This window comes from Cryptomeria japonica, chromosome 10 (genome assembly GCF_030272615.1).
Source record: "Cryptomeria japonica chromosome 10, Sugi_1.0, whole genome shotgun sequence".
Lineage (NCBI taxonomy): Eukaryota > Viridiplantae > Streptophyta > Pinopsida > Cupressales > Cupressaceae > Cryptomeria > Cryptomeria japonica.
The window spans coordinates 50,362,990-50,651,347 of NC_081414.1; the positions used below are offsets into that span (position 1 = coordinate 50,362,990).

General features: G+C 38.4%; 3 protein-coding genes across 9 annotated transcripts; 2 read left to right on the plus strand and 1 right to left on the minus strand.

Moving 5' to 3' along the window:
* Nucleotides 1–52,117: 52,117 nt before the first annotated feature.
* LOC131029570 (uncharacterized) lies at nt 52,118–73,549 on the plus strand. 2 transcript variants are annotated; one of them, XM_057960092.2, is made up of 18 exons: nt 52,118–53,485; nt 53,626–53,918; nt 59,105–59,710; nt 59,792–59,866; nt 60,037–60,103; nt 60,219–60,281; nt 60,420–60,483; nt 60,614–60,707; nt 60,793–60,876; nt 61,010–61,099; nt 70,757–70,784; nt 70,912–71,258; nt 71,412–71,697; nt 71,865–71,926; nt 72,045–72,157; nt 72,292–72,379; nt 72,487–72,839; nt 72,922–73,549. In XM_057960092.2, the coding sequence occupies exons 1-17, from the start codon at nt 52,975–52,977 to the stop codon at nt 72,763–72,765; spliced, it is 3,150 nt and encodes a 1,049-aa protein (XP_057816075.1). In that variant the 5' UTR covers nt 52,118–52,974; the 3' UTR covers nt 72,766–72,839; nt 72,922–73,549. The 2 variants fall into 2 exon arrangements, with proteins under 2 accessions (XP_057816075.1, XP_057816065.1); XM_057960082.2 differs by having other exon boundaries at nt 59,105–59,866; nt 72,922–73,547.
* Nucleotides 73,550–101,170: 27,621 nt separating this feature from the next.
* Nucleotides 101,171–233,758, plus strand: LOC131029578 (biotin--protein ligase 1, chloroplastic). 5 transcript variants are annotated; one of them, XM_057960131.2, is made up of 13 exons: nt 101,172–101,394; nt 101,766–102,637; nt 135,567–135,991; nt 137,404–137,659; nt 137,957–138,018; nt 138,121–138,269; nt 190,791–190,911; nt 191,231–191,386; nt 226,615–226,660; nt 228,097–228,169; nt 228,268–228,344; nt 233,055–233,139; nt 233,328–233,758. In XM_057960131.2, exons 3-12 carry the CDS (start codon nt 135,766–135,768, stop codon nt 233,098–233,100), a joined length of 1,212 nt encoding a protein of 403 aa, XP_057816114.1. In that variant the 5' UTR covers nt 101,172–101,394; nt 101,766–102,637; nt 135,567–135,765; the 3' UTR covers nt 233,101–233,139; nt 233,328–233,758. The 5 variants fall into 5 exon arrangements, with proteins under 5 accessions (XP_057816098.1, XP_057816089.1, XP_057816114.1 ...); XM_057960115.2 differs by lacking the exon at nt 101,766–102,637 and having other exon boundaries at nt 101,171–101,394; nt 233,284–233,758; XM_057960106.2 differs by lacking the exon at nt 101,766–102,637 and having other exon boundaries at nt 101,171–101,394.
* On the minus strand, nt 206,106–208,043 carry LOC131029607 (uncharacterized). 2 transcript variants are annotated; one of them, XM_057960170.2, is made up of 2 exons: nt 207,577–208,043; nt 206,106–207,468 (listed from the first exon to the last, which is right to left on the minus strand). In XM_057960170.2, the coding sequence occupies exon 2, from the start codon at nt 206,837–206,839 to the stop codon at nt 206,324–206,326; it is 516 nt and encodes a 171-aa protein (XP_057816153.1). In that variant the 5' UTR covers nt 206,840–207,468; nt 207,577–208,043; the 3' UTR covers nt 206,106–206,323. The 2 variants fall into 2 exon arrangements, with proteins under 2 accessions (XP_057816153.1, XP_059067959.1); XM_059211976.1 differs by having other exon boundaries at nt 206,108–207,468; nt 207,577–208,042.
* Nucleotides 233,759–288,358: the final 54,600 nt, after the last annotated feature.

The following is a 288,358-nucleotide window of genomic DNA, read 5'->3' on the forward strand; positions in this document are numbered from 1 at the left end:
CATATATATAATCATAAAGTGCCATGATACAATGATGTCAAAATCATATGGCTACAAAAGCACCCGCAGGTGTCTACATCATCATACAAAAATGGTACAATACTGATACATAGGGAGCCCTCTACGGCTATGATGAACTCCCTCCCTCGGAGCCGCCTAGCCTCAATGGAATTTGAGCCCCTGAAGGACCTGCCCCAGGATCATCTCGCCTGTCCCCTCTATCTGGTGGTGGTGGAGGACCCATAACCCCACCACTCGATGCCTGTCTCCTCCAGTTCCCTCCCGTAGCTGTCGCTGTACGCGACGGTCTATGGAAGCTCCTCGCCCACTGATCCGCTAGCACTGCACCATAATAGAGATCTCACCAGTAGGCAATCTCCTCCCCTGCCCGCAGGACATAAGCATATCCTGCCCCTGTGTCCTCCGCTACTTGTCTCCCGACCCTTAGTGCTATCTCAGCCTCTGTATAACGTTGAATAGCCTGATCCCGCTCCCGCTCAGTATCTCTGAGCCTCCTCCTGAGCCGATCCCTCTCCCTCTCCAACTCTTGGATCTCATATGTCTGGCCCTGGCAGATCTCCCTCAGCTCTATCAGCTCATCCTCCTCTGCGTCAGCCCCCTCCACCTTTGCCTGTGGCTCCCCTTATACGGGTGCCTGCCCCTGTGCCTGTACCTGTATCTGTCCATGTCCCTATACCTATACCTGTCTGGGACCCTGTGTTGCTGGCACCTGTAGCGGCAATCCACCGCGACCCCTCACCACCCGAGCCTGTCTCTTCTCTCCACCCTCCCTCTAAGGTGCAACCCTCCTCTCTCCAACTGCTCCCCTCCTCCTCCATCAGCCTCTACCCCCATCACCTCCACCATCATCATCATCCCCATCCCCATCCCCATCTCCATCGAATGGCTCTCCCAGATCCGTCAAGCGTGGGAAGGGATGCTCCGCCCAGTATGTTGTATACTCGGCATCCATGCCGGCATCCTCAATCTCTGGCCACATGTCCCAGGGTAGGGGCATCATCTCTACGAGCTATGTAACTGCCTAATCATATGACAGCAAGGGCCCAAACTGTGCCTAATCTCTGACAGTCCGTGCATACATGCCTGAGCCCCGCGGCATCCTCTGGATCCTACCAAACTGCCGGCCAACCCTATCCACTAGCTGCCTCTCCAGCACATAGGGCGTCTGCCCAATCAAATACCTGCTCCGGAAGGTGTAAGGAAGCTCAACTGCATCGTCCTCCCACTGCTCGCATCCCAGATATGGCCTCCATATGACCACATCAATATCATCTATCACCCGTCGCCAGTGCTCCAACCTGCCAATTCGTGGCTGCGACGTGATCATATCATACAAGTGCACAAAGCTGCGTCCATGTCCCCTGCCTCTGAAGTGTATCAGCCTCGTCACTGGCAGATGCTCATAAGCCCACACCTGCAGCAGTGTCACCCTGCAGCCCAATCCCACTGATCCATGGTATACGAACTGATGCAGCTCATAATAGAGGTGTGCCAGCACACACGGCCCCCAAGCATATCTGGTGTGTTGCATCACCAGTGTCTCCAGTGCTCCTCCCCAACCCACAGCCAACCCCCGTGTCGCCCTATCTGGACACAGGAACCCACTGATCGCTCCTCCTAGCACCGCTGACAGTGCTAGCCCTGTGGTTGTCATAGTATCCCACGCCACATGTCCTGCCCTCATCTCCAATCCTGGGTCCTGGAATACTCGTCTCAGGGCCTCCCTATCTCCATCTCGATTGTATGGGATCAGCTCCCCATCAATCAGTATCCTCAGTATCCTGTATACATCCTCCATGGTGACTGTCATCTCACCCATCGGCAAATGAAATGTACAAGTCTCAGAGTGCCATCTCTCCGCCAGCGCAGTCAACAGTCCTATGTTTGCCCAAAACTCAGGCACATACAGAACATGTCTCAATCCCATCTCCTCAATAGTCGCTCGGTCCTCGAAGGTCAACTCAGGTCGCAACCTCTGAGTAGACGGGAATCTCTCCCGTGACTCTAGCATCGGCAAATACTCCTGCAGTCAAGCAAATCACTCATGTCAGTCATAGTGGCATTCCTTGTTTATCACAAAATGCTACTTTTTATCTAAATGCATATGGCATTCTATCCTAGTGACACTCACTGTTCATCACAAAGTGTTGCTATTTATCCTAGTAGTACTCCCTGTTCATCACAAAGTACTATGTGTGTGACACTCACTGTTCATCACAAAGTGTTACTCACATTTGCACTCCCTGTTCATCACAAAGTGTTGCTCATATTTTAGTACTCCCTGTTCATCACAAAGTACTCTATCTTGGTACTCACTGTTCATCACAAAGTGTCTTGATCTATCCTAGTCTTCCCTAGAGGACCTGCTTGAGTGTATCCTCTCAGCAGCTTATCCAATCGACAGCATATGTTCATCACAGAACTGTCGATTTGACCTAGAAGACAAAACTTCACACAAACGCGCTTACCTGACATAAACGCGCTTAAAGACTGCACATACGCGCCTGAAAAACACAGACGTGCCTATGCTCTGCATAGACGTGCCTGGGCGACACAGACGTGCCTTCTTGGCACAAACGCGGCTGCATTTGACGCAGACACAGTTTCAAATGCAGACGCGCCTGGCACAAACACAGACGCGCCTCGCGAGCACAGACGCGCCTGGCACCAACGCAAACGCGCTTGAACATTTTTGGACATTTTTTGGACCCTAGTCTAAGCGCATTTATTACCCTATCTAGCATGCATTAATGACAAAATTAAATGCATCAAAGTACGAGGAGGTTTGGTGGTACTCACTGGCTCTCTTGCCTCTGCTGGCCTCTGAAATCGGTGAACGCGGTCGAATCTGTGAATGAAGGTCATCGCTGCTGACTGCTGCTGCTCTATTTTCGCTCTGCAATCTACTCTCATGGATGTGTAGATGACAATGAGGATGTATTTTTCCCCTCGTGGTCTATCTTATAGCCTACCCTAGCCCTCGCCCTCGTTTTCCAAGTCAGTCTTCATTATCCCGTGACTTTGTCACTTTATCCGGTCATTCCATTCTAGCCTTTTTTTCTTATCGAGAGATTGTCTGCGATCTTTTTAGACATTTTCATCCAATCTCTCGAGGGGGCATATCATTCCCATTTTGGGGCAACTCTGTATCAGTTCATATTATCTTCTTTGAAACAACGTGACAAGCCGCATTGTCTCAAAGAGGGGCAAAATGTAGACACCCAAAATTGTCATGTCTAATTAAAAATATATATTTAATTATCTAAGCTTAATTCTTCTATTAATTAAATAAATCCTTATTTATTTAATTAATTCATTTATCCTCTTCTAGCCTTATTTCTCATTTAAATAAATACATTTATTTATTTAAATTATCCTTTTCCTAAATTAAATAAATATTTTATTTATTTAATTATCCCACTCCTTCTATTAATTAAATAAATATTTATTTATTTAATTAAGTCATTAACCTTTTCTACCCATGACACATGTCATTCATCTCTTAATTCATACGCTACCTACCCCTTTCATTATTTTATTATTTCTTTTACCTACCCTCTAATCATAGCCGACCTCCTTTTACACCTCTCAATCTTATCCCTCCATTTCATATAGTGTCTTCTATATAAGGAGATGCTTCCTTCATTATCGAACCCTAATGATACATTCTAATGAATCTTATACACTTGACTACACTACGATCCTACTTGCAACCACATTTCGTTCTTTGTTGAGCTCTTGTGCATATAAAATCTGAGAGCAAATATATCAAGCAAAATCAATGGAGATAGGAAAAATGGAGATCAAAACCCTATTGGACATGTGATGGTATAATCTTTGTGATTTCATTTGATTTGCATTGTCTTAGGTGATCTTCATATGTTATGGTGGATCTTTGTTGTTGTTAGGCTAGGGTTTTGTGGTTGAATTCATTTAGCCTTTCAATATTGTTATTATTGTTATCCATTTTCACCATATACACAGTGAATGCAAAAAAAATTGATTATTGTTCATAATTGTTCAAAACCCCTTCATTATTTATCATTTCTTTTTATGGGTGCGTTGTTAAATGGTGTCTCTCTGTTTATAATGCTGAAATAATTACAATGAATGCAAAAATAATTGATTATTGTTCATAATTGTTTGAAACCCCTTCATTATTTATCATTTCCTTTTATGGGTGCATTGTTAAATGGTGTCTCTATGTTTATAATGCTGAAATCATTACAGTGAATGCGAAAAAAACTTGATTATTGTTCATGATTGTTCTAAACCCCTTCATTATTTATCATTACACACACACACACACACACACACACACACACACGTGTGTGTGTGTGTTAAATGGTTAATGGGTGCGTTGTTAAATGGTGTCTCTGTTTATAGTGCTGAAATCATTATAGTGAATGCAAAAAAAAATGATTATTGTTCATAATTATTCAAAACCCCTTCATTATTTATCATTTCATTTTATGGGTGCATTGTTAAATGGTGTCTCGCTGTGAATTGTTTATGTTTCAATTTCTAAATTGTTTGTGTTTCAATTTGTTTAAATTCCTCACTTAGTTCATATGTTTCAATCTTCTCTTTGTTGGACATGTACTTTCGCAATGATCTAGTAGACAATGCAATTTCTGATTTGTTTATGTTTCAATTTCTAAATCGTTTGTGTTTCAATTTGTTTAAATTCCTCACTTAGTTCATATTAATGCAAGAAACACACTTAGTTTATATTGATCAAAAGGAAGTGCCTTACAAGATGTCTTGTTAGATACTGTCAACAAGGAAAACTTGGCAGCTAACAAGATATCTTGTAAGATAGTAGAAAATAGTTCTTTGTTTGGTGCCTTTTTACAAATAGGACACTTCCTTTTATCATTTCGATGCAATGACCTAGTAGACATATTAGACACTGCAATTTATATATGATGACTGCAATTTGAATACTTATAATATGATGACTACACTTTGAATACTTATAAGTATTCAAATTTATCACTATCAGAAGAGGACATATCAGTGGCATCTGAATAATCACATGTCATTGATATGGCCTTTTTGATAGTAAGCAATTTGAACATTTATGTGGCCATTTTTGATAGTGAGAAATATATGAGATCAGTTCAACTGATATATGAGAAATATCACATCACAAAAAACAAACATATGAGATTTACAACAACACCATCAATTCATTGGAATATCCATATGAGATATCTAAAAACAATGGAGTTTTGATCACATTACAAAATACGACAGTATGTCATTCTATAATCACATCACAGTTATATCGAAACTCAAAATCTGCTCTTCGGATGGCTCACAAAATATAATTCATCAGACTCGATCAATTCTCCATATGGGTATTAAATGGAGGAGGTGTCACAAATCCAATCCCAATGGACTGTGGCCTACTAGGGTCTGGCCCAACAACATTGTTTTCTTCGCTGGGAGGGGTTTGTAAGCAGCTTGCTATTTGAGCAAGGCATGTCTGGTTTACACCTGAAGTAAGTTGCATGGTGTCTGAGGATCCAAGTTTAGTCCCAACTTACATAGTATTAATAGCTGCAAAGGCTGGGGACAAGAGGTTCATCATTTCCATGAGAATTGGGTGTCGGATGGGTAGAGGTTCTGCGACTGTGGCCACATCTTTTTTCCTCTTCGCACGCTTCGCTACCTTTTCAGCTTTCATCCTCTCCTTCTCAAGCTTTGCTTCTGCATCTTTCTTTTCCTTATCGTATCTTTGAATGAACTTGTCTTGGGAATCCTGCAATTATTTGGCCTATTTTTCAACCCTCATATCCTCCTTTTCTATCACTTCTGCTTCATGTTGTGCCTTCCTCTATCTCATTTGTTTTTTCTTTCATTCTACCAATTCCTCATATCTTTTCCTTTCAGCCTCTTTATCCTTTTCCCTTTGAATGTTCATTAGATGTCAAGATATGCGACTGGATAATAAGACGTAGCACCCCTTTCCTACCTCCACGTGAAGATTGATTCATTCTCTACACTGGAAGTCTTAAGAATTTGTTGATTTGCCTTGGCACTTGCTACCCATCCTCTTGCGTGCATGGTGCAAAGTCAGGTTCGTCTTCACAATCAACACCATCTTACTGCTCCCAGTTGACTGCATTGGTGAAGTAATGTATCACATATGTTGGATCAATTTCTGACAGACTTGGCATGGAAAGGGTTACATCATCACAGTTGGCTACTTCTTGGGTCCACTCTGGTATGTCAGCTTGTGTTGTCAAAGACATGCCTGCTGATGTACTTTCAAAACCCTCATTTGGCTGGCTGGTTTGTGGGGGCAGAACTGCTTCGATAGTTTGTGGTGTCAAACTTGTACCCTCAACCATTTCTTGTGTTCCTCTATGGTGCTCTATAAAATCTTGAATGTCTTCCTCATTATAACCAGCCAACCTCAAGCAAGCTTTCGTTGCCATATACTCTGGTTCTTCATCCCTTGAAGCAGCATCATGTTCTGTTCCAACAGTTGGTTGTATATCAACTGCAACCTCAAATGCCTCACTTGCTCTCATATCATTCTGTAATGTGTTTCAGTTAAGTGAACAAATCCCTATCCTACGGAAGCCACTTATTATATTAGTCGGTGTCAATGCTTGGGCAAAGGCCTTGCTTGCAAGAGTTGCCAAATATTCCCTTCCAATTTCAATTTGTGGGAACTTTGACATCCATATACTCCTCTGATGTTTGAAATCATTCTTGAAAGGTGAGAAAATAGAGACATCAAGTGGCTGCAGTTTGTGGCTTGTATGAGTCGGAAGGGTTACCAAATCTATACCTATCAACCTTGCTTCTTCAATTGTCTTGAAGGCTACATGGATGCCATGACCGTCGAAGATCACTAGGGCCCTTTGTGAGGGTGAAACTCCACTAGGGACTAAACGTGCAAAATGTTCCAACCAATTTAAGAGCAACTCCTTTGTCATCCATGCATGTTCTTGGACTGCCATGCATGCTCTTGGCTTGTAGTTTGTAATGTAGTTTCGGATATGCCTCTTAGATTTGAACAAATAAAATCCAGGAATTTTGAAACCACATGCACTAACAGTGCCAAAATAGTGATCCACTCTCTACTCTTCAAAATTAGGTGCGGTACACACCTCTGGCCCAATTTGGCTATCACTCTCATTCCACAATTCCTCCCAACTTGCACACCAATCTCGTCACAATTTCAAATCTGAATGCTACCATAGTGACTGAGGTTGTACATTACCTCCAAGTTATCATAGAAAGATGCAACAATAGAAGGTTGAAGCATAATAGCCCTATCGGAGTCCACTCCTTCTGTTGTTCTCATCGTTAGATCAGGGTGCCTTTGTCTAAAACCTGCCCACCATGGCCTCCCTGGCATCCCATTTTTGAATAGATTAGGCCTATTCTTGGTAATTTGGGCAGCAACTGATTGAAGTTGACTGATTTGGAGACCATGACCAATTTTAACCATGTCTTTGCACCATTGGACAACTTCATCCTCCTCCTCTGCTGATAAAAATGGTGTGTGGACCCCTCACAGTCGTGGTTGTGGTTCCCACCAGCCATGCCCTGAAAGAGGCAATGGGGATACCATACTTGATTAATGTGCCTCTAAGAGACATGTGCTTGTCTTATATGCATGATATTGCCTCTTTCATGTCATATATGCTTCATTTTGGTTTGGGAGCCTTTGAGGCCACCTGTACTTGTGGTGTTTCTGGAATAGGATTACAATTTGTAGTAGGATGGTCATGTACAACAACAGTTTCCACATCAATTGCATTGTTAGGTGAATGGTCATCTACAGCATGAGTCACTAGGTCTTCATTTTGGACAAAACTATCTTCATTAGGGAAGTGCACCCCACGAGTGACTTTAACTGTTCGACATCTAATAGACCCGTTTCCCTTTCTACCTCGTGCCATTATGTTCAGTGAACCTGCAACGATAAGGTACCCACAATAAAATGCTACCATGTGTGCTTGTATAAATATATATACAGAGAGACATATCATTGAAATAAAACCCTCAATGCCATTGAGATAAATGATGAAAAACAAATCTATTTCTATAAATCATCATTGAACATCATTGAACAAAATAAAATGGTACTTTGTCTCTATTTTTGTATGCATGATAATATAGACAATAACCATATAGGTAGAGAACTCAAAATTCGCCATACAGGAGTTCAGTATGTAACTGTGATATGATTGAAAACTAGATATTGTTGATATTCTATTAGATAGCGAACAATTACATCATTGAACATCTTTCAATAAAAAAAAAATGCTACCGTATAAATATATATACAAAGACAAATCATTAAAATGAAACCCTCAATACCATTGAGATAAATGATGAAAAACAAATCCATTTCTGTAACTCATCATTTAACATATTTGAACAAAAAAAAATGGTACTGTGTGTCTATTCCTATATGCATGATAATATAGACAATAACCATATAGCCAGAGAACTCAAAAAAGCCATGCAGGAGTTCAATATGTAACTGTGATGTGTGTGTGTATATATATATATTGATGCTCTGCAAAAAGGATTAGAAAATCTGTTTGATGGCAACACACACAAGAGCACAAGAAACAAACGTTAGTGTTAGCAACAAAAGATTATCCTAAACAAGCATATCAAGAGAGATATTAAGCATGAAATAGAAAGCATACAAACATAGAATAGATAAACTATACTCCTCCAAATGCTAATCAAGATGCTCATAGTTGTTGCTCCCTTGTTCCTCTCCTCTCCAAGTCCCAAATGAGTGTAGCTCTCAGCTTTTAGCACTAGCCATGGATGCCATATGGAGATTCAAGATGGTTGAATATGATAAGCAAATCCTATGCAAGTGTAGATAGTGATGCCATGAGAAAGCTCTATGCTAATGCCAGTATAACAACAATACTCTAATGCTTCTCTCTTTTGCTTGAGGAGAAGGGTTCTATTTATAGAAGAAATGGGGAAATGAAGGGTTAAGATTGAGCAATCTTAACAAGGGTTAGGATTGAAAGTTGGGGATCCATGTGCACAATTGGCACCAATAAAATGGTGACAAGTGTCAACATAGGATTGGGTTGAGAGAAGAGGTTGGAGGCATTAAAGGCCTGAGAAGACCTCATGGTTATCTAGAGGCTAAGGGTCAAGTCCAAATTAAGATTACCCACTGGATTAAGAGTTAATCCAAGGATAAACCTTTGTGCAAATGTTTAAGAGATAATCATGGTCAAAGCATTAATGGCCTGATGAGATCTTTGGGTTGGGTAGAGGTTGAGTCAAAACAAATGTTTTAACCATGTGGGAGGGTTTGAGGTAACCATTAATGGTTATTGGAGACTTTGGGGATTAAGTGGTTGAAGGTTGAAAGCCTTCAATGGTTATCAAAGACTTTGAGCCATTTAGTGGTTGAAGGTTGAAATCCTTTAATGGTTATCAAAGACTTTGAGGGTTTGAGAAGTGACTTCCCTTTTGCTTAGGAATGTGACAAAGTTTAGAGAAGGGGTTAGGTTATTTAGAAGTGATTAGAAAATTCTAGAAGGGGTTTAGGCATGCAAGTGGATTTTGTAGGAAAATGCAAGTGGGAGAAATTTTGGTATTTTCAATTAAAATAAAATCATTTATTTCAATTAAATGGTGTAATTTGCATTTGGATAAATATTCAAATAAATATTAATTTATTTAAATGAGAAAAAGGAAGATAAAGCATTAAAATGCTTGAAGACTTTGAGGGAAACCATTAAAGGCTTGAAGACTTTAAGGGAAGCAATTAAAGTCTTAAGAAGACTTTAAGGGAAGCCATTAAAGGCTTAAGAAGACTATAGAAGGAAGCCATCAAGTTTGAAAACTTTAAAGCCATCAAGTTTTGAAGACTTTAAGGGAAACCATTAAAGGTTTCAAGTGGGTGAGGATAAATAGGATTTTAAATAAATAATTTATTTAAAATAGTTGTGCAACTTGCATTTGTAGGAAAATGCAAGTGGGTGAGGATAAATAGGATTTTAAATAAATAATTTATTTAAAATAGTTGTGCAACTTGCATTTGTAGGAAAATGCAAGTGGGTAGAGGATAAAGGTGATTTAAATAAATGTTAATTTATTTAAATGTGAGATGTGGGATTTTGGGGGATTTAAATAAATATTAATTTATTTAAATGTGAGAGAATATTTAATTAAATAAATATGATTTATTTATTTAATTAATGGTCTGAATTTGGTTAAGTGAATTACATCAAATAAATTGAATAATTTATTTAATTAATAGGAGAAGAGGGTTAAGATGAATTAATTAAATATATTAATTTAATTAATTATTGATTGATGGTTAAATAATCAAATAAATACTAAATATTCATTTAATTAAGTGGACAGATTTATATGACTACATTTGCCCCTCTTTGAGACGGTGTGGTTTATCGCGTCGTTTCAAAGAAAGAAAAATAGGTGTGAATAAATGCCCCATAAAATGTAAATTTAATGGGTGGTATGCCCCCTCGAGAGATGGGCCGAATTTTTATTTTTATTTTTATTTTTTGAAAAATCGAGCGGTCTCTCGAAAAAGAATGAAAAGTGGAGGGGATGTAGAATAGAATAAATTAGAACTAATGATGAAATAATGGGAGAAAATGGAGTGAATATGAAGAAACAACAAGCCAGCGAGTACCCTGAGGTCATGCAAGAGATACATAGCAGATGTAGTGTGGGGTTTGGATTGATGCTATACAATTGATCAAAATTGGTTGGACAATCTGGTGCAATCGGTTTAATTGCCCCAGTCAAGTCAAAGCGTGACAGTTGATGTCAGTTGGTCGCTTGGACATGATAAAGTCTGAGTAAGTGAATCAAAGTGACCTGATGTGACTTAGACAATTGATATAATTGCCCGATGAAGTCAAGGTATATGAAGCAAAACACTCGTTGAGACGTAGACAATTGATGTAATTGTCTGTTGGATTGTGTTTGATTGGTTGATCAATTGATAGGTTGTGCGTGTGATGGATGGTTGTGGGGAATCATGGCAGCCCCGTTGAGACTAGGTCATTATGATAAATGCCTGTTGTAGTCTAAGTTTGCCATAATCGATTACTTGTTGAGACCCGAAGATACTTGATCAAAGTATCTGTTGATAGTCTAGGTGTGTGGGAGTCGATGTATCTGTGTAGACAGAGTAACTGGCTTAATTTTTTTGGATGAGTGAGGATGGGAAGCGATGAAGGGATTAGGATGATGTTGATGATCAAGATAGGGAGGGTGAGGGGGGATTTGATGTTAGATAGAAGATATGGAGGACTAGGACCGAGTCCTATGGAAGAAGATGAGTAAAATAGAGTATGCATTATTATGACTATGTATGCATGATATGCAGCTATTATGAATGTATGGATGGGTGGAATGCAATGAAATGCAATATATACAGATGAGATGGAATGACGATCCATGGTGCTTTATTTTTCATCATTGAGCTTTAAAATGTTGTAAGAAAATACAAGCAACTTGACATATAGATTCAAGATGACCAGAGTATTTCTTACATGGATTTTGATATAGCAAGTTAATACAAGCAACTTGATATAATGGATCAAGTTGACCTGAGTATTGCTTGCAGAATAGGCAAGGATTATCTCCTTTCATGCATGACTTGGATCGTCCTCCTTGATCTTAGGCTGATCATATCTTGAGACAAGTGCATACCGTAATAAGAGATAAAACCTTTATCCAGTTTGGATGAGGTAGGAGGAACCAAAGAAAGAGAATTGTACCTGCAAACAAACAATATATACATAAAGAATAAAGAATATGGATCCTTGGTAATGGTTCATGCTCATATGGTTGAGGTATACGCTGTAGTCAGCAAGCCGTAGTGATCTATGACTACATTTTGCATATGATCACGTAACTTAGTGAACTTCCCACGTAGACACCATTAGTACATGCCCCAGAACTTCATCGGAAATAATGCGCAAACGATACAAAACAATGCTGCAAGATCCTGATACAGATAAACGAACGATTGTACTCACAAATCAACCAAGTATTTGATAGCTTAACATAATTTTCTTGTCAAAGAAAATGTCACTTTTGTCTTTGTTTTGGTAAGGAAGGATGCATCCTTGTTGAAGACAGTTTGATTGTTGATGTTGATTGTGTGGTTGATTGGTAAATGGTCATTGTGTGAGTAGTTTGTCAATGTTTATTTTGGTATCTGCATGGATGAGTGTGTACAAGGTGTTGCCATGTTTTTGTGTGATTTTTCAATGGTTTTGTTGATGTTTTTGGATTTTGAATTGTTTTGAATGTTTTTGGTATTTTGTGAGACATTTTTGAATGTTTTTGGTATTTTGATGATTGCTTGAATGAAGAACTTAATGAATCATAAGACAATGTAGAATCCACTTCTATCAACAGTTTAAAGGCATTGCCCCCAGTTTTAGACATGACTTATGAAGAAGCGGGACGCAAGATGCATGAAGTATTTATCATAATTGCAGAGAAATAACAAGCCATGGTTTTTCGGATGGATGGTTGTATGTATGAATGTGATCGCAATGAGCCTGAAAGACAATGGAGCCATAGCCTTTACAAGTGGCGCCTGTTTGCCAGGTTTTCACCATCGTACTTACCCAAGGTGCCACCGGAGTGGTTGTTCACCGTTTGGATGCATGATTTTCCTTTACTTTTTTGAATGTTTTTGTATTTCTTCATGACATTTTTCTGAATGTTTTTGGTATTTTTTGGTATGCAGGGGAGCCTGATGCTCTGTACACCTTAGGTATAAAACCGTTTGAGGTGCATGTTGTTAATTGGATCTGCAAGCGGTTCTCCTTCTGATGTAGCCAACTGATATGCCCCGGACCCGAATACAGCAGTGACAACATATGGGCCTAGCCAGTTTGATTCAAACTTGCCCTGATGTTCTCTGTTTGGTTGGTTGCGAGGATTTTCTCGAAGAACAAGATCACCTACCTCAAATGTACGAGGTCTAACTCGGTGATTGTAGCTTCTGCTCATGCGCTGCTGATAGGCTTTGAGGTGATTGTATGCAGCTTGTTGTTTCTCATCAAGTAGCTCCAAGTCCTGAAGACGGGATACTCTGTATGCTTCATCATCGATGAGATTGTGCAAGGAAACTCGTAGTGATGGGATCTCGACTTCAATAGGTAAGATAGCTTCTGCACCATAGACCAACGAATAAGGAGTTGCACCTGTAGGGGTTCGAATGCTAGTTTGATATGCCCATAGCGCTGGATTTAGTTGAACATGCCAATCACGGCCGACATCATTGACTGTCTTCTTTAGGATCCTCAATATGTTTTTATTGGATGCTTCGGCCTGACCATTGCCTTGCGGGTAATAGGGGGTGGAAAAGCGGTGTTGGATATGAAATTTCTCACAGAGTTCACGGACATCTTGATTTTTGAAAGGAAGACCATTATCTGTGATGATGGACATGGGTACACCATACCGGCAGATGATGTAGTTGAGGATGAATGAGGCGATCTGCTTGCCGGTGACTTGGGTAAGTGGAACAGCTTCGATCCACTTTGTGAAATATTCGGTGGCGGTAATAATGAATTTATGGCCATTAGATGAAGATGGATGAATCTTACCCACAAGGTCAAGGCCCCATTGACAAAAAGGCCATGGTGTCATGATTGGTTGCAGTTCCTAAGTTGGTGCATGTATCAGGTCGCCATGAACTTGGCATTTCTTGCACTTCCTGACAAAGTAGTAGGAATCTTTTTCCATAGATGGCCAATAATATCCAGCTCGCAGGAGTTTCTTGGCTAGTGATGGACCACTTGAATGAGTCCCACAAATTCCTTCATGTACCTCTTCCAAAGCCTTTGTTATCTCATCTTGTTCCAGACATCGAAGGAGAGTACCATCAAGACCGCGTCGGTATAGGATTTCGGCAATAATGGTATATCGAGCAGTTTGGCGAATGAAGGTTTTTCGTTGGTTATTTGATTGGTTGGGGGGAAGGGTGTGATCATGGAGATAGGTGTAGAACTCACCGTACCATGGGGATTCAGAACCGACAAGGCAACATATCATCTCGGATTCAGGGATATCATAAGCGGGGATCCAAAGTTGTTCTACCAAGAACTCGTAGCGTGTTGAATTTTGTGGAAGATCTAGGAGAGATGCGATGGTAGCCATGGCGTTAGCAGCTCGATTCTGATCTCTTGGTATCTGCTCAAAAGTGATAGTAGTAAATGATGTCTTTAGACTGTCTACCATTTGCTTATATGGCATGAGTTTATCATCTTTGGTCTGATATTCATCTGTTGCTTGTCGAATGACTAGTTGGGAATCGCCATATACTTGTAGTTCTTGTAATTTCCATTGTACGGCTAGCCTGAGTCCTGTGATCAAGGCCTCATGCTCTGCTATGTTGTTGGTGCATGGAAAGGTGAGCCTGTAAGACTTCAGGATGCTGTCACCTTGAGGTGTGATAAACAGAATGCCTGCCCCCGAGCCATGCCTAGTGTATGACCCATCAAAATATAGTTTCCATGGATGTGCTGTTGTGATCATGCATATCTCTTCATCTAAAAAATTGGAAATAAGAGGATGATCGCCTGTGAGGGGTGCATCGGCCAACTGATCTGCAATAACTTGACCTTTGATAGCCTTTCGATCCACATACTCATTGTCAAATTCACTTAGAATCATCACCCATTTGGCCAAGTGACCCGTCAAGGCTACTTTGCTGAGTAAATACTTGAGTGGATCAATCTTTGCAATGAGTTGTACCTTATGTGTCAACAAATAGTGCCTCAATTTTGTGGCTGCTAAGATCACTGCTAGGCAAGCTCGCTCAATAGGTGTGTAATTGAGTTCATAGCCAACCAGTGTGCGAGAGATGTAGTATACAACACACTCTTTGCCTTCTGCATTATGTTGTGCCAGTAATACACCCAATGTTGTACTTGTTGCTGAGATATAGAGTAACAACGGTCTACTTGGATCTGGTGGGATCAACAATGGTGGATTCATGAGATAGTCTTTAAGCATCTGAAATGCTTGCTGGCATCTGGCATCCCATTGAAAGTGGATGTTCTTGTGTAACAGATGTGTAAATGGGTGACACTTATCAACCAATTGTGCAATGAATCTTCGGATGGATTGAAGTCGCCCTTGTAATGTCCTTAGCTGACTGATATTCTTTGGAGGTGGCATGTCCATAATTGCTTTTACCTTTACTGGGTCGACCTCAATACCTTTGCTTGAGACAATGTATCCTAGAAGCTTCCCGGAGGTCACTCCAAAGACACATTTCTTTGGGTTGAGTCGAACATGATATTGTTCCAGTCTATCAAAGATTCTCTCTAATATGTCCAAATGACCTTCTCTAGTGAGTGATTTTGCTAGTAAGTCATCCACATAATCTTCCATCATAGTATGCATCATGTCATGGAAGATGGTGGTCATTGCTCTTTGATAGGTCGCTCCTGCATTCTTTAGACCGAAAGGCATTACATTCCAGCAATATGTGCCCCATGGACATGTGAAGGTTGTCTTATGTTGGTCCTCTGGTGCGATCTTTATTTGATTTTATCCTGAAAAGCCATCCATGAGTGAAAGCATGGCATGTCCTGCTGTCAGATCCACTATGATGTCGATATTTGGAAGGGGGAAGTCATCCTTAGGACAGGCCTTATTCAGATCTCTGAAGTCAGTACAAATGCGGATGCCCCCTTTTGGTTTGCCGACAGGCACAATATTGGAGATCCATTCTGCATAATCAATTGGTCTAATGCAACCAACATCTAGGAGTTTCTTGAGTTCTGTTTTGACTAGTACTACAATTTGAGGATGCATCTTACGAAGCTTTTGCTTGACAGGTTTGGCTCCTTCTGCGACGGTGAGGTGATGCATGACTAAATCAGGATCAAGCCCAGGCATGTCTGCATATGACCATGCAAAGTTGATTTGACGCTTCTGGAAGAACTCTATAAACTTAGGTTGTTCCTCTGGAGTGAGAAGAGATGCTAGATGTATGAGATGAGGATTTTCAGGAGTCCCCACATTGTATTCTTTGGTTTCCTCGATGAGAATCGTTGATCGTTCTTGTTGTGCATTAGCAGGGAGAATGTCAAACCCTTCATCCTCAGGTGCCTCGGAGAGGTTTTCACCATTGGATACGCTCTTTCTTTTTACTTTCGTCGGATCAAACAGTGCCACAGTGTGGTTTTCACTGGAAGATCCATGTTTTAGTGTTATATTTTTGCAGCTGAAAGGTTTGGCATCCGCCCCGAAGTATGCTGCGCTATTAAGTTCAATGGCGAATCCAGCTTTGTGATCCCCGCTTGGTAGGTTATCCCTTAATTCCAAAAAGTCAATGATGGCCTCATCATTTTGGAAGAGGTCAAGACATGGGGGATTTGGTTGGTTCCATTCGATGAGTTCAGGGTGGATAATGGGCATTACTTCATCGATTATGTTAAGTGCGGGAGATGTATCAGTGAGGGTTAAGACGTTATGGTGAAGGTCGTTAATGGTACTCTCCCTGTCAGAATCAGGCGTAGGATGAGACATAGGGTCTGTGGAAGATGTTTCCAGTTCAGGAACTCAAGTGGTCTTTATCTGTGCTTCTCCATAAACAGGGATATCTTTGCATGGCAGAGGTAGTGATGCATCTTCCTCATCTGAAGTATTAAGTTGTACCGAATCAAATTCCCATTCATGTGAGTCGGTCTCTGAATCACTTTCCAGCATCCGATTGCTATACCATACTGGGATGTCTTTTGAGTTAAACACTGCAGGTGTGATTGGTTGATGTGCCTTTGTAGTGATCGGTGCTACAGGAAGTTTGATGGGGATAAAAGAATCTGGCAAAGGAAGTATCGGCAGTGTTGACTCAGTGGCTTCTACGGGAACTGCTGGTACCATAGATGCTGCTGCGGGTTCTGATACAGTTGCTGCTGCTAATGGTACTATGGATGTAATGGCTGTTGCGAATGGGATTACTGGTTTGATTGGTGGGATGATTGGTATTGTAGATGGTTGTGTTGGGGTTGTGAGCCTCGATGGGGCAGTCGGGATGGTGCTTGAGGCTGCTTTAATGATGAAAGGTGTCCTTTTTGCAGTAGGTTGACATAATGGTTTGCTGGGTTTTCCTTTGAATCTGAGTTTAGGAAAGATTTCTTTCTCAAAGCCTAGGCCTGTATTACCTTTGGGCTTTAATTCTGGCAGCAGAGGTTCATGTCATCCTTGTTTGCAATATCCTAAAGCACTCTGACCATCATACCCCATTCTTTGCATAATGAGGAGGCCTTTGCCATATTGATCCATAGGAAGTTTAACTTGTGGTAGATCAGTGGTGATGGGATCTTTATAGATCCATTTTGCTAAGTCCTCATCTTGGGTTTCTTCTTCTTGACTCTTTCCAAGGATGAAAGGCGTCAAAGCACATGCAGGCGTGATTAGTGGTTGCTGGAGTAACTGTTGTGGTTTACCATGTGTTCTAGGAGAAGTGGGCATCTGTCCCACACAAAAGAGTTGACTCAAGTTGTATTCCCCGGGACCTTCCTCTGCTATTTTCATCTTAAGCTTTTCTTGCTTTGGTATAGTGGTGTTCGAACTAGCAAGAGAGGCTGGACTTATATATGATGCGGAGGAAATGGCTTCTCTATTATTAGGAACAGTAATCTCTGGTTGATGGCTGATATTATGGCAAAATGCAAAGGGGTTTGCATCGCCCAGAATTGTGATCTCTACACCGTTATGTGGGAACTTGATACATTTATGGTAGGTAGATGGAACGGCTTGCATGGCATGTATCCAAGGTCTCCCTAATAATAGATTGTATGGCAGAGGAAGGTCCAGAACTTGACAGATGATGTGCTTTACCACAGGGCCCACGCGGATTGGTAGTACCACAACTCCTTTGGATGAACGCTCTGCATCATCATAGGCTTTGATTGTGATCTTCTTACGAGGATCCACTGATTCTACCGCATAGCCCAAGGCTGTGACCAACTGTAGTGTACAAATGTTCAGGCCTGCTCCATTATCTATCAAGACTCGCTTGATCCTATGCTGGTTAATAAATCCTTCGATGTGGAGTGAGGCATTATGTGGCTGTTGGAAGGAAGAGTTGTCACTTTCAGAAAAAGTGAGACAAGGTGATGACTTTAGACTTCCAACCATGGCTTGAAATTGGTCCATATTTAGATTTGCAGGGACTGACGCCTCTTGGAGTGCTTGATCCAAGATAGTTTTATGAGATGGCGATAGACGCAAAAGCTCTAAAATGGATATAAGTGTAGGGGTTTTGTCTAATTGTTCCACAAGATTGTACTGCTTTGGGATGGAGGTGGTGCCTTGTGGAGCTGCCTTTATGGTAACTTTGTCGCGACGCGTAACAACATTGCAATTTGAGTTGGGATTTTTGAAGGTTATAGTTGCAACTTGTTCATTGGCATCATACAGATGATTTACAGTGTAATTATACGCAGCCTGTGTATAATCAGTGGTATCAGTGCCTCGCCTAGAAGTGGAAGGACCCCTTTGATCTTGTGATGGAAGTGGATTTTTGAACATCAGATGATCATTATTTGTTGTTTTTGGGTCATGTCCTTCAATTTCAATTTCTCCTCGATCAATAAGATCCTGAATGAGATCTTTCAATCGGTGACAATTACTTGTCTTGTGTCCTCTCCCTTGATGGAATTCACAGTGTTCAGTATCTCTCCACCATGCCGGTTTGACCTGAGGCTCATAGTTTGATAGCTTAGGTAGAGTGACCAAATTTTGAGAAATGAGTTGTCTCAACACTGTTTCAATGGGTTCCCCTAAGGGAGTGTATGTGTGTTTCTGTTTTTGCTGACGAGGTCTAGGTTCATCATGAGATGTGATGCGACCTTGATTAGAAGGAACATTTGTGTTGTTTTGAGGTGGAGGATTTTGTCCTGCAAACCAAACCACAGGTTGTGCGTTTTGGATAGTCCTGGCATCTACAACCCCATCATTGACGATATTCTTGTTTTTATTCCAGAAGTTTGGTTTATCGTTGTTGAAGCGTGGGCGAGGACCATCTTTTGGTTCATTAAAGATTTTGATGAGTCCCTTCTTGATAAGTGCCCTTTCACACTTCAAACCCTTGGTGATCATATCATTAAAAGAGTCTGTGTCTTTGACATCCAGGTGAAATTCCATTTCTTCATTTAAGTTGGAAATGAATATTTCCACTAGTTCTCGTTCAGGTAACTGAAGAGAACGTCTGCTAGACATTTGACGCCATCGTTGTAGGAATACTGAGAATTGCTCACCTGGTTTTTGTTTGGTGTTGCATAGATCAGCCATGGTGACATCGCGTTCAATGTTATGAGAGTAATGAGCTAGGAACTTCTGGATGAGTTCCTCAAATGTTCTAATGCCACCTGGTAGTTGGGAAAACCATGATGTGGTTGTTCCTCCCAAGCTTTGGGGAAAAAGGCGCATTAGGTACGTGTCTTCATATGCTACTTCGAGACAAGCGGAATGAAATTCTCAGACATGATCGCGGGGATCCCCCTTTCCTCTATATTTTTCAAATTTGGGTGTTTCGAATCCTTGTGGAAATGGTGGCATGTAAAGATTCCTATCAAAAGGATAGGGACAGATGTCATTGAGTGAGAATTGGTTAGTCTTGACACCACTATGAAGCTGTTGGGCGAGATTCTCGACTTGTTGCCGCAACATCTCCATTTCATTTGGAGGAGGAGGTGGTGGGTTACCTCGAGGAATGTTATATCTGATGGGATCTCTACCTCTTTCCTCTTCATGGCGACTTTGTCTTTCTGATGCTTGTCTTAATTGGGCAAGATCAAAGTCAGAGGGGAGTTTTGCTCCTTCTTGAGCGAGTCTTAAGAAGTGAGCATCCGCATTGCTCCTGAGTATTTCGTCAAAAAGTCTGTTAAAGAGAGGGTTATGCTGAGCCCTTTCTATTGTTGCAGGAGTGGGAGTACTTGGGTTTTCGTCATCTGCATTTCCTCCAAGTGCTTCTTGAAATTCATTGAGATTTTCCTCTTCTTCTTCTTCTCTTTCTATTTCTCGTTGTCTCGACTGTGATCGGGTTTGAGCCATTTTGTTTATGAGTCTTTGTTGAAATTGCATGAAAATGATGATGAGTGTTTGATGAAATGAGAGATTGATGATTTGGTGAATTGTGTTGCACGTGGATCTCTAGCACCTTTAAGGTGGATGTAACTAAAATTCCTTCTTTGAATTGCTTGTTTGTTTGATAAGTTTTGATGTGATAAGGTGTAGAGAAATCTGAGATGTGTTACAGATTTAACTACCTAGTAATGAGAGGATTCACTCATGAACTAGTTTTAACCTGCATAGATGTGTCTCTTAGGATGAGCTTATCCTAGATGTAGAAACAATCTAAAAAGTGATGTGATGTGTTTGATTTCAAGCAATATCTAAAAGAGAACTTGGGGCAAGAACCTCTTAATGTTTTGAGAGTTGGGATGGATTGATGATGAAGTGATGATGTATGAGTGAGATGATGGATGAAAATGTTTTCAACTTCAATAAAAACTTTGTGTTACAAATGGGACAAACTCTATCTCTTCCCTTTCGGGTGTTGGTGGTATTTCTCGAGCTGTGTTGTATGTGATACAGACGTTTGGGAAGAAGTTGGGATTAATCTTTCCTCCTTGGTTTTTGTGATAACTCAGAGCTCTATATTGCATAAAAGCTCTGCGGTTCAATGATTTGGAATCAAATTCGTTTGTTTTTTCTTGAAGGTAGAGACGCATGTGACGCAGAAAGACTCTATGTGAGACAAAGATTTGTCTATTGATATAGAAGAATTTCCTTCGTTTGATCAAATCCTTTGAGCTTAATTGTCTTCTTTTCAAGTTGATATTTTGATGACGCTTCTTCTTTCGCAAGATGTGAAGAATGGTCATAAATTTTTTTGACTCTTTGTTGTTTGCACTTTGTTTTTGATGTTTTTGGTTGTTTTTGAAAGATGTTTGGTTGGATGAATACTTTGTTTTTGGGATTGATTTTCTGATTTGATGTTTCTTTGACAAGAAAACAAAGCAAGCACACAAACACCAAAATGTTGCCTCAAAGGCACAAATGAGTATGGGTCTAGATCAACCCAATCTTTGGACTTGTATATGACCCTTCCTTTAGATGTATTTTAAGGTGTATTTCCAAAGTCTGAAGTTGGCTCAATTTGCACTTGGTCTTTAAAACGAACACATTTCAAACACTTTTTATCCCTAAAGTCAAATGGCCAGTTGTGATAAATTTAGCCCACATCTTGATATTTCTTCGACTTTGGTACTACATACCTTATGAATCCCGTCGTGGCAAGTAAGGATGTGATATACTAAGTCTTGCACGAGCATAACAAATAGATGATCCCTATGATGGGGGAGTCACCACTTTTATCAAGCCACAAGTGACTTTTCAAAAAGCTATGTTTCTACTCAAGGAAATATGTATGGTGAGTATCTTGGGAGCAAAACCATCTATGCTCTTGCACTAAATTATATTGCAAATATCCTCAATCAATAGAACGGGTGGGCTACTACTAAAAGGTGTTTAGTCATGTTCGATGTTTTTGGACATAAGTTCATTCTGCAGTGACTCACTTAAGAGCCTTGTAACTGGTGGTGGGGCCCATTTGTCCTTTCGGCCAGTTACACTGTAGGAACAGCTATACCCAAGGCTATAACTTTCGCTCTCACCTGATTTCTATAGCGGCTCGAAGGATTTACCGCTCGAGGTCGTTCCCAAGAGTATCGATCCCTTGGCAGGCCTCTCTTAAAAAGATAAAATTTTGAGTGTTACTAACACTTTTCTCTTGCACCTAGGACCACGAAAGCCAAGGGAGAGGATAGTGTGTGTTAGAAGTAGGACCACTCGACCAACTCTTTGCACAAGTGTGCCAAGCACGAAAAACACTTGTTCTTTTTAATCTGTCATTGCAATGTGATCTAACTATTTGGAGATGTTGCTCCAACAGTCATGGTGTTTTTTTAAACTTCAAAGGCAAAATATTTTGTAAACTAGGAACTTTGAAATCCTAGTCAACTGAATTGAAAACACGTCTTGCTTGAAGTAAAATTGTTTTTGAGCTTGAAGGAAAAATGGCTTGTTCTTTTTAGATTGCCCCCAAAACAAAGTGTTGATTGTAAATTTCTTTTAAGTTGATGCAAGAAAATAAATTTTGTTTTGTTGATTTTAAGCACCAAAACGAAGTTTGTTTCCTAACTTGCAAGAAATAAAGTTGTTTTGTATAAGTTTGTGGTTCTTTTTACCTTGGAACAATGAATTTCTTTTTAAGAGCCCCAAACAAATGTGTGATTCTTTTTTTTAAAAGCCCAAATTTGAAATGTGAAGTTAATTTTAAACCAAAATAAAAAGTGAATTCATTTTTTTTTAAACCAACTTCAAAAACAAGTTAGTAAGAAATATAAATCTACTTTTTAATCTAATTTAAATCTGCACAAAAGAGAAAAATAGTTAGTAAAATCCGCCTATTTGGTGGGCTTCTACAAGCCTAATTTTTTTTTTTTTTTGTTACAAGGTGATTTGTACAACGTTCTGTTACAATAGCGCTAGTCTGCGTTTGAACAGAGGCGCTATTTAACACAAACGCACTAAAAGAAAGGGAAAGACAGAGAAGGGAAAAGCGCTGAAACAAGGTGAATAGCACCAAAACAATGTCAAACGCGCCAAAACAATGTCAAAAGTGCAACCTGTGTGACATTTTCAACATTCAAACATGTTATTGGTTAAAAAAAAAAGTTGAACTTTGTGGTGTTTGGATTCACGTCGGGTTCACCAAATGATGCTCTGCAAAAAGGATTAGAAAATCCGTTTGATGGCAACACACACAAGAGCACAAGAAACAAACGTTAGTGTTAGCAACAAAAGATTATCCTAAACAAGCATATCAAGAGAGATATTAAACATGAAATAGAAAGCATACAAACATAGAATAGATAAACTATACTCCTCCAAATGCTAATCAAGATGCTCATAGTTGCTCCTCCCTTGTTCCTCTCCTCTCCAAGTCCCAAATGAGTGTAGCTCTCAGCTTTTAGCACTAGCCATGGATGCCATATGGAGATTCAAGATGGTTGAATATGATAAGCAAATCCTATGCAAGTGTAGATAGTGATGCCATGAGAAAGCTCTATGCTAATGCCAGTATAACAACAATACTCTAATGCTTCTCTCTTTTGCTTGAGGAGAAGGGTTCTATTTATAGAAGAAATGGGGAAATGAAGGGTTAAGATTGAGCAATCTTAACAAGGGTTAGGATTGAAAGTTGGGGATCCATGTGACAAAATTGGCACCAATAAAATGGTGACAAGTGTCAACATAGGATTGGGTTGAGAGAAGAGGTTGGAGGCATTAAAGGCCTGAGAAGACCTCATGGTTATCTAGAGGCTAAGGGTCAAGTCCAAATTAAGATTACCCACTGGATTAAGAGTTAATCCAAGGATAAACCTTTGTGCAAATGTTTAAGAGATAATCATGGTCAAAGCATTAATGGCCTGATGAGATCTTTGGGTTGGGTAGAGGTTGAGTCAAAACAAATGTTTTAACCATGTGGGAGGGTTTGAGGTAACCATTAATGGTTATTGGAGACTTTGGGGATTAAGTGGTTGAAGGTTGAAAGCCTTCAATGGTTATCAAAGACTTTGAGCCATTTAGTGGTTGAAGGTTGAAATCCTTTAATGGTTATCAAAGACTTTGAGGGTTTGAGAAGTGACTTCCCTTTTGCTTAGGAATGTGACAAAGTTTAGAGAAGGGGTTAGGTTATTTAGAAGTGATTAGAAAATTCTAGAAGGGGTTTAGGCATGCAAGTGGATTTTGTAGGAAAATGCAAGTGGGAGAAATTTTGGTATTTTCAATTAAAATAAAATCATTTATTTCAATTAAATGGTGTAATTTGCATTTGGATAAATATTCAAATAAATATTAATTTATTTAAATGAGAAAAAGGAAGATAAAGCATTAAAATGCTTGAAGACTTTGAGGGAAACCATTAAAGGCTTGAAGACTTTAAGGGAAGCAATTAAAGTCTTAAGAAGACTTTAAGGGAAGCCATTAAAGGCTTAAGAAGACTATAGAAGGAAGCCATCAAGTTTGAAAACTTTAAAGCCATCAAGTTTTGAAGACTTTAAGGGAAACCATTAAAGGTTTCAAGTGGGTGAGGATAAATAGGATTTTAAATAAATAATTTATTTAAAATAGTTGTGCAACTTGCATTTGTAGGAAAATGCAAGTGGGTGAGGATAAATAGGATTTTAAATAAATAATTTATTTAAAATAGTTGTGCAACTTGCATTTGTAGGAAAATGCAAGTGGGTAGAGGATAAAGGTGATTTAAATAAATGTTAATTTATTTAAATGTGAGATGTGGGATTTTGGGGGATTTAAATAAATATTAATTTATTTAAATGTGAGAGAATATTTAATTAAATAAATATGATTTATTTATTTAATTAATGGTCTGAATTTGGTTAAGTGAATTACATCAAATAAATTGAATAATTTATTTAATTAATAGGAGAAGAGGGTTAAGATGAATTAATTAAATATATTAATTTAATTAATTATTGATTGATGGTTAAATAATCAAATAAATACTAAATATTCATTTAATTAAGTGGACAGATTTATATGACTACATAAATATAAATATATATATATATATATATATATATATATATATATATATATATATATATATATATATACACACACACACACACACACACATAGGTACAAAACTTGAAATAGTATATAACAAGGAGAGAAACTAGAAGCACGAGATGCATGAGTGGAAGATGTAACTGTGATGTGGTTAAAAAGTGGATATTGTTGATATAGTATTATGATGTAGATTCATTTCTCAAATGAGTAAATGGTTGAATGATGTTGTATTTCTCATATGAAATTTATTGGAAGTACTATATGGTATGCCTAATAATATTATTTACAGTGAGTATATTAACAAATTGAAGGCAGAAAGAAACCCCTAACGAAAAATGTTAAAGAATTGACAGTTGCAATTAATAATGCGGAAGCCATTGAAAGCATGGTGGGTAAAATAATTGTCACTGAAAAAAGGCTAAAGAGATGGAAGAAAATAAGGAGGGGAAAGAAATGGACACTGCTATGAACAATTTGGGTAGCAGAATTGATAAGATGGAACTCACTGTTAAGAAGATAGTAGAACAAAACTTTCAGATCCTTAAAGCTTCGGTGGATAACATGAACATCCTGATCAATAGATTTGAGAACAATACTGAGAAAGATGTTGACAAGGAATAGCTAGACAAAAAACTCCATGAGAAGAGAACCAGAGCTAATACTAGGATCAAGGGAGACATCAAAGGTCGTGAGCTGGAAGAGTTAAAGTCTTCAGTGGACAACATGAAGCTGATGGTTGTCCAAGCTGAGGATATCATGAAAAGCATATAGTTGTTCCTGTATCTGTCTTGGCGATTGTCTTATTTTCTATCTTTTTGTTGTCGTTCTGCTTTTCGAATGTTGTCTTTTCCTGGTGTTTTTATGTAATGTTATGTTTTATGGGTTGTGATCCCTTTTGTTTGGTTGGGATCTGTTTTAGCTTTTGAAGTGACCAGGCATGGTGTTTTCTAGTTATTTCTATATTTATTGCTTTGTAAAAAGTTTGGGTTCCTTTCAAAAACCTGCTTTTACTTAATCAAAACAAATTGAAGGCAGAGCAAACAATGAAAATGCCATAAAAAATCTTCATTTCCATAAGTTTTTAGGGCAAAAAAGATAGCGGGAGTTCGTGCAACATGGGCCCATAATGTGTTCGTGAGAAGGCTGTTATGGGTGTTCAACAGATTTTTTGACTACCCATTTTAAACTTTATAATAAAAGTTGCATGGCTTAGTGTGTGCGTGCGTGTGTATAACCATATAGCCAGTATATAGTCACAGTAAGTAATAGTATCAGGCATACACATTATTGTAATGATAAATAATGAAGGGGTTTTGAACAATTATGAATAATAATCAATTTTTTTAGCATTCACTGTAATGATTTCGGCATTATAAACAGAGAGACACCATTTAACAACACACCCATAAAATGAAATGATAAATAATGAAGGGGTTTCAAAGAAAATGAAGAGATATTCAATTGTTTTGCCATTCTCTATGAGAATTTTGGCATACTAAACTGTAAGAGAGCATTGAAATGAAATTGTAAACCACATACAAAGAAATCATCAATAGACAAAGCATAATGCAACTACGAAGGAGGTAAACCATCATTGGACATCCAATATGATTGTTAATATTATTTACAGTGACTCTATTGAAAGAAATGTTGGTTTATTGAAAACAATATAATTTGAATTGAAAGATTTATAACATTTAACGTTGATTGTGTCTGCGGGAAAAGCGGTTCAATGAAACTTAAATTGTGAAAATATTCAAAGACTTGCCCACATACCCATGAGACTCTTGATGCAAGTTATGGAGCTATAAGGAATAGCTCGACTTCACAAGGATTGTTCCATGGTTCTCTATCTCACAAGGTCCCTCAAGCCAATGCCTTTGCTCTCATATCACTGAGCAAAGTGACTTAGGGATGACAAATGCAAGAATGAGGGATGCTTTAGATCAAATTTAGTATGAATGCATCCTATTTATGCATGATTCTAACAAATGAATTAAACTAGATGATAAGATTACAAGGTTAGTTACAATACTATCCTAACATGATATACTAGTTATATGATTTAAGCTAAGATGATAGAAATGCATCTAAAATGATTATTAGATTTGTTTCTATTACAAAGAGAGGCTAGATGTTTGCTAAAATTGAGTATAAGTATGATGCTAAAGACTTGGATATTTTTTTTAAATGGAGGGATGAGGGCTCTATTTATAGGAAAAACGGGGCAATGGATGGTTAGGATTGAAGGATCTTATCAAGGGTCAGGATTGAAAGTTATCAATCCATGTTTACAATTCTCACCAATGAAATGGTGAAAATTGTCAACAAAAGACTGCTTGAGAGAAGAGGTAAGAAGCATTAAATGCTTGAGAAGACCTCATGGTTACCTTAGGAGATAAGGGTTAAGGTTAGGTTAGGGTTATCCATTGGATAAAGCTTTTACCCAAAGGGTAAACTCTTGTGCAAGGGTTAAAGGGATAACCATGGTCAAAGCAATGAATGCTTGATGAGACCCTTGGGTTAGATGAGGGTAGAGTTAGGCAAAAAGTCTCTAACCATGCCACAAAGGGTTAGTTAACCATTAATGGTTTGAAAGACTTTGGGGACAAATTTGTAAGAGTCCTTCCAAATTTGGGGGTATTCAACAAGTTAGCTTGTTGAAGGCATAAAGGCTTTAATGCCTTTGGAAGACTTTACTCCAATTTTGAGAAGTGACCTCCTCAAATTTAGGGAAAGGGGATAATTGAAGGGTTTAGGTTAATTGATTAGGATTAGAGGGATTCTAGAAGAATTCAGGAAGAGGGTTAGGAGGCAAGTGGGAGTTTGGGAAAATGCAAGTGGGTGAGGGATAATATAGTTTAAATTAAAAAAATTGCTTTATTTTAATTTGGTTGCAAGTGGAGGATTTAAATAAATTAGATTTATTTATTTAGGGTGAACTATTTAATTAAATGTAAATTTAATTAAAAGTAGAGAGAAGGGATTAAATTAAATAAAATGATTTATTTAATTAAATGATATAAAAGGCTTAAGTGAATTTAAATAAATAGAGGAATGTGGATGATTTAATTAAATTAGATTTAACTAAATAGAGGAATGAGAATAAAATGAACATTAAATATTCATTTAGGAATATGGTCATTTTTATACGTCTACATTTTGCCCCTCTTTGAAGTGACGTGTGTGCACATGTTGATTGAAAGAAAATTGATGTGTTGTCAAAATTTGATCAGTGATCAGTGTGATGTCGTGTATCGAGATGTTCATGTCGTGCCTCGGATTTGATAAATGATGTTCCGGATTTGATAAGTGATGTTGATAATGCCCCATTGGGAGATGAATCAAAAATTTTGAAAATTTGATTTGATTTTGATAAATTTCATTGCATTTTAAAAATTTGTCTATGTTGAATGCGTTAATTTGATTCATCTCCCGATAATGATGTTTGTTAGGGTTAGAAGTGAGACCACGAGCAATTTACATGTTCCACCACGTAACCCTAATTTTTGTTTACCTTATAAAAAGGTAAAAAGTGGTTTTATTTGTATCATTTGTGCTTATTGACTTTAGAGAAAGTGTCATTTGTGCTTATTGACTTTGGAGAAAGTGACATTTGGAGAGAAAGACAAAATGTTGATTCCCTTTGCTTCTCATCGATTCGAGTGCGTTTGGAGGTATCGGAGGCCCACCACGTATGGACCACCGGTAAGTCATCGATTTTTTCCCAATTTTTGTTTTTTGTTTTGTTGTTTTTGGTCATGTTTTTCAATTTTCAACACGGATTTTAACGGTTTAGCGCGTAGGGTCTGCACCCTAGCGCATACGATAAAAAGGGTAGCACATCCAGTGTTAGAAACTAGGGTAGCATCTGGGTTGGGTTGGGTAGTGCATAGGCAGTTTAGGATAGCGCATAGGTAAAACCTAGCGCTTACGATCAATAGGGGTTCGCATGGGTAGAATAGGATAGCACATAGGCGTAACCTAGCGCGTAGGGTAAAGTTGGCAGTGCAGGGGTAGATTAGGATAGTGCATAGATGAAGTTTAGCGCATAGGGTGATTTAGGTGGCGCAAGGCTAGAATAGGATAGCGCATAGGTTTAGTTTAGCGTGTAGGGTGAATGTGGTAGCGCATTGCGGATTTTGGGTAGCGCATAGCTAGAAGCTTAGCGCATAGATAAAAATTTGTAGCGCGTAGGCGGAAAATGTTGGAGAAAATAGGATTTTGTGAGGGATTTTGAGTAGAATGGAGATAGGTAGGTGTTTGTCAGTTTTTTGGGATGGGTGCAATAGTCAGTCTGCGTGCCTGTTGTGTGTTGTTTTGATAATTTGTCCGATATGGTACTTTGATTTGGATTTTTGATAGATAACTTGATTTGATTTTCAATGTTTCAAGTTGATGTTGATTTGATGTTGATATGGATTTGATATGATGTGAATTTTGTTATGGGTGTTTGATATGAACTTGATTTGATATGCATTGTTTCAAGTTGATATGAATGGGAAACTTGAGTTGTTTTTCAAGTTGATATAGGTGTGAAACTTGATTTGTTTTTCAAGTTGATATGAAACTTGAGTTATTTTTCAAGCTGACATGGATGTGAAATTTGAGTTGTTTTTCAACTTGATATGGATTTGATAGATAATTTGATTTAATTTGCGGTGTTTCAAGTTGATATGATCTGATGTTGATTTGGATTGGATATGATGTGAAACTTGATTTGATTTGCGTTGTTTCAAGTTGATATGATCTAATGATGACTTGGATTGGATATGATGTGAAACTTGATTAGATTTTCAATGTTTTAAGTTGATGCGAAATGATGTTTTGATATGGATTTTTGATATGATGGTGGAACTGATATTGGACATGTTTTGCTTGTGATAGGGGCAGCTTGGGGTTGTGCAGTCGCGAGAGCGATTTTTGAGACTGTGGTCTTTGATACCACAACTGACACAGGCAGACAGGAACATCATTGAGAGATGTGATCTATCCTCTTTGTTAGAGATGCTCTGGTATATCATTAACCGGGGTTTATTGACAACTTTGGCAGAGAGGTGGCATAGCGACACCAACACCTTTCATTTGGCAACAGGTGAGATTACAGTGACACCAAAAGATTGCTATTGGATTTTGCGGATTCCTGTGGTAGGTGCACTTTTTCCATATGAGCAGACTGAGGAGGGCGGGATAGAGGCTCTTCGCCGAATTTTATATGATGAGCATATTTGCGGATATGAGATCCTGTGGTAGGAGTTCATTGATTGGATTATGCCCCACTACCATCAGTACTGGTAGGTTTTGTAGTTGGCTTCTTGTGTCTCGACCATAGGTCAAAGGGACTGGCAGTAGGATGGGGGTTGGTCCTAGAGGATATGGTGACGCAGGGTCGCCTATTTACATGGGGGTCTGCTATGTTGGCCCACTTATACAAGGACTTGCATCAGGTGGTGTACTTGGGGTATGGGAGTCTATCAGCTGGGGTTACGTTGCTACAGGTATGGGTGTGGGAGCACAATCCCGCAACGAGGCCAATTGCAGACATGGATAGGCCAGTTGGATGGGCCTATGCATATGGATATACAAGGATAGTTGTCCAACGTAAGCTGGGCAAACTAGAGCATTGGAGGAGGGTGCTTGATGATATCGATACGGTTGTCTAGAGACCGTATATGGAGTGTGAGGTGTGGGAGGAGGATGGGATGGAGATGCCCTATGTCTATATGTCCTGATTCTTGATAGGGCGAACACCCTTTGTTATTGAGAGATTCCTGCATAGCTGAGTTCAGCGACAGTATGGACGACAACAGGGGATACCATAAGGAGCATGCATATATGCTCAACGGAGGCAGGATGTGCCAGAGTGGGGCCCAACCATTGATAGTGTTGTGGCGGTTGAGGAGTGCATGCACCTAGCCGACCAGATATGGGACTATGCTTATGGGGTAGTGGATGCAAGCATGCCAAAGGAGCTCTCAACGCTCTTTGTGGCTCATGCAGTGGCCAGGATATCTAATCCAGCGGAGATGATTCCCGCTTTCGATGACGATGATGATGAGCAACCCGAGAGGTTAGGGAGACAGAGAGAGGAGGGAGAGGAGTTTGATGAGGGAGGTGGGGATGGTGGAGGGGGTGACGATGGAGATGGTGGAGGAGGTGGCCGAGGTCAACGTGGAGATAGAAGGAGAGGAGATCAAGGGAGGAGAGGAGATAGAGGGGGAGGTGGTGGGGATATAGGGATACGGGTTGAGAGAGCAGTGCGGTGGGTCATGGAGGATAGAGGCAGAGGAGGTTTGGCAATTAGAGCCAGGGGTGGTGGATGAGCAGGGGATGTGATAGCAGCTGTGGGTGGGATAGATGATTTCAGACAACCTACCCAAAGGAGGAGGTCAGATGTTCTTCCCCCACCATTGTCGAGGATAGGGAGAGGGACAGGGGGTACCATGACATAGGTACCCCTCCATATTTGAATTCCCACTCACCGAGAGGATGTGCAGATTAGATCCTTACAATTGACAGTGCAACATCTCCAGACACAGTTGTTGGCGCATCAACATCAGATTATGCAGTTGACTATTGAATGCGATACCGTTTTGGAGCACTTGGGTCAAGTGGAGGCGCGAGCAGATAGTTTGGAGAGAGTGATGGCTGGTGGCTCAATGAGAGACACATCGAGAGAGATGCAGTATACAACCAATGAGGCTGAGTATTACTGGTGGCATTATGAGGATCTTGTTCCCAGGGAGTGCAGAGTTCCTAGTTACACGACGATGAGATCTAGTCGATCCAGGCAGACTGGTTCGAGGACAGAGAGCAAACGTGTGACCGGTCCTACTTGTCAGGATCCACCTGGAGATCTAGGTGTTGGGACATCTGTCGCGAGACTGTCACCCTCAGGAGATAGTCATACCTGAGAGACCTTATCTCTTTTGTATTTTGTTTATTTGTTGTATTTTGGGATAGACATGACATCTTTTGTGTACTTGATCATTTTTGATATATATATATATATATATATATATATATATATATATATATATATATATATATATATATATATACGACACCATTTTCTTTTATCCACATGTGATGTGTTTGATGAATGATGCTTTATATATGATCTTGATGATTCCATGATGATGTTGCAATGCTTAGATAGATGTATGCGATTTGATATTTGATGGATATGATATGATGATGCATGATGCATGATATGTGAGATGTATCTTGAAAGTGAGATGTATGATAATGATAATGATGTGAGATGTATCTTGAAAATGAGATGTATGATAATGATATGGGATGTATCTTGAAAATGAGATGTATGATAATGATAATGATGTGAGATGTATCTTGAAAATGAGATGCATGATAATGATAATGATGTGAGATGTATCTTGAAAATGATATGCAACTAATTGTAAAATGATATGCAACTAATTGATCATCCTCATTCTTTCATTTGGCATTCCTGTATAGTCACATATTGTTGCTTTTCATTGTGTTTATCATCATTGAGCATTTGGGATATGTTGAAAATTTATACAAGCATAATGGTATAATTGAATCACAATGACCTGAGAAAAATTTACATGATTGTTGATTTTGCAAGATGGCACAAGCATCAAGGTATAATTGAACCAAGACGACCTGAGTGTGGCTTGTGTATAAACAGACAAGATTAAACCAATTGTATGCATAAAGTGGAACCATGTCTTCAGTGATATGCTTTGAATCACGTCTCGAGACAAGTATTTGCACAGTACAAGTGATCGCCTCACAGACATAAAACTAAAAAATATTGGAGTTCCAATTACTTTCTCTAGCTTGATGCATTGTTGAGAACTTTTTTAGAAGATCCAATAGTTCAAAAAAAAGTTCAAGTGCAAAATAGTAAAAAATTCATGCAAGATGTAAACATTTTATACTTCAGAAAATCATCCATCCTGTGTTGTGAATTTGTTAAGTGATCAATGTTTGGCTCTCGTGATTGTTGATTGGTTTGCTGGAAATGATGCTCTTAGTCTATTGCAAGTTTTGACTTAGGACAGAATGTTGATCAATGTTTCCCCTAGCTAAATTTACCTCCTGACATGGATATGTACAGTGATTACCAAGCCATGGTGGGATATGATGAAATGATTTTTGGATAAACCAGGATAGTGACTACGCTAAGTATATCCTAGATGATGTTATTTTGATAAAGTGTTGGGCGATGACCAGTAGTGATGGACTGTGGATATAAAAGTTCTTTAGTATAGATAGATAGAGGAGTTTTCCTCTCACAATAGCACATGTTGTCAGGTTTTCACGAGTTGTTTTTATTGCACCTTGCTTTTTTTGATTTTTTGATTTATTTTTTTGTGGTTTTTGATTTTTTGATGTTTTTGATTTTTTGACTTTTCCGTGCATTAGACTACTCAAGTGTATTATTTCTTCAAATGGATGTCGTTAGTTGGTTCATCGAGCACATCTCCTTCTGAAGTTGTTAGCTAATAGGCACCTGATCCATAGGCTGATATGATGACATAGGGACCCAACCAGTTGGGTTCGAACTTCCCTTTCTTTTCCCGATCCTGTTGATTTCTGGGATTTTCTTTGAGTACTAGATCACCAATTTTAAAAATCCTAGGGATGGCCTTGTGATTGCAGCTTCGGCACATGCGTTGTTGATATGCTTTGAGGTGAGTATAGGCATGTTGTCTCTTTTCATCTAAAAGTTCTAGCTCTCGTAGTCGGTTTACTCGATACTCTTCATCTGGAACGAGGCCTTTCAAAGATACTCGAAGAGATGGGATTTCTACCTCCAGGGGGTAAAATTTCTTCTGATCCATACACTAATGAATATGGCATAGATCTTGTAGGTGTACAGATGCTGATTCTGTATGCCCAAAGTGGTGGATTGAGTTGCACGTGCCAATCTTTTCCTACATCATTTACTGTTTTCTTGAGGATTTTCAATATTATTTTGTTGGATGCCTTAGCTTGACCATTCCCCTGTGGGTGGTAAGGTGTAGAGAAATGATGTTGGATCTTGAATCGTTCACATAATTCTCGCACATCCTGGTTTTTGGAAGGTCGTCCATTATATGTGATAATGGAACTTGGAATGCCATATCTGTAGATCAAATAATTAAGAATGAAAGAAACAATTTATTTTCTAGCCACTATGGTCATGGGGACCACTTCAATCCATTTGGTAAAGTATTATGTTGCAGTGATAATGAACTTATGTCCATTTGAAGATGAAGGGTGTATTTTACCCACTAAGTCCAGTCCCCACTGGCAAAAGGGCCAGGATGTTGTGAATGGTTGTAGTTCCTGTGTTGGTGCATGTATAAGATTGCCATGGATTTGACATTTCGGACATTTCTTTGCACAATGATAAGAATCCTTTTCCATTGTCGGCCAGTAATATCCCATTCTTAGAAGTTTTTTAGCAAGAGTAGGACCACTGGAATGTGTGCCACAGATACCTTCGTGAAGCTCTTGTAAAGCAGAGTCAGATTCGTTACGATCAAGGCAACAGAGAAGAGTACCATCTAGACCTTGACGGTAATGAGTATCAGCAGTGAGAGTATAACGGGCGGCTGGTCAGATAAAGTTACGTTTTTAATTTCGAGATAGGTCAATGGGTAGGGTATTGGTTTTGAGATAATCATATATTGTTCCATATAACAGAGAGTCTGAACCGGTTAGGGCATAGATAACATGGGATGTAGAATTGTCATAGGCGGGGGAAAACAGTTTCTCTGCCAGAAACTCATAACGACTCTGTTGTTCTGGAATTTGTAGCAGTGAAGTGATAGTAGCCATTGCATCGACTGCTCTGTTGTCCAACCTGGGTATTTGGTCGAAGGTGATGTGTACAAAATATTGTTTGAAATCATCCACCATTTGTTTGTATGGTAGCAATTTGTCATCTTTCGTTTGATAGTCATTATTGATCTGATTGATGACCAGTTGTGAATCTCCGTAGACTTTTAATTATGTGATTCTCCATTCCACGACCATTTTGATCCCTGTAACCAGTGCCTCATATTCAGCAATGCTATTTGTGCATGGAAACATGAGCCTATATGATCTTGGTATGGTGTGTCCGTCAGGAGTGATGAACAGAATGCCAGCACGTGAGCCATGTTGAGTGTAGGATCCATCAAAGTATAGGGTCCATTGCTTGGTGCAAATAGAAAGAACATCCCTATCTAGAAATTCGATTTCCATTGGTTGTTTATCTGGTAGTGGTGCATCGACTAATTGATCTGCAATTACTTGTCCTTTAATAGCTCGACGCTCTGTGTAGTGGATATCAAATTCATTGAGAATCATGACCCATTTAGCCAATCTGCCTGTGAGAGCTGCTTTGCTGAGTAAGTACTTTAGAGGATCAATTTTTGCTACTAGCTTGATTGTGTGAGCTAACATGTAGTGTCAAAACTTTTGAGAAGCGAATACTACTATTGAACAAGCCTTCTCAATGAATGTATAATTGAGCTCATATCCATTCAAAGTTCTACTGATGTAATAGATAGCTCATTCCTTGCCTTCTTGATTTTCTTGTGCTAGCAGTGCCCCAAATGATATGAATGTTGTTGATATGTAGAGAATAAGTGGTTCCCCTGCTATTAGTGGTACTAGAACTGGTGGGTTCATTAGATATTGCTTGATTTGATAGAATGATTCTGCACATTTGGCTTCCCATTTGAAGGGTACATTCTTATGTAGCAAATGATTGAATGGTAGACTTTTATCTGCTAGTTGAGCGATGAATCGCTTGATTGACTGGAGTCATCCTTGCAAGGATCTAAATTGACTGATGGTCTTAGGTGGTGGCATCTCCATGATGGATTATACCTTTGCTGGATCTACTTCAATGCCCTTTTCTGAGACTATGTAGCCTAATAATTTGCCTGATGTAATCCCAAAGACACACTTCTTAGGGTTGAGCCTGACTTGAAATTTTTCCAATCTGTCAAAAATCTTTTCTAAGATGCCTAGATGTTCTGCTCGGGTAAAGGATTTAGCTAGTAAATCATCCATATAGTCCTCCATGAAGGTATACATCATGTCATGAAAGATTGTTGTCATTGCTCGTTGATAAGTTGCCCCAACATTCTTTAAGCCAAAAGGCATGACATTCCAACAGTATGTCCCCCAGGGATAGGTAAACATTGTTTTATCTTGATCCTCTGGAACTATCTTGATTTGATTATAGCCAGAAAAACCGTCCATTAGTGATAGCATTGCATGGCCTGCCGTGAGGTCTACAATTATGTCGATATTGGGCAAAGGAAAGTCATCCTTTGGACAGGATTTATTGACATCTCTAAAATCGGTACATATCCTGATGCTGCCATCTGGTTTTGAAACTGGCACAATGTTGGAGATCCATTCAACATAGTCGATAGGTCAAATAAATCTGACGTCTAATAGTTTCTTTAGCTTAGCTTTGACCATGAGTGCTACATGTGGATTCATCTTTCTCATTTTTTTCTTAACTGGCTTAGCTCTTGGAGGAATGGACAAGTGATGCATGATTAACTGTGGATCAATCCCGGGCATATCTACATAGGACCAAGAAAAATTGATTTACTTTTCTATGAAAAATTGGATAAACTTTGATATTTCTTTCTCTGTCAAAGATTCTGCTAGGTGTATGTTTTTTGTTGCTTTTGTTGTACCAATGTTGATTGATTGAGTGGGCTCAATCAATATGGGTGATTGCTCCTGATAATGTTCAGGAAGAGTGTCAAGTCTCCCATCTTTAGGTGCCTTACAAAGGTTTTCACCTACAGATGCGTCCTTTATTTTTACTTTTTTGTGATCTAGTGTTGCTATTGACTGGTTTTCAGCATTAGATCCTTTATTTCTTTCATTTTTGCGACTGAGAGACTTGACACTCCCCTGATTGAAGATTTCGTTACCTTGTTCACTGGTAGAGTTTGTTTTTGGGTTGATGGTACACAAGTAATGGATAATGGAATCATCATTTGGGAAAATTGGTATGTCATGATTTTCAGGTTCATCCCAGTCTATGAGGTCAAGAAAGATAAGTGGTAAAGAGTCATTGGGTGGGTCGAGTTTAGCTGTTGTAAGTGTTAGGATTGAGGTATCATCAAGGTTGGTCGGGATATTAAATAATTCAATGATTTTGTCGAGGTCTTCAATGGTATCATCTTCTGTGTAGACTTTCTCGTAATGTCGCTGCTCATTTTCCTTGGCGTCATAGATATTATGTGGACCAAATTCAAGTAGTCCAGGCTCTGTGCCTTGTTCTTCTTGAGAAATGGGTGTATGACTGGCATTTGCAGTAATATCTTCAGTAGCATTGGAACAACTGCCCCATTCATATTCATTTGAATTCGTCTTAGAGGTATTATCCCAGAGTCTTTTAGTGTTGTGGACTGGTATGTTGTAGGGTGAAAACAGGTCCTTGATGATTGATACTAGTCTTGTAGTTTTCTCTGATTCTGTATCAAATCCTGCTTCTACTCTTTGCATCTGCTCATATATTGTCTCTCCTTGAGGAGTAATGATGGTGCTAGGGGGTGATTCTTCTTTGTTTGAAATAGGTTTTTGAACATGATGTACTTCTGCACAAGGTGTTTCTTCTATTTGAATGGATGACTCCACGTGTTGTTTCTCTTTTTCCTAGTATTTACGTTCCTTTTGTATTGCTTCTACTGATTCAAATAGTGCCTCCTGCCATGAATCTTCCTCATATTTCTTCTCTGCCTTCCACTGAGTTTTTTGATATTTATTTGGTGTCTTCTTTGGGGGTAAAGTGTATTCATAGCCCAATCCTATTTTGTCTTTATAAAACTAGGAAGGAGGATCCAATGGTTCTGTGACACCTTCCTGACACTTGGCAATAGGTCCTTTGCCATTGTATCCCATTTGTTGCATGATTAGGTAGCTTTTCCATACAGATGTGTTGGTATAGCTACTTCCATAGTAGTTGCTCTGTCTTCTTCCTCATCCTTGTATAGCCAACTAAGTATGTCCTTTTCCTTTGATTCATGCGCTAGTGTGCCTAGTTGAATAAATTTGCCATCAAACTTGGTGATGGGTTGTGTTGCTTGATGTGTTGATACTGAAGGTAACCCATGAGGTTTAGGCGATGCTGGTAAGTTGGTTAAACACAAGGGTTCCAAAGAGTATTCTCCCATGCCTTGTTCTTTGATTTTCATTTTCTGTTTGAAATCCATAGATAAAGATTCAGGCTTTTCTTTCTAAAGATCTGGTGCTGAGGAAATTTGTTTTTCTTTGTTATGTGGAACCAAACTGTCTTGGACTGCCCCCATAGCATTACAATGTTGAAAAGGGGTTATGATCTGCTGATATAGAAATCTCTTGTCCATTATAGGGGAACTTAACACACTGGTGATAAGTTGAAGGTACTGCTTGCATTTCATGTATCCAAGGTCGACCCAATAAGATATTATATGTGAGGTCTATGTCTAAGACTTGGCACATAGTGTACTTTTGTAGTGGTCCCGCTTGAATTGGCAATACCACTGTTCCTTTGGATGATCTTTCTTCATCATCATATGCTTTGATAGTGATCTTTTTGCGTGGATCAATAGACTGCTCAAAGAAGCCTAATGCACAGATAAGTTTTAAGGTACAAATATTAAGTCCAACTCCTCCATCTATTAATACTCTTTTGACTCGATGTTTGTAGACCAAGACTTCAATGTGGAGTGGAGTATTGTGTGGATGGCTCAATGAAATATTTTCTCATTCAGAAAAGGTGAGATTATGAGGCCCTGTCATGTGAGCCACCATGGCTTGGAATTTGTCAGTATCCAGATCCTGAGGTGCATTTGTTTCCAATAGTGCTTGTTCCAAGATGTCCTTGTGTTTTGGTGAAAGTTTCAGCAACTCAAGTATAGATATGTGAGCAAGAGTTTTGCGTAGTTGAATGACTAGGTCATATTGAATTTTGGGTATGGTGTTTGTTGCTGACGTATGCCCCTTCAAGACATATTTTTGAGCTCTGGTGGTTACATTGATTGATTCATGTTCGCGTTTGTCCTTGATTGTAATGACATTTACTTGATTATCATCATTTGATATATGATTGATGGTGTTATTGTATATGTGATTGATACGAACTCCACATGTATTATTTGAGGTCGAAGCTCCATCTTTGTTGTAGTTTGGAAGAGGATTCTTAAAGGCGCCATGGTCACCATTTGTCTTGAGACCATCGACTGTTAAATCACCTCTATCAATCATGTCTTGAACAATGTTTTTCAGTCTCATGCAATCATTTGTTCAATGTCCTTTGTTTCTATGAAAATCACAAAAGTGTGAGTCATTCCACTGAGGTGGTTTGATTTGCGGTTCAAAGTTGTTGATTGCTGGTAAGGAGATAATTTTGTTTGCTAAGAGTTCTCTGAATGCGGACTCCAATGATTGTCCTAATGGTGTGTAGACGCATTTTGGAAAGTTGTTGGCGTTACCTCGTGAGTTTGTATTAGGTCCTTGATTCATGTTATTGTCTTGGGTATTGTTGGTGTTGTTTGTGCTGAGATGATCTTGATTGGTAGTTGGTGTATAAGTGTTAGTACCTTGGTTAGCACCCTTTTGATTCTTGGTAGCCTGAGGATTTCTTGATAAAGCTAACACTGGTTGTTTGGACTTCACATCATTAGTTTTGTTTCCTCCTTCATTTCCAGCATTTTTGTTTCTGGTCCAAAACCTGGATTTGTCTAAGTTATTGTTGTTTTGGTTATTGTAATGAGAGTTGGATGAATTTGTTCCTTCTTTGAAGAATTTCAATGTTCAGTTCTTGACACACGCCTCCTCTACTTGGATGCCATTTTCAATCAATTTGGCAAAAGATGGTATGCATTGGAGTTTGAGTATGTAACTCATCTCGCTATTCAAATTGTCGATAAAAATTTCCATATTTTCCTTTTCAAGAACATCTCGAGACCATTCATCGCTAGCGTTGAAGGAATACCATGAATGTTTCGTTGTTCTTCTGTTTGGTATTGCAGACATCTAGCATGATGATGGCATGTTGAATGTTGTAGGAATATTGAGTGATAAATTTGTTGACTAATTCATCAAAGGATTTGAGAGGAAGTGCGGTTTTGGGTAACCATTCCATTGTTTGCCCTCCCAAGCTTCTTGGGAATAACCTCATTAAATAAGTGTCATCATGGGCAAATTTCAGGCTCATGGTACAAAATTCCCGGACATGATCACGTGGATCACTTTTCCCATCATATTTGTCGAATTTGGGAATGTCTGAATTTGGGGGAAAAGGTATCATGTTTAACCTTCTGTCAAAAGGATAAGGACAAATTTCATTCAAGGAATATCGTACTATTGATCCTTGTTGCATGCCTTGCATTTGTTTTTGTAGCATTTGCATTTGTTGTATAAGAGCAACCAAGGGTGCATTTGTTTTCAGAGGGAAGAGTTCTTCCCTCTCATTGTTTCTAGTTTGGAATGGCGTGTGTAGCAGTATGTTTTGCTTAGGGATGTTTTTCTCAGGTATGTTTTGCTCAGGGAGGTTTTTCTTAGGGTCACATGTGTCCTCTTCTCTTTGTTGTTTTTGATAAGTATAGAGTCGAGACATTGTTCTAAAAGTGTTTGAATCAAAGTCTTCAGGAATCCTAACTCCTTTTCTTGCGAGCATGAGTAGGTATTTTTCTTTATCAGCCTCTATGAGTCTTTCCACGAGTCTTTGAAACAAGGCACTTTCTTGGCATTCCCGAAGGAGTTCTTCAGTGATCTCTGTGTCTTCTAGATTTGGATAGTCGAAGGGATTTGATAATTGTCATCCCATACTAGACTCTGGTTGTGTTTCCCTTTGTTTGTTTCGCTGAGAGCAAGTGATAGCGGGCATCTAGTAGAAACTCTCTGTGATGAAGGGAATGAATTCCTCTTTTGTGTCTTGTTCAAGTGTTGGTGGCTCTACTCGAAGTACGTTGTAAGTAATGCAAACGTTTGGGAAAAAAGCCGGATTGATTTTTCCTCTGCGATTCAAGCTTTGATTGAATGCTATTTTTTGATAGAATGCTTTACTCCTCAATGGTTCCTTGTCAAATTCGTTTGTTTTGTCTTGAAGATACAAACGCATATGACGAAGGAATGTTCGATGAGATTTGAAGAGTTGGCGATTGATGTATAAAAACCTATTTCATTTAACAAGTTTGTGAGAACTAGGTTGTTGTTTTCTTAACTTAGTGTCGTGATAAATACTCTTTCTTCTCAGAATACGAGGATTAGTCATGCATGGGTGATCAATGGTTTCCTTTGATTTATTTTGGATTCAAGATATCTTGTTTGGAAACTTTAAGTCTACTTTTCTCAAACGAAGGTTTAGATGCCCCCTCACGACAAAGTGCGTCAAATGTTATGGAATAAGAGCTTTTCCGATATGGAAAATCGATTTGACAACTTTAGTTTGAAACAAGTATGTTTTTGGGATAAAATCCGTTTGATTGGAGGACCTTTTGATACGTGTGATGGTGTTACCTGATTCTGATAAGAAAGATGTGTTAATCCTTTGACTAGTTTTTGGCTTTTGACAACTTTGTTCTAAGAAAATCTTGCTTTTGGAGTAGTTTTGATACTCTGATTTTGACTTTCTGTCTGATGGAGTCCAAGTGAGAAAAAATGGCTTCCTAAACTGTTTTTAGAATAAATTAAAAAAAAATTCCGTTTTGCTCTCTGTTTTCTCAATTTCGGCTATGTGCTAAGCCAGAAACCCAATGCGCTACCAAATGTCTCCAATGCGCAAGAGAATGATCTCAACGTGCTAAGATGCCCTTTTTATGCGCTAACTTGATGTAATAACCCACCATATTTAACCCAACAAATTTGACCGTTCTTTTAAAAATAAAATAAAATTAATCACTTGTGTTTGATTCAATCACATACTCTGGGCATCCATCCATTTGGATTAGGCATTCATCCAACCGGGATGAGCATCTAACCATACGGGTTAGACATCTGTCCATACGGGACATAAGATTTCATCCATCTAATACGGGATAGGCATCTACCCATACGAGGTAGGCATCTATCCAATTGGGATAGGAGGTGCTCTGGCATGAGACTTAGACTCATCGGGACCATTCGGGTCCTGAGCCACTCATTAAGTATTACACTCTTCTAACAGGAGTGCACCGAGGTTGCCGTCCTTAGGAGTAATTAAACAACATAATACGAGCTTGAATTCTGCCTCAAAATTTTGCTTAAAGCCTCGGGAAGTCAAGCGAATCCATACAGGATTCCTTCCGAGTATGCATTGAATTACTTTTTTTTCCTTTTCATTATACTTGTCTTTGAAATTAGGATTCCACTCAATCCTTCTTCTTACCAAGCCTAGACCCCACCCACGAACGCCTGAGTACTAGGGACAACTCCATCCCAAGACTGCCTACATACCTGTTTCGGCACGGAATCAAGGCGTAAAGTATGTAGTTCTATTTTCTACTCTATGGTTTGATGTAAACTGATTTGTGGGTACGCAACCCTTTCTAGTGTCAATGTCCCAGATAGTTTCTCTGCGGTTGCTACCCACGGTGGTAGCACTTAAACAAAGGCTCAAGATGGCCTATTGTTTGTGGCCTAAAACAACTACATCCTAATACCTATCATAAGCGCCACCCTTGACCCAATGGTCAATCGCCAATATCTCTTCAAGATTAAATCAATTTCATAAAAGCATTTCATTCAATCAACCCTATCAGGGGTTTACTATGGTTTAACTCAGCGGATGTAAAATCATTTAAGGATTATCTTATTAGATTATCGATCCAAGGAGGATTCTCGCCCCTTGGATTTTTAACTTCCAAGTGCCCCTTATTACTCCCCGATGATTTATAGGGACGATGCCACAAACGTTGTTGATGCAACTTTATTAGGCATTAAGTGCAGTAGTTCAACATGACGACATTACCCGTAAGCGTGACCCAGAGGCACTATATATACCAAACGCTGCTAGGTTTTGGTTTTCTGACTTCCTTTATTTAGTTTTCTAATTAAGAAGCTATGAAAAGCAACATGCTTGAAAACAATTATGAATTGAACGTGTAAAATTTAGATATTGCAAAGCTTAATTAATTGAAATAACTACTTGATGAATTACGTGGAATTAAAACCATAACTAAATTATTTAATATTCAAAACTTGAAATATAACTTACATAATAATGATAATTATGAACCACGCATGTTAATAATTAAACACTTAACTTACATGGAGATGATGAAGACGTCAATAAATGCAATTAATGTATAAGTACTTTGCATGATGTAAAAAATGGTGTAACTTACGTGCAATATTAAGCAATGATTATTCCTACAACAGAAATAATTAATTTTATAGTCACCGGTTCCAAAATAGCAATTAGTTTAGACATAGACAAATTTTGGATCACATACTCATATGACTTAACTGTTTTTAAAAGAACCTAAAATTATCGGCCAAGTAACCCAATATATCTCAAATGGATTGAGGGATTCCAGTTATATACCTTAATTTAAAATTACAAATTTATTACATAATAATCCTAGTTATTTATAAATTTTTCCTAAGTTTAATTTATTTAAAATTTAAGCTAAGACAATTATCAACAATTATAAATTTTTACTAACTTAAAATTTATTTAAAGCAACTATTAACAATTGGAATTTGATATATATAAATAACAAAAAAAGAAATCAAAAATTTCTTTTAAGGCAAATGGGGAATTTAATGGGGCGGAGGGGGGAGGGGACCACGAGTCCCATCACCCCTGCAAACTTGCATGTGCAGGCCCGCAGGGATGAGGGGACACCGCGGGCCCTTCCACTCCCCCTGCGGCCACTGCCGTGACAGTGACTGCAGGGGAAGTGGAGGGTACCACTTCCCCGACGGTTACAATAACCGCCTCCCCTGCACGCCACCAGTTAATCATTCAAAATAATTTTGAAGGTCGTGTCGTTTGCCAAATTATAATCACCTTGCAATATTTAATATATTTTATCATTTGAAATATATATTTTATGATCTCAACGTGCTAAGATGCCCTTTTTATGCGCTAACTTGATGTAATAACCCACCATATTTAACCCAACAAATTTGACCGTTCTTTTAAAAATAAAATAAAATTAATCACTTGTGTTTGATTCAATCACATACTCTGGGCATCCATCCATTTGGATTAGGCATTCATCCAACCGAGATGAGCATCTAACCATACGGGTTAGACATCTGTCCATACAGGACATAAGATTTCATCCATCTAATACGGGATAGGCATCTACCCATACGAGGTAGGCATCTATCCAATTGGGATAGGAGGTGCTCTGGCATGAGACTTAGACTCATCGGGACCATTCGGGTCCTGAGCCACTCACTAAGTATTACACTCTTCTAATAGGAGTGCACCGAGGTTGCCGTCCTTGGGAGTAATTAAACAACATAATACGAGCTTGAATTCTGCCTCGAAATTTTGCTTAAAGCCTCGGGAAGTCAAGCGAATCCATACGGGATTCCTTCCGAGTATGCATTGAATTACTTTTTTTTCCTTTTCATTATACTTATCTTTGAAATTAGGATTCCACTCAATCCTTCTTCTTACCAAGCCTAGACCCCACCCACGAACGCCTGAGTACTAGGGACAACTCCATCCCAAGACTGCCTACATACCTGTTTCGGCACGGAATCAAGGCGTAAAGTATGTAGTTCTATTTTTTGCTCTATGGTTTGATGTAAACTGATTTGTGGGTACGCAACCCTTTCTAGTGTCAATGTCCCAGATAGTTTCTCTGCGGTTGCTACCCACGGTGGTAGCACTTAAACAAAGGCTCAAGATGGCCTATTGTTTGTGGCCTAAAACAACTACATCCTAATACCTATCATAAGCGCCACCCTTGACCCAATGGTCAATCGCCAATATCTCTTCAAGATTAAATCAATTTCATAAAAGCATTTCATTCAATCAACCCTATCAGGGGTTTACTATGGTTTAACTCAGCGGATGTAAAATCATTTAAGGATTATCTTATTAGATTATCGATCCAAGGAGGATTACTCGCCCCTTGGATTTTTAACTTCCAAGTGCCCCTTATTACTCCCCGATGATTTATAGGGACGATGCCACAGACGTCGTTGATGCAACTTTATTAGGCATTAAGTGCAGTAGTTCAACATGACGACATTACCCGTAAGCGTGACCCTGAGGCACTATATATACCAAACGCTGCTAGGTTTTGGTTTTCTGACTTCCTTTATTTAGTTTTCTAATTAAGAAGCTATGAAAAGCAACATGCTCGAAAACAATTATGAATTGAACGTGTAAAATTTAGATATTGCAAAGCTTAATTAATTGAAATAACTACTTGATGAATTACGTGGAATTAAAACCATAACTAAATTATTTAATATTCAAAACTTGAAATATAACTTACATAATAATGATAATTATGAACCACGCATGTTAATAATTAAACGCTTAACTTACATGGAGATGATGAAGACGTCAATAAATGCAATTAATGTATAAGTACTTTGCATGATGTAAAAAATGGTGTAACTTACGTGCAATATTAAGCAATGATTATTCCTACAACAGAAATAATTAATTTTATAGTCACCAGTTCCAAAATAGCAATTAGTTTAGACATAGACAAATTTTGGATCACATACTCATATGACTTAACTATTTTTAAAAGAACCTAAAATTATCGGCCAAGTAACCCAATATATCTCAAATGGATTGAGGGATTCCAGTTATATACCTTAATTTAAAATTACAAATTTATTACATAATAATCCTAGTTATTTATAAATTTTTCCTAAGTTTAATTTATTTAAAATTTAAGCTAAGACAATTATCAACAATTATAAATTTTTACTAACTTAAAATTTATTTAAAGCAACTATTAACAATTGGAATTTGATATATATAAATAACAAAAAAAGAAATCAAAAATTTCTTTTAAGGCAAATGGGGAATTTAATGGGGCGGAGGGGGGAGGGGACCACGGGTCCCATCACCCCTGCGAACTTGCATGTGCAGGCCCGCAGGGATGAGGGGACACCGCGGGCCCTTCCACTCCCCCTGCGGCCACTGCCGTGACAGTGACCGCAGGGGAAGTGGAGGGTACCACTTCCCTGACGGTTACAATAACCGCCTCCCTTGCACGCCACCAGTTAATCATTCAAAATAATTTCGAAGGCCGTGTCGTTTGCTAAATTATAATCACCTTGCAATATTTAATATATTTTATCATTTGAAATATATATATATATATGGTTTACATTCCCAGATTATTTAATGGTATATAAAAAAGACTATTTATGAAAATAAGAACATGCATAAAATAGATAATCAAGTTATCGCAAAGGTAGGTAATTGTTTTAGATTGATTTTACAGTAACCATGAGATTAATATTTACAGAGAGAGAGAGAGAGAGAGAGAGAGAGAGAGAGAGAGAGAGAGAGAGAGAGAGAGAGAGAGAGAGAGAGAGAGAGAGAGAGAGAGAGAGATTATTTCCAGCATTCATAGGGAGAGAGTTTATTTTTACATTCACAGAGAGAGAGTTTATTTCCAGCATTCACAGGGAGAGAGTTTACTTTTGCATTCACAAAGAGAGAGTTTATTTCCAGCATTCACAAGGAGAGTTTATTTTTACAATTCACAGAGAGATATTTATTTAAAGAATGAAACTTATTTTCAGATTTCTATTCGAAGGGCCAAAGAAATGAATTTGAGAGGAGAATAATAAAGATTAAGATTCATATCATATAAACACACAAAGAGGAGTTTTAATCTTAGAAAAAGAAATTTAAAATAAGGGAAAATATGATTTTTTTTGCATATATCAAAAAAAAATCTTTTGGGAAAAGCAAAAGCAAGATCTTATATATATTTTTCTAAAGAAATTTAAATAGAAATAAAGCTATCTTTCACATGCAAGCAAGATCTGATATTTCTTCTCTAAAGAAAAATTAAATAAATAATAAAGCTATCTTTATCAATATTATCCCTAAAGAAGGATTTACCACTAAAATTTTTACAAAGGAAGATATAGAAACTATATTTTGGATAATACATTTTTCTCATACGTGAATGTGAAATAACAAAGAAGAGAACCTGGCTTATCGAAGTTTGATGTTGAATCCTCTCCAATCTTCTAGCTATCCTCCTTAGATCCTTCCTTGCCACTTGAGAGAGATCTTCAAAACAATTTAACAATCCTACAACCAAAATGTAGCTACCAAGGAAGATCTACTACTAACAACAAGGAGAATTTTTTTCAAAACATAATCAACCCCCTTCTTTGAAAACTTGCATACAATTTATAAGAAAAATCTCTTAATTCCACTATCTAGATAAATTAATTAAGAGTGAGATTCTTTTTCCAATATTGGACTCATGCAAATTGATTAAAAACCTAGTGGGGGAGTTACATGCAAGGCATTGAAGATTCCTCTAGAAGCTTCTAATTCCTCCTACAACATGTGCCATAATTGGGAGTGGAAAATAAATAAAAATAAAAATAATTATATTCTCCAAGTGTGTGTGTGTGTGTGTTCATTTTTATTCTTTTATAACATTTATTCAATCATTTTAAATAGTTTAACCAAAAATTATATAATAGAATTGTATCAAATCAAAAAGTGATAAAGGAGGGTTGTGACACTTGAATTGTTTGCTTTTGGTTTGTTTTTGAAATCTATGCGCTAATATGTCCTACCAATGCGGTATCTTTTGACCTCAATGCGCTAATGTTTGATCTTGACGCGCTAAGTTGTTGCTCCAACGCGGTAGGTTGTTTTCAGTATGTGCTAAGGTTTGAACTTTGAATGTTGGGATTATTTATGCGCTAAAGTTCAAAACTTATGCGCTAAGTTGAAGCTTATACACGCTAAAAAATGGTTTCAAAGCGCTAAGATGTTGCTCTTACGCTCTAAACTGCCCTGGTTGTTTTGACTTGGTGGTTTTTATGTGATTCTTGAATTTTTTTATCAACTGTGATAGATAATTTTCTGAAGTATAACATGAAAACACAACATAAAAGAGATAACCATTTTACTTGGTCTAAACAACGAGTGTATGTTCTGCGAGGATGTGTTCAAATCCTTAGTGTTTTAACAGGTTTTGATACAGATAATACAAATCAGTCACTCTTTTTTCAAGGGTCATCGACAATACCATAGCTCACTAGTCTCGATACTCCGTCAGCTCAAACAACCTTGTCACCTCCTAGGGGGCGCCCGCTTTTTTGCCTTTTGCCAAAAATTAACTCAAAGTGAATTGCTTCACAATTGAATAGTTATCCTGGGAGTTATATGGTGAGTAATCTTGGGGGCATATTCTTCCCCACCCTTGCACTATGATATTGCAAATGTCTGGATACTGACTCGGCTCAAAGTTTCTAATGCTAAGGTTCGTAATCAGGCTTCATGTTCGACCGTCAATGATAAACTCCCTCAGGAGGCTTCCCAACCTTTAGAACAAAGGCTTTACGTATCGTAACGATACTGGGGAAGGCTAATCGCTGTGCGCAACCATTGAAAAGGACTTTCGTCACTTTCCACTTTTGATTATAGTGGGTTGGAACACTCGACTTCAAAGTTGTTCCCCATTTAGGTCGTTCCCCTCACACCGGCCAAAGAATGGCTTTAAGAGTTATTAACTCCTCGAGAGGGTAGACCTGCTAAAGGATTTAATGCTCAAAAACACTGAAAGCGTAAGAGTGGTTTGACTTTTTGATCACCTAGTTAAGGGGAGAACATATACCTTCCACTTTCGAAGCAAAGCATACAAGTGTTCTTTTTAGCCTTTTATTGCAATGATTTGTTTAAAGTCTATATGAAGATATTCCTCTACAAAAACATGGTGTTTATTTTATTTCCTCAAATTAGTGATTGTCTATTATAGTAAAGAAACCTGGTCAACAAAGCAAAAATTTTGATTTTTGGTCAACAAAAGAAATCGACAAAAGGGGAAGAACTTCCCTCTTTTACTTTGAATAAATTGGACAAGTGAGGTTCTTTTTCCTTGCAAAAATGAAAGTTGATCCTTTTAATCACCAAAGGATGGTGGGGTTCTTTTTAAAGCTCCTTTGCAAAAATGAAAGTTTGTTGGTTCTTTTTAAATGCCCAAACGAAAATTTTCTCCTAAGAAAGCAAGAAAGATTCTTGTTGTTGTTCTTTTTAGGTAACCAAAATGAAATGTGAGTTCAATTTTAAACAAGAAATGAAAGAAATTTGAATTTTTTTAACTAACTTAGCAAAGCTAGTAGAAAAAATTAAACTACTTTAATCCTTAAGTAAAATAAAACCTAAACCTGCAATCCAATTGTTAGTAACCTGCAGAAAACCAGTTAGTCAGTTAGCAAAAAGATGGTTTTGTGGACTTCCACAAGTCTAATTTTTGGGGCCTCTGTTACAAATTATTTCCTGCTTTCTGTCTGTGATGCGCTACTGAATGCACTGGATGCGTTACCGAATGCACTGGGTGCGCTGAAGTATTAATTGGATGCGCTATCAAATAGAACCGGTGTGCTAAGTTGTTTGCCAAATGCACTGGACTGTTAAATTCTCGTGCTGAAAGCTATAGGAAAGATTAAAAACTCTATGCGCTAAGTAAGGGTTCCCACACGCTAAGTAATGAGTCCAACGTGCTGAACAAAAGACCGGATGCGCTGAAGTTTTAACCGGATGCGCTATGAAAGGTTCCCTACGCGTCGATTCTCATTTCCCGCGTACTTGCAAAGTTGGTCATATTCAAAAACCGATTTGATTAATGGGGTTATGCCCCACGATGGGCGCTAGAAATGCACGTGAGAAAAGTGGTTCAATGAAACTTAAATTGTGAAAATATTCGAAGACTTGCCCATATACCCATGAGACTATTGATGCAAGTTATGGAGCTATGAGGAATAACTTAACTTCCCAAAGATTGTTCCATGGTTCTCTATCTCACAAGGTCCCTCAAGCCAATGCCTTTGCTCTCAGATCATTGAGCAAAATGAATTAGGGATGACAAATGCAAGAATTAAGGATGCTTTAGATCAAATCCAATATGAATGCATCCTATTTATGCATGATTCTAACAAATGAATTAAACTAGATGATAAGATGACAAGGTTAGTTACAATACTATCCTAACATGATATACTAGTTATATGATTTAAGCTAAGATGATAGAAATGCATCTAAAATGATTATTAGATTTATTTCTATTACAAAGAGAGGCTAGATGTTTGTTAAAATTGAGTATAAGTATGATGCTAAAGACTTGGATCTTTTTTTAAAATGGAGGGATGAGGGCTCTATTTATAGGAAAAACAAGGCAATGGATGGTTAGGATTGAAGGATCTTATCAAGGGTCAGGATTGAAAGTTATCAATCCATGTTTACAATTCTCACCAATGAAATGGTGACAATTGTCAACATAAGACTGCTTGAGAGGAGAGGTAAGAAGCATTAATTGCTTGAGAAGACCTCATGGTTACCTTAGGAGATAAGGGTTAAGGTTAGGTTAGGGTTATCCATTGGATAAAGCTTTTACTCAAAGGGTAAACTCTTGTGCAAGGGTTAAAGGGATAACCATGGTCAAAGCAATGAATGCTTGATGAGACCCCTGGGTTAGATGAGGGTTGAGTTAGGCAAAAAGTCTCTAACCATGCCACAAAGGGTTAGTTAACCATTAATGGTTTGAAAGACTTTGGGGACAAATTTGTAAGAGTCCTTCCAAATTTGGGGTATTCAACAAGTTAGCTTGTTGAAGGCATAAAGGCTTTAATGCCTTTGGAAGACTTTACTCCAATTTTGAGAAGTGACCTCCTCAAATTTATGGAAAGGGGATAATTGAAGGGTTTAGGTTAATTGATTAGGATTAGAGGGATTCTAGAAGAATTCAGGAAGAGGGTTAGGAGGCAAGTGGGAGATGTAGGAAAATGCAAGTGGGTGAGAGATAATATAGTTTAATTAAAAAAATTGCTTTATTTTAATTTGGTTGCAAGTGGAGGATTTAAATAAATTAGATTTATTTATTTAGGGTGAACTATTTAATTAAATGTAAATTTAATTAAAAGTAGAGAGAAGGGATTTAATTAAATAAAATGATATAAAAGGCTTAAGTGAATTTAAATAAATAAATAGAATAATTTATTTAATTAAATAAAGGAATGTGGATGATTTAATTAAATTAGATTTAACTAAATAGAAGAATGAGAATAAAATGAACATTAATTATTCATTTAGGAATATGGTTATTTTTATACGTCTACAAATTGCACAGAGGGAATTTAGCTATTTTGTGTGTACCAACCTGAATGTGCGCCCTCGAGTAAGGAATGTGCAGAGGGTATTTGCAGAGCTTAGGAATATGCAATGAATTGGATTGTAGTGAAAGTGACACGAAAAATTCTGTATTATAATATAATTTGAATGTGAAATGCATTCGATTGTGGTAGCTAGCTATTTTCAAATTTGAATTTATGTGGGAAACAGTTGGTCATGACATATTAAATATGCAGTCTTCCATTGTTTCGAATTGTTCAATTTTCTTCCATGCTTTGAATGAAACTTGGTTTTTTTAATTCAATTTTATGCAATTTCTTGGATATTGGGGAGCCTTACACTAGTTGTTGCAAATGCAGGTATCAAATGCAGATCCATTTAATGCATGAAGCTGTGAAGTGAGATTTGAAAGAATGTATACTTGAGTGTCTAAGAAGTCTAAAATTGATTGTTTTTATGTCATGTAATGCACCAATAGCTATGCATATGTAATTGTAATTGGAATACATTTGTACTTTTAAGCCACTTGCATAAAGTGGCAAATGTAAACATTAAGTTTTAAAAAAAATAAAAATGTTTATTATTTATGTAAGATGTTTTGTATTAAAATAGGAAATGTACCAATAGTTGTTTATTTTTTTCTTTTTTGTTTTCAACTACTAATTCATTTGTGAATATGTATTGATGTTAAAATAAACATTTACTAGTATTTTTTTATTTATGTATGACATTTTTTTTTTAACTTTTTGAGGGGTCAACATGATATTAAGGTGACAGTTATTGGAACTATTTCAATTATTGATACTCTTCCCCTACTTTCCATTGTAAACTTTCGATACTCTTCCCCTACTTTCGAATGTAAACTTTCTATTAAGTAATCCTACAAATTTATATATTTAACATTAATTGCAACACTTAGCACGCCAGTGTTTCCCAGTTTTAAAAAGAAACGTTGTATTAAAGGTTATGGAGTGCAAACAAAAATAAAGTACAAAAAGCTCTGAAAATCAAAATTTGTTACCCCGCGCAAATCCAAAGGGTCCAAACGTGTTGACTGACCGTCGATTATCATTTCATCTTACGGCTCACATTCAATCCCGCCTTTGGCATCTTTAAAGCCATATGGAGAATTGGCGCCACGAGCTTAAACCTTCACGTTGAATACGAAAGACCTATTTTCGAACCTGGTTTTTGAACTCCATTTTCGCTCTAAGGCTCACATTTCCCGCTTTGATCAGACTCTAATCCGTCACAGATCTCCATATATGTCTGCAAATAGTCGCGGACAATTCTTTTTCCGTTAAAACGAAATCAGAATCAGGCTTTTCTGTGAAGCAATACCAAAGGAACGACGAAATTACAATGGATGACCGATTTTAGCAGGTCCCTGTCAAGATCTGCGAGTTTCCGACTTTGTGTGGCGATTTCAAGTATGCTGCTGAAGAAATTTGTTTTTAATCAGACCACAGGTAGAATAATTCTGAATAATACTTCTTGCTCACTGGAAAGGAAGGAATCTAGTAAGATGAGCACGTAATCTTGATTTTAAAAGGCTGAATTCAGAAGAAAAGGAATCACAAATAATAGTTTCTCAGATCAAATATTGCAATTTAGCGTCTTCCTAGATATCTCGAGAGGTTACATTTCGGTTTTGGAGAGCTGATATTGAACATTCGAGGGTTTGATCTTTTAGCTGTTTGAATTTTTTTCACATATAAGGCAAAATGAAGGTTTTTTGAGTTACAGGTTTAAATGAAGAGGCGACTTGCTTACATATTCAACTAAAAAGAAGTATAAATAAACCTTCAATTATTTTCCTTTTGAATAAGTGACAAAAGAGGCTCCAAGTGAGTGCGGCCTTCCGATTGAAGACCTTTTTTGGTTCCGTGTATAATATGCCAAGATATGAGACCTAGGTGTCTTTCATTAGTACAATTTTTCTTGGAATATATACAAGCTTTAATGTTTTTGAGGGTTTGGAGTCATTGATACTGATGGACCACCAGGAGGTGAGATTAGAGATCCCTGGCACAGGCACAAATGTCAACAGTACAAGTTATGACCCTGCAGGGGAAAAATCATGGTATATCCTTACAATTTTGGCCAGAGTAGGCAGGCCAAGTACGCCAGAAGAAATTTCGGAGAGATGCAGGTTTATCTCTATAACCCCGGCGGAAATTTTGCATCTTTGTTGTATTCCCGGTTCACCTCTCTACAATGTAGATGGTCTCATAACCTGCTCCCCTCTAGCAGTACATACTTTTGACAAATTCTGTAGCAACTCAGTGTTAGATTCAACGTGTACTAGTACCAAAGAAATGGTAAACGAGCTTCGTTTAAAAGGTCCAAGAAAAAGGCTCCTCGGGGAGGTGGTAAAAACTGTTTCTTCCAGACAAGCAAAGAGAGTCTGCAAACCAGGTACAATTTGTGCTTTAGAGAAGCGGCGGCAATCTCAAAACCCTTCTCCTTTAGGTCGAGATTCGTCAAATATTTCCCCGAATTTGGGTATGTTTCTGCTCTGGGGTTTTGCAGTTTTATCGAAGACTGAAATTTTGATGGGCGTTGGTTTTTCATTTTATATTTTTGACTGGGCTAAAGTCTCAATGACAATTGACCTTGTGATTTTTCTTTATTTTGTGAATTAGTGGGATTTGGAGTTGGTGATGGGGTTCCTGAAGTTAATAAAGCTACTACAGTTTTCGATGGAGCAGCTAAATGTGACGAATCTTTCAGAATTGAAGATGGATATTCTGGAGGTAATGGGACTCCCGGTGAAGGAGTTCTTGGAGTTGGCGATGGAGATGCTCAAGGCTATGGAGTTCCTGGAGTTGGCGATAGAGATGCTCAAGGCAAAGGAGTTCCTGGAGCTGGTGATAGAGTTACTAAGGATAGCGTAGCTCCTGAAATTGAGGAAGAAGCACCTACTGGTGATAACAAGGTTCTACGAGCTTACATTCTTTGTCAACTTGAGTTAGTCACAAAGCCAATGCATTATTTTTATGATGTTTTTCACTTTTAGATTTCATAGTTTGCAACAGGTGTTTCACCGAATCAGAATTATTTATTTGTCCTTTCTTTTTTGATTTCAAGCCACTCGTTGCTATTTTCGGATTATTTGAATATTTTCCGTGCAGGACAGTACATAATTTTTTTTCTTTCTCTTTAAATACATGGTCCGCTAAAGCTTAGACTAATAATTTTTCAATCTCTCCTATCTAACTGCTGTGATTTGAGCCATGGCTCTTGTTCTTATGCCAGCATTCAAGACTATTCAAGATGTGCGTATGGAATCAAAACATGGGTACATGGAAATGGATAAATGCGAGATTTTTCATAATTGTTTTTTTCAAAGAATTCAATACATCAAGTATTTGGTAAAAATGCCTAAACTTGCCATTCTCGTACACTCACCTTCAGATTGATATCACAAATAGACACACAGATCTAGAGTAGTGGACTTTTCGGCAATCTTTTTTGCGAGCAATGCTCATGTCCTTGCAAGCTTCCCTCTTTATGACAGCTTCACTATTCACAATTCTAAAAGCTGTCTCTGGACTAAGAATATTTACAAAACATGAAATGAATCGCCTTCCAACAATCACAGGTTGTTGAAGGTTGAAATAGAACTTCCCAAGATATACAATTAAAGATGGATGAAATGAGATGCATGTTACATTCGGCATTTGGATGTGCGTCAAAAACATCAATGTGTAATGTGTGGCATGCATTCTACAACTCAACTTTTGGAAGTGTTCATAACATGGCTCTTGTGAAGGTTCAGTTGATGAATAACACATGGCATGTCTATTGACACGAGATACATTGATCCTCTCATACTTAAGCATTCAATGTGGTATTTACATTGCGAGACATGATACCACAATATAATTATTCTATTGACCATGTTATGTCTTGTAAGTTGGCCCATAATTTGAACCTTGCAAGTTATTGTTGTTACTAGACTGTAAGGTGAATAACATGGTGCCAGTTACATAATATCAGATCACACGAGGATCTTGATGATACCCTTACGCTCCTTTTGAAAAATCACGTGGTTTCTGTAAAAGCAACACTCATTATGGTCTTGGTAAGGTATTGCTCCTGCAATATCACATACAATGGTTTTTTTAATGGCATCGTAGGATTCCTCTTGAAAAATTTAAGATTTCAGAAAAATAAGCAATCAATTCTGAGTCCATACAACGAAGTTATGACCTCTACAAGTCTCTGGCCTGTTTGAGAATGTGTCATTGTGGCCAGATCATAAGGTGATTATCAATATGATCATCCCAAGATGCTTTCTAACATGGTTCTTCTCTCAATATTTTAACAAAATGGTCTTCAAAATGGTCTTGCATTCTTGGACCACACAATGGTGTAACATATCTTACTTTAATTATTCTGTTCAGGGATTAACCTACGCCAGAGACTAAGTTCTACAATATTTACTAGTAAGCTTATGACTAATATGATATTATATTGTGTATTTTAGATATTAGCATGAAAATGCATCAAAAGTTGAATACTTTTCATTTTTCTAATATATGTTCTGGAGGTTATTAGTAAGTTGTCTTGAATTTCTGTCTTTGTTATGCATAAAAGTGAGAGATCTACCTTTGTTTTTTGTTGCTTCTATTGCTTTGTACATTCTCATATGGTGACCGATAACCATCTTTTTAACTTCACTTCGTTTCCTTTTGTGTCTCATTTCAAAGGAGGCTAGATTATTAGAGATGGAAACTTTACAAGAGGCATTACACTCGGCGAATTTCACAAAAGAATTTTTTTTTGGGAAATATTGCAGGACCATTGATAACTTCACAGTAGAAGAACTAACTTTATGACTTTCTCTCAAACATATTCCAAGAACATGAATATAGTGAATTGAATTCTCTAGAAGTTTGTGGGTTGGAGTGAAACCACAAGGCCACCGAAATTTCATTTTTGGCTCAGAGATGAAGTTTTTGCAAGCATTGTAGAAGATGTCACAATGATTAGGGGTGTTGACATCAACATCTATAGGAGCGAGCTATGACCTTGCATGCCCAAGTATAGGAATTGAGAACACCCAAGACAGTTCAAGAAATAAAATTATGGCATTTGCAAACTTGAAAAAAAAAAGCTACAAGAGTGGTGCAGAGAAGTGACCAGGATGGTGAGTTGGGGGCATTTGTTCATAATCAGGGACAGGGTGTGTTATGATATTGGATCTTAGAAGGTAGTGTAACTTGACATTAGTTTTAACAGTGAAGTATGATGACTTAATAACACATCAATACTTAACATGTTATTATTTTGGATGGTTGAACAAATATGTGAATTTGGTTGTGGATTGTCATGTTGAGTTAGATTTCCATGACTTAGAGTTAGAACTATGATAACCAAGTGTTGAAATTGTGGAGTTTGCAATGCAAACCGATAAGATCACAGTGTTTGTTTGTAAAAATTGGACAATCACAAATTCTCAAATAATTGATTTGTTTCGAGTGTTTATGTGTAAGAAATGTGCAGGCCACTGACAATGGCAGCAGTAACATGTGCAAAGAGATTGAGAAACCTGGTAATGCATTGAGGAACCTTACAATCTTGACTGCAAAATATACAAGAGTTAGTTATGTGATTGCCAGGTACAATTATGAAATCGTGTACATGACCTGAGTAGGAAGTCTAGTGTAACTTGACAATAGTTCTAACAGTGAAGTATGATGACTTAATAATGCATCAATACTTAACATGTTATTACTTTAGATGGTTGCACAAATATGTGAATTTGGTTGTGGATTGACATGTTGAGTTAAATTTCCAGGTTTAGAACTGTGATAAGCAAGTGTTGAAGCTGTGGAGTTTGCATTGCAGACCAATGATATCACAACACTTGTTTTTGTATAAAATTGAACAATCACAAATTCTCAAACAATTGATTTGTTTCAAGTGTTCACGTGCAAGAAATGTACAGGCCATTGGCAACGGCAACAGTCACATGTTGAAAGAGATTGAGAAACCTGGTAGTGCATTGAGGAAGCTTACAATCTTGAATACAAAAATATAGAGTAGTTAGTAATGTTATTCTCAGGTACAATTTTGAAATCTTGCACATGGCTTGAGTAGGAAGTACTGAATAAGGGGAAGAAAATGTCTTGGGGACTGCTACTTGGTGGAGGGAGTGATATCGTATGATACAGAATTCTATTCGGAATTTGTCTGGCTTTTCGGTTGTAACATGCAGCAGAATTAGTGACATGACACATATGTTACGGTTTATTGTAAGACAGTGATGTGAGATGCTGTTTGGAAGGGACAATGTATTAGATCACGAGCTTGGTAAGGATTGTTTTGTAGCAGGGAAAAATAATGTATATGAAAAGTTCACCAATTGATCAGGTGGTTGGGGTCCTTGTAACTAAATTCAATGTAATTAAATTCCTTGTAACTAAATTCAATGTAACTGATTGCATGCATACAACTGGAAGCCAATTGCGAAATGGGGAAAAAGAAAATGGGCTAGATGGATTGTGGCTTCAAGATAGACTGTTGCACAATTTCCCATGACATAAATATTTTAAGTATTTATATTTGTGTGCTGTTTTATCATTTTGTGTTTGCAATTAAACATTAGGAGGATACTATTTACTTGATACTCATAAAGGTGTGCACGCACACTGTTTTGTTATCAGGGAAGTCACCACGGTTAGAAATAGAATGCTTATGGAGACCCTCAAGAATACTGACTTTATTAGCTTTTGAGCCAAAGATTATCAATACATAGTGATGAGAGAGGTCATTTGGAAGGGGCAACGTATTATTATATTGTGAGCTTGTTAAGGACTGTTTTGTAGCAGAAAAAATAATGTATATGAAAAGTTCACCAACCCATCAGGTGGTTGGGGTCCTTGTTACTAAATTCAACGTAATTGATTCCATGCATACAACTTTGGAAGCCAATTGTGAAATAGGGAAAAATGTAAAGAGCCGGATGGATTGTGATCTCAAGAGAGGTTGTTACACATACTCTATATCACATAGATATGTAAACTTTTTATAGGTGTGCTCTGTTTTGTCATTTTGTCTTTGTAAGTAAATGTTAGGACAACATTATTTACTTGATACTCGTGAAGATATGCACATGCCCCCCACATGCTGTATATGTTATTGAGGGAGTCATCACAGTTGGACATAGAATGTCTAAGAAAACATCCAAGAACACTGACTTGATTGCTTCTGAGCCAAAGATTAACAATCCAGAGAACATCCTTTTCTTCAGATTACACACTGTTTATGTTATCAAGGGAATCATCACATTCAGACGTTAGGTGTTTAAGAAAACCTTCATGAGTAGACTTTATTAGCTTCTTTATTTGTAGATTAATAACTGAACCAAAGGACATTCTGACTCTGCTGAAGAATTTAGAGAGTTCTTTTGCCTTTCATGGCTTTGTTTTTGCCACATTCCTTTGCTGATCATCACATCCTCCTTGAGACTTGTAAAACTCAACCTTATAACCATATTCCTACCAGATTCTAGCACTACTCCCTTTTTGCCATTGAATTTGCTTGTTTTATTTCAGTTTCATCTGCTATGAATAATTTTGTAGTTTAAAAAAAGGTGTTTGATATAAACTTTGGCCCGTTTTGCTTTGAGATGAAGGGGCCAGTTATGTAGATTTATTTTGCCTTGTATATTATTTAATTGCCAAATTTTTAGCCCCTTCATTCTCTAATGACAGGATAAATAGAGCAAAGCCAAGTTTCAGTCCAAACATCTATGTTTTAATTTGTACCTTACATGAGTTTTCTTTCAGGCTCCCAAATATATGGCTATCAGCTTACAGAACAGTATTGTTATCTTGCATAGACTTGCTTTATTATAGAATGTGGTATCTTTTGCACTTTAATTTTATAATAGTTATGTAACTTGTGTGGCTTGTTTTCCTATTCTATTCAATTTTTAAAACACATGAAATTTGCTTCTGATTCAAATTCTATGTAAAAGATATAATTTACTATGCAGTTGAAATGCTTGAAAGCTTTATCAAGTTACAAGATATCTTTTCTTTCTGTGTAATCGTCAACTTTCTGTGAAAATAAATGACTGAAAATGTTGTTACTTTGGACGGTGATAAACAGAGAAATTCATTTCCATTGGAACATATCAGAATGGAAGGTGGTGCTGAGACAGGAGCAGTAGACATCAATATAGCTGATGCAACCATCCAATCAGAAAACTGTAAATCTCCAGTGGAGCCCATGCAGTCTTCTGGAAGTATAGATGAGAACTGTGATGCTAACAATGAACATTTCCACACATATAAAAGACAAAAGAGAGAGCTGTCTGAAACCCAGTTCGATTATATGGATAAAGATGTTTTTCATTCTGATACTCGTAAGATGGATTTTAAAACTTGTTCTATTGTATCACAAGTACAAGCTAGCATAAAGCCTGATGGAATTCAAAATTTGAAGCTAGAAGATGAAAGGGTGAAACATGAACATGCCACTGTAGTGGGAGATGCTGTGGTGTCATTGCAAGCATGCATCCCTTCTACAAAGATTAATCAGATTCCCGAAGAGGGAGTTCCTACAAAAGATAAAATTACAAATTGTTCTATTGCACATATTTCTCCAGAAGGTTCAGTAATTGATGACATTTTCAAGGGTAGTGATGGGAAATGTGAAAAGAAAGGTGCTCAAATCTTGAAGTCCAAATCAAAGTCTGAATTGCCATCTGAGAAGGTTGGTGATTTTCAGATTAATAAACTACGTAAAATAGAGCAAACTTGTGCTAATTATGAGAAGATGGGTAATGCAAAACAGAAGATAAAAAAAATTGGAAAGGCTCAGGCATATGTCCAGGAGGAAATGGATTCTGCAGTTCCAGCTTCTAACATGGTAATTTGTAATTTGGAACTTGTTTTGTAATGGTTTTATAAAAGCAACAGCAAAACCAAACATTGTGAACTAGAATATTCCCTTCTAAATCATGCACCTCATAGAGTTTGCATTATATACAAAATTTGTTTGAGGGTCTGAATGTTCTGGTTTTCAAAATATTTTTGCAGAATGATGTGGGGTTGAAGCGGATTCCTCAGTTTGAGTCGTTTATTGTTGAGGAAGAGGAAGGTTCAGGTGAGCGAATTTTGTTATCTTGAAAGTTTCACTTTAATAATCTTTTAGAATTATCAAATGGTTAACAGGAACTGAGATTATTGGATGTATAATTTCAATGGGTTGATGTATACAGGTGGATATGGGACTGTGTACAAGGCTCGAAGGAAGCAAGATGGAAAGTCATTTGCTATAAAATGTATGGGGGTAATTTGTGTTTCCTTTTCTATGAGAAAATGAAATATAACATACTAAATACATTACTTTTGGAATGTGGATAAACTTTATCTTTGTAATTATTTGAACACTAAAAAGGTTGAAGTGTTGTCTGATGCAGGTCCTCTTGAAAAAACATCGAGCAATTATGTGACTAATGAGATAAAGATGTTAGAAAGATTTGGGTAAGGTTAAGATGCAATAAAATTCTTCATTTAACAATGGTTTTTGTAATTTTTGTATTTATATTTCAATTAAAACTATAGAAAGACTTCCTAATCATGTGATTGATTTTAAGAAATGGACTGTTTTCAGTGGAAAAAACTTTATTATAAAATATGAAGGTGCTTTCAATGAGAATGATTGTGACTGCCTTATTCTTCAACACGTTGAACATGAAAAACCAGAGGTAGTAATGTTTTCTCTATTGAACTGCTTCATTTATATATTATAATTGAATAGACACTAGAATGCTATAATGGCTGTATTGACAGGTTTTGAGGAAAGAAATAAATATATCACAGATTCGTTGGTATGGTTATTGTATGTTCAAAGCACTACAAGCATTGCATAAGCAGGTAACTGTAATATAATTTTGTGAGTTACAAATTCTACAATTGATGATATTTTCTATTAAATAGTGATTTTATTTACTATCCCTCACTTCAAAAATTATATTTATTTGAATCTTTGTTTTATTATCTTTGATAGGGAATAATTCATAGAGATGTTAAGCCCGGAAACTTCCTTTTCTCTAGGAAATCAAATAAAGGATTTCTCATTGATTTCAACCTAGCATTGGTAAGTTTTGCTTTATTGGTGCCTTCTCAAGCTTACTTTTTTTAATGCATATGAAATTTTATCAATTTACACAATTACCATCCTCTTTTGCTTTGCTAGTATATGATAAATAGCCCTTGGGCTTTTTCCTTCTAGTCCTTTACGAAAGGAACTCAATGGATACAATAAGAAAGGAACCTTGGTGTGTTTAAGAATCATTTAAGAAAGAAATAACAATGATGGATTCTTTTGCCAATGAACGTTGACAATAGTTTAGGAAAAGTATTCCCATAGTACAAGAGCAAGTTTAATTCTCTAGAGTAAAGACATATTAACAAAAAAAACACCTTATATGAAAGAACTAATTAATCTCGTTTTTGTGTGTGTTTGTTACTTTTTACTGTTTTTAGTCTTGGTGGTTAGGATTATGTTTGAAGCATGATGGATAAAATAATTAAGGAACGTGGTGTGCTTACAAATGAAACAAATGTCAGTTATTGATTAATTTTCTAATAAAATCTGAATGTTGCATAGGACCACTTATACTTGCCCCCATTGTGCGATAATAGGTTCCCCTAGTGTAAATAAATATTAATAGTAAGAGGACATTATGCAAATGCTATTAGACTTTTGAGGTATATTTATAACCCCCAAGATTGAAAAGGGACAAGCATATTGAACTATTGAGACTTGAAGAATCAAAATTGTGAAAAATAAGTCGAATTTGTTAAAATTATTGTACATAGATTGATAGAAGTAAGTAAGATGAACTTGCACAAAGTGGGATGAATCTGCATGTGGGGATGAACTTCAGTTTGAAATTTTGATCCCAAGTTGTTGAAAATCATCATACTCAATAAAACAACAAATTTTCTACTTTTAGCTTTGGAAGGTTTCTTCTAGGGACCATAAATATAGGTGGAGAGTACATGTTTTGGCATAAGAGGCAAGATTTAAGCATTTGCAATGTGTTGAGATAAATACTAAGGCACATATTTTGGCTATTCAAAGTTTTGGCTTGAATATTTAATTGGAACCTTAAAATATGTTTACATGATAGCTTCAATACTAAGGCACATATGTTTACACGATAGCTTTAACAACTCAATTTTATGCTTTAAATTTCATAATTTAACCCTAAAATGATGACCCCTAATCAATACTTATTTGACTCTAGTAAACCTAAAAAAATTGCCCTACATTTATACATAAAAATACTAATATCATGGGTTGGGTTTCAAAATGAAAAGAGATGGCGGCTTGAAGTATATTATGCAACTAGTTAGAGCAAATCTAATCATACTTTTACATATATAGAAATGCCCACATTAACAAATTGGTTTTGCAAACAAGGTAAAATTGCAAACTCCTTCATTTACATTAATTGGGATTGAAACCCTTTAGAAATGCAGCAATGGTAGCAACTACAACATATAGTACAACATTATGCCCTAATAATCGAAATATTGGCTGTATAGTCGTAATACAATTGGAAATACAATGACTTACTCTTGAGGCAACTTGTGAATTGAACTGGCTTGATACTATTAAATAGCCATCACTATTAAAGTTTGAATGAAACCTTTGGGTGAGATTGCTTTTTGAATGAAGGCTTTTCATCCTTTGATGTGAGATCTACAAGGGTTTTGTCTTTCTATCTCCACAAACTCATGGATTCTCTTAATTAAACTTGGAGGCTTGAAAAACAAGTACACATTATGATTCCTATGGAGGGTTTGTTTGTGGGTTTTTCATGACGACCTTTTGTCTTCCCTTTTGGCCCATTATACAACTACAAAGGGTGTTGAAACTTGCAACACTACCTTTGAATTGCACTAGACGAGTGTTGTTTCCCTTGAATTGTGCCTAGAATAGTCCTTACATGTGTGGAAATGTGCTTGGGAGGCATGGAGAGATATCCCCTACACATTGTAATTATTCTTGGCAGCAATGATGAGGGTTCCTAGCGGTTTGAAACCATTATCTACCTCATTAATGGTAGTCAAAGTGTCCCTCTTTGTTTGCACAATTGGATGTACACAAGCTATGTCCTCAATTTAGTGATTGCGAAAATTGTTTTTTAGAAGATGCATCATCACTTTGTGCATTAATGGTTGTTCAATCATGTAGGGAGGTGTTGACGTGTATTTTGTACACAGCCTAACACAGAATAAAATACCTAAGGGTATCTTATCCTCTCTTGAGAAAATAGTCTCTAACTGCTGAAGATTCGCGTAAAGGATCAGTTAGGTAGACTCCAAGGTTCCTTTTAGTAGGGTCTCTACATGTGGATAAGCTCGCCGTGGTGTGATGTGATTTGCTGGAATCACAAGGGGACTTACATTTGGTGTTTGAACTTCCGATCTGCTTTGCTGGGACACAGGCTCTGACTAACTTAGATTAAAAAAAGGGAAAAAGGAAGGGGGTGAAGAGAGGATCTATTCCTAATACTAAGAATGTAGGAGCAATGATTTGATTTTTGATGAAACTCCAACTAGGTCTTGTTTTGACATCAATGGAACATCTACACAAGGCTAGTGCGATCTTCTAAGGGAAGCTTTATGATGTTCAAATCATCACCACAGGCATAGACACCATCAAGTTGATGCATATCAATGAAGAAGCGACAAATTGAAATTGAGCTTAGGCTGAATGATTCCAGTTGACTACGCAAGGCAAGTCTGCAATCAACAAACTGCTAGTAGTATGGATATACGAATTCCATCATCAATCAATCACATTTCCTCCATTCATCTAATCATCTACCATCTAGGATTGAAGACTCAACAAGAAACCATGCAAATTGCAAGAAACGACACACTTCACCATTACTTCAATGAAAATGGAGTTTGTTTACAATCAATGGCAACAATTTCTTGCCTTGTCCTCCTATTCTACTCTAATTACTATTCTATCAACTATATTCTAACTCTTCCAACTATTTACATGCTATCTCTAACTTATTGCTAATTAGCCTTTACAAATGAAATGCCTGGGCTTATATAGTGCCAACAATACAATTTGATGGCTTAGATCAATTCAAGATCAATGGCCAAGATTTTACAATGAAAACCCTAATTAGGGTTTGTTACAACCATTACATAACATTTAATGCCTGACCAATGATAAAATTGTATTGCTTGGACACATGTCCCTTCTAGAAAAATGGACCAATGGATAGCCGGGGTAGGTACATCGGAGTTTGTGCCACCTTCCATGAGTTAGGTACATTGAATCTGGACATGCTGAGGTGGACCTCACTGATTGGAGAAATGATGACTAGGATGCCACCTCATTTGACACTTGTAGCTTGCTAGATATTCAATTTGATGTCGTTGAGAGGCTATCTTTAATTAACTCTTGTCCTAACTCCTTGTGTCCTTGATGTGCAGGATGATGATGTACCTCGCCTTGGAACGTTGGATTGAAAGAGGTTGCCCATGTCCTTACTTGATCGTCCCGGCGAAGATCGTCCTTGATCCGGCTTGATTTTCCTTGATGAGATCTCCATTTGATGCCTACACAACATTTCAAAATTAGTAACATGATTTTGCAATACATAACATAAATTAGAGAGCAAATTTTAGGAAACTTAATGATAAGTCCTTTATTAATCATTTCCTAAAAACGACTATTGAGCTATGAATTCAAAATTTCAAAATTTAAGGCTATGACGATCAAAATTCAAAATCAATAAAACAAATATCGCCATACCTCAGTTGAGAGCTAACTCTAGAATGCAAAATGAAGAAAATCGCCTAGGCAAAATTGACGTTAGATCTCTCTTCAACGTGATCCCCTTTTTCAAAATAGCAATTTCGCCACCTTTGATATGTCTTTGACGTGATCTTCAATCCTTGGCAAATTCGCTCAAATGAAAACTTTAAGTTCGCACCACCTTGCTTTGAAACAAAATTCGCTCCCTTGAATACAACCTCGCACTTCTCCCTTTAATCGCATTTGAATGATAAAATGGTGATGTAAAAAAAATGAAATCTTTCACCCTCCTTATATAAGCGCTTACACCATCAATTCATTAAGGCCGACTTGGTAATTAATAAGGCAATTTGAACGATTTTAAAACAAATAACAAAGCCGACCTTTAAAATACCAAGCGCTCCATTCAATTTTAATTAAAATAATTAATTATTATTTGCCAATGTTTTTTAATTTAACAATTTCGATTTTTTAGAAGGCAAAAAACAATTAATTAATATTAAGTGCAATATTTAAATGCCATTTAATTGAATTTTCAAAAATTATCGATTTTCTTAGCATTTAAATAAATTCAAAATGTTTGTTTAGCGCCAAAATTGAAAAAATGGGAAGATTCAAACCTCATCGCCCTGGTCCTTGACTGAGGGACAGGAGCGATTCATCACTTTTGTCTTGATTCTTGCAATTTTACGTCCAAAATCTCTATCTCCACGTTGGATTTGGCATGTTCGCTAGGATTTTTTAAACTTGAGCGACTTGTCCTGCAAACAAATGTCCTTTAGGTGTGATATCGCCTTGGTCCCTTGGAGAGGGACAGGAGCGATCCCTACGTTTTTACTTGACATTCTTCGTTCTTGGTACCAATTCTTCGTCCATTACCTCTCAAAAGACATCCTTGATCTTGTGTGAACTTGCCTTGTCTTGATTTTGAAGGAGCATGAGTGTTTTAATAGAAATCGCCTTGGTCCTTGTCCAAAGGACAGGAGCGAACTTCAACGTTTTGAGCTTGTCTTTGCCTTCTTCAACTTGTAATTGCTATCAACACGTAAAATGAAGTCCCCCGATCCTTCTTAGTCGCTTGATGTGTGATAAACTTTCAAAATTTATGCCTTTATACAAATTTCGCTCTGGTCCCTTCCTGAGGGACAGGAGCGAACTGGGATATTATAGTGCAAATCTTTCAATGTTGGCGACCTTTGATGTTTTGTGCTTGATGAAGATGCTTCGAAACGTCCTTGCCACCTTGTTCTTTGTCTTGGAGAGGCTTGAACTTGAGGAAAAGGCAACATAACTAAGATATCGCCTTGGTCCCTTGGAGAGGGACAGGAGCGAATTTGTACTTGTAGTCTCAATCACACTTCGCCAACTTCCAAATTTATCTTCAACGGTCTCGTAATGTTCCCTTTCATTCATCCATGCCTTGAGATCAGTTGTAACTTGGCAAGAAAATCATCTATAACAAAAATCGCTCTGGTCCCTTCCTGAGGGACAAGAGCGAACTTAAGCATTTCGGTCCTTTGATGGCATTTGGTAATCTTCAATTTATCTTCAATGAGTTCATTTCACCTCCTTCCTTGCCTTCAAACATAAACTTGACTTGATCTTTGCCCAGATCGTACCTTATGAAGAATTTCGCTCTGGTCCTTCAGTGAGGGACAGGAGCGAAATTGACCCTCTAGGCAAAAACTTCATCATTTCATTGTTTTTGATCAAGTCTGGATGTTCTATCATGCTCATTTCGTCCTTCACCATGCCTTTGATGTCTCGATTCGTCCAAACAAGGACAGGAATGGCTCAACTAAGCATTTTCGCTCTGGACCCTTGGTGAGGGACACGAGCGATTCGCCTTGGTCCCTTGGAGAGGGACAGGAGCGCTTTTCGCTCTGGACCCTTGGAGAAGGACACGAGCGAAATTTGACTTTTCGCACTCTCTATTAGGATAATTTTTTATGGAATATAACATTTAAGTATAAGTGACACTTATACTTTAAGTTATATTCCATATATACTTTCAGGATGTTTGAGAGTGGTTTCAGACCTCCAGGAGTTATATTGCAAAATCTAGTTTTTGGAGGTTTTTTCAGTTTCCAGACTTAGTCAAATTCAGGATCAGGACATTCCAGACTTAGCCGAATTTCAGGATCAGGACCTTACTCAAGCCGGACTTACTTATCCATGTGATTCCCTGGGCAACGTTCAAAATGCAAAGGCCAGCTAACAAAACCCTAAAAAACCTAAAGAACAAACCCTAAAAAGCAAAAAACATGGGTCCCCATTTGCAATGGGGCGATGTGTGAAAACGTCACAACAGGAGGTAGGTGAGATGAGCAGCGAGAAATGGTAGGATTGTTCAAGTTGGACATTGAGGATATGTTAGGGTTTGTACCACAAGGATTAGGGTTTGGAAGGAAGACAACTAGTGAGAGGAAGTTTGACATTTTATGCAGGCATGTGAAGGATTGGAGTTTAGTAGAGAGGAATGATGGGATGGACAAGTTTGAATTCCGACAATGGAAAAGAGTGAGGTTCAGAGGAAAGGGATGACAAAATGAATAGCTTTGATAGCCTAACAAGAGAAGGGAATGGAGGTTGGGAATGGTTATGAGATATGCTTGAATGGGGAAGTTCAAAACCTCAATGAAATTATACAAGAAAATGGACTTAGGAGGAAAGTCATACGAGGAAGGGAAGCTTTTTGGCTTTGATGACTTGCACTAACTTTGAAAACTAGTCATGCCTCCATACTTAGTTTTTGGGAATCTTAGGTAGATGCATGGGGGATGAAGGGGAATAACTCATACACAAATTTGGATTAGGGAGAACATTGTGGCTAGGAAATGGGCATTTTAGACTACAACATAAATTATGGAAAAGGGGACAAGTTAGTGATATTAAGAGACAAAGGAGAATTTTGTTGTTCATAGCATAGATGAACTACTCGCCACTCGACAAAACTCGTCGAGGCCTAAAAAAAAAAACTCGACAACTTAAAAACACACTTAAATTTAATTAAAAATGCATTTTTTTTGGGCAAAATTTAATGAGAAGATGCATCCAATGAGTCAATAAATGAGAACACAAAAGAAACAAGCTGATTCTAGATATATTTAAATTCAAAGTGTCTACAAAATCGCATCCTCATGAGGAATGTTGATGGCTGGAAGCCTGGAAGCAAAATAGTAAATAGTTTTTGTAAAACCAAAAGTAAACACATCATTACAATTACAACTTCCTCTTCCCAGCTCTAGCAAAAACTAGGGGAGAGGTAGAACTAGAGGGTCTAGTCCTAGAAGTTTGCAGTGGGTGTGACTGTGCCTCCTCGCTCGGTATGGCTGGCTTGTCCTTCATCCTGGATGAAGCTATGTCTCCACTTGCTTCTGGCACTGGCAATGACTCCTCATCCTCATCCTCTTCCTCCTCAATGTCATCCAATGTGAAACCAAATCCACCCCCCTCCTCCTCCATAGCCTGCCTCTCCAAATCAGTGATGTTCCTTAACGACATTGTCAAGCCTCTTCAAACTATTACTCATCCTTGGAAAACTCGCAAGACAAGACAAGACAAGACATGAATGACCTAATCAAACACACATGGTTGCATGAAGATTGATGTAATTTGCTGTTCTGTGGTGTTTAAATCTTGAAGAATGCTTGAAGAATATGGTGGGATGAAATGTTGCCTTGATACTCAATGAATGCTTGATGATAGTGCTTGATAATGAGTGCTCGTGATGATAAATTGTGGATGTGAAAATGAAAAGGAACCAAAAGCCTCTCTAAAAAGGAAGGTATGGTCCATAAGGAACTGGAAACATAAAAATGTGAACTGTAAGTTGAATTTTGAAAAATTATAGTGACAGAGACTGGCAAAAACAGGCAGGACAAATCTGCATCAAGTGGGATGCATCTACACCTGCAGCAATAAATGTCATGTCCCCTCCTTGATCATTATATATAACCTAAATGAAGTAATTATTATTAATTAATATAATAATAATCAACAAATGATTACTTGGAATAATTAAATATTTATTTATTAAATATTATTATTTAATTAATATTCTTGAAATATTTAATTAAAATGAATTAATATTATATTTGAAAATATTATAAATAAATATTACATATTAATAAATAACAGTCTGTAACTGTAATTGATCAATAATGAATTATTAAGTAAACATTCATTATCATTTCTAACAAGTATAATAATAAATAAATTCAGAGAACAAATAAAAACAATATAATAGATGAATCCTGATCAATAAATAGGATTAATTATTAAATCATATGCTAAGTAGACTGCTGGTGTCAGAGATTGTCCCCTCAACAATGGACAGTGATAAGTCTAATAATGCAGCGATTAATATAAGGAGTTACAATTTAAAGATAGCATCTTGCCATTACCTGAATCAGTTCTAATAAGTGCTAATAAGGAGTTACAATTTAAAGATTCAGGTTAAGATTGATTTATAGTAGGGGACATTACAATAAATCCGTACGGGGACAGATCTGCACTTGCTAATCTGACATCCAATTTTTGAAAATCAGAATATGAAAGGAAAAGGTGACCTTTCCACTTCCAAATCGAGGAGGAATTTTGTAAGGCATTAGAAAGTTGATCCAGCACTGTAGATTACATGTTTTTGCTATTAGAGGCAAGATTTGAGTGTTGTACTGAGGAAGAAAAGGATAATTCAGCTATTCATATTTTGTAGATGCTTGACAAAATAGTTAAGGAACAAGAATTATTGTATCCAACATTTGTACTAGCTATTGGATACAATAGTTTTTTGATATCAAGTTATACAAGAAATTACCGCTACCAAGCTGGTTTTCCCTTCATGGTGTTTCCAGAGTAAAATCTTTGAGTTTCAGTGTTGAATACTTTCATTTCCAGCGTGTTATTTCCTGATTTTTCAAGAGCATTCATCTCTCTTTATACTGTCATTAGTTTCAATCAAGTAGAACAGACAATAAAATGTTTTTGATTCAAAATTCTACTTAATTTTAGAACTTTACAGATCACATAAAAAAGTAAGAGTTTGACTGGTTCTTTATAGGAATATGCTTTCTTCTAGGATTGCAAACCTGTTGAAGGAAAGATTTTGACCATCCCTAGTTGCAAAAAGGAATTTGATGCTCTTTTTGGACATATGCCCTATTTTATCAGTTTTTAGCAGCACCTCTATCATCTTTTTTGAAAGGCATTTCTTCATTGCTTGTTTAATTATGTTTCTATGCAAGTCATCTTCAATGGTTCCTTCATCTTTTACTGCATTCCTCAACATGTCAAGTGTTTAGCACCAGGAGAGGCTTTCAATTAAGAATGGAAGCTCCAAAATGCTATCCATCAATCTGATTGAAGAAAGCCACAAGTAATAGTCATATTCCTAAATTCTATTTGATTATGCCATCTTCTAGATTGTCTTGGATATGCTTTACCTGCTTCATTAAGATTTAGGTGTCCCAAATTTTGTGATTTTTTTGAAGACTAAATTATTACAGTTGCTTCCTTCATCAGAAAAAACATTCAAAGCTAATTCATATTGTGTGACATTGATATAGTATTTTACAAATTTATGCACTTATTGAGGTGGATGTTAAGAGTTTTATTCTTGTTACAATTTTATCTGATCGTGCCATTGTGGGAGATTAGATTGCACAGGATGCAGGTGCACAAAACTCTGTTACAAAGATATTGTTGGGTTTAATATATGCTTGTTTATTAAAGATATGTGTAGTCATAATTAAAACTGCACAAAATACAAAACAATGGGTGAATGTGTGTACTGGTTATCGATGTGTGTCTGGCAAACCTGTTTTCAGGCTCCTTGTGGTCACCTACATAAACATGGTTGATTGCCAACTGTCTTAGGCTGACAAAAAAGCAAAGAGAGACATATGAAGCTTTCAATACTGTAATTACATTCTCATGCTTTTGATGTTTCATTTTTTGCAGGATCAGTATGATCCAAATGCTGGAAGACGTAAGATTTTGTCTCACCACCATATCTGATAGTGTCTGATTAAATCTATTAAAAATTTAATTAGTTCGAAAAAAATATATATTGAGAAAACACTGATATCATCATGTACATTGTTGTTTATGTACAGCTAAACCTAAGATGCTTCAGAATGATAAGAGAAGTATTGTGGCTGCTGCTACTCACAAGCCGCCTTTCTATAGTGGCAGGAGAGATATTGCTAACATCCGACATAAAGCTTTAATTGCAGCTGCAGATACAACTAATCAAGAAAAACAAACAAGGCAGGTTCATGTCAAGCCATCTGGCAATGTGATCAATTTAAAAAGGAAAGTACAAACAACTGAGGCAAGACAACATGATTCCAACAATCACAGAACGCAAAGTAATCTTTCTCCAGATACAAAGAATGCAAACCACAAAATCAAGTTTGGAGAGAGAACAGCTGTAAAAGTTTCTGGTCTGCATTTGTGTAAGGTATCTTAGCTTTTATTGCATATGCGTTGATGAGTTATGTCAAAAAAATTGAAAAATGGACTATTAGACATAGATTGATTGTCTATATGCATAATTCTAAGGTTCTCCTATTTGTGCTGTTTATCTCCTGGTTTCTACCATGTGCCAATTTAGTCAGCATCAAAAGACATGACAAGTGCACGCACGCCCTCTGGAGGCAATAGAAGGGAGCCCTTACCCAGCCAAGGTAGGAAGGAGCTGCTCAACTTGATACACCTAGCACAGCAGAGCCCAGAACAGCACGCACCCATGATTCCTGTTTCTCAACGGAAGCGTGTAGCTGCACCCCAGGAGAGATTTAAAAGAGACAATGGTGGCATTGTCCATGTCTCTCCTATGCCATTTCAACCAAAACTTGCTACAGGCACATATGGCTTCAATGATATTCAAAAGAACAAAGGTCATTTACTATGTTTTATATTTGAATGTGATTTAAATGTAAAATGCTATTTGCATCATTTTATTTATTTAGTGTTGAGAAGAAAAAATGACAAGTAATGCCGATTTTCAATGCTATAATATTTGATTAACGTTTATAAATTTTAACTGTACCTCTTTTCTTTTCAGACAGTCAAAAGTTTAAAAGAGATGGACCTTGTGTTGGGACAAGGGGTTATCGAGCTCCAGAGGTAATGAGATGGTTGCTCAATTGTATTTCATTTCATTGGAAGCCTTCCTGTTCTAGAATTTGTACATGCTCTACTTAAAAAGCATTTTGTAGCTCAACATTGATTACTTTATTGCCAGGTTTTATTGAGATCTTTACACCAGGGTTGCAAGCTTGATATCTGGTCAGCTGGTGTAACCTTGCTCTATCTTATGGCTGGGAGAATTCCATTCCAAGCAGGCAGCCCTGATCAGTATGTACTAATTTTGAATTTTTTGTTCAAGCGTGTTTTCTATATCAATGAGACTACAAATACATTGCTATTGCCTATTTGATTCCCATTTCTTCTGTGTGACTCTTTTTAGTAAATCTATGCCTCAATTGCAGAGCTATCAGAGACATTGCAAAAATTAGAGGCAAGGAAGAAATTTGGGAGATAGCTAAGCTACATGATAGGGAGAGCTCTTTGCCTGCGGTATATATTTATGTGATAGTAATTAGTAAAAAATGCTCTCCCTATTTTGATTAGAAGTTACTGATTTCCAAGTAAGTTCTTCCTGAAAGTGTCGGCAATGATTGCAGGATCTCTATAAAGCTGAGTCTGGGAATGTATCAATAGAAGAGTGGTGCAAGAACAATACTAAAAGGCCTGAGTTCCTTGATAGTATTCCAACATCACTCTATGACCTTGTTGATAAGTGCTTGTGTGTAAATCCTAGACAGAGGATAGATGCAGATCAAGCTCTTGAACATGATTTTTTTTCTCCTTGTTATGAAGTTTTGAAGAGGACAAGGTCTTCAAGCAGGGAATCTGTTTTGACTGACGTAACTTCTACCCAAACTCTTGATAGTGGTTGTTGAAAAAGGCAGTTTGCCTACCATCCAAGCCTTCTATGGAATATAATGCTTCAAAGGTTCCCCAGTTTTACATTAAGGTAGAGTTCATGGGTTTATTTTCCTTTATTCGTAGCATAAAGTTTATCAGGATGCTGAATATACTTCAATTTATTGTTTCAGGTGATCGCAAGATTACACCGTGGGAAGCTATAACCATTGTATATTAATATCTTGTATCATACTTGATTTCTCTATCAGCTTCCATTTTTCTGCACTGAGAAAAGATTCTATCATCTCAAGGCTAATGAATGATACTGCTGTGGTGTAGTTGGAACTTGATTACTCCTCTCCAGGAAGTGTTCAATCTTTTTTTGAATCATATAATTTGACAAGAGCATAGTTGTGCCTACTATGCTAATTGTAAACTGTTCTACCCAGTTTGCTTTAACAAAACCATTCCTCCCAGCAGCTGAAGTTGCTTGTTAACATTCATTAAAGCAACTCTTGTAACCATAGGATTACATTCAAAGATAAATTCATTTTTAGTCCATTTAAAAATCTACAATCTCTGTAAACTTATGCATGGAACCATTTTTTCCCCCTTTACCGAGTGCATTGATGTAAAAAATTTCATTTCAGTTGTGTTTGAAATTGCAAGGGTGAGGAGATGAGGCCATATATGCAGAAACGGGAATGAATCTAACTGAGATTAGCCAATAATTATTTTTCAGTTTTTATTGCGTATACTACGTAAACACGATACGTTGTAACACAATTGATGATTAGCTTTATTTCATTTGCGCCTTTTCATCCTCACAGGTTTGATTGATAAAGCAATTTTCCTGTGGTATCTAAGCTGTTTTCTAAATGGGTTTGTATCAAAATTCAACTGGTTAATGTCCAATGGGATACTCCAGTTAATAGTGGATAAAGATGGCTTACAGAGTCACAGCTTTGGAGCTCCCAGGTTATCTCAATAAATTTATAACCTTCAGCCATTCTGCCGAATCAGAAACGTCTTTATGAAAGGTATATGAAGCGGAAGACGTCCACAAAATAGGCCTATTTAGGCATCCTGGTGTTGAACTTGGGCCTCGCTTGCAGATCTAATTGTTAGCTTCTGTTATGGGGTATAAAGGGTTCTTCTCGTCTCTCCTCCCGCTGTTTGTGTGGAAGGAAACTCACATCTTGCTTTGAAGAAATGTACTGTTTAAGGATTGGGCATCGTTTATCAAGATCAAGGAAGTGAGATTTTTAGCAGGATATCTTAAGTCGAGTTCCACCATGTTTGTGTGGAAGGAAACTCACATCTTGCTTTGAAGTAATGTATTGCTTAAGGATTGGGTCTCGTCTATCAAGATTAAGGAAGTGAGGCTTTTAGCAGGATATCTCAAGTCAAGTTCCACCATGTTAAGTGTTTGGCCAACTAGATCCTGGACAATAAATTCATGAAGATCCAACGCTGCTTGAAGACAGATCAAGCAATGAGAGAAGTTAAATGGATTACTAGATTTGATTAAGATGATAGAAATTAATTTGGAGATATTTTCTGTCAAATTATGATATTGCTGTGTAGTTTTGGAGTCAAACACATTAACCCATGTTTCATTAGTAGTTTACAAGAACCTATCTTTCATGAGATTGAATATACACTTAGCACTTGTTGCATCTAGGTGATGCTCACAGAGGTAAAGCATTAGGCCTTTTCAAGAGGTCATCCATCTCATAATCCGTGCTTGAGTATGGAAATTAATTCTTTAATTCATTTGCTATTTTAGATTTTTTTATTTATTTTTCCATTCTTATTTGTTTGGCTTTGCTGTACTTTAAATTGTAATCCAATTGTAAATTGTCTTATGCCAATGTTCTAGTTCTCTTGGTTTGAGGCACAGCCTCATCCTTTGCATTTCTTATTATCAATTAAAAGTACCTTTTTAGTCTTTCTTTATATCATAATAATTTAAGAAGCTCAAATCAAGGGAACTTTTCATTGTCATGCCAACTAAGAAAGCCATGAAGAGTGTCAATGTGGAGGGACATCCATATTGGTAGAAGATGGCAACATATGAGCAATAGTATAAATGGCATTTGTCCAATGCTAAATAAGTTTTTTGAGTGGGAAGCCTTCATTACAATTTTATTGGTTTCCACTTGGAGTTGAAACATACATTAGAGTATCTCATGGTTTTATCATGTAAAGAGACGAGCATCCACTATTGAATTTGAAAATAGAGTTCTTTGTCTTTTTATATGTTGCATAGAATTTACACTTTGAATGTATGGCAAATTTGGTAAATGTAATTGTCGTTGGCATCTTAGGCCACTTGATTAGATGAGCCATTTGCTAGGAAACAAGTTTTAGTTAGAATGGCTTGAAGATACCATGTATCCAATTCCAAGCCAATTAGACTTGGGGGCAAAAGTAAAAAATGTGCTTGGGAGTTTTTAGATGTCCATAGAAAGGATAGAGAGGGTTGGATAGATGTAGACTAATAAGGGGGGATCCAATGGGAAGACCTTCATATAAAAGGAATTGAGCAAAAATGAGTTGCTTTGGGCTCTAAAATAGCATACCAAATTGTTTGAAATTGTGGAACCATTCAATGAGAATGGGTTGTAGGTTTCATCTCATATGTAGTTTTTGAACCATAGATAGGGGAGGAGAAAGCTAAGAATACCCTTGAAAGGGTTTATCTCTTTGAGGGGGTGTTTGAATACCACTTCCAATATTTCTACTAGGAGGCATAGACTTCATAATGATATCAAGGGACTCTACTTGGTTGTTAACTTGCATTTGGCTTTACATTTTGGCCAAGAGGCAAATCATATTGGTGGCATACCAAATTGTTTGAAAATTGTGCCACCATTGAATGGCAATGGGCTGGAGGTTTCATCTCATATGTAGTTTTTGAACCATAGACAGGGGAGAAGAAAGCTAAGAATACCGTTGAAAGGGTTTATAGCTCTTTGAGGGAGTGTTTGAATACCACTTCCAATATTTCCACTAGGGAGTATAGATTTTATAATGATATGAAGGGATTTTGGTTGATAACTTGCTTTTGGCTTTAAATTTTGGCCACTAGAGGCAAATCATAGTGGTTCTAGAGAAGAGGTTTGAAATAAAGCAAATCTTATGCTTAAAGAAATTAAGTGGATGGACCCAAGGAATTTTTACAAGAGGTCAACCTTGGCAAGTAATGATAAGTGATTGCTATGATGATAGTTGAAGGAAATCCCATTCTCGAAATTGTTCCCTTTCTAGATAAACTATGGCTTGATGGCTTCCCAAGCCTTTCGAATGCTTTTGGCAACAAAAGTATCTTTAATTTACACTAGTTCATTAATGATGAGTATGGAGTGAAGGCCTTGACTGTTCAAGCTTGCTAGTCATGAGGAACATTAGAAACCATGCAATATATAAAGGATTGTTTAAGCTTCTTGGCCTTTTAGGGCTTGAATTATCTAGTTAGTAGTCAAGGCCAACCCTTTTCTATGAGCATTAATAAGGCCCAAATAGGTATTATTGTGTGGGAAGGAATGAAACTCTTAAGTGATTTGATGGAACCCTTTGCGTTGCCTTGAGGAGACCCAAACTAAGTCCTTGAGCAATCTCTCAAACTTTTGATAAAAGATTTTTGAGGGAGCATAATAGGAAGAGTAATACACGAGTGGTTGCAAGCACTTTATAGCAAATATGAAATTTCTTGACTAATGAAAGGGGCATCATGATTTGAAAATGTGATTTTTTTAGTGTAAATCAAAACAACTTACCAAAGAGCTATAAAAGTGGATTATAAAGCAAAGGGAATCTCGAAGAATCTTAAAATTTGCTTTTGGTCAATCCTTTTATAACTAAAAGTGTTCAATAAGGAGGGTTTTGGAAAAAGAATTAATGATAGCATTGGCTTTTTTACCACTAAATGCTAGAGCTAGAAGCAAAATAGCATTTAGAGATTGCAAAGCATGACTCACATTGTCATGACTTTCCAAGAGAGTGAGGAAGGAATCATTAGCCTTTAGCCTTGTATTGGGTGATTGTATTGGTCAACAAATATCTAGAGCCTTCAACAACAAGAGCGTACAAAGTTGGAGCAAGAGTGCAGGCTTGTGATTGGAGCAAAAAATCCTAAAAAAACTAAGATCATCAACCATTAATGGTGAGATAGGCTAAGGCATCTATATAGAGCATTTGAAACCCGAGGTTTGAACAACACCTAGAATACAAGACATTTAATGCGGTCATTGGCTTTATCAAAGTCTATTTTTTTAATATAGCTTATGTTGCACGCATCTCTTTTTTGAAGATTAATACATACTTTTTTCGCTTTCTTGTATAGAGTTATTTTCCAAAAGGGTTTATCCATGTAAATCATGTGTCCATATGGTTTGTTGATTATATTCTTATTGTTATTTTTATGAAATTACATAATAATCATATGGTAATCCTCGGATAGGCAATTGTATCATATTTATGTACACTCGTGAGATATTTTATTGTAGTAGATTCACATTAACAATAGTAATAGAGGAAAAATTAAGTAAAAGAATGAGAACATAGATGAAACAAAATACCAAGTGGATGGGTAGTTGGAACATTAACATGTAATAGGGTATAAGCACTAATAGGGGAATAAAATGATATGTGCGAGAAAAAGTCAAGGTAAGCTTTTAGACAAAGTAACTTGGGCAAAAGAATGCATTTTGTAAGAGAATTTGGTCCCACATATTATTAGAAGACAATGCTTTAATACTTAGTTCATTTAATCCATTTCCTACATAAACTATGAGAGAAAAACATGCATGCAAGATTAAAAAATAACCATTATGCATAGATCAAAAGACTAGTCACAAGATAACACGAGATACATCTTGAGAAAACCCTCAAGAGAGAAAAACCCATCCTCCAAAAGATTCCATACTTCATCTTATTAATCAACAATAAAGCAATACAAAGCACTTATAGAGGTACAAAGAATAATTTTGTAACATTGAGCCCTTCAATGCATCCTCCATGTGTCCATGCATGAATCCCATGCGATGATTCACATATGCACTCCTAAAAAAGACTCAATAATGATAGCCCAATCACGCAACCAACCTTAACTACTAAACATGTGCTTGCTTATATAGACATAAGTTGACACAAATACAACCAAGTGGTAAGATAAAACCATGTAAACACAATACCATTGACCCCTCATTTAATATTAGGTACTAAGTTTTCACTTTATTGAATATCTTTCTCCAATAATAAATAAAATACATTTTACCAACCCGTAGTGTCATAAAATTGCAACCCCTGCAATTTGTGACCACATTAGGGCCTTCACATTGGCAATTTGAATCCCCAAGCCCGACCGGAGACCCGAGACTTGCTCATCTCAGGAAACTGCACTTTTTCTGCCCTCTGCACTACCTGAACCTGCTTCTTGTCCTAAGACAAGGGCAGGATAGGGGCGTGGCGCCCTTGTCCCTATCCTATTTCGAGGCCCCCTCTATCCTATCTTTGCATTGGACTTTGCAATTAAAGTGGGAAAACTTTCCCTATGTCAGCCTGTGACGAAAAATTAGTCAATTAACCCTAATTGACGAATATATAAGTCACATTTGCCCTCCCATTTGAAAAAGTTCAATAAGCGATAAGTTGGATAAGCGAAGAGTGGGCATAAGTTCAAGCAATCAAGCATTCAAACATTCCTTTCCAGCATTGAGCATTCTCAAGTCTCCCTTCAAGGCTAGGTGTTGCATTCAAGTCAAGGATTCAACTTGTTGTCCTCATTTTTTGTTTTAAAAAATGATGGACCATTACATGAAATTTTTGTCAAAAAATGAAAAATTTACTTTATGACACACTTCCCGAGGTGGAATTTTGCCTTATCTTTTAGACTGGACTAATCTTTAGTCCATCCTCGAACCACGTTTCGAATTTCATCGCATTGTGGGTTCGTTTGCTATGTTTTTCCTTCAATTTCGAGTTTTTTCTCCTTGACTGCAGGGGGGAAATTTTCCTTAAGTTGCAAATTTTTAATGTTTTCATTTGTTTTAATCTTTGTAGGAAAATTTTAAGTTAATTACAAGTGCACTTATGAAATTAGAACTTGTAACTTACTTTTTATTTCCCCCTTGATGTTTTTTGGCTTTTTAAGTCATAATAGGAACTTTTTGGATAAGTTACAAGTTAATTTTAAATTAGTTAATTTTAAATTATAAATTTAAAAGTCACTTGTAATTCTTTTATAAAGTTCCTATTTAAGTGTTTTTACTTGTAATAGAGATTTTATTTCCCTATTACATGTTTTATTTTCTATTCATTTGTAAAGGAAATTTTAAATCCCCATTACAAGTTCTTTTTTAAAGTTAAGTTATTAAAACTTGTTGAGGGGATTTTATTTTCCTCTTACAAGTTATTATAACTTGTATTTCTCTCACAAAAACCCGATTTTGCCTTGTGCAATGAAAACTAACGTTTTAAACTTGTAAATGAGTTCCAAAAACCCGATTTGCTCTAGAATGGAGATATAGTTACATTTTAAACTTGTAATATGAAGAAAGGAACCCGATTTTCACTATTACATGCAAAATTGAAACTTGTTGCATTTCTCGAAGAACCCGACGAGCTTCTTAGGCGAATTTGTTGAAAGTTTCAACCAATTTTTGTGGAGATTTTCTAGGAGGAAGAAGGTGTTTTGAATTCTTAGGTTTTTTCATGCATCTTGAAACTCTTTCCATGCCATTGGTGGATTTATTTGCTAGTTTGAAGGCGTTATAACAACAACAAGTGTTTGCCAAAATACCAAGTTTTTGTCCTCCAAAATGCCACGAATCTCTTCTCTCCCATATTGTTTTGCCTTCTCAACCCTAGGCGTTGAGATTTAGGGGAGATTTGACCTATTCTTGTGCCATTTTTCAAGGTGTTTTTGCTAAAGATGTTTTTAAAAAACGTGGCTAGGGTGTTGAAGTTCGTTTTGTTGCTTATTTAAAGGTTTTAAGTCTTCATCACGAGGATTGTTGCATTTCCTTGGAAGAGCATTTGGATTGAAGCAAGGTATGTTTTCTTTTCATTTTGTTTTTATTTCTTGTCTTCTTGTTTTATCTTTCTAGTTGTAAATTTGTATATATGTTGGTTTTGCCCTAAAATCGTTTTTGTGAGAGAGATTTTCCCCTTTACAAAGCAATTTGTAAATTGCATTGATCTTCACCATTTTTCCTCTTTACATGCAATCGGATTTTTAAATCCCGATTACAAGTAGAATGAAAATAATTGATCTTCCCATTTGATCAGAATATTTTAATCATCTTTTGGTAAAATTCCAATTTTCTAAGTGGAAAAACACCCATTCTTTCAAAATCGGGTTTTTAGAACTGGATTACATGTTGAAAGTTCTTCCCATTTTCTTGAAGATGACATTCCCAAATCCTTCCATTTTTGTTCATACTCATTGCCTTTATCCATCATTCCATTCGCGCCATTTCCCACATGTCAAAATCTCATTTTTCACTCATTTCTCCATTTTCCGTTTTACAAGTATACTTGCATTCAGGTTTCAAAAATTCGATTGCATGTTTGCCTTTCCCCACTTGTATACTTGTAAAACGTTCCCCAAGATCCGAAATTGGTCAAAGTCAAGTTTCAAGCATTTGCCTTTATTTCCCATCGTTCTCTCACAAAGTTGTGAAGTTCAAGGGCTGGAGTTCTTCCCATTTGAAGAAGAAAAATGTTATTTGTAGTTGATTATGATGTTGCTTTAACACTTTTAAGTCTTCATCGCAACATACGAGGTTGTTCTTCAATGTCAGATTTACCATCATCTTCCATTCCAAAGAAGATGAAGTATAAATATGACAAGTACTAGAATGAAGTTTCCCCTTCACAAGTTTCCTCTCCTTTGGATCATATCAAGGATACTAAGATAGGGCATGTTGACATGTCAAAATTTATTAAAAGGGTAGAGGATCCACAAGATAGTAATATGCATCGGTTGTTGGACAACCACATTCATCATGCATCTTCTTTTCCAGTGGCTGCCCTAGAACCCGGATATGTTCTCACTTGTGCTCACCACTTTGACAAGGAGATGAGAACCATTAGAAATGATGATGGTGAGGCAATAATCCGTCTTGATGCATATACTATTGAGAAAGTCTTCAGAATACCATCGACACTTGTGTATATGGAGATTTCAAAGGATAGTGCAGCTTAGTACTATGTCAAAAGGGAAAAGGATTGCAAATGCCACATTAACAGATGGATTCATGAGCCACGAGCCTCTTTCACAAGGTGGGCTAAGTTGTACCGTTGTGACTTCAAGTGGGAAATTGGAGACATCAATACTCTCCTCAATAGGATGATGGGTCTTGAGCACTCTAATGTTTTTGAGCCCTGGATGTGTCATTTTACCATGTTCATAAGGGAGTCCCATCATATATCATGGGGAGAGATTATCAGTGACGCTTTGTGTGAACAACTTGTAACAGTCTCTACTACCATGACATTCTACATGAATTCATACTTAGTGTATTTGGCAGCATAACTTAGACATTTCCTTGGTCCTTCTACCAAGGGTGATCGCTCGCTTATACTTGTGTGGGAATACTATGATCAACTGCCCTTAAGATCGAGTAGATTACATTTCAGGAGGGTTCAAGATGCATTCTTTGGTTACTTCATGTGCTAGTTTGACAAGACTCGAAAGAGCATAATGGTGTCAGATAAAGCATGGGAAAGAGTGAATGAGTATGGTTGCTTGTTCCTTCAATTCCCGACTTTCACCTATATAAGAGTCAGATGCTACAGTGGGCAACCATACATGCTTCCTAGATACTCGACTGATAAGATTATTCTTATGGAGTTGGGAAGACAGATCATGACTGTACATGCACATCAATCAAACATAAGGATGGGATGGGGATTTCTACAACCAAACCATTAAAAATTGGCCGATACTCCCTTATCACATCCACCAAAGCCAAAGCTATGGAGACCGAGATGCAGGAGATTAAACTCAAAAGGTTTAAGTCAAGGGCAAATTTTGACTACCAAGGTATGAAGGAAAAGATCAAAAAGTCCTTTATACATGTGCATCACATTGAGGATATTTGGGTGGATCTTCGTACAGAAATGGAGGTTCTCAAGATGGACTACTGTAGGCTCGCCCTTGAGCAAGTTAATGATTTGAACCTGGTGGACATTCCGCAAGGGATGATTGATGATGGGAATGTGCTTGATCCAGAGTATGTCTCACGAAGGGTTGATGAAGCCCCACTTCTTTTAATCCAATGGTCACATAAAGAATGCACTTCCATTCTTGAAAGATTTCAGCCTATCCTAGCTAACACCAACACTTGGCTCAAAGGTAATGGTGTTAGATTCATCAAGATCAAGGTTGGAAAAGAAGAGGACTCTATGGGGCCTCTTGGACGTAAGTTTGAAATTCAGATCGACAACAAGGAAGGTGCATCATCTTCAGGCACTAGGATCAAATTACGGGTTAGTCGGGCAATAGTGCTTCCTCCCGAGGAGGCGACTGTTTGTGGAAAAGAAAAGTACCAGATTCACATTCATGTGATTGATCCTAATGATCTGGAGGAAGGACAACAATCAGATGATGCTCCTAAGTCACTAGCTTCAGAGTCACCTCATGAGATTCCCTCCTCAGTTTCCATGGAGTTGCCTCTATCTCCTCCTGACACAGTGGTGGATGAGTCTCCTCAGAATGTCGTTCCTATTTCAGTAGTTGAGCCACCTCTTGATCATCAACAAGAGAGTTTGCTGGAAATATTTGAGTATACTCTTGCATGCATTCATTAGTCAGAGATTGATGACACAATGAGATTGCGAGTTGAAGTATTCCAAGGTGTTGTTTCTCATTGTGAGAAGGCCTCTTGCAATATCATGGGTCAGAATGGGGAGTTGATACCAGAAGAAGAAGTTCTCACAGATCTACAAATGAAGATTCATAATGAGTGGAGGAGTGAATAATTTTCAGCTGCCTCAATTCAAGTTTTGATGAAACATCAAATCTTCTTGCATGAAATCCAGTCCACTTTGGAGAAAAACAACTCTATGCTTCTTCAGTGCCATGATACCATTGTGAAGACCATGATTGTTGCCAAAAATACCTACGAGTCGAATCCTGCTGAGCTACAAACGATCATCCAGAAGTTTGAAGGATTCATGTCTTCACATGCTGCAACTTAAGTGTTTTTGAACACTTAGTTGCATTTTTCAGAATTGTAATCTCTTAGTTGTAGTTTTTCTTTTGACAAATTTACTTGTAAAAATATTTTGTAAATTGCAAGTCAAGTCATTACTTGTACTTTTGTAATTACAAGTAGACAAGTAACAAGTCAATTTAGAGTAAAACTTGTAACTTTGAATAAGTCACAGTTAGTTATTGAATAAGTCATGGTGGTTGAGAGATTTTCTCAAGTTAGTTAGGATCCTCCCACCTTTTTTCAAGACTCCTCTCCTAAAAATACTTGAGGGGGTCTATTGTAATTTTTATCTTTTGGAAAGCAAGCAAAAACTGAAGTATTGAGACTTTGTGCTATATTCTTGAGTTTATGTTCAACATTATCATTTTTGCAAGTGTTTCTTAAAGGGTTTAATCAAATTTGATTTGCAGACTTTATGCTGCAAGTATTGGAGATTAATTTAGTTAAAATAGAAGTTCTATTGAGAAAAGTTGTAAGACTTTGTGCTTACACACGTTCTTAAGAGAGATTAGAAGTAGATTTTATAATAAGAAATAGTTGTGAAACTTTGAGCTCACACTAGTTCTTGTTGTCTTGTGTAGAAAGAAATAAGTTATTTCAGACTTTGTGTTGCCATAATTTGTTCTTGATATCATTAGAATAGAAAAGGGTAGATAAGGCTTCACATAGTCAAGACTTTGAGCTTGATATTGTTGTCCCGTCCCAAAGGAAGTGACATAAGTCTTTGAGCTTTCAGGAAACTTCATTTCCTTTCTCTCATTTCATTTCAAAAAAGTTGTTATTGTTGTTTTACGTTAAATTGCTATGATTTTTTATGAAGAGAAAATGATATTGGCTTTCTTGAAAGAAGAAAAAAGATTTTTGTTCCATCCTATTTTAGTTTTAGTATTAGATAGATAGGGGGAGCCTTCCCTTAATTAGGAGAGTTTTACTCACACTGTGGTTGAAGCCACAATTTTGTATATTTTCCCAAGTGTACAAAATTTTCAACCAACACAACCATTGAAGAGGAGATCCCTTTCAACATTCAATTCTATACAAGCAAATCTACCTACATTCTATCTACAACCTCCCTTGAGGTGAATTGCATTTCAATCTTTCATTTACATTTACTTGCAAGTACTTTCTTTCATTATTAGGTTAATTCCAAAATTGGGGTTTGACCTGAAGGCAAACCCCCAATCCCAACCCCTTTTCCTCTCTTTTTTGTGTGTAGGTTTCAGGTGTGCAGCTGTGTTTGCAGATTCAGACTCCATTTGTAGAGGCAGAGAAACCCTTTTCGTTTCGGGGATTTTTCGGAGGACTGTGTGCACTTTCAACATGGTCGCGACAACTTTTCCTCAAATTCGCAGGGCAGCTTCGTCTCGACATATTATAGCTAAATCCAGGTGCACAACTTCATCTCACGCTTCTATTTCAAGTTATATTCAGTTCTTTGCCACTTTTACACTTAGTCTCACAACACATAATTCAACCATTTTTCATTCTAAAAGAGGGGTTAGCTTGTCATTTCACACCATTATCAATTCATTTGGTATTCAATCTCTTTCCTAAGGGATTGGATCTAGTGAATTTCCCCCCTCTTTTAATATAATGCGGATAAAGTGTTTGAAGGGAAATACGTAGTGAAACCTCAATCTCTCCTCGAAGGGAAGAAAAGATTTCCTCTTGATCTCTCCATCATTCACTTTTCCCCACACCACATTTTGGTGAACCCGACGTCTTACATACTTTATTCTGAACATCATTGCATATTTTTCATTTACAAGTTTAATTTTTCTGCAAACTTAGTGGTTAATTCATTCAAAACCCTAGTTTTTAAAATTAAAATTGATCTTGTATTTTGTAAAAATTGCTTGCTATTGTCTTAGATCTGAAAAATTGCCTTGTTTGTCAAATTCTATTTCTTCATTTCCCAAATCAATTTGCAAATCAAATTCACAAAATTAAGAGGCTAATTGTCAAAACCCTAATTTTTAAAAATCATCTTGAAATTGTGCAAAAATTGAATTTCCATTTAATTTTCAGATTTGTGATTGTTTTCAGCCTTATCTTCTATCTTAAAAATTCAAAATTCCAAAAGTTGTGTGGTTAGGTCCCAAAACCTAATTTTCAAATTGAATTGGATTTTGTACAAATTTCAATCAATTTCAGTTTTCTAAACATTTTTCAAGGTGTTCCTATCCATTAGGTTTGATCTTTTTCAAATTTACAATTCAATTCCTTATTTTTCTCAAAACCCTAATAGGGTCCTATTTTCACATTCAAACCTTAATTTCGACTATCTAGAGATTGTAAAATCCACCAATTTTTTGGGGTTAGCTTTAAAATCATCGTAACTTTCAGACCTAAATTTTTTGAAAAAAGTTGGTCGAATCGTGTGCACTTTCAACATGGTCCCCGACTTTTTTCCCGAAATTTCAGGAGACTGTTATGACCATGTTGGTAAATAGATTTGTCACTGCAGTCGTTTACCTAAAACTGACCCTGTTTGCCCAATGAGCAGTGACAAACGTTCCAACAGTTGGAGAGATCGTTCTGTGAAACATGATCTTCCTCTGCGTTTGAGAGGGGCAGCTCCCTCGTATGATAGGGGTATTTAGGATTTTGTGTACTTTCAACCTAAAAGTACATAAAGGAGAAAACATAAAACTAAAGAGAAATAAGGATAGAAACCCCAACAATAGACATACGACCATCGACTGAGATTTCCCAACATTAGCAAGAAATTACAAGGGGAGTTCATAAGGTAATATTCTTAGCCATGACATACGGAGAGATAAAATTTGAAACACGTGTCAATGGTAGGGAAATAGATCCACAATTATTTATGCCTCATGACAAAACTTGAAATGAGATATTTTAATCATTTGGGGACAACAAAGACCAAAAATTGAAAGTTTAAAATATGACAAAGTATGAACTGGGTTCACATGAAAGTTGGCCACACAATATAAAATGACGTTTAGATCCTGATTGTAAAGTGATTTCCTTCAATTTGTGATAATTCTCAAAATTCTTCCATTTTTTGGATTTTGAGTAGTAATCACCTTGGACAACGCGTTCATTACTTACGCGTAAACACTCATTGGACCTTTACTAGACACTGAGACCGATTTGAAGTTCAAATTTTATGTAGGCCAAATATGGGGGCAACAGACCGTATTTATAGCTTAAATCTAGAAATTGGTTGATTTTGTCAAATTTTTATCCCTCTAAAATTAAAAATACCTTCACAATTCAAAGTTTCAAATTTGAAGAATTTTTTAAAAATTAAGTGGTTAATTATAATCTGCCCTGATTTTAAAATTTCTGATTTTGTCAATTTTAAAATTTAGAGTATCCCATTGGCCCTAATTTTAAATTCCAATTTCCTTTCATTTATCATAATTTTTTTTCGGAAATTGTGTCATTTTCTTCTTTCAACAAAATTCAAATTGTTTAAAATTTTGCATTATTCAATTTTGTACACTTTGTTCCTATTATTCAAAATTCAAATTCAAACTTTCCCTCTAGTGCATGAGTTTCACCACTATTAGTCCTACCTACACTATCCCCGTTAGACGAAGCATTAGAATTAAGGCTTCCCAAAGTTTAATTACCGAGGAGATGGAGAATAATTTGGGTGACTTCTTTAATGAAGATAATGGTAATTCTTCCCATCCTAATCATGTCCCTATCTATCCAATTGTTGAACCCATGATGAAGATGAAGCTTTGACTAGAGTTTCCATTGATCAACTTTTAAAATTGGACAATCAATTTGATAACTTTCAACAATGGATGTCCCAAGAATACCCTAATAGTGAAGCTCTTCCATTAATTGAAGGCCTTAAACTCATGGGTGACTTCTTTAATGAAGATAATGGTAATTCTTCCCATCCTAATCATGTCCCTATCTATCCAATTGATGAACCCATGATGAAGATGAAGCTTTGACTAGAGTTTCCATTGATCAACTTTTAAAATTGGACAATCAATTTGATAACTTTCAACAATGGATGTCCCAAGAATACCCTAATAGTGAAACTCTTCCATTAATTGAAGGCCTTAAACTCATGATTCAAAGTGATAAGAATCAAATTGATATATTGTGTGGCATTGATCATATTGTTGATTCTAATGTCATGCATATAAAGAGTTGTAATGAGAATTTAGGTTATTCACAACCTTCAAATCAAATCAATTCTTCTATTCTTTTGACCACTCCATTGGCTAGTATTCCTAACTTCACTTCAAACATCATGGCTACTTCAACTCAAAATGTCATTCCTACAACAATTAGTCATGGGGGCAATCCCTCTTCTTCATTCAATCCTCCATCTTTGCCTATGTCTTCCATAATTATTCCTATTATACCTCAACCAATCAATGTGACGCAAGGGGTAATTCATTCAACAATTTTATTCCTCCTTTAAGTGTCCCATTTCCTACTCAATCATCGCCTATGCCTACTTATCATTATGTCCCACCACCTTATTCTCAATCCATGCCTTCCTTCAATAACATCACACCACCTTCTCAATTAACCATGCCTAACATCAATTCTTCTACTAAATCGACCATTAACAATCTTGCTCAAACTATGTCTTCCTTACAACAACAAATTGATTCCATGAGTCAATCCAAGTTTAGTGTGCCCACATTTGATGTTGCGAGCCCACTTTCCCTTGATATTGTTAAAGCTGTGCCACCTAAGCATGTTGAGGTCCCTCGATTGGAACTCTATAATGGACAAGGTTGTCCTCTCACGCATGTCAAAACTTTTCAAACCTTGTGTACTGATTTTGCTTATGATCAGATTGCTTGCAAAATTGTTTACAAGAACACTAAGAGATAAGGCTTTACAATGGTATTGCTCTTTGCCTTCTTATTCTATCACTTCTTTTCAACAATTAGCAAATGCTCTCATTCAACAATTTCAAAACAACATTGGTCTTACAATCACTTTGACTGATTTAATGCATTGTAAACAAGGTGTTAAAGAAAAAGTGACTAATTTCATTGGTAGATATAAGCATTTCTGTGCTCAAATTTCTTTTCTTGTACTTGATAATGATATTTAAAGAATTTTTATTTCTAATTTGCAAAAAGATATTAGGGAAAAGCTTCTTTTGTCTGAGTTTACTTCCTTTCTGCAGTTGTGCGCAACACTCCACAATTATCAACTGGTTGTGAGTCAAATGGAACAATCTACTCCTATGGCTCTGAGTGATAAGGGGAAGAGTGTTCAACAACTGTTTGTGAAGTTCAAACCCACAAAAAGATTCATCAAGTTCAATGATGTTAGCGGCATTATTGTACACAAACATAAGACTAGTTAATTATGTGTAATTGTTTTGGTTAGTTGGCAACCGAGGGGTGGTCGTTGCGGTGCGACGGTTAGCGCTCGCACCCCCTCAGTATCTTTATATACTTCCGAATGTAACTTGTAACGGGACAATGATTATGAATGGAATAACATCTCTTATACTTGTTTGATATCTATGGCGTATTTCTGCATTACATGCTTTATGTTTTAAGTTATTCACCCGAGAGGGTAAACATTTGGCGCTGTTGCCTAGACGTACTTGGGAACGGAAGACGCGGATGGCGCATAGACATGATGGGCCTACCCATTGGTGAAATAAACCCAGAGGCCAACGACGCGCGAACAAAACTTTACATAGGAGAAGACACGGCAATGAGAGAATTTTCAATTTTGCTCCAGGTAGCCATTCAAACCTACGTTCGACGAGAGGCGGCGGAGGCAGAAATCCCACCAAGTGTTGTGTGGACAACGCTGGAGGTTAGCCTGACAGTAAACCGGTTGATGAACCACCTCCCCTGGTTGCTTGCACAAGCATCGTTGGCACAACAGGCTCGCCTGGAGGAGATTGCCCAGGAAGAGCGATGCCAACAAATCCTTCAACACTACGAAGAAAGCAGCCGACGGGAAGCGGAACGAGATGGTGCCAAGCTAGGAGGGAATTAAACCTTGAACTTTTTTATATTCAAATAAAATTGTCATTGACACAAGTTGTATCTGACAAAATGAATTAATAAAGACGTGTTTTGGTTTATGTATTGTGAAGTATGGAAATGTACGACAATTAATGCCCAACCTTTTGAATAAAGATAGAAATAAAAAAGCAGAAACAGATGAGTGGGAGGCCGCACATAGGGCCTTGATTCTGGAGCAGCAAGTAGAATGGAGACGAAAGCTGAGGCAACTTGCCGAAGGACGACCTGCTGAAGGGTGGACCGAAGGGAACCACAGAGGTGTCACGGAGGGTGCAGAAGCTGAGGGAAATTTCTACGCATCGCCAGAACATCGTAGGGTGCGGAGCCACGAAGAGTTTCTAGAAGAAACAAGGTTACGGTGAAATCTAGTCGAAGAGACTCGGGATCGGTTCAAAAACTTATCCCTTACACCATAAAGTGAAGATCACCAACAAGAACCAGGAGTGGGCGCGGGTGAGACCGAAGGGGAGGGCAAACATATGGGTGTAGGTGCCACACACGACAGGCAAAACATCGTACCTCCAGTCGCCCACACAGGACACACCACCGACACCGCCGGAGGAAGCAGCGCAGGGCCACAGACACAGGTACAACCACCCCCAGGAAGACGACCCAAGATGGCGAGTAAACAAAAATTGCCAAAGTTCACAGGGGATGGCAATGAAGACCCCTTACGACACTGTTGTACATGTGAAACCATTTGGTCCACCAACAGAGTGACAGACCAGGATGACTGGGTACAACAGTTCCTAGCCATGTTACGTGGAGTTGCCATAGATTGGTACTCCGATGTAGACAAGCAAAAAGTGGCCACGTGGGCCAATCTACAGAAGGAATACACAGAGGAGTTTCGGTTGCTCCGTGATGACAATGAAATTGTAACGGAGATATACAGTACCAAACAAGGTACCAAGGAGACAGTATCGGCATACAACAGGAGGCTGAAGGAATTGCTGGGTAAAATGGAAAGCCAACTAGCAGAGGGATTGAAGAAACGATGGTTTGTTGAAGGATTGAAATCCTCCCTACGAAAAAAGATGAAAATTGTACCCCCGACGTCATATGAGGAGGCCTATAATAGGGCGATGGACCTAGAGAGCGAATACAAAACATCAAAGAAGAAGAAAAGTAATAAATACTCATCTGACGATGATGAAGACTCTGACACGGATAGCAGCAGCGGTGGCAAATCGAGTAAAAAGGTGCACGCTCTCCAAAAGGACATGGAACGAATGCTGAAAGAATTCAAAGCCATGAAGGGGAGTACAAGTAAGACTGAATAAAATGACATGTGGTGTACCGACTGGAGGAGTGATGGACACACCAAGGGGTCCTACCCCAAGAAGGCTTTCTGTGACATTTGTCAGATTGCGGGACATTTTACAAAGGAATGTCCCTACAATATGAAAACTAGGAGCCAACAAGTTCTCTTCACGCAAGAGTAGCCGGCCGTCGGAACTTCGCAAATCGCCAACAATAGTGCATTATCTGTGGATACCGGAACAACCGGCGAGGGGGGAAGACCAATAATAATAATAGGAGCCAGATCCAATATGATGCAAAGGGACGGCCAATGATCCAGTGCCGAGCCTACAATCAATGGGGCCACTTTGCCAGGGAATGCACCTTAGAAGAAACTCCACAAAAACTATGCAAATGGTGTGGGCCTCGAGACCATGATGATGGAACTTGCCCAAAGTCTGGAGTGAACCTACTTAACATTGACAGGATGGAGGAACGGGTATTGGCAATCACACGGTCACAGGCAAAGAAGGCCACATACCCGAACCCCCACACGGAGAAGCAGCGGGCGTTAGAGGCGAAGGCTGAAGTAGCGAAGGAAATGTTGGCACAAGGGAACACCCAGGAAGCGGCAAGTACTTTCCACTCTGAGGCCGAGGAAAATATGCTGAAGCAAATGCTGCAGATTGAAGTACCTATGAAGATGAAGGACCTCCTGGAAACGATGTCGCAATTACGTACGACACTCCTATGTACGGTGCAAGTAACTCCGCACAGTTAGGTGACCCGGAATATAGATGTTTCCAGTGGAACACCTATAGACCCATTGGTCCTGACACTATACAGTGCCCGACACCCGACGGTGGTAGAAATGGGAATACTTGGCACCATTTTGACTGACACTATTGTCGACGACAGGTTCGGAGTGAATGTGCTTCCGGAAGAAACCTGGAAGCAGCTTGGCAAGCCGACACTATGGTTGTCAACCTTCAACTTACTGGGAGCGGATCAAAATGGTATCAAACCCCTTGGAACGCTCATGGCGCAACAAGTGACCATCGAGACACAACCATTTGTCCTCGACTTCGTGGTGATTCCGCTCGCCAAGAAAGGATATGACGCCATTATGGGCAGAGGGTGGCTGGTGGTAGCCAAGGCCACCCACAACTTGAAGAAGAACACTCTGTTTATGGAGAATGGAGGAAGGAAGTTTATCATAGACCTCGGGACACAATTGGTTAGTGAGGAACTGGCATCATCTTCGGAATTGGAGGGTGAAGGAGAAGGCAACCTGAGGAACGAAGGATGAGGCTGCAGGGAGCCCAACGACGAAGGGATTCTCAAACTAGGAGAGTGCTCTGAGGATGAGATAGGGTCATTGAACGGGATCTTCCATTGGCAAATGGAGGATTATGAAATGTTCCACAGCTACAAGCTCGAAGTAGAGGAACCAGAGCAGGTAACAGAGGAGGTGTACCTGCCAGAATACATAGAATATTGGAAGGGAGACTCCCCAAACCTCGATGACGTAGATAATCTGAAGATCAATTGTGTCGACAACGATTGGAACCCTATGTGGAAGGCCGCAGCTTTCAAAATCTTTATTCTTCTTCTTCTTCTTATGTATGGGAAGGAGACCGTGGTCCCTGTAGAATTTGTGGTTCCAGGTCTTCGGATGGCCATTGAAAATAGACTTGCCACCAACGAATCCAAATTGAAACCCTACCACACGAAGCGCGCAGGGGACCCGAGAGGCCGGAAGGACACTCGAGAGGTCGGAGGGGGACCCGATAGGATGGAAGGGGACCTGAGAGGCTAGGCATGCAAATCGAGAGACACGGGACCAAAGCGGGAGACTCTCGGGTGAGGCAAACCGAGAAAGGGTGATCCCAGACGCACGAAACCCGAGCCGAATTTGGACACTTAAAAAAAAACGTACGGTCGTACAGGTCCATATGACAGTGACCGTACGATCGAAAAAAGAAAAAAAAAGGAGAAAACTAAAAGGAAGCCATGGTGGGACCACCGACGGTGGACCACTATGCGGTGGCAACACCAACGATGGACCACTGTGCGGTGGGACCACCGTGTGGTGGTAACACCGACGGTGGACACCACCGTGCGGTGGACATCACCGCCACCAGAGATATAAAACACGCACAAGCAACCCAAACATAAATCGTACGCACAAAGCCGACAACGCACCGTGCAAGCATAGGGTAGGCACACGCAAGGCATACACAGCCATCCAGGAGGTAGTTAAGCGTTCGGCATGTAGAAGGAGGCCTGTACGGTGTGTATGGTAGACGGTTGGTCATATGAGGTGATCCGCATGGTGGAGGGGTGTTGACGCACGATTGGAGGTGCTAGTGCTGTTGTTGATCGTACGGGGAGGTTGTAGGGCCGAGGTGCCATTTGGGACATTACAGGAAAAAAAAACAAAAAAAGACGACGACCATATTGAAAAATTATTCGATAACATATGGAGCCAGGACACTGAAAATATTAGACTGGAGAAGAAGGGTTTTGACATTATAAAATATCACATAAATGATGTGCGACATGGACTTTTGTATGGTTATGAGGGTTGTAAATTGGTGTTGGCGGAGGGGGCACTGCCCCCAGACCCCGCGAGGGGCGCTGCCCCTCAACCCCGCGGGGGCGCTGCCCCTCAACCCCGTTGGGGGCGTTGCCCCCAAACCCCCAGTTTATTGTTGAGCTACAGTACACTTGTTGGAGTTGGGCGAAGGGCATTAGAGATGTCACGGTAAGTGTTCTGGTTGTCCGTACTGTGAGAAAGAAGCCTGCAGTTAGGCATTGGCGAGGAAGCCATACGCCATAGAAGGAGACAGATTTGGAGGTTGGGAACAAACAGAGTTTGAGGGAAGGCATTGCAGGTCCGTACAATTGTATGACACCAGGGAGTTATTTAGTTCAATTATTAGCCTTTGGGGAGTGTGATGGAGGATTTGAGGTGTCTCGTAGCCTTTGTGACAGAGGGTTGTGGCTACCTCCAGACATGAATGGTACGCTTTGAGGAACTCGGAGTATGTCTTAGCTGGATGTGAGGTTGCCTTGGTGGATGCACAGAGGGCTTGGGAGGAGCTGACCACCAGGTTGGAGGCAATACTAGCGTGAGATTTAGCTCAGCGTACCTAGGAGTTGGATGCCGAGAGAGCAACGCCAGTGGCTATCGAGGACAAATTGGCTAGGGAGACATTATCATTTGAGTAGCAGTTGGTGGAGGCTGAGGCTGAAATGCGTGTTTTGCAGACAAGTTTGGTTTAGGCATAGGAGGATTGTGATGTCAAAGGAAGCAATAATGGTTAATTCCACACTTGAGCATAGGATGGTAGCAGAAAAGGGTTTTCAAGCGAGGATGCAATAGGTGTATAAGTTTCGGGTTCGACTGGCGTCAGCAATTCTGTTTAATGTAATCTCTATTTTGTATTAAGTCGTCTGGAGACGACTTCTTTTCTTTTGGGGGGGATGATGTTAGCGACATTATTGTACACAAACATAAGACTAGTTAATTATGTGTAATTGTTTTGGTTAGTTGGCAATCGAGGGGTGGTCGTTGCGGTGCGACGGTTGGCGATCGCACCCCCTCGGTATCTTTATATACTTCTGAATGTAACTTGTAATGGGACAACGATTATGAATGGAATAACATCTCATATATTTGTCTGATATCTATGGCGTATTTTTGCATTACGTGCTTTATGTTTTAAGTTATTCACCCGAGAGGGTAAACAAATGATACAATCAACAACAACAATGTGAATGCTACAATAGGCATGCCTCCTATTTTTAAATTCTTTAAAAGAGAAAGACAATTTACTTCTTTGAATGAATCTTTACATAGTATTATGTCTCAATTGTTACAAAGAAATGTTATCAAACTTCCTCCTATAAAACCAGTTGACCCATCTAAGCTTGCATCCCCTTATTTTGATAGCAATTCCTTTTGTCAATTTCATCGTTAGCTTGGTCATGATACTGAGAAATGTTTTGCATTGAAAAGTAAGATTCAAGATTTGATTGATAATAATAATATATCTGTGGCAGGTGTGAATGATAAGGGAAACAAATTAGTAGCTCCTCCTAATCAAAATCTTAAGATTTTTACTGATCCTTTGCCTTCTCATACCTCTAATGTGACTGAGACTGAACATACCTCTTTCTCTCTTTCTGATCTTAATACCACAACTCCAAATTCGGTGAATATGGTAGAGAAACAAGAGACACCTAAGGACCCTTGTATTACATTTGACCCTAGTGAGACCATCAAATCACCCGATGACCCTTTATACACAGTTGTGCAGGTTAAGGACATACCTTGCCGTGGTACTCTTGTTGATCCCTCTTGCATGGTTAATGTCATCATTAAGGAGTATCTTTTCACCTTACGATTGAATAAACCAATCTATGATGACACTAATGTGGTTGTGAAGTTATTTGATGGATTCTCTTGTCCTACCATTGGTTCTATCATCCTTCCTGTTGAAGTTCACACTAAATCTATGGATGTCAACTTTGTTATCATTCCTTCTTCCGAGCAATTCCGTGTGAAGTTGGGCTACCCTTGGCTATCTTCCATGAAGGCTATCGCTTCTCCAATTCATAAGTGTTTGAAATTTCCCCACAATGGAGAAATCATAACCATGAACCATAGCTTATTTCGCCCATCCAAAAGAAGCCCTAGTGTTCCTATTGATCTCTTTTGGCCTAAGAAATTTCAATCTCTTCCACAAAGGAGCAATGCTCTTTTCCAATCTTATCAAAAATGGAAGAAAGATATGATTTTATCCTTGATTCAACCTAGATCCCCAACACTTGACATTCCTATCCTTCTTGAAGATGAAATCCTTCCCCTAACGGATAAGACTAATCTTCCTCAACCTATTCCTATGGTTGTGACTATGCCTTCTCCTAAGAAGAACAAAAATATTTCTTCTAAGGTTAGACCTGTACCACCTCCCCATGATGGACCTGGTCTCCTTCCTACACCTAATATTCCTCCTTTATATGGCGCAGTTCCACCTCCTTGCTCTTATAGAGAGAAGAGGCTTGCCTCTCCTCTTGTCCAACCTAAAAGACCTCAACCTAAACCTTCAACTATCAAAGAGGAGAGTGTTCCTCCTTCAAAAAAAGTTATTCCTTTCATAAATATTCCTCCTCCTTCTCAGTCTTCTTCTAAGACTCGATGAAATCATTGTGCGAGAGACCGCGGACAAAGGCATCGTGCTCGAGCTTGGGAAGTTGTTCCTTAAACTATTAAATCTCCTAAGACTCCAATAGTTGATATGATTCCCTTTTCTCCTAAGCAAGATGTTGAACCTACATCTCCAAATCATAAGTTGCAAAAAACATGTGATGGTTTTACTCCTATTCGTGTTCGTGCCCCTCTTTCTATAAATCTTGATGAAGAAATGAGTGAAAATGTTATTCATGATGGCAATACAACTCCTAATGCTTTTGATAGTGACTATGAATATGTTGACATTTATCAATTGAATTTTCAAAAACCCTAATCCTAGCTCCTAAAATCGAACAAAGTGACTTAGCCCATGATCATAGTCCTTTTTTGGATCTCGTGTTAGCTCCATCTGCTGTGCTCGATGTTGCTCCTTTGGCGTGTTGCTCGCCTTCCCGAAATAGTGATCAACAAGATCAGGAGGCGGATGTCGTGCTAGATTAGCAATATTAGCACTGTAGATTTTCTCTCTCTCTCTCTCTCCTCTCTTGCTCTTTGTGACTATTCTTCTATGTGTATCCCTATTATTCTACTTTTCCCTTAATGTCTACTTGAGGACGATGCAAAGCATTGAGATCTCCTTTGGTTTCTTTTCATGTTGACTCGAAAGACATCCTCTATTCCCTTTCTTCCAAGGTAGTGTCCTTTCCTTGAGGTATGACTATCATTATTTGCACACATACATATATGATATACATGAGTTATCATACAACATAGTGACCCCAAGGAAAGCGAAACTACCTTGTGTTTTGTGTTCATTATCCTTGGGTTTATTCCTCGATTGGGGGCTAAATCTTTGCAATAACATGCTCTCTCTCTCTCTCTCTCACACACACACACACACACACACACACACACACACACACACACACACACACACACACACACACACACACACACACACACACACACACACACACACACACACACACACACACACACACACACACTTGGGTGTATTCTACCTTAAAGCTCTTGATAAGGCGTGCGCAATCGCTTTAACATGGGGGCATACACTCTGCTCATATTTTCCTTCTTGATACTTAGAGTTATTTAGTGAACTCGACTTTGCTTTATAATTTTGGTATCTTTTTCGTGATTCATAGTGAGGGGAACCTTGCTACTTGCAGTCATGGTTTTCCCTTATTGATCTTCCCTTTTACTTTGTCAATCGATGTTGTAAGATCCTTAGTCCACTGGGGGCTTGGTGCATCTTCTCTCCTTGACATGGTAGAAGTCTTTCAATCTTGTTTCCTTGTACTTTACCAACAGTATTGGTGTACGCTTATACTCCCGCTAAAGTGGGGGCTAAATGTAGTGTCATAAAATTGCAACCCTTGTAATTTGCGACCACATTAGGGTCTTCACATTGGCGATTTAAATCCCCAAGCTTGATTGGAGACTCGAGACTTGCTCATCCTCGAAAACTGCACTTTTTCTGCCCTTCGCACTACCTGAACTTGCTTCTTGTCCTAAGAAAAGGGCAGGACATGGGCATGACGCTCTTGTCCCTTCCCTATTTTAGGGCCCCCTCTGTCCTATATTTGCATTGGAATTTGCAATTAAAGCGGGAAAAATTTCCCTGTGTCGGCCTGTGACGAAAAATCAGTCAATTAACCCTAATTGATGAATATATAAGTCACATTTGCCCTCCCATTTGAAAAAGTTCAATAAGTGATAAGTTGGATAAGCGAAGAGTGGGCATAAGTTCAAGCAATCAAGCATTCCTTTCCAACATTGAGCATTCTCAAGTCTCCCTTCAAGGCTAGGTGTTGCATTCAAGTCAAGGATTCAACCATTGAAGAGGAGATTCCTTTCAACATTCAATTACATAGAAGCAAATCTACCTACATTCTATCTACAGCCTCCCTTGAGGTGAGTTGCATTTCAATCTTTCATTTACATTTACTTGCAAGTACTTTCTTTCATCATTTGGTTAATTCCAAAACTGGGGCTTGACTTGAAGGAAAACCCCCAATCCCAACCCCTTTTCCTCTCTTTTCTGTGTGTAGGTTGTAGGTGCACAACTGTGTTTGCAGATTCAGACTCCATTTGCAGAGGCAGAGAAACCCTTTTCGTTTCATGGATTTTTCGGAGGATCGTGTGCACTTTTAGCACGGTCCTGACAAATTTTCCTCAAATTCGCAGGTTAGCTTTGTCTTGACATATTATAGCCAGATCTAGGTGCACAACTTCATCTCATGCTTCTATTTCAAGTTATAATCAGTTCTTTGCCACTTTTACACTTAGTCTCACAACACATAATTCAACCATTTTCCATTCTAAAAGAGGGGTTAGCTTGTCATTTCACACCATTATCAATTCATTTAGTATTCAATCTCTTTCCTAAGGGATTGGATCTAGTTAGTGAATTTCCCATCTTTTTTAATGTAATGTGGATATAGTGTTTGAAGGAAAATCTGCAGTGAAAATTTCATCTCTCCTCGGAGGGAAGAAAAACTTTCTCTTGATCTCTCCATCATTCACTTTTCCCCACATCACACAACCCCACATTAAATATATTTTCGAATGTTACATACAACACATAAAATGACCCCAAGAATGTTGACTCCTGGTGATGCATGCACTTCTAGGTCCCCCTAGGTGCATCACACACATACTAATAAAATAAACATTATGCAAAATGTATAAAGCCTTATTCCAACATTCTACCAATTGTTGTATACATAACTTTCAATCAATGATATCCATTCATGAGACCACATGAATCTCCAACATGGTCTCATGATCCATCAAGCTACGTGCAATAAAACCAATTGACCACTATCTCAAGAAAGATACACTTTCATACTCCGACATTGCGACTATGGAAGAAAATGGACAAGACAAGGTTGATATGCGCCAATCCAAGAACTATTCAAATAATGATATTTCCGTTCAACTTGAATGGGGGCATATTATAAAATCTACCTTTCTCAAATTCAAATGATTTCATGCATAGACTATGGGGGCAACATTAGTCCCAACTACACAATGACCCTATGCATTCCAATCAAAATCCTAGCTTTTAGAAGATCCCATGTTTGTGTAAATTTGAACCTTACAAATTATGTTTTTATCTTTAATTTGCATGCTTATATAGATTGGAGGGGCTACACTGGTTCCACCCTTGTCATAACTCTATACATCATGATGCCTTTTCATGTCTTTTACATGTGGTTTCATAGAGGTCAGCTTGGTCACATCTTTGTGACTCCACTCTAGACCAACTCAACAAATTATTACCTTATACTTGATGAATTTCATACTTAGCAAAATAAAAATGTTAATCATTATGATTATATATTTATGTAGTATTTACAAATTTTACTAATGATTTTTGTGTGTAGATTTGAGGAAGTTGCTAAAACTAAAGCACAAAGAAATTATGAGACATCATCTAACAATAACTCCTTAAATATGTTTACTTATTTCATTAACTACTTTTATTACTTTAACATGCACGATTCATATGTCTAAGATGCATGCCAAAGGAAAATTGCAAAGGAGAAAAGTGGATACATGCTCCCTTGTTTTACACTTGCTTTTGGTATTGTCATAAATATAATTTCCTAATGATCAATTTATCCTATTTTTCACGTAAGCCAATTTAAAACTTGAAACTTATAAATAATTAACCTATCCTAGTCCAAAATGGTATAGACCAATCATTGTTGCACTCATTCCTATACCCCAAACTTCACCAAAGGCATGAACCTATCCCTTAGATATAACCACCCCCTTAATCTTTCTCATCTTAACTCAAATATCTTTTCCTACTTCCTTGAGCCAACCTTTTCAAATAATTTGATTGTTACTTATTGGCAGTTTGTATGCTAAATACTTTGAATTAGACACTAAGGATCTTGTTTATGAGAATATGTCCTCAACCATGGGTTTGTGATTATATAGATTTGGATACCATATATCATTTTCATCACTTGTTTCATAACTTACATTAACACTTGCATCATGTATTCTACACATCAAGTCACTGTCTAGGAATAATATATCTTTGCTTCACATTACTTCCTATCTTGTTTGTTGGCAATGAGGCTTGATTGCTATTAAGAAAAACAAAAGGATTTCCCTTTGCCTATAGTAGGCCCTAAATATGCGTTATCGAATCATCAAGTCTTAGAAATAGGTGAAAGTGTAAGCACACAAATTCTAGCAAGCAAAAGAGCAAAGGACACATGTTTTCCTTGACAACGTTACTTGAGATAGATTTATAAGTGCAAATGTGTCCAAAAGTAAAGTCCTTGAGCAAGTTTGTGATAATTGATACAATATTAATTTAATAATAGATCTTTGATTCTGATCATCAACTATATTCTACAATTGATCATCCTTTGATGGCTAACTAACATTGACAAATAAGTGTTAAAAGCCATTTTCATTGTTTATATATATATATATATGATTTCATTAGACTTTATTTAAGTGATTATATTTTATTATTTATATCATTTTATTAGGCCTAAATTAGTTAAGGTTATTTTCATCCCCCAAGATTTACATTGAGATGCCCTAGATTTGATGGTCAACCATACTTGACATTAAATATTTTTTTAAAGAATTATAAATTCAAAATTTTCCTTCAAATATCAAAACATAACTTATTTAAAATAATTAATTATGCATTTTTTATAGCCTAAAACTTTAAGAATATAAATAAAACTAAACAACTATCTAATTTAATATTGTTGTATATTCTTTATAAACATATTATATATACTCGATATTTGATATTCTTATATGTACCTAATTACCATAGTAAAGAATTTAATGAATTTATTAATAAAAAAATTAAATATATATGAATTGTTATATACTATTAGAAAAAACTTCAACGATCAAATAATATTGAATGAATGTTTTTAATAATGTCCACAAGGCCAAACAACCTATGGGACCCACAGATAGCTAGCAAAGCATGCGAAGCCCAAACAAACCTAAACGGAAAACTGTGACTGCTAAACCTCTTTCTCCTTCTGCAACTTGGATCTTCTGCTGTGTATCTTGGTTAGGAAATCTACAACTCTAGTTATCTTTTCTTCATCAAATAGGTTTGTCAATGTGTTTACATTTAGTGTCTCAACATAATTGATCCGAATGTCATTGTAGGTTGGACACTCTTTGATATAATGCCAATCCGTCTCCACCACCCCTTGAGTGCAATATCTACATCTTTTGTCTTCCCATTCCTTTGGGTATCATCCATCTCCCCGTTTCACATCTAAGTTGATGTGAGTTGGTCTTTATCTAAGCAATTAACATTTTTTTACTTCCACTTTATGTCCATTCCTATATAGTTCTTTTGTGTATGGTCATGTGTGGGGTTGACATGTTTAATATAGTATTCCTTTTTCCTCCCTATTTAACGTGTCCATGCTTTCTTTGAATTTTTCTTGCACATATTTCTTTAATTCTCCTATTTGAACAATTTTTTCATTAATGTCCCATTTATTGTTTTTGTCATAAAAAGCTTTTCCAACATTATTTGAACTTGAAAACTCCAATAAAAGCTTATTGACTAATTATGTAATCGATGGCCTAATTAGGAAGGGTAGTTGGAAGGACGTCAAATTTAAACACACAGCGGGCAGTCGTTCGCCAAACGGTCTTGTAGCCTACCACCTTTAGGGCTTCATTTTTTCTGTGACACGTGTCCCAGATGCCAAGTCGGACGTATGTACAATAGAGAAATGTTCAGCAGAATGCCTATCATTTTTTTTAAGGTTGAAGATCTTTTTATTGAAATTTTGTGTTTGGACGAGATGAAAGTAAAATTCAAACCATTTAAATTCTTTGTTCGTTGCTTTCAATTTTGTTTGTTGGGTTTGTTGAATTTTATCGATATTAACAACCCACCCATGCAAAGCAATTGGCTTAGGGATTTTTTCCAATGCTGGGGCTGAAAAACTGTTGCACCAGGTATGCATTTCTTACTGCAATTTCAGCTCTGTAATTAATGGAATAGTCAGGAACATGTTTTTATGGATTTCTCCGTTTTTTTTAAAGTGCATATTTTTAAATTGAGTGTAAATTGGATCCCGCCCACAAATAATAGAGACTGATGCTTTGTGACCCACCACGGCTCTGTGAGGAATTTAGCGCACTCGATTGTTTTCTTCTTTTGAAGGCCTTCTTAACAAAATACAATTAATCTTGGCTTCAGTGCTCCCGAATTTTCCTGATCACTCTATTTGAGAATGAAGTTACGTTTCCCTTAATAAACGTTGTGCTTTTTGGCCTAACAAATTGATGAATGATACTTTTGTTTTTCTTGTTCGTTCGCGTGTCAGATTATGACCGGCTTTTAATGTGGTCGGGGGTAAAGCTTGGATCACCATCTTAAGATTTGTAAACAAGAATTGTGCTTGAATGGACCAGATACTCGTTAGAAAAAAGAATTTGATTATATTTCCTTTGAGCCGCCATACTGTAGTGAGCTGTGCGAGAGATTTGAGCCTTGGGGCGTGCTTCTCCAAGTGTCCCCCAAAACCATTAGATTACAACTTATGATTATCTATAATTATGACTTCGAAATGGCAGAGGCTATTGGTTCAATCCCACCCTCTGCAACGCTAGTCTGCGGAAAAATTCTAGACCGGGTGATTTCAATGATCTTGGGATTATACTTACTTGCAAGAGGAATCATTGTATGCTGGACATATTGTTGTCATTGATGTCAAAGGATGTTTGATGTCAAGGAAGCATGAGGAAGATGTCAAAAACTGTATGAGGATTCTGTGAGACAGATACTGTCATTAATGTCAAGATGCAGAATGTTAATGTTATCATTATTGAAGAAGCAACACAGAGAGTTTACACTGGAATTAGCTGTTCCTGAACGTCTATAACATTTGCGGAAGCTTGGAAGTGTCTGCGTTAAGTTTATGAGGATCATGGCTCAGAGGTGGTAAATGTACTAGGTTACGCCATCATTGATTTTGGTACTGCATTCTACCACAATTGAGTGTTGTGTCATGTGTTTTGGAAGTTAAGTAAAGCTACACGCGAAGTATGTTATATTCAAGTTCCAGAGGATTTGATATACAAGACAGAAAACTAGAAGTGACAGAGTGAACACTATGTTCGTTGGTTGGCTGTGCAAGTATGTTGGTGAATGCGCCAGAGAAAGGAAATGTGCGCCAGCTGGAAGAAGTGTGTGAAGGTAACATGAGACCAGTTGAATTTATGAAAGGGAGTGCATAACATGTTCTTACTTCTTTTTTAACATATTTGTTTTTGGTTCGAGTCTACTACACGTTTCAGAATGTTTGAATTAAGGATTATTCTTTGGTTGACATGTTGAGTTGCGGATGATGATTAATTGTTCTAAGCCAACATAGAGTTGATAATATCTTAGAGGAATGTATATATATTGCTGATCAGTTTCATACATGTGTGTGTTGTGGTGCGAAGGTGGTGAGTGAATATACGTGATAGAGTGTCTGTGCAAAAATGCAATATCTTGTCCACATTGTGTGCATTGCGGAGTAAATCCGAGTCATAGATTTTGCAGATCAAATTGAGTAAATGCAAAGCAAGTTTGCTAAGGTCCTCATGACAAATTCTTGTTCCTATATCTACCTTTGTAATTGAGTTTGGAGCCTCTTGATCTGAGTTGGTGCTCAATGGCTGGGTTGTAGCTCAGTTTGAGGGGATTGTTGTTGTAATGTCCCCTTCCAAATTTGCCCTAGAATCACATTTGCAACAAGTTAGGGTTAAGGCTACATCTTTACTAAGAAAGAGATCAACTTAAACAATACGATCGTGGATTTGAATTCTGCAACCATAACCAAGGGGCGTGTATCCATATAATATCTATCATATCATTCAAACACATTAGGGTTTTGGAGGAAGAGACATGATAGGTCCGCCCTGAAGCAATCTGCACACTAAGCCCAAGAGTGGACACTCACCCTCTTGGCCCTGGTGGGCAGGCAACATGGACATCTGCTGGGGTGGCCTACTTAGTGGGGTGCTTATACCTACTTTTCCTATCTATGTCTCATCCCCCTAAAGACAATAGCCATCATTGTAGAGTTGGAGAGAAGATCGTAGTGGGGGTTTCTTGATTGTCCTATCTAAGCCCAAGAGTGGATCTTTGCCCTCTTGGCCCTAGGTGCAGGCAACATGGACATTCCTAGGGTGGGCTACTTTGATGGCAACTTTCTAATTCCCCTCTTTTCTATACTTCCTTCCTTCCATACATGATGGAGGTTTCACACAGAATTATTGCAGACATATACATTTAATAGCAAGTCATACATATGTATATATAGATTGAGATAAACATTAACAATAATGCATTGGCAGATACATACCACAAGATGCAACTATGCAAGTATTAGTAGATGTAGTTATACAGATCTGAAATAGTTATAAGTCTGCTGCTTCCACGTCTGGACTGCAAATTATCTGTCTTGTTCCACAGTGATAATTAATTCTATCTACCGATGTTTGATCTTGCAGCTTATATATGTAGCAGAACTTATCATCCACTTTAATGCCTTCTTCTCAATGATAATTCTGCTCTATATAGCCTTCAAGAAGGCGTAGAGTCGCATCCTTTACAATGTTTACCCTTCTTCATAAAGACGTGTCTCTATAATTAATAGCTGGTATTAGACTGCAGGTTCCTTATAGCAGAAAATGTTCTAATGCCCTTACTTGATCAAATGACCTGCCTTATATATCTTCAAGGAGGGGACGGAGAGTTACCTTCTTTCCAAAAGTTCCATCCCTTGGAAGCTGTTAGGGGTCAATAACACATGTTAGTTGTAGTTGGGATGGGTGTTTATGTTTGGTTATGTTTGAGTCGCCGAGAGGTTTCCGTGGGGTAGTTGGTAGTTAGTGACGGTTGGCAACTTGGCCAATTGTCGAGTCTATATATGATTCGGATGGAGCCTCGGCAAGGATGGTATTGTACTGACATATTTTGGAGAATTCAATAAAGATATCATTCTTCTGGTATAGCTATTTTGTTATTGTTACTCATGCTTTGATATATGAATGTTCTGTTACATGAATAGTTGGTACGTGTGGGATATCCTTGTTTTATCCATGAGTTTACCAACCTCACATTAAGGACTAAACATTTTGGCGCCGTTGCCTGAACGAACCTTGAGTTAACTGTGGCTGCAGGTGGAAGGAATTAATGGGCTGGCCATTCAACCAACAATTAATTGTCGGAGATAGCGACACATACGAAGAAAGTACCGCGGAAGAGGCACGAGAGGATCAATTGACGACAAACTTGGTAGAGTTGTGGGACGTGTCCGTCACGCAGTACGTGCAGAGGGAGGCTCAGGAGAGAGCCGTCCCTGAAGGCATGGTACGTGGTGAACTCACCGTCAATACTCCCGTCTTTGACCTGCTCGGAAGTATTCCAAGGTTACTCGCCAAAAATCTGATTGCACTCCAAGACCGAAGGGAGGAAATTGCACGGGAACTCCGTCGGCAACAAGTACTCCAAAGGTATGAAGAGCGGAACCTTAGGGAGGAAGAGGAAAGGGAGACAGGCCGACGCCGTACCCCTGACACTTAATGCCCCTATGGCCAAACAAAGACAAATGTACCACTACCACCGGAGGAGTAGACGAGGGAACTGTACGAAGATCTCTCCGTATAAAAGAACAGGCCGAGCAGAGACGACGGCTAAGGGAGGTTGTTGACTCGAAGAGCCCTGAGAAACATAGTAGAAGTTGGAGTGTGAGTCGGAGTCGTAGTCGGGAGAGACAAAGGCCGTGTACATGGAAGGAGTTGGTGGAGGTCACCAGGAACCCGCCACTTCTAGACGTAGCGGAGGAAGATCTCGTCGACCAGGCCCCACACTCAACGTCGAGTGAAGAAGACTCCGGAGCCGAGTCGCAGAGCAACTCGTCTAAGTATTCTGAACAAGGAGAGGAGGTGGTATGAGACCTGCACGAAGAGATCGCCAATATTTTTGAGGCAACATTATCAGGCATCAGGAATTTGTCCTTGTCAGAGGGAACCAAAAAAGGAGGGTCAGATCCATAAACCCCGGGAAGGAGAGACTATAGGACCGAGGGTGACCAAAGCCCTACGGAGAGGGGTCCAACCAGGTCAAGAGCGTACGGTACCTTCCAGACACATAATACCTTCCGGGCATATAGTAACTTCCAAGCGCTACATAAAACCCTCCGGACAAAAACAATGGCACACACCTCGGAGAAACATAAGCTTCCAAAATTCATGGGTGATGGGTCGGAGGATCCCGTACGACATTGTAAGACATGCGTGACCATTTGGGAGGCAAATGGCCAGGACGACCAGGATAAATGGTTGAAGGCATTTCCAACCACTCTGCGAGGAATCGCAATTGACTGGTATAGAGACCCGGATGCCCAGTATAAAATGTCATGGAACAATCTGAAGAAGGCTTTCCAAGAGGAGTTCAATCTCCTATGGGATGACAATGAAATCGTGGCGGAAATTTACAATACCAAGCAGGGAAAAAGTGAAAGTGTGCGGGCATATAACAGGAGGATGAGGGAATTGCTCAACAAAATGGAGAACCAGCCGACTGATGGCCTCAAGAAGAGATGGTTTGTTGAAGGACTGGTACTGTCTCTCAGACGGAAGATGAAGGTGGTCCCTCCGCCCTCGTATGACGAAGCATACAACCGTGCGACGGATATTGAGAGTGAAAATAAGACATCCCGAGGGAAGCGCCGGGTGAGCGATGGTGACAATACGGATGAAGACAACGACGGGGAGTCCAAAACCGTGCAAGCACTCCAAAGGGATATGATGAGGATGATGAAAGAACTAAAGGCTGACAAAGAAAGTGGCAAGGAAGGAAAGGAACTATGGTGCATCGACTGCAAGACAAAAGGGCACACTAAGGGGAGTTGCCCTCGAAAAGCCTTCTGTGACATCTGCCAAGTAATGGGACATTCCATTAAGGAATGCCCGTACAACTTGAAAGCATGAAGCACACAAGTGCTCTACGCCCAACTCGACCAAGTCACATCACTAGCAACACCTCTGAAGCCGGCAACAAACTCTAATGCCTCTCCTGGAGGGTACCGAAACAACCGACGGGGTAACAAGAAGCCCAATAATAACACGTCGAGGAGTAGAATTCAATACGATGCAAAGGGATGACCCATGATCCAATGCCAGAAATGCAACGAATGGGGTCACTTTGCGTGAGAATGTCAAAATGGAGATGACATAGGAAGTTTGTTGTGCAAATGGTGTGGTCCGGGGAATCATGACGACACAGAGTGTCCAAAGCAAAAAGGGGTGAATATGCTGAGGTAGAAGAACCGGAGGAAGGCGTACTGGCAATCACAAGATTGCAAAACAAGAAAGTCATGTATCCTGACCCTCGCACGGAGAAGGAAAGACTCCAGGAAGCCAGGGCAGATATTGAGCAGGCGATGGCAGAAGAACGAAGGGCCTCACACCCGGCTGGCAGTACCCCACTCTGGTTAGGACTGGAGAAAACTATCATTAAGAAGATGTTATAGACCACTATACTCGTACGGGTATCCGACCTTCTATAGACCATGCCACAGTTGAGGATGGCCCTGACAAATGCAGCTGGTGACATCACCGTCGACCAGGAACATCGGACGGTGACATAACCACCTAGTGCGGCTTCGATGAAGGAACCTGGTACGGATGCCATGGACCCTATGCTGCTCACGGTAAGCATTGGATGGAAACCTGCCGTGGTGGAGATGGACATGATGGGACAAAAGCTCACAAACACCATTGTGGATGGCGGGTCTGGAGTCAACGTGCTACCAGAAGAAACTTGGAGAGGTCTGGGCAAGCCTACTCTCTGGCCACCAACATTTCATCTCATCGGTGCGGATCAGCACAACATCAAACCCCTTGGGACTCTCATGGCACAAAAGGTGGTGATCGGGACACAACAATTCCTTCTGGACTTCGTAGTCATTCCACTGGAGAGAAAAGCATACGACACCCTCCTGGGAAGGGGATGGCTGATCATGGCTAGAGCCAATCATAACTAGAAGAAGAATACACTGTCCATAGAGAGTGAAGGTCATAAGTATGTGATTGACTTGAGGAATCAGTCCATCAGTGAAGAGCTCACGTCGTCTGACTCCGACTCATAGGACTCAAATAGTCATAGGACTCAAATAGTCATAGGACTCAAATAGATGGGAGTGGGGTTCTGTTGTGACCTTTTTTTCACACATTGCCCCATTGCAAATGGGAACCCTCTAATTTTCCTGCTTTCTAGGGTGTTCTTAGTGTCCTGTGACCTTTTGCTGCAGTTTCACCAAGCCTTGTCCAGTTCAGAGCATTTCAGGCCCTGACGATTGAAAGTTAGTTTTCGCAAGTTATGTGATTTCGGAGTGTGAACACCACCAGAGTGCTTAGAAAGGCCAAAGGACGAAGATCACAATCGATTTGGACAACTTTCTATTTTTAGAAAGTTTGCTTTTTTGCTTTTTCCTATTTTTTAGGAAGTTTCGATTTTGGCATTTTTAGCCCGATCCCCGGTATGGCTATTTTTAGAAAGTTTTTCCTATTTTTTAGGGATGTCTGCTTTTTGCTTTTTCGGGATGCAAACCTAGGGTTTACACTTGCACCACTGACCAGCTTCGACCGGAACTCGAAAATTCCAAGTTTTGACCTAAAAAAGCTAAATCCCTAGATTTTAGGCTTTTTACTTTTTCGGGATGCAAACCTAGGGTTTACACTTGCACCACTGACCAGCTTCGACCGAAACTCGAAAATTCCAAGTTTCGATCTAAAAAGCTAAATCCCTAGATTTTAGGCTTTTTGCTGCTTCAGATGATCCACCTAGGCATGGATTTCAAATTTCAAGTTAATCCGATTAAATTTGATTAAGCTGTGAAATTTTGAAATTTTTCCAAAAATCTTCTAAGTCTGGCTAAACGAAGGGTTTTACAGGTACAAATGAGGCTATCCAGAAGTCCGCCATGTGTTGAAGAGGCCATGATGGCCAACACTCTAAAGTCCGCCCATGAGGGGATGTGTTGAAGACCGCCTTGCATGGAGCAACCATCAGAGTCCGCCATGTATGCATTGGAAGCCATGTAGGGCACACCACCAAAGTCCGCCCAAGCAAGAGGAGGGATGCCTAAAGTCCGCCCAAGTGATAGAGGAGCTATCCTTAAAGTCCGCCACACCTTAGGGGGCCATGAAGGAGCTAACACCAAAGTCCGCCCAAGGTGGAGCACTCTCCAAAGTCCGCCCCATGCCAAAATTTTGCCTTGAAGAGAGCTATGAGGGGAGCCTTCCAAAGTCCGCCCAAGGTGGAGAGCCTTCCAAAGTCCGCCCAAGCAAGAGGAGGGATGCCTAAAGTCCGCCCAAGTGATGAAGGAGCTAACACCAAAGTTCGCCCAAGGTGGAGCACTCTCCAAAGTCCGCCCCATGCCAAAATTTTGCCTTGAAGAGAGCTATGAGGGGAGCCTTCCAAAGTCCGCCCAAGGTGGAGAGCCTTCCAAAGTCCGCCCAAGGTGGAGCACTCTCCAAAGTCCGCCCCATGCCTTAGCCAAATTTTCACCAAGAAGGAGGCCATGTAGGAGCAAAGGCCAAAGTCCGCCAAGGTTAGAAGGGTCATGAAGGAGCCTTGCCTGAAGTCCGCCATGCCTTTGGGAGGTCACATGAGTGCCAAGTCCCAAGTCCGCCAAAGGTAAAGGAGACCATGTAGGAGCCCTCTCCCAAGTCCGCCAAAGTAAGAGAGCAAGGTAGGAGGTGCCAAGTTTAAAGTCCGCCAAGGGTAAAGAGAACAATGAGGAGAGGCGCTAGAAGTCCGCCCAAGGTGGAGAAGCCACCAAAGTCCGCCATAGTCATGTGGAAACCTTGCTAGGAGGTGTCTCTAAACTCTGCCCATGGAGATATTGCTTGGAGTCCGCTATGATTTGGAAGAGGCCATGATAACCAACACACCAAAGTCCGCCTAGGCCATGAAGGAAACTTGCCTGAAGTCCGCCCTATGCCTTAGCCTTCAAAGTTCGCCTTGATGGAGTCCTTCCTAAAGTCCGCCCAAGATCAAAACAACCCATTAAAGGTCCGCCTACACATGGAAGGTCAAACAAAGTCAACATGATGTCACAAAATCCACAGAGATTTCAAAATTAAATCTAAAATGAAGAAAATATCTAAGGATTATTAAATATCTTCAAAATAAATCCAAAGTGGAAACTTTTTTTTGAGGAAAAGAATATTGAAAGATTATTGAGATATTAAATCAAAATGGAAAGTTTTTTTGAAAGGGAATATTGGAGAATCGATAAATATCTTCAAACTTAAATCAAAATGGAATGTTTTTTTTTGAGAGAGTCTTAAAACTGGGAAACATGAAGTTAAAATTAGAAGTATGGGTTGGATGATTTTAAGGGTTTCTACTTGAAGATTTAACCTTGTCTACAAATACTTCATTATCAACTTCATTATTACACCAAGAAGTTCAAAGTTACTAAGGAGAGCTTAGTAAAGTATGTCAGTTTGAAGATCATCTGGAGAAAATTCTAGATATTGCTAGAAGTTGGATAATATTTTTTGGCAAAAGGTTTACAGATTTTTGGAGAAAGGCAACTAGTACGAGGAAGAATCATTCAAACTTTTCTGAATTTTCTGAATATTTCGGAGAAAATTCTAGCCTTACTTCTATCCAAGTCAGAGGTGAAATTAAAATTGTGAATTTTCTGAATATTTTCCAGAATTTAATAAATGATTTTTTCGAAAATTTTGGAGGAAGAAAATCATTTTTTGGCTAAGTATGAATTTTTTTTGAAAGTTTTGACACTTGGTGGTAACCACAACCAACCTTAAGACTGAGGGTTTTAAGGTGAAAATTCGATTTTAATGGCTAAGTATGAGAATAAAAAAAGGGAAAATTTTCCAACACTTAGCCATGTCGCAGTCCCGTTATTTTCAAAGCTTTGCAAATCCTTTTCTAACTTTAAAATTTCCATTGTTTGCCTACAGGCCTTATACATTATGAAATTCCAAGTAGACAAAGATGCTCCTCCAGAGTTGAGGATGACTTCAAAGTGGAAGAACATCAGCGACACCAACCTCGGATACATCAATCTGAGGGAGTTTAAGAAGCGAATGTTTGGTCTGGACAACCTTGTGCCTACCACCATTGTGCGAAAAATGATGAAGAGTGGTATCGTGCACGCTGCCGGCTTCCTCCCCACCATGCAGTGCAATGAACTAGTCGTCGAATGTGCCAAACACTACAACCCCATCAGTAAGGATATTGTTGCACCTGATGGAAGAGTGTTGGCGAATGTTAGCGATGAGGCCGTCAGAGAGACCTTCAGGATCCCTGAGTACCACAACGCAGTATATATGACAAAGGACGAAGCTGACAGTCTGTACCATGACCACCAAGAGGAATATGATGCCATAGTTAACCATTCCTAGCTAGACAAGCCGAGGAAGGGCCCCTCCAAACTCCAGAGAAAGAGCCTAGTGCGAGCATACTTCAAGGAGGACATTGGGGACATGATTGTCCTGCTTAATAGAATAATAGGAAATCCTCAGGGAGCTCCATTCGAACCCTGGATGTATTATTTCATTAATGAAATAATCAATGGAGTAAAAATGATAGACTAGGCCCGGATGATCAGCGACAACCTAGATAGCCAGCTAAGGAACTTGGAGGCGAATAGGACTTTCTTCATGAGTTCTTACTTGTTTTATTCTTTGGCCAGGACCTACAAGTATAGAGGTCTCACTTGTAGAGGAGAAGTTGGGAACAAGGAGAACCAATTTCCAGTATATGATTGCTATCCCCAGCTCCACATGGAGGAGAAGTTCCATTTCAAAAAGGTGAATGATACCTTCCTGATGCACATTACCCGGACACTTCAAGGTGGCCTGCACCAGAGGCTCTCTCAAGAGTCTATGGACTTCATCAGTCGGTTCAGGTGTTGGTACATCCAATATCCAAAGTTCACTTACCTCTGAATTCAGGGATTCTCTGGGCCTCCATACAAGCTTCCAGCTTATCCTACCAACCGAGTGGTGTTGCTCGAGGTTGTGAGACAATTGGAGGAGTATATAGTGATTCAAAGGGATAAGCAGAAGAAGGTAGGGACGTCCTCACTTACAATTGATAATGGGCTGGAAACATGTCCATCATCACAGGCTGCAGCCACCGCTGAGAAAGAACTGGCTTGGTATCCCTTCTATTAATACAAGGCAAGAAAAGATTTCGATCCATTCCATAGGATAAAGAAAATTGAAGGAACAACGTTTGAGCACAGACTGGATCTAGAAGACTACTGGGCTAATGCAGCTGATAGTTTCGAGATCCGGAAAAGGTTCTGGTCAAGAATTCCTTTGAGTATGGTGAGAGCAACGAAAGTATTCAGAGTTGCTGATCAGGTAGAAGAAAGCCGAGAACTTCAGTAGCCGGGCTTTGAAAAGATGAAGAATGAACCCTTAGTCTTAATAGATTGGACAGAGGGAGAGAAATCGGATCTAGTAGACCTCATGAGGTTGGTAGTTGAGTACTCAAGGTGGTGGGGGTTTGAAAAGACAAAACAGTTGAAAGCCAAAGGTATGACTTTGACTTATGAATTAATGGGAGTAGATGATACTCTGTCCGTCGACCTTTGTACCTTCGCCGGTGATGCTCGAAATCCAGAAAGTGTTGGGTCTCGAAAGAGGAAGGAGTTGGGTGGAAGCTCCACAAAGGTCACAGGGAAAAGGGTTGTAGGTGAGAGAAGAGAATCCAGCGAAAGTCACTCCATCCTAAGTGCTGCTTCCATTGCACCTGATCAGATTGCAATTGGGGAGCAAGAGATGAACATCTGTGTGATTGATGATGAAGTAAGAGTCCTTTCCCAGCCAGTTGAGGAGGTGGTGGAAAAGGTCTTCCAAAGTCCAGACAGGGGGCAAATTGAAGCACCTACAATCTTCTTGGATGGCATACCAACGAACCCAGGAGAGGCAGATGATGAGTTTGATTAGAACACTGTAGAACAATCAACCATTCCGGATTGGCTGAGAGCAAGGATAAAGGCCAAGGTTCCCAAGGAGGCCCACTCAACCGAGGAGGTCATCGCAGCATTCCTGGAGAAGGTGAATGAACCCGCTATAGCTAAACTGCCCAAACCAGCCAGGAAGTTTTCCCTGATTCAGAGAGACAGTGCCGGATTCAGGACAGTCCAGATAGCGGTGCCCAAAGAAGGGAACACTAGGGACAATGTCACCGCAGATGATTACAAGGTTACCACCATAGAGATGGGTAAGCCTACCCAGGACCAAGAGATCCAATATTTTGATGACTCCGGCAACGTTCTAAAGACGAGGCTGGCTCATGAAAAGGAAAAGAGGAAGAAAGTGGAAGAAGAGAACCAACAGTGGAAGAAGTATGTTCTCCATCTTACCAGCCCGCTCAACCATGAAGTCCCGGCTACTCCACCACAACCTCTTCAACAGGGATCAGTGAAGGACTATGATGATATGAAGGGCTCGTACACTCAAGAAAAGGAATGGATTTCAGATGCTTTGGTGTGTGCTGACACCCTGGTGGAAAACTTAGTATCGGCACATGAGGCAACTTCTTTGTTGATTGATCGTATCCAGGATCTAGCATCCAATTGGGAAGAAGTGGATGAAATTCAGAATGAAATACTCCCTCACCTGAAGGTTATCCGAGGCATGTCAAAGAGGAGCTTAGTGGATTTAGGCATCATACAGACAAGAGACAGGTACGACTTCGGCACGTGGTACTATACTTTGGTCACTTGGATTGAGGTTCTGAAGAAATCCGAGACCAAGAGGCAAGTGTTAGAGAGATCCTGGGCAAGGTATTCCGTGTGGTGTCAGAGATCTGTAAGAAGGAAAGCCTAAGGGAGAAACATTTACAAGCAGAGAACCTGAGAGCCAGGATTCAGGCAAGCTTCTTCCGGGATTCAGGGATGATTGACAAAGGCGATCTTTCAAAGATTGCAAACTTCCTCTCCATCGATGGCAACTTCCTCACCCAAGCAGTGGAGTGGGAAGGCACCCTTGCCACATGCGCCGACGATGTGGACCTCATCGACTTCCATATTGGCGGTTTGCCAAGTGTCACCATGGAGGAGGTCAAGCTCATTGTGTCCAGATACGTTGAATCTCTGAAAGAGGAAAGTGGCCACTCACCTCAATGAAATTAGTAGCTGTGCCACTTGTCACTCTTTCATTTGTTTGAACTGATAGTATTTCGGGAAACCCTAATTAGGGTTTAGGACTTTCAATCTTGGCCCTTGATCACTGTTTGATCTCGACCATTCATTTATTTTTGAGAAACTATATAAGGTTGCCTCCTCTCATTTGAAAAGGGTGAGGTTTTTGATGTATTGTTGCTTAAGGTCATTTCCAGATAATATATTGCATGTGCGCTGCTTTGTAATCTCTATTATTTGAATGATTTGCATGGTTTCAATTGCCTCAACAATTAGTTAGAATTAATTTAGATTTGCTTTCATTGTTGTTAATTTTAATGAAGGATTTGATAAGTGTCAATTGATGGTGTATCTCCGCTCATACTTTTGGTAAATGGATGATTTCTATTCTACCGTGCAAAGTTAGTCTGAGCCCATCCCCTGTGCATCCCAACATCTCGATCATAAGCACAACCCATTGAAGATTGCACTGGCCTTGTGTAGTTGTCCCTAGTGTGGCGAAGCAAGGTTTGGTTTCTCGAGAGCACCCAGTTGATACCATCTTCAAAATTCGTAGGATTAGATTAGCCTTCCTAAACCCTATCCCTTTTCCCCTTTCTTTTGAAAGTCTAAATCCCAGAAAATTCCCCCAAAAAAGAAGAGCCTAAAATTGCTAAATCCATCTAAGTCTAGCAGTTCAAGATACTTGTCAAACGTAAGTCCCCCTTGAAATTTCAGCATACACTAGCCAAGAAGCTATTCCACTAAAGTCGCTTGTTTGCACATATAGACCTTGGAATCAGTAGTGATTTTTCAGGAGAGGATAGAATACCTTTGGGTATCCTATCCTAATGTTTGGTAGATGATAAAACAGACACCAACAGGTTCTGAAGGAGACTGAGGAGGGAGGGAACCCAACGAAGGAGTGCTGGAACTGGATGGATGCTCTGAAGATGGAACTAGTTCGCTTGCCGGACTCTTCCATTGGCAGATGGAGGACTACGAGGTCTTCCACCCGAAGTGCCACATGCTGCAAATATGCGAGTTTGGGGAATCAAGTGGCGGTATGGAAGAACAATCATTTTTCTCGGAGTACGGTAGGTACCAAGAGGGAATGGCATGGGCGGATGACACGCCAACCCACCAATTTGAACGAGACAAACCCATCAAGTACGAGGAAAGGGATGTGAAAAAAGTCAATCTAGGCAAGGATGAGGACCTGCAGGTGATACTCGTAGGGGATGACTGGAACCCCGTGTTGACGGGAATAATCATTATGTTATGTTGTAATATTATGTTTATGTTGTCGTCGGGAAGTAGAGGAACCAGAGCAACCAACAGAGGTGTACCTGCCGGAATACAAAGAATATTGGAAGGGAGACGCCCCAAACCCTGGCGACGCAGATAATCCGAAGAGTGTCGGCAACGATTGGAACCCTGTGTGGAAGACCGCAGTCTTCAAAATCTTTATTATTCTTCTTCTTCTTATGTACTGGAAGGAGATCGTGGTCCCTGTAGAATTTGTGGTTCCAGGTCTTCCTATGGCCATTGAAAATAGACTTGCCACCAACGGGTACAAATTGAAACCCTACCACGCGAAGCGCGCAGGGGACCCGAGAGGCCGGACGGACACCCGAGAGCCCGGAGGGGGACCCGAGAGGATGGAAGGGGACCTAAGAGGCCGAGAAGCGACTCGAGAGGCACGGGACAAAAGCAGGAGACTTTTGGGCGAGGACAACCGAGAAGGATGAAGAGCGATCCCAGAGACAGGGGACCCGAGCCAAAGACTCTCTAGACAACTTAAAAAAAAAAAAAAAAAAAAGAAAAAAAGAAAAAAGAGAAAAAAAATCGCATGGTCGTATGACAGCGACCGTACGGTCAAAAAAAAAAGAAAAAGAAAAAAAAAAGGAGAAAAAAAGGCCACCGCACGGTGGGGAAGAGAAAGTGGCCACCGTACGGTGGGCCCACCGAAGGTGGCATCACCGTACGATGGAACCACCGTGCGGTGAAACCACCGACGGTGGAACCATCGTGCGGTGGGACCACCGACGGTGGAACCATCGTGCGGGCCCCACCGTGCGGTGGAATCACCGACGGTGACACCATCGTGCGGTGGTCACACCGTGCGGTGGGAGCCACCGAAGGCCGCGCAAAACGGATAAAACGCCGCACGAAGACACCGCCGCGCAAGGATAAAACGCCACGCAAGGGAAAAAAAGGAACGCCGCACACCGAGGATAGGAGGAAGCCACCGCGCCGCACGAGGAAGTCACCACGCCGCACGAAGAAGCCACCACGCCGCACACCGCACAGCACCGGACACCGCGAGGTGCGAAGGGTAAAGGAAAAGACCCCGCACACCGTCGAAGGCACATCACCAGCCAGGGAAAGGGACGCACCGCACAATCAACACGCACAGCAAGGGTCACGCACACCAACGCGCAGCAGCCGCAAAAGGAAAAAGAAAAAAAGAGACCAAGCCCGCACAATCCACATAGCCACGTAAGGGCAAAACGACCGCCACAAGTAGACCAAGCAGCCGCACGATTGGAGGTGCCAGTGCTGTTGTTGATCGGAGGTGTGTCTGTACGATAAGAAGGGTGTCGACCGCACGATTGGAGGTGCTAGTGCTATTGTTGACCGTACAGGGAGGTTGTATGGCCGGGGTGCCATCGAGGACATTACAGTGCCAAAAAAAAAAAACGACGACGGCCAGATTTAAAATGATTTGCTGAAGTCTGGAGCCTAGACACTGAAAATATTGGAGTGTAGAAGAAGGGTTTTGACATCATAAAATATCACAGAAATGATGCGCGCCATGGACTTTCGTGGGGTTCTGAAGGTTGTAAATTGGTGCTGCCCCAGGACCCCGCAAGGGGCGCTGCCCCTCGACCCCGCTGGGGCGCTGCCCCAGACCCCGCGAGGGGCGCTGCCCCAAACCCCACGAGGGGCGCTGCCCCTCGACCTCGCTGGGGGCGTTGCCCCTAGACCCCCAGTTTATTTTGAGCTACAAAGTACCACGGGAAGTGTTGTGGTTGTTCGTACTGTGAGAAAGAAGCCTGCAGCTAAGCATTGGCGGGGAAGCCATAAGTCGTAGAGGGAGACGGATTTGGAGGTTGGGAACAAACAGAGTTCGAGGGAAGGCATTGCAGGTCTGCGCAGTTGTATGACACCAGGGAGTTATTCAGTTCAGTTTTTAGCCTTTGGGGAGTGTGATGGAGGATTTGAGGTGTCTCCTAGCATTTGTGCCAGCGGATTGTGGCCACCTCCAGGCATGACTGGTACGCTTTGAGGAACTCGGAGTATGTCTCGGTTGGACGTGAGGTTGCCTTGGTGGATGCACAGAGGGCTCGGGAGGAGCTGACCACCAAGTTGGAGGCAATAGTCGCATGAGACTTAGTTCAGCGTACCCAGGAGTTGGATGCCGGGAGAGTAGCACGGGTGGCCATCGAGGACAAATTGGCTAGGGAGATAGTATCAATTGAGTAGCAGTTGGTGGAAGCTGAGACTGAAAAACGTGTTTTGCAGACAAGTTTGGGTTAGGCACAGGAGGACTGTGATGGCAAAGGAAGCAATATTGGTGAAATCCGCACTTGAGCATCGGATGGTAGCAGAAAAGGGTTTTCAGGCGAGGACGCAGCAAGTGTATAAGATCCGGGCCCGACTGGCGTCAGTAGTTCCTGCCGTTCATCTCTATTTTGTATTAAGTCGTCGGAGTCGACTTCTTTTCTTGGGGGGGATGATGTTGACGGGAATAATCATTATGTTATGTTGTAATATTATGTTTATGTTGTCGTCGGTAATAATGAGTTACGGCGGTCAGTTAGTTGGCCGACGGGTAGGTAGTTGGAGTCGCGACGGTTGTGTCGCGCCCCTTCGGGTATTATATATTGTGTACCTTTTCTTCGAAGTATCATCATGTTAGTCGTGTCAGATGTAATGTTATAAGCACTTATTGTACATGGACTGTGGAATTAATATAGAGGCTGGTTATTTAATATATTTCCATTATGTTCTGTGCATTTACGTTCTGCATTTAACCATTTACCCGAGAGGGCAAACACCCCGTACTGAAGGCAACGGTTTTTAGGAAATTTTTGGAATACAAGGACGTCTTTGCCTGGACCTACAAGGACTTGAAGGGGGTACCACCGGAATTGTGCGTACATCGCATATCCCTCGTACTAGGAGCCCAACCCGTACGGAGGAGACCGTACAAGATGAACAAGAACTACGCGGCCAAGGTGAATGAGGAAATCAACAAAATGTTGGAAGCTGGGATCATATTCAAAGTGGAAACAAGTGACTAGGTTTCCCCACTAGTCATTTATCTCAAGAAGGAAGCTAATCAGATAAGGATATGTGTGGACTTCAAGTACCTAAATGTAGTAACAATCAAAGATCCATTCCCAATGCCATTCATTGACAACATTCTAGAAGAAGTAGCTGGGCATGAGATATACACATTTCTGAATGGGTTCTCGGGATACAATTAGATAAGTATTGCAGAAGAAGATAAGCTAAAGACCACATTCGTGGTGGAGGAGGGGGTGTACGCCTACAATCGCATGCCCTTCGGGCTATGTAATGCACCGACAACCTTCCAGAGAATAATTTTACACATTTTTGACAAAATGTTCGTAGGAAATTTCAGGGCATTCTTGGATGACTGGTCGATTTTCAGTGATCAGGACACCCATCTAAAGGCACTCAGAGAATGTATGGAGAGGTGCCGGAAAGCTAGGCTAGCTCTTAACCCGAGGAAGTGTAGGTTTATGGTACCGCAAGGAAAGCTTCTCAGCCACATTGTTTGTAAAGAAGGTCTGAAGACAAACCCAGATAAGATAGGAGTGATCGTCAACATGGAAAATCCGACGAATGTGATAGGGGTGAAGTCATTCTTGGGCCATGTTGGTTACTACCAGAGATTTATCAAAGGCTTTGCACAAGTCTCCTGGCCCCTAGACAAGCTGACAAGGAGGGGAGAGCCGTTCGTATGGGGTACAGAGCAGGAAGAAGCCTTCAAGGAATTGAAAGATCGGCTAGTAAGTGCACCAATACCGATGTACCCGGATTGGAATAAGGAGTTTCACGTACACGTCGATGCCTCCAACTTCACGATTGTTGCTACCCTCGCACAAGTAGGGACGCAAGGACTGGATCATTCTGTTTTCTTTGTCAGCCGGCTTTTGTCAAGGGCTGAACAAAACTACAACACAACGAAGAGCAAGGCACTTGGGATGGTGTACACGGTACAAAAGTTTCGCCACTACCTGTTGGCTACTCTGTTTATGTTTTACGTGGACCATCAGGCACTAATGTATCTGGTAAATAAACCAATTATCCAGGGTCGGGTAAGTAGATGGCTACTACTCCTGCAAGAATTCACCTTCACCATTATTGTACGGCCAAGCAAGTCCCATGTGATAGCCGACCAACTATCAAGGATCAGATCAGGAGAACCGGCCAAAGGGGTGAACGAGGACTTCCTAGATGCACACTTGTTCCAGATTGCGGTACTACCATCGTGGTACGAGAAGATCGACCAGTACCTCTCTACTTCCACATTCCCAAAGGAGATGCCCCCGGGGGAACGACGGAAGTTGGCATTGAAGAGTAAGACTTTCCAGCTAATCAATGGCTTGTTATATAAAATGGGCACCGACTAAATCTTGAGGAGATGTGTTATGGAGGAGGAAATCCCCAGTGTGTTGAAGGAAGCACATGACGGGTTAGCAAGGGGACACCTGGGACCAGATGCAAGTGCCAGGAAAGTACTTCTGGCCGGTCTATGGTAGCCAACTCTAGACACTGATGCCCGGGAGTGGGTGGTCGGGTGTGACGCTTGTCAACGTGCAGGAAAACCACTCAAGCGGAACTTCATGCCCCTCTTTCCCTCGCAGCCACAGGAGCTATTCAAACGGTGGGGTCTGGACTTTGTAGGACCCTTGAAGCTGAGTAGCATGCACAGGTGCAAATATATTGTAGTGGCTACGGAATACCTCACCAAGTGGGCAGAAGCGAGGGCCTTGCCAGATAACACGACTTTGAGTACGACACGATTCTTGTATGAACAGATCGTCACGAGGTATGGGATACTGTTGTGACGTTTTCACACATCGCCCCATTAAAATGGGGACCCCCTTTTTTCGCTTTTGTTTTGCCTGTTCTTCTCTCTGCTTTTAGGGTTTTGAATGAGTGAGTTGTCTGTTTGGGCTAGGGCTAAGCCTTAGGGGTTTCTTTTAGATATTTTTCAAGCTGAGTCCAGTCAAATTTTGAAAGTTATTAAGCATCCTTCCGAGGATTGATTATTGAAGTAAGATAAGTATGTCTTAGGTTAGGTCTAGTCAGGGTTTTTTGGGAAAATTCAAATTTTGTCTAAGTATTAGCATTTTGAAGATGAAATTGTATATTCTTGCTTAGGTAAATTTTGATCAAATTTCAGAGGCAAGATGATGCCTGAAACACAAAAAAGTGCTCCCGTCCCTCACTGAAGGACCATGCCACTTTTTCAAGATAATTGATTCCTGGCCTTGAAGATGACCTAATTATGCCTTGTGAAATGATTGGAGACCTAAATTTTGAATGGATTAGCTAGAAAGGACAAAAGTGCTCCCGTCCCTCTCCAAGGGACCATAGCACAAATGTTATTTTATGCATATTTGTCACTGACTTTTCTATTTTGTTTTGTGCAGGGTCTTCCGAAATGATAATTGGACATGACTTGATACTTTTGAAGATTTTGAAGGCACAAAAATGGTGAATTTTGAAGGTTGAAGGAAAAAGTGCTCCCGTCCCTCACTGAAGGACAAAGGCGAAAAGACTTATTGGAGCCATTCCTGACCTTGTTTGGTTAAATTGAGACATCAAAGGGATGGTGGAGGACGAAATGAACATGATAAAGCATCCAGACTTGATTGAAAACAATGAAATGATGAAGTTTTTGCCTAGAAGGTAAAAAGTGCTCCCATCCCTCACTGAAGGACTAGAGCACTTTTCTTTATATGCACAATTTTAGACCTTTATTGGACATTAACTTCTATTCATAGCATGAAGTAAGATGAAATCTTCCCTAGCAAGGGAATTTCGAGATGAAAAGTGAGACAATTTGGCTTAGAGGGCAAAAAGTGCTCCCGTCCCTCACTGAAGGACCGTGCCACTTTTTTCAAATTTGCACTATCTTTGCAAGGTTAAGGTGATTTTATGATTTGAAGAGGTTAAGGGAAGCATGTTTTGTCCATTGAATATAATTTAAGTAGTCTACAAAGGATTAAATCAACCCAAATGACAAAAAGTGCTCCCGTCCCTCACTGAAGGACCATCCCACTTTTTCAAGTTTCTCTTCATTATTTGATATTTTATGGCAAAACTTGACTTGGATAAGAGGGAGAAAGGGTGTTTTATGCCTTAACCACGATCGAAGGTTTAAAAGACAGAGAAGTATGCCAAGAAGTCAAAAAGTGCTCCCGTCCCTCACCAAGGGACCAAGACAAAAAGTGCTCCCGTCCCTCATTGAAGGACCATGCCACTTTTTCAAGTTTCTCTTCATTGTTCGATATTTTATGATAAAACTTGACTTGGATGGGAAAGACGAGTGATGTTTTATGCCTTGGACGCAATTGAGAGGTTTAAAGAGCAAAAAGTATGCCAAAATGACAAAAAGTGCTCCCGTCCCTCACCAAGGGACCAAGACAAAGTGCTCCCGTCCCTCACTGAAGGACCATCCCACTTTTCTAAAAATACAAATTTCTTGCAAAGGCAAGGCAAGTTGCGTGATTGAAATGAATGAGAGAAGGCAAGATTCATCCATTGAAGATAATTTCGAAGGCTAGCAAAGGACAGATAAGCTTGTAATTGCAAAAGTGCTCCCGTCCCTCACTGAAGGACCATGCCACTTAATATGTTATCTTCCCTTTCTCACCAATTTTGGACAAATTGAGACCAAGGCGCAAGTTTGAAAAAGTGTTTAAAATTTCTTGAAGATGAATTGAGATGCGAGAGTTGCAAATTTTGACGACAACTGGCAAAAGTGCTCCCGTCCCTCACTGAAGGACCGTGCCACTTTTTCCAAATATGACCTTTTACCTTGCATTTTGAAAGGATATTTTTATTACCAAGGTTCAAGATGGAGTGAAATGTGATATTCTACGCCTTGAGGGTAAATTGAAGATTAATATGATCAAGAATTCATGCAATGGACTCAAAAGTGCTCCCGTCCCTCACTCAAGGATCGTCCCACTTTTTTTGAAAACAACAAATTCCCTCCGAGATTATGCTAAGGCAACGTCGTATGAGATGGGAAGAATCTTCTAAAGCATGGTGAACAAAGGTTTGACTTTAAAAAATTGAGAATCCTAGCCTAAAAATGAAAAAGTGCTCCTGTCCCTCTCCAAGGGACCAGAGCGCTTAACATGTGCATTCTTTATTTTTTTGCCATATCCCAACGTTGATGTCCTCCAAATCGCATGAAATGCCAAAATCATCAACTTCGAAATATTTGAAACAATTAATTAAATTGGCATTTAATAAATTAATTTTGAGCCTTAGAAAATCGAAATTTTAATTATAAAGGCATTTAAAATTAATTTTTATTAAATTAAAATTAAAAAAGAGTGCGTAAGGTATCATTTTCATTATTTTACTAAGTCGGCCTCTTCCTTTTTAGTTTTATTTATTTTTGGCCTATTTTCATCAAGTCGGCCTATGGAGAGATGAAGTGGTGAGCGCCCTATATAGTAGGGGTGTTTTGAGCAATTTTAATCATTCATTCATTATTTCAAGTGCGATTTGAGGAGCAAGGAAGGAGGTGCGAAAGCTAGCCTATTTGGAGCAAATTATCTTGAGTGTTGAAGACTAAAGGTGGTGGAATTGATGCTTGAGAAGATTAAAGGAGGCGCATTTTGCTAAAGGAAGGACTTCAATCTACACTTTGCCTAGCAAAATTCATCTATTTTTACATCATTTCTTAGAGTTAATTCTCAAGAGGAGGTATGGCAAAATCATCTTGACACCCTTATTCAAGGTTTGATTTTTTTTTAGACATTTTTTAGAAAAGTCTAAGTATTGCATGGTTAATTAGGAAATGATAACTCAAGATTTATCATGAAGTTTCCTAATTAAAATCTTGAATCTTCCTTTTAAAGTTTAATTTTTAGATTTCAAGATATATTACTAATTTTGGAATGTTGTGTAGGTATCAAGATGGCGACTCCAAAGCCCGGAGGATCTACAAGTCGGCAGGTTCTCATCAAGGACGATCAAGCAAGGACAAGGGCGACCTCCTCTAGTCTAGCATCGACAAGGACAACCTTCTTCGATCTAGCATCATCAAGATAAGGGCGACCTCTTCCAATCCAGCATTCCAAGGCGAGGTACATCATCATCCTGCAAATCAAGGACACAAGGAGTTAGAACAAGGGTTCATTGAAGAAGCAGATAATTTCATAAGAGTTAATTAAAGATAGCTTCTCAACAACATCAAATTGAATATCTACCAAGCTACAAGTGTCAGACGAGGTGGCATCCTAGTCATCACTCCTCCAGTCGGATTGGTCCACCTCAACAATGTCCAGATTCAATGTACCTAACTCATAGAAGGTAGCACAAACTCTGATGTACCTACCCCGGCTATCCATTGGTCGATTTTTCTAGAGAGGACATGTGTCCAAGCAATACAATTATTTCATTGGTCGAGCATTAAATGTTATGTAATGGTTGTAACAAACCCTAATTAGGGTTTTCATTGTAAAATCTTGGCCATTGATCTCGAATTGATCTTAGCCATCGAATTGTATTGAGGGCACTATATAAGCCCTGACATTTCATTTGTAAAGATATATAGAAGCAGTTAATAGAAGATAGATAGAGAGTAGTTAGAAGGTGATTAGCTAGTTGATAGAATAGCAATTAGAGTAGAGTAGAGAGAGAAGGCAAAGATTGTTGCCAAGATGTTGTTGTAAGAGACTTGTAACTTCATTGAAGAAATGGTGAAATTTATGGGTCGATTCGACAATTTGCATGGTCTTTATACTTCTTATATTTGATTTCATGTTATTAGATGAATGGAAGAAATGTGCTTGATTGATGGTGGAATTCGTATATCCATACTACTAGCAGTTTGTTGATTGCAGACTTGCCTTGTGTAGTCAACTGGAATCATTCAGCTTAAGCTTAACTTCAGTTGTCGCTTCTTCATTGATATGCATCAACCTGATGGTGTCTATGCTTGCAGTGATGATTTGAACATCATAAAGCTTTCTTTCGAAGATCGCACTAACCTTGTGGAGATGGTCCAGCGATGTCAAAACAAGACTTAGTTAGAATTTCATCAAAGATCATTCATTGCTCTTACATTCTTAATGTTAGGATTAGATCCTTTCCTCTCCCTCATCTTTTTTTCTTTTTTTAAAATCAAAGCTAGTAAGATCCCGTGTTCTAGCAATATTCAAAGCAGATCAGACGTTCAATCATCAAATGTAAGTCCCCTTGTGATTCCAGCAAATCACATCATACCACAGAGAGCTTATCCACACGTAGAGACCCTACATACAAGAACCTTGAAGTCATCCCGATTGAACCTTTTCGCGACATCTTCAGCATTCGGAGGCTTTATTCAAGAGAGGATAAGGTACCCTTGGGTATTTTATTCTGTGTTTGATAGTGTACAAAATACACGTCAACAGATACCCCTTCAAATCACCAGTGACAGGGGAGTGCACTTTGTGTACCAAGTAATCTGTACCATGACCGTAGAGTTCAAAATCTTTCACAATCTCTCTAGTCCGTACTACCCCCGAGCTAACGGATAGGCAGAAGCAACCAACAAGGTGTTGGTGTCAATAATTTACAAGTTGTGTGGGGTGGAGCAGGAAGACTGGGAGGAAAAGTTACCAGCCGTACTGTGGGCCTACTGCACAACCTACAAGGTCACCACGAGGCATACCTCGTTCTAGCTCATGTACGAGCAAGAGGCAGTGGTACCGACCGAGTACACTGTACCTAGCCTCCGGGTGGCGGTGGATAATAGACTTGGTGATGAAGAAAGCTTGAGCGCAAGGCTTGACAGCCTGATAAAACTGGACGAACGAAGGGTAATGGCACAATGGGCAACAGAGGTAGCGCAACGACGACGGAAGTGCTCGCATGACAAGCACCTACGACGGGTCAACTTCCGGCTGGGGCAGTTGGTTTTGAAGTATAACGACTGGAACGAAGTCCGGCCGGGGAAGTTTAAAGTTCGTTGGCTTGGACCCTATAAGATCAGAGGGGTTGGCAAGAACGGGGCGGTGAAGCTATCCACTCTGGATAACAATCCAATCAGGGACCCAGTGAATGGTTCAAAATTGAAAAATCTACAAAGAACGGAACAAACCTGTGATCGGGATTAACAAGTTAGGATACGCTACAAAAGGGAACTAGACCATTGGCCAGAGCAAGGAAGTTGACGAAGACTTGGTGGTAAAAGCAGAGCCCTACCGGAGAGATGAAGAGTGGGCAAAGCCTTTTGCAGCCATGGAAGAGCGGCTTGTGCCAAAGCAGGTGGAAGGTGTTGCGGTTCCTAGGAACCACAAGCACCTCACAAACGCGTATTTTGGGGAGCCAACTGTATGGGTACGGGTTTTAGGACATTGTAAAAAGCAGGCCCCATATGAAGGTCTTCGAGAAGGGTACGTAGCATACGATATCGATGAAGAGGCTGAAGCTTGAAGGAAAGCCGAGAGTGCAAATAAAGAGGAGGAACCTGTAGACTTGGAGGTGGAACTTGACTTAGAGGAGTATGGGGCAACCCTAGGTCCCTATTTAAAAATGGTGCTGAGAACATAAGACTTATTCATCATCGCCTCCCAACCAGGCGAATCGGAAGCCGAACCAAATTCATTATACCAAGTGATCCCTAACCTCGCGGGACCATCGGAGGTTGACGGAGAAAAAGTAAAATGGTACCAACAGTACGAAGGCCACTACATTGACGGGCAATATAAGGGGGTGGGAGCCGCTCCGTTAGTTGACAAGATATGAGACTTGGAGTACGCGAGGTCGTGTTGTGCACAAGAATGCTATAGGAGGCTGCCGCACGTCTGTATGTGGTTGCACGGTTCAGAGATAAAGCTAAAGACTCAGAATGACCCCTCAGGAATGAAGAGGAACATAGGAGATGAGGATGCCGACCAAGGATCAAACAAAAAGTGTAAGGAAGACAGGACGAGTGACAAGGGAAAAGCAAGGAAGAAATCAAGTACCCGAACAACAAGGAGGAAACTAGGGGGGCGGAAAGGTTTCAGCAACATTCGCAGAGGCAATAAGCTACTCTGTGGATCACAAAGGGCCATCTAAACGATGCAACCTAACCCCGGGATACCTTGGTAAACTAAAGGTACGAAGAGTTACATTTAAAAAGTGCTGTCAAATAAAAGAATTAAAACAATTGATAAGAGATAGGGTATTAAAAGTGGGAAACGGAAAGTATATGGAAGAAATAAAAAGACAAGGGTTAGCGAGTATTAAAAATAAATTAAAGTGCAAGGAAGAAGTAATGGAAATAAGTATTGAAAAAATACAATTAATAAAGAGGCAATTGTTTTATAAAAAAGTAATGAAATATTTGAGCCTAACCCTAACCCTGAGAAGATCAAATGATTATTTAAATCCCTACAGATCCTATTTGTACACAACACACAGGCAAAGTCAAGACACTGGAAGTAGAATCAGCAGAGGAGAAAAGGAGAGTACAGGAAGGGCCGTATGACCAACACGCATAGCAAGTGGAGTCCGTACGTTGTACAGATTGCAACTACAGATGAACAGAGGACGCAGTGCACACCAATTAATCCATACGAAAGCACAAGGCAAACACATCGTACGATGACTACAGAAGAAAAACACAAAGCAAACATATTGTACGACAATGTACGAAAAGGAAGCACTGAATGAAATGCTGTACGACAACCACGACAATAGGGCAAGGCGCCAAGCAAAATGCCGTACGACTATCCCAGAGCAAAACACCATACGGTGTACGACAAACACGCCAAGGTCGTACGGTGTGTCGACCCCCACTGTACGACGTATGGTATCCACATCATGTCGTATGACAACCATTGCATTGCAATCCGTACGAGGAGATTGGTACGCATCACGACGTACGACAACCATCAAGCAATCTGTATGGCGTACGACAAACACCGCACAGCTCGTATGATGTACACTGCAATTCGTATGCGAAGGTTGGAAGTCTGTATGATAGCGTACGGTGCTCAAAACAGGGGAAAGGAATACCGTACGAGCAAAGGAAAGAGGACCGTACGATTTGCCGACGTCGGGAGAAATTGCATAAAAAGTTAGGAAGCATCAGTACTGAAATTCGTACCATTCGTGCAGAGTTGGCACAGGTTGAAGAGGCCGTACGGTCAGGGAAGGGAAGCGTACAGACTAAACTGTGCAGTACAACAGTTGGTCCAATGGTCTGTACTACAAATTGGTGGATCACACTTGCAAGCCATTATAATAACGGACAAGGACGGGACAAAGACAGGAAAACAGGGCAAAGCAGTTGTAGTGCAACCATGACCACTACAGATCCAGCCAGTGACAACAAGAAGGCCAAAATCAGGCCAAAAGTGTAGAAGGATCCAGAGGGAATCACTGTGGAGAATGTAGTCTTTGAGAGCGTGATTGGCAGCGAATGCCGTACTTGGTGGAAGAAACTTCCCCCGACCATGTGATAAAGGACTCCCTCAGGAAAGCACAGGTAGACCATGCCATTCAGAGACCGACATTCAACATCAAGGATTTTGAGCCGGTGCTACGGACTATGGTATCTGGATACAACCGCTAGGAAAGGGCTTCCATCATTCAGTTCAAGGGCTGCACTGTATGAGTTTCCTTCAAGGCAGAAGATTTCAGGAGGGTATTTGGTATACTCGAGAAGGGGGCATTTGCAGCGAAACCGGCCAAGAAGCTCACCAAGGAGAAGAAGAAGTGACTGCTGGAATTGGTATGCAGAGATGACCTCACAGAAGAGTAATGGAAGAGCACCTGGTCTGACAGTAGGGGATTGAAGTGTGCTTTCATCGCACCAGAAGAATGGAGAATGTTGATGGACTTGGTAAAAAGTTGGCTCACAGGAGCCAGCCGTGCATCCGACATAGCCGTCTGGATGATAGGGTTAATGAATGGGATTAAGTGTGGCAAAGTGTACAACTAGGGGCAACTTTTGGCAGAAGGGATTCATAATTTTCTCAATCTTGAACACAAGACATTTTACATGTGCCACCACGCCATCAACCTATTCTTGGATGCCGTACGTCTGCAAGTACCGCTAGAAATGTGGGGGACTTTTGAACTGTGTAGAAGGGTGGAACCTAATAAGTCGACCATGTACTATTATCCTCATCTAGACATGCTTGGTGACACTGCGCAACCGGCAAAGAGAAGGAAGCTGGACGTGTCCGTAGAGGTTGAAGATGATAGCAGTACTGAGGATTCTGAGGAGGCTGAAGAAACTAAGGAGTAGGAGAGTGGTGATGAGGGGTTCCGTATGGCACCACAAACAACAGGAGAGGATGAAGGGGAAGCAGAATCACAACAACAGGAAGAGGAGGAAGAGGAAGAGCAACATGGAGGGCTACGGGCACAGTGGAAGGGTGAAATTTACATCCCCAAAATTATCCTCTTCAGCACACTTGGTACCACAGGAAGCACTTACAGTAGCCAGTCCGATCGGGGTTCTACGACCAGTAGGGGTGCTGTTCCGGAAAATTAATGAAGGAGAACCACCGGCACAATGGCGGGTGTCACTGTCGTAGATCAGTTTAGCTGTACTCGAGTCACAAGTTGCACTTGCCGTGGAACGTACCAGTATGGCAGACCGGACGGTGGCAGAGGAGGTCGTACAACATAGTCCGAATAAATTAGCTCAGGAGATGGCTGTACTAGGGGAAGAAGAGGTAGTCGTACAAGGAATCGGTACTAGTATGACAGGTTCAGGTACTGGCACAACAGGTACTAGTACGACATGTACTAGTACGGTACCAGCGGAGAAAGATGAGTCAGGGGATGTACCGATGACGGGAGATGGTCTGGAGGAGTTGGCAGTACTAGAGACACTGGCGGATGAGGATATAGATGCATCATTGGATGGGTGGCTGGGGCAATTTGCACTCACACCTCACCTGCCCCCCTCCCCTTCACCACACGTCATGGACGTTGGATCGAACCAGACACAGGACAAGACTACCCCTATCACAGATCAGGATGAGAGGATGTCTGTTGAGGAGAAGAATAGAGCAACAAGAAGTAGGGGGCAGAGCTTGAAGATCATCAATGTTGGGGAAAGCGGGCCGGAAGGACTACTTGCAGGACTTCACCTCACTCCACCAGATCCTAGCGATCTAGTAGGCTTGCTCCAGTGGTTCTTTGGGGAGCTACAAGGGATTTCAGATATAGCATGTGGAATGGCACAGTTGACTGGGTAGATGGATGCCGACAACTCCGCCGATGCTGAGAAGCTGTGCCACTTCATGACTTTTGGATGCGCAGACGAGTTTGCGCACCACTTCGAGTAGCAGGGGTGGCTAGACAGTAGTACGCCGGAGATGGTACAAGAATGGACGCGCATGCAACTGGTGGAAGGAGTGGGCACTTTGGGCGCCACCTTGCACAATATGGAAGGATTCTTTCGGGATGTGTACCTGCATATGCGACAGTCAGATAGAGCAGCAGGCCCAACGGCTGTATGTAGCAAACTGGAGAAGGAAGGGGAGAAGTGTGTGCAGCTAGCCGCAGTAGAGAAGAACCTGAGGGCTGAGCTAGAAACGAAGGTGACTACTTATGAGGCCCGTTGTAGCATGCAGAAGGAGGTGCAAGTACTAGCAACAAAAGTGGCTGAGCTTACCTTACAGATGGAGCAAAAAGACAAAAAACTGTTGGAGGCCGCACACATGGTGAAGAAGGCACGGGAACGACAACTGATGGCAGAGAAGAACCTCAGACTCCACATAGGGCAACAACCTTCTTCTTCGACCACTACAGGGACGCCTCCTTCCCCTTCTCAGTCCTAGTCTTTTGTTTTGTATTCCAGTTCCTAGTGTCTTAGTCGTCTGGAAGACGACTACTTTTTTGGGGGGCTGATGTTAGGGGTCAATAACACATGTTAGTTGTAGTTGGGATGGGTGTTTATGTTTGGTTATGTTTGAGTCGCCGAGAGGTTCCCGTGGGGTAGTTGGTAGTTAGTGACAGTTGGCAACTTGGCCAACTGTCGAGTCTATATATGATTTAGATGGAACCTCGACAAGGATGGTATTTTACTGACATATTCTGGAGAATTCAATAAAGATATCATTCTTCTGGTATAGCTATTTTGTTATTGTTACTCATGCTTTGATATATGAATGTTCTGTTACATGAATAGTTGGTACGTGTGGGATATCCTTGTTTTATTCATGAGTTTACCAACCTCACATTAAGGACTAAACAAAAGCAATGCGTCTCTTCCTAATTGATTGTGGCTCTTCCTTTAAATTGGTTGCTTCAGTCCTATTAGTTAGTTTGGGTGATTTCATTAACTTGCTGCTCTTAATAGCTTATTCGTTGCTCTTCAACTTACCCTCCTTGAAGCTAATTATGATTGTGTCCCCTTTTATATAGGTAATTCCAAATGTATTTTCTTGGTACTAAAAGTAGGGAGTTGGCCAACATTTATGAATATTTAATTTATTTTGATTTATTTTAATCTCAGTGCTGCCTCTTAGAATAGGTTGGCCCCATTATTAATTCATATTGCCTAGATAAGGTAGACCTATTGTTAATTTGCAATTTATATTTTTAAGGCTGCGATTCCTTTTAATGGTGTTGTGCTTTGGCAGGAGTATGTTACTAGCTCGGCCCTATATTTGCAAATCATTATCCTATTATCATTATCCTTATTAATAGAGGTTGCAAATGGAGTTAGGGATATGACATGTTTCTCCTTAGGTTGTAATTCCTGTGGGTTGGTGACTACAAAATATTAGAAGTTCTATATTATTTTTGTGAGGTTGGATTTGGACAGTAGATCCAAGCAACTATTCTCACTGTGCTTTTTGCCTTCTGCGTTTTCACGTATTTGGTGTAGCCGATATCAAATTTTGAATGCTAAAAATGCTTCCTCTTGGGGCCAGGTTGATCTCGTTGCTGGCAAAGTTAAGCTTAATGTTTCACAATTAAGAGTCAGTTTGTTGTCTTAGGAGACTTTAGAATTTGATGCTGTATTTAATTGATGACCCTTTTCACCTCTTTTAGATTGTCTACATATTGGCTATGACCTTTCTTGTTGAGTCATCTCTACAAGCTCGATTGAGTGGTGTTGTTCTTTATGTGTTTTAAGTTTTTAACTAGAATATTTAAACATAATTTTGTGTAAATTTTATTTTTTGTTGCTGTCTTAAATAAGACTTAATTCACTCTTTTTATTTTGGCATTTGGTGTTTAAAGCAAACCATCTCAAGGGATGGATAAGATAGCTCATTAACGTTGAACAAAATGCAAGTTGACTGATGTCGTGGTAGGTGGATATTTTAAATGACAATATCCATCTTTAGTCTTTACTAAATAACGATGCTTTTGTTAAATTGTAATTGCTATCATTTGTTTATTTTCTATTAGCTAGCTATTTGGGGTATTGATTGTCATTTCCTTTCTAGACACATCAATCTCAAAGCATCGGTGGGAGTGATCTTTCTACAAAATATAGTTAGTTTTAGTCTGACTACAACAACAAAATTGCTCTATCGTTATTGGAGATGCTTTGCCTTACTTTTAAGCTATTAGCAAATTTTTGATTGCCAAGGATGACTGAGTTTTGAAGCCTCTTGTATTAGTCCCAAAATATCTCTTATGGACTTTGACATTAAACTTTTTACGTAGATGTTATAATGAATATTCATTTCATAATGTTGTTATATCTTCAATAATTTAAATTTCTTATTTGTGAGGTTTGAAAGTGGTTGTTCCCAAGGTATCAATAGATGGACCTGTTGACGTGTCTTTTAGGATTGCGCCGAACACAGAATAAAGTTTCCAACGGTCACTTCACTCTCACTTGTTTAAAATTAGACCGTATGCTAAGATTGCAAAGAAAGATCAAATGGCTAATCTCAAGGTTCCTTCATGCAACGGATGTGACTTAGTTGGCGGATGTGATTGCTGGTAATCCAAGGGCCTTATGTTTGGATTGTTCTTTCACTTCTTCATTGTGGCTGGAACTTCATCATCAGATATGGCAATTTTGTGATGCTGCTGCTTTGAACGGACTAAAATGAACTGAAAATAAAGGGGAAAGGGTTTAGAAGGATCTAAATCTATTCCAAAGGACAATGATATCAACAGTTAATGCTTTGGTGGACAAATTCCAAATAAACTAAGCTTTGCTTTGCCAAGATTAACTACAATTCCGCAAGAACTGGTGCAATCTTTTGAGGATGATGAAGGATTTTCGTATTGAGAAAGTGTATTTGAATACCCAACACGACGCAATCCAAATGACTATTCACAATCGAACTTAGCACAAATTTGGTGGCTCAGGCTAACTTTACACTGCAACTTACAATTAGCAAGATGCAAAAATTCTGAACCATGGAAATTCATCAAACACCATTACATTCTCCATTGAAATCAAAGCACTATACTACTTCTACTCTAAGTGAGGAAGGTGAAACCATGCAAGCTTTGAAAAATAACTTAAGTGGACACCATCAGAGAACAATGTTTCACTGTTATTTTCCCAAAAACTTATCGCAACAATTTCATACAAGTGTCCTCCTGCTTTACAAATGAGGGGGGTCACCCCTTTAAATAGGCCTCAGGTGTTGCAAAACCCTAACTAGTGTTTCCCCAAAAGATTCTCCGCTCAAGATGCAACAAGGTGGGAATCAACAATAAATACCCCATAAAGCCCATATACAATTAATTACAATCTTAACCATTACATTCAAAAAGTGCCCACTATGCAATGAATGTACCCTCATGCATAAATCACCCATGATGCCATAAATGCACCATCATCTCCTGAATGTGGCAGCTGCATGCAAAAGGAATCTGCCACAATGCCATAAATGTGATGGCTGCATGCAAAGAGATGCTCCATTAATTCAGCGTGCGTTGACGCGGGTGCCACTTGGCGAGAAACCCTAGGAGAGAGAAAATCCCTAGAGAGAGAAAACTTCTTGATTTGTGAAGGATTTTCATGAAGCTTTCAACTTTTTTGTGCTTCGGAGGAATATTCAAAGTTTTTTAAAAAAAATTCCTATTTTTTAGGAACTTTCCAAAAATAGAATTTTGGGTCTTGACAAAAAGAGAATTCTCTCATGAAGCCAGATCTGCAGAAATTTATGAATTCTGACATGTTTTGATGCCTAAAAATAGGATTTAAAGAAATTTTACCAAAGGGAAATTTCTTTTTCTTCCTTGACCACTGAATTTCCTTGCCTTAGAATTTTTTTTCTGACTTGGGCGTGGAATTTTGACCTTGATGGAGGAAATTTCATCTTGAAGCATTCATCCTTGATCCTTGGATTTTGGCGTTCTTCCATCTCCCTAGGCGCTATTTCCACCTGATGAAGGAAATCCTTCATCACTTGATTTTCCTTGTCCCCTCTCCTTTAGCGCCCTAATCCAACCTTGGGCGGAATTTTGCATGTGTGAGGGAATTCATGGTGTGGAGGAAAATTCCTCCACACCTTGGTTTTAGTGCCCTTTATCTCCTTTGGGTGCTGATTGAGCATGTCCAAGGAAAATGGGGGTGGAGGAAAATTCCTCCACACCCATGTTTTAGCGCCCTTGCTCTCCTTTGAGCGCTATTTTGCATGGAGCAAGGGTTTTTACCTTTTCTTCATTTCTCCATGCCTAGGTGATTCTAGCGCCCTACTCCATCATTGGGCACTGTTTTGCTTTGGGGAGGGAAATTTCATGATTTTCACTTTTTCAAGTCGGTCTCATTCTCTTCATCAGGATATATACATAAATATAACATTTAAGTATATTTTAAGTTATATTTCATGTATATATTGGCAGGATGTTTGAGAGTGGTTTAAGATCTCTAGGAATTATAATGCAAATTCTAGGTTTTAGAAGATCTTTTAAATTTTCAGACTTAGTCAAATTTCAGGCCATTTCCGGATCAGGATGACATTTATGGATTGATGTGAATTTCTAGACTTCGATGATTTTGCATGCTTTCCACTTCTGGAATAGGAGTTCCATACTTAACCATTTTTTTGATTCAACTTGTTTGCCTTCTGACTCTTCCGGATTTAGAAATGATCTTCAGGAACGTTCAGTCTTCAACGTCTTCAGGGATGAACCTGCCAAAATAAATTTTCCCAAATAGTAAGTGTTTCAAAATGTTAGGGTTTGGACAAAACAGGTCAGGAAAGCACTTACTAAAAATAGTAAGTTTGATTTTTTGGCAAAATTAGACGAATTCAGGAGGTAGTGAAACTTACTAAAAATAGACATACTAAAAATAGACATACTAAAAATAGTGAGTGCTCATAATTCTCTCAAATTTTACTAGAAGGTTTCGTTGAAGGGTCTTGACTCCAATTCTACATTAAATTTTTCCAAAATCCTAGCAAAAACCCCTAAAATCTAGGGTTGGAGGCAGAAACCCTAAAATTGACAAAACGAGCCCTAGACTTGGCTAAAATCATTCAAACAAAAGGAAACTTAATCAATTTGACCCCCAAACACTTGCAAAGCAAAGAGACTAACGAGACTGTTGTGAAAAGACCCAAAAAACAAAGCCAAAAGACCGGAAGGGCCTAAAAAGTAGGGGGTCCCCATTTGCAATGGGGCGATGGGTGAAAACGTCACAACAGGACCAAGGCAACTTGTGCGCCTTGTTAGAAATAGATGATTTATGTCAACTTTCTGATTTGTGTACAGCATGTTTAACAAAAATTCCTGACAGACAAGACATTATTTTTTAATACCTCATGATTTTCTTGTCCTCATATTGTTTAGGAGATTTGTTTGATTTTATAAAGAACTAATTTAAAAAGAAAAACAAGCAAAAACATAATAATAAGAAATAAAACAAATTACAGCAATCTGTCAGATTTCCAAGAAGCAGCAGCATAAGACTTTCCAATAAATTAAGTACCACTAGATAGCCCCTTGGAAGATTCCACCTATTTCAAATATTTTGAAATTTTTTATAAAAATAATAACAGTAATAATAGCATAAAACCTATACTGTTGCTGACATCTAAAATATCTAACAGGTTGAGGATACTCTTAATCCCAGCACAATAAACTGCCATGATGTAAACTCTTAAAATTTCAAGTAATCAAGTGGCCAAGAGGAGTTCATCATCACAGTACTAAACAGAACATAAGCCAAAACAATACACTGCCTGGGGCCAAGCCTCATATGGCCCTTCAAATCAGAAATCAGAATGATTGTGAGGTTGCAGAAGCAACACCCTTACCGTTTCCATATCTGCAGCAGGATAATATCCTACAGTTGAGTCAATATAGATAATCTCTTCATCGACCATCGCCTTCATCAATGGGTTAAGGAATAAATGCTGTAATTAATCATGAAAGGGATTGATAGTATCCTGGAATATCATAGATGAATATAAATCCTGATAAGTTGCCCCTTTCACTTTTTTTTATTTTTATTTTGGTGATACCTTTTGGTTAGATACATGTTATTGAAATGGCAAAGACCATCTTTGCTAGATCCTGATTGGATTTCTAGTTGTGGATGGCACATAGTAAAGTTGATCTCTTACCCAACTCTTGCCACATACTATTGTACAACATGTCTTGAGTTGTGTCCTGGTCTATTTATTACATAGATTAGGATTATTGAAGTCTTCTTCTTCTATGTGTGAAGATACATTTTGTATTCGTGTGAAGTTGCGTTTTAGAACTTAATGATTGTTTAAAACTTATACTTTTGCTGGTATTCTGCAGCTGGGTTCTCAAGAGTAACCATTCATGCAGAGGAGATAGGCTATTGAGTTTGAACTGGATCAGAGTCTCTCCACAAATTGTGCATGTTTCCCCTCTACTTTCTGTATCATTATCAGTTTCGAAAGACACAGCAACCTTTTTCTTCACTTGGCCTTGGAAGTTTAACCTTTGTGAAAACTTTTGGAAAGGTGATAGAAGAATGGAAATTAGAGAAACATCTGCAATCGATATGCATTTATGCAACAGAGGCAACAGCATTGCTTCAGGAATTTGTCAATCCAATGATGGTCTTCTAGAGAGCACTTGCAATACAGACACCTGTCAAGTAGAGGGTGTCTCATCTCCAAAAGAAGGATGCACTAGAAGACAGTATCAGCTAGAGAAATCAAGTTCTGAAGCTCCATCTGATAATGTTTCTTCAGCAGGTGGATGCATATTTCTTCTTTGTTCCATTTGCTTCAGATTCTCAGGGTCCACCGTAAGAGTTTGAAAGTTGTTCTTCCTTTTTTTGAACTTTAAACAAAGTGATTTCAATAAACTAATAATATAATATCCTTTTTGGTAGTGTAAGCTTGATATATTTTCCCTCTATACTAGATGCTTGCTGTTAAACTGGAGCCTGGAGTGTATTGTACATTTTGTTTGGAACATGAGAAGTTATTATTTTTATTTTACCATCAATGCCAATCAATTTAGGAAGCAATTTATTCAAAATATATTGTTATCCACATTAGTACTGGAATTAATTTATCTAATGAGAGGCTATTTAAGTTATACCCAATTGGTAAGCGATTGTGATGATACTTTTTAAAGTAGAATAATAGATCCATGTCCAGTGTTATTTATATATTGTAAATTAAATATTAATGTATTTAATGCAAAGTCCAACTGAGCCAGGTTACTCATTTCCTTTGCTTTCTCCTTGTTAATCACCAAATCTTCTGTAAACCTGAACTCAAGAAGAATTTCTCACAAGGTCATCTGGTAAGAGGCATCTATATTCAGTTTCCAGCTATTGGGGTAAAGCTCAGGATTTATGTGGCTGTCTCATTCTGGTCGACGTCCCACCCATCAACTTGTTGATTAGGGGATATCTCACCTGTCCTGGTTATGGCTGAATTTCCTGAAGAAGTTTCTAGAGGAGGTATGTTTTCCTACAAAAAGACAAAAGTAGATGCTATTGTGTCTGGACTCTGGAGTCTTAACCCATAATACCTTGTTATCCTGGTTACTGTACCTAGAAACTTTAGTGACTTGCCTTTCTGGAAACTTATTCTTGCATTTCCATCCCCTCAAGTTTATATTGGTATATACGATTTCAAAAATATTGTATATTTAAGGCTAGATTTTGGGAAAGAGTTTGTTGAAGAGATTGCTATGAATTATTTTATTGGTTTGTTTGAATAGATGTAGGATTTGTACAGTGTAATTCTTTTTTAAAAATCCCTACCACAAATTTCCGAGATGTAGGGAGTTATATTTCTCACCCGATTTCACGTGCAGACCCTTCTGCTAAGTGACTTAGATGATTTATGGAAGAATATTGTATATATTTGTACAGAGTAATTCTTTTTTAAAAATCCCTACCACAAATTTCCGAGATGTAGGGAGTTATATTTCTCACCCGATTTCACGTGCAGACCCTTCTGCTAAGTGACTTAGATGATTTATGGAAGAATATTGTATATATAAGACCAGTTTTCTGAACAAATTTTGTTAAGGAGGATGCTACAAATTACCATGCTGGTTTTTTTTAATATAAATTTTTGTATCCTATAATGCTTATCCATGAAAGACTAAAAGTTAATATCTGCAATCATTATGTTGTGATATGCAGAAAATTCCATTTCTCTCATGATTGCACATGCAGACTCTTCTGTTGAGTTACAATACATTGAAGCACTCAAACAAGAGAATGGCTTGAAGCTTCCCAATACAGAGGTAGTCGTAACAGCAAGGTCTCTGGAACACATAACATCTTATCATGAGTTCTTTGACATAGACTTGTACATGAATAATCTCTCAACAAACCAGTTTGGAAGGCTTCTTATTTGGTCCCCACGTTTGCCTTCGACTCACACCTTGCTTTCTCAGTGAGTATAGTATTCTAGATTGTTCTTACATTTGGTTTTTGTTGGGCTATTGTGTAGCACTTGCCTATTCTATGAGAAATATGAATGCCATTCTAAATGTTGCTTTTCTAATGGCTATGCATCATGTAGTGGAATGTAAATGATCCTTGCAAGTCAGTTGTCATGTGAACCTAACATAGCTAGAATATATAAACCAAGGATTGGTATACCTGTAAATATGTATATTTTGCAAGTTAGTTTGTGTATTACTATGTATGCTTTTGAATCATAAACAGCCTAATTTTTGATACTGAGCAGAAACTTCCATGCTTTTCCTCTTGGCACTGCATGTGTGGCAGATACCCAGTTTCAGGGCAAAGGTATGGATTCTGAGCAGGAAGAAACTAAGTAAATTGATTCTAACTGTTTTGATCTATTATCTGAATGGAATTTCTTTTGATATGCTCCAAATTCAAGTACAGGTCGTGTAAACAATTTGTGGGAATCTCCTGTGGGCTGTATGATGTTTTCCTTTACCCTAGCAATGGAGAATGGTCGTGTATTGCCACTTCTTCAATATGTTGTTTCTCTTGCAGTGATTGAAGCAATTGAGAGAGTGTGTGAAACAAAGGTGATTCTGCCTCTTTTCTTCCTGTTTTGGTTATACATACACAGAATTTTATGCATAAACTGTTGTTTCACTTGTCAATGGTCCTGAGATAGTTTCACAGAAATGAGAAATATCAAATATCCAGTGGCCCTGAAGTAGCCTGATATTTTTTTGGCCCAAAATATTTTCACTGGTATAAGATTTGTATGCCATTCATGGAAGTGGCATGTTATCTATCATTAATTCTAAATTCTTTAAAAAATTCATCAGATAAAAATGTAAAAGAAGGTAATTACGAAAGTTTGATCTTTAGCAGCTTGTTCAACTACAGAATCATGATACTTGTGCAAATGTGATATTTGAAGGAAGTTGAGAAGTAGTAGTCATTTAAATTTAGAAATACATATAGATAAATATGATGCTATATGAAATTTGTGGCTGTCTAGATACCTTTGACAGTCATTGTTCACTTTTACTTCTTGTAGTTATTGTGGATACAGGTATTCTCCGCTAGAAGATTCTCATGAGGGGCAATGTTTACTGCATGGTTGTAGGAAAAACAGAAAGAAAGAAATTACAGTAATGTCCACTATTGAACAAAAATGGTTAAGTGGATTTCAAAATACCATCAGTTACAATAGTATAAGACTGAGAGTAATGAAATACCTAAGAGCAAAAGTGGCCAAAAGGAAAACAGTGAAGTAACTAAAAAGGAACACTTCAATCAAGATTATCAAGAGCTGATGGATGCCTATATTGAAGCCTGGTTTAGATATTCATGAATGAAACATCAGAATCAAATCTCAGGACACAGAGCCTGGCAGCATCAAGCAAAGCCAAAGGGCTGGCAAGATCATTATTGACCACTATGAAAGAGTGGATGCATGATCATAGAAAATGCACAAATTTTTCCCTATCAATAGCTGTTCAAGGGTCTCTCACCCGTATTAGGTAGCTCCTAAATATTGCCCTAATAATTGAAAGGATTTCTTTAATCAAGATGGCTAGCAAACAGTGGGCATGGTTGAATACGTTTGAAACACATCTTTCTTGTTTCAACAATAATACTGTCTTCCATTATCTTGAATCCATAGTTGATGACTTAGAGATTTATATTTGTTTCTTTTAGGGCTGTAATTGAATCATTCTACCATGCTAGTCACTGATATCTACAATCCTTTGATTTCCAATTTTAAGATTAGGAGTATTGCCATTTACTATTGGAGTTATTTTTTCATCCCCACAAGCCTATGAATCACTTGCAAGCAAAACACCTATCACATCTGAAGAGAAAAAACCATGATTGACGCTATGCAACCTTGAGAGAGATTGATCCAATGAGGAATCTGATATGTAGATTAAAATGTAATTGAATTGGATAGATTACAAATTTACAATGAATGAATTATTTGCTTTATAGAAAGCAAGAGAGACCTAATCTAAATTTAGCTCAAAGAACTAAAGATTAGCTCAACTAAGTGATTTTAATCTATTATTAACCTAATCTAATATAACATAAAAAACATCTAAGTTTAGCTTAAGGGAATAAAGCAATTAAAGGACCTAATTAATTAAATAATTAGATAATGTCCTAAGGAAAAGCTAATGATGAATGCAAAATGCAAGCATGAATGGGTTCCGACAACAAGGCTTGATTAGGTACCCATGTCCAAACAAGACAACTCTCACAAACAGAGAAAAGGAGGAAACCCAGTGGGAGAAAACTCCTCTCCAAAAGAGAGAAAAATAATGAAAAACAGTACATGTAACTAAGCATGAAGGACTCAACATGTCCCCCCAAGTGCTGAATCTATCACAATAGTACAATGAATGCCCCCCCCCAATAAGAGAGAGAAAATGAGGATGGGAATCCCCCAAATGAAGTAGCTCCTATGCCAATGGTAAATGCCCAAAGGCAGAACACAATCTGCTGCCTGCAAACAACATTTCTCCCCTTAGGAAGAAACAAATCCACTGGAGATATGAGAAGCCGCCCCCACTAAAGAAACTCTTTTCTGATTCAAGCACTTTGGACCAAACATTATAGGCCTGGATGATCCCATGACCTTTGAGTCATTAACTCCCCAAATAGGATTAAAGTTGACATGAATGTTTTCAATTATGCACAACATAATGTACACATTTTTAACATAAATCTCAGTCAATTTACAGCCAGAGGTCCATGAAATCTTTTGCCAAAAACAATTTTCATAGTTCCTCTACACAATCAGGTAATTACTTCCACCATCAGCCTTTGTTAAAGAAAATGCTCTTTTCTGAGGGTTAGGAATATCAAATCCAATCTTGAGGACATGCCAAGGGATAACGCCATTTTCATTAATGATTTGACAAAAAGTATGTATACCTTTATTATATCCTTATAGGGCAAAGCCCCCTTTGTTAAGCAAGATGCTTGCCATTTATTTTAATAGACCACCATATAGGCCTGAGCATAAAGGACCTTTGCTAATATTATTCACATCCTACACAAGCCTTCTAGATGAGCTAAATATGAAAGATCCACTAGTATGGTTTTTAAACTTCCCAAACTTAAGATCCACTTGGCTGAGGCATTTCCAATTAGGATTAGACTTCTGGAAACCCCCAGAAATATTATGCCTCACAAGTACTTTTAAGGCTCATAACGATTACTGATTAAGGCTTTAAGGACTCATTTCATTGCCAAAGAAATACCTTGCATATATGAACTTTACACCCCAATTTTCTAGGCCTGTAGCACCACTCCTAGCTTATCACATGGCTCCTTTTACAATCTTTCCATCAGACCACCCAAAGGCTCCAGTTTGCTTTCAAACTGCCTCATATGAGAAAAACAAACCAGTCAAGCAAAGGAGAAATAAATAGAAAAGGAAGAGAAAACCTTTGGGCAAACTTGAAAATTTCTAGCAACTGCAATTAAATTAGTATGCCACTTACTCATCTTCTCCACCATATTTCCCATTACCCAGCTCACATAGGCTTTAAAGAGGGGTTCAAAGCAAAAGGCCTGCCAATATACCTCGCTTATTTGAACCACCCCACTCCCAACCATCTTTGACAAATCATCAAGAGGATGTCTTTCCAACTTAAGATAATAGGTTTGTGTACAACTATTTTGGACCATGAAGCATTGCAATAGCTTCCTAACATTTTCTGCATGTTTTTAAAATTTTCTTGTAACACAGGAAACAAAGCAGTGTCATCAGCAAATTGTCATTCAAACAAACTTTCATTGTTTGGGAGAGTGAAACTCTTAAAGGTGAGCCTTAAACAAGAATGCCTTCAAACATAGTGTAAAGCTTTAGTAACAATAACAAGAGGGAGTGTGCTAGGGTACATCCTTGCCTAATAGACCTTTGAAGCTCAATACACCTTGTTGTGCGTTATGCACACACACCCCTGTCTCGGACAGGGGACCCCCTCATCTTTGTTTGTAGTATGCTCAATCAAGAGAGAAGGCATGCGATTGAAACTGCGTGAGATCATTAGGACCGAAATGAAGATGCACTAATGGCAAATGTTGAGGGTTTGCAGTATAAGCTTGACTCTGCCCAAACGCCTTTAAATGCCTAGTGTCTAAACCCATTTTGTGAAGAAAGAAAAAAAAAGAAGACGAAAATCGCGCATTTTTGTTTAAATTCTTGAGTTTCTCACAAAATGAAGGAAAATTGCATTTAGGAGTTTGGCATTTTGTTTAAAAAGTGCACAAAACCAAAGCCCGAGCCATAGGAAGTTCGCTCATTCACCCCTGAAATCACAAGTTCACTAGTCGAAAGTGAATGAAAATGGAAATTCAGCATTTTGCGTGGTTTTGCAAAAGTGATCAAAATCTGCAAATCGCCCAGACATCCTGCGAAAAGGAGCTCGGCAAAATGAAGTCACGTATGCCTCTACCCCTGCAAGCCGCGAAAATACCGAATTTGCCCCATGTGAATTTTTAGTGCTGAATAACAGAGGCGTATAAACAAATGTTTGGCATATTTTGTAAGGAAAGCACAGTGCGGAAAAACGCTTCCCTAATGTCAATTTGCAGGGGAAACAAGACTAGTGTGTTTTATTACTTTACAGAATACTAAGATTAGCATATACAAAACAGAGACAATGTCAAAATTCAAACATACACAGAGATAAACACCATGAATTTACGTGGGAAACCCTTTCGGGAAAAAACCCACCACCGACAACAAGATCACTTTATTCTCAGCAAAGAAACTTTACAATAAAGTCTATTATCACAGCACAGATGTTCACTCTGATCACTTCGGTTACACACCACAGTATACGGCTTATCATCCGAACAACAGCCATGTTCGAGTCTCCTCTTGGCTTCATATACATTTTCATGTCGACCGTTCAACTGTCAGTTTGCACCAATCGGTTAGACATCTAACTGTCTGTGTCGGTTTACATTCGTGAGAAAACAATTATCCCACATGCATCTAGGAATTGAACCGGTTCATATTCAAAAACCTCGGCTCAGACAAGTCGACTCCATCGGGTATCGAGAAGACAAACAATCAGCTATCCTGAACGTCCGATCTTTCTCTTTGCGCTCCGCCACGTGGCACCCCCTGATTGGTTTCGGGTCCCTGCTTTGACATCTTAGCACGACCTTACTATCCGCCCAAAATTCTTCTTTATCATTGGGTTGCGATGGAAAGTTTCACGAGCGATTTCCCATCGCGACCTAGCGACCACCGTCGGATCTTCTGCGATCGCCGTCCGATCATTTCAATCTGCTCGGCCTTTAATTCGCCTTAGCTGCACTCCTGCCGGCTCCCACCACTTGGTCGCCATGTTGCGAGGAATATACTAACGAGCAGTTTCCCATCGCGACACAACGACCATCGTTGGATCAACCTTGATCGTCGTTCGATCATCTCCGATCTGCACGACCCTTATCTCGCCTGGACCGCTTACTTATGCCGGGCCCCACCATGGTCGCCAAGTCGCAGGAAATAACATACGTGCATCTTTCCATAACGGTAAAGCGATGACCATTGGATTAGGATCTAAACTGCAAGTCTTTTATCCTTTTGTCCATCCGATAACCGATGCTACCCCGATGACCGAAGACAACTTCGTCGGGTCATTGGGATGACTTCAAACTTGCTACTTCGAGCTCCGATATGTCGAGTTCATCGGCAAAGGATATACCGATAGAGTTCACAGATTTTCTTCACACTGTTTCATCGACCAGAGTTAACTTGATTAGTATGAACAAAGGTCAAGTGAATTAGAGGCATAATTCCAACAAACTCCCACTTGAGCGAGGAATTCACTGGACTGCTTGGGCACTTTCCAAACATTATAGAGAGGGATGGGTACTGAGACCCATCGAGTTAGAACACCACCTGAACTTGTGAGAGCTCATCGGTTTTGTTAATGCGTCCACAACATTTTCTTGAGTGTCTACCTTGTTCAGATTAACCTTTCCATCTTCTACCATGTCACGCACAAAATGGAATTGCACATCTATATGTTTAGACCTGGCATGGTATGTAGGATTATTCACTAAACATATAGCACTCTGACTGTCACTTCGCACTTCAACCTGCCCTGCATCAAAACCAATATCTGTACTCAAACGCCTGAGCCAAACAACTTCTTTACAAGCATGTGTGGCTGCCATGTACTTTGCCTCTGTAGTGGACAAAGCGACTACAGACTGTCGCTTGCTCATCCAACTTATTGCTCCACCATTCAGAACCAGAACGTATCCACTGGTGGATCTTCTGCTGTCAATGTCCCCTGCCCAATCAGAATCTACATAACCACAAATGCTGAGAGTTCTCTTTGAATCATTTAGATTACCATGATAACATAATGCAAAGTCTGAAGTACCCTTCAGATATCTGAAAACTATCTTTACAGCATCCCAATGTGGTCTTCCTGGGTTTGACATAAATCTGCTTAATACTCCCACTGGTTGGGCAATGTCTGGCCTTGTACAAACCATTGCATACATCAAGCTGCAATAGCACTTGCATAAGGTATACTCTTCATGTCATCTATCTCCTCTGGAGATTTTAGACTGTCATGCACAGACAGTTGCTTACTTGCAAAATAGGAACAACCTGTTGTTTACAGTCAGACATATTAAACTTATCAAGAACACTAGTGATGTATTTTCTCTGGCTAAGCCAGAGTTTTCTCTTAGACCTGTCCCTCTTGATTTCCATTCCCAGAATGTAGTTTGCTGACCCCAAATCTTTCATTTCGAACTTTAAGGATAATTGGGACTTCAAGTCTGAGATCATACCTTTGTTATTTCCAAGGAACAACATGTCGTCAACATACAAAGCAATAACAAGGATCTTATCATCTTCAACCTTGTACTACATACGATGATCTGCTTTTGATCTCACAAATCCCAAGGACAACACAAATGTATCATATTTTTGATACCACATTCTAGGAGACTGTTTCAAACCATAAAGATACTTCTTTAGTTTACATACCAAATGTTCTTTACCCTTTTTCACAAAGTGCTCAGGCTGGGACATATAGATTTCTTCTTCAAGGTCCCCATGAAGAAATGCTGTTTTCACATCCATTTGCTCGACTTCCCAATCATATGCAGCTGCAAGTGACAAAAGAAATCTAATAGATGTCAGCTTAGCTACAGGAGAGAAAATTTCTCCATAGTCAATACCTTCCTTTTGAGAATACCCCTTCGCGACCAATCTGGCCTTGTACTTGTCAATGCTGCCATCTGGACCATACTTCCTTTTGAAAACCCATTTATAGTCCACCGACTTTCTGCCTTTAGGCAAGGATACCAGATTCCATGTTCCATTCTTGTCCAAAGATTTCATTTCATCATTCATGGCTTCCAACCAAGAATTTGAATCTGATATCCATGGCTTCTTTTATAGTCCTAGGTTCATCAGCATCAGCAAGTAAAGCATAGGCACAATTTACATTCAACATTGAAAAATTATACCTATCTAGGATAAACCTATCAGGTTGTCGCCTCTCTCGTGTGGATCTTCTTAACACTTGTGCTAAGGCTTCATTTTGTTCTTCTTCTGAACTTTCAAAGCTACTTGAACTCTCTTCATTCTCATCTTCAGGTACATCTGGAGTTGTCACTTCTTCTCCTAGTGGAAATTCAATCACATCCTTCTCTTTTTCCTTCTCTGTTGGTTTATCTATAGACATAGGTTTCAGCTTTCGGAAGATGACACTTCTGCTGTACACAACCTTTTCAGTCTCAGGATTCCAAAGCTTGTATCCTTTAACTCCAACTCCATATCCAATGAAAATACATTTGACTGCTTTGTTATCCAATTTAGATCTTTTAACATAGGCACATGTGCATATGCCTCTGAACCAAACACACAAATGTGTCTTAGAGAAGGTTTCTTACTAGACCATGCTTCCATAGGTGTCTTGTCTACTAACGCTGCTGTAGGTGACCAGTTCAACAGGTAACATGTTGTAGCAACTGCTTCTACCCAAAACTTCTGTTCCAGTCCAACACTACTCAACATGCTTCTTGCTTTCTCCATTAGAGACCGATTCAACCTTTCAGCAATTCCATTTTGTTGTGGAGTATAAGGCGTAGTTCTATGTCTTTTAATTCCATGGTCTACATAGTACTTGTCAAAATCTATATTGCAATACTCACCACCATTATCAGTTCTTAAACATTTTATTCTCCTTCCAGTTTGATTTTCAACCAAGTTTTTAAATTCCTTAAACCGACTGAACACTTCTGACTTACTATTCATAAAATAAACAAATGTCCTTCTCGAATAATCATCAACAAAGGATACATAGTACTTTGATTTAGACAAAGAAGGTACATCCACTGGACCAAACACATCAGAATGCACATAGTTCAGAATGTTAGAAGATTTATGAGGACTTGAATAAAATTGAACACAGTTTTGTTTTCCGTATATGCAATGTTCACAGAAATCAAACTCAAGGTTACAATCAGTAAGTCCTACCAGATTTTACTCTTTAAAATTTTCAAACCTTTTTCACCAATGTGACCAAGCCTATAATGCCAGAGCATTGTCTTTTCTACAGGAAGTTTAGCTTCCATAGAATTTACATCATATGTCAACTCGGTAGTTCTATCAGATTTCTTAGTAACTATATTACAACACACAGGTTCAACATTTAACTTGTACAGTGTACCAATGCGTTCACCCTTAGCCAAACTAATAGACCCTCTAGTCATCTTACAACCACCAGACACAAATGTTACCTGGACTCCAACATCATTCAGCTTGCTTACAGAAAGTAGGTTTCTTGCCAAACCTGGTATGTGCAGAACTCCATTGATTCCCTTTATTCTCCCATCATGAAATTGGATTTTAATTCTTCCTCTCCCAACAATCTCCAGTGTCGAGTCACTTGCTAAGTACACCTTCCCACTAGCATACGGTTCATTCTTTGAGAACCACTCCTTGTGAGATGTCATATGGAAAGATGCCCCTGAGTCAATCAACCACACATTGTCAGAAGCAGGCACTGCCAGAATTGCTACAAAGGCGTCTGCATTACTGTGACAAGATTCATTATCAGAAGAGTTCTTTCTCTTCTTCTCCTCTTTGCAGTCTTTTCGAATATGACCCTTTTGTCCACAGTTCCAACATTTCACCTTAGACTTCTTTCCAGGAGACTTGGACCTCTCTTGAGACTCGGACTTGGACTTCTTCCCTTTCTTCTTGTCTTTGTCCTTTGGTCTGCCTCGAACAGAGAGTGCATCTTTTGTCGTCTTAGAAGACTTCTTTCTCATTTCTTTTGACAAAAGAGTATTGACCACAGTATCCATCTTGAACTGGGTCATAGTACTACCAATGGCCATCACCAAATGTTCCCAAGAATCTGGCAATGAGCATAGCAACAACATGCAACATTCTTCTTCTTGAATAGCCACACCGACTAATGTCAATTGAGTGAGAACCATGTTAAACGCATTCAAATGATCTGCCAAGGGTGTTCCTGCATCCATTTTCAGAGAATATAACTTCTTCCTAAGGAAGAGTTTATTCACCAAGGTTTTGCCTTGATAGATGTCTCCTAACTTCTTCCACAAATCACTTGCAGTCTTCTCCTCATGTATGTTCAACAGAACTGAGTCTGCAAGGCTTAGTCTTATGAGTCCTCTGGCTTTCCGGTTTGCTAAATCCCAATCTTCTTGCCTCATGCCTGAAGGTTTCTGTCCACTCACTGCAATCCAAAATTCACGGTCAACCAGCAGGTCCTCAATTTTAAGTTTCCATAGCTCAAAATTGGAGCCATTGAACTTCTCAATATCCATTCTTCTAGAAGTGCTTGCCATCTTAATCTGTAAACAAGTAGACACACTAACAGACTCCTACTGAAAAAAATTAACACAAAAAACCAACCCTACCCACAAGGATAACACAACTGGCCAGGATCTGATACTATTTGTAAGGAAAGCACAGTGCGGAAAAACGCTTCCCTAATGTCAATTTGCAGGGGAAACAAGACTAGTGTGTTTTATTACTTTACAAAATACTAAGATTAGCATATACGAAACAAAGACAAGAATTCAAACATACATAGAGATAAACACCATGAATTTACATGGGAAACCCTTTCAGGAAAAAACCCACCACTGACAACAAGATCACTTTATTCTCAACAAAGAAACTTTACAATAAAGTTTGTTATCACAGCACAGATGTTCACTCTGATCACTTCGGTTACACACCACAGTATACGGCTTATCATCAGAACAACAACCATGTTTGAATCTCCTCTTGGCTTCATATACATTTTCATGTCGACCGTTCAACTGTCAGTTTGCACCAATCGGTTAGACATCTAACTGTTTGCGTTGGTCTGCATTCGTGGGAAAACAATTATCCCACATGCATCCAAGAATCGAACCGGTTCGTATTCAAAAACTCCGGCTTAGACAAGTCGACTCCATCGGGTATCGGGAAGACAAACAATCAGCTATCTTGAACGTCCGATCTTTCTCTCTGCGCTCCGCCATGTGGCACCCCCTGATTGGTTCCGGGTCCCTGCTCTGACATCTTAGCACGACCTTACTATCCGCCCGAAATTCTTCTTTGTCGCTGGGTCGCGATGGAAAGTCTCACAAGCGATTTCCCATCGCGACCTAGCGACCACCATCGGATCTTCTGCGATCGCTTTCCGATCATTTTGATCTGCTCAGCCTTTAATTCGCCTTAGCCGCTCTCTTGTCGGGTCCCACCACTTGGTCGCCATGTCGCGAGGAATATACTAACGAGCAGTTTCCCATCTCAACATAACGACCACCGTTGGATCAACTTTGATCGCCGTTCGATCATCTCCGATTTGCACGATATCTCGCCTGGACCGCTTACTTATGCCGAGCCCCACCATGGTCGCCAAGTCGCAAGAAATAACATACGTGCATCTTTCCATAACGGTAAAGCGATGACCGTTGGATCAGGATCTAAACTGCAAGTCTTTTATCCTTTCGTCCATCTGATAACCGATGCTACCCCGATGACCGAAGACAACTTCGTCGGGTCATCGGGATGACTTCAAACCTGCTACTCCGAGCTCCGATATGTCGAGTTCATCGGCAAAGGATATATCGATAGAGTTCACAGATTTTCTTCACATTGTTTCATCGGCTAGAGTTAACCTGATCAGTATGAACAAAGGTCAAGTGAATTAGAGGCATAATTCCAGCATATTTACTTATTTTGTGAGAAATAAACAAAGTTCGCACTCTTCCTTCAAAAAGGCCGAATTTTATCCTTTAAAGTGTTGAGTGTTGAGTTAAAATAAAATAGAGGGGGGTTTTGAAATGACAAGCAACTTTTCACAAAGTGCCTAAAGAGGCCAAGTTTTCTCCAAAATCGTAAAGCGTGTTTAAAAAAACAAGTTAAATCGCACATTTTCCTTTAAATAGCCAAGCTCCCTCTTAGCCATAGGATGAAAGGTAAAAGTGAAATTAAAGGGAGACATTTGAAAGTTAAATCGCACATTTCCTCTTACAAACCCGAGTTTGTAAGTTAAAGGGGGATTTTTGGAACAAAGTTCATAGGACCAAGGCGTATAAAATTCTTACTTTTTGGCTTCAAAAGCCGAGTTTTTTTTGGCCTTAGGTGTAAAAGATGTTCAATTTACATTCAATATGCAAGTTATATTCTATTTTATATTATCTTGTTCTATGTATTACTGATTAAAATATAAATCTGACTATCTTCTTTTGTATGGCAGGTGAGAGGAGCATTTATTATTTTCTATGTCCTATCTCTCGAATGCCACTCAATATAAGTTTATAACAAATGGGGTACGATCAAGCAATGCCTTGATCGGTCATGATCGATCAAGACATTACTTGATCATGCCTCTTTGTTAATACAAACAAATGCATGTTCATTGTTAATACCAATCGGTGTGTAAATATTTTAACAACCGATGATTATCGGTGTTTGCACAATACTTAACAGCCAATGATTATCGGTGTTTGCACAATACTAACAGCCGATAGTTATCGGCATGTTAGCCTTAACAACTGATAACTATCGGTGTAGGCTTAACATCCGATAACTATTGGTTATCATGCCACCCGATATATTGAAGCATATACAACCCGATATTTAATCGGTGTTTTGATTAATCATAATATTTATTATCAATTATGTTAGTCGATATAAATCGGAATGCAAGATTTATTAATTGATGAACATAAACAAAAGATATAGGATGATTGAACTGAATAGGTTATTTATATGCAAATGTAGAATGGCTATGAAAGAGGAATTAATTGCTTGAAGGTTTTATCATAGTTATCGATATGATAAATGATTGAATGAGAGACTTCATTTATCTCTCATTCAATCATTTATCTTGCCGAAGCTATCATGCATTAACATTAGGCGCCTTGAAAGGTGTTTGTATTTTCACCCTAAAAGGCTGAGTTTGCTTCAACAAAGGACATTTAAAAGTTGCTAAGTGTCTTTTGATACTTATTTGTCAAATTTAATCATTTAATTTTTTGAAGTGATTGATTCTGGTTGAAATCAATTGTTTGTAGATCTATGTCGTTGGGAAGAACTAAGGTGGCAACTTGAAACGTAAATTGAGGATGTGATCGCGATCAAGTTGGAAGATGAAGGCTAAGCACAAGCATGGTGATCATCAATTCAACTGGGCGAAGAATACAACCACATCACAAAGAATACGAAAGCAATGTTGTTTCGAGGTTAAAGACTGGTGATTACACTCAGGGTGCTACAAAGTCTACACACTCAGAAATCACACAACAGAGGATTCCAGAAAATCAGTTTATTTATAAAAACTAAAAAGTTTTAATGTAAATAGCTACCTGTGGGCCCCGTCTAATGTATTTAAGGCAAGGGGGGTACATAGGTTAGTTATTCTCAGCCACTTGATTGACCAAATTGATGTCAAATAGTGGTCAATAGCTGGGAAAGTTTTTGGGAGGAGAACTGAAGATAACTAGGCATGGGTTAAAACTGCCAAGCTTCTAGAGGACAAATCAAGGCCCTTGGATGCAGTCAATTCTGGCCTTTGATTCAAATTGTAAAATCTATAAAAGGCAGGTGCCTCTCTCCTGTAAAGGGTTAGATGGTAAAAAAGTTGGATTTTAGTAGTTAGAATTAGTTAGATTTTTAGGAGTTAGAAGTTAGAACAGTTAGATGCAGTTTTTAGATTAGAAATAGAGTAGAACTGCTATAAGAAATTGTTGTAATGACAGCCAAAATCAATATATGAACATTGAATTTGGTGTTTGTTATTTTGGTTTTATTCTATTTGCATGGTTTCCTTTTCAGCTGGTTAATTAGAGTTTAGTGGTTCTAATGGCAAAATGTGTGGGGGTATTGGATGCATTTCAAGTTCAAACCATTGGGGACCTGCTGATTGTAGGTCACCGTGCATGGTTATTCTGAACCCAAAAATGTGCCTAGTTCAACTGTGAGTATTTGTCTCAGGCTGCACTAGAATTGGGTGCTTGAATGAATCCCCATAGTCTGAAAATCCATTTATCCTTTGGAGCTTGCACCGTTCTTGTTGAGTTGTGAGGGTGTCTTTGGCAAAACAAGAATTGGTTTATGGAAATCTGTCTACTTGCTGCATTAGTTGTTATCATCATTGTCCTTAGGTCTCCTAAACCCTTCCCTTTTGATTTTATTTTCCCCATTTTGAGAATCGCAGCATTGTTGGATGCATACCAACTTGTTGTAAACATAAGCCCCCTTTGCTACTAACAAAACATATCAAACCGTTGAGTTATCCCGCAGTCAAGACCTAACAAAGTGAAACTTGAGGTTATCCCCCTTGATCATTAAAAACAACATTAGGGATTTCCTTATTCAAGAGAGGATAGGATATCAACATTCTATTTTGCATTGTCCGGAGAGAGTTGGTAATCCGACTTTAGCCACGTCAACACACCTCATTGAGATTGACTTGAGCAGTAGCACCCTAAAAAAAGGACATTGATATATCTATAGAAAATTTCACCAAATCTCAAAGATCTCATAACATTCAAATAAATTCCCTTTCAATTCTATCATATGCTTTCTCAAAGTCTATTTGAGCCATGTAAATATTTTGCCTGGAATCTTTCATCCAATTCATCCCTTCCTGTCTTGTAAGGAGGTTCTCTAATATACACCTCTAATTAACAAAACTAGTTTTTTTTTGGATTGGATATCATAAAACCTTTACATAGCATCAACAAAAAACTAAGTTCGGCAGTATCAGGGGCACCAAGAGAAGGTGCATATAGCAAATATATAGTTATCGGGTACCTCCACTATATCAGGGATGATTACATTAAATATACATATTTGTAAACAAAAATATCAGCAAAGAGACCTAAGCATCAGTCTAGGAAATTGAGATTTCAACATCTGGTGAAGTGTTGTTTTCCAGTGGGGGAAGCCATGCCACCCACCCCATATTTCCATCCTGCCACACTTCCACCCGACCATCGAGTATATCCTTTTTATGGGGATGGGAGGTGCGCTCACAAATCAGGTCAGCCTCCTCTTGAATAATCTCCATGTGCATCTGTCTACGATCCAATTGCCTCATAAAAGCCATCAGTGCTTGCTCAAAAGCTGCTTTGCCTGGTTCATCCCTCTCCCAAGTGAATCCGTGTGACAGTTCATGGATGGAAACAGTAGTAGCCCCCTCCTTGATCAACCTGTCAAACTTGTCCGAGTCGAGCTTACGTACAACAGTGACCTGCATGAAAATAGAATGAACAATGAGTCTCCTAAGAGACTCAGTGAGGTGCCTGGTATTGCTATTAAAGATGTTATCATTACGATACTTCCATATGAGCCAAAGAACCTCCAAAGAAAAACAAGACCAAAAGATATTTGCAATTCTCCTACAACCCTTGATATAGCCTAGAATAATATCTATGTATTCAAAAGAAACGGATTCCAAGTTAAAGCCAAACAGTCTCCATATTTCTTTTGCAAAATGGCATTCAAAAAAAATATGTTTCACAGTTTCAGGCACTCTACATATGTTACAACTTAATAAAGTACCTTCCTTATTTTTTATGGGGAGTTTATTTAACAGCAGGCGCCAGCCAAAGAATTGTTTTTTTGGTTCATTATGGGCCATCCAAAATCTACTCAGACTATCTTTCCAGGTCTTTGGCTCCCAGTTTAGGTCCCAGCATTTGTTAAGGTGCAGAAAAATGGTATCAGCCTCATTGAGTGTAGAATAGATGCATTTGGCTTTAAGGGAAGGGAGAGGTGTGCCATCAGTCCAGCAAAGTGCAGTCATGGGGGGGGCGAAGGAGAGGGGGTGGGAGGGGGGGAGAGTAGAGGATAAGGCCATTTTAAGTATGTTATACGTCCTGCTCTGGGATGTCGGGATAGAAAAGGTAAGTTTCAGCTCCTCCCACGATCTCAATTGGCCATTTTCAAACAACTGCTCAAAGTATTTAATACCCATATTATGCCATTTCAGTGCAGAACAGCCATGGAGAGTGGCTAACGGTTTCCCATTATGAAATAGATTCCACCATATTGATCTGTTATCAGCAATATTTCCCTGTATAGCGCCATTAACTTTGATATGTACCAAGTGTTTCACATGTTCCTAGGCCTTCCATAAGGACTTGAAGATATCAGAACCAACCGGAGATACCTCAAACTGTCCCATAATAATATCAAGTATTGGGAGATCTTTCCATTTCTTGGCTTTCTTAGGGACCGAGCATATAATATTTTTTCTTATAAGAGCTTTCCATGGCTCATTACCTTCCATGGCCTTAAGAATCCACTTGGAAGCAAGAGCAATGCCCGGTAGCTTCAATACTTTCAACCCCATCCCACCAAATAGTTTATTCATAGTGCACCACTCCCATTTGACTGCATGTTGCTTCCTAGTACCCTTGCCATCTGACCATAAGAATTCCCTAATCTGCTTTTGAACATAATTAAATTGGCAATTTTTAAAGAGCCAGGCTGATGAGAAATAAATATTATATGAGGCCAATTTTTTTTGACACACCTGGAATCTTCCAGCTAAGGAGAGAAAGTTCCTATTCCACTTGGAGAGTTTCTTATCAATCTTGTTCCTTACCCATTCCCACATTTCTTTTAGATTTGGGAGAACAGAAAAGGGAATACCTAGATATTTTACAATCTGTGTTGGGCCCAACCAATTGAGAGAAAACTTTGAGAGCCAGCCTGGAGGGTTGTCATCCCAACTAAGAAGATTGGACTTGTGCATAGCAATCTTGCTGCCAAGTGCTAGACAAAAGAGACCAATATTTTTCATCAGGGCAGCAAGGTTCTCTCCCTCAAGCTTAATTAATAGTGCAGTGTCATCATCAAATTGGACATTATAGATTTCCTCCTTGTTAGGTAAGGAAATACCCCTAACAGGGGGAGTAGTAGAGGAGTCCTTAAGTAAGTAGAACATTGCATCAGGAGCTAGAACAAAAAGGGCAGGGGCTAAAGGGCACCCTTGTTTGATGGATCTAGTTAGTGCAAAATTGGAGGACCTTATTCCATTTACTTCAACGACAGCATTGGCATCACATAGCAGAGTTCTGACCATATTACAAAATTCAGGGGGGAAGCCTAATGATTGAAGCATCTGAATGATATAATACCATTCTATCCTGTCATAAGCTTTCTCAAAATCTATGAGCAACATGGCTCCACTTTGTCCTGATTCCTTAGCCCAGTGGAGCGACTCCCAATGTGTAATTAGGTTTTCTAGTATATAACGTCCTTCAACAAACTCTGTTTGAGTAGTACTGACAATCTTAGGCAAGATTTTCTCTAATCTGCATGCAATCAACTTAGCTAGGATTTTGTATGACACATTCAACAGTGTGATAGGTCTCCAATTTTTAAGTAGTGTTTTGTCGCCTTCCTTAGGAATTAGCTTAATCAGACCTCGGTTAATATTCTTGCCCAAGGAGCCAATATGTATCGCCTCAGTGTATAGGGAGTGAACATCATCAACAATCCATCCAATGTTTTCTTTATAAAATTCTATTGGAAACCCATCAGGGCCGAGGGAATTATCATTGCTAAGAGCCAAGATAGCTCCCCTGATTTCTTCTTTTGAAATAGCCATTTCAAGTATCCTACTATCCTCCTTGTCAATAAGTTGAGGGACTAAGGACATGACAATCTTTCTGGCATTTTCCTGTTCCTCCCTACCTGGTTCAGCAGAGAACAGGTCCTTGTAGACCTGAGCAAAGCACTCAAGAATTTCAGCTGGTTCAGAGAGGTTCTTATTCTGCTCCCAGATGGTGTCAATTTTTTCTCTGGCTTGTTTCATTTTAAGAATCGGGAAGAAGAATTTAGATCGTCGATCTCCAGTGTCTAACCAATTTAATTTAGGCCTAGTTCTCCACCCTTTGATTTTCTGATTCTGCAGTCTTCTAAGATCAGTCTTGACCAAAGAAACGGGACTCGGACTCGGCAAGGCCGACTCGGACTCGGACTCGGGACTCGGCGTCAGACTCGGCTGGACTCGGGAAAGTGAAAAACTCAAGAAATTTAGAGATTTTTAAAGATTTAAAACTTGTTTCAGACACCCTTTATTGAATACACCTTAAAGACACAAAAACATCATTAAACTCGGCTCATTTGATTACATACACAAGTATACATCAATCACATAAGCATAAACACAAATTGTAGCTGAAGAAAATAAGAAACATAGATATATAAATATTGTCAAATGTATACAATATTACAAAACTCATGGAATAAAAAATCCATGTCATCATATGATCATCATCAAATGTTTCATACAAATACCAAAGGTAAATAGTAAAACTAAATACAACTACAAGTGTACAAGCCTATGGCTGAGATGGCAGTGCACACTCTCGCTCCGGCCCCCTGCGAAGGCGTTTAAAGTAGGTCCTGGATGATTCAGCAGCCATAGTTGCTCCCCGTGACACCATGCCATGCTCACCAACATCAGGAACGACTGTGTCATGCTCACCAACATCAAGAACAGCTGTGTCACTCTGAGTCTCAGTATTTCCTGTCTCTGCTCGTGTTCTCTGCTCCTCCTCTGCCATGGCTACAGCCTCAGCCTCTATATCTACCTGGTCGATCCAATCAATGTCATCATCACTAAATACAGCTGTAGGAGTCCCAGGAGCTGTCTGATTCTCATTGGCCCACTCTGCTTCAAGATCAACCTCATCTAGAATGATAGGAGACATGTCAACTGTTGCATTCTTTCTCATTCTCAGGCGGAGGTTGTAGTGAACAAAGACGAGATCATTCATCTTCTCCACAGATAATCTATTGCGCCTCTTGGAGTGTATGTGCTCAAACATACTCCAATTGCGCTCACAACCTGATGCGCTGCATGGTTGGCTCAAGATACGAATGGCCAACTTCTGAACATTTGGTGTCTCTGGGCCAAAAAAGTTCCGCCAATGATCTGAGTTTGAAATGAGAAAAATAAATAAAATCAGTCTCACTCATGAACTCATTTAACAAGTTACAATATAGTATTGAATAAAACTAAAATTAAGCCTAACAATTTATTTTTACCTGGCATCATAGTTGTTCTTGCGTGTTTGGCGACAAGACGAGAGAAGGTCTCCCCTTGTGCATCTGAGAACATCTGTAGCTCTCGAAAAAGGTCTATCTGAGAAGTACCGGCAGGTCCCATCTTCTCCATGATTTCATATAGCCCATTAAGGACCTCCGCATCAGCCTTGAAAGAAGGGATAAAACGGAATGCCGGATTCAGATAATACGCTGCCGCATGGATGGGCCTATGTAGCTGATGATGCCATCTCCTATCAATGATCTCCCAAATGGGACCATACTTGCTCTCATTTGCTCCATAGACGAATTTGATGGCCTCCTTCGCCCTATCCATGCCCTCATATATATAGCCCATTGCGGGCATATCTCCATCCGCAACTCGCAACAAAACCACCAAGGGCTTAACAAACTGCAAAATTGAAAATATTGTGTAATTTAGAAAAATGAGCAAATAAGAGAATACATATAATAAGTTATAAAACATGAAGCTAAATTGTAGAATTTATAAAAAAATTACCTTCACTATCTCATCACAAGGGACCCAAAAGCCTTGCTCATCAAAAATGCAGTCTGCCATCTCTATCCTTGCAGGGGTGGTAGCATAGGATGAGGAAGACCACTCCTCACCAACAATCATACGTCTCAAGGCAGGCTTAGACCTAACCATGGACTGCAATGTGAGGAAGTTTGTGGCAAATCTTGTGATTCCTGGATGATGCAACTCCTTCTGCTCTGTGTATTGTCTCATAAGAGCCAACACCCATGAATGATTATATACAAATTTGCAGACATTTCTTGCCCTTTCTACACATGTCTTGACCCATGGGATTTTTCCAATATCCTCCAACATGAGGTCAATGCAATGAGCAGCACATGGAGTCCAAACTATAGATGGGTGCCTCTCCATCAATATTCTACCTGCAGCAACATAATTTGTTGCATTGTAAATTGTAATTAATGGAGGTACAAACTACAAGATAGTAATTAATTTGCAAACAAAATTAGTTTGTAATCAAAAGTTTACCCGCAGCAACATAATTTGCTGCATTGTTGGTCACCACCTATACCACGTTCTCCTCACCCACATCTTCAATCACCTCCTCTATCTGCTCACATAGGTAGGTGGCATTCTTGCAATGGGCGGAGGCATCAATGGACTTGATGAAAACGGTGCCCCCTGAAATAAAAAAATAAAGCTAGGTCAATGATCATTCAATAAACCATTAGATAAAAAATAAAAAATGAAAGACTATATGAAACTAAAATTAATCAATCACCTGCGGAAGAAACAAGAAAATTAAGGAGAGTTCTATTTCTCCTATCCGTCCAACCATCAGTCATGATGGTGCAACCTTTAGTGCTCCATATGTGGCGTTGTTCATCTAAATCCTTTTTCACATCATCCACCATTTGAGACAAAATGGGTCCCCTCAAATCACCCTCACTAGGGGCTTTGAACCCCGCCCCGCATATGGTAATGGCATCAACCATTTGTTGCCAATAAGGAGACCTGTCACAAAGAAACTCAATGAGATAAGTTAAGTATAAAAATTCAATGAGATAAGTTAAGTATAAAAATTAAAACAATCAAAGTTATCAAACATAAAAGTAAAACATTCACCTGGCTACAAAGAATGGAATACAGCTGTAACTCCAAAACCTGCCAATTGCCATTTTAGCAGCATCATGGACCTCCTTGTTCCAACCCATGCCCTCAAGCGACGGTTGGGACCCAGGAATAGTGCGAGGCACAAAGAAGGAATCCAACCTAGATTTACGAATCCTAGGTCCAATGGTAACATTCCCACTACAACTACTAGTGGTAGGAGCATGAGAAGTGGCGGTGGCATTGCCACTTATAGAAGCAGAAGCAGAAACGGAAGCACCAGCAGTAGCAAACTGAGTGGGGACGATATGGAGGTAAGGAAGAAGGGCCTCCAACACAACCTATCTGTGTCCCTCTTCCTAAAACTTTCTCTCTCCCAATGGCCGCTCGATCCTCCTTTTGTTTCTTTTTTCTTTCAATCTCCTCAACCATTACATAACAATCACGTATGGCCTCAGAGACTGCTTTTAGGCATGGTTCGGCATCATGTCCACGCACACCAGCAATATGGTATTTCAGCCTATATATACCTCCATGGAATATTGTTTTGCAAAACATACATTTTGTTTGCCCCTTTCCTTGCCCTGGAAAATCCTCATGATATTTCCAAGCAGGGTCCTTTCTCATGGGGAGTCTAGAAGCTGAAGTAGACATTTTAGGATTGTTTTGTGAAAGTTGAAGTTGAGGCAAATAATAAAGTGAAGTTTGCTGCAATAAAACATTACAAATACAAAATAAAATTAATACATACATTGAAAAAAACTAAAGTAGGGTTTGTAAATTTTTTTAAAAAAAAATTGTAGGGTTTGTCAAACCCTACAATTTTAAAAAAATAAAATTTACAAACCCTACATACAACCCTACATAGTACAACTACATACTACATGCTACATACAAATTACAAACATACAAAAGATCTTGCATACAAGAAAATGTAAAACTTTCAAAATAAATGAATAGAAAATGGAATTTTTGCATATAAGAAACAAAATAATGTTAAAAAAAACAATCTTACCTCTTACAACAAGCTTGAAATGAGCTGCAAACTCTTCCTATCCAACTCTTGATGCACCAAATCGAAACACAATGTAGCTCCAATGTGAAAAATTGAAGAAAACTTGAGCTTCCTCCTTGCTGGTTTTTCTTCTATGCACCCTTGTTTTTCTTCCCAACTCACTTTACTCTTCCTTTTTTTGCAAGTGAGTGAAATGAAAGTCACTTTTAGGGCTAGAAGACAATTAACATTAAAAAACGGATTTAAAAAAACTTTACAAACTATTTTTTTTTTGACTTTTTATTTGCTGCCAACGCCGGCCGAGTCCAGGGCTCGGGACTCGCTGAGTTTGGCGATTTTGGGCCAAAATCGTCAACTCGGCGAGTCTGGCGAGTTTAGCCTCCAGACTCGGCCGAGTCCGAGTCCGAGCCCCTGGGACTCGTTTGGCCTGACTCGAACCCGGACTCGCCGAGTTTAGGCGATTTCGGGCGAGTCCCGTTTCTCTGGTCTTGACCCTAATAAACTGGTTGGTGAGTGATACATTCTCAGGATCCCCTTGAAGCTCCAGCTCAGCCACTTGGAGGGCATTATGCAGTTGTAACTCAGAGGCTCTGGCATCCGTACCCTCCTTTTTACCCACAGCTTGACAGAGTGAGGTCCAGGTTTTAACATTTTGGTTCCATCTGTCTATGTTGGACATTTGGCAATTACCATATTTATTAAACATTATGACCAGACACAGGGCACATTTCAGGTCCTCATCCATTAGTAGACTAGTGTTCATTGTAAAGTTTGAGCTAGGGTTTGGTGGGGTCACCCTACTATCAGTTATCTTTAGCCCAATCATAATAGGGTGATGATCTGATAATGTATATGGTATGACAGTATATTGAACCCCCTCATCATTTTTATTAATTTCGAAGAAATCTTTGTTGAAATAAAATCTATCAAGCCTGCAATAGACTCTTTTATTATACTGTTGATGATTACACCAAGTGTACCATATTGATTTATACTCATCCTTCTTTCCTGCTAAAGGATCGATCAATCTCATCTTGTTAACCATCCTTTCCCACTGCACTCTCTCAACACCCTTCCATTCCACCTTGTTACCTCCCTGTTTATCTTGAGCATTTACTACCATGTTGAAATCTCCTCCCAAGAACCAGGGGATATCCTCCAAGTTAGCAATCCATTCCCACATACTCCCTCTTTCCTGGTAGTCATTGGAGGCAGAAATTGAGCAGATGCCAAAGGTGGAGTTGTCATTTTGAAATGATAGCCCATACTGTCCTTGCACAAGGGGATTGCCCCCATTTTTCACCTTATTTGCCCATTTAGGCTTTAATAAAATTGCAGCTCCCCCTCTTCCTTTAGGGTGATTGGTATAGAGGGGAGTAGCCTCCCTCCAAATGGATTTTAGTCCAACTTCTAAGGTGAATCCCACTGATTTTAACTCTGGAGCATAAGACAGTCAATATCTTTGTGCATATTTAGAAATCTTTTGACCACATATTTCCTATTAGGGGACCTCAAGGTCCCTGATGTTCCATGAGATGGCTTTCAACATTAGGAGGATTGTTCAGTAGTATCCATCGGGGACTTAAACCCCTCGAAGCACTTAGGCATCAAAAGTCATTGTTGAAAGTGGTCTACCTCTTTTTTTCCTTAGTTCAGAGAGTTCTTCGGGTCCCAATGATTCCTTCCTAATTGATGCCTCCTTAGATACCCTAGGAGATCTTTTCCTCCTTTTTTTCTTAGATTTATTTCCAGATAGGTCTTCTTCCCCATTATTAGAACCAAAATCAAAGACTCTAGAATCTGTAGAAAATGGCTTATCCCCACCATTGTTGATAACCTCAAAGTCATCAGATTTCAAACAAGGTCCAGTGCCATGGTCATCCTCTATGGTTTGGTCGGAAGGGGGGATGGTAAGCCCCATTACCCCATCAATGTCACCTGATGTTAGTTCAAGGGGTGTGGTGGGGGTTGGTGCTCCCTCACCCTCAACCTTGGCCTCCAAGGGAGTATTTGAAACGACAGCTATGGGAGGGATGCTCTTATCCCCAAGAATGTCACAATTGCCCCTACATTCAGCCCCCGAAGGGGTTTGCCTTACAAAGCAGATGGCATTGGTGGTATCTTGAGGACCACCATCATCCCCTTCGATCAACTCATGGAGGAAGGGCATGGTATAGGACTCAATCTCCTTTTTTGATTACTTATTTACAATTCAAGTTGTTTTCTGTGTTTTGCAGCCATTTTCAGTTTTTCAAGGACAATTTGTTGTGCATTTTGGGTTCTGGGTCCACCATTATTAGTGGAAAAGCCAACCACATTAGGTTCCAGTGGGCTAAGGATACTGGCAGCCAAATTGGCCTCTTTTATGGCCTTTTGATATTTAACTAAACACTCAGCAATCGAGGGAGGAGCATTGGGTGGATTAGGGCAGCCTTGAGGGTGGTAGTTAGAGAGTGGAGGATCAGGGCCGAGTGGAGGTGGCGGGTCGGGAGGGTTAGGTTGAGAATGGTTGGGGGGGATGGGAGGTGAAGATTCAGGGTGTAATGGGGGAGGGGTAGGGTCAGTCTGTTTAGGGTTCGAGGGGTCTTCCGAGGCAGAGGGTAGAGAATGCCGAACCGAGGTCTTCTTGGAAGGAGCGACATTCTTCCCCGCTAACAGAGGGCAATTTTTGAGGAAGTGTCCACTTCTTCTGCACTTATGACATGCATTAATTCCCCCCAAATACTCTAAGGGACATGAAAATAACTGGTTTTCAATACAGATATCAATTTCAGAGGGAAGAGCCGAGCTAGGATTGAAGGCAATGAGCACTCTCGCGTCCATATGGGGTAATAAAGCAGCAAAAGAATCAATTTTAATCACTTTGCCTAAAGGTTCGGTAATTTTTGAGATGCAGTTCCATAGAAAAGGCGGAACATTTTTAATAACGACCCATTTAGGGTTAGATAATGCCATTTTTTCCTCATTACATGCAACAGGGTTCCAAGGAACGGCCCTAAAACAAGCATTTCCTACATTCCAAAATTGCTTTTCGAGCACTTTCTTCTGTGTTTCTTTATCATTGAAAAAAATAAGGAATAACCCTTTTTGTAACATTCTATAGAAGGAAAAATGAATGCCAAGCTTTGTAAACCAAATATCTTGAAACCATCTATTTAAATATTGTCTAGACGACATTCTATCTACATCAAGGGCTGCTAAAAATATTGCAGAATCCCAAAGTCTAGAAATTTCCTTAGAAATACATTCTACCATGAAAGTATTAGGTTTAATGACAACTTTTGGAGCCAAGGCAACCTCACCTTCTTCGCGGGCCTGGCTTGCTGCTGCATCATGGAGGACCTCCGGCTTGAACCTCGCATCCTCCGGGTAGGTGGTGCAATGTCCTTCAACGACCTGGCGGAATGATTTCTTCCCTCCGGCGTTACTCTGGTTAGTTTTAATATCGACCCCAACCCTACTTTTCTCCATTAATGGAGACACGAGCCGAAGTAAATGCGGGGGCCTCCCGGTATGCTTGGGAGCCCCCGGCCAGAGAGCCGACCTGCTTCCAAGGACTGTTCGTATTCGTCCTTGGTTGCAGAGCCCCTCCCCAATTTTTTTGTGAGATTATAACAAAACTAGTTTGATAGGGGGAGACTTCCTATTAGCAATCATTTTATCAAGAATCCTATAGGAAACATTTAACAAAGCTATAGGCCTCCATATTTTTATCATAGATGAGTCTCCTTCCTTAGGCAACAATTTTATTATCTCTTTTTTTATATCCTTTCCAAATGACCAACCAGAATGGCTTCCTTATACAATTGTAGCAAGAAGGGGGAAACCCATCATTCTTTATCACATTTATATAGTTTAGCTAGCAAACCATCAATCCTGAGAGTTTTTTTGATGCTAAGGGAACGGGTAACACTTATAACATCATCCAAAGAGAAGGGCTAATTCAATTTTATAGCTATAGACCTACTGATTTTCTTAGGCAGATTTTTTTTATAATATATCTATTCTTGATAGTTTTAGAGTCTAAGCTAGTAGATGTAGAAAGTTCTTGATAAAGGCTTTTAAATGCATTTTTGACATGATCCTCATCCTCAATAACACAATTATCAACTCTTATACCAGGAATACTCTCCCTTACAAACGTAAACCTTAAATAATTGATTTTTTTTTGAGACTTTATCACCCACTTTAAGCCAATTCAACTTTGACATTAACTTTAGCTCTGTTAGTCTAGAACACATTACACCTTAATTTTTGCTTTTGACTGGCAACCTCAACTTGAAGAAGATCATTACAAGGGTCATTTCGAAGCCTTTCCTCAACAACAAACAAACTAGCCTGAACATCCCTAGAACAAGCAACCCTCTTCCTAGCTAAATCCTTAACATAATTCTTAAAAAAATTCTAACAGCTTTCGCAGCCCTAGACTATTTGGAAATTTTAGAATCGCCTCTACCCCTAGCCTAACAAACATTCCAGAGACTTTGTACACCATTACAGCTTGACTTATCCCTCAGCGATGAAGTATTCAATTAAGGATCCCTTGAAAAGAAGATTTACTTGAGTAGTAGGAAGAACAGGATTGAAAGAACATTCCACAAGATCATTTACCACATTCTTATCAGCAAACTGATGGAAACTGAAAAATTGCTGTCAGAATAGTACTCTGCAAAGCACTCCTTTATTTCCCTTTTTGCATTTTAGACCAAGAAAACCAAATACTTTTACTATCTTTTCTACCGCCACACATTGGGTCAAATAATTAAATCTTATGTTAAAATTGGACAAGAAAAAACAACTCACTACCTTTCTAGGTATCTCTAATTCATCTCTTTGAGTACATTTTAGAGGGAGGGAGGAAATTTGACTAGGGCGCAATTGCAAGGTAGATAGGAAATTATTTTTGGAGCTGAGCGCATTTGCAATGTTGTTAGTAAATTCCTTGGGCGGGATTGCACTAGGTAGAAGGATTTGCACCCTTCCCCTTGACCCTTGGCCAACTCATTAATTTATTCGAATTCATCTCCTTAAGCACGTTTTAGAGGGAGATAGGAAATTTGACTAGGGCGCTATTGCAAGGTAGATAGGAAATTATCTTTGGAGCTGAGTGCATTTGCAAGGCAATGAGGAAATCACACCCAGCCCTATACTTAGTCAAATTTCCACCTTGATGGATGGCAAGTTAGGCATGGAGAGGGAGTTTGTTGGAGTTTAGCCTTGGAGACTTGCATCCATATTTTATATTTTCAGTATTCTCCCTCTTGACAACATTCTTGACAACATTGCACCTTTGACCACTTTCGTTTCATTTTGCACCCAATTCTTGCACAAGGATTTTCACAAAGTCATCACTATTTTCCTATCTTGTCAAGGTCGAAAAATCCGACCTTGACAAGGAAATCCTCTTGTCAAGATGTTGAATTTCATCATTAAATATTTCATTGCCTATCAACACTTAGCACTTTCGACATTTCAATCTTCCTAATGACTTGTCTTGATTACTATGACAACCTTTACAACTTTGATAGTTTTTACAACATTTACAATTTTAAGCAACTTCACAATTTCACCCTTAATTGACAATCCTGACACTCAACCAAGGATTCTAGATTTGAAATACTGAATTCTTGACTTGATTCTCCCTATTTGACCCAAGGCTCTCTCTATCTTGGATTGACAAGACATACCTCTCTCATGAGCAAAGACTAAAATTATGAAATTATTGCCATGCTAGACCTAAAACACCTAAGCAAAAAAGCAAAAAGTGGGGGTCCCTATTTGCAATGGGGCGATCTATGATAACATCACAATAGGACCCTAGGTAAATTAGAACACATCCACATTTAGACTTCCAACCTCTCCTTGTAGTCATTAGGTGCATAAATAGAATATACACCGAAATCTTTTCCACTAATAGACATCTTAACCCAAACAATCCTAAAATACTTATTAATTCCGCTTTTGCATATTAGAACATTCCGTAAGATAATGTCAGATAATGGAAGAGGACACTTCTTATCAGAAAAAAATATTTCAATTTGATAGGCATTTTAACCCAAACAATCCTAGAACAAGGAGATATTCCTTTCCAGACAATATATTCAGCTTACTTACTAGTCAGCAAAATAACAAATCTCCCATTCCTATTAGCATCCTGTTGTGACGTTTTCACACATCGCCCCATTGCAAATGGGGACCCATGTTTTTGCTCGTTTTGCTCGTTTTCGCTTTGCTTTTTAGGGTTTTGGTTTAGTTTGTCAGTTGTCTGGATTAGGGTCAAGCCTTAGGGTTTTTTTCATTTTGACGTTTTCAGGCCAGAATCCAGTCAGTCTTGAGAGCTTTTTGAGCTTCCTTTCGTAGGATGCAATTTTGAATAAAGTGAATTCGCCAGAATGGTCTATTTTCAATTGGAATTTTGAATGCATAGTCCTAAATTTGTCTAAGTGTGAATGATGAAATTGTGAATTTTGTCCAATTGAGTATGTTTGACCAAATTTTGAGTTTTTTGATATTTGATCCCGGGCATCGGAAATGATTTGTTTTTGCCTTGTGAAGTGATTAAACTTGTGAAATCATGATATTTTGGCCTGTAGGAGCAAAATCGCTCCTGTCCCTCAGTGAAGGACCGGAGCTCGTTTTCAAAAATCTTACTGTTTCTACAGGATCAAGATGATTTTTCAAGTAGAAATGGTAAAGAAAGGCGTGATCTTTCCGTTGAATATAAATTGAAGAATTTCACGAACACGGAAATGCCCCAGGAGTCAAAATCGCTCCTGTCCTTCAGTGAAGGACCGGAGCTCAAAATCAAATATTGCTTTGTCCTTGCAGGATTTTAACAACTTGACGATTTGAAGAGGTCCAAGGAAGTGCATTTTACCAGTTGAATATAATTTGAAGACACAAACATGAAGAAAAGTGGACCAAAATGCAAAATCGCTCCTGTCCCTCAGTCAGGGACCAGAGCGAAATTCCTTATAAGGCATGTTTTAGGCAAAGATCAAGCAAGTTTAGGGTTTGAGGCAAGCAAAGACGGTGTTACGGATTCGTTGAAGACAAAATTGAAGATTGCAAGACACCAAATGGGACCTATATTAGCCTGGGCGCTCCTGTCCCTCAGTCAGGGACCAGAGCGATTTTTACCTTAGACAAATTTCTTGCCAAGTTACAATGAATTCCAAGCCATGGATGAATGAAAAGATACATTACGAATCCGTTGAAGATAAATTTTGAAGTTGGCAAAATGTGATGGAGCCTACAAGTACAAATTCGCTCTTGTCCCTCAGCCAGGGACCAGGGCGATATCTTAGTTATGTGCCTTTCCTCCAAGTTTAAAACCACTCCAAGTCAAGGTGAAAGGTGGCAAGGACGTTTTGAAGCGTCTCAATGAAGAACGAAGTATCAAAGGTCGCCAATATTGAAAGAATTACATCAAGTGTCCAAGTTTGCTCCTGTCCCTCAGTCAGGGACCAGAGCGAAATTTTCATAAGGGCCTAGATTTTGAAGGTTTAACAAGTATCAAGTGTCCAAGGGGATCAAAGGGACCTCATTCTACATTATGAAAGTAATTACAAGTTGATGGAAGCAAGCATGAGCCCAGGACATTGAAGTTCGCTCCTGTCCCTCAGGCAGGGACCAGAGCGATATTCACCATAATTGCCAATTCATGCAAAAATCATGCCAAGTTAGGATTATACGAGGTTGCAAAGTATCAAAGGTGTCTTAAGAAAACGATATGTAAAGGTTTCAAACGTCAAAGGGTCATCAATTGAACCAAGGGACCTATATCGCTCCTGTCCCTCAGTCAGGGACCAGGGCGATTTGCACAAGATCATTCATTTTTCTTCAAAATCATGACAAGGCAAGGATACACAAGATCAAGGACATCATTTAGGAAGCAATGAACAAAGAACAAAGGTTGGAAGATAGCAAATTTTGGGGCTAGAACTTTAGGATCGCTCCTGTCCCTCACTAAGGGACCAGGGCGATAATCCTCCAAACATCAAATATGCCTCGTAGAAGCCAAGTGAAGTAAAGTGGAATGAAGGGACAACGTCATTACTTGCCATATAATGCAGATTGGTGATTGAACAAGCAAGATTAAGGAGAAACACCAAGATCGCTCCTGTCCCTCACCAAGGGACTAGGGCGATATTAGCTAAATCATTCATTTTCCTTCGAAAATCATGTCAAAGCAAAGTTGCAAAAGGTTTAAAACGTCATTTGGAAGGCGACACAAAAGAAGTGAACGACAAAATGTTACCAATTTGAGCTAGATATGGAAGTTCGCTCCTGTCCCTCACCAAGGGACCGGGGCGATATCCACCTTAGAGGGCATTCATTCACCAAATCAAGTTAGTCAAGTTCGAAATTCCCAGCAAATATGCCAAATTCAATGTGGAGATGGAGGTTTTAACGTCAAAAGCACAAGAATCAAGACCAAATTGAGATTTCGCTCCTGTCCCTCAGTCAGGGACCAGAGCGTTAGGTTTGCATCTTTCCACCTTTTTTAAAATTCTTGGCGTTAAATCATTTTTTGAATTTATTTTAAATGCTAAAATCGACAAAATCAAAAAAAAATTCAATTAAAATAGCATTTAAAATTAGCGCATGGGCCTTTATTAATTAATTTTTGCCTTTTAAAAATCGAGTTTATTTAAAATTATAGGCATTAAATTAATTAATTATAAATAAAAATGGGGCGCTTGATTTAAAATTTGTTTCATTTTACAAGGGTCGGCCTTTAAGTTTATTTTAAATTTGCCTTATTCACCAAAGTCGGCCTAGGGTCAATATGAAGGTGAGCGCCTATAAAGGAGGAGTAGTTTATTTCATTTTCACATCATCATTTATCATCTTTTCATATGCGATTTGGAGTATACAAAGGAAGTGCGAAATTACCATTCAAGAGGAGGTGCGAATTGTGTTCAAGGTGCGAGTCTTATCAATAGGAAGGCACAAGCATTATCAAAGGAGTTCGAGTTTCAAGTTAGGCGAACTTGCCAAGGACATTGAAGAACACATCAAAGACTCCAAGGGTGGCGAATTGATAAAGAGGACGTTCCTTATCCTTGAAGATCACGTTGAAGGCTTCTAACGTTAATTTTGCCTAGGCAAATTCCTCATTTTGCATTCTAGTGTTAGCTCTCAAGAGAGGTATGGCGATATGGATTTATTGTTTTGATTTTGAACGTTGATCGTCATAGCTTAAATTTTGAATTTTGAAATTTTGAATTCCAGTAGCCCATTCGTTTTTTAGGAAATGATAACTCAAAGACTTATCATGATGTTTCCTAAAATTAATTTAATCTATGCTATTCATTGCAAAATCATGTTACTAATTTTGAAATGTTGTGTAGGCATCAAATGGAGATCTCATCAAGGAAAATCAAGTCGGATCAAGGACGGTCTTCGCCGGGACGATCAAGCAAGGACAGGGGTGACCTCTTTCAATCCAGCGTTCCAAGGCGAGGTACATCATCATCCTGCACATCAAGGACACAAGGAGTTAGAACAAGGGCTCGTTGAAGAAGTAAATAGTTCCAGATGAATTAATTAAAGCAAGCTTCTCAAAAACATCAAGTTGAATATCTACCAAGTTACAAGTGTCAAATGAGGTGGCGTCCTAGTCATCATTTCTCCAATCAGTGAGGTCCACCTCAGCATGTCCAGATTCAATGTACTTAACTCATGGAAGGTGGCACAAACTCCGATGTACCTACCCCGGCTATCCATTGGTCGATTTTTCTAGAGTGGACATGTGTCCAAGCAATACAATTTTATCATTGGTCAAGCATTAAATGTTATGTAATGGTTGTAACAAACCCTAATTAGGGTTTTTATTGTTGAATCTTGGCCATTGATCTTGAATTGATCTAAGCCATCAAATTGTATTGTGGACACTATATAAGCCCTGACATTTCATTTTGTAAGATTTATTAGAGAGAGTTGTAAATAATAGAAAGCAGTTAGTAGATAGAGAGTAGTTAGAAATTGATAGAATAGTAATTAGAGTAGAATAGGAGGACAAGGCAAGAAATTGTTGCCATTGATTGTAAACAAACTCCATTTTCATTGAAGTAATGGTGAAGTGTGTCGTTTCTTGCAATTTGCATGGTTTCTTGTTGAGTCTTCAATCCTAGATGGTAGATGATTAGATGAATGGAGGAAATGTGATTGATTGATGGTGGAATTCGTATATCCATACTACTAGCAGTTTGTTGATTGCAGACTTGCCTTGTGTAGTCAACTGGAATCATTCAGCTTAAGCTCAATTTCAATTTGTCGCTTCTTCATTGATATGCATCAACTTGATGGTGTCTATGCCTGCGGTGATGATTTGAACATCATAAAGCTTCCCTTAGAAGATCGCACTAGCCTTGTGGAGATGGTCCATTGATGTCAAAACAAGACCTAGTTAGAGTTTCATCAAAAATCAAATCATTGCTCCTACATTCTTAGTATTAGGATTAGATCTTCTCTTCGCCCTCATCCTTTTTCCATTTTTTCAAATCTAAGCCAGTAAGAGCCTGTGTTCCAGCAAAGCAGATCGGAAGTTCAATTATCAGATGTAAGTCCCCTTGTGATTCCAGCAAATCACATCATACCACTGGAGCTTATCCACACGTAGAGACCCTACATACAAGAACCTTGAAGTTTCTCCGATTGATCCTTTTCGCGATATCTTCAGCATTCGGAAACTCTTATTCAAGAGAGGATAAGGTACCCTTGGGTATTTTATTCTATGTTAGGCTGTGTACAAAAAACACGTCAACACATCCCCAAAAGCAACAAAAATAGAATCATACCAAATAAAATTTAAAGCATTTTTTATAGAGAACCTTATAGATTTAGCTTTTCTAGAAACAAAATGTCCAAGTTGATTTTTGACTTACATAAAGATCTAACAGCATGCTTCCTTCCATAAGCTTCCAGCCCTTTGACATTCCAGCTCAAAAATCTATAAAAAACTCAAGAGAGGGAGGAGCAATGTAGGTGGGAGGATCTCCCTTCCCCCTAAACAAGTTCTTAAAATTGCGGGATAGTTTGATTCCTTTTTAACTGCCTTCATTTAGGCACACAAGGGCTAGAGATTCATTATGAATATTTTCTCCACAGACCATAGGTCTAGGACTGACAACTTCTCGAGGAGCAATATTCTGCCTAGGTCTCTTGGTAGAGGACCTTTTGGGAACCTTATCAGCCATGGAAGTGGAGCTTTGGACTAAGCCAATCAAAGAAGGATTAGGAAAAGCCTTCCTTGTAGGATGTTCATCAATCATCATACCTTTATCATTACAACCAAATTTATTAACCTATGTCATAGGGTTTGCCCGACTTCATGTAAGAAGTTTGAAATTTGGCAAATTCCAATAGAATCTAAAAAAATTGTTTTAATTTGCCCTAACGTTTATATGGAACAAGGCTTGGACTTTTTTAATGAAAATATATTCAGTCATCTGGACGAGGCGAGAAATCCAGGTGAAACTAAAGTTGATTAGGCCCTAAATATGATGGTAAACAGTGGAAAGAGTGCTCTCCCAATCGATGTCCTTGACATCCTAAATCCTCCTCTCTCTGTTGGCAGTTGCACTTTTGGCTCATGCAACCAAGATTCATGCAAATGAAAATAGAACAACAGAAGGGAGGGATCTCAAGCTGTGACTCCCCCTATTATTTAATATTTTAAATATTTAAATTGAGTTTTAAATTATAATATAGTTATATTTTATTCTATAAAATTTAACATATCTATATTGTATATAGTGATAAATTAAAATTAGAATTTTGAACATATTTATGTTATTATGTATTTAAATTTAACATAATATTGTTTTATTTTCAATAATTTTAATTTAATAAATGTAAACTATTTATATTAATTTTTAAACTTAATATAATATTATTTTATTTTAATAAATAATAAATTCAATTTGACTATTTTATTTTATAATATAGTTTTATTCAAATATATTTATTAATGTTAAACTATTTTGACAATTTAATGGATTTATTATTTGTATTTTTTTAAAATTCAAATTTATATAAGGTGAACCTCAAAAGGTTCTGGAAAGAGCTGTAACAAAAGAGAAAACAAATAAAGTGTTGGTTGAAAATTTTGTACACTTGGGGAAATATACAAAATTGTGGTTTCAACCACAGCGTGCGAGTATAACTCTCCTAATTAAGGGAAGGCTCCCCCTATCTAACTACAACTTTAAAAATAAAATAGGATGGGACAGTGTTGACGTGTCTGAAATCGCATTACTATGGTCCCATCCAGCCAACGCAGAATAGAATACTAAGAATTCTATCCTCTCTTGAAATAAGGAAATCCCTTGTGCTGTTTTTAATTGATCAATGGGGATTACTTCAATGTTTCGGTTGTTAGGTTTTGACTGCAGGATTGCTAAGTGGTTTGATGTGTTTTGTTGGAAACACAAAGGGGACTTAAGGTTAGGCGGTTGGCTTCGAGCGAGTTCCCTAAAGTTTAACAGTCCTATATCATTTGATTTTACTTGGATTGATATCATCTCAGCTTGACTGTATGGTTTCTTCTTGATAAAAAAGGGGGGAAAAGGAAAGGGGAAAAGAGGTAGAGAAAATCTAATTAATTTATCTAAGATAACATGTTCAGGAAAACAGACAGAAACCTCCAAAAAAACAGATTTAACATTATCAGCTAATAAAGCACAATGCTGTAAAATCTAGTGCAATCTTCAAAGGGAACTAAATTTTCATGCTACTAAACATAAATGCAGAATTTGACATTCATTCACTTGATGTTTAACAACCGAACTGAGCACAGAAATGGGTTCAGACTAACCATGCAGGGGGAGTGACAATCAGCCAATCCTTAATGGTATGAACACCAAGGCTTCTATCAAATATTATCCTAAAAATACTATCTGAAAATAAAAGACATAACAAGAATATTAAATGGTGAAGAAGGAGACCATGCACTCACAAAGAAATGAAACAACTTTAATTTCGATTAATTCTGCATAAATTTCGCCAGAGTTTCAGCAACAATCTTAGACTTCTTACAAAAATAAGGGAAAACCAACCCCTTTATATAGAGTTTCAAAACTCAGATGAATGGCCAAGATTAAAACAAAACAAGTGGCCCAGATTCACCAATACAACATAGTACCCATGCCCATAAATAGGAGGTAAAATATCAACAACTACCCAAGGAGGAATAATAACTACCTAAAAAGGCAATTAATAACTACCCAAAAGCAGCTCAAAAAGTGCACATGCACGGAGCTCAAAGTTTACAGCTGACTTGGCAGTTAGATATGAACTTTATGGCCAAAGTGCCCTTTTAGATTTTAAAAGAATTATGCACTTTATGAAGGCACTTTTTCTTTTTTTGCTGCAGCTCCCTTTTCTAGAAATTTATCCTTGGCATGCAAATATTCTTTCTAGAGGTCCCGACCTGCCGCACGTTCTGCCCGAACATACTCTTGAAATCTGATGCACAACTGAAACAACACCATGAACCGGGGCATAGGAGGATGACGTATCTTATATTGCATGCCCTCCAAATGACGATCTACATGCTTTAATCCATCCTTCCAGTCAGATCGATGAGCTTCAAAACACAAAATGTCCGAATATAACCCACTGGCAAACTCCAGGTCCTCTGTGGAGTAGGTGATCTTATCCATCCTCAATCTATCCTCCCAGTCCGACTGCACTTGGTCATCAGACAAACTATTTTTCCAGCGTAGAACCATTGATCGGAGGATCCTTCCACCAAGGTCCCTCATGTCCCTCAAAATTTCCTCGCATGTCTCCTGCTCTTTGTTAATGGTGCCCTTTGTTTCACTCTTCATGGTGCTGGTCCAGTACCATTCTTTAAAAATGCTAATGTTATAGGGATCCAGGATGGCGGACAATGTAGGAATCTGTGCATGCGTCCAGAGAAGAGCCCTCATGAGGGGGAGAGTTGTAGCAACAACCTCATGAACCCTGAGGCATTCCCTCTTTACCTCGAATAATTTGACCAAAATGGTCTCTCGGTGGTGGGCCATTTCTTTTACATCCTCAATGATCAGTTCTCCCCTTTCTTTAATATCTCGAATCCATTCTTTGACAGCCTTGGCGGTATCCCGTACTCCTTCAAACTCTGTTGTAGTCCTTTGCGCCAATGCTGATGGGGGAACATGGGATTCGGGGGCATGATGCAACGGTCTCAGCAAGTGATCAACGTACCCCTCGGCCTGCTCAACACGAACTCGGTACATGTTTCTCTCAGCAGTTATCTCGTTGAGTTGGCTGAGCATGTTTTGCACGGAGTCCTTGAACTCCTCCCTTTCTTGTTCTTTGGTGGCTCGCCCTATCGGGATGGTTGTAATGCTATAATCGGCCAACGCAATTTGATCTGCTGGCTTATCGACAGGTGGGGTAGCGATATGGATGGTGCGGTTCCTTTGCTCATCCTTGGTGATTCGGGAGTAGGTCTTAGGCTTTTTCTTCCCTTTGGACTTTGTTTCCCCTATCGGAGAGAAAATATCCTCAAAGTCGATAGGTGGCTGCCTTCCGCTGTGCACGAGCAATTAACTAGTCTTGAGGAATGGTCTGCCTGGATGTAATGGCCAAATTTCCACTCTGCTCAGCCGGTTCATTGCATATCTGTAACTGATCTATCATAGGAGGAGTAGAGGCAGTGTCCAGTCCTTTGCCTATAGCTGAGTTCTCCCCTACCTCACTGAACAACTGTCGGGTATCCCCATGTGATTGTTGCTCCTCAGTTCTGTCGGGCTCATGGGTCTCATCCGTCCTTCGTTCTCCTTCAACGGTGGTGTCATCTTTGCCGGTACTATGCAGTTGCAACTTGTGCCGACTCCCCTGGGTGAGTTCATGAACATCGGCCTCTTGATTGGACGGAATTTCTCCTTCCTCAACTTAGTTTTCAGGTTTGCCAGAATCAATGATCTTCACCTTTGTATTTAGCTTGTCTTGTGTCAGAGGGTTATCAGCCTCGAATGCATCAACATCGCTCTAGGAGGGCGGAGCAGGTATATAATCAAGCTCAACTACATCATCATCGGAACTGGGGTCTTTTGATGATGAAGTGACTTCTGGTCTTCTAATAGGGATCTTCTCCCTTCTAGTCCTTTTTGACGTCCGAGTCCCTTTGCTAGCTTTGACTTTCTTCCTTTTTTCAGGCCTCTCAACCTCTTCCTTTGGTGCACTTGAGGTTCCCTCGTCTTCTGAGGACTGAGAATCAAGACTACCCATCATATGGTACGTGAATTGAACTCCCTCATGAATTAGCCGCTCAATCTGTTGGTGCAGCCAATGATCGGTGTACCTTCCCGGGGCTGCCATTACTGCCTCAAAATCAGTAATTGGATCCTGAGACCAATCGATGCCCGGCAAGAGGTGCTTTACTGCCTCAAACTCTCGAACCTGTAAGCAATTTCCAGAATCTGTTACCTGATCCGGGACCCGACGGTATTCATAAAGTCGCATTTGCTGCACACTTAACCTTGAATATTCATGCCGTCGGACCTCATAGTCATTAGAACAATTCTCCAATAGTCTTCAATTGATTCCTTTGCTCTGTAGCGCCTGTCGTAGGCTCTCTTTGCCAAATTGTCATGATTAAAACATTTCCTTGGGAAATGTTCCTGTAGGCCGTAAGAGGCTAACTCAGCAAGTGACTCATCGGCATGAGTTGCATTCTTTAAATGCACATCGAGGTTACCCAAAATCATAGGGAAGGTGAACCCGGACTGCTTGCCGGACGTGCTTGCCTTGCAACTTCCAGAAGAATTATTTTGTCGGTTGGATAGCGTGGAAGTCGGAATGGAGCTCCTTCAAAACCGACTATCCGGATATAGGAGAACCTAGGGAACTGAATAAACCAGGCACCGTACCTCTGTACCAAAATGGTAGCCTGCTCTGAGAGCCTTATGTGTAATCCCCCCTGCATCAGCCTGACCAGGCGCATTGTGAAGGCATCATTGACACGCTCATACTGACCAATAGTATTAGCAGGGTTGTTCTTTTCCCTCTGAGCTATGTCATGATAATGTAGTTGCGGATAGCAGTCGTACACCTTTACTTGATTGGGCCCGTTCCCGATTTCACCCTTCTTGATCAACCCTAGCAGTGGCTGGTGTTGGGCGAACATATAAACTAGGTAAGAGATCATGGTGAAGTGCTATTTCTCTTCAAGTTCGACCAACTGGGTATGGATATTGTCACTGATGATCTGGGCCCTGTCGAACTTGGATTTCCCGGCGAAGACCTGCTCTGTAAAATAAAACACCCACTCTTCAAAAAGGCTTGACTAAGGGAGTCCCATAACCTCGTTGAGCAAGGTGACCATATCTCCATGATCATTGTGAAAGTCACTTCTGGGGGTCTTTTTCCCAATTCTAATACTCGGAGGCCTTCTCTCCTTATACCATTCCTCGTTTATCAATGTCTTGCATTTAGCAGGGTTCATGTCATATGCAACTTGTGCTTCATCTATGGTTGTCGCAATGGAGCTATCCGGGAAGGGGATGTCGAATGCGTCGCCAATGGCCTCAGGTGTGAAGTCAGCTAGGACCATATTCTCCAGAACCACTAATCTGGTCTCTGATTGATAATGTTGGGCAGCCTCAACTACTAGCTCATAATTCTGCACTGATGGAGGAAATCCTGCTGCCTGGGCGATACCACTTTCCATCATCCGCCTAGGCCTGCCATAGGCATTAGGGGAAAATACCCAGTCTTTAAAGTCCTGAATGTCGATGTGGCCCAAGTCAGTATCGCCTACGTTTTCCCATATGCTTTGGACCTTTGACTCCCTTGGTCCTCCTCTCTGGTATTGGTATTTCATCTTCTCGCCTTTGCGAGGGATGTCTGATTTAGAAGCCCGAGATGTTTCGGCTGCACCAGGTGTCTTTGAGGATTCTACCGCAGATTTAGGCATCTATCCTACACAACCGGATGCGGATTACAAGACGAGATGAAGGACACAAAACAGGTTAGTTAAAAGGGATACGTTAGTGCATAAGGAACAATGGAAAACCAAAATTTGAAGAAAGCACGATACTTCAGTAAAAGAGCCTGATTAATTTGGACATGAAATATCATTAAGCTGTTCGATTAAAAAATTTACTACTCGGCTACGGTTCAAGGACTTAGGTGTTTAATGATCGCTAAATTTGCACTTAGTCTTTAAGTTCAGTTTTTCGAAAATGAATGAGGTTCAAAATTCCCTAAGTCTGAAATTTGCATTCCTAGTTAACTTTTGGATAGACTCTGATATTGCTGCTTTACTTGATGCCTTTCAAATGGGAAAAGATGCGGTCTACGGGATTTAATCATTTAATCAATTTTGCATGAACACATCTAACCAATCTTGCATATATTTCAAATGATTCCAAGGGAGACAAAGGGAGCTTACCTGGCAAATATGGTGTCAACGCTTATGACAACATCATCCTTCAGACTGATTATGGGCACACTCAAAAAAGATGCGAGACACCCTGCACAGAACTCAGCAGGGCGAATGCTAAAAACCAAAAAGAGGGGGACCCTGTCGTCGACAGGGAGCGTGTGCAATGCATAACAAACAACAATCTTTCTTCTTCTTTCAAGAAAGACAATATCCTTTTCTCTTCACAGAAAAGTGATAGCAATTTGATATAAAACAACAGTAACAACTTTCGAGATGAAATTAGAGAAAGGAAATGAAGTTTCCTGAAAGCTCAAAGACTTCCGTCACTTCCTTCGGGGTGGGACAGCAATATCAAGCTCAAAGACTTGATTATATGAAGTCCTATCTACCCTTTTCTATACTAATGCTATCAAGAACAAATTATAACAGCTCAAAGACTGCAATATCTTATTCTTTTTTACATAAAACAATGGGAAGTAGTATAAGCTCAAAGGCTCACAGCTATTTCTCACAAAATCTGCTCCTAAATTCTCTTAAGAACAAGTGAAAGCACAAAGACTTACAGCTTCTCTCAACAGAATATTTATTTTAATCTATATTAACGTCAAATACTTGCAGCACAAAGACTGCAAATCAAATGCGATTAAGCTCTTTAAGGAAAACTTGCAAGAAAGACAATATAGAACACAAACTCAAGTATGTAGCACAAAAACTCAAAGCTTGAGTAATTTCCTTCTATTCCTTTCAATTCTTGAATTTACACATGAAAGCTCAAAGACTTCTTTGTTGTAAATTTGGCAGAGTTTTTGCTTGCTTTCCAAAAGATAAAAATTACAATAGACCCCTCAAGTATTTATAGAAGAGGAGCTTTGAGAAAAAAGGTGGGAGGATCTTAACTAACTTGAGAGATTCTCTCAACCACCAAGACTTATTCAATAACTAACTAAGACTTATTTCAACTACAGTCCTAATTGAACACAACTTGTAGTTGCTTTACATGTAATTACAAAAGTGCAAGTAATGAGTTAACTTGCATTTTACAAAAAGACTTTTACATGTAACTTGTCAAAAGAAAAACTACAACTAAAAAATACAAATGTGAAAAAATACAACTAAGTGTTGAAAAACACTTAAGTTGTAGCATGTGAAGACACGAATCCTTCAAACGTTTGGATGATCATTTGTAGTTCATCAGGATCCGGTTCATGGGTATTCTTGGCAACAACCATGGTCTTCACAATGGTATCATGACATCGGAGGAGTGCAGAGCTGTTTTTCTCCAGGATGGACTGGATTTCATGCAAAAAGACTTGGTGTTTCATCAACATTTGAATTGAAGCGACCGAGAATTGTTCGCTCCTCCATTCATTATGAATCCTTATCTGTAAATTAGCAAGAACTTCTTTTAGAATCAGCTCTCCATTCTGACTTAATATGTTGCAAGAGGCCTTTTCACAATGATAGATAATATCTCGGAAAACTTCACCCCGTAATCTCATTGTATCACCAATCTCCTCAATGAGGGATTTAAGAACAAGGGCCTTATTTTCCAGAAGCTCTTCAAATTCCAAGTACATGACCCTAGAAGAGATGATGGCATGCTCCTATAGAACACTCAACTGTTGTTGGACCATGGTACGCCAGATTGTCAAACTATCTTCAACACTTTCCAGATTCTTTTTGAAAGTATCGGAAGTCTGATCCAGTTTCTCTTCAATGATTTCTAACTTAGACATCATCTGAAAAATGTCTTTCATCACTTTTGCACATAGATCATGAAGTTGACCAACCCAGGAATCCAATGCTTGTACCTTCTGAGCAGCCCTTTCCACTCCACGAATTGATTCTTGGGAACTGGAAGAACCTATGGAGTTACTCCCTTCACCAGCAGGTTTTGTGATTTTATGAACAACTGCCATAAGTTGTCGGTTTTCCTCCTCTAGCTTGTTTTTCTTTGCTAGAAGTTCATCACACCGTTGTACCAATGAAGCTACAGAAAACTGAGCATCATGTTTAATCACCTCATGAGTTTGCTTACCCAATTCTATCCGTGTAACTTTGTAATCAGCAGCTGACATTTCTTCAAGTGGCTTATCTGCAATGGGTTCAACAATTTCAGCTACCTTCATCTTGTTGCTGTCAACAGTTACTTTGGAGATAGTCTTGGTCTTTTTAGAAACCTTGGATCTAGACTGTTTTAGTTGCTGATAATCAAAGGCATTAGGTGGGATTTCTTGCTTCTTCCTTTTTGGAGTAAAAGAACTAAGCCATGGAGGTAAAGCCATCAACTCTCCTTCAGTAGCAGCTGTAGGCAAAGGAGGAGCAGTTTCTGTTTGAATAACCATGGTCATCCCGGGAGGAATATTTGTTTGGATGGTGGAGTAAAAGAACTAAGCCATGGAGGTAAAGCCATCAACTCTCCTTCAGTAGTAGCTGTAGGCAAAGGAGGAGCAATTTCTGTTTGAATAGCCATGGTCATCCCGAGAGGAATATTTGTTTGGATGGCGACCGCGGGTTCCTCAGTAACCAATGGGCATGAAGATTGCCTCATGAATTCTTCAAAACCAGAAGTGGAGGTATCAATTTCTGACAGCTGGATACAAGGAGGAGTATCTTCAGGAACTTCCAGCACACTCTCTTGTTGATGATTAGGAGGTGGCTTGTATGCCGAAATAGGAATGGCATTCTGAGGAGATTCATCCACAAGCAAGTCAGGAGGTGAAAGGGGCGTCTCAATGGAAACTGGGGGAATAATCTCATGAGACGAGTCTGATGCTAGAGACTTGGGAGCATCATCAGATTGCTGCACTTCTTCTGGATTGTCCAGATCGATCACCTGAACATGAAACCGTGACTTTTCCTTCCCACGAACTGTCGTCTCCTTAGGAGGAAGCACTACTGCTCGGCTAACTCGGAACTTGATCCTTGTGTCCGAAGATGATGCGCCTTCCATGTTGTCAACCTGAATCTCAGACTTACGTCCAATAGGCCTCGTAGAATCATCTTCTTTTCCAATCTTGATTTTTATGAGTCTAACAACATTACTTTTCAGCCAAGCGTTGGTGTTAGCCAAGATAGGTTGAAATCTCTCAAGAATGGATATGCACTCCTTGTGTGACCATTGGATTAAAGGAAGTGGAGCTTCCTCAACCCTTCGTGAAATATATTCAGGATCAAGTATGTGCCCATCGTCAATCATCACTTGTAGAATATCCACCAAGTTCAAATCAACAACTTGCTCAATAGTGAGCCTGCAGTAATCCATCTTCAGAACCTCGACCTCTGTACGGAGATCTACCCAGATATCCTCAATGCGATGCATGTGCACAAAGGATTTTTTGATCTTCTCCTTCATACCCTGGTAATCAAAATCAGCTCTGGGCTTAAACCTTTTGAGCTTAATTTCCTGCATTTCAGTCTCCATGGCCTTGGCTTCAACGGATGTGACAAGAGAATACCGGCCAATTTTTAATGGGTTTGTCGTAGAGATCCCCATTCCAACCTTGTGTCTGGCAGACTGATGAGTGTGGACAGCCATGATTTGTCTTCCCAACTCCATATGAATGATCTTATCAGTTGGGTATCTAGGAAGCATGTATGGCTGCCCACTATAGCATACGATTCTCATATAGGTGAAGGTCGGGAACTGTAGAAACAAGCATCCATACTCACTCACCCTTTCCCATGCCTCATCTGATACCCTTTTGTTCTTTAGAGTTCTGTCAAATTGACACATGAAGTAACCGAAGAATGCATCTTGGACTCTTCTGAAATGCAATCTGCTGGGTCTCAAAGGTAACTGATCATAATATTCCCATACCGGTATAAGCGAGTGATCACCCTTGGTAGAAAGACTTGGAAAATGTCTAAGCGATGCTGCCAAGTACACCAAATATGAGTTCATGTAGAAAGTCATGGTGGAAGAGACTGCTGAAAGTTGTTCACACAAGGCATCGTTGATGACTTCTCCCCATGATATATGATGGGACTGCCTTATGAACATGATGAACTGGTACATCCAGGGCTCAAAAACATTAGAAAGTTCAAGGCCCATTATCCTGCTGAGGAGGGTAACGATGTCTCCTATTTCCCATTTGAAGTCACAGCGGTACAACTTAGCCCACATTGAGAAGGCGGCTCGTGGCTCATGGATCCATTTGTTGATATGTCGTTTACAGTCTTTTTCCCTTTTTACATAATACTCAGCTGCACTCTCTTTGGAGATTTCCATGTAAACAGGTGCGGGAGATATTCTGAAGACTTTCTCAATTGTGTCTACATCAAGGCGGATTATTGCTTCGCCATCATCATTTTTAATGATTCTTGTCTCCTTGTCAAAGTGATGGGCGCAAGCGAGAACAAATTCAGGTTCTAGGGCAGTGTTGTGACGTTTTCACACATCGCCCCATTGCAAATGGGGACCCATGTTTTTTGCTTTTTAGGGTTTTTTTTTTTTGGTCTTTTAGGGTTTTGTAAGCTAGCCTTTGCATTTTGAGTGTCGCCCAGGGGATCACATGGATAAGCAAGTCCGGCTTGAGTGATGTCTTGATTCTGAAATTTGGCTAAGTCTGTCCTGATCCTGAAAATTTGGCTAAGTCTGGAATGTCCTGATCCTGAAATTTGACTAAGTCTGGAAACTGAAAAACCTCAAAAAACTAGATTTTGCAATATAACTCCTGGAGGTCCGAAACCACTCTCAAACATCCTGAAAGTATATATGGAATATAACTTAAAGTATAAATGTTATATTCCATTAAAATTCTCCTGATAGAGAGTTCGAAAAGTCAAATTTCGCTCCTCTCCTTCACTGAGGATCCAGAGCGAATTTCCCTCCTGTCCCTCTCCAAGGGTCCAAGGCGAATCGCTCATGTCCCTCACCAAGGGTCCAGAGCGAAAAAGCTTAGTGGAGTCATTCCTGACCTTGTTTGGACAAATTGAGACATCAAAGGCATGATGGAGGACAAAATGAACGTGATAGAGCATCCAGACTTGATTAAGGACGATGAAATGATGAAGTTTTTGCCTAGAAGGTCAAATTCGCTCCTGTCCCTCACTGAAGGACCAAAGCGATTTTCTTTATACGCACAATTTTAGACCTTTTTTTGGACATTAACTTTTATTCATAGTATGAAGCAGGATGATATCTTCCCTAGCAAAGACATTTCATGGTGAAAAGTGAAGCATTTGGGCCCGGAGGACAAAAATCGCTCCTGTCCATCACTGAAGGACCGGAGCTTGAAATCCAAAATTGCCTTGTCCTTGAAAGATTTGAACGATTTCGCGAATTGAGAAGATCAAAGGAGATGCATTTTATCAGTTGAATATAACTTGAAAGCGCAATCATGAGGAAAATTGACCCTAGAAGCAAAATCGCTCCTGTCCCTCTGCCAGGGACCAGGGCGAATTTAAGTGATAGCTCTCGTCCCTCTCCCAGGGACCAGAGCGAAATTCCTCATGAGGCATGTTTTGGGCAAAAAGCAAGCAAGTTTTGAGTTTGAAGCAAGAAAGGAGGATGAAATGAACCCGTTGAAGACAAATTGAAGATTACAAGATATCAATAGGAGACTCAAATTGGCCTAGGCGCTCCTGTCCCTCAGTCAGGGACCAGAGCGATTTTTGCCTTAGGTCAATTTCTCGCCAAGTTTGAACGAACTCCCGGCCAAGGATGAATGAAAGGGGACACAACGAGTCTATTGAAGATAATTTTTGAAGTTAGCAAAGTGTGATGGAGCCTACAAGTCCAAATTCGCTCCTGTCCCTCAGTAAGGGACCAGGGCGATATTCATTTTATTAGCCAGTTCATTCAAAAATCATGCCAAGTCAAGGACGTACAAGGTTGCACAAGGTCGAAGATATCATTTGGAAGGCAACGAACAAGAAGCAAAGGTTGAAAGATAGCAAATGTTGGCTAGAGCATAAAATTCGCTCCTGTCCCTCACCAAGGGACCAGGGCGAAAACCATTTAAACATCGAATATGCCTTGTTAACGACAAGTAGAATATGCATGAAGCGAAGGGATAACGTCATTGCTTGCCATATAATGAAGATTGGTGATTGAAGAAGCAAGATCAAGGAGAAAACACCAAGATCGCTCCCGTCCCTCACCAAGGGACCAGGGCGATATCAACCTCAGGAGGCACTCATCCACAAAATCAAATCAATCAAGCTCGAGGTTCTTAGCGAAAATGCCAGTTTCAACGTAAAGATGGAGATTTTGAACGTCAAAGGCGAAAATCAAAGGCTAAAATGGAAGTTCGCTCCTGTCCCTCAGTCAGGGACCAGGGCGATAATGGTTTGTATCTTTCCACCATCTCCAAGTTTTGGCGTTAAAACTTTTTTTTGAATTTTATTAAATGCTAGAAAAATCGATAAATTGGAATATTCAATTGATAGCATTTAAAATTTAACGCACGAGCATTTAATTGATTAATTTTGCCTATTTAAAAAAAAACGAATTAATTAAAAACGATGGCATTTAATTAATTAATTATTATTTTAAATGAAAACTTGGAGCGCTTGGATTTACTTGTTTTATTCTTACAAAGTCGGCCTTTGGTTTTATTTTAAAATTGCTTTTAATTACCTTATTTTGCAAAAGTCGGCCTAAGGTAATGCATGGGGTAAGCGCCTATAAAGGGAAGGTGATAATTTCATTTTCAAATCATCATTTCACCTTCATTCATATGCGATTTGGAGAAGACAAAGGGAGGTGCGATTTGTATTTACAAGGAGTGAATTTCATAAAGGAGAAGTGCGAATTTAGCAAAGGGAGTGCGAACTTGAAGTTAAAGTGGGGCGAACTTGCCAAAGACTACATTGAAGACCCCCCCCCAAAGGTGGCGAATTACTAAAGAGGATCGCTCGTTTGAAGGAGATCACGTTGAAAGTTTCAAACATTAATTTTTGCCTAGGCGATTTTCTTCATTTTGCATTTTTTGAGTTAGCTCTCAAGTAAGGTATGGCAAGATCCCTTGTTTTAATTTTGAATTTTGATCGTCATAGCCTTAAAGTTTGAATTTTGAAATTTTGAATTGTGATAGCTCAATCGTTTTTTAGGAAATGATAACTCAAGGACTTATCATGAAGTTTCCTAAATTTAATCTCTAATCTAGTTATTCATTGCAAAATCATGTTACTAATTTTGAAATGTTGTGTAGGCATCAAATGGAGATCCCGGAGTTGGAAAATCAAGCCAGATCAAGGACGATCAAGCAAGGACAAGGACGACCTTCTTCGATCCAGCCTAGCATCGACAAGGACGGCCTTCTTTGGACTAACTTCATCAAGGGCGACTTCCCCAATCCAGCGTTCCAAGGCGAGGTACATCATCATCCTGCAAATCAAGGACACAAGAAGTCAAAGCAAAGGGTTCGTTGAAGAAGCAGATAGTTCCAGAAGAATTAATTAAAGCTAGCTTCTCAACAACATCAAGTTGAATATCTACCAAGTTCCAAGTGTCAAATGAGGTGGCATCCTAGTCATCGCTCATCCAGTCAGTGTAGTCCACCTCAGCATGTCCAGATTCAATGTACCTAACTCATAGAAGGTGGCACAAACTCCGATGTACCTACCCCAGCTATCCATTGGTGGAATTTTCTAGAGAGGACATGTGTCCAAGCAATACAATTTTATCATTGGTCAAGCATTAAATGTTATGTAATGGTTGTAACAAACCCTAATTAGGGTTTTCATTGTTGAATCTTGGCCATTGATCTCGAATTGATCTAAGCCATCGAATTGTATTGAGGGCACTATATTAGCCCTGGCATTTCATTTGTAAAGGCTATTAGAGAGAGTTAGAGTTAGTTAGTGAATAGAGAGTAGTTAGAAGGTGATTAGAATAGCAATTAGAGTAGAGTAGAGAGAGAAGGCAAAGATTGTTGCCAAGAGGTTGTTGTAAAAGACTTGTAACTTCATTGAAGAAATGGTGAAATTTATGGGTCGATTCGACAATTTGCATGGTCTTTATACTTCTCATATTTGATTTCATGTTATTAGATGAGTGGAAGAAATGTGCTTGATTGATGGTGAAATTCGTATATCCATACTACTAGCAGTTTGTTGATTGCAGACTTGCCTTGCGTAGTCAACTGGAATCATTCAGCTTAAGCTTAACTTCAATTGTCGCTTCTTCATCGATATGCATCAACCTGATAGTGTCTATGCCTGCAGTGATGATTTGAACATCATAAAGCTTTCCTTCGAAGATCGCACTAGCCTTGTGGAGATGGTCCTGCGATGTCAAAACAAGACCTAGTTAGAGTTTCATCAAAGATCAATCATTGCTCCTACATTCTTAGTGTTAGGATTAGATCCTTTCCTTGCCCTCGTCTTTTTTCCTTTTTTTTCAAATCTAAGCTAGTGAAAATCCTGTGTTCTAGCAATATTCAAAGCAGATCAGAAGTTCAATTATCAAATGTAAGTCCCCTTGCGATTCCAGCAAATCACATCATACCACTGGAGCTTATCCACACGTAGAGACCCTACTAAAAAGAACATTGGAGTCATCCTAACTGATCCTTCTTGCGATATCTTCAGCAGTTAGCGACTTTATTCAAGAGAGGATAAGATGCCTTTGGGTATTTTATTCTGTGTATGATTGTGTACAAAATACACGTCAACAGGCAGCCACTGGGAAAGAAGATGCACGATGGATATAGCTGTCCAACAACCGCTGCATATTGCTATCTTGTGGATCCTCAACCCTCTTGACAAATTCTGACATGTCCACATGCCCTATCTCTATATCTTTGATACGATCCAAAGGAGAGGAAACTTGGGAAGGCGCAACTTCGTTTTGGTACATGTCATATTTATACTTCATCTTTTTTGGAATTGGTGATGACGGCAAATCTGACATTGATGGACAACCTGGAATACTGTGATGAAGACTTAAAAGCGTTAAGGCAACATCATATTCAACTGCAAATAACATTTTTCCTTCTTCAAATGGGAAAAACTTCGACTCTTGAACTTCACGACTTTGTGAGAGAAAGAGGGGAAATAAATGGAAATGGGAGAATCTTGACTTTGACCAATTTCGGATCTTGGGGAAATTTTTGCAAGTATACAAGTTGGAAAAGGCATACATGCAATCAGATTTTTAAAACCTGAATGCAAGTACACTTGTAAATTTGCAAATGGAGAAATGGATGGAAAATGAGAATTAAACTTGCGGAAAATGACGAAAATGGAAAGTACGGATATGGGTGACATGAATGGATAAAAATGGGAAAATCTGGGAATGTCATTTTCATGAAAATGGGAAGAACTTTTCAACATGTAATCCGGTTCTTAAAACCCGATTTTGAAAGAAGGGTATTTCACATCTTTTCAACTTGGAATTTTAACCAAAAATGGTTAAATTCTTTAACCGTAAGGGAAGAACAAAGATTTCCAGCCAACTTGTAATCGGGATTTAAAATCCCAAATACAAGTAAAGAGGGAAAATGGGGAAGATCAATGCAATTCAAAAATTGCATATCAAGGGGGAAAATCTCTCACAAAAACCGATTTTTGGGGCAAGAACAAGATAATTACAAATTTACAACTAGAAAGGAAACTAAGAAAACAAAGAAAATAAGAAAATGAAACAAGAAAAGAAAAGAAAAGAAATCATACCTTGCTTTAATCTAAAATGCTTCTTCAAAAAGATGCAACAATCTTGGAATGAAGAAGACAATCCATTAAATAGAGACAATCCACAATGCCAAACCCTAGCCACGTTTTATAAAACGCTATTTGCATAAAAACGTGGTGTCAAATGCAAGGGAAATGGCGTGGAAAGTGGCAAAAAATCTTTCTAACCTCAATGCCTTAGCATACCAAGCCAAAACGATTTAGGAGATTGCTGATTCGTGGCATCCTTGAAGGAGAAAAACGTGTTTGCTGATATAAACCAAGAAACCAGCAATCTTAACCTCCAAATAGCGTGAAAGATGTCTACAAATGCATGAAAATAGGAAGGAATCCTAAACGCCTTCTACCTCCAAAAATTTCTCCACAAAAACTTGCTTAAAATCCTCAAAAAACGTTTTTCCTTGTTGGTCGGGTTTTTTGAAAAGAATAACAAGTTCGAATTAGTATGAATTGGAGAAAATCGGGTTTTTGGGATGCAATAACAAGTTTAAAATTGCACTTTTTCATCAATATGGCAAAAATCGGGTTTTTAAAATGCAATTACATGTTTAAAATCCTCAAAAATGCACTTTATGGAGAAAATTGGGTTTTTTGGACCAAATAGCAAGTTTTAAATGTCACTTTTCTCATTCCTAGGCAAAATCGGGTTTTGGAGAGAGATGTGCAAGTTTAAAATTACTTGTAAAGGGAAAATAAAATCCCTACAACAAGTTATAATTCACTTGCACACATGTAATAGGGGTTTAAAATCCCCATTACAAGCAAAAACCATTAAAGTTGGGGTTTTAGAAAAGAATTACAAGTTTACTTGTAACTTAACCAAAAAATCCCTATTTTAATTGAAAAAGCCAAAAAGCATCAAGGGGGAAATAAAAAGCAAATTACAAGTTTTTATTTTTCAATAAAGTGCACTTGTAATTAGCCAAAAATTTCCCTACAAAGACCAAAACAATGGAAATCATTAAAACTTGCAGTTCAAGGAAAATTTTCCACTTGTAGTCAGGGAGAAAAAACCCGAAATTGAAGGAAAGACATAGAAAATGAATCTAGAATGTGACGAAATTCGAAACGTAGTTCGAGGATGGATTGAGGATTAAGCTAGTCCAAAGATTAGTCGAATTTTTGCCTCGAGATGCGTGCCATAGAGTAAATTTTTTAATTTTTTCACAAAATTTTTATGTAATGGTCCTTCATTTTTGAAAACAAAAATGAGGACAACATAAAGAACAGTATCACAGGATGCCAATGGCTTGAATATGCAAAGTTGTTATATGAGTGTGACCAAGATAAACAAGAACCCCCGGTAATCAATGTCAATTTTGAACTTTTTAGCACTGAAGATATCAAACAGGGCATAAGAAGGCTTGCAGGAGGAAAGGCACAGGACATAGATGGGCTACAAGCGGAATACCTAAAGTGGGGCATTGAAGCCCTTGCACCTCATATCAAACACATCTTCAACAATGTAACTCAAGAGGGTTTCCCAGACAATTGGACAACCAGCATTGTGATCCCTCTTCACAAAAGCTGTGATCGAAACAATCTATCAAATTACCGCACTATTATGATCAACCCACTTCGTGGGAAGTTGTTTGGTAGCGTGATTAGCAGCTGGGCAAAAATTAGAGGGAAAAGAGCCAAGGGTCAGGCGGGTTTTAGATCAAAACACTCTACTATAGACCATGGTGTTACACTTCGGTTTTTGGTTGAAATTTTTTGGAATACTCAAGGGGGCAAGGCTTTTTGCTTCTTTGTAGACTTTAGAAAAGCCTTTGATATAGTTCCATGAGATAAACTATGGCATAGAATGGAGGAATTGGGAGTTCCAATTGGGTTTAGGGCTGCTGTCCATAGGCTTTATGAGCAGGTCAAGGCTAAAATCAGAATCTCAAAGGGAATGTCAGAGTGTTTTGGCAGTGATATTGGTGTCAAACAAGGTTGCCCTCTTTCTCCAACACTGTTTGGGTTATATATTGATAAGCTGGAAGAGTGGCTAAACAAGAATAGCAACGAAGGAGTCCAGTTGGTTAATTATGTAATAAAGCTACTTCTATATGCGGATGATCTCATCTTCATAGCTAAATCTGCAAAGGGTTTGAGAGAACACTTGAAGACGCTTGAGGTCTTTTGCCAGGAAGTCGGGATGCAAGTGAATATTAGCAAGACCAAAGTTATGATCTTCTCTTTGAGAAGAAATAAAAAGATACAAGACGATTTTCTTTTTGAAGGCAGCCCGCTGGAAGTAGTGAACGAGTACAAATATCTTGGACTCGATTTTCACAGCAAGCTTAATTGGGAAACTTGTAGAGCAATAAGAATTCAAGGTGGATGGAAGGCATTGTACGCGCAACAAAATAGATGTAGAAATGCTGAACTTTGGGATTGGAAAAGCAAGAGAATACTTTTTGGTTTGCTGGTCACTCCAGTGATTCTATACGGATGTGAAATTTGGGGCAGCAGTATGTCAGATCAGAAATGGAGACAATTGGAAAGAATCCAAAAACAACTAATCATAAGTACTTTCAAAATTAAAACTGCTGTCCCATATGAGATTCTTTTAGCTGAAACCGTTACCTATTCCCCGGAAGCTTTAGCGATGGTTCGTTTAGTAAACTATCTAAAGAAGATTCAAAATATGGAAAATCATCATTGGCCTAAGCTGATTAATGGGGAAAGGCTAGATAGAAGGAAGAACACATGGATGAGACAAAATGACAATTGGATGAGCAAATGGGGCATTAGTATACAAGAATGTCCAAACACCAATGAAGAAAAAAAAAAAATTTGTGAAGGAAAAGTTCAGGAGCAGTTTATGGACAAAGCAAGTTGGGCGTAAAAAAGCCTATTATATCATAGAATTCAACCCCACAGGAGATCATGAAGAAAAAGTCTACATAGGAGCAAATATTAAATGGAAAGCAAAAATGCTAATGGCTCAATTAAGAACCAACTCTCATCACTTGAGGTGTGAAGCAAGTAGATGGATGATGCCTAAAGAAGAGTGAGAAAAGAGGATATGCTTATTTTGCAACATAGGAGCAGTAGAAACGGAGCGACATTTTGTTATGGAATGCTCGGCTTATAGTGACATCTGGGTCATTTATGAAGATATTTTGAAAATAGACAATTTAAACACTTTGTTTGAAGAGACAAAACTCGAAAAAACAGCGACTCTGTTGATAAAAATTCACTGCAGAAGAGCAGTTCTTGAAAAGAGGTTACAAGCAGATTAGGATTGTGGTGCCCTGACTTTGTGGGGGTGTGTGCTGTCCGTGGGTCCCACAGGCTGCTTTGGCCTCGTGGACGTTATGAAAATCCTTCATTTTCATTTTCATTTTCAATCATGAATTTTTTTTGTTTTGTTTCTCCTTGCTGAACTTCATCCATATTTTATTGTCGCTGAACAGAAACACAAACTCAAACCTTGTGACATAGTTATTAACCATGGGGATTGCCATGAGGATTAGGGTTTGATTCATATGGAACAGCAGCTCTAACCACTGCATACTCAGCATTATCCCTCTCAGTAGTCTTGTTACCAACTGGGATAGTATCTGCTTATGAAACATTTTTCGTACCACTAACATCATTATTCATGCTTTCTCCTTCTGTGGATGTATTCATTCTATTTTTAAGATTAGGACAGTGCATTCTCACATGACCATCCTTTTTGCAGAAAAAAGTAGATTATGCAGTGCAAACACAATTTTATCCAGAAATTCCTTTGCTAGGTCTAAAGTTTAATACTCTTGCATTCATATGAGGAAATGAAGACTTAGTATTCTCGATTTTTATGAAATCCCACAAGGGTTAAAGCAATTGAAGCAGAAGAAACCACGCATGAGGGGGTAAACCACAATTTTCTATCCATATAGGGGAAAAATAAAAAATGATATCATCCGGCTGAACCACAGTTTTCCATGGCAAAGCCCTAAATACATATTTAGTTTTACCAATAATTCAAACATTTTAAGCAACCACTCTCTATTGCATCCTATTACTCATACAGCAATAAATATTAAACTAGGTGTTACACCTATGAGTTTGTATGTAAGGATCATTAATTCAGGGTGTTGAATAGCACAACACAAATTCAAACTCTTATATAGATATTTCAGTCTCTTTTTATGACCGTTTATTCTTCTTTTACCATGACACACTTCTTCCATCATTTCTTGTTATAACAACAAATTTGTTCTTCATAAGTGGCTTTCACAAGTCACAGTTGCTCTATAACATATAGCTCAAGTCAAAATAACTTTATAACAATATGAATTAATTAGTTCTATATATCATGGAGTCACTATTGGACATGGAAGATTTTTCATCAGTGCATCATTAAAAGTGAGCAAATTCTTCAGAAGATTCGTATAGAGAAACATGTCTACTTCAAGATTACATAATTATTAAAGCACAGGATACTTGCATTTCTAGATCTAGCATATCTGCCTGGAAACTTATTGCAGGTTATATCTATGTGAAGTCTCTGTTGTGCAGTGGCATTTGTTCTGTACTATGGTAGTTTGATTAGAATCTAGGTACTACAAATTTTGGCATTTACTGCATCGATGCCATTGTTAAAGGGTTTCCTATTAAAAAGGTCCAGGCCCAAAATATTGGTTGTTTGAAAAATTCTGTAAATATTGTATTGAACACATCTATGTTTCTTTGTTGCTAATAAATTGTGTATTTTGTAGATTTATGACAAGGACATGAACTGAATTAATTAAAGAAGCAATTTTATTACTGGTTTAATTCTTGTTAGTATATTCTTGATCAAAATGATGTCTTAGTAGTTATGAAGATGTCCATTTGTTTTAGGAATTCAAGTAACAGGCTAGTACAATTAATTATGCAGTGTGCACCGATTCCCAATGTGAGGATCAAATGGCCCAATGATATTTATGCGAATGGCTTAAAAGTTGGAGGCGTCCTTTGCACTTCTACCTACAGTTCCAAAAAATTCAGTGTCACAATTGGTTAGTAGTTTTAATTCATCGTTTGTGATATACCCAAAATTAAATAAATGTCTTTATTCCTTTCAAAATTGTAAATTATGCTTTTAAAACTTTCTTCATTAAATACATAATACCTGTGGTTTTGAGTATATGCTTAGTGAAGTGCTTCTTGCATAGATTTTGGACTGTTTCTCCCCATTCATTATATCCTACAACATTATTCTCAATCTTTAGTATTGCTTGACTTTATGCTTTGAAATTTTAAACTTGAGGTTGTAATTATGATGTTTCAAAAGTTTTAAGAAGGTTTAACGCTACTGTAATGACTGTAATGATGCAGGCATTGGATTGAATCTAGATAATGAGAAACCTACAACATGTTTGAATGCATTACTACAAGATCTAACAAGTTATTCACATTTGATAAGGAGGGAAGAGCTTCTAGCAGCTTTTTTTGGAAGATTTGAGGTTCTTTTAGATATTTTCCTCAGACAAGGTACATAGAAACCTCATCATAGTTCTTGATAGTATCATCACATGTTTAGCTCAAATTTTGTTGCTCTATTTTCTTTCTGAGCATCTTGGTTTCAATATTTTTAATTTTCTTGTCTAGTTTTTCCAAAAAACTTGTTTCATTGAGGGTGTATTTTCTTACCATGTTTAATTCACATTGTGGCATCTAAAATATCGTAAAGATACACTATGACACATGTATCAATGAAAGGTCTCAATACATCAGTCATGGGTTTTATAAATGTAGTTGGTGTGTTACATAAATCAAATGGAAGTACCAACCTTCTCCTTTCTTTGATCCACTATCAGTGCTTTGCCAATCACATGCCTTGAATAGGTCAGTGATTGTTTTGCAAACTTACATTTCTTCATTTTGCACAACAGTTGTTTTTTGTTCTCATACTTGCAAGACATATTTCGAATGAATTACATGTTCCTTCAATGTGGCATCTAAAATATCATAAATATACACTATGACAGATGTGTCTATGGAAGATCTCAATACATCATTCATTAGTCCCATAAATATGGCTAGTGTGTTACATAAACCAAATGGAAGTACCAACCCACTCAAAACTTTGTTTTGTCCTGAAAGCTTCCATATATACTCTTTCATACGAACTTGATGGTACTTGGATTCAAGATACAACTTTGTGAAGAATTTTATCTGTTAAAGCTGGTCCAACGAGTTAAAGCTGGTCCAATGAGTTATATATCTCCATGGGAGCGGATAACTATTTTTGATGCTGATCTTATTCAAGGCTCTATAATCTATTCATATCCTTAAAGAACTTCCCTTCTTCTGTACCATGACAATGGCTGATTTACATGGTGATGTACTTGGGTGTATGACCATTTGCTCTAACCATAGCAGCAAAAATCGTTTGGGGAAAAAATTGGCAAACCAAAAGTATAATTTTTTTTTGAAAAAATTAGGAAAAAATTGGCAAAAAATCAGAGTTTAAAAAAACAAAACATAAAAAATTGTAAAAAAAGGTACAAAAAGTACTTTTTAAAAATAAATTTAAGATCATTTCCATTGCAAACACAAGTCAATTCAATGTGAGGTAAATAATATGACTCTAAGCAATCAGAAATTTCATAATCAAGCAATCATTGGTACAAATACATTTGTTTATATTGAAAACATTAAACAAAAAGATTGTCAACTGTTTCGGCTGCCATTTTGAACATCAATTTTTCTATATACAATTTTGCAAATGGCATCATTTGGGCAGATATATGATGTAATATTCTGTCACTACTTAGCCAATCATCACCATTTAAACCACTGATTTTGTTTGCCTCATGCAAACCAACTGATATTATACCCCTTAATTTGTTTACATTCTCAGTTTGCCCTTAGTTTGAGGATACCCTATAGAACTCATGGTAAGAGAGATTGTTTTCAAAATTGTTTATAAAGAGAGAATCGGAATCATTAATTATCAGTTTGGGAAAACTCTGTTGCCTATAGTTGTACTTGCTCTTTTCTTTGTTTTGACATGGGTATTTAAAAGATTAATAATATGATTCATATTATAAAGTTTATATTAAGTATTTAGTTATATTTGTATTATATTTTTTTTTTGAATCAAAGGGATAAAAATTTATTCAACCAAATTAAAAAAGCAATACAAATAAGGGGTTAGAGCCCAAACACCCCCATGGTTGTTAGAAAATTGTCCAATATCTTCCACCAATACAAAGAAATAGAGCCAACAAGAATGCAAACAAACAACCATTACCCATGCATATCTTCCCTAGTTAACTCTTCTAACTTTTGGGAGCACTCTGGAGAAAGTTGCTCTCGGTCCCAAATATGCCAATTAGCTAAATGTTCAGAAGCCCATTTAGCCAAACAATCAGTCACACCATTCCATTCCCTTGGGATGTGGACAAAAGAAATGCCTAAGAGCCTACTCAACCTATGAATCTGATAGGCCACCAAAGCCAATTGCCAATTAACACCTTCAAAATTTGGCTTGTTGAACAAATTAACCAAGATTTGAGAGTTTGATTCATAGATGACCTTCCATCATCCAAGAGAACATCTCCATTCCATAGCAACAAGGAGACCGAGGGCCTCCTTGAGATCATTGGTTTGCTCACCCTTGTAGATGGAAAAGAAGAAAATCATAGCACCAAAATTGTCTCTTGCAATTCCACCAACTCCAACATGGCAAGGATTCCCTCTAGAAGACCCATTAGTACTAATTTTGAACAAACCTTTAGGAGGTGGGGTCCACCTACTAGCTCTTTGGGTTTTCTTTATGAGATTTCCCCTTCTTCTAAGAGAATATGTTCCCAATCTACTCCCGTAAAGGTCTAAACCCTTCATCATCTTAGCCTCTCCAGGTTCTAAGGGGATATACACCTCACACCTAGCCAAAACAATTTATTGAATCATACCATAAATCCTTTGCCAAAGTTGTTGAGTTCCCAAATTCCTTCCTTGAAAGATTCTACGGTTTCTTTCAAGCCAAATTTGCAAAATGATGCAAGAGGGTCTAAAAAACCAAGCCACTTGAAGAAAGAAAGCTTTAGCTGGAGGTCTCCCTGTTATCGGGAAAAAGTGTATAGTTAATAATGTTAATTATCAATAGTTAGTTAGCCGACGGGTAGGTAGTTGGAGTCGCGACGGTTGGGTCGCACCCCTTCGGCAGTCATATATTGTACCACCTTCGGGTGTTGAGACATGTAATGTTAGCCGTGTCAGATGTAATGTATTGTTAACGACGGATATAATATGAACATCCTTTGACATTAATGGAAAGCTTATGCTGGTACTTCTTTTATATTTGCATTGTACATTGCTGTTCAGTTTCTGTATTCTTCCTGTTTACCCAGTGAGGTAAACATTTGGCGCCGTTGCCGACACGAACTCAGGAACGGAAGACACGGATGGCGCACAGACACAATGGGCCTACCCGTTGGTGAGGTGAATCCCGAGGTCGACGATGCCCAAACAGAACTCTATATAGGAGAAGACACTGCGACGAGAGAATTTTCGATTCTACTCCAAGTAGCCATTCAGACCCACGTGCGACGAGAGGCGGCGGAGGCAGGAGTCCCACCAAGTGCCGTGTGGACAGCGTTGGAAGGGAGTCCGGAGGTAAATCGGTTGATGAACCATCTCCCTCGACTGCTAGCACAAGCATCGTTGGCACAACAAGCTCGCCTGGAGGAGATTGCCCGGGAGGAGCGACGCCAAGAAATTTTGCAACAGTACGAGGAACGGGAAGCAGAACGAGATGGCGCCAGGCGCATTTGAACCGTGAGCCATACGGGATGGAATAAAGAACACTTATTGTAATAATTATGTCATATTGTTGGCATAAACTTGTCTACCACATTATGAATGAATAAAAGTGTTCTACTTTTTATGTCATTAAAGCGGTCTGGGAATTAATGCCCAATACACTGAATAAAGACAAAAATAAGCAACAATATATAGATGAACGTGCAGTAGCCCAACGTGCCTTGATCCTTGAACAGCAAGCGGAAAGGCGACAGAGGTATAAGCGAAGAGAGGAGGAACGCTCCGAAGGGGACGGTGAGGCCAGAGGCCACCCACGGAGTCGGGAGGAGTTACTTGCGGAAACCCGCCGCAGGATAGAGTGTACCCAAACTCAGTTGAGGGAGTTGAGGGACTTGCCACACACACCAGAGGCTAGCAAAACTCCAAGGAGTGGGGAGGAGGCAGGAGAGGGAGAAGACACCGGGGCTGCCAGGAGTGTCGGAGGGACACCGGGGCACGGCGGTCAAGCACCCCTTATAGGATCTGACCCATCAAGAGTAGGACAACAGCCACCACCAGTAGTAAAAAGGCAAGGTATGGCACAAAAACAAAAACTTCCAAAGTTCCATGGGGATGGGAAAGAAGACCCTGTCCGCCACTGTCGCACGTGTGAAACAATTTGGGGAGCGAATGGTGTTACCGATGAGGACGATTGGGTAACACAGTTTCCCGCAACACTGAGGGGCGTAGCCATCGACTGGTTTTCGGACACGGATAAGGCTAAAATTGGCACATGGGCAGACCTAAAGAAGGAATTTCAAGCAGAGTTTCGTCTCCTAAGAGACGATAATGAGATCGTAGCCGAAATCTACGGCACGAAACAGAGGAAGGACGAGACTGTCCGAACCTACAGCCGGCGGCTCAAAGAACTGCTAGGAAAGATGGAGAACCAGCCGGCAGACGGATTGAAAAAACGGTGGTTCGTGGAAGGCCTAAAGAAATCCCTTAGACGAAAAATGAAGATAGTACCCCCTTCTTCATATTCGGACGCCTATAACAGGGCAATGGATTTAGAAAGTGAACAGAAGACGTCCAAGAAGAAGAAAAATAAATCCTCGACGGACGATGATTCCTCTTCGGACAAAAGTGATAGTAGTGATGACGACTCTAATCGGAAGGTACGGGCTCTCCAAAAAGATATGGAGCGAATGATGAGAGAGATAAAGGCAACAAAAGGAAGCGCAAGCAAGGGCGACGAAGGGGAGTTATGGTGCACGGACTGCCGTACCGACGGACACACCAAGGGGTCTTGTCCGAAAAAAGCATTTTGTGATATTTGTCAGATTGCCGGACACCTTACCAAGGAGTGTCCGTACAATATGAGGACTCGTAGCCAACAGGTTCTCTTTGCAGAATCATCTGCGTCAGCTGGCACGTCCCAGCCTGCGAGCAACAACGCTTCGTCTGGCGGCTACCGAAACAACAGGCGAGGAAGAGGCAATAATAACAATACGAATAATAGAAGCCGAATCCAATACGACGCTAAAGGGCGGCCGATGATACAATGCCGAGCTTGCAATCACTGGGGGCATTTCGCTAGAGACTGTACGGTGGAGGAAGCACCACAAAAACTTTGCAAGTGGTGCGGTCCCGGGGACCATGATGATGGCAATTGTCCCAAATCTGGCGTGAACCTATTGAATGTAGAAACGGAGGATGCACTCGCCATAACAAGGTCCAAGACGAAAGCAGCCACTTATCCAGACCCCCGTACGGAAAAACAAAAGGCATTGGAGGCACGAGCGGAATTGGAGAGGGAGATGTGGAGGAGCAAGGGTGCACAAAAGCTGGCGGGTACTTCTCGCTCTGAAGGAGAAACAAACATTATAAACCAACTGTTACAGGTCGAGATACCTGTCAAAATGAAGGACCTCCTGGAAAGTATGCCGCACTTGCGAGCGACGTTGTTGCAATCCGCAATAGTAACCCCAGTGGGCCAACCAATACATGGCAAGGACAACCTTGGCGAGACAGCAGCAGACCCATTAACCCTGACAATCAACAATGGTAGACACCCAGCAGTGGTGGAAATGGGTATATTGGGCACCATCCTGACCGACACAATTGTCGACGGCGGGTCGGGAGTAAATGTCTTGCCAGAGGAAACATGGAAAAAATTGGGTAAACCTACTCTCTGGCCGTCCACCTTTACTTTATTGGGAGCAGACCAACACGGCATCAAGCCGCTGGGCACACTCATGGCGCAACAGGTGACGATCGGAACACAGCCATTCATCCTGAATTTTGTGGTCATCCCATTGAAGAAGAAGGGGTACGACGCCATCCTCGGCAGAGGCTGGTTGGTGGCGGCCAAAGCAAATCACAATTGGAAGAAAAACACCTTGTCCATGGAAAAGGCTGGCCGAAGGTATACCATTGACCTCAAAACTCAACAGGTCAGTGAAGAGTTGGCGTCGGAGTCAGAGTCCGATAGAGACGATACCGACGAAGGGAAGGAGGGCAGGGAACCAAATGATGAAGGCATCTTAGGAATTCAAGCCTGTTCTGAGGATGAGACGGATTCTTTGAGAGGGCTCTTCCATTGGCAAATGGAAGACTATGAATTATTGTATGGGTGCAATATGTTGGGGATCGAAGGACCTGACATGAACGAGTTTCCGCCAGAGTACGGACAATACAAGGAAGGGGATGTCCCTGTGGATGACGCACCAGCGCACAAGTTTGACAAAAGTAAGCCCATAAGGTATGAAGAATCCGCACTTCAAGTTACAAACCTTGGAGAACCTTCAGAACAGAAAAATATTCTAGTCGGTGACGACTGGAATCCCGTCTTAAAGACGGCGGCGTTCAAAATTTTTACAGAATACAAAGACGTGTTCGCTTGGACATATAAGGACCTCAAGGGGGTACCACAAGAACTCTGTGTACATCGGATCCCTTTGGTTCCCGGAGCCGTGCCCGTACGGAAGAGGCCATACAGAATGAACAAAAATTATGCGGCCAGGGTAAATAATGAAATTGACCGCATGCTGGAAGCAGGGATTATCTTCAAGGTCCAGACGAGTGAATGGGTATCACCCATTGTGATATCTTTGAAAAAGGAGGCCGATCAGATAAGAATCTGTGTAGACTTCAGGTGTTTGAATGCTGTCACAATTAAAGATCCATTTCCCATACCATTCACAGACACCATCCTCGAGGAAGTCGCGGGTCACGAAATTTATTCATTTATGGATGGATTCTCCGGATATAATCAAATTTCCATTGCAGAGGAGGACAAATTGAAGACCACCTTTATCGTAGAAGATGGCGTCTATGCATACAACCGGATGCCATTCGGGTTGTGCAACGCGCCAGCTACCTTTCAACGGATAATCCTCCATATCTTCGATAAAATGTCCGTGGGAAACTTCAAAGCATTCTTGGATGATTGGTCCATTTACAGCACGGAGGAGGCACATCTGGCCGCACTTGGCGAATGCATGGAGAGATGTCGACGAGCCCGCCTCGCCCTAAATCCCAAGAAATGCAGATTCATGGTGCCTCAGGGCAAGTTACTAGGGCACATCGTCTGCAAGGCTGGACTGAAGACGGACCCTGACAAAATACGAGTCATTGTGGAGATGGAGGCGCCCGACGATGTCACCGGCGTCAAGTCATTTCTTGGACACATCGGGTATTATAGGCGATTTATTAAGAACTTTGCCCAAGTATCATACCCACTTGATAAGCTGACACGAAGGGGGGAGCCGTACATCTGGGGGACGGCCCAAGAAGAGGCTTTTCAAGAATTAAAATCACGATTGGTGGGTGCGCCAATCTTGACATACCCAGATTGGGACAAAGAGTTCCATGTACATGTCGACGCATCCAACTTCGCCATAGGGGCCACCCTAGCACAGGTCGGCAGCCACGGGCTGGACCACCCAGTATATTTTGCAAGTCGACTCTTGTCAAACGCGGAGAGGAACTACAGCACGACGGAGAGAGAAGCCCTCGGCATGGTATACTCCGTCCAAAAATTCAGACATTATTTACTGGCGACACCATTCACATTTTATGTGGATCACCAGGCGTTGATGTATTTGGTGAACAAGCCAATCATCCAGGGGCGGATTAGTCGATGGCTGTTGCTGTTACAAGAATTTACGTTCAACATCATTGTCAGACCTGGCAGGAGCCACGTCATAGCCGACCAGCTATCACGGATCAAGTCGGGAGAGCCGGCCGAAGGCATTAGCGAGGATTTTCCGGACACCCATCTTTTCCGCATTGCCATCCTTCCTCATTGGTACACCAGTGTGGGTGAATATCTGTCAACATCAAAATTTCCGAAGGAAATGCCACCAGGTGAAAGACGGAAACTTGTATTAAGAAGCCGAACATTCCAACTTTTAAATGGTCTTCTCTACAAAATGGGACCTGATCAGATCCTACGACGATGTGTCTTGGAAGAGGAAATCCCAGGAGTATTGAGAGAAGCCCATGAAGGGGCTGCTGGAGGGCACATGGGACCGGATACGACAGCAAGGAAGGTCCTACTCGCTGGCTTGTGGTGGCCGACACTGCATAATGACGCCAGAGAATGGGTGACAAGTTGTGATACATGTCAGCGTGCTGGGCGACCATTAAAAAGAGATTTTATGCCACTTAACCCGGCGCATGCTCAAGAATTGTTCGAAAGATGGGGGTTAGACTTCGTTGGTCCATTAAAACCGAGTCGCGCCCGACGATGTAGATACATTGTCGTGGCGACAGAATATTTGACCAAATGGGTCGAAGCCAGGGCGTTGGCAGACAACTCCGCCGTCAGCACGGCGAAATTCATTTATGAACAGATTATCACCCGGTACGGAATACCGATTCAACTGACAAGTGATAGAGGAGGGCACTTTGTAAATCATATTGTTCGACTACTGACAACCGAATTCAAAATTTTTCATTCTCTATCGAGTCCGTACTATCCCAGGGCAAACGGTCAGGCCGAGGCAACCAACAAAATCATCGTGTCGGTAATTTATAAGTCTTGTGGGGTGGAAAAGGAAGACTGGGAAGAGCGTCTGCCTTCGGTACTTTGGGCGTACCGCACAACTTACAAAGTAACCACCGGGCAGACACCTTTCCAATTGATGTATGGCCAGGAGGCTGTGGTACCGATCGAATTCATGGTGCCAAGTCTCAGAATCGCCATTGACAACAAACTGGGTGACATGGAAAGCCTTCGAGAGAGACTATACGCCTTAAATAAGTTGGATGAAAGACGGACGATGGCACAGTGGGTGACAGACGTGGCCCAACAACGCAGGAAATACTGGCATGACCAACACATTCGGCGGGCGAGGTTCACGCCGGGCCAATTAGTCCTAAAGTATAACGGAAGGAACGAGATTAAGCCCGGCAAGTTCAAAGTCAAGTGGCTAGGCCCTTACAGGATCCAAGAGGTCGCCGCCAACGGATCCGTCAAACTCTCGACCCTCGACGGACAGGTAATCCCAGAGGGCGTCAATGGGTCGAAACTGAAAGTGTATCACCAGAGGGTGGAAGCGCACAGGAGCAGCCCGACAGCAGGCGCACAGTCGCAGTCAGCCAATAAATGAAAATAAAAGAAAGGGAAAAAAAAAAATAATTAGAAAATTCAAAAAAAAAAATTGAAAAAATATATAAAGGAAAAAATTGAAAAACATTGGAAAAAAAAAAAAAAAAAAAAAATTGAAAAAAAAAAGAAGTTAGAAAAAGGGAGAAAAAGACCACCGCACGGTGGCCACGTAGTGGCACCACCGTGCGGTGGCCATGTGGTGGGACCACCCACGGTGGACACCACCGTGCGGTGGCACCACCGTAGGTGGACACCACCGTGCGGTGGCACCACCGTAGGTGGACACCACCGTGCGGTGGAAGCCACCGTGCGGTGGCACCACCGTAGGTGAAAGCCACCGTGCGGGGCACCACCGACGGTGGGACCACCGTAGGTGGAAGCCACCGTGCGGTGGCACCACCGACGGTGGGACCACCGTAGGTGGAAGCCACCGTGCGGTGGCACCACCGACGGTGGACACCACCGTAGGTGGAAGCCACCGTGCGGTGGTAGTCGGAGGGTTATAAAGCCGCACAAAGCGCAAACGATGGGAACACCGCACAAAGCGCAAAGGAGGTAAAACGGAGAACACCGCACAGCGAAGCACGCGAAGCAACAGACAAAGGCACCGCACGCAGCCACCGAGGGTGAGGACAAACGCCGCACAACCACCACGCCTACCGAACGAAGGGAAAAGCAACAGCGCCGCACAGCCATGCCTTCACCGCACAGCCGCGCCTTCACCGCACAGCCACGCCTACCGAAGGGAGATAAAAACGTCGAAGGGAAATAAAACGGAGCAAGACAAGCTACCGTGCGGTAAAGGAAGAAGTTTGGGCGGAGGTAGCTACCGTGCGGTAGAAGGAAGAAGGGGGATTCGGTCGGGAAAAAAAAAAACAAAACGCACCGCACAGTCTTCGCTCTTCGGTGCCGGAGGCAGTTAGCCGTTTTTTTTTACTCCAGATAAAATCAAGAATCAGTTAGAGGAAGCTAATGGAGTCCGCGGGAAAAAGAAACTGGAAAAAACAATTGCAGGATAGCAGCCATAGGAAGCCAGATGCACGTATTCTCCCTTCAGGTGTTCGAATAGCAGGTGGCACAATGGAAGCCAGGCAGAAGAAAAAGACACCACAGCAGTCCACCGCACGAGGGAAGAACACCTCCACTTCACAGAATATCACTTTTGAGGGATTGAATGGGGTGGAATGTCGGAAATGGTGGCAAGAGACGCCGGATGATAATTTGGTGAAAACAAGTCTTCGCCGAGCAGGGGTAGAATGGGCTATACGGATGCCTGTGTTCGCCATTCGCGAGTACGAGGGAGCATTGCGGTATATGGTTGATACCTTTGATAGCCGCTCACGGACGAGCACATTTGAGTATTTGGGGAAGGATATCACCATATCCTTCAAACCTGCAGATTTCACCAGAGTATTTGGCATCCCAGGCACACATGGCAAAAAAGTGGACTTGAAGCCGAAGAAGATGACACGGGAAGAAAAGGAACATTGGATTAGGCGAGTGTCCCGAGACTTGACCCCCGCAGAGTTGGCAAGCATCGTAGATGCCACGAAGGGTCGTGGGATGCGCAGGTCCTTTGTCGCAGAGGGTCACTGGCGATGCATTATGGACGTCATCAAAAGCAGGTTGACAGGGTCGGGTAGGGCATCAGACATCGCTCTACCACAGATAGTATTGATGAACGGGGTGATGAACAGAGTCGTCTATGATTGGGCTACCTTGTTATCCGAGCGGATGTGCGCCTTCTTGATGATGGAGCAGCGCACCTTTTACATGCCCCACTATGCCATTGGACTGTTCTTGGAGGCTACGCGGGAAGCAGTGCCAGAGGCTGAGTTGGAGGTACGGCCACAGGGACCCTTGGCGGAGGGTGAGCCTCCTATCATGCATTGGCGACATCTGGATATTGGACACTCTTCCGCGAAGCGGAAACGGGTATTAGAGACCACCGCAGCAGAACCAGATAGTGGGCGAGAAACTTCTAGCAGTGCTGAGGATTCCGAGGATTCAGAGGATGAGGATGATAGTAGTAGTCGGGCCACAGACGAGGGGAGGATGGAGCCCGCCGGAGAGCGAGTGTTGTTTGCACCACCCACACTCCCACTTGGCACACTTGTGGGGTCGTCCGCAGGCAGTACTTCGATTCCGGCATTCGGACAGAGCCGCACGCCCGTTACACTCAGGCCCATGCAGCCGGCCGCAGCACCTTCCGTCATACCAGCCGCAGGACCGATTCCCGCAGAGGCATGTATTGAGAGCACAGCAGAGTTGTGTGGTCCACCGCAGGGAGGCGTGGCAGAGGAGATGGTTGAGACAGAGCCTCAGGTACGACTGGACGTCGTGGGATCCGATGCAGTGGTGACGGTTGCGGCCTCCTTGTTGGAGGAGCCCGTCACGGGACATGTCTCCGAGGGGGAGAGAGAGTCGGAGGTGTTGAGTGCAGTTCCATCAGTGGCGGCTATGGGGAGTTGGCTGACCCGGAGATTCCAGATGACAGTGACGCCACCCGTAGGAGCAGCTGTACTCTCACCTCGGCGAGAGCCTCCCACTGAGGTGGTGGATCTGGAGGATTCCTCGGCGGAGACGCAGGCACCAGCAGAGGGACAGGTCCTTGGAGAGGGTGTTCTGGGCCAGCAGGATGCAGTTGGGGTGGTTGAGGAGACTTTTGAGTTACCACGAGGGCTTCCTGTACCTACATCGGGGCTAGAGGGAGAGGATATTGAGGTTTATCTGGCAGATATGGTGACGAGGGGTCGGCGAGTGGTGGCCGCGGCCCAGACACGGTCTCTACAGCAGGTTGTGGAGGAATTAGAGCAGGTCCTCCAGTTTATGCGAGAGGGCTGTCCCGCAGCTTTCACCTCATGTTTTGAGGCACGAGGGTGGCCAGTTACCCAGACGGAGGCGATGTTGGAGGCTTGGCGTGTGCCTCAGCCCGTCGTGGAGAGTAGGGTGACGACTCTCGTCCGGGAGATTGAGCAGGTTTATAGGGAGGCCTACTATACCTTACGCCAGACACAGCATAAGTCCGTAGTTCGCGAGGCTGCTCGAGTGGAGTTAGAGCAGGACATGGCTAGGCAACAAGCCTCGTGGGCAGCCGAGAGATTAGAGTTGGTCGCACAGCTTGAGACAGCCCGCGCAGAGAAGGTTGCGGTGGATGCCCGTCTTTCAGAGGAACAGAGTGCGCGGAGTCTAGTCCAGCAGGAGTTAGATGGTGTTCAGGCCCAGTTGGTTCGCATGACAGAGTCCGCCGATACCAAGGAGAGGGAGCTACTGGAGGCTGCGCTTATGGTGAAGACTGCCTTGGAGAAGGTGTTGGTCGCAGAGCGGGATGTGGCAGCGCGCACCCAGCAGGTCTATGAGCTCCGCGCCCGCCTGGCGGCCCAGACACCTGCATCTCACCCTTCGACTTCAGGGACGCTTCCTTAGCCCCCTCCTTGACTTCCACTTGGTTGTATATTTATATTACATTGTCTCCATTTTGTTGTTAGTCGTCGGAGACGACTTCTTTTTTGGGGGGGATGATGTTATCGGGAAAAAGTGTATAGTTAATAATGTTAATTATCAATAGTTAGTTAGCCGACGGGTAGGTAGTTGGAGTCGCGACGGTTGGGTCGCACCCCTTCGGCAGTCATATATTGTACCACCTTCGGGTGTTGAGACATGTAATGTTAGCCGTGTCAGATGTAATGTATTGTTAACGACGGATATAATATGAACATCCTTTGACATTAATGGAAAGCTTATGCTGGTACTTCTTTTATATTTGCATTGTACATTGCTGTTCAGTTTCTGTATTCTTCCTGTTTACCCAGTGAGGTAAACACTCCCCAAACTTCTCCAGAATTCAACAAGGGAGGAAGCATGGATACAAGCTTGCTTCTAGATACTCAACCAAAAATGCCAAATGTCTCTAGAATAAGAGCATTGAAAAAAGAGATTGGAAGAGCATTCGTCACTATTGTTGTAGAGGAAACACCTTGACAACCTTGGAATCTCGTCTTTTGTAGAATTTCCTAGGCGAGGCATCTATTTCGGGTGGCGAACCAAATGAAGAAATTACATTTAGTCCAAGAAAACTTATCCCAAACCTTACTCCACCAAGGGACCTCCCCCCCATACTTTTATTGATCTAACTATAGATACCCAAAGTACACCGAATACTCCCCTTTAGGATTAGGGCTCCAAGCTAGGATATCCCTACCTCTCAAAGAGCTGCAAATTCTCCCACATAGATTTGGGATAACTCATCATGATCCTCAATTGAACCCCTCTGCAGCCATTCCATGGACTCCTTCCACCCAAACACCTACACTTGTCCCACTCTTTGAGAAAATTTGAAATATTCTACTCTAGACAAGCTAGCCTCTAGGAAAATATGATTCCTGCAAAAGCAGATACATGGATAAAATAGGTGGAAATCCATCTCAGGAGTCAATTAGAAAAGAGCCTTAGAACCCTTGTTGTAGACCCAAAACAAGCCCAACTCAATCAAGTTAGCTCTCGTTTTAAGAGTATCCCAAATCATAGAGCCTTTTCCCTCCAACCACATCCTCGGGACATCTTCTCTCTTCACACCCTTTAGGTATTTGGAAGAGATGATCTTTGTGCAAGCCTGATCTTGGTTATTACACCAACACTAGTAAAGCTTAATAGCCAAAGCTTGAGCTGAGAGAGAGGTTTGATGCAAATCAAGACCCCCCCTTGCCTTGGTCTATAGATATTCTCCGATTTAACCAAACTCCATTTTGATGATTCTAGAGAACTAGCTCACAGGAATTGCCTAGAAAGAGCATCCAAATCTCTGATGAAGCTTAAGGGAGCAATCTGCACCATGCACTTGTAAATAGGGAGAGCTTGAACAACAGCTTTCAGAAGCAACACTATGCTAGCAAAAGAGAGCCACTTGTGAGTCCAATGGCTGACTTTTCTGCATAATTTGTCTATGATGTTCTGCTAGGTTTCTTTGGGCAAGGGGCCAACTACGAGAGGAACGCCCAAATAAACAAAAGGAAGAGAGGCAACCTAGAAGTGGAGGAATTTAGCAATTCTAACTTGAATAAGATGAGGGGTGTTGAAAAAATAAATAGACAACTTACCCTCAATAATTTTCTACCCCGAAGTTGCTAGATAGATAGCCAAGGTCTGCCTGAAATTTGTTGCTTGCCTAATCCTAGCCATTCCCATCAAAGCAATGCTATCCACAAATTGCAGGTAAGGCTGAGGGGGCAAGATGTTGCCCCAACTCCATCCATGAATAAGACCTTGTCTAACATGAGACTTTAAAAATCTTCCCAGACCCTCTACCTTAATAATGATAAGATAGGGTATCCCCATGCCGTAGGACTCTCGAAGCGGAAAACAAATAAGAGGGCTCACTATTAATTAGAATAGAGTAGGAAGTCAACTTGATGCAGCTCATTAGCCAATTCACCTACTCCGATCCAAAGCCAAAAGCCAAAAGGACTTTATTTGGGATAGACCACTTAACCCAATCATAAGCTTTGGCCATATCCAGTTTATGAACATAGCCTTCTACTTGGATTTCTCCATGAAATGTATGGCCTCAAACGAAATGGCCAGCCCATCCAGAATATCTACCAACCACAAAGCACCCTGCTCTTTAGAGATAAAAAAATTAAGCCACGTCTTAACTCTCTCTGCAATAATCTTAGAATCAAAGAAACGAGACTCGGACTCGGCTCGGACTCGGACTCGGGAGTCGGCGTCAGACTCGGCTCCAGACTCGGCTGGACTCGGGAAAGTGAAAAACTCAAGAAATTTAGAGATTTTTAAAGATTTAAAACTTGTTTCAGACACCCTTTATTGAATACACCTTAAAGACACAAAAACATCATTAAACTCGGCTCATTTGATTACATACACAAGTATACATCAATCACATAAGCATAAATGCAAATTGTAGCTGAAGAAAATAAGAAACATAGATATATAAATATTGTCAAATGTATACAATATTACAAAACTCATGGAATAAAAAATCCATGTCATCATATGATCATCATCAAATGTTTCATACAAATACCAAAGGTAAATAGTAAATACTAAATACAACTACAAGTGTACAAGCCTATGGCTGAGAGGGCCGTGCACCCTCTCAACCCTGGCCCCCTGCGAAGGCGTTTAAAGTAGGTCCTGGATGATTCAGCAGCCATAGTCGCTCCCCGTGACACCATGCCATGCTCACCAACATCAGGAACGACTGTGTCATGCTCACCAACATCAAGAACAGGTGTGTCACTCTGAGTCTCAGTATTTCCTGTCTCTGCTCGTGCTCTCTGCTCCTCTTCTGCCATGGCTACAGCCTCAACCTCTATATCTACCTGGTCGATCCAATCAATGTCATCATCACTAAATACAGCTGTAGGAGTCCCAGGAGCTGTCTGATTCTCATTGGCCCACTCTGCTTCAAGATCAACCTCATCTAGAATGATAGGAGACATGTCAACTGTTGCATTCTTTCTCATTCTCAGGCGGAGGTTGTAGTGAACAAAGACGAGATCATTCATCTTCTCCACAGATAATCTATTGCGCCTCTTGGAGTGTATGTGCTCAAACATACTCCAATTGCACTCACAACTTGATGCGCTGCATGGTTGGCTCAAGATACGAATGGCCAACTTCTGAACATTTGGTGTCTTTGGGCCAGAAAAGTTCCACCAATGATCTGAGTTTGAAATGAGAAAAATAAATAAAATCAGTCTCACTCATGAACTCATTTAACAAGTTACAATATAGTATTGAATAAAACTAAAATTAAGCCTAACAATTTATTTTTACCTGGCATCATAGTTGTCCTACCGTCTTTGGCGACAGGACGAGAGAAGGTCTCCCCTTGTGCATCTGAGAACATCTGTAGCTCTTGAAAAAGGTCTATCTGAGAAGTACCAGCAGGTCGCATCTTCTCCATGGTTGCATATAGCCCATTAAGGACCTCCGCATCAGCCTTGAAAGAAGGGATAAAACGGAATGCCGGATTCAGATAATAGGCTACCGCATGGATGGGCCTATGTAGCTGATGATGCCATCTCCTATCAATGATCTCCCAAATGGGACCATACTTGCTCTCATCTGCTCCATAGACGAATCTGATGGCCTCCTTCGCCCTATCCATGCCCTCATATATATAGCCCATTGCGGGCTTATCTCCATCCGCAACTCGCAACAAAACCACCAAGGGCTTAACAAACTGCAAAATTGAAAATATTGTGTAATTTAGAAAAATGAGCAAATAAGAGAATACATATAATAAGTTATAAAACATGAAGCTAAATTGTAGAATTTATAAAAAAATTACCTTCACTATCTCATCACAAGGGACCCAAAAGCCTTGCTCATCAAAAATGCAGTCTGCCGTCTCTATCCCTGCAGGGGTGGTAGCATAGGATGAGGAAGACCACTCCTCACCAACAATCATACGTCTCAAGGCAGGCATAGACCTAAGCATGGACTACAATGTGAGGAAGTTTGTGGCAAATCTTGTGATTTCTGGACGATGCAACTCCTTCTGCTCTGTGTATTGTCTCATAAGAGCCAACACCCATGAATGATTATATACAAATTTGCAGACATTTCTTGCCCTTTCTACACATGTCTTGACCCATGGGATTTTTCCAATATCCTCCAACATGAGGTCAATGCAATGAGCAGCACATGGAGTCCAAACTATAGATGGGTGCCTCTCCATCAATATTCTACTTGCAGCAATATAATTTGTTGCATTGTAAATTGTAATTAATGGAGGTACAAACTACAAGATAGTAATTAATTTGCAAACAAAATTAGTTTGTAATCAAAAGTTTACCTGCAGCAACATAATTTGCTGCATTGTCGGTCACCACCTGTACCACGTTCTCCTCACCCACATCTTCAATCACTTCCTCTATCTGCTCACATAGGTAGGTGGCATTCTTGCAATGGGCGGAGGCATCAATGGACTTGATGAAAACGGTGCCCCCTGAAATAAACAAATAAAGCTAGGTCAATGATCATTCAATAAACCATTAGATTAAAAAAAAAAAATTAAAGACTATATGAAACTAAAATTAATCAATCACTTGCGGAAGAAACAAGAAAATTAAGGAGAGTTCTATTTCTCCTATTCGTCCAACCATCAGTCATGATGGTGCAACCTTTAGTGCTCTATATGTGGCGTTGTTCATCTAAATCCTTTTTCACATCATCCACCATTTGAGACAAAATGGGTCCCCTCAAATCACCCTCACTAGGAGCTTTGAACCCCGCCCTGCATATGGTAATGGCATCAACCATTTGTTGCCAATAAGGAGACCTGTCGCAAAGAAACTCAATGAGATAAGTTAAGTATAAAAATTCAATGAGATAAGTATAAAAATTAAAACAATCAAAGTTATCAAACATAAAAGTTAGTAAAACATTCACCTGGCTACAAAGAATGGACTACAGCTGTAGCTCCAAAACCTGCCAATTGCCATTTTAGCAGCATCATGGACCTCCTTGTTCCAACCCATGCCCTCAAGCGACGGTTGGGACCCAGGAATAGTGCGAGGCACAAAGAAGGAATCCAACCTAGATTTACGAATCCTAGGTCCAATGGTAACATTCCCACTACAACTACTAGTGGTAGGAGCATGAGAAGTGGCGGTGGCATTGCCACTTATAGAAGCAGAAGTAGAAACGGAAGCACCAGCAGTAGCAAACTGAGTGGGGACGATATGGAGGTAAGGAAGATGGGCCTCCAACACAACCTAACTGTGTCCCTCTTCCTAAAACTGTCTCTCTCCCAATGGCCGCTCGATCCTCCTTTTGTTTCTTTTTTCTTTCAATCTCCTCAACCATTACATAACAATCACGTATGGCCTCAGAGACTGCTTTTAGGCATGGTTTGGCATCATGTCCATGCACACCAGCAATATGGTATTTCAGCCTATATATACCTCCATGGAATATTGTTTTGCAAAACATACATTTTGTTTGCCCCTTTCCTTGCCCTGGAAAATCCTCATGATATTTCCAAGCAGGGTCCTTTCTCATGGGGAGTCTAGAAGCTGAAGTAGACATTTTAGGATAGTTTTGTGAAAGTTGAAGTTGAGGCAAATAATAAAGTGAAGTTTGCTGCAATAAAACATTACAAATACAAAATAAAATTAATACATACATTCAAAAAAACTAAAGTAGGGTTTGTAAATTTTTTTAAAAAAAAATTGTAGGGTTTGTCAAACCCTAAAATTTTAAAAAAATAAAATTTACAAACCCTACATACAACCCTACATAGTACAACTACATACTACATGCTACATACAAATTACAAACATACAAAAGATCTTGCATACAAGAAAATGTAAAACTTTCAAAATAAATGAATAGAAAATGGAATTTTTGCATATAAGAAACAAAATAATGTTAAAAAAAACAATCTTACCTCTTACAACAAGCTTGAAATGAGCTGCAAACACTTCCTATCCAACTCTTGATGCACCAAATCGAAACACAATGCAGCTCCAATGTGACAAATTGAAGAAAACTTGAGCTTCCTCCTTGCTGGTTTTTCTTCTATGCACCCTTGTTTTTCTTCCCAACTCACTTTACTCTTCCTTTTTTTGCAAGTGAATGAAATGAAAGTCACTTTTAGGGCTAGAAGACAATTAACATTAAAAAACGGATTTAAAAAAACTTTCCAAACTATTTTTTTTTTGGCTTTTTATTTGTGCCAATGCCGGCCGAGTCCAGGGCTCGAGACTCGCCGAGTTTGGCGATTTTGGCTAGAAGACAATTAACTTTAAAAAACGGATTTAAAAAAACTTTCCAAACTATTTTTTTTTTGACTTTTTAGTTGTGCCAACGCCGGCCGAGTCCAGGGCTCGGGACTCGCCGAGTTTGGCGATTTTGGGCCAAAATCGCTAACTCGGTGAGTCTGGCGAGTTTACTCTCCAGACTCGGCCGTGTCCGAGTCCGAGCCCCTGGGACTCGTTTGGCCTGACTCGGACTCGGACTCGTCGAGTTTGGGCGATTTCGGGCGAGTCTCGTTTCTCTGCTTAGAATGATCTTATAGACCACATTACAAAGAGCTATTGACTTAAACAAGTTGAGAGAATTAGCCCCTTCTCTTTTGGGAATAAGGACATGAAAAGTAGAATTCATTTCTCTCAACATATCATATTTAATAATCTTCTAGAATTCCTAAAAGAATTCAATCAGGAAACCATTAGGGCTACGGGTTTTCCTTTTCTTCATTTGAAACACAATCCTTTCTAGGCTAACTAAAGAAATGGGACTGATAAGCAACTCATTCATTTCATTAGAGACAATATGAGGAATACACTCCAGAATCTGATTCTCTTCCTCTAGAGCAAAGGGGGAGTTTTCCCTACAGAAAGAGGAAAAGTAACTAACTGCCTCCTTTGAGATATCTTGAAGAGAAGATAATTGAACTCCTTTGGCAGACCTGATAGAGGAGATCATATTGCCATGTCTTCTAGCCTTAACAAAATTAAAGAAGAAAGCCTTGTTTCTATCTCTCTCTTGTAGCCAATCAATCCGAGGCTTTTGTTTCCAAATGATTTCCTCCCTAAGCTCTCATTCAACTAGTTTTTCAAAGCATCAAATTCTTCTCCAAGTTGAAGAGCACAAGAATATACTGAGGGGGGGGGGGGTGAATCAATATATTAACAAACTTTTACCAATTCAATTTTATTAATCACGATAACATTATTCACTAACTTTCAACACTCATGCTCATAAGAACACAATACCACAATGTTTTACGTGGAAACACAAATGGGAGAAAACCATGACAAATTAATGCTTTTATATAATTCTTCTTTTACAATGTTTGTAGGCACCAACCTACTAGAGGCACTAACCCCTATGTTTGTCAGCACCAACCCACTTCACGTAAATCTGATTTTCCACCTTGACAATGTTGCTATAACAACAGATGATGGACAATTTGATCTTCTCAAATCTGCATATATTTCTTCCTCACATACATATACATCTTCATATAAATCTCTTGGATGCACTTATTCTTTTCTCAAATCTGCACTTTGAATTTATATCTTCTTCATAAATCTGAAAACAATCTTCTCATGTATTTGGTCTCTTCGAATTTGGTGTATATTTATATATCTGCTTTTTAACTTACACACCACAGAATTCTCATTCACATATTTTCTTTTCGTCACTTACACCACGAGCACTACATTCTTTATAAAACTTTCTTTATTATGTACCATATCCTTTATACCCCACAACTTCAACACACTTACACACCCTTTTCTTACACTGTCACATATCACACACTCACAAGCTTTCCTTTCTTTTTATAATTTCTGTATCATATTTTGTACCTAAACATTCAGCACATATATGCAGCAGTATCCACTTTTGATTATTTTCAGTATTATATGTTTCATTTTAAACTTCACGCACATGCTACCATTTCTAATTTTTATCTCATAAAAGGACCCTCTTCTTATATCCTATCTTATTAAGAGGCGTACCTTCTTATCGTAGCTTTTGACTATTCATAATTAAACTTTATTTGATTTTAGTCATGTATGTTTTTCATTTTAAACTTCACACACACGCTACCATTTCTAATTTGATTTTAGTCATGTATGTTTTTCATTTTAAACTTCACACACACGCTACCATTTCTAATTTTTATCTCATAAAAGGACCCTCTTCTTATATCCTATCTTATTAAGAGGCGTACCTTCTTATCGTAGCTTTTGACTATTCATAATTAAACTTTATTTGATTTTAGTCATGTATGTTTTTCATTTTAAACTTCACACACACGCTACCATTTCTAATTTGATTTTAGTCATGTATGTTTTTCATTTTAAACTTCACACACACGCTACCATTTCTAATTTTTATCTCATAAAAGGACCCTCTTCTTATATCCTATCTTATTAAGAGACATATCTTCTTATCGTAGCTTTTGACTATTCATAATTAAACTTTATTTGATTTTAGTCACCTATATTAGTTAACTTCTGTTTGAATAATCTTAAGTGTCCACAATATTAATCAAGTGCCATTAACTCTTAAATGATTCAAAGCCTTCTTATTTATTTGTCCATTCGACCATCCATCCCTATGTCTAATATGCAACCCCAAAATAAGGTAGAGAACGTCAAATTATTCCAAACACAGATTCCTCTGAAGAGCCATTCGAACCAAAAGGAAGAGACGACATTAATGGACATAGCAGATGTGAAAGAAGTTGTTTTACTTCTTTAACAAAGTCACTTCTTTATCTAAAATAACCAAGCGCTACCTTAATGCCATTTACCAATCATCATGAAATAATTCGTCTATACCATTCACTGCTTTATCTTTCCTTGGGCATAGTCGCTACCATATCAAGTCGACATTCTTCATGGTTTGTTACCGCTGCTGTAGTATTGGGCCACGTTGGACATAATCTTTTATTTCTAACTTCTATTGCTGTGCTTGTCATGTTTATGCTATCGCTGCTTTTGCATCATGTATATGCTTCTTTCCTCTATTACACTTTATCGGGCTTGTTCTCCAATATTATCATAATCTGACTAGTCGTTGTTCATACCACAATTTATTGGAGCGATATCATTATTATTTTAAATAATTCAATTGTCTTTGGACGGCAAAGATTCTTTATCATCATCCTATGACACTCAACTCCCTTGACTGCCACTGTCATGCCATATAATATTATTGTCTGAAACATTACAGATCTGCGAGAACTATGATTCAATCATTGTTCTTTAATTGCTTTTGCCTTGTATAAACACATGGTTTGTATTTCAGTGTGTGACCAGCAAAAAACACCTTAGTTGTTGCCATAATATTTTTATCTATGTTATGAAGTCGCTGCTTCATATAACCGCTTCATTAAAATTACCACTGCATACAACCAGTATTTTTTCTTCAATGGGATGAATCAAGCCATCAGCCATATCCTCGAGTTTGAGTTCCTGGAGCTTGAACTGTCAAAGGTTCACCTCTGAGTGCTTGAAAATCTCATACAATGTTATACACAACATCTATACAAGTTGTCTTCATTCTAGGTGATAATTACTCTTTAATTCATTTGCTGTCTTTACACTTGATGATCATGAATAAGACGATGGCTTGTGACTTCAATGTTCTCTTGTAATAATCATGATTTGGAATTTGGTATGACTGCGACTTTGACTCTTGGAATATCTACTTTGATATCTTCTGTCGTCTCTAATCCTTATGAATGAACAAGAGAGAGGATCATCGATCTTGAATCATCAAACTTCCTTATCTTATACTTAATATCTTCATAGGTTGTGTAGTCCATTACCCTTAGTGCCACTTCTTTTGTGATATACACTAGTCTGTCGTATGTGATTGCCGCCTATGATCACTGTCATCTTAGTTGTTTCTTTAAAGCAGTATCTCAGACTGTAATCGTTGCCAATCTCACACATATCCTTGTCAGTTCCTTTCATGAACTTTAATTTGCTGCCTTCATCTCTATTTTTATGATGATAATCAGTGTCTTTAAATATCTTCTTTGATATTAGTTTGCATAGCTTTCCTTAGTGGACTCTTCTTCAATTACTCTTTATACTGAAACCTTTTCTTGCTTACGAGAATATTTTCAATATATTCTCAATTATTATCATTAATGACATTCTTTCTAAAAATCTCTTTATTCAACCTTTGACATTGATGACACTTGATAATCTCAACAAATCATACTTGACACTACACTTTGACAAAATCCTTCTTGACATCAATGACAACATATCCAACACAAGGGACCTGTCTCTGTGCAGCCAGTTTGGCCCTAAAAATATTTCCAAAGCATTGTCTATTCCACTTCTTGAGCAGATATTTTACAAACTGAAGTCTCTTCACAAAAGAGAACATAGAAGTGCCATATGTAAGGCTCTCTCTTTGCTCCACCAGTCACATATTAGATCTTGTAGCAAGGGATCACTTGACCACATAAGCTGAAACTTGAAAGAAGGATTCTTAGAGGCACCATACAATGCAGTTGACATTTTGATATGCCAATGATCATATCCCCTCCTCTAGAATCTTAGAGTTGGTATTCCAGTTGTTGCCAATCTAGAAGCTAGAGACTGAGAACCTATCCAATCTCTTAGAGATAAAAGCCCTTCCCGCATCTCTTGTTGCTCTAGGAATGTAGGAACAACAGACAATCTCTAGCGAAACTCGACTAGGCCTTGCTTTGACATGCAAAGCAACAACTCCACAAAGCTTAGTGCAATCTTCTAAGGAAATTAGATGATTTTCAAATCGTTACCAAGCATAGACACCATTAATTGAATGCATATCAATGATTGAATAACAATTGAACTTAAGTCCATTCAAGTCTTCCAGTTGACCACACAAGGCAAATTTGCAATCAACAAACTGCTGGTGGTATGGATTAGGAGTTTCACCATGAATCATACACAATTCCTTTCATTCATCTAATTATTCATCATCTAACATGAAGATCCAACAAGAAACCATGCACTTGTAAAGAAACAACACATTCCACCATAACTTCAATGAAAAAGAAGTTTATTTACAACCTTGGCAACAATTTTTGCCTTCTCCTATTCTACTCTAATTGCTATCTACTACTAAACTATTAACTATTCTCTATTTTCTATTGTCTTGCTATTAATCTCTATTCCCCTTTTACAAATGAGAGATTTGAACCTTTTATAGTGCTCTCAATACAATTCAATGGCTCAGATTGATTCCCAATCAATGGCCAAGATTACATGATGGAAAACCCTAATTAGGGTTTCTTATAACAAACTCCTCTTAGCCAATGAAATAATTGCAACATTTGGACGCCTGTCCTGTAATGTCCCCATTTTGCGAGCATCAGAGTTTGTAAGAATTAGCCTATCATTTGACCCTCGTAGGCTAACAATTATTGATAGAGGGCCTCGTGTGGCAGTTACTTGGTGATTAGAGACATTACTCTTCAGCTGGATTCAGGTTTTGGCCTTTGCACAGGTTTTTTGACTCAGATTGGCACACTTACTATTTATAGTAAGTCACTATTCAGGGTTTCTATTTTTAGACAGGCATCCAATCACATGGAGAACAGGGAGAGTCGACTCTTGGCTCAGACGGCTTAGCAATCAGACAAGTACATCAAGAGATATTAAAGTTTAAGTGACTTAAGTGATTTATTTAATATTTTAATATTATTATAAAGTTCTAAAGTAACTTTATAATAATAAAGTCACTTTAATATAATAAAGTGCGTTAAGTGAATAATTTAATGTGGAAATAAATCTTTTATCCCACATTGGCTAGGAAGGTGTTTGAGCTCTCTTAAGGAAAGAATAAAAGGAAAGGCAAGAGTTCATTCCCGGCATCCAGTTGATGAATAGTATTTTGATTGATTTTTATTGTGGAGCCTAGGGCTTTCGCAATTTTCTTCTTTGATCATAGGAAACGAAAACTTCCTATTGATAGCAATTTTGAAGGTGTGAAATAACACCTGAATTATTGCAGTTGTGGGAAAGAATACTTCAGTTCTTTCATTTGTGCAAATTGGTGAAGTTTTCTACAAGGGTTTGAAGTTTATTGTCGAAGAACATTTATAGTTGGTTGTGAATCATCCTCCTTTGGCAGATGGAGTTATATCATTCTTGTTGGGAGAGATTATCAACAAGTTATTCAAGGTTTTAAGAGCAGATTGCAAGTTTTTTCATCCACTGCTACAGTACCCGCGTGAATAGTGCTGCGCTACAATACCCGTGAACAGTGCGCGTGAACAGTGTCGCGCTACAATATTTGTGCTTGATTCCGATTGCAACTTTCATCTCCATCATCGAGCATCACTATTATCAGGTTCCTCTTGCAACTATTAGTAGCTAGTATTGAAATCATAGGCATATAATTTTGCTGTTGTAAGTGATAACTTAAAATCAGATTTGGCATTGCTGTAGTCTTTTGTAAGCCAATTAGTCATGGCAAATCCATAGCAGCATTGTACTTAGGAATGAATTCAATAAAGAAGATATATGTTGCATACCATTTGTTTGACGAAATGTCCTTTTAATAGCATATATGATCAGCATAATAGTTGCATGCCAGTTGTTTGTCGAAATGTCAGTTGGCTGTAGGTATGCATTCCATATCTAGTTTTCATGTATATGCATTGAAAATACCAAAAAGAACTGCACTCGCATACTAGTTCATTGTAAGAGGTATTGTCAACATCATTGGTGAACTTCCTAAATTTCTTGGCAACTTTCAAAGTGTATCAAACAATCTGAAATACAAAAATCAGAATAGAGAAAGACAGCATACAAAGTGTTTGACAATATTCCTTGAGCCAAAATCAGTCAGTTTGGGCAAGGGATATTACATGTCCTCTTTAGAATAGTTGACCAATAGATGGTAGGGGTAGGTACATTGAAGTTTGTACCCCCATGGATGAGCTTGGTTCATCGATCAGGCATGTTGATGTGGAACCTTCTGATTGTTGGAATGATGACTTGATCACTGAATCTGCACCCTCAATGATTGAATTCGCTTTTGATGCTGATGAGATTCGCTTATCTTGCTGATGAATGCTAATGATATGCTTCCTAAACCAGATTCGCTGTTGATGTTGATTGAATTCCTTGCCTTGCTGATCAAATTCGCGAATAATGCGGATTGGGACTGCTAATTCGCTCTTGAAATTCACTATTAAAGAGAAGACTCGTTTTGTGATGGTGATCAAATGATTGTTTCAAGTCTCCTTGTATAGATGCTTTAGGGCAAAAGACATGTCCTTTCATTTCCTCTTTCTTTAGGCTGACTTGTATCTTGAACAAAAAAAGATTTTAATTTGTATTTGTTTGGTGAGCGCTCTTTTTAAGAGAGTTGACCTCTTATTTTGCTCATGGTTTTGACCCTTTAGTTTTTCAACCTTGGCAGATTTTTGGAAGACCTTTGCCATCATAGCATCATGGCGGGATTTTGGATGACCTTTGCGATATTTGCTAGTGGCGGAATTTTAAGGGGGCATTGCAAGTTAACACCCTGGGCGGCTTTTCATAACACCTTTGCCACTTATTCACTTGGTCGGATTTTTAGGAGGCCTTTGCAACTTTGCTTCATGGCGGAAATTTAAGGTACCTTTGCCACATTTGCTTGAAGGCAGAAATTTGAAGGACCTTTGCCACATTTGCTATGATCGGCTTTTTAGAGCACCTTTGCCACATTTGCTTGAAGTTGGAAATTTGAAGGACCTTTGCCACATTTGCTATGATCATCTTTTTAGAGCACCTTTGCCACATTTGCTTGAAGGCGGAAATTTGAAGAACCTTTGCCACATTTGCTATGATCGGCTTTTTAGAGAACCTTTGCCACATTTGCTTGAAGGCGGAAATTTGAAGGACCTTAGCCACATTTGCTTGAAGGCAGAAATTTGAAGGACCTTTGCCACGTTGAAGTTCTTTGCAATTCTCTTTCATTCATAGCATCTTGACTTCATCAAAGCTTCATTTGTACAAACCTGAAATTGTTAAGCTAACATTTACCAAAATCAATCTTTTAAGTAAACTCATGCTTTTGTCAAGTTTCACATCAAAACCCTAGCTCATGCCATCTCAAACCCCTAATGCCCTCTTACTTGCAAATTGACAACCTTTTTGCATCTTGACCATCCTATTAGTTTTGCAAGTTTGACACAACCGCATCCTTAAATTCATCCCCTCTCACAAGCAAGGGCGAACAACTACTAAACCTACCAAGCTAAACACTGAGAAAAGCGAAAAATGTGGGGGGTCCCTATTTGCAATGGGGTGATGTGTGAAAACATCACAACACTAATGATAGCATTAACGTCCCTAGCAAGGATCCAAGGGTAAAAAGGAGTCTAGGACCAAACATACCTAATATGAGTCCAAAGATCACATTTGCCATGAAGGCCAGTTGGGGCATACACATTGGAAAAGAGACACACTTCCCCAATGACAAGACTAAAAGCCAACAACTATCATATAATATTTGCTAGAAAGCCACTAGATAATAATAATATTTTGTGGGTCCCATAAACAGACAAGACCACAATACTTCCCTACACACCACTGCATTGACATTGACCTATCCACTAAACTTTGAGAGCAATGTTAAACATACCCTGCACAAATGATTCCAACTGCTGAATGAGCATAAAATAGGAGAATGCAACTTAATTGAATCATGAACAACCTTTTCTCTAGGGATGCTATTCAACCCCCTTGCATTCCATGAAAGGGCTATCATTTTTGAACATTGGAGAAGTGACAGTCAATAGGCTTTACTGAACCTAACTCCAGATTCTCACCCATTAATTTTAATTTTATCTTGGTCCTTCGGCCCCACCTTTAGATGCCTCTCTTGCCCTCCCTTTTTTGAGATTCTTCTACTGAAGCTGTAATGTCCCCACTTTGAAATAGAATTTAATAATAAATAATAATAATAAAATTAAAATACAAAAGAATAAAAAAATAAAAGTTAAATTAAAATATAAAAGAATATAATTAAATATAATCAAAATTTAATTAAGTTAATGAATGGTCAAAAGAAATGAAATGAAAAGTTGTGACTCCCTCAGATATAAAAGGGAGAAGAGAACCTCATTTGAGGGGGATATACGGAAGGGAATCGGAAGTGCAGATCTGTTAAGACAACAATGAGGAGGCATGATTCTTTAAATGGATGTCTCTTTTCCAAGAGATTTGTCTCCTTGATAAAATAGGATAGTATAAAAGGATATGGAATGAAGAGAGGAAGAAGGAAGGGTAGGGTAGGGATTAAGGAAGGTTAATTAAAGAATAAAGGAATGAGTAGAAAATAAGGAAGTGGCTTTTAAGGACAGAAAAGATGAAAGGTTGTGACCCTTTAATAGGGTGGTAATTGTGAAAGGTTGTGACCCTTTGATAAGGTGGTAATTGTGAAAGGTTGTGAACCTTGCCAAGGGAAGGCATGATGAAGGGGTGTGACTTCTCCCTTACAATGGAAGATATATAGGGAAGAAGGTTTCATTTGAAGAAAGGGAAGAGATATATGGAAGTATATTGGACATAGACTAATATAAATATTGGAATATAATCAGTAGATCAGATTTATATAATCATTGAACAGAAAAGAAGATTATAGGATACTGAACACTGTAATAATCAGATGTGAATATTCCAATCCACTGTGGTAATAGAAATTGTTGCTTAGTTTTATATATGAATTTATTGCACATATCTATTATTTATGAATAAGCATTAAAATATACATTTTGTTGGAATGTTGTCATTGATGTCAACAGTGGAAATATTGCCGTAGTTGTTAATATGCAGTGATAAGTCCATTAGACAAAACAGTTTTATTGATGCCTCAAGAAAGCTCCTTGTATTATCTTTATAAATGGGACTGGTACAATTGGAACTCTTATGATGCCCAAGATCCAGAAGTACTAAAAGTAAAGTCTATGTTGTGTCAAGTGATTAGACACTTCATGGTGCAAGGAGATTTGCAACGTATATGAATTGCAAATGGATTACAAATGTATGCTTTGAAAAAGGAATATATTAAATCCAAAAGAGTGGCAGATTAATGCATCAACAACATAATGTATAGGCTAACTTCATAAGGAAACAGTGATTCATTTATAATAAAAAGCATCGACAGCTATATGGTGGAGCAGATACGTTAAGGTCAGCAACACTGGGTGAATACTCCAATATGCAGCAATCTTCAATTCATGATCGAGTAAGGTTAATAGTTAGTAGTTGATCAATAGCTAGACAATTAGTAGCAGCAGAGGAGGAGGAAAGGAGATTGTTGCCAAGGCTTGTTGTAATAAACATACTATTTTCATTGAAGTGACGTTGGATTTTGGTGTGCTATTTCAACTTGTTCCATGGTCTCTACTTCTCATAGTGTAAACGTTTGTTAGTTGAATGGAAGATCTTATTGTTGATGAATGGTGAACCTATGTTCATATCACTTGGAGTTTGTTGATTGCAAATTGCAGTGTCTGGTTAAAGTGAACCTGATCAAAAGCTTAACTTAAATTACTTTATGCTCATTGTTCGTGATGTTGGTGTGCATAAGGTGATATGAAAATCATTCACTCATCCTTAGGAGATTGCACCATCTTTGTATAGTTGTTCCTACATGGTGAAGCAAAGCTTGGTTTGGGTGTCACTGATTCAACAATCATTTCCTACATTCTTAGAATTAGTATATGATCTCTTAACCCTTTTCTTTTGCCTTTTATTTTCCAAAGTTAAGTTAGAGTCTATGTTCCAGAAGGAGTTCAAGCAAAACGTAAGTCTTCTTGTGGTTCCAGCAAAATCACATCATATCACTGAGTCTATTTACAACATTTAAGTCACATTGTTTGCATTGTAAACCTTGGAGTCATCTTATTTGATCATGTTGTAGAGCATATGAGGTTTCTTTGTTCAAGAGGATAGAATACCTTGGTAATTTATTTTGTGTATGAGGTGCATAAAAAACACATTAGCAAAATGTATAATGTAATGTCCCTTAGGGAAAATAACTGGAAATGCCCTAGTTATGGGTCCTAGTAGGGTTGAAAGTACGTACCTTAATTTTTGCTAGTCCAAACCTGCAAAACCAGGTTAGAAGATGCTATGAATTATTTAAGTAATTAACATATAAGACTATAAACTAAAATTAAGGTAGTAGTGTCAAAGACTAAATTATAGATTAGGAATAATGGGAAAATATACTAATGTAGGGTGTCTTTATCTACAGTTTCCCATACTCAGTACTACCATGTAGGGTGCCCCATAGCAGTTCTCCCTATCCAATGATCTTGTAGGGTGCCCTATAGCAGTTCTCCCTACCCATTTATCAGGTAGGGTGCCCTCCAGCAGTTCTCCCCACTTAATGATTTTGTAGGGTGCCCTATAGCAGTTCTCCCTACCCACTTAGTGATCTTGTAGGGTGCCCTATAGCAATTCTCCCTACCCATTTATCAGGTAGGGTGTCCTTCAGCAGTTCTCCCTACTTCTCAGGGATGGATTTGGTTCAGACTGTCATTAGTAAATATATTATTATCAATGTTTGTGTCTTATTATCATTCTGATTATTTATCAGTTAATTTCCAGAACATTTACTCGTATCAATTACCGCCAAATACCAATTGTTCAAATATCTGTCATGACTTAATTCACTGTAGATTTTACTCTATTACCCTTATTTTCCAGTCATACCGTGTTCCCAGAATGATTCAATACGTATTTAATTTATTACTGTTATTTATGAATATACCAATATACAATGACTAATATTGATATTGCAGAATGATTCGATATAAATTAATACTTCTATTTCTAAATACATCAACAGTATCCTAATATCCAAAAGTGTTATAGTGTTTGCAGCATATAAATTTTCAGAGTATTATATAGTATTATTTCAGACTAAGAAAATGATGTAGAATACTATAGCGTTTTGCACAGAATATCATTTCAGATTTAGAAGTGACATGTATATATCGAAAGGAGGACATGCTTTTATATAAACATTATTAAACCTTCATTATTCTGTCATACGTATGCATACCTGTACAGACTGTGGGCCAGTGAGTGGATATGGGCGTAGTTTTTGTCTTTTTCCACTTCCTTCCCCCTTTTGAATCACCCCCGACTCTCTTATTAATCCTCCTCCCCACTTCTACATTGAGAGTCGTGGCTGTTGGGAAAGGTTTGGAGGGCGGTGACTCCTAGAAAAGTCACCGCTCTCCTTAGATATTGGTTAACTTTATTTCCAACAATAATTCATTAATATCCTTATTTAATGAATAATATTTTATTATTAATGTAAATTAGTGATAATTTACTAAATACTGATCAATAGATATTGTTTATTAATAAAAATCAGTGAATATTATTATATCATTATTAACAACAATTAATATTATTTTATTATTAACAATGATCAATACAATCAGTGAATAATGTTTTACTATTATTTGTAAATTAATAACCAGTGAGTATTACTTTGTTATTTTTCTTTGGAGTATACATTAATACACAAAAAATTGAGGGGGATTGTAATGTCCCCTACTAGGTTTAGGACTGTTTTAACCATAATTAATCTATTTCAACAGACTTATGACTTAAACTAAATTTATTAGGAGATAACTAAATTTATTAGGAGACAATTCTATCTTAACATGACTAAAATCACGGATAACGTAATCTTCTTTCTTATGTTGAATTGATGATAATCCAATTTGATTTATTTTCTCAGTCTTACTTGTTCATTCAGATTATTGTTTCTATATATGTATGTATATGTATATGTATATGCATATGTATACGTATACGTATACATATATGCATATGCATATAATCTGATTGATAATACAATATTATTATATATATAAATATATTATCCATATTCTGATTTGAAAATATAAATAAACAAATAAATGAATTATATTATATTATAAATCATTTACATATTTATTAGTTACCTGTTTATTAACTACCTATTAGATGATATATTATATATTACTACAGAATAGTTTCCAGAAATTATTATATTATTATGAGTATTAATATAATTACTAGAATTCTGCATAAGAATATTATCAGTTGCATAAATTAAACATACATATCAAGCACATCTCATGCATACCACTATGGACAAGGATGTTACTGCCTGTAACTGAATAAGAGTTCTGATCTGATCTGATCGATGGCTACCCGATAATATATATACACTTTTTTCCTTCCCTTCGTGCCTATATTATATATTCCCCCCCCTTGAATGAGCGCGATCTAATTCTTATATTTTTAGAATTGAAGAGTCGCATCTTCTGAATGTGAGGAATCATGTCTCTCTTGGATCGAACCACTCATAATTAGATACATCTCTTCATAACAAAGAAGAAGTCTTTATTATGATCGTTGTCTTAATGTAGTCATCGCATCTCTTCATTAAGTCTCATGTAATCACTGGTGATTGTCATCGTCATACATTTCTTCATAACTTCATCATGCCCTAATATCAATTATAATTTAGACTTATCAATGCCTTGGTAATCGCTGCCTCCTCATATCTGATCAATTATCGGTTATGATTGGGCTGTTACTAACTAACGGTGGGTTAGAGTGATATTATAGTTGACCATCATTAAACTACAGGCTATTAACAAAATTGTAATCACCAATCACAGTGGTGATAGATTCAATTGCTAATGATAATTGTGATCTGTGAAACAATCTTTAGGAACACTCGATATGTCGTAGTATTACTAATACTGCCATATATCATGTTCCTTGCTGTTAGATGCCTTCGATGATTATAACCGTTTTTGATTGACATTAGTTGGCCATAGAGGTAATCATCATGTCCGTTGATCTTAATTATTACAAGCGCTATCATATTGATAAAGATTCTGAATTCTCACTGATATGAATTCTTCCTTAATCGCTATTATAGAAGACTTAATAGTACCTGTTGCCGTCTCATAATTTAATCAATTTATATCGTTGGGTGGCGATACTTGATGAAATTGGATGTTTATTTTAATACACCGCTGTCATCCTTATTTGCTTATTAACACCTTGATAAAAACTAATCATTGATTAGTCACCAATATTGTAGCCTCGGGTCTAATAGATGCTAATGTTACTATGTCTGTGTAACCGCATGCATCAGTGTATAATACTCTTTATTTATACATTGCAGATTATATTCATATACTGTGTACTCAGAATATGTATCTGAGTCTTCAACAAAGTGTATGAGTATTCTGTACAGCTATCCATAATCTGATCAAAATTTGTATTGTATTTTAATATTGGTTCTATTTATGGTATCGTATTAATACGATATTATTTATAATGTATTTTGACAATTTATGTTATATTTTATATTTATTAAATAGCACGTTATATGATAAGTGTAATATATTCAATATATCTATTTTATGTTTTAATAGTATTTTATGGTAAAATTTCTTTAATAGTTAATATAATATTAATAATTGAAATATGAACGTTACATTAAAATAGTCATAACAAATAATAAACATTAATAATCATACATTAGAGGAAAATCGTGAAGTCTCATAAATGAGACGATTTTTCCAATATTATTAAATGTTAATTAATAAATGTTTTAATTATCGTATTTATTTAATCCAATGTCCAAAGAGGGGTTATGACAGGGATATGACATATAACAACATTATAACTATTTATGTACGATGATATATCAAAATGTAAAAAAAAACCAAATACAATCTACATCTTTGTCTTTCCCTTGCTAGTGTAACTTAACATCCAAGCCTTGAACTACAAGGTAAGTCGGTATCAAGATAATGATAGATTGTTTCTTCAAAAGTGTCTTTGTTTTCCTCCATTGCATCCAATTCTGTTGCCTTTGTTTGATGATTTGAATAGCTTTGAATGCTTAAAATTATCTTCTCAAATCATCTTCTTGCTATGTTGATGCTTCATTGGGTGAAATGGACAATTAAAAGCAAAAAATGACCAAAAAAGGTTGAAATTTGACTTAAAAAGCCGTGGCTGTTATGTCCAAGCACTAGATAGAAGAGTTTGAGCTCAAGACTTGGGAGTTCGAGCCTGAGACTCGAAAAGTCTTGGAGCAGGACTTAGTTGAGTGCTTTCCAAGACTTGGCTAGACTTGGCATGGGAGTCTGGTTGACTTGGCTCGGCCACCTCAGGGACTCAAGAGTTTGTAGAGTCCTGTAGATTACTTGGAGAGTCTTCAAACTATGCACTTTTAGCTTCTAGACCCCAGTCTATAATACTATGTTAGAGCAGTGCTAGGGATCACTGGGAGTCATTTGAGACTTTTATCTCTTGTATTTGGGAGCATTTGTGAGTGTTTTAGCTCACGTTGATGAAATTTGTAGTAGAGTACTGAATAATTGTAGGAAAGTGTTATGTTTGGTCTTGTAAGGGCGTTTCCAAGCTCTTGAATGGTTCTAAGAATTTTGATCAAGTGTAACATTTGTATTGTTGAGCACATAACTGAGGTATCTCAGAAATCTGGTGGAGTTTTTACCCACCCGGGATTTCTCCATGTTAACTTGGCTTTGTCTCCTCTCAATGGTTGTTAATATTTTTCTGATTTCATGCTATATGTTCATTCTAAATCATGAACTTTAGTCATTTAATGCTCTCATATTCTAACTCCTTCCTAATGTCAGGAATATCCACCCTAATTTATGATCACCCACAACACCTATCTGACATTCCTTCAGAAATAAAGATATTTTGCATGATAAATTGATATTAGATTTCTGTTCTTGTAAAAAATCAGTATATGGGAAAAAGTTTTAGGCATACTGTAGAATCAATCTATTGCATAGTTTGAATTAAGTTAGACAAAACAATTGATTCTTTTGAATACAACCTTGCAAACTGAGAGGTTGCAATTGGAGTTAGAGTTAGAGGCTGACCGTCTGTCATTTCAAATAAATATTGCAACTAAAAAAGTTTAGTGACACACCTGTTACAATTCATGGCTTCTCAGTCTGAATATTTTAGGGCCATAACTTTCAAGTTGTGTGTTAATCTTACCTGCAGCTACATCTACAATTCAGTCAGAGAACTGTCTTACATTGCTTGAGTTCTACCAGCAGTTTATTACATTCTACAATGAAATGAGGCAAAAAACAGGTGCTTTGAGGCATTACATCTGTAATTGGCTATAACATTGGTGCTTTTAGACTTGTTGGCTGTTGGCTGTTTTGCAGATAGATTATGTTTTTGTTTATCTGTCTTACAATTAGGACTTGTCACCGGGTGGCTGTTTTGTAGATAGATTATGTTTTTGTTTTCTGTCTTACATTTAGGACTGTTATTCTACTTACAAGTAGAACTCATTACTGGTTGGCTGTTTTGGAGATAGATTATGTTTCTGTTTTTGTCTTACAATGAGGACTGATATTCTACCACAAATATTTGTTTGCACGTCATATGTAATCTTTGTTTAAAATTTCTATTTTTATTTTTGCAAATATCTTTTTGCAATATATGGTTGTACCAGTCATAATTCTGTCTACCAACTAAGAAGTCTACCCGCACCATGGCATGATGCAATATTAAGTCTGGATTGTCTTTTTACAAAACTATATAATATTACTTTACTCATAAAAAGAATGATGCACTTGCTGGATTATTTGTTCACAGGAAAGAACATGCAGTAGGCAATTTGTATTGTATTATCTTTTACAAATATGGCAAAACCTATTTTGTAGGAATCTTTTCGAGGACTGCAGTTCAAATGTCTGTATTTAGAATAAGACATAACTTGAAGGCAAATTTGAAAACCACGTGATAATGTTTTACTGTGTTATTAATCATTCGTGTAGGTTTTTCAACCCTTGAGAGCAAGTACTATGACAAGTGGTTGCACAGGTATTTGTCTTGCAATTCTAAGGCATATTTGCATTGGTTGTTGGTTATATATTTACATGCTCATGTTTATATTCTGAATTTTGAGATAAATATAATGCACATACAGCCAGGTCATACCATGATTTTCCAAGTGTGATTTAACCTTGCCTTGCAGATCGTGTCTTCCTTTGATGACTAGTCTAGAATTCAGTTATTAGTCTCACTCAGAGTTAGCAAATAATGAATTAGTTTTATTTGTCAATTGCAATGATTGATTGAGTGAATACCAATCTAAGTGGTTTGATTGCTATTTACATTGTGACACATGCAACTGTACGCCTATGAAAGATAGAAAATAGGAATGTTATTTTATTTGCATTGTTGATGTGTTGCATTATTGTTAAATAATAGGGCATGCAGGAGTTGTATGGATTCAACTTTGTAGTTTTTTATAATTTCCAACATTTGAAGTCTCTCTACTGGAAGCTAATCCTTAGTGATGGGTCAAGTATATAACCATATCTAGATTTGTTTAGGTTTGGAATCAGTTGTCTTTTTTATAATTCAATTCTAATATAAAATGTAAACGGCCCAAATATATGTGTAACTAGGTGTCTTGTTTATTAAATTTTGATCTTTGTCAATGGTCATTTTCCATATCTGTTCTGCTCAGAATTACTTTTTGGAATAGTTTTATGGCGTTTTCACTTATTTTTTCTTCATATATTGTCTAAGATGATCAATTGGGCAATATAATTTTGTGCTTTCTTTAATTGCTAAGGCAACAATTTCACATTACTTTTTAACTTTTCTATAACCTCTAATATGATCACATGATACACAATGGGCTCATATATTCATTTCCACAAGTTTATACCGACCTCAAACCTTTGTTTTCTTCCTTATATTTTGTCTAAGATTATCTTGTGAGTGATACATTGTGAACTTTCATGAATTGCAAAAACAGCAACTTTGCCTTGTGTTTTTGCATTGCTATAGCTTCTAATTTTTCCACATATTACAGTTTACTTTGCCTTGTTTTTTTGTATTGCTATAGCTACTAATGTTACCACACATTACAGTTTGTCCCAAGTTCCAGGATCCTTGTTTTTGGGAGCTATTGTCCTTTTTTAACAACATCAAAGCTTTAAGTATTATGGTTGAATTTTGTCAAATGGATAAATACACCATATGTACTTGTATGAGATTCTTTTAAATTGTATTGACCACTTTTTTTAAGTTTTGTTTACTTGCTTGAGAGGTGTTCTAGTGGTTTACTAAACTTCTTCTATATTAATAATGCATTCTTTGTTTTTTATTTGTAGATCTTGGGAAATTTGTTTTTATAATAATTCTGAGGTTCATTGGGAACACTTGGGTTGAGGAAGAGCTTCTTTTCTTTTTAAAGTAGAATTATTGTTTTCTTTGATGGGAAGTGACAAGAGTTTTATTTCCAGCGGACAAAGGGTGTTGCTAGAGGAAAGAGATCAGCAAAACCTTGGTCCGTCAAATGTTTTTGTTACAGTTAAGGTATGTAGGGGTTGATCTTGAATTGTTTAATGCTTGAACCTGTTAACATAAGGGTATAATGCTTTTAAATTTTACTTGAGGACTTATTTTTGATGCAGGGTTTAACTTCATCTGGATATTTACTGGCAACTGATGATGAGAACAATAAATATGAGCTTCATCCGGATGGAAATAGGTTTGCTATCATTCATACTTATACTTGCCACCTTTAGAAGCATTTTCATGAGTAATTTACTTGCAACTTTTGGAAACACTTTCATGTTCATGAGGCAATCTTGTCCTGAAATGCCCACTGTTTTGACTTCTCATGCCCTGCCCCCCCCCATTTTGCATTGTGTCCCATAATACAAAATTGATTCATAACTTGCAAACAGGTTTGATATTGGTAAAAGGAAATGATGGTATAGCTAGTCATTTTAAAATAATTCTAGTAATTTTAGCTGTTGAATTGCACTACATATGGGGTTGCACAATAAAATAAATAAATTATTTTTTAATTGATAGGGACGGCCACAAGCTAAATATCTACCAATATCTATGCCTTTGTGTTACCTTTAATTGATCCAAGTACAAGCATCTTTGTGTTGGTTTCACACTTTTCTAAGAAAGATTTACACAAATTGCATTATTTAAAGCTGAACTTTTACACCACACAACAAACAACCTTGCAACTTCCAAAATTTATTAATATGTTGGGATCCACAAGCACTACTTGACAATTATCATAATTGAGAAGATCCATGCCATTGAACATTTCACCTTCCTTATACAGCAACAATCAATGAAGTTGAAAAAGTTGGAAAATGAACGATATTTGCAACCCGTTGTTTTATAACCCATTGCAGTTGTATCTTCTTGAATTCCTCAATATAAGGAAGATAGATGCAAAGACATACCAATACCATTTTTATAACACGGTCTCAATGCTATAAAATCTTTCTTAGGACTTGATCCATGGGAGCAAAACAGTTTAGTCTTGAGGTTCATCATTGTATTCTTATCCATCATATCATGTTCATGACAAATAGAAGAGCTTTATTTTGTTATGTCTCATCTCTTCCAAATGTGTAATGTTGTTTTTGTATTTTTTTCATACATTTCCATTGCATGTTCAACATGTTCATTGATTTGTTAAATAGATCTATCTTGCAATTTGTTTGTGTATCATCTTTGTTGTAACCTCTGGGATTGACATGGATCATTGGTGTCAGAGCAGACATTTATTCTCAACCTTCTTGTCACTTGGTTTCTAGTTTCTACAAGGAGTTTCAATTGTGCATTATTTGTTTGCAACATTGAATCGAAGACACACAACCCAGTTATGTTACAAAATTGTTGAGACAATATGTGCTCATTACTACCCTCTCAAATACCTCCATGATGTCTAAGAAATTTCATTGATACTTAGTGCTGGATTGTACATTCTATGCACTCGATGCATGTTTGAATCTTTGTGAAACAGACTTGTGGCTTTTGTCACTTTATGCAAGTCACTATGAAGTTCCTATCATGCAAAACATTGGGGAAAGCTAAATTGCATAAACATGAATCTTATTGAAATATTCAAGTGCAAAATACACAATTGAAATGATAATTCATTATTCAATACTTACAAAAGGAGATGAAGCTCCTTAAATAGAGATTACAAGAGGATCTTTCCATAATGGAAATGATCGAGAATAGAAACACGAAAGACAAAATGGAAACTTCCTAAAACTAACTAAAGACGAAAGACAAAAGAGAAACATTCTAAATAAGAACAAACTATGAAAAGGAAATATCCTAAACTAATTGAATGACCATTATAGAAACATTACATAATTACTTTAATACCCTCCCTTAATGGTCATTCTACTAACTACCCTATAGAAGATTTAACATAATCTGCAGGTCATTTGGCCATGAATGCATAGAAAGCTGCCCACTTCTCCTCAAAATGCTCTGCGACATCAGCCTACTAAGACCCTCCTTGGTTCTGCAAAACTTTTGGATATGACCAACTTTACCACAATCCTTCGAACTTGATGTTGGGTAACAAAGCTATCCCTCCCGTTATTCAAACACACTGAGTTCAGCTTCTCAAAAAACTTCAATTTTTGTTGACCAAAAAATCAGCAAACATGAATCTTATTGAAATATTCAAGTACAAAATGCACAATTGAAATGATAATTGATTATTCGATAATTATATAAGGAGACAAAAGCTCCTTAAATAGAGTTTACAAGAGGATCTTTCCATAACAGAAACGATTGAGAATAGAAACACGGAAGACATAAAGGAAACTTCCTAAAACTTACTAAAGACAAAAGACAAAATAGAAACATTCTAAATAAGAACGAATTATGAAAAGGAAATATCCTAAACTAACTGAATGACCATTATAGAAACATTGAATAATTACTTTAATAACAACAACAATGTAAAAGTAGGCATCCTTTCCTAAGCTTCAAGCAACTATGCAATCAAGATCTCTTTTCTTGAAGCAAGGAAAAGTAAAGAGGAAGAAATGGTTACTCGTCACGAGAATGCTACCCATGACATCCAAAAGAGCCACACAAAAGACTTTGTTTGCTCAAACTTTGCAACTCTTAGCTAAGGAAGAGTGAAACACCAATTCAAATGTTCCAACTTGCTTGAACATCAATGTACATTAATGATGAAGAGTAGGCATTTTTTTAGCACTATATGTTGGGTAAAAGAACAATATTGCTTTGGCATCATTGACATTGGATTACCACTTCTAAGCAACCTTCTATATTACAGGTTAATTTGGGAGAATGAGGAGATTCATAGGTATATTGAGAATCTCATTGATTTAGGGAGTATATGGTCAAGTTCTTCACCTTGTGGTAGTTTGATTGGCATTGCCATGAAGGAGGATGGTTAATGACATCTCTATATAGATCACCATGTACTCAATAATGGTTAATGACATCTCTATATAGAGTACCATGAACTCAATAAGATCATTATGGAAAATTCAAGAAAGGCATCCTCCACCTCAATTAATTATCTTTCAGATCGGCTTCAAGCTGCACAATAATTTATGGACTTTGATCTTAAGACCAATTATCACCAAGTTCTTGTCAGCTTGAAGGACATTTGAAAGACTACGTTCAGGATGAAGGGAGTATGTTCAAATGATTGGTAATGCTATTTGGTTTGATCAATGCATATGCTCAATTCATGGGGCTCATGAATGATATCTTGCAAACCTTAACTAACATTTTCATTATTGTCTATGTAGATGACATTGTCATCTACGCCTCACAAGTTTTGAAGGTTCTTGATGCATTTCATAAACACGAGCTGCAAGCCATCTCAAGCAAGTGTACCTTTGGTATTACTCAAGTTCAGCTCTAGGGTGACATAATTGCTTATGAAGGAATTCATGTGGATCTGATGAAGATCAAGATTCCTCATAGTCCCTCAAAAGTACAACGTTTTCTCAAACTTGCAAATTTCTATTGATGGTATGTGTTGGGGTTCTTGCATGTCAGTTGGGCCATTGAAATGGAGCTAATACAACATTTTAATGGACACTTGCATGATGTCAGGGGTTTAATAACTCAAATCCAAACTCAGCTCTCAACCTCTTCTCTCAATTCCTTACATCAATCAACACTTAGGTATCCAGACAAATGCATCTAGTCACACACTTGATGAACCCCTTGTTTATGAAGAGCACAGAAGAAATACTGAGACGGGGGGGGGGATGAATCAGTATTTCACAATTTTAAACGTTTAAAAGCACAGAACCACATCAGACATAAAGATAGCAACCAACAAGACACAAAAATCAAGTTCCTCGTGGAAAACCCTTTCGGGTAAAAAACCATGGCATACAATATCTTTCATTAACAGAAAAAATGGGTACCAACTCACTTTGAAGCACCAACTCTGAACAACTGAAGCTCCAACACCAGCAAGCTGAGGTACCAACCTCAGTTTGAGCATCAACTCAAAACACTGAAAAACTACTTCTCTGAACTTGAATCTCAATCCAAAATCACACAGCACTTCTGTATCTTCCAGCAGTAGATTTATCAATGAATGTATGCCAACAGCAGTCCAAAACTGTAATACTCTTTTTCCTATTTTCTTATAAAATTCACCAGCTCAACACATGACACCCAGCCTTGTCTGATCAAAATCACAATAAGCAGCAAACTAGAACCAAAGAAAAATAAAACATGCAGGATTCTACAGCCAGCAACCACACTGAAAACTTCACACCACACACCTTTTTTTCTTCTCGAAACGCTGAATACCAGGAAATAAACACTGACCAGCAGAAATATCTACATTTGTTCAATGCAGTGGGACCTACTTCAGCATTTGTTTTGAGACTATTTGCTTTACCTAGTTGCTGGAACTCATCATCATTCTCGTAAATTATACTTAAGGGAGGATGATAATGTAATTGATAATTTATTACATCTTTTAGGGAAATAAGCTAGGGTGATATGTAATTAATACTTTTTTATACCTTAGTTAAAAAGCTTACTTGGGCAGATTATTTATTTATATCCTAGATAAATATCTTCATATATTCTACACTTTGATTCTTGCATTAGACCTAATTTTCACAAGATCCTTTTGGGGGAATATCTCTATTTCTGAAGACAGAATTGTCATTCTCATTCTCTACTAAATAAAATGCAATGAAGTTGCATTTTATTGAAGCATAACAAACTCAATTTGTACACAGTTTGGTGAGATTTTGCTATGTTTGTTCATAATTTTGTGTATAAGTCTTTAATTTTCCCAAAGTGGTTTTACTTTGAATTCATTTTGTTCCGTGGATTTACTTGAACACCTCACAATGATATGTTGATTTAAATTAAGATCAGACTAATGATGCTAAAATATCTTGTGATGCAGCTTTGATTTCTTTAAAGGTTTAGTGAGGAAAAAATTTGCAGAGTGACCAACAAGATTCAACACGAGATCTAATATATATTACCAGGTTTTGTCTATATATCCGTTTTGAGTTCAAAATTTCTACTCTTGATAATATCTTTCTGAAAACTTCCATCTTGTCTATATCCTTTAAGTTCAAAATATGTATTTTTGATGATATCTTTCTGAAAATTCTAGCTCTACTATGCAGAGATTATGGTACTAATTGGTTGCTTTTGAGGGGTTATCGTTCAGGTTGTGCTTTGAAGGTAGAGAAAGAGAAGACAAAGAATCTACCCAGCTGATAGATATATTCTTTATCAACCTAGCTGATAGATATGTGTGATTGTATGCCATATTCATTATCAAGTTCTCATTCCAACCATAGCTATACAATAAATAGATACTAATGTGAAATGCCATCCCCCAGGTCTTTTATTTATGTATATGAATTTTCAATTTAGATGTTGGAAACGTTTAGTTGTTAAAAATGCGTTATCTTTACCTCCAAGTCAAGTTGGAGAATGATACAAAAAAATACATTTCTATCGGTTTCCTTTCACTCGATTTAGTGCTTTGATCTATCATTTATTTATTTTTAGTCATTATTAAGTCAACAATTTGTATTTGAGAAAAAGACACAAGTTTCTATGAATACAGTTATATCTCATGGATGCATTTGGCCATTGATGGAATGCTTGGTCCTTGAGTACTTGCATTTAAAGAAGTGTTTTTATAGTGCTGAAATTGTGATTGTGGCTAGCATTGGATCTATCTGTCTCCAATAAATCACAACACATGTTCGGACTACCAATTATTGTTGACTCTATTCTTGGGAAAGCCAACCATCAAATGTACCAGTTTTGAATGTCAATATGTGACATGGACTTTGTTTAATTACAATTTGATATGAAACCTTCAGGGTTGTAGCTTAGATGTCAATTGTTTTTTCTGTTGTACTGAAGATAAAAAGCTGTTTTTCAATGCTGTTTTTCAATTCTTTTTGGTTCACCAAATTAATCAGTGTTTGTGCAGAACTGCAGACATGAAGTCTCTCTCCTGAAAGCCTCGTCAGGAAAATTCTCAGGTTTCATTGTTGTTTTTATTACACACGGCACAAAGTAGATTATTTCTTAACTATGGAATTTAGAACATTAAATAACAATATATAGATGACAAGTACAATATAAAATTATTCAAGTCTAATTGCAAAATATTCAGTAGGATTCTAATGTCCAATAAAACATTTGAAGTATTTATCAGTTTAGTCGTGGCCAAATAGCCAAGAATGTTAACATAGAAAAAGAGGCATGCTTGCTAGTGTCTACATGAATTGACAACTACATTGATGTGGAACCTAGAGTATCTAGTGTCAACACTCAAAATGTTTGCATGTTACCACAGGAACATGTTCAGTTGTGACATCGTGGAGGTGCGACATTCCTTATTTACGTTTGAATTTGAAGGCTTTCCATCCATTGAATTTCTCATTTTTGTTAAAAGAAATTTTTGTAGAAAACTATTGGAAGATTTTTAAATTATTATCTTTAGTAACACATGATTCATCATTAGGATGAGTCATAAGTTGGAATCGCAGACTAAGATTTCTTATATAGACAATTCTAGTAATTTACAAGATGACATTTTCGGGCTCACCTTGGATAAACTAATAAATCCAAAATTAGGTATAACAGTTTTATTTATTTTTTAATTGAATAGTTTATTCTATCATACAAAATTGCATTGTGAATCATACCAAAAAAGTAGGTGGAATGGGATTACACCCTAAAAGGAGAACACATCAAATTAATTTAGAATACGACATATGATTTTTTGTGACCAACTAATTTGTTGATGATGGCCTTTCAAGAGTGGCTCAAATACAACGTATTGACTCTATTTATATTATGTGCATAATCTTTTGCCTGCCTTGAGTGATGCTTGAAATGGTGATTCTCTAAGGTAATGACTTTGTCATCCTCAATGCAAATCAAGTCCTTTTTTTTAAGACAAGTTTGTTGTTAGAGTTGATGCTTTAGTCCCTCTCCCATTGAATTTATGAAGCATGCTTTATTATTCTTATTTGAATGTACTTGCTAGTTTGCTTTTTGTAAAGGACTCCACATGAATTGGAAATGAATTTGATGGGGAGATTGTTCATAGAGTGTTAGAGTGTCTTGGAGGCCCACAAGAAAGTGAAGAATCTCATACTTCACTCTAGGAGGTCCACTTGATGATCAATACACCTTAATAGCTATAGCCCACTTGGCTTTGGGACAGATTTTGGTTTTGCTTTGTCTTTTGTGTCTTGGATAATGGAGTCAGTTATGTGGATGAGTTATAGAAGTACAAGACATGGTTAATGATTATGGATTGTTTTCCTAGATTTGAAAATGGATGCTATTGAGATTTTCCGGCATGTTGAGAAGCTACATCTTTTTGATTCTTTGTTTATTGCTATTGTCTTTGATTTTGGTGTTGAAGGATATGGAGAAAGCTTTTTTATATGGGGATTTGGTGGAGGAGATCTATAATTACATAGGTAGACTAATTTGTTGGTTTTGTATGGGCATGGTTTGTATTTTTGGGATAGAAGATAATTAGTCAGGGCTTTTATGGGAGTGTAGTTGGTAGTTTGCTATGTTTTGTACTAGATTGAACATTGTCCAAGTAATGGGATTCTTAAGGTATATGTGCCCATGTTGCGCAATTAGTATGAATTAGACTATAGTGTAATGGTCTTCAAGTAGTTTATGAGACATGTTGGTTTGATTTGCCACTAGGGAGGATATACCTTGAGCAAGACAATGAACAAACATCGATTATGGATGTGGTTTCTAGTTACCCTATTTTGTGGTGTGGTTGTTTGCATAAGTGATAGATGAGTTTTGGTCGCTTTTTTTTACTACACTTTCAAATTGAGCATATATGGTAGCTACTTAGGTGTGTTGGAGAAAAATTGGTTTTGAGGAGTATGTTTGGATATTGAGCTAGAAACATGATTCAATGTGATAGTCAAAGTGTTATTATCATGGAAAAGAACCATACTTTTTATGTATGATTTAAACACATTAATGTGTAGTTCTGGAGATTGTAGTTGCTTTGGTGGAGCTTGTGATGTAGAGGCACAAATGATGTAGGATGGTTATGGAGATGTTTTTTGTTTGCAATGATCTTGTCTTTGGTTGGCTCTTCATAGGTTTGGTCTCTTATGCAATTTATACAAGTGATAGGATTGGAAAGGTGTTGTACATTGTATACAAATATTTTGTGAAGTTTTGATCTATTTATGTGGAGAATCTTGTTTTGGGAGAGTGATATTTTACAAGAGGTTGTGATATCACAAATGCACTTGTCAATGACACATTGGATAAATGCATTGAATTTTTTGAGTATCATGGATTAATGAACACATGCTTTATGATGCTAAATGGAGGGAATACATTTAATTTATTGAGTCCATTGTAAAGTGCATTACATCCTTGGGTTATATGAAGTCCAACTTGGTTTGATGGTGCAATTGGGTGCTAAATGGCGGGATTACATTTAATTTATGGAGTCCATTGTAAAGTGCATTAAATGCTTGGGTCATGTGAAGTACAACTTGGTTTGATGATGCAATTGGGGTGCCTTAGAGTTTGTGCAAACTTGGACACCCAACTTGGAAATGCTTGATTAATTGATTATTGGTGGTTGGGTGCATATAGTAATAATGACAACACAATTTAGTATTTTCCTTGTTCACTTGTCTAATAATAGGAGCTTTGGATTGAGGTTATTCCTTATATTATTTGCTCATTGTGAGTAGAGATTGGAGTAACCACTTGGAGGCTTTAGTTGCCTGTTTAGATCTTGAGGAGCATGAAATGAGATGTACAATTGGATTCGTTTTGGTAGCAATTATTTCTCACTATTGTAGGTCACATTTATTAATGTTAGAACCAGAAACATAAGACACATAAATCTGAAACTTAGAAAATCTCACAAGAACAAGATACACAAAATTTATCCTAGGAAAATCCTCCACTTGAGGGTGAAAAAACCCAGCCACACAAAGTTGAATTTGATTGAATGCTTAAATTGAGTACAAAACTCTCACACTTAATAGTCCATCATCTAACAATGATTGATAATACTGCATACAAATAAAGTTGAAGAAGATGATAAGAGATCAAATCTTCACACACAGATGATCACAGCTAAACATAAATAATTATATCAGAAGATTGAAGATGATGCAAGGTCACAGCAACAAAGTCTTGAGCTTTTCATCGATAATCATCAAATACATCTGAATATCGATCACCTTAAACTTCACATCCCTTGGCATATATATTAACACATTACATGACCCGATATGGCTCACGAAGAAGAAAGACAGAAGGCCAAACACCAAAAGAAGATGTCAGTTACACAACTGACATACACAAATAGCCAATGAACTTCAATGAATGAAATCCGTGATGAAATAACCGCTGCCAACACATACATGAGACGAAGACGGTAATACTTCCAGCTAATTGTTGAACAAGAAATAAGGAACAACAAAATGAAAAGACAACCATCAGAGAAATAAATAAAATCTCCTGAAGCATACACAAACATTAACAACATTTTGCATGGTTTCATGTTTGGTTGAGAATGTCGGTCTCCTTGTGAAGGCTTAAGAGCTTGATATCGTATTGCAATTATTTTGTTGTTGAACATACATGGGTTTCAATGTCTTGGAGGTTGAGTTTGTTGGCAATTGTTGTCATTGATGACTAGGTGTTGTCATTAATATCAACACCCAACTTGTGTGTTGTCATTGATGATATGCTCAGTGTGGTGTTGTGATTGTTAGATTGTTGTCATTGATGTCTAGGTGTTGTCATTGATGTAGAATGTAGATGGATGATATTTGTAGATGTTTTTTGTTGTGGATATCCACCTTGGTGTTTGATGTATACAATTAGTATGTTGTGATGGTGCTTATGATGATGATGATATGTGATGTTGAAGGTTAGTAATGGCATTGAATCTCATGATTGGATAGTAGAGATGTTATCATATTGAGATGAGGATTTGAAGTATTAAGATGAGGATTAGAAGCATGGTGATGAAGTGGATGTAATGGTGATGATTTTGTGTATGCTATATGATGTTGGGTTATCTCTTGTGTGGTTCTTGAGTGAGAAAATGATGTTACAAGAATGCTTTAGTCATTGTAGGCATAGATGAACTACTCGCCACTCAACAAAACTCACCAAGGCCTAAAACAAAAACTCGGGAAAAACTCGACAACTTAAAAACATGCTTAAATTTAATTAAAAATAATTTTTTTTTGCAAAATTTAACGAGAAGATGCACCCAATGAGTCAATAAATGAGAACACAAAAGAAACAAGCTGATTCTAGATATATTTAAATGCAAAGTGTCTACAAAATCACATCCTCATGAGGAATGCTGATGGCTGGAAGCCTGGAAGCAAAATAGAAAATAGTTTTTGTAAAACCAAAAGTAAATACATCATTACAATTACAACTTCATTTTCTCAACTCTAGCAACAACTAGGGGAGAGTTAGAACTAGAGGGTCTAGTCCCAGAAGTTTGCAGTGGGTGTGACTGTGCCTCCTCGCTTGGTATGGCTAGCTCGTCCTCCATCCTGGATGAAGCTATGTCTCCACCTGCTTCTGGCATTGGCAATGACTCCTCATTCTCATCCTCATCCTCTTCCTCCTCAATGTCATCCAACGTGAAACCAAATCCACCCCCCTCCTCCTCCATAGCCCGCCTCTCCAAAAGTGATGTCATCCTCAGAAAACAATGGAGGTTGCTCCTGTGATGTTCAATCACTGTAAGGATCTATATCATCCAAGTCAATTGGACCACCTTCTACTTCCTCAAACTTCCTTACGCGCAATCGAAGATTATATTGCACGAAGACAAGGTCATTGAGGCGTTCCTGCGCTAAAGTGCTCCTCTTCTTCATGTGGATTGCTTCAAACAAGCAACAATTGCGCTCACAATTGGATGAACTACAAGGTTGACATAAGATTTAGAGGGCAATTTTTTTGAGATGTGGGGTGTTTCCATCCCAATTAATTTTTTTTTGAAAAGTGAGAAAGCAAAGAGAAAATAGAAAACATAATTTATCAATTTATCAATCACTTTAGATCAAAAAATCCAAATGAAAAATGCTATACTTGGGGATTGAGTGGTTCTTCCTCTCCTAGCCAGCTCTGAAGAGAATAGCTTACCCCTTGCTTCCTCATAATTTTGGAGTTCGCCCACAATGAGGTCTCTCTCCTCAACATCGGGTACCATCCTCTAATGCATGTAGTGAGGCCCTCCATGACCTCTCCATTAGGATCTAAGTAAGAACCCTCAAACTTAAAATGAGGGTTGAGGAAGTACCCTGCTGCATGAATGGGTTGGTGGAGTTGATTGTTCCACCTCTTATCAATAATTTCCCAAATGGGATCAAATTTGAGTCTATCCCTTTTGCAGTAATTTTTGATAGACTCCTTGGCCCTATCCATGGCTTCATAAATATACCCCATTGGGGTTTTATTCCCATCCATCAAGCAACGAACTCTAACCAAGGACTCTGACACCTACAATTGAAAAATACAAATTACAAAAATATTAATTAATGAAGTTACAAATTAGTAATGAGAGACTTGAATCAAGAATAATTAAAAATTAAAGTTTTGAAGTTACCTTCACAATCTTTGCAGCCCTTTGTGCAAATTGGTTGTCGAAGACTATGCATGCGACGAGCTCTCCTTCAACCTTCTTTGAATAAGGTGAGTTTAGCCATGCTTCACTCACAAACATTTGTTTCAAAGAATTCAATGCAACAAGAATGCTTTGCAACGCCAAGAAATCGTTGCAAACCTTGTGACACCAACTCTCACCAAATCTTTCCCTTGGGTGTGCTCTCTCATCAAATGTAGAACCCAAGCGTGATTGCAAATATATTTTTTGATCCTCCTTGCATCTTCCACAACCGGAGTCACCCACTCAAGTTTCTCTATGTCCTCCAAAAGAAGGTCAAGGACATGTGCTGCACAAGGTGTCCAAAAAAGAGAGGGGCACCTCTCTTGGAGGATTCTACCTGCAATCTTAATAAAAATGCAACCAAGAAAAACAAAGCCACAACAAATGAAAATATTACTAAAGGTGATAATTCAAAAGGATTCTACTTGCTGCCACATATGCTGTTGCATTATCTGTGATGATTTGCACCACATTCTCTACTCCCACCTCAATGACAACGTGCTCCAACATTCCAACCAATGTTTCTGCATTTTTCACCTTACTGGAGGCATCGGGCGATTTCAAGAACACTACATTGTCCTTGCAAGAAACCAAAAAATTAATCATGGTGTGGTTCTTGCCATCTGTCCACCCATCAGAAAGAATGGTGCAGCCATATTTTGTCCATTCATTTTTTTGGTCCTCCACTTTTTTTTTGCCCTAGCAACTACATTTGTGAGCAACCTGCAAGAACAAAGTGAAATTAGGTCTTAGTACACAATTTTGATTTAATAAAAAAAAATCTAAAAAACAATTAAAAATGAAATCAAGTGGACTATTTAGTAATTTACTAACGTCCCACTCAAATCCTTGCGAGAAGGGGCCTTGTACCACTTTCCTGCAACTGCCATTATGGTCACCAAATTCAACCAATAAGGATTGTCTGCCACATTGAATGGAATGTTGTTGAAGTACCAAAAATCAGTTGTTGCAATGTCGGTTTTGTCATGTGCCTCCCTATTCCATCAAGTGGCCTCTAATGATTGTTGTGCTCCAGGTGTGTTCTTGGGCACATAATCACCTATGGACCTTGATTGTGATGCAACAGTGCCCTTGCTAGCCCTAGGTACTCTACTAGAGGAAGCATAAGCGATGGGTGAGGTGGTGGTGGGTTTGCAGATATGTGGGCCACACCGAGAGCCCACTATGCCCTTAAGTGCTTCTTGTTCTTCTTCAATGTCAATAGAAGCACCTTGAGATTCAGCTATGGCTGATCTCATGGTTAGCTTTGCCTTCTCCCTTTGCAATTTCTTCTCTTCCCCAGCTGCAAATAGGGCATTCATTTGTCTTTTTATTTTAGGATTGTTCCCTTGGCATTCTCTAGCATCGTGTCTGTCTATGCCTGTAAGGTGGTATTTGAGGCGGTTGATGCCTCCATGAAGTATTTTTCACACTTTATGCAAATAACTATCCTAGGATCTGGTCACTCATAGGCATACCTTTAAGCCCTATCTCTAGCACCTTTAGGACATGTGCCTATATATCCAAATGGACATGGTTCTAGTGGCCAATCAAAACTTGCCATAATTAATGCTTAGTTAACCTACACATACAAAGTGAAAAAAGAAAGTTAACATTTTAGTTAAACAATTTAGCAAACTATCTAAATTAGTTGAAAAAAATTAGACATCATTCAAAGTTTAAAAAAATAAAATATTAGGGTTTGATTTTGTTTTTGAAAACTAGAGATTCTTCAAAAAAATAGTGAAAATTTCAACAAAACTTGTCAAAACTAGTGTTAAATCTTGTTCAAATAATTTAAAAAGATTTTAGACTACTTAGTAATGATTTCTAATTCATTTAGATGCAACAAAAAATAAACAAAATGTTTTAAAAAAGCATAGAAAAAAATAAAAATACCAATTTGGGAATTTGATTTTTCTTGAAAAACTACCTCAAATCCCCTTCAAATGCACGTGGAATTGGCAACAACAGCTGAAAATCACCTTGCAAGAGTGTTGGAGTCACTATTTCCTTTCTCAACAAAAAACCTTAGCTAAAATGATGAATAAAATGTGTTTTTACTGTTTTTTCTCTATTATGCTATTGCGGCCAAGTTTTTGTCTTGGACTCGCCGAGTTTTTGACAAAAACTCGCGGAGTAAAAGTCTTTTTTACTCACAGAGCTTGAAAACTCGGTGAGTTTTTAAAACTCATCGAGTGCTCTGCAAGTGGGCCATCTTTGATTGCAGGTAGGTGAAGTGTGAAAATGTAGAAAAGTGTGCTAAAGTTTGTTTGGGAGAATGCTCTACATTCCTCCCTATTTGTAGATATGGTCTTGCAGTTTTGGATTTAATATCTATGTTTAGTGGATGCTTCCCTCCTATCTTTTTAGGTTCTTGGTGAATGCAATATGTTGGCAGGTTGGTTGTTTGTTAGGTCTCGTCTGAAAAATGTTCCACATTTCTCTACACTAATGTTGTTGTTGCGGCTTGTTGGATGCACTCATAATGTCTATGTAGTGTCATAGTTCAAATTTTAGGTGATGAAGTGCACCACGAGTATGTTTTATAATGTTCTATCTCATGATTGTGTTGCTTGGGCTTCCGGGTATGAAGAACTTTGTATCAGTTTGGTTGCGCCAACTTGTTTTGGCTTGATGGTATGAAAACAGAGCATGGTAATGTTGTTGGATGTTCATGAAATGTCTCTATGCGAACCGCATGTCATTGTTTGATCCTTTTGGTATCATATTGTGTTTGGAGTTAGTTTTTTGGATAATTTGTAGTTGTTTGGTTGACATGGCTTATTCTTTTGCTTGCACTATTCTTCTGGGCATTTGCATGAGCATTGGAGATTGCGATGAGTTGTCTTTGGGCCCTACTATGTCTTATGGTGATCTGGATTGAGTAAAATCATTTGGAAGTTATGTTTTTGAGCCAACTAGTTATGTGCTACACGTTTCTACATGTTACCTTGTTTCTAACTTTGGAGGATGTGCATGAGCATGGTTGATGTTTGTGACTACATTGGAAGATGTAATATGTTGCTTTAGGTCCTCTCTATCTCTTGGATTGTACCGCTTTTATCACTATTATGTTTTGAGGCTAACTTGTTGGAGTTACTGCTTGTCCCTTGTTGTAGCTGACCAGAATAGAGTTTTGGGATGGTGCATATGGTTTATATAAGAGATCAATTCAATTCCAAGGTGTGTGGATTTATGTGGAATGTGAAATATGTGAAGTTGAGGCAGTGAGTGTGGTGAAATTTTTGGAGCTGAATTTTCAAATGGATGCTTGAGGTAGTGAGTGAAAAGAAGCTACATTCTAAAGAGAGTGTTGGATGTAGTGATGTTGAAGGCCTATTTATTGTAATTCAAACATTCATGTATCTTGCTCTTAGATAGTGAGTCTCTTCAACAAGTCCTTATATCTTGTATCTTGCCCTGATGACGTGATCCTCAACAAGAAGTATATTCTAGGAGTAGGGAGCTTCCTTAGGCTATGAGCCTTAAAACATATTGAGATTCTTTTTCATATATTGTGCGATAGCTCCCACCATGGTTTTTCCCTTCTTGGGTTTTCCACATAAATCTAGTGTTCTCTTTTGCATGTGTGTTCGTTGCTTTATTTTTCATTACTGCCGATCAAATTAAGGATTTGGAATTTAAATTGTGCTACAAAATTTAAGTTGTGTTCAAGACTGATTATCCACACCCCCTCTCAGTCTTGGGGTGTTTTCAACAAATTTTTTTTCAGAGGGTTTTCTTAGGATACATTTATGTCTCACTTTTGTGTGGTGGTTCTTTCTTTCATTCTTGTTATGGGTGGTTATATTTTGGATTATTGCTCAAATTTGTATAGATCAAATAACTTGTGATATATCTTCTCATAGGATTGTTGTAACAAATTGTTTATAATTCTTTACACTACTTTAATTAAACAAGTATAACATTATATATTTTTTATAAATAAAACAAAAGATACTTTTAAATTTTTGTGTTTGTATCTTTGTTTAGCCACTAAAAATGACAATGGTAAATTTTAGCCATTAAAATTGATGCATGTGGTTTGAAAGGAAAAGGTAACATATAGAATTTTAAGGGTGACATATATACATGTCAATGTTTTAAACTAAATTAATTTATTTTTTGTTGTGTCCTAAAATTGTGACCGTTATTTCGTATAGATTGGTAAATCAACACATGGACCATTACTAATTTAGTCCAAAAATAATATTGAATATTCACATTAAATTATGATTTATTTTTAAAACAAATTTGAAGGTGATATAAATAAACAAGTTGAAGATCTTATCTTTAGTTGTCTGAAAAAATAATATCAATCTAATATCAAATGAAAAAGATGATACATCCAATTTAGTGTTGGTATATGCCAAAATTTAGTATCCTATTTCAAAAAGAGCATGAAAAGAATGTATCCATTTAGTGGAGGCATATGCCAAAATTTAGTATCAAAATGGAGGCATATGCCAAAATTTAGTATCAAATATCACACCATAGAGTGTGAAGGGAAATATATTAATAGTAAGTTCATAAAAAAGGTAATTGGCATAAGCAAACCACCATAAACAAGTGTACAAAATCTTTTAGAAAACTTAAAAACAAACTATCTATGCACTTAGATGCAAGGCATAGTTTCATAACTATGAGTGTTATTTTTTAAATAAAAATATCAACTATAAATCATAAGAAAAATAAATAAATAAAAATAAACTTATAATACAGTGACCTAAGATTTTGAAGTTTGATAATTTTTCAGATGGAAGAAATTGCATATGCATTAATAAAGATGACAAACTAAAATCGTAACATATCTTATAATCTCTCCACTAGATAAAATTTAAATTTTCAAGGTAACACAATGATTATGTCCCACCTTAAAATAAACTGGGAATATAGAAACTCTATTTTTGGAGGCAAGAAAAGTAGTAAATTGTTATCCCCAATTTTAATATTAAGTGAAATTGGGGTAAGCCCGTGAATTTTGACTTATTTGTGGTTTTCTAGCTCTATACACGCTTTTCAAGACAACCCCGTCATCTCGTGCGTGACCCTCTGGATTTTTCCCCCATTTTTACCGATCTTTGAGCTCAAGGTGCAAATCGGGCCAATAAACCCAATTTACACCAATCTTGAGTTCAAGGTGCAAATTATAAGGATAAAAAGGACCTATCCCAACAATGCTTCTAGCTATATTGTTACAAATCAGAGTAAGTTACCTCCTCCTCCTGAAAGGTTGAAAATACACAAATATAAATACACAACTTAGATCTTTACCAACACAAATCTTTTACCTCGAACCAACTTGGTAGGTCTAATCTCCAAGTCATATTCATTGATTTTTTCTATCTAGTTACCTCTCTTAGTTCCAAAATCTTGCTAGGTCAATATGGATTTGATAGCGGTATCTGGAACTAAACATATGACATGAGAATTCAAGATGTAGAATTGGAAATGCTTTACCACTTTAACTACAACAAATGCATGCTTGTCCATCTGAGAATACTTAAGCTCATAAGTTTTGAGGGGACAACTCATGAAAGCAATAGGTGATTCAATATCCTCTGATTTTTTTTGGACCAGAATTGCAGAAAGTGTATTATTAGAAGCATAACTGTACATTATGAAAAATTTAGTATAATCAAGACATACTAGAATTGGAGCATGAGCTATTGCTTCTTTGATTTCTTGAAAGGTTGCTCTTTCTTCAGGGGTCCAGCGGAAATCAATCTTCCCTTTCATCATATTTACAATATGATGGCTTTTCTCGGGAAAGTCTGGAACAAATCTTCTCAAAAAGTTAACTTTTCCAAAAAAAGAGTGTACGACTCTTTTAATGGAAGGTAAAGACAGACCTTGAATTGCTTTGACCCTTTTTGGATCAATCTTGATACCTTCTTTGGACTCTATGTATATTTATTGTAGTTTCTTTTGATTTCTTTTTGTTGGGTGAAAAATTTGTAAGCTGGTGAAGACCTACAAAATGTGAGTTTCACGATAGTACATGAGATGATACCCCTCATAAGGCAAGGTATAATATCTCCTAATTATAAGGGAAAAGTCCCCCCTTTCTATTGCAATTACTATCTATTCTAAATCTACCTGCTAACTTTACACTAATCCAAGATGATACATCAACTTAAACCTCTTTTTTCAAAACAAGTTCTATCTAATTCTCTACTTAGAACAAATTTCTTCTTTCAATTGAAACAACTTAAACTTGCAGTAATATTAAAACTATTCTAATTAGGAAGTAAAGTATATGTGAAAGAATAAAGTCTTCCGTTACTTCCCTTTTCCGAAAATGACTTAGGGACGGGCCTTGTGTATATAAAGAACTCAAAGTTTTTTTCAAATACCTAAGTCCTATCAACCACTATAACCCAAAATATTGATATATTGCTAGCTCAAAGACGTTCAAATATATCGAAAGACTTTCTACTTTAACAGGATAACTCAGTATAGCACGAAGACTTTACCTTTTTATCCACTTTATATAGATTTCAAAGATAATAAATGAAAGCTCAAAGACTTTCCAATATTATCTACACCAATTTCCTATTCTTGAGTTCTCAAAGTAATACAAAGTCTCCCTTTATAAACTCAAGTTACTCCTCAATATTTTGCAGCAATAACCATACACAACCTAGATCTTTTAAGAACATATAAGACAAATGACATAACAACATCTATATCATACTCAATATTGATTCCAACACAAAGTTTGAAAGCCAAACTTGTCTTCTCTTTGATTAAGTTTGCAAATTCACAATATGAACACCAAGTCTCACTTTGCTTTTCACTTCGACAGAGTTTTGTTGCATAAAATAATAATGTAAAAATATCCTTATTACAATGAAATTCCTCATATATAGAGAGGAGAGATGCAACATGAAACTAAGAAAGTTACAACTAATTTGTGACCAAGTCAAATGTTGAGACCTGTTTGACTTAGAACACGTGTAGTCCTAGATGCGTACCAGGGCATGTACAAAATGACACTTAAGGTATTGATTGACATTACAAAATGCCACTAGAAAATCACAAAAATGGCTACGTATCATTTTCTTAATGTCGACTCTCGTTTCTAGAATTCTTCAAATTTGTACAAGGTATTCTTCGTCTGAGCTCCTTTGGATCCTTGGATATGGATGGCGATAATCTTGACTTATGTGATAAAATCTTCTAAATCAACACAATGCTTTTTGTGTTTCTTCAGGAGAGAATCCAAAAAGTCTAGGATGAATTGAAGATCAACCAATTTATCAATAGAGGACAATGAGAAGTCCTCTTTATCAATTTTAGTAGTCACCAACGAGTTGAATTCCTTAATGACCACATCCACATCAAGAACCCTTTGATTTTCATTAAGGAAAGTACATGAGATCTTAGAGATTTTATCAACAATCTCCTTCTTTTTATCTGTGCATTCCTTTTGAGCTTTCCTCATGTCCTTGATAAGGTGCTCTAGAATATTCAGTTGATGCTCTGGCGCCTCTCTTTTCTTAACATAAATATGTCAAGAAGGAATAACACCATTCTGCACAAGATCATCTGAATTAAAGTCTTCAAGCTTCAACTATGCCTCAAAATATTTCTCCCATGCTTCCAATTCTTGAGAGAAGATTTCTATGGTGTTGTCCACTCTTGTCCTTACGACATCAAGATTATCGATAATAGTGAAGGCCGAGTTCAAGAGTTGCATACCTTGACTTTTTAGGGTGTTTTAGAGGGTATAAAGTCCTCAAAATTAAATTTAAACCTTTCATCACACCCTTAAAAAATGTAAACTTTAATATCTTCAAAGCTAGTTGTGGTCTTGTGATGAAAATTTATCGACATTCTTATCTAGACAATCTAAAGCTTTGGGGAGAATTTCACACCATTTCGTGCTCAAATAAAAAATTACTATAAATAGTAACCTCATGTAAATTCAAGGTTGAGACACCATTTTCCCAACATTCTTCCACTTGTCGAACTCCTAGCAAGAGCAAAGGGAGTATCAACACAATAAATTAATTTCTAAGGGCCATGAGGCCCATAGACTCTGAACACCATCTAAACTTCTCTGTGCTCACAATCTTATTTAAAGAATCTGCAACATTCATCAAAGTGTCCACCTTAACCAACTTCACCCTGCCATCTTCGACCATATCTCTGACAAAATGATATTGAACATCAATGTGTTTGGTCCGAGTATGAAATGTCGGGTTCTTAGCTAGGTAGATCACACCCTGACTATCACAATAAACTGTCATTGCACCTTGTTGTATTCCAATATCTGAATATAGTCTCTTAAGCCAAATGACTTCTTTACAAACATGAGTAGCTGCCATATACTCTTCTCCTGTAGTGGACAAAGCAACCACAACTCGTTGCTTACTCATCCAACTAATTACACCACCAATAAAGTAAACACATAAGCACTGGTGGATCTTCTGCTATCAATATCACCTGCCCAGTATGAATCCACATAATCATGAATATAAAGGGAAATCACGTATCCAACCAAATTACCATGATAACACAAAGAATACTCTGAGGTACCCTTCAAATATTTGAAGACTCTTTTGACTACATCCCAATAAACTCTACTAGAATTAGACATATATCTGGAAAGAACTCCCACTACTTGGGAAATGTCTGGTCTAGTATAGAACATAGCATACATCAGACTTTCAACTTCACTCCGGTAAGGCACTCTACTCATGTCTTCCATCTCTGATGAAGATGTAAGACAATCTGAAACAAATAGTTTCATTCCAATTGTAAAAGGAACACACAATGCTCTACAATCCTGCATGTTGAATTTTCATAAAACTAAATTCACATACTTAATTAGGCCTAGCCATAAATTTTTGCTTACTCTATCTATTCTAATTTCCATCCCAAGAATGTGTTTCGTTGCACCAAGATCTTTCATTTAAAATTTAGCATCAACTTGAGACTTTAGTTATGAAATCATACCTTTCCCTTTACCAATAAATAACATATCATCAACATATAATGCAATGTACAAGAATTGATGACCATTAGATTTATAATAAACACAGTGATTTGATTTAGAACACTCAAATCCCAAACTCAACACATATGTATCAAATTTATAGTACCACATCCTAGGACTCTGTCTAAGACCATACAAAGATTTCTTCAATTTACAGACCAAATTACTTTTACCTTTCACCACATAGTGCTCTGGCTATGTCATATAAATATCCTCCTCCAAATCACCATGAAGGAAAGCGACAACAATAGAAAACAAAAATCTAATGGAAGTTATTTTTACAATAGGAGAAAATATCTCACCATAATCAACACCCTCAACCTGAGAGTAGCCTTTTGCAACAAACCTTTCTTTATACTTCTCAATGCTTCCATCTGAATCAATAATTTTCTTGAACACCCATTTACAACCAAAAGACTTTCATCCTTTAGGCAGTGGTACACGATCCCATGTATCATTCTTTTTTAAAGCTATCATTTCTTCTTCCATAGCAATCTTCTAGTATTCTGCATCATTCTTACCTAATGCCTCTTTTATGGATCTAGGCTCATCCATATTAGTATTCAAAGCAAAAATACATCTCCAATCATCAGGTGAATACCTTTCAGGTGGTTGTCTATGTCTTGTAGACCTTCAAACAAGTTGAGTTGGAGGTTCTTCCTCATCTTCTGAAGATTCAGAGCTTGATAAGCTCTCCTCAACTTCTTGTCTATCAAGTGGTCTCGATTTAACTCTTTTAGACGTAGAAGGGAATTGAATCACATCTTCCTATTTAGTTTGTTTTGGCTGAAATGTAATAGAAGGAGACTTAATTTCTTTAAAAATAACACTTCTACTATGAATTACCTTCTGTGCAACAAGGTCCCAAAGCTTGTATCCTTTCACACTATAACTGTAACTAATTGTAGCATTCTAAAATTGCGACACTTGCAATTTCGACTGCATTTGGGTCTTCACGATGGTGGCGCAACGTTGAACCTGAATGGAGACCCCGAAACCTGTTTATAACACCAAAAACTGCATTTTTCTGCACCCTGGCCTGATCCCTCCTTGCACCCTGCTGTCCCGGGAGGTGGGACCATGGCGCCCAGCGCCCTGGTCCCTGGTCCTATTTTGGGCCCGGTCTCTTTTGGGCATCAGGTCTTTAAGTTTGCAATTCGGGAAATAATGTTTCCTGGTTGGCCTAAGGTCGGAAAAATCAGTCTCTCAACCCTAATTGACAAGTATATAAACTACTTTTCCTCTCCTAGAAAGGGAGGAGGAAAAAAGAAAGAAAATAAGCAAGAACAAGACGCGGAAGCAACATTCAAACATTCAAGCATTCCTTCAAGCAATTGAGCATTCTAAGTCTCCATTCAAGGCTAAGTGTTGCATTCAAGACAAGGATTCAACCATTGAAGAGGAGATCACATACAACATACAACATACAACATACTACATACATTACACCTTCGCATGTAAGAATACAAACATTCTTACAACAAGGTATCGGTACTTGTTTACATTACAAACATTTACATTTACAACATTCTCATTTCTTGGTTAATTCCAAAACCGGGGTTTGACCTAAAGGCAAACCCCTCATCCCTAACCCCCCAATCGTCCTCTCTTTTCTGTGTGTAGGTTGTAGGTACGCGGCTGTAATTGAAGATCTGGAATCCTTGTGCAGAGATGAACCGATCCCCCTTCGTTTCGCGGATTTTTCGGAGGACCGTGTGCACGCCGGGCGCCATCGTCCCGTCAACTTTCGCTCAAATTTGCAGAACAACACCGTCTCGACATTTTACTGCTAATTCCAGGTCCGCAGCTTCATCCCGTATCCCTATCTCTGTTTATAAGCGAATCTTTCCTACTTTACATGCATTCCTAGTTCAATCTTTCTATCTACATTCTTTACAAAAGAGGGTATCCTTGATGTCACAACCCTTGAAACTCATTTAGAATCCAATCTTGCATTGCGTGGGATTGGATCTTGTGGGTTTCAACCCCTCTTTTGAATGTAAAGTCTCTCCTAAGTGAAAACCATCAACCCTAGTGACTCTCCCTTCTCTCTCCTTGGAGTTGGGGAGGGGAGAACGACTAGGGTTCGATTTTTCCGCTTTACACTAATGAAGATGCATTTCACAACCTTGTTCTCCAACTTTTTATGCTTCTCCTTTGGCACATGTGCATATGCCTCACAACCAAAAAATATAAGATGTCTCAATGGAGGATTGTGACCTGACCATGCTTCCATAGGCATTTTATCAACAAGAACTGATGTAGGAGACCTGTTAATCAGGTAGCAAGCAGTGGCAACAAATTAACCCAATACTTTTGTTTTAGACCAACACCACTCAACATACTCCTAGCTTTCTCCATCAATGTATTATTCATTCTTTATGTAACTCCATTCTGCTATGGAGAATACAAAGTTGTCTTCTATTTATCTTTACAGAATCTATCAAAATCATTAGAGAAAAATTCACCGCCATTATCAGTTCTCAAACATTTAATTTTCTTTCTAGCTCGCAATTCAACAATTGCTTTAAATTCTTTAAAACGATTGAAAAATTGAATTACTCTTTAGAAAGTATACCCATGTCCTACTAAAATCATCAATAAATGAAACATAATATGTGGATTTTCCAATGGAAGGAACATCTAGAGGACCAAACACATAAGAATGAATAAGATCCAAAACACCACAAGATTAATGAGAACTCGATTAAAACTGAACGTAGTTTTGTTTTCCATAAATGCAATGCTCACATAAATCAAAGTCAATATTACAATCATTCAAACCTTCAACAAGGTTTTTATTTTTCAAGTTCCTTAGATCCTTTTTTCCAATGTGACCAAGTCTCTGGTGCCATAACATAGTCTTCTCTGTAGGTAACTTTGCTTCAGAAGAAAGAGCACCCTTAGGTACCCAAAATCCATGTCCATCTACTGAAGGTGAAATCCTCAAATCTTCTGATGAAGTATCCATAGATTTACTTTTTACAAAAGTACTATTACACTCAACAATGTATGCCTCTAGCTTATACAAAGTGTCGAATTTGACACCTCTAGCAATCACCATAGCACCCTTAATCATTTTACATCCTACTTCAAAAAAGACTACCTGCACACCCACATCTATCAGTTTGCGCACAGATAATAAATTTTGTTTTAATCTAGGGATATGTAACACATCACCAATCCATTTTATTGTACCATCAGGAGACCTGATCCTAACTTTACCATGACCAACAATATCTAAATGTGAATCATCACCCAAGTACACCTTACTTCCATTAAATTCCTCATATTCAAAAAACCAATATTTATTGAAAGTCATATGAAAATATGCACCCGAGTCAATTAACCATGCATCATTACCTGCATGAGTAGCCAAAGCTGCAATGAATGCATCACCATCTTCATTATTCAGACTCAGAATTAGAATTGTACTTCTTCTTTTCTACTTTGCAGTCCTTATAAATGTGTCCTGGCTTACCGCAATTCTAGCAGATGACTTTGGATTTTCAAGAAGATTTTGATCTCCCTCTGGACTTGGATTTATTACGCTTCTCATTCTTCTTTCCTTTTTCATTAGGTCTTCCACAGATAGTTAGGGATTCCTTCAAACTGATGGATACCTTTCTCCGCATCTCTTCACCAAGAAGGGCACCCACCACATCTTCAGACTTCAAAACAACAGTCTAAGTACCTATTCCATAACAAGAGAATCCCATGAATTAGGAAAAGAACTAAGTAAGATTTGACATTTCTCCTCCGCATCCATCTTAACACCAACATATGCCATTTGGGCCACCAACAAATTAAATACTTCCAAGTGGTCTATAATTCATTTGGCCCTCTTCCATTCTCAAGGAATACAATTTATTCCTTAAGAAAATATGATTCAATAAGGATTTTGCTCGATACAATTCACCAAGCTTAGTCCATAGCTTTTGTGCATAGTTCTCTTCATGGGAATTGATCAGAATAGAGTTTCGAAAGCACAATCTAATTAGAACCTTAGCTTTTTGGTCCATAACATCATACTTAGCAGCCGCAGTAGGATCTACAGGTCTTGAGACATTCACATCAACAACATCCCACAGATCTCGATCTATTAGCAGATCTTCCATTTTCACCTTCCACATCTCAAAATTACTTCCATTAAATTCTTCACCTCTATTCTCCCTAACAAAATCACCATCTCAAAATTCCTGCAACAAGATGAAAAAGTGTCGTCTGCACAAGCTCCCACTCAAATCTGGATTAGTTCAAAAAACCCAACAACCCATAACTGAAACCAAAGGTGATCAGGCTCTGATACCACTTGTAAGGAAGTTAAGTAACAAAACAAATTCCTACACTAACCTTGAGAGGAGGGTAATGCAAAATTTTTATAGATCATTATAATTGTTACAAAAATTTAATAGAAATAAACATAATATCATGCATACCACAACATAGCAACATAATGATTTATGTGGGGAAAACCCTTTTGGGAGAAAAACCCCACACTCCAAAAGCAACTCAATATATTATTCAACAATCAATAAAAAATTACAATATAATTGCAGAGCAAACTCTTAATAGGAGTACCACTGATTAGAGACTCAGAGGTAACTCAATAGCCATAAGACTCTTACACACAACCTCTATCTCACACACCTCATATATAGGAGATAAAACACAAGAAACCATCAAATGATATTACAAAACCATGGGCTAAAACCACTGAATAAAGTAGAGCTGACCTTATCTCCATTCGAGATGCCCTATAACATTTCAAAACACACATCACCACGTGTTCCTCCCTTTTACGAACTCATTTATGTGTCTGATGCAATTTTATATTTCCTATTACAAGAGTCCACACTTCCGGAGCCCATAACTTGTGATTCGAGTGTCCGATTGATGAACCACACTAATACATTTAGTCTAGAATTCTGATGGAGGTTTCCGATGGAGAAGGTATATTGTGACCAAATTTGATTTTTTTTTGAAAAAGTGCCGGCGTTCGTCGAAATTTTGACGACAACGGGCACTACTTAAAAAAAAGAAAAAAGAGGGCAAGTCATTTGTGTTGCATTCAATCCCACACAGGCTTCCGCATCGAGCTCAACACCTGGCAAGATAAAATGACACACTCACCATTCAAGGTAGGATCTTCACCTTCATTTTGGATTTAGATAATATGAGGAATCGATGAACTTCACTTTCATTTAGGATTTGCATAATATGCAGAATTGTTTAATCTTCACCTTCATTCATTGAATCTTCGCATTTGAGGAATTTCAGATTTGCATAATATTTTTATAATATTTGCATGAGGAATTTCGGATTTGCATAATGTTTGGATGAGGAATTTTGGAATTTCAGATTTGAATCTTTACCATGACAGGGGAAAGAGGTTACAATAGGTTTCCGTAGAAGCCATCTCCTCTACGCCCAAGGGCAGTACGCTTTGTAACCCTTTGCCCACACAAAACCATCACCGTACCACTCTTGCAAGCCTACTTCCCTTCTGCCATGGTTGGAAGTACTCAATTGTATGAAAGAGGAAAACTATCAGACATATACTTAGCATAAAATAAATAAGTTGCAAAATTTCACAAATTAGAGGGTGAACCCTGGTAACAATAGATTAATCGGCAGTGAGACCTTGTGATTTGATCGCGAGATGCTTCCCCAAAAAGATTAGATCGATACTGGACTGGGTAATAACAGAACTGCCAACAATGCATTTCTCAATGATTAGTGTGTAGAAGTATATTCATTAATCCACCATCCATTCTATTATATACAAAGGAATTCATACCAAATAGTATTAATTAATCAATCTATTTTATATTCCGTTCCTTATCAAGTATTAAGTGCTTGGTTTGATGATCTTCTAACTATTGGGAGTTTCCATGAGCCACAAAACATAAAATATTGTCAAGGCATAAATAATTTTCAAGTCTAAAACTAGATAAAACATCAAACTAGGTTACACATCTTAATCTTATTCATTTTATTTTTGTTGATCTTTCTGGTTCTTTTCTTCCTCTTCAATATCTCCCTCTTCATTAACCTTCTTCTTGCCCTTGTCTTTATCCACCTTCTTTGGCTTTGTTCAGCTATCCTGATAGGAGTCAAATGGCTATCCCAATGAGAGGGAAATTCTATCCCAGCTAGTTGTATCATAGTTCTGATGTATAATTTCAAGGTCCCTGACTTCTTCATCCCTTCTCTTTTCATATTGATGTTCCTTGCACTACTGAAACCTTAAATGATATTAAATAATATCTCTTGCTGTAAGAATTTTTTTAGTTACAACACTTGGCATAGATAAAGAACTAAGATGAACTAAGCCCTATGAGTCCTATATCTCATCTCAAATAATAAAGAGAATATAGGGCTCCATCTATGAAGAATTTTTTTTTTGGAAAAGACTATTTCCACCTACTTGGCCACCTAGGAGTGGTTTTTGAGGTGTATTCAATGCTTTTACTCCTTTTGTTGCATTTTCACTTGAAATATGGTTGAATTGGCTTTGTAAGCTCCTAGATACTTGGTACATGTTCTAATTGAGTTAAAAGAATCTCAAAACTACCCTATAGTCATTCTCTACCTTATCCAGCTACTCAATTAGCTTTCCAAACTTATAGGACATATGGTTTTATTCCTTACTTTGAGGTGAAATTGCCTTGGGTTAGATATAACTAAAATAATACATTCCTTCAACTACTTCAAAAATCGTCAAAAAGACTTCATACTACTATCTACATGTGTTTCTATCCTTAAGAAGTCTAATCATTTGACTATATCATCTTTAAAATCATTTGACAACTTCAGGAAATGGTTTTCCTTCTTTATTACTTGACTATATCATTTAATATGCATGGATGGTATTATCATTTAATTTTCAAGATGGACCTTATATGGATGGTCCTTGCACCTTTTCAAATTGAACTTTTGCAAAAGTCCAAATTTGGAGAGGAGATTCCTACTATTTGCGAATCCAACATTCATATTTCAAATTTTAGGTCTAATTTCCATGAATAAGGGTTCCCAAGACCCTAGTCCTATAAAAATGAGCCACGAGAAACATCATGAATAAGGGAATGAACCAAATTTATGGAAACATTGTCAAACCTAAGTACAATTAGGCATAAATAAGGCACAACCACTTAAATTGAGTCCAAACCTAGTGTATATTTTTAAACAGATACAACTTATGATGCAATATTTAGCCCCCTCTTAGCAAGAGTATGAAATTATGCTCATGTACTCTTGGGAAAATATGGAGAAACCAAATATTCTTTCACCAAGATATTGAAGAGTCAAGATGACTACAAGTTTGGAAAGGTGGTAGCTCCCAAGACTTATGATATTGTCAATCTACAATATTGAGATAAAAGGGAAGTACAAAGTGAGAAATATGAGTAACATTGGTAACACAAATGGAGCATGCAAAACACAAAGTTATGACATTTAGAACTAGTAAGATTCATATATTCTCACTAGGAACCATATCAAAAAGACAAGGCATAGATCTAAGACTAGTAAGATCCTTATATAGTTACTAGGAGTCATGTCAGAGACACATAAAAGCATGATACCCAAGTTAGTAAGATCCTCTAATACTTAGTCATAGATCATATTCTGACAACAAATAGAGACCTAATTGTGAAAGTTTGAGGTCCATTGGGAAAAAAGTTGTCATATTGCCATGACAACTTTTGCATTTCTTGTAGAAACTTCTTAAAAATATGGTTGGAAAGTTAGTTTATGGTGGTTTGAGGTTGTAATCCACTTGGATGGGAATAAATAGGCCTTTGGCATGCCATCCAAGAGTTTTTCTTAATGAAATTGGGGTTTTATGTGCATTATTTGACATTTCAGTCTGATTCTCTTCATTTTTCATTGTGAAAATCATCATAATTTGATGGGAAGTCGATTGGATGTGGTAGAGAAGTGAGTTAACTTCATTTTTTCTTTTTGTGGCATTGAATTTTATTGTGTTTTAAATTAGATATCATAGTTTTTCCAAAAAATGTCAAAACCCTGCCTAATGTTTACCGAGAGGAGTAAATAATGTATAGTTTGGTCTCCCATGCATATAAATTCACCCAAATGTGTGGGAAGACCTTTTTTCATGCTATGTATCATATCAGGGAATAATTTGGTGGGGAGACCAAGCGATTGGTATTTTGAAGTGGTTGATGATAGAGAGAGGGGTGAGGGGACCCTATGCAACCTTCAGAAGGGTTTGTCGATCAAAACCAAATGAAATAGATTAAATTTCTATGACTGTCCTAAGGGTATTGATTGCCATAGTCATAGTTTTACTAGTGATATTGTTTTTGTTTTGATAGAGTTGTGTTTGTAAACCCAAGTGTGGACATGTAATGGAGTCATGAGATGTCTTAAGACTACATCAATACTTAACAACAACATAGTGTGTAGGCACCTAAAATATGAAAGGACTACATATTGGAAGGCACGTGTGATGATGCCATGAAAGGTCTGATATCCCTATGTATCGGACTGAGAAAACAAGTGAAAGAAAAAAAAATGCATTGAGAAGGAAAAAGGTTGAATTGCCTAATGTTTGTTGTTGAAGTGATGTGTGGGGACCCTGCCAAGTCAAATACCTTGTTGTAGTTTCAAAGGGTGGAAAAAGAATAGCATTTTATTTACCATCCTAATAGATCGTCCATCATAACAATTATTACCAATATTGATGTGTGCATTGCAAACAAAGTTCTAGAGGAAGGCTCTTTCTATTGTAATACCAAGTGAGTGTTCATAGACCTTGTGTAGGGTCCTCCTAGCCTAAAGTAAGGAGTTCGAAGCCTACATACATTGATTTGGCCTTGTGGCCATCAATGAGTGCTCACCCAATAGGAGAAGTCTTGATACTGATAGTTTTGGAAGTGTGGCATTGTTGAGAGCCAACACTTATGTGTGAACCCCGTCTTCATGTATTATGATTAGTTGCCATGATACTTGACCCCATCCTCATGGTGTTGGCTCAATTCATATTAGTGTGTTTTGTTGAAGAAACATGATGTGAGAAGTTTGATGCAAAGGCAAGGATAGAACTCAGTATTTCATATCAGGACAACAACCACATTGATTAGGCAAGTCAGATAAGGTCTCTCCAATGTTTAGGATACTGAATTCACATTAGACACTCATGGATTACCCCAATTAGACATTAGTCAACTTAATATATTATACAAGGATTGCATACCACAAAGCCATTAGATATGTTTTGAGATGAAAAAGAAGAGTTAAATGGTTTTGGTTCAATGATGATAATTTCTATTTTCAAGTAATTTAATTTGGTATATTATACTGAAACGTGATTTCATAACTAACATTTCAACTTCTATATAACTAGTTCTATAGCTCGGTCTTCTTGCCTATGAAGAAAGACCATGTCAGATAATATCAACGAACAACAAAATAAGGAGACAATTGCTAGATTGTGGTCTAACTTGAAAAGAAAAGGTGATGGAAAATGTTATTGTCCCTGCAAAATTTGTAAGGGGTTAAAGGCTAGAAGACTTCTAATCAAAACAACTAAGAAACATTGTAGGCTACATGGTCACATTGAAGGTGGACATGATTATCATCCATTGGTAAGTTTTTCATTATATCATTTTAACAATTTATATACATAATAAATCACTTGATGATGAGATAATCATCATGGTTTATTTATGTTTATCAATTTTATATAGGTTGAGCACCCCGGAGCACATGGTATGGATCGACACAACCCAGGGCATATGGTTTTCGAAGTGGGCAAACATGGAGGTGTGAATATCGAAGCTGAAGATAATGATCCCATGGAAGATGATGATCATGAGCCAGAAAACACAATTGAAGATGATGGTACAAATACATTGATCCATGACACATTTAGTACTCGCATAGCTGATCATGATGATGAAGATGACCTTGATGTTGTTCATGATTTCCCTCTACTTGAGAAGGCATTTGAGGCCCTTTACGAAGGCTCGTAGACAACTCTTCTCTCCGCTGTATTGTTGTTGGTGAACTTGAAGGTTATGAATGGTTTATCCAACATAACAATCTCACGTATGTTAAGGTATGTCATATATGTCATAATAAACTGTGAATCATGTTGTACAATTAATATTCTTTATATTAACAAATTATATTTTTTTGTTGTAGATTGATAGGTGAGTTTTTGTTACCACCATCAAATATTCTACCTCGCTCATACTGAGAATTATCTGCCGTTATGAAATATATTGGAATGGAGTATCAAGCAATAGATGCTTGTCCCAATGATCATATTATATATCACAAACAACATGAATTTTGAACTGAATGCCCTGAATACCATATCAGTAGATATCGAACAAATCAAATAACAAAAAGGTTTTCTCGCAAGGTTCTTCGCTATATTCCCATTATTCCACGTATGTAACGATTATTCAAGTGCACTAGCTTGGCACAATTTATGGATTACCATGCACACAATAGAAGTCGAGATGACATTATTCGAATGCCTATAAATAGTTCAACATTTATGGACATAGAGGAAAAGTGGCCACACTTTAAAGAAGAACCTCGTAATCTCAGACTTTCATTGGCAGCGGATGGTGTCAATCCATTTGGAGAGATGATATCCGTTTACTCAGTGTGGTCTATTTTTGTTATCAACAATAACATTCCTCCATGGATGTCAATAAAGAGGGAGCACATAATGTTGGCAATGATTGTTCCAGGTATTTTATCATTTAAATATAGTCATCTAAATTTAATTATAAATATTACAGTAAAATGGTCATAATAATTATGTAACGTGTTTGTTCATTTGATTAGGTAAGTACCAAGTTAAAGATATGAATGTATATTGACGAGTTGCTGGAGTTATGGAATGGTGTCACTATGTATGACGTCTCTAGACCAATATGACAAAGACAATTTCAATTCCATGCGATGCTTCTATGGACAATACACGATGCCCCAGGGCTAACACATTTTTGTGGGATTTTATAGTGTTTAAGTTGTGCATGAACATTATAATTCAAAAAATTATCACATTTAATCCAATTATACATTATCTTGTAGGTCTTCAAACAAAGGGAAAATTTGCATGTCCTGTTTGTGGTCCAAAGATGAAATCTTGTCATTCAAAAAGTTTAAGAAAGCAGGTGTTTGATGAGTATAGGCACTTTTTCCACAAAAATCATAAGTATCGAAATACTGAAAAATATCTTTTCAATGGTAAAGAAGAGAATACATCAAAGGCACGAAGAATGACACCTCACTTGTGGAAGTTGGAATATAATAGAATTAATCATCAAGGTAATGCCATTCCATCTATTGGTTTGTCATAAAACATCTTTTCTATTTTGTTTTGTTTACTGATGATGTGATTGATGATCATGAAGGTCGTGAAGGCATAAATGACCACCTTCCTAAGGGACTAAAAAGTTATCCCCGACAATTTAGTAGGTTGCCCTACTACGAGCAGTTACAAATTGTTCATTTGTTTGATACTATGCATATTGGAAAGAATATAACAAAGACATTATGGAAAATATTGGATGGAAGGCGTGACAAAGAAAAAAATGTCAAAATATGTAGTGACATTGAGGATTCCAACCATGCAATGATAAATGTCAATCAAATAGCCATGGAGACCAGATTAATATAAGTGAGCTTCCTTGGTTATTAAAGGACGAGCAAATCAATGCTATAAAAGAAGTCATACGAAAAATTCGATTTCCCACAGGATTTTCTATGAACATAAACAATCTCATATCAAAGAAAAGTGAATTTGGGCCAGGGATGAAAACACATGATTGGCATACCTTCATTAAGGTAATTCATGTTCTTGTGTTTTTACTATGTATTTAAGTACAATGCGTACGTGTAATTTTCATTGTATTATGTTAGAAAAAAATGAAAAGATAATTTTATAATTGTTGCAGTACGTTCTACCTCTATCTCTCCCAGACAACTTCGACAATAATGTCAAGCAAGTCATATATGATCTTGGAAAATACATGAGGTAAGTAGTGATATTTGTTCTGTTCGTTGTATAGATATTATATTTGCTATTTCTTTTACTTGTTATGTAATATATTTTTTTGCATCTTGAATATCTTGTAGGTGGTTGTCATGTAAAGAAATCCATAAAGATGATATAAAATATTGGAAGAGAAAAATTCCTCATTTAATGTGTGAAATGCAAAAGTGTCTACCTCCAGCTTTTTTCAATGCACAAGAACACTACCTCATACACCAAGTTGAGGAGATTGAATTGTGTAGACCTGTACACACTAGGTCAATGTGGATGGTTGAGAGACACTTGAAATTTTTGAAGGCTTTGGTTCGATAAAGAGCACATCCTGAGGGTTCTATGGTGGAGGGATATTTGGTATACGAGACTATGGTGTACATTTGTGAATATCTTCCTAAGTTTGCAGCAAAGATCCACATCGATCGCATTTGGGATCCCAACCCCATTAACAAATTCGAAGGGGAGTACTTGACGGGGAAAGGTAGATTGAGGAAAGTGAGAGGTAATTATAAGATGTTATTGTAGTCAATTAATTCTTAATCTTCAAAATAAATCGGTTGTAAGACGTATATTTATTTTTTATACAGTTGGTCGACAGTGGGATGCACTAAATTTGTATATTGCAAACAATCTTGACTGGATGACGGTATGGATTGAACGTTGTCAACATTCTGGACGCTCGTTAACATGGGAGGGTGTGGCTTCATTGGTTAAAAAAACTCATCGTAATGGAGATTCCAATGTTACACAAAGGGAAATTGATTTAGCATATGGTTTAAGAGATAAACAGGTATGTATAAATTTATTAATCACCCATATGTTTATCAACTCACAATGCAATAAATTTTACATGTTTGACATATCGCAGGTCAAACACCTCAATGCTATGTGCTGCAATCGTCATAAATTTTGCATAAAAAAGTTGGATGACATGAAGAAAACTTGTGATTCTGGCATCACTGCAGTCTTTGAGGTGACAAATATTTCATCAAGAAATGGCATACATCCTCAATAGTCTCAAAATTGATACTATGACATTTTGGATGATATACTTGAGTGTGACTTTAATTTCTTCAAATTAGTTTTGTTCGTTGTCAAATGGTATAGGCTACGATTGAATAAAAATGGTCTTGATAGAACTGTTATTGAACATGATAATGGTTTTACAATGCTAAATATAAGGTCATTTGAACCAGTAGGGGATGAGCCCTGTGTTCTTCCAAACCAATGTGAGCAAGTATTTTACTCAAAGGTTCCACATAAACCGGGTTGGTCATTTGTTGTTAGACATGATCCAAGAGGAAGGCCGATAAAGTATAATGTGATGGAAGAAGAAGATATCGAAGAAGTAGAAGATGAAGTGGATGATGATCACGATCAAAAGTTTCTCAATGATGATGGAGAAGAAGAAGAAGAAGAAGAAGAAGAAGAAGAAGAAGAAGAAGATGATGATGATGATGATGATGATGATGATGATGATGGTGATGGTGGTGGTGGTGGTGGTGGTGGTGGTGGTGGTGGTGATGGTGATGGTGATGGTGATGATGGTGATGATGATGCCAAAGACGTTGATGGTGATGCTGCTACTGCTGCTGCTGCTGCTGATGATGATGATGATGATGTTGGCGATGATGACTTTGATGTTCATGATGATGAATGAAATGTATGAGGTATGTGATTAGTATATTATCTATTTAATATTGACTTCTTGATAAAATTTTTTTTACATAATTAATTCATTATGTTTTGAATTCTAATGCCATTACATAATTAATTCATGATGCACCTTTTAATATGGAGATTGAGATAGGGAGAGTGACTATTTATGTGACATTTTTTAAACTGTGTTTATTTATGGAAATTGGATTGTTTATTAGCTATGCGATGGATGTTGATTTAAAATACATATGTGATGGATCACATGTTTGTGATGATGCATGTGACATTTTTTGAACTTTGTGTTTATTTATAGAATGTGGATGTTTATTACCTGTTGGATGGATGGTGATTTATGATACATATGTGATGGATTACATGTTTATGATGACAAATATGTGATGCTAATTGTGATGCTCAGTTACATATATGATGATACATCATGTGATGCTTATGATGCTTATGATACGTATGTATTTATTGTTTATCAACTTACAAATGTAGTAATGCTTATGATGCTCAATTGATGGTGTTGATTTCAAGTATAGTCCTTGTGTGATGCTATCACCCTTGGTGGGAACAGGTCGTTGACTATAGACATCATCAACCATTTAGTTGAGGATCCTGCATAGTCTACATAAAGTAAAGGTAAGGAATTAAAAAATTTACAATGATTTTGATGACTTATTTTTATTATTTAATACTCTTTTTGTCTATAAAGTTCATGTTGTTCATGTTGTGTACTATGTAATTTTTAGCTAACATAAGATAATTGAATTACATTGTAAAGACCCTGAACCCCTTTGACGAGGATCCTGCATAGTCTCATGGATGGACAAGTATAACTAGTCAATACACCCTATAGAAACAATTTATTTTTTAAAAATTACTTGGAAAACAAACTTCCTTAGTTTTTCATACCTCAACATTAGCAACAAATCTAATAGAGTTATCAACACTTGAGGCCCCAGTTGGACTTATTCCAATTTGAATCTCAAAATCAACTTTAGGGCCGACTTCTTCATCAACATTAACCTCATTTGCAAAATTTCTTTCTCATTACCAATTAACTCTCTCATTTCATGGAGTGCAGGTACCCCCAAATAGGTATTTGTCAGATCTATCTTCATCGAGTGAGGAAAATGCAGGAATAGAAAATGAAAGTGACACATGTAGTAGGTCTACAATAGGGAGATCAACAAGAGGTCAAAAGATTAGAAGAAAATTCAATAAACGCATGAAATTTTTCCTTGCTCAAGGGGGGTCATGTTATTATGATGATGAGACCAAAGGCGACATTGAGGTGCCACTGAGGTACAAACATCTACAGAAACAATGGGTGTCCAAGGAACTTCCTCCAATAAACATCGATTTTTGTGTTAACGATAGGATATATCGCATAACACCTTTGTCGTTACATGGTTTAGGCTTATTTTTCATGGACGACATAAAGGTCTATTACAATAAAGTTGTTGAATTGATGGAGTTTGTTGGACCTTGTTACAATTACAATAATTTGATGCAAATTGTTAAATATAAAAAAAGTATAAGTAGGTATGCACTGTCAACAAATTATATACAACAGAAAGATAATGATCAAAGTAAACGAGTGGCTATATACATTGATGGTCGACCAAAAGCAACAGGGAATATTATAGGTTTTATAAATAGTACATGACCTGGGTCAACTAATAAACAACCCAAATGCATATTTGAGGCGCCGGAGGGAAATCATGTATTTGTATGTGCGATAAAATCAATAAGTGCAGACGAAGAGCTTCTAATCGATTACAGTTTGAATCGTATAGATACAAATAAAGTTAATATCATGGGGGTGGTACGTACTATATACCATTTAAATTAACCAACCTCCAATTAATGAATCCAATATACCATTTTATTATGAAGTTTTTTTGCTAAGTCTATTGGTTTAATTTCGCTAACGTTTTTAATATTTTTTCTTTGTCACAGGGTGACATGGATCCATCACATATCGCAGACAGGGATGTAGGTTGCGACACTTCTAACGAGTAGGTAAACCTCATTGTAATTGTACAAATTAGATAGAAGCAAACTGTTACATTATTATGTTCTTTTTTTAGTGATTTAGAATAATTTTGTAATTGTTAATGATATTCTTGAAACCAACGGATGTTCAAGGAAAGGGAAAGGGAGCTGCAGTACCTAAGAACCTCTCTAGGGATGTGGAATCAATATGGTTAAGCGATGATGACCTTGAAGATTCCACACACCCTATGAAATTCATAAAAAAACCTCTTAGAAAAATTACTAAAGAGATTGTTGCTTTGGCAGCCATGCATCCTATTACTGATGAGATACGAGAGGGTGGAATTATTGATTTGGACAACAGAAAACTTGCAAGTAAGCAATAATGAAAGCTTTAATTATAACAAAAGTTCAATTATGGTTTATATTTTATTCTCTTTTATGTCATTAACTAAAATATGTATGTATTGTTTTTACAACAATTTATCCACCCTCATGAAAGTCTTTGTCATGATCAGAGTGTTGTAGGTTCTTCAGGTGATGACAATTTTCTTGTATTATCGCTTGCTTGGCTTATCACTCCGAGTCCCCAAAACACATCATACTTGATACTGCCAATCTTCAAAATAAAGGTTCATCCTTGTTTACAATTCTTGCACTTTTCATATATTTAATGTATTATTCTTTAGGTGCTATCAATGTTCCTGTGCAAATGCCGCTGTTGCCTCATCAGAGGTGAGCCTCACCTGTATTGCCGACTACAATGTCAGCAACACGTAGCATGCATACATCCTCTACTGCACGTCATATTGGCCTGCCCATTGTTGGTAGATCCCTCTTTTTCTCTATCTTCTATTATGTGTTTATTTCCCTTCAAGCGTGCTTTCTTGAATTCTAATGCCATTTCATAGTGGATTCATTTTTTGCAGGAGGAGATGCACATGAGGATGTGCCAGAGGTGACTACTGTTGATAACATACCATCATTTCTTGGATCTTCTCATATTGCTAGTACGGGAACGTTGTAGGCCACATTGGTGGTGAGCGACGAAGAAATGATTCCCTTAAAGATACAAAAGGTTCCAGGTACTTTAAAATTATTATTATATATACTCTAATTGTAATTTACTTTATGATCACTCATTTTGGACTAATGATCCCATGAATTTTTTTTCAGGCAATGATATTTTCTATAAACATCTTAGTGACATTGCATTGCAGCTATTTGGGCCCACCATACGTAAAAGGTGGTACATCATATGTGAACTAACCCTAATCCACTATTTTGATTTCATATAATGGCTAGAATAGTTTTCCTTTGATCCATTTCTTGAACTGTAATAAATGTAGCTTCAGTTCATTTTTGAATCTAACAGGTTTGTTTTTGCTTTAAAAGGTGGAATGACCAAGGAAAAAGGTTAAAAGATGAATTGACAAACCAAATGGTTGAGTGGTTTGGAAATGACACCTTTGACAAAACCAAGCTCCTTGAAAAAGTTGGCACATATCTAAAGTATGTGAGGGACCAATACAAGACCCATTTAGAGAGGAACCTAAAGTATGAGTGTCCCCCCATGATTCTAGAGAGGGAGTGGAAGGACCTAATTTTGGATGCCAAGGAGAGAATTGAAAGGAAAAAAAGGAAATACACCACCAGATGCCAGAAGAAGGTACGGGATACTATTAAGAATGTAATTATGTACTAATTAATTACTCTTTATATTTATATAATATAACATATTTCAAACTTTTTATAGATTGAGTGACACGTCAAAGGCAACCAAGGAAAGAAAAGAAAATCATGAGCAACACAAACTCGGCTCTGGTGGTTATATGAAACTTGCTGCACGAATTGTAAGTATCTCATGTAAACGAAATATTGCAAACGATTTTTTTTTAATCAAACAATGCAAGCAAAATTCACGATACCAAGCAAAAATGCAGGGCTCTGAATTCAATAGAGCGCCCACAGAAGATGGCAAGAGAATTGCCTACCAACAAGGCTATTGAGCCATGGCTGATCAACTACAAGAATTGAGTGGGTATACACAACATTCGAGTGCATCCGTCACACAGGTAAATATGCTAAATGGAAATTGTTTCAAATTGAATACTTTACCAATAATCTAATTGATGTTGAGTTCCAACATAAAGTGACTATATTTGTTTTAAATAAGCAAGCAATTATAACAATGTGCATTGCTAGTTCTGATACTAAATGTAAGTACAGATCCAATAGCCAACAAGATGAGAGGAGGGGGGGGGGGGGGGTGAATCATACAAACTTAATCTTCCATAAAAACATCAGATTCAACCTCGGTAACATATATTTTAGTAATATAACCAAAACTGTTAAACATGCAAACTCAAAAGCATATAAACATCATAAACCTCATAACACCAGATTTAACGTGGAAGCCCAAATAGGGAAAAACCACTATGGGATTTCGGACCCACTAAGAAATATACTCTTCTAGAGTATGCTCAATTAAAAGCAAATCTTGTTAAAGATTACAAACACATTGCTAGATGTGACCCAGTTAAAGGATTTCCCTCAAATCTGTTAGGATCTTCACCTTGTTAGAAGTGACCTTGTTAAAGGATTTCAAACACTCAATCAAAATGTCACCTTGCTAGAGGGTTTTACAAATAAGTCTATTAAGTCCACTCGGTTAAGAGATTTTCTGTCACTTTCACAAAATAACAGTAATAAAATCTATCTGCAACTTCACATCTAAAATGCTAAAGTAGATTCTTATTTGTTCAATACAATCTAGACATAGAACTAATCTTGTCCATCTGCTGGGCTTCTATACTCTATTATTCAAACAGGTCTTCAAGCTTCTGTGCTTGGTAATCACTATGTAGCATCCCTGTGCATACACTTGCCCACATACATTGTTTATCAACAGTTCCCTATTTATAAACAATTAGCTAACCGCTTAATCTCCTTGATCGCATTTCCCATGATCAATCATAGCCATCAGATCTTCAAACTTGTCTAGGTTCAATGCATCTTTCGATCTGAAAACGTTTTACCCCGCCTAGGAACTTGCATACCTTTCTTGAAACTTGTGCTAGGGTATTGCGATTCAATATGAACTATAGATCTTCATTTCGACTTTCCTTTGCCATAGATTAATTTAACAAACTTTTTTTATGGCATACCAATCATTTAACCAGTTCTAGCTCATCAGCTTCCTTCATTAAATAATGCATGTAACCATTTAATGCATTCTGTTATAGCTCGGTTACAACTCGGTTATAACTCGGTAAATACTAAACTTCACTTGGTAGACATTCTGCCTTCATTAACTGATAGCGATAACCTTAGGGTTTACCAACTAGGTTCCTTAGGGTTTACCGACTAGGTTCTTTGCTTGGTAACATAGTATAGTATTAACCTTACAATTTACAACATATGTATGATGTTAAAACAATCTAAACATCATGATCTCATCATTGTTTGACTCGGTAATAGTTGCCCATTGAATACCTTATTCATCCCCTTATTCATCCTAATCTTTCCTGTGTCTTTTACCGACATCTTTATATTCTTCAAATCTTACTTCTCAAGATATGGCAACATCATACTAAATTAGAAAATCAATTTCTTGACATCAATGACAAAATAATAATACCAAGATAGTAAATATCCTTAAACAGTTATATCCATAGTCATCAACAGCCTTCTCAATATCCTTATTGAAATGCCAACAATCTTTCATTGTCTGTTATAATTCCAAATGCTAACAATCTCCCCCTTTGGCATTGATGGCAAAACCAATTTATTTGACCTTAAAAAGTTTTGGATTGCTGTGATTCTGAAATGCTAAAATGCTCTCCCCCATACATTAGACGTCTCCTCTTTTCTTCAGTCTTCTTTCCAATTTGTATTCTTCTCAGTTTTCTCCCCCTTAAATTAGTCTTCCCCCCCTTTGACAACAATGCCAAAAAGTAAAGAACTAAAACATAGTTTCTTTTTGTATGAAGTGATTTCCTGCTGTTGTGTATCAATTCAGTCTTGGTCAGAGCATTTTGTCTTCAATTCTTGTTCCCTGTATTGTGTCCTGTATTATTTCATGTAATATTTCCTGTACACCTTTAGAAAACATCCTAAAGTGTGTAAATCAACATCAACACCTAAAAGATATTCGATAGAGTCATCAGATTGATGCTTTCACAGAACTCGGTCAGCGAGTAGAAGATAGGGGTAGAACCCCTAACTTACTTCTGAGATATTCAAAAGTGTCCCTTGGTAGTGGCTTGGTGAAGATATCTGCTATTTGTTCCTTTGTGCTAACATACTCCAACACCACTTTCTTCTCTTGAGCTTCTTCTCTAAGATAATGATATTTGATAGAGATGTGCTTTGTCTTAGAGTGCATAACAGAATTCTTCGAAATGTTAATGGTACTAGTATTGTCACAGAATATAGTTACTAGCTCGGTAACTTTCTCATTTATACCTTCCAACAGTTGTTTGATCCATGCTATGTTGGTACAATTCAATGCTGCAACAACGTATTTAGCTTTTGCTGTTGACTGCGAAACATATCCTTGTTTCTTGCTAAGCCAACTCACTAGTCTTTCTCCTAAAAAGAAAGCTCCTCCACTTGTGCTTTTTCTATTATCAATGTTGCCTGCCCAATCAGCATCAGTATAAACTTTTAAATCAAAATCATTTCCTTTTTGATATACTAAGCCATAATATTTAGTGCCTTTCAAGTATCTAAAAATTCTTTTGATTGATGTCATGTGTGTTTTCTTAGGATCTGCAGAGAATCTTGCAACTATACCTACTACATGTGCTATGTCTGGTCTGCTGTGAACAACATATTGTAGTTTTCCAATCATGGATTGGTAAAGTGTCTCATCAACAGATGTAGATTCATCATTCTTTGATGATTTACAGTTGGTAGTCATAGGAGTACTTATTGGTTTTGAATCCTCCATTCCAAATTTCTTCAAGATTTCCTTTATGTACTTGGATTGAGTAATGAAAATCTCATTTTTCATTTGTAGTATCTATAAACCTATAAAATACTTTATCTCACCGATTAATGACATCTCAAATTCTTTGCTCATTTCATTTCCAAAGTTCTTGCATAAAGAGTCATTTCCACAAAATATAATATCATCAACAATTATCGCTGAGATCAGTATTCCATTTTCATTATTCTTCATGTACATATTGCTATTCTCACTTGTCCTTATAAAACCAATCTTAATCAAATAAGAGTGCAATCTTTCATACCATGCTCTAGGTGCTTATTTCAAACCATATAAAGCTTTGTTCAATTTACATACCTGATCTTTATTATTGTCTTCAACAAATCCTTCAGGTTGTTCAATAAAAACTTCTTCTTCTAATATTCCATTCAGAAATGCAGATTTGACATCCATTTGATATACCTTGAAGTTTTTGAAAGCAACATAGGTTAGAAATGTTCTTACTCCTTCAAGTCTAGCAACAGATGCAAAAGTTTCACCATAATCAATTCCTTCTTCTTGAGCATAACCTTTGCAAACTAGTCGTGCTTTGTTTCAAATGATCTCTCCTTTTTCATTTAGCTTGTTTATGAAAATCCACTTTGTACCGATTACATTTTTGTCCTTCGGTCTTGGGATTAGTGTCCATGTGTCATTCTTCTTAATTTGATCAATCTCTTCTGTCATAGAATTTATCCAATCTTCACTGTTAAATGCCTCTTTCACTATTCTCGATTCAAATTCAGATATCAAACATGTGTTCTGTCTCAGTTTGTTCCTTGTCATCACTGGATCATCCTTATCTCCTATAATCTAACTTGGTGCATGATGTCTTCTGACATACTTGGCTAATACAGGCTCTATATGATCTTCTTCATCACTCGGTAACTAGATATTCTCTTCATTTTCTTCAACAGTTTTCTTGGTAAAACTGTCGGTTGAACATAGACAAATTTATCATAATCTTTTGGTTCTTTGGAGTTTCATTCATCATTTCTTTCTGCAAATTCATCAATTTTCACATTTGCACTTTCTACTATTTTGTTAGATGATTTGATCAGACATTTAAATGCTTTGCTTTTAGAGGAATAACCTAGAAATGTTCCTTCTTCACTCTTCTAATTAAACTTGCCATTTCTATCATCTTTGTGAACATAGCATCTACTTCCAAAGATTTTAAAATAACTAACATTAGGTTTCTTATCATACCAGATTTCATATGGTGTCTTCAAAGTACCTTTCTTCAATTGTACTTGGTTCAGGTTGTAAACTATTGTGCTTATTGCTTCTCTCCAAAATGTTTGTGGCACTTTCTTTTCAATCATCAGTGTTCTAGCACAATCCACAATAGCTCTGTTTCTTCTCTCAACTATTCCATTCTGCTATGGAGTTCTCAATATAGAGACTTGTCTTTTAATACCATGATCATTGCAGAATAAGTTGAATTCATCAGATGTGAACTCTCCTCCTCTATCTGATCTAAGACATTTCAGTTGTCCTCCTGTTTCATTTTCAACTCTTGCCTTGTACCATTTAAACATTTGAAAAGCTTCCGATTTATCTTTTAAAAACATTAATGACATCATCCTTGAATATTCATCCACAAATAATATGAAATATTTATCACCATAATAACTTTGAACTTTCATAGGACCACAAAGATCAGTGTGCACAAGATCTAAAATTCCCTTAGAAGTGTAAGACTTACTTGTAAAGCTTGATCTTGTCATCTTACCCATCTGGCATCCTCAACACATAGCATTCTCAAGTTTTTCAAGACTTGGTAGACCTCTTACTCGGTGCTTCTTACTTATTTTGACCAGATTATCAAAATTTACATGACAAAACATTTTATGCCATAACCAGGTATCATCTATCTTTGCATACAGACAGTTGTTCCGAGTTGAGTCAAGGTGAAATGTATTACCTTTTGTTTGTTTCTCAGTAGCAGCTAACTTTCCATGCTTGTCATGAACTTTGACAATTCCTTTCTGAAATTCTATTTGGTAACCTCTTTTGTTTAGCTGTGCTACACTCAACAAATTGTATTGCAAACCTTCAACCCAATAAACATCATTGCATTTTGCATTGTCAAGAAGTGTTATAGATCCTTTACCTCTTACTGGACATGGTGCATCATTACCAAATCTTACATAGCCTCTATCATAATCTTCTAACATAACAAACTTGTGTTTATCACCTATCATATGATGTGAGCATGCACTATCTATGATCCAAGAATCATTAGTATTTATGTGAGATATTAGGGATTTTTCTTCATACCTTTCTTCATCTAATCCATCTTTGATAGCCACATAAACTACTTCCTCTGTATCAGTTTCATCTGATTTATCATTGTTGGATTCCTCATCAGCTATTAAGCATGCCTTTCTATCTCTTCTTCTGAAGTCTCAGTGTCCTCCGTAATGATTATCTTTCTGTCTATCATCTCGATAATCTCTCTTTTCAGTAGAATCTTTGTCAGGACAGTTATAAGCCATATGTCCTATTTTATCACAATTGAAACATTTCAAAGGTAGTTTTCCTTTATAGTTACCTTTGCCTCTCGGTAACCTTCTGGCTAATAGTGCTTCAAACTCTTCCTGCTTTCTGATTTCCTCATACAGTTTGTGTACCTCTTCCATGTTCTTACAAAATCTTTCACTTGCTCCACTGTGATCTCCTTCAGAGTACTTATACTTTCTTTCATTGTAATCATTAGATTCATCAAGATGAAAAGAACTAAATTCAGATTCAACTTTATTTACCAAAGATGCACTGTTATCAAAGTTACTTAACTCAAATGCATGTTGCTTACCAATAGTAGCATCTAAAGAAACTGCCATATTAGGCACAAACCTCAATTCATTGATTGCAGAGACTCGGATTGCATAAGCCAGTAGAAGGGTTCTTAACAACTTACTTGTTACATCCTTTTCTTCAATAGTTCCACCTACTCCTTTGATTTGATTAACAATCTCCTTTAGTCTTGTACTGTACTTAGTTATGTTCTCACCTTCATTCATCCTCATAGATTCAAGTTGTCCTCTTAGACTATCTACTTTTTCTCTTTGAACATGTTCATCTCCTCCATATACTGATATAAGCTTATCCCACATTGCCTTTGCATATGTTATTTCAATCATTGTTTGAATATGTTCTTGCTTTGCCTTTATCTCTTCCATTGTCAATGGATAGGTGCTCGGTGTGATGAAATCATTCTCCAAATAATATATAGCATATTCTCCAACTTCTAATAGATGCAACTTCATCCTTTTCTGCCATGTAGAGAAACTTGACTTGGTCAGCTTCAGTGCATCCCTCTTATACATCTTTGGATCTTTAACTCAAGTGCCTTTAAACTTTTCTTCTAGAGTGCAAGGCTTTGATACCAATTGATAGTTCTGGTACTAGATGTAAGTACAGATCCAATAGCCAACAAGATGAGAGGGGGGGGGGGTGAATCATAAAAACTTAATCTTCCATAAAAACATCAGATTCAACCTCGGTAACATATATTTCAGTAATATAACCAAAACTGCTAAACATGCAAACTCAAAAGCATATAAACATCATAAACCTCATAACACTAGATTTAACGTGGAAACGCAAATAGGGAAAAACCACTGTGGGATTTTGGACCCACTAAGAAATATAATCTTCTAGAGTGTGCTCGATTAAAAGCAAATCCTGTTAAAGATTACAAACACATTGCTAGATGTGACCCGGTTAAGGGATTTCCCTCAGATCTGTTAGGATCTTCACCTTGTTAGAAGTGACCTTGTTAAAGGATTTCAAACACTCAATCAAAATGTCACCTTGCTAGAGGGTTTTACAAATAAGACTGTTAAGTCCACTCGGTTAAGAAATTTTCTGTCACTTTCACAAAATAACAGTAATAAAATTTATCTGCAACTTCACATCTAAAATGCTAAAGTAGATTCTTATTTGTTCAATACAATCTAGACATAGAACTAATCTTGTCCATCTACTGGGCTTCTATACTTTGTTATTCAAACAGGTCTTCAAGCTTCTGTGCTTGGTAATCACTATGTAGCATCCCTGTGCATACACTTGCCCGCATACATTGTTTATCAATAGTTCCCTATTTATAAACAATTAGCTAACCACTTAATCTCCTTGATCACATTTCCCATGATCAATCATAGCCATCAGATCTTCAAACTTGTCCAAGTTCAATGCATCTTTTGATCTGAAAATGTTTTACCCTGCCTAATGAACTTGCATACCTTTCTTGAAACTTGTGCTAGGGTATTCCGGTTCAATCTGAATTGTAGATCTTCATGCCGAATTTCCTTTGCCATAGATTCATTTAACAAACTTTTTTTACGACATACTAATAATTTAACAAGTTCCAGCTCATTAGCTTCCTTCACTAAATAACACATGTAACCATTTAATGCATTCTATTATACCTCGGTTACAACTCGGTTATAACTCGATAAATACTAAACTTCACTCGGTAGACATTCTGCCTTCATTAACCGATAGCGATAACCTTAGGGTTTATCGACTAGGTTCCTTAGGGTTTACCGACTAGGTTCTTTGCTTGGTAACATAGTATAGTATTAACCTTATAATTTACAACATATGTATGATGTTAAAACAATCTAAACATCATGATCTCATCATTGTCTGACTCGGTAATAGTTGCCCATTAAATACCTTATTCATCCCCTTATTCATCATAATCTTTCCTGTGTCTTTTACAGACATCTTTATATTCTTCATATCTTACTTCTCAAGATATGGCAACATCATATTGAATTAGAAAATCAATTTCTTGACATCAATGACAAAATAATAATATCAAGACAGTAAACATCTTTAATTAGTTATATCCATAATCATCAACAACCTTCTCAATATTCTTATTGAAATGCCAACAATCTTTCATTGTCTGTTATAATGCCAAATGCTAACAATGACATTGGAATGCCGCCTGCTAATCTTGAAACACCACCTGCACATGAAGGTCCAGATGTGCATCCCAGTAGTGTAGGTATTCATTTGCTATTTAAATTTATTTATTTAGCTATTAATACAATTAAACATCTTAATTTGTAATTAGAGTAGTAATTAATGTAACCTTTTTTGTTAATATTTTAGAGCATGTAGTCGGTGGTGACCAAGTGGAGCATGATCTGGGTACAAGACATTAGGAACTTGATGTTCCCCACTCAGGTAAAGAGGACCACTACTATTCCTTTAAACAAATATAATTGCAATTGGTGCTCAACATTAATGTAACCTTTAGTATTTCAACTCCAGATGATGTAGAGGGTGCTTAACATGTTGATGTTGAGGCTAGACAAAATGATGTGGCCCCATCAGGTAAAGAGTGCAACAATTATGTTCTCTAAATTAATGAAATACTTGTAACAAATTTTTTTTTTTTTGAATTTAACCCATTTCTTTGTTATTGCAGAGGACCCCCCTTCGCTTCAGTGTCCTCGTCCTCAGTATAGGACTAGGCATACATCAATATCACAAGAAGTTGGCGAAACATCTGCAGAGGGGGGAAATGATGAAGAAACTGATGTTCCACTTAGTCTTTTCATAGCTTCAAAGAAAAAACAAAAAAAGAAATGATTGTAATCTAACTTATTTGACAATGACTAATTTTTATGTTTTTGATTAAGAAAAAATAGGTTTTAAGGGACCCGAAACCTGCTTACAATACGAAAGATGAGCATGAAAGAAACAAAACAAAACAACTGCAAAAGACCAGGACAAAAACGAGCAACTAGGACAAAATGACAGGAAGGAGCCAACAAGAAATTGGCATCCAAAACCCAGCATTACATATCAATTGAACACTTTTATAGACTCCTTAGCATTCTGGACCAATAGCATCATCGCTTTGGCCGGTTCCCTCAGATCATTGCTCTCATGTTTCAGCTGGATGTCTTTCATTTTGGTCTCCATCTTAGTGGTGTTCTACCTTATCCTTCGCTTGGAAATTTGATGAGTGGAGCTGGAGGTCGGGTCATCTTCAATGATTACCAAGTTCTTGTCCTGATTTTCCTCTCTAAGTGACCTTGTTAAAGGATTTCAAACACTCAATCAGAATGTCACCTTGCTAGAGGGTTTTACAAATAAGACTGTTAAGTCCACTCGGTTAAGAGATTTTCTGTCACTTTCACAAAATAACAGTAATAAAAATCTATCTACAACTTCACATCTAAAATACTAAAGCAGATTCTTATTTGATCAATACAATCTAGACATAGAACTAATCTTGTCCATCTGCTGGGCTTCTATACTCTGTTATTCAAACATGTCTTCAAGCTTCTATGCTCGGTAATCACTATGTAGCATCCCTGTGCATACATTTTCCTGCATACATTGTTTATCAACAACTCCCTATTTATAAACAATTAGCTAAACGCTTAAGCTCTTTGATCACATTTCCCATGATCAATCATAGCCATCAAATCTTCAATCTTGTCTAGGTTCAATGTATCCTTCGATCTGAAAAATGTTTTACCCCGCCTAGGAACTTGCATACATTTCTTGGAACTTGTGCTAGGGTAATGCGATTCAATCTGCACTGTAGATCTTCATGCCAATTTTCCTTTGCCATAGATTCATTAACAAACTTCATGCACGACATACCAATCATTTAATCAGTTCCAACTCATCAGCTTCCTTCATTAAATAACACATGTAACCATTTAATGTATTTTATTACAGCTCGGTAACAACTCGATAAATTCTAAACTTCACTCGGTAGACATTCTGCCTTCATTAACTGATAGCAATAACCTTAGGGTTTACCGGCTAGGTTCTTTGCTCGACAACATAGTATAGTATTAACCTTACAATTTACAACATATGTATGATGTTAAAACAATCTAAACATCATGATCTCATCATTATCTGACTCAGTAATAGTTGCCCATTGAATACCTTATTCATCCCCTTATTCATCATATTCTTTCTGTGTCTTTTACCGACATCTTTATACTCATCAAATCATACTTCTCAAGATATGGCAACATCATACTGAATTAGAAAATCAATTTCTTGACATCAATGACAAAATAATAATATTAAGACAATAAATCATCCTTAATCAATTATATCCATAATCATCAACAACCTTCTCAATATTCTTATTAAAATGCCAACAATCTCCCATTGTCTGTTATAATGCCAAATGCTAACAATCTACCCCTTTGGCATTGATGGCAAAACCAATTGATTTGACCTAATTGGTTCGGATTGCTGTGAGTTGTTTGTGAGATTCTGAAGTGCTCTCTTCCTATCATCAGAATTCTCCCCCATTAGTTAGACTTCTATTTTCTCCAGTCTTCTCCCTCTTTTTCTTCAATCTTCTTCAATCTTCTCCCCCTTTGACAACAATGCAAAAAAGTAAAGAACTAAAACATAATTTCTTCTTGTATGAAGTGAATTCCTGCTGTAATGTGTCAACTAAGTCTCGGTCTGAGCATTTTGTCTTCAATTCCTGTTTCCTGTATTGTATTCTGTACTATTTCCTACACACCTTTAGAAAACCTCCTAAAGTGTGTAAATCAACATCAACTCCTAAAAGATATTTTGTAGAGTCATCGAATTGATGCTTTCACCGAACTCGGTCAGTGAGTAGAAGATAGGGGTAGGACCCCTAACTTACTTCTGAGATACTCAAAAGTGTCCCTTGGTAGTGGCTTGGTGAAGATATCTGCTATTTGTTCCTTTGTGCTAACATACTCCAACACCACTTTCTTCTCTTGAGCTTCTTCTCTAAGATAATGATATTTGATAGAGATGTGCTTTGTCTTAGAGTGCATAACAGGATTCTTTGAAATGTTAATGACACTAGTATTGTCACAGAATATAGTTACTAGATCGGTAACTTTCTCATTTATACCTTCCAACAGTTGTTTGATCCATGCTATGTTGGAACAATTCAATGTTGCAGCAACGTATTCAGCTTCTGCTGTTGACTGTGAAACACATCCTTGTTTCTTGCTAAGCCAACTCACTAGTCTTTCTCCTAAAAAGAAAGCTCCTCCACTTGTGCTTTTTCTGTCATCAATGTTGCCTGCCCAATCAGCATCAGTATAAACTTTTAAATAAAAATCATTTCTTTTCTAATATACTAAGCCATAATCCTCGGTGCCTTTTAAGTATCTAAAAATTCTTTTGATTGCTGTCATGTGTGTTTCCTTAGGATTTGCAGAGAATCTTGCAACTATACCTATTGCATGTGCTATGTCTGGTCTGCCGTGAACAACATATTGTAGCTTTCCAATCATGGATCGGTAAAGTGTCTCATCAACAGATGCAGATTCATCATTCTTTGATAGTTTACAGTTGGTAGTCATAGGAGTACTTATTGGTTTTGAATCCTCCATTCCAAATTTCTTCAAGATTTCCTTTATGTACTTGGATTGAGTAATGAAAATCTCATTTTTCATTTGTAGTATCTGTAAACCTATAAAATACTTTATCTCACCGATTAATGACATCTCAAATTCTTTGCTCATTTCATTTCCAAAGTTCTTGCATAAAGAGTCATTTCCACAAAATATAATATCATCAACAAATATGGCTGAGATCAATATTCCATTTTCATCATTCTTCAAGTACATATTGCTGTTCTCACTTGTCCTTCTAAAACCAATCTTAATCAAATAAGAGTGCAATCTTTCATACCATGCTCTAGGTGCTTGTTTCAGACCATATAATGCTTTGTTCAATTTACATACCTGATCTTTACTCTTGTCTTCAACAAATCCTTCAGGTTGTTCAATAAAAACTTCTTCTAATATTCCATTCAGAAATGCAGATTTGACATCCATTTGATATACCTTGAAGTTTTTTAAAGCAACATAGGTTAGAAATGTTCTTACTCCTTCAAGTCTAGCAACAGATGCAAAAGTTTCACCATAATCAATTCCTTCTTCTTGAGCATAACCTTTGCAAACTAGTCGTGCTTTGTTTCAAATGATCTCTCCTTTTTCATTTAGCTTATTTCTGAAAATCCACTTTGTACCGATTACATTTTTGTCCTTCGGTCTTGGGATTAGTGTCCATGTGTTATTCTTCTTGATTTGATCAATCTCTTCTGTCATAGCATTTATCCAATCTTCACTGTTAAATGCCTCTTTCACTATTCTCGATTCAAATTCAGATATCAAACATGTGTTCTGTCTCAGTTTGTTCCTTGTCATCACTGGATCATCCTTATCTCCTATAATCTGACTTTGTGCATGATGTCTTCTGACATACTTGGCTAATACAGGCTCTGTATGATCTTCTTCATCACTCAATAACTAGATATTCTCTTCATTTTCTTCAACAATTTTCTTGGTAAAACTTGTTGATTGAACATAGACAAATTCATCATAATCTTCTGGTTCTTTGGAGTTTCTTTCATCATTTCTTTCTGCAAATTCATCAATTTTCACATTTGCACTTTCTACTATTTTGTTAGATGATTTGATCAGACATTTAAATGCTTTGCTTCTAGACGAATAACCTAGAAATGTTCCTTCTTCACGCTTCTGATCAAACTTGCCATTTCTATCATCTTTGTGAACATAGCATCTACTTCCAAAGATTTTAAAATAACTAACATTAGGTTTCTTATCATACCAGATTTCATATGGTGTCTTCAAAGTACCTTTCTTCAATTGTACTCGGTTCAGAGTGTAAACTGCTGTGCTTATTGCTTCTCTCCAAAATGTTTGTGGCACATTCTTTTCAATCATTAGGGTTTTGACACAATCCACAATAGATCTGTTTCTTCTCTCAGTGATTCCATTTTGCTGTGGAGTTCTTGGTGCAGAGACTTGTCTTTTAATACCATGATCATTGTAGAACAAGTTGAACTCATCAGATGTGAACTCTCCTCCTCTATCTGATCTAAGACATTTCAGTTGTCTTCCTGTTTCATTTTCAACTCTTGCCTTGTACCATTTAAACATTTGAAAAGCTTCTGATTTTTCTTTTAAAAACATTACCGACATCATCCTTGAATAGTCATCCACAAATAATATGAAATATTTATGACCATAATAACTTTGAACTTTCATAGGACCATAAAGATCAGTGTGCACAAGATCTAAAATTCCCTTAAAAGTGTAAGACTTACTTGTAAAGCTTGATCTTGTCATCTTACCCATCTGGCATCCTCGACACATAGCATTCTCAGGTTTTTCAAGACTCGATAGACCTCTTACTCAGTGCTTCTTACTTATTTTGACCAGATTATCAAAATTTACATGACAAAACCTTTTATGCCATAACCAGGTATCATCTATCTTTGCATACAGACACTTGTTCCGAGTTGAGTCAAGGTGAAATGTATTACCTTTTGTTTGTGTCCTGGTAGCAGCTAACTTTCCATGCTTGTCATGAACTTTGACAATTCTTTTCTGAAATTCTATTCGGTAACCTCATTTGTTTAGTTGTGCTACACTCAACAAATTGTATTGCAAACCTTCAACCCAATAAACATCATTGCATCTTGCATTGTCAAAAAGTGTTATAGATCCTTTACCTCTTACTGGACATGGTGCATCATTACCAAATCTTACATAGCCTCCATCATAATCTTCTAGCATGAGAAACTTGTGTTTATCACCTGTCATATGATGTGAGCATCCACTATCTATGATCCAAGAATCATTAGTATTTATGTGAGATATTAGGGATTTTTCTTCATACCTTTCTTCATCTGATCCATCTTTGATAGCCACATAAACTACTTCCTCTGTATCAGTTTCATCTAATTTATCATTGTTGGATTCCTCATTGGCTATTAAGCATGCCTTTCTATCTCTTCTTCTGAAGTCTCGGTGTCCTACGTAATGATTATCTTTTTGTCTGTCATCTCGGTAATCTCTCTTTTCAGTAGAATCATTGTCAGGATAGTTATAAGCCATATGTCGTATTTTATCACAATTGAAACATTTCAAAGGTAGTTTTCCTTTTTACTTACCTTTGCCTCTCGGTAACCTTCTGGCTAATAGTGCTTCAAACTCTTCCTACTTTCTGATTTCCTCATACAGTTTGTGTACTTCTTCCATGTTCTTACGAAATCTTTCACTTGCTCCACTGTGATCTCCTTCAGAGTACTTATACTTTCTTTCGTTGTAATCATTAGATTCATCAAGATGAAAAGAACTAAATGCAGATTCGACTTTATTTACTGAAGATCCACTGTTATCAGAGTTACTTAACTCAAATGCATGTAGCTTACCAATAGTAGCATCTGAGGAAACTGACGTATTAGGTACATACCTCAATTCATTGATTGCAGAGACTCAGATTGCATAAGCCGGTAGAAGGGTTCTTAACAACTTACTTGTTATATCCTTTTCTTCAATAGTTCCAACTGCTCCTTTGATTTGATTGACAATCTCCTTTAGTCTTGTACTATACTGGGTTATGTTCCCACCTTCATTCATCCTCATAGATTCAATTTTTCCTCTTAGACTATCTACTTTTGCCCTTTGAACATGTTCATCTCCACCATACACTGAGATGAGCTTGTCGCACATTGCCTTTGCATCATTGAAGCCTTCTAGATCGTTAAACTTTGAGTTGGTCAATGCAGATGTTATCTCAATCATTGCTTGGATATGTTCTTGCTTTGCCTTTATTTCTTCCATAGTCAATGGATAGGTGCTCGGTGTGATGAAATCATTCTCTAGATAATATACATCATATTCTCCAACTCCTGATAGGTGCAACTTCATCCTTTTCTGCCATGTAGAGAAACTTGACTTGTTCAGCTTCGGTGCATCCCTCTTATACATCTTTGGATCTTTGCCTCAAGTACCTTTAAACTTTTCTTCTAGAGTCCAGAGCTCTGATACCAATTGATAGTTCTGATACTTAATGTAAGTACAGATCCAATAGCCAACAAGATGAGAGGGGGGGCTGAATCATACAAACTTAATCTTCCATAAAAACATCAGATTCAACCTCGGTAACATATACTTCAGTAATATATCCAAAAATGCTAAACATGCAAACTCAAAAGCATATAAACATCATAAACCTCATAACACCAGATTTAACGTGGAAACCCAAATAGGGAAAAACCACTGTTGGATTTTGGACCCACTAAGAAATATACTCTTCTAGAGTATGCTCGGTTAAAAGCAAATCCTTTTAAAGATTACAAACACATTGCTAGATGTGACCCGGTTAAGGGATTTCCCTCAGATCTATTAGGATCTTCACCTTGTTAGAAGTGACCTTGTTAAAGGATTTCAAACACTCAATCAGAATGTCACCTTGCTAGAGGGTTTTACAAATAAAACTGTTAAGTCCACTTGGTTAAGAGATTTTCTGTCACTTTCATAAAATAACAGATTAAAAATCTATCTGTAACTTCACATCTAAAATGCTAAAGAAGATTCTTATTTGCTCAATACAATCTAGACATAGAACTAATCTTGTCCATCTGTTGGGCTTCTATACTCTGTTATTCAAACAGGTCTTCAAGCTTCTGTGCTCGGTAATCACTATGTAGCATCCCTGTGCCTACATTTGCCCGCATACATTGTTTATCAACAACTCCCTATTTATAAACAATTAGCTAACCACTTAATCTCTTTGATCACATTTCCCATGATCAATAATAGCCATCAGATCTTTAGTCTTGTCCAGGTTGAATGTATCCTTCGATCTGAAAAATGTTTTACCCCACCTAGGAACTTGCATACATTTCTTGGAACTTGTGCTATGGTAATGCCATTCAATCTATGCTGTAGATCTTCATGCCAATTTTCCTTTTCCATAGATTCATTAACAAACTTTATGCACGACATACCAATCATTTAATCAGTTCCATCTCATCAACTTCCTTCATTAAATAACGCATGTAACCATTTAATGTATTCTGTTACAGCTCGGTTACAACTCGGTAACAACTCGGTAAATACTAAACTTCACTTGGTAGACATTCTGCCTTCATTAACTGATAGCGATAACCTTAGGGTTTACCGACTAGGTTCCTTAGGGTTTACCGACTAGGTTCTTTGCTCGATAACATAGTATAGTATTAACCTTACAATTTACAACATATGTATGATGTTAAAACAATCTAAACATCATGATCTCATCATTGTTTGACTCGGTAATAGTTGCCCATTGAATACCTTATTCATCCCCTTATTCATCCTAATCTTTCCTGTGTCTTTTACCGACATCTTTATATTCTTCAAATCTTACTTCTCAAGATATGGCAACATCATACTGAATTAGAAAATCAATTTCTTGACATCAATGACAAAATAATAATACCAAGATAGTAAACATCCTTAAACAGTTATATCCATAATCATCAACAACCTTCTCAATATCCTTATTGAAATGCCAACAATCTTTCATTGTATGTTATAATTCCAAATGCTAACACTCTAGATGTTTCAAATCCCCTTTAATTAGATCTTTTTCCAGCCAGTCCTCCATCTTGATTTCCTCCTTGGCTTCACTAGTTTTCCTCTCCTCATTCTTTTTCCCTGAATTTGTTTCCTTAATCAAATTGTTTATCTTATTTTCCAAATCCCTTTATTTGCTCTGAATGCTAGTAATGTTGTCAATAACCCATTTCTGGAAGTTGAAGGATTACAGAGTACAGTTACGGGCAATATTCAGAATTGTATTCGTTGAATCCCTACCCTACTCAGTGCCCACAGAATTAGAGTTGTCTTCCTCCTTAGAATTCAGGGCGACATTCCTGCTATCCGAGCCCATAGGGTTAGAGTAAGGGTTTTCAGAGTTACCCCCTTCTTCCTCTTCACCAACCTTCTCATCCTTCTCACTCTCCATTTTTGTCTCACTATCCTTTCCCTTATCCTCCTCCAAATCACAATGCACCTCCATTTCCACATTATATGTTTCAACTCTCCATTTTTTGTGGGTAGGGGTATTATGCTGATCCTCATCCGAATCAGATTCTTTACAACTCTCAGAAATATATGCATTAGTGACTAGGGGATCATCTTTTCTAGCCCTAACTTTCTCTTTCAGGTATTCATAAATGAGCAATATGAGCCCCTGATGGGCTATAGGGTAAGAATTAGGCTTTTTAGCGTGATTAGCCAGACTCTCATTCAAAGAGGATGCTAAATAATAAGGCAGGGAGATTTTAACCCCATGATGGAAGTGATTAAGGATTGCAAAATGATAGTTATAGATTTTAGTGAATCTACCGTCAACAGTGAGAAAATCCATTAAAATCCTTAAAAATTTTTGCCAGAAGGACTTTACCTGCTGGGGAATGTAGTAGGAGATGTTGTCTTTCTTGACAAGCTTGACCTTCTCATCCTCCGATTTCAGGAAGTTTTTGAATGCTTCGGTTACATACTTCTGGTCTCTATAGAATTTAGTACCCTTCTTCTAAAGACATGTGACCTCCGCAACCAGGTCCTCATCAATTTGCCATATCTCCCTGAACAAGGTGACTCTGTTGTTGTTCCAGCCTCTGGCAAACCCATGTGACACTGAATTTCTTCTTCTGTGTAGCTTTTCCATATAGTCAGTAAAGCCATATTGATGAAGCCTTCTCCAAACTTTTTGTTCACTCTTCCAGTTTTCGCAGCCAGGGGGCTTGTTCCTGTTTAAATTACTACCCATTTTGAACAACAAGTAGAAATACCCAAAGATGTATTTCACAGTCCGCAGGAATAACCCCAAATTCTTGTGTAAAATTCTAGAATCATAGGACAAAGTCTCTTTCTTGGTTTTAAAGTTTATGTTAATGGCCGCACAAAACCAGCATTTATTATTATAATCCTCCTCACACATTTGATCATAGAAATGATGCCAAATGACAATCATTAACTGATAGTTAATCTGCCCCCAAACTCTGTCTTTGGAATCTGGACCCCAAAAGATAATCATGATATTAACTTGATCCATTGATGCGATCAAAAAATAATTGCTCTCTAACATCCTTTTTACAATGGGTCTCTCCAATACATTTAACATCAACCTCTAAATTGACCCCTTCATTGGCTAAGAGGTCCGCAACCTTATTGCTTTCTCTTAGAGTATGAGTTATGATAATACTAACATAGTTATTTAATAAATTTTTAGCACTTTCAACTAAGTTAGTAATATTCCAAGAAACGGAACTAGTACCTTTAATGGCCTGGATGATATTTAGGGAGTCCCCTTCTAGCCAAAATTTTTTAAATTTGAATTCCTAAGAAAGCTAGAGGCTTTTTAGCATGGACAGAGCTTCAGCCACATGATTATTTTGGACCCCAAAAGGAGAAGCAATAGCCATAATACAAACACTTTGAGCATTTCTGATGACTCCTCTACCACCAGACTTACCAGGGTTGCCTTTAGCCGCGACATCAAAATTCACCTTTACCCAATCATGATCAGGAAAGCACCAGACAATATTATCTCTCCTATTCTTATTGTCAGATCTGCAAACTTTGTGTATTAAGTTCCATTCAGTGAGGATGCCTTTTTCAGTTTCATTCATATCAATAACAAGCCATTGCTTATTATTCCTGTGAGGAATATTTATGTTCTCTTTTATAGCTCTGCAAAAAATTTCAAAGACAACCTAAGGGGTGCACTTAGCTTCCCTAAATATTCTATTATTTCTCTCTTTCCAAATTCCCCAACAAGTCATGGGGAGGATCATGGACCAAAGGTTCTTGATAAGATGACAATTGGTGGGGAAAGTCCATTGCCAAATACTTTCCTTGAGACTCTTGTTCATGACCCAATTAACTTTCCATTTCTCCCACAACTTACTCCAAATTTCCTAGGTAAATGAGCAATGGAAAAACAAATGATCAATTGATTCTTCCTCTTTCTGGCAAAGCTCACACCTGTTAGGGAATTTGAAACCTCTTCGGACCAAATTGTCAGTAGTCAGGATCCTATTATGAGTAGCAAGCCAAAGGAACATATTGACTTTAGGGATTAGAATTCTGTTCCAAACTTTACCCCAAATGGGGTTACTGGTCTGAGAGAAAGTGTTTTTGTAGGCACAAGCAACCGTAAATTTACCTCTAGGATTACTTTTCTAGAGAAAAACATCTTCATAGTCTTTGTTAATAGAAAAAGACAGCAACTACTGGAGTAGGGAAAAACCAGCATGTATAACATCGAGCCTCACCCAATTGTTCTCCTTCCAGTAGTCACACACCATAGGTCCAAACCTCCTTTTACATTCCTCAATAAATTGACTGTTGCCTTGATCAAAGAGAGATTCATTCTTCACCCAAGGATCCTCCCAAAACCTTATTTTGTCACCTTTTCCCAGGACCCATCCAGCTCCATCTTTGGCCACTTTTATGGATTTGATAATACTATTCCAAATGAAAGATCTGATAGGGATGTCTTCATAGTTAAGGACATCTTGGATAGGCCGATTCTGAATATATTTGTCAAACCAGATTTGGTTCCAATCTTTCTTGATGTCATAAGCTCTCCATAATTGTTTTGCTAGGAGAGCTTTATTAAAGGTTTTTAGAGTTTTAATCTCAAGCCCTCCTTTGCTCTTTGGTTTACACACTTTGTCCCAAGCAACCAAGGATATCCTCTTTTTTTCTTCAACTCCTGACCATATAAATCTCTTATGGATTCTTTCCAATGCTTCATAAAATTTAGCCTAGATACCAAATAAGCTGAGAGCATAAACAGGGAGGTTCTGGAGAGTAGCTTGAAGAAGCTGCAACTTCCCAGCCTGAGATAAAATGGTTCCTTTCCATCTAGCAAGATTTTTGTTGAGTTTATCAATAAGAATATTCCAGAAAGAGTTTGGGGGAACTAAACCCAAGGGAAGATCCAGGTAGGTGGAAGGGAGCATGTCCACCTTGCAACCAATAATTTTAGAAATTCTTTGTTGTCTTATGACCGGAGTGTTCATGAAGTATATAGCCAATTTGTCCCAATTGACTTGCTGGCCAATAGCCAAAGCATAAGAATTAGGAGCAGATTTGAGGAAACTAGCCTCCCCAATAGATGAATATCCCATAAGGATAGTATCATCAACAAACTGTTGGCGAGAACAAAAAACATTAGCAGAGGAAGGTTGAAGGCCTTTGATAATTTTATTCACTTTCAAATTATGGATCAATCGACTCATGCTCTCTACCAAGATGGTGAAAAGAATAGAAGATATGGGATCTCCTTGTCTGAGCCCCCTTGACGATTTAAAGAATTTAGTAGGAGATCCATTAATGAGAATAGAAAACAGAGGAGTGGAGATCAGCTCTCTGATAATTTTGATTATCTTCTCATCAAATCCAAAAGCCTCCATAATTCTAAAAAGAACTTGCCAATCCACTCTATCACAAGCTTTCACCAAATCCAACTTTATCAAAAATCCTTCTTTATTAGCAGCATTGAGGGAATGAATATTCTCATGCACAAGAATGATAGAGTCTAAAATCTACCTACCAGGAACAAAACCTTTCTGCTCCTCAGATATGATAAAGGGTAGGATAGCCAAAATTCTAGTAGTCAAAACTTTGGTTATGATCTTATAGAAAGAGTTACGTAGACTTATTGGCCTAAATTTTCCCATTGAATCCACCCTAGCAACTTTAGGAATTAATGCAATAAAAGTGGAATTGAATTCCTTAAGGATTCTTTTAGAGCCAAAAAATTCTTTTACCGCATTGACCATATCTTCTCCCACAATATGCTAGAATTTCTGGAAGAAAACCATAGGGAATCCTTTAGGACCCGGGGCTTCATCCCCTTGAAAAGAAAAGAACTTTTTTAATTTCTCCAGCAGAAGGGATAACAGAAAGGGCCTTATTCTAATTAGGATTAATGATCTTGGGAATGATATTAACCAAATCTTGTTGTTGGGTATAATCAATATCCTTGTTCCTGGTGAGGAGCTGAGAGAAGAACTCAACAACTTCATCCCTGATTTCATCCTTGTTAAGAAGAATTTTGTCCTCAACAATTAATTTGGAGATTCTGTTCGCAGCTTTATGTTTCAAAGAAGTCATGGAAAAATTTAGCGTTTCTGTCCCCAGCCTCCAACCAAATCGCCCTAGATCTCTGCCTCCAATAGATTTTCTCCCTAGAAATGATGTTGTGAAGTTTGACTAAAACATCATCTTCCATAGCTCTGGGATACTTTTTATAGCCCTCTTTCTGTATTGAGTTTTGGATCTGTTCTAGATCCTCCTTCAACTTTTTCTTTGAATAAAAAATATCACCAAAGACCCTCTTGTTCCATATCTTAATGTTGACTTTGATATTTTAAAGTTTTTTGGCAACTTTAAACATGGCAGTTCCATTCACATCAATATTTCACCAATTGGCAATAGATTTTTCAAGATAAGGGTGAGAAATCCACATCTTCTCAAGCCGGAAAGGGAAACTCTGATTATTCTTAAAGTTCTCAGCAACAAAAGAAATGGGATAATGATCTGAACCAATTCTACTGATAACAGACAGGGAGCATCTATGAGAAAGAATCCAATCATTAGTAACAAGGGATCTATCAAGTCTTACCTGAATGAGGTCTTCACCATCCCTTCGGTTAGACCAGGTGTAGGAAGCTCCATTAAGATCCATATCAATAAGAGCATTGACATTGATAAAGTCCATCAAGTCAGATCTGCTATCCGGTTGAGCTTGACTTCCCCCAGACTTATCAGTGCCTTGTAGAGGAGTATTGAAGTCTCCCATCACAACCCAACTGTTCCTAGGGAAAGATCATCTTTTTTGCTGGATTTTATCCCAAAATTTGCTTCCAGCAGATTTGGAATTAGGGGCATAGATATTGGTAATCACACATTCCTTTCCTTCATAGATGCTTTTAACTTTCATGGATATTATGTTACCAT

What these genes read in the sequence shown, in the direction of transcription:
- LOC131029570 (XM_057960082.2), top strand. Translation starts at nt 52,975, where the DNA reads ATGGACCACCAGGAGGTGAGATTAGAGATCCCTGGCACAGGCACAAAT. An exon ending in AAGATGTTAGAAAGATTTGG is followed by an intron (nt 60,484 to 60,613) that starts GTAAGGTTAAGA and finishes GACTGTTTTCAG; the next exon opens with TGGAAAAAACTTTATTATAA. An exon ending in CTGGTCTGCATTTGTGTAAG is followed by an intron (nt 71,259 to 71,411) that starts GTATCTTAGCTT and finishes GTGCCAATTTAG; the next exon opens with TCAGCATCAAAAGACATGAC.
- LOC131029578 (XM_057960115.2), top strand. Translation starts at nt 101,366, where the DNA reads ATGCTGGGGCTGAAAAACTGTTGCACCAG. An exon ending in AAAATTCAGTGTCACAATTG is followed by an intron (nt 190,912 to 191,230) that starts GTTAGTAGTTTT and finishes GTAATGATGCAG; the next exon opens with GCATTGGATTGAATCTAGAT. An exon ending in TATGACAAGTGGTTGCACAG is followed by an intron (nt 226,661 to 228,096) that starts GTATTTGTCTTG and finishes TTTTATTTCCAG; the next exon opens with CGGACAAAGGGTGTTGCTAG.
- LOC131029607 (XM_059211976.1), bottom strand. Translation starts at nt 207,726, where the DNA reads ATGCTTAGGTCTATGCCTGCCTTGAGACGTATGATTGTTGGTGAGGAG. An exon ending in CTTGTGATGAGATAGTGAAG is followed by an intron (nt 207,469 to 207,576) that starts GTAATTTTTTTA and finishes TCAATTTTGCAG; the next exon opens with TTTGTTAAGCCCTTGGTGGT.